The sequence below is a fragment of the Hyperolius riggenbachi genome, chromosome 1, assembly GCF_040937935.1.
Source record: "Hyperolius riggenbachi isolate aHypRig1 chromosome 1, aHypRig1.pri, whole genome shotgun sequence".
In the NCBI taxonomy this organism is placed as follows: Eukaryota; Metazoa; Chordata; class Amphibia; order Anura; family Hyperoliidae; genus Hyperolius; species Hyperolius riggenbachi.
Genome location: NC_090646.1, coordinates 530,944,165 through 531,218,120, shown reverse-complemented (window position 1 = coordinate 531,218,120; position 273,956 = coordinate 530,944,165). Strand labels below are relative to the sequence as shown.

General features: G+C 43.6%; 1 protein-coding gene across 2 annotated transcripts; it reads right to left on the bottom strand.

The window, feature by feature from the left end:
- Positions 1-52,528: 52,528 nt before the first annotated feature.
- On the bottom strand, positions 52,529-254,949 carry KREMEN1 (kringle containing transmembrane protein 1). Of its 2 annotated transcripts, XM_068271634.1 has the most exons (10): positions 254,622-254,949; positions 175,906-176,068; positions 142,045-142,136; positions 105,104-105,228; positions 96,745-96,898; positions 70,099-70,431; positions 64,543-64,701; positions 59,503-59,587; positions 57,369-57,473; positions 52,529-53,762 (listed from the first exon to the last, which is right to left on the bottom strand). In XM_068271634.1, the coding sequence occupies exons 1-10, from the start codon at positions 254,698-254,700 to the stop codon at positions 53,603-53,605; spliced, it is 1,455 nt and encodes a 484-aa protein (XP_068127735.1). In that variant the 5' UTR covers positions 254,701-254,949; the 3' UTR covers positions 52,529-53,602. The 2 variants fall into 2 exon arrangements, with proteins under 2 accessions (XP_068127735.1, XP_068127736.1); XM_068271635.1 differs by lacking the exon at positions 57,369-57,473 and having other exon boundaries at positions 254,622-254,948.
- Positions 254,950-273,956: the final 19,007 nt, after the last annotated feature.

Sequence of the window (273,956 nt, the reverse complement as noted above, 5' to 3'; positions counted from 1 at the left end):
GCAGAGCATGTTCACCTTTTTAAAGAGGTCACTGCCATCAGGAAATACCATTGATATGCAGGGGTGTATACCATCTACAACAATCTTTATCCGAGTCATAGTAACATTCATATGAATGCCAGGACTCAAGGTTTCCAGATACTACATTGCCGAGATCATCAAACTGTATCCATTGGCCTGCCTTTTTTTTAATCATGCATCTTACTGTCATCTCCTTCCCAGATAAATGAACCTAGACATTGACATGATCTAAAGGAAACATTATTCATCAGAGCATACCACCTTCTTCCATTGCTCCATGGCCTAGTTTTGGCACTTGTGTGTCCACTGCAGGAGTTTTTGGTGGTGCATAGTGATCATCATGAGCATTTTGGAAGGTCTGCGGTAGCCATCATTCCTCATGTGCATTTGTGAACCTCGGGCACCCAGGACCCGATCACTGATTCACCACTGCTTTTTCAATGGATCCCTTTTGATACATAGACTGCATACCAGGAAAACCCCCATAGGATTTACATTTTTTTAAAATTAATTTAAGAGGTTTGAACAATGTTTTACAAGAAAACATTATCCGCAAACAGTATCATATGCAATACAATAATGGGTCTATGCAGTAAGCATAGTCATGTTTAAACAATAGCAATACATGTATTAAACATTGTGGTAACAGTTCTATTTTGCCTAGTTCAGTGTAGAACCTTTCAAAGTGTCACACAATGATACAACTTAGGCTATTTCCATCAGGGCGTATATATTGTGAGGAATGAAGAGTATATGAAAGAATGATAAGTAACACTAGTGAAGAGAATATAACAATACAACCGCTATCGACACACTCCCGACCCGCCTGCGCTTGAGCGAAATATTCCGCACGGACAGGAACGATTTCACAGCAGATTCGATCACAGTGATCGAATCTGCTGTATATCGGCGGGACAATCGTTAGGTGTATGGGCCCTGTAAGCGAGAGAAGAAAGAATAACTATAAGATGAAAATGATAGGTGAGGAAAGGCAGCAGTCCCCAGACCAGGGTGGGTAATCCTCATCTCACAAGATTGCCATTTTGAAGATACTCTGACCTAGTTGTCTAGCTATCTCAGTTTCACCATTATCAAAGTCGCTGAGATCCTGACACTTGATCATTGTTCCTGCTTAAAATATTTTTCAGTATATAACCTCTAGGAACTGACTTTTTACTTACTGCCTAATACATTTCACTCCTCAGCACATTCCTTTGTAATGAGATAATCAACAGTGCATAGTTACATTGTTATGCAGGTTGAAATAAGATGTACATCCATCAAGTTCAACCTTTTGAACTTCACTGCACCTCAAACCAGAGGAAAGGAAAAACACTAGAGCAGAATCTCTGACTTGATTAAAGAACCTTCTTCCCGCACCTATTATTATTGTTTAGTAATTATATAGCACCAACATATTAAGCAGCGCTGTACAGAGTATATTGTCTTGTCTTCACTTAACTGTCCCTCAGAGGAGCTCACAATTTAGTCCCTGTCATAGTCATATGTCTCTGTATGTATCGTGTAGTGTACGTATCGTAGTCTAGGACCAATTTTTTAGGGGGAAGCCAATTAACTTATCTGTATGTTTTTGGGATATGGGAGGAAACCAGAGTGTCCCCGGAGGAAACCTACACAGACATGGGGAGAACATACAAACTCTATGCAGATATTGACCAGGTTGGGTTTCGAACCGGGGACCCAACGTTGCAAGGCGGGAGGGCTAACCACTACGCCACCTAGCAATCATAGCTTTAAAGTATGGTAAGGCTCTACAATAATCCACCATAACTACTTCTTGCGGTAAAATATTCTACCTCTGAACCAATGTTAGGCTGGTTTACATTGAGTGCACTGCATCAGCACCTCTGTTGCTGCCCCAATGTTACGCTATTAAATATAAAGGTAATGCATTCTTTGCTGCGCTCAACATTTTATTCAAATTCCCACCTTGTAGCAAAAGGAAATAAAAAAAATAGGTTGCGCAGTCAACAAAGTGGTTGACATGTTCGAGACTGAAAGAGAAATCTCCCATAACAATCCTTTAGAACCACTCCCCCTTTCTTTCTTTGTTTATTGAAATTTCATCTCACCGGTCCCATGTGCTTGGCCATCTGGCCAGATCAGCAGAATTCTTCAGTCTCCATTTTAACCTCCTGAGCGTTCTGGACGAGCTGAGCTCGTCCAGAGACGCCGGAGGGTGCCGCTCAGGCCCTGCTGGGCTGATTTTTACGAAATAAAAAGGAGCACACGCAGCCGGCACTTTGCCAGCCGCGTGTGCTACCTGATCGCCGCCTCAGCGCGGCGATGCGCCGCGTGCAGCGGCGAAAGAGGGTCCACCCGAGCCCAGCGCAGCCGGACCAAACAGTTTCGGCCAGCGCTAAGGGCTGGATCGGAGGCGGCTGACATCAGGACGTCGGCTGACGTCCATGACGTCACTCCGCTCGAGGAAAGCAAAACAAGAAGGGCCGCTCATCGCGGCCCTTCTTCCGGCGATCAGAAGTACGGATTAGGAGCGCCCTCTAGTGGGCTTTCATGCAGCCAACTTTTAGTTGGCTGCATGAAATAGTTGTTTTTTTTATAGATCTTAATAGAACGCCAGGCAGGTTAATCCCAGGTATATGTTTATATTCACATGGTTAAGCACAAGGTTAAAGGCCTCCCAGATAGCCTCAGTTGTACCAGGCAATACTGAGAGGTAAGAAACAACTAGTGCCAGGGTGCCGGTGGAAATTTAACAAAAATTACCAATTAAGATAAAAAGCCCTATAGGCACAATTCAAAACTTAACATTTATTACCCAATTTGAGAATGGGCCTTATGCTGGGAATACACGGTTCGTTTTTGCCTTCGTTTAAACCTTCGATTCGTTCGGTAAACGAATTGAGTGTTGAAAACGTATGTGAAAATAGTCATAATCTCATTATAGTTTCGATTAATAGACCCCAAAAACGAACGACTAGTGATCGAACATGTTTGATATTATCTCTCTTTATCCATCTAATCGAGCCATTGGTAGGCTTGATGGCTGTTCAGATCGATTATATATTCGTTTATGCTAGTCCGTCCCTGTAAAAAGGGATTTTCGTTTCGTTTCTTTGCAGCCTTCGATCATTGGAAAAACGAAACCATCAGAATCGAAAAAAAAAACGAAACCGTGGGTGGTGATATTAACCGTATGACCGATTATTTCGGGATCGAAAAGGACAAAAGGCACAATCGAAACGAAGGTTTAAACGAAGGCAAAAACGAACCGTGTATTCCCAGCATTAAGGTCACCACTGATGAGACAAACCCATATTAATGGGCTCACAAGGTATGCAGTAGGTCACCGATTTGTGACTAATGCTGGCCAGAGATGACTAATATTCTCATTAGGCTTAAAACTGACAGAAAATTGAAGTCCTCTCTCTCACTAGTTTCCCATTAGCATTCAAACGCTTTAAGCTGATATAGTTATCAAAGTTTCAATAAACAATAAAGTGCCTTTGATCAGATATTTTGAGTAAAACTTCATTAGGACATTAGTAGGTTGTCTCCTAATCCAGTCACTTATCGTTGTGTTGGATAATGATTAGATATCGATTAAAACGACACAGCCCTTCGATGAAATCGCTCAGGGGAACTCTGATCCACTTCACTGGATTATTTTAGAGTTTCTGTTAAAACAGCTTGCTGTTTCTCGCTCTCCGCCTTTCTTTCAGAACTTGCAGAGGAACTCAACGAGTTCTATTGCCGGTTTGAGAGAGACCCCCTCACACGTGAGGCACAAGCAAGCGCACCAGAGACGTCACCCGGCACAGGTCTGGTAACTGTCCGAGAAGCCGATGTCCTGAAACAACTCCGGTGGCTTAACCCCAGGAAGGCCTCAGGCCCGGACGGCGTGTCATCTATCTGCCTGCGAACCTGCGCAACCCAACTTGCTTCTGTCCTCACCCCTCTCTTTAACAAATCACTGGCCGAGGGCAAAGTTCCAACCTGCCTTAAAAAATCCACAATCATTCCGGTTCCCAAGAAGCCAGGAAACTGCGATCTCAACAACTATAGGCCAGTAGCACTCACCTCCACCATCATGAAGATCTTGGAAAGGCTGGTCCTCCACCTGAAGCACTCCACGGACTCCCTCCTAGACCCACTTCAATTTGCCTACAGGCCAAACAGGTCTATCGAGGACACCATCAACATCACTCTGGCGCACATTACAGAACACCTCGACAACCCGAACACCTATGCCCGGATCCTTTTCCTTGACTTTAGCTCAGCCTTTAATACAATATGCCCAAACATCCTATACGACAACCTTGTTCATCTTGGCCTCGACCCCCTGCTGTGCTCCTGGATCAAAGACTTCCTCACAGATAGGACACAACGAGTGAGGCTCAGTAACTGCTCGTCACAGGATAGAACCACAAATACAGGAGCCCCGCAGGGGTGTGTACTGTCTCCTATCCTGTTTTCCCTCTACACGAACAGGTGCACCTCTTCTGCGGACTCTGTCAAGGTCATAAAATTTGCGGACGACACCACCATACTTGGGCTCATAGGCAGCGACGGCGAACACGCATACACGGAGGAGATCGCACGCATCTGCAGGTGGTGCAAAGACAATCAACTGGTACTCAACGCTACAAAAACAGTCGAGCTTATAGTGGACTTCAGAAGGCGCCCTCACCCGCTCCACACGGTCTCCATTGAAGGCATCGAAGTCTCCAGGGAGCCGAGCGTCCGTTTCCTGGGTGCCACCATCACGAAAGACCTTAGGTGGGCTGAAAACACCTCCAAGGCCCAGAAGAGGGCTCAGCAGAGGCTGTTCTTTCTGAGGCAGCTGAAGAAATTCGGGATGCTGCGGGAAATGATGATCACCTTTTACACCGCAACCGTGGAGTCTATCCTCTGCTCCTCTATTGTTGTTTGGTACGCAGGCGCTACTGCGAGCGACAGACTTAAGCTCCAGAGAGTAATCAATGCCGCTGAGAGGATCATCGGGTCTCCCCTTCCACCTCTGGATCTCCTACATACCTCCAGACTGTGGTCTAGGGCAAACAGAATACTGAACGACCCTACTCACCCTGGCAGCCGATACTTCGACCGTCTGCCTTTGGGACGCCGCTACAGATCGATCCTCACCAAGACCACCAGACATTTGAACACTTTCTTTCCCCAAGCTGTCATCCTACTGAACTCGTTACCCCCCTTGCAAAGCCCCCCTAGCCGTGCACTGACGCTGCACTACTGCCCAATAGTGATGGGCGAACAGTGTTCGCCACTGTTCGGGTTCTGCAGAACATCACCCTGTTCGGGTGATGTTCGAGTTCGGCCGAACACCTGACGGTGCTCGGCCAAACCGTTCGGCCACATGGCCGAACTAAGAGCGCATGGCCGAACGTTCCCCGAACGTTCGGCTAGCGCTGTGATTGGCCGAACGGGTCACGTGGTTCGGGCCCGAACGCGCTCTGATTGGCCGAACGGTCACGTGGTTCGGGTAAATAAATACCCGAACCACGTCATATCTCCGCCATTTCTCTGTGGGTTTAGCTTTGGGTAGGCAGGCAGGGTAGTTCGCTCTCCAGCCACGCTAGCCAGGGTCCCCCCCAGTCATTGTGTGTCGCTGCTGGGAACAGTAGTACACCGCTCGCTCAGCCACACTATATAGCATTCTGTTTACTGCCACTCTGTGTACCTCGCTCAGCCACACTATATAGCATTCTGTTTACTGTTCTGTGTCTGCTGGGAATAGTAGTACACCGCTCGCTCAGCCACACTATATAGCATTCTGTTCACTGTTCTGTGTCTGCTGGGAATAGTGGTACACCGCTCGCTCAGCCACACTATATAGCATTCTGTTTACTGTTCTGTGTCTGCTGGGAATAGTGGTACACCGCTCGTTCAGCCACACTATATAGCATTCTGTTTACTGTTCTGTGTCTGCTGGGAATAGTGGTACACCGCTCGCTCACCCACACTATATAGCATTGTGTTTACTGTTCTGTGTCTGCTGGGAATAGTAGTACACCGCTCGCTCAGCCACACTATATAGCATTGTGTGTACTGCCACTCTGTGTACACGGCTCAGCCTGACTATATAGCATTGTGTGTACTGCCACTGTGCACCTCGCTCAGCCACGCTATATATAGCATTGTGTTTACTGCCACTCTGTGTACACCGCTCAGCCAGACTACATAGCATTGTGTGTACTGCCACTCTGTGTACACCGCTCAGCCAGACTCTATAGCATTGTGTGTACTGCCACTCTGTGTACACCGCTCAGCCAGACTATATAGCATTGTGTGTACTGCCACTCTGTGTACACCGCTCAGCCAGACTATATACCATTGTTTACTGACACTCTGTGTACACCGCTCAGCCAGACTATATACCATTGTTTACTGACACTCTGTGTACACCGCTCAGCCAGACTATATACCATTGTTTACTGACACTCTGTGTACACCGCTCAGCCAGACTATATACCATTGTTTACTGACACTCTGTGTACACCGCTCAGCCAGACTATATACCATTGTTTACTGACACTCTGTGTACACCGCTCAGCCAGACTATATACCATTGTTTACTGACACTCGGTGTACACCGCTCAGCCAGACTATATACCATTGTTTACTGACACTCTGTGTACACCGCTCAGCCAGACTATATACCATTGTTTACTGACACTCTGTGTACACCGCTCAGCCAGACTATATACCATTGTTTACTGACACTCTGTGTACACCGCTCAGCCAGACTATATACCATTGTTTACTGACACTCTGTGTACACCGCTCAGCCAGACTATATACCATTGTTTACTGACACTCTGTGTACACCGCTCAGCCAGACTATATACCATTGTTTACTGACACTCGGTGTACACCGCTCAGCCAGACTATATACCATTGTTTACTGACACTCTGTGTACACCGCTCAGCCAGACTATATACCATTGTTTACTGACACTCTGTGTACACCGCTCAGCCAGACTATATACCATTGTTTACTGACACTCTGTGTACACCGCTCAGCCAGACTATATACCATTGTTTACTGCCACTCTGTGTACATGGCTCAGCCAGACTATATAGCATTGTGTGTACTGCCACTCTGTGTACACCGCTCAGCCAGACTATATAGCATTGTTCACTGCCACTCTGTGTACACGGCTCAGCCAGACTATATAGCATTGCGTACTCTGCCAGTCAGTGTGTATATTGCTGGGATCAGTAATACTCCACTCACCGTCAACCACTATATGAGCTCACCATGAGTTCCTCAGAGACCTCCGCTGTGAGCAGCACTCCCAACAACAGCAACAGCCAACGCCCCACGCAAGCTATAACATCCACCCCAGCAGCCAGTGGTCAGCAGCAGCCCTCCCCGGAGGAGAACGTTGTGTCCATCGGTCCGGCGCCAGAGCGATTAATGAGGGCTGCCATTGAGGGGATGATGGGGCCTGATGTGGAGGAGGAGGTCGGGCTCAGGCCAGCATCCCAAGTTAATGTTGAGGACGATGAGGGGTCTGTGACTGTGTCTGGGGATGTTGGGGTGGCAGAGGTGGTGGGTGGGTCAGACTCAGGAGAAGAGTTGTATGATGAGGATGATGATCGGGACCATCTGTATGTGCCTCAGAGTCCGACCCCGGAAAACATGTTGTATCGTGTGTTTAGGTACTAAAATCTGCGTTCCCAGTAGTGTTGGGCGAACAGTGTTCGCCACTGTTCGGGTGCTGCAGAACATCACCCCGTTCGGGGTGACTATATAGCAGACTATATAGCATTGTGTTTACTGCCACTCTGTGTACACGGCTCAGCCACACTATATAGCATTGTGTTTACTGCCACTCTTTGTCTGCTGGGAACAGTAGTACACCGCTCACCCGCCACTGTATAGCATTGTGCTCTGTGTCGCTGCTGGCAATAGTGGTACACCGCTCACCCACCACTGTATAGCATTTCTGTACTGCCACTGTACTGCTGCCAGTCAGCGTGTACTGTAAGGATAAGTGAAATGAGGAAGAAATCCGGTGAAAGAGGGAGGGGCAAGGGAAGAGGTGTTTCCCCTGACGGTTGTGCTGGGGAGCTGTACTCCACGGCGGCGGCCCCCCACAATGACATATGACGAGTTTGAGGAGATGGAAGAGGAGGGTATGGACAATGTGGACATAGACCCAGATTTTGTTTGTGAACGAGAACATCGCCGTCGTAGCAGCAGCACAGATGAGTCTGTTGAAGAACCCACTGCTGCACGAGTTCGCCTTGTGCCACAAGGTAGGCGGCGCGCAATTTCAGGCACCACAAGCGTGGAAGTTCAAGTGAGAGGCAAAAGAGGCGCAAACAGAAATCGCCAGCAAGGCAGGTGCTCCAAATTCTGGGCTTTCTTTGAAGACTGCACTGAGGATGTTACCATGGCGATTTGCAAGGTGTGCAAGACCCGCCTGAGCAGGGGGAAAAGTATTAACAACCTCTCCACCACCAGCATGAGCCGCCACATGCTATCCAAACATCCCACTCTGTGGGCAAACGCGGCAGGACAGGGTACCACCAGCAACACTGCCTCCCTTGGGTTCACCAGACTCACCACCAGACCCGCCTCAGCAGCAGCAGTAGCCCAGCCATTGCGTGGTTCAAAACATTCCAAAAAATCAGATGACGCTGACACTGTCACTTTCCGGAGTAGTGCTCTTGAGGTCTCCCAGTGTTCATCAAACACAACAACCAACAGCCCTTCGTTGTGCAGCCCTACGGTTCAGTTGTCTGTCTCGGAGATGTTTGAGCGCAAGAGGAAATTGCCAGCAAATGACCCCCGGGCCGTGGCAGTAAGAGCCAGCATAGCCAAGCTTCTGGCCTGCGAAATGCTGCCATATCGAGTGGTGGAGACAAACAGCTTCAAGGGCATGATGTCAGTGGCCATCCCACGTTACGTGGTTCCCAGCCGCTACCACTTTGCGCGCTCTGCAGTGCCTGAGTTGCATGAGCACGTGGTCAGCAAAATAACCCGAAGCTTGAAGAATGCCGTTGCCTGCAAGGTTCACGTATCCGCCTCTCCACAGAAAATGCAGACCGTCTGACTCAAATTAAAATGAATCAATCCTGGATTGGAAATGACTACGCAACACTCCAGGACCCCAACCAAGTAACATGACCAATGAACATCTGGGATGGTTTAGCGTTTCCGGTCCCTGTTTATTGAACCTCTCATCTGTATTACATTTATGACTGCATGGCGGCAAAAAGCATTGCTGCTATATCCGCACGCTTTTTGTCCTCATGCAAGGCCTGGGTTGTTGTGTCTCAAAAAGCATGGCCTTCTCCTCCTGCGCCTGCTCCTGTTCCATCACGTGTGCTGCTGCTGCTGGGTTAGCGTTTCCGGTCCCTGTTTATGGAACCTCTCATCTGTATTACATTTATGACTGCATGGCGGCAAAAAGCATTGCTATATCCGCACGCTTTTTGTCCTCATGCAAGGCCTGGGTTGCGTCTCAAAAAGCGTGGCCTTCTCCTCCTGCGCCTCCTCCTGTTCCATCACGTGTGCTCTGTGCTGCTGCTGCTGCTGGGTTAGCGTTACCGGTCCCTGTTTATTGAACCTCTCATCTGTATTACATTTATGACTGCATGGCGGCAAAAAGCATTGCTATATCCGCACGCTTCTTGTCCTCATGCAAGGCCTGGGTTGTTGTGTCTCAAAGCGTAGCCTTCTCCTCCTGCGCCTCCTCCTGTTCCATCATGTGTGCTCTGTGCTGCTGCTGCTGCTGCTGGGTTAGCGTTACCGGTCCCTGTTTATTGAACCTCTTATCTTTATTACATTTATGACTGCATGGCGGTAAAAAGCATGCTATCTGCACGCTTCTTGTCCTCATGCAAGGCCTGGGTTGTTGTGTCTCAAAGCGTGGCCTTCTCCTCCTGCGCCTCCTCCTGTTCCGTCACGTGTGCTCTGTGCTGCTGCTGCTGCTGGGTTAGCGTTACCGGTCCCTGTTTATTGAGCCTCTTCTCTTTATTACATTTATGACTGCATGGCGGCAAAAAGCATTGCTGCTATATCCGCACGCTTCTTGTCCTCATGCAAGGCCTGGGTTGTTGTGTCTCAAAAAGCGTGGCCTTCTCCTCCTGCGCCTCCTCCTGTTCCATCACGTGTGCTGCTGCTGCTGCTGGGTTAGCGTTACCGGTCCCTGTTTATTGAACCTCTTATCTTTATTACATTTATGACTGCATGGCGGTAAAAAGCATGCTATCCGCACGCTTCTTGTCCTCATGCAAGGCCTGGGTTGTTGTGTCTCAAAAAGCGTGGCCTTCTCCTCCTGCGCCTCCTCCTGTTCCATCACGTGTGCTGCTGCTGCTGCTGGGTTAGCGTTACCGGTCCCTGTTTATGGAACCTCTTCTCTTTATTACATTTATGACTGCCTGGCGGTAAAAACCATGTTACCTGTGCAAAGAAACATGACATTTTCAGCATTTAAAAGACAATTTTTCCTTTGAAACTTTACAATCAATTTTCTCAAAAACTATAAGCTCTTTTTGCTAAATTTTTTTCCCTCTTGTACCCACTCCCAAGGTGCACATACCCTGTAAATTTGGGGTATGTAGCATGTAAGGAGGCTTTACAAAGCACAAAAGTTCGGGTCCCCATTGACTTCCATTATGTTCGGAGTTCGGGTCGAACACCCGAACATCGCGGCCATGTTCGGCCTGTTCGGCCCGAACCCGAACATCTAGATGTTCGCCCAACACTACTGCCCAACTATGTTCAACCTCACCCCCCCTTGTAATCTGTTTGATGTTTGCAGTCTTTTTTAGCTCCTTCTCCCATCTGTGTGAACTGATCTGTATAAAATCTGTACCTGTATTCTGATCTGTGTGAACTGATCTGTATAAAATCTGTATCTGTATACTCCTGCCGTATGTACCACAAAAAATTCCGGGTGCGCCAGTCGACGTACTTGGCGAATAAAGCTGATTCTGATTCTTCAAGCCATGTAGCCAACTAGTTAATCCAACAATTCACAAATTACTGTATATAGTCAAATCTGCATATATCAACCAATCTGTCTAAATCAGCTGTAACCAATCCAACTCACCCACTGTCATGGACGGACCTGATGGAAAACAGTATGGCTTTCAAGCCCCACTTCCTACCCAAACACTTCCTTTACCTGTCATCCACACTGCCACATAATGCAGAGCAGTTGCCATAGACACTACCAAATAATTTGCATCTTAAAGAGAACCTGTACTGAGTAAAAATATTTAACATAAACACATGAGGTAACTTCAAATGAACATTACATAGTTACCTTGCCATCAGTTCCTCTCAGAAGCTCACCATTTTCTTCTTACAGTGATACCTTCCAGTTCTGACAATATTTTGTCAGATCTGAAATATATCAGTTGCTGTCAGTAAAATATCAGTTGCTGTCAGTTATAGCAGAGAGGAAAACTGATGTATCAGGTAATGTCCATGTTTCCCTATGGCTCAAGTGGGTGATGTTACAGTTTAACTGTGTGCTGACCAGAAAGCTGTTATGGGTAATGGCCATTTTCAAAATGGAGGACGGAAAATTCCCTTGATCACAGTGAACAAACAGGACGCTGGAGAGGAGAAAGACACTGAGGAGTAGACTACATGGAAGGTAAGTATGACTTGTGTATGCTTATTTTGACTTTTAACCACCCTGGCGTTCTATTAAGATCGCCAGGGCGGCTGCGGGAGGGTTTTTTTTAAATAAAAAAAAAACTATTTCATGCAGCCAACTGAAAGCCCACTAGAGGGCGCTCCGGAGGCGATCTTCTGACCGCCTCTGGCGGCCAGAAGTAACACGGAAGGCCGCAATGAGCGGCCTTCCGTGTTTTGCTTACTTCGTCGCCATGGCGACGAGCGGAGTGACGTCATGGACGTCAGCCGACGTCCTGACGTCAGCCGCCTCCGATCCAGCCCTTAGCGCTGGCCGGAACTATTTGTTCCGGCTGCGCAGGGCTCAGGCGGCTGGGGGGACCCTCTTTCGCTGCTGCTCGTGGCGGATCGCCGCAGAGCCGCGGCGATCAGGCAGCACACGCGGCTGGCAAAGTGCCGGCTGCGTGTGCTGCTTTTTATTTCATTAAAATCGGCCCAGCAGGGCCTGAGCGGCACCCTCTGCCGGTAATGGACGAGCTGAGCTCGTCCATACCGCTAAGGTGGTTAATTTTCAGTTCAGTTTTTATTTAAGCACATACTAACAGACCTGCATGCAGCCATTCACTGTGTCAAACCACTGGACGCCTGCCCCACATATCTGCCCCCAATGGGGAGGTGGCCAATCCTGCTCTGACACGAGGCTAATATAGCTAGCCAGTCAGCAATAACATGACATAAACCATGACACATAATAATAAAATCTTAAAATAAACTTTCAAATACAAAAGCGCAAATCATATTCACAGTTCAGACCTCCCCATACCAACCAGCCTTTTGATCCATCCAACGTCCCTGCGTAACAAGCAACAATTAACTCTGCATTCATTCACTCACATCAAGCAAGAACTCTAGTAATTTGCGTGAAATTTGCTTAGTTTCACACAAAGAAAGGTAGCATCTGATGAGTCTGATTACTTAGCTATTAGATTACATTTTTCGATCTGTGCCCAGAAGAGAGAGTGTATTTATTGTAGGGCTAAGGTTGCATATTAAAGGGTTAATGTAGGTGTAATTTAACAGGTTGGGGTAAGTGTTAGAATTTGGTTACTGTAAATATTTTGGTTACTGTGAGTGCACGACAACTTCCACACTGCGTCGGACAACATAATATTAAATGATGTGCTCTGAAATTCCTCAGTTGAAGTAATGGATAGCATATTTAATTGCAATCATTTCAGCTACGAGAATTGGGGAGCTCCAAACTCTAACTCTTAGGGCCCAGTCACACTTAAAATCGCCAAACGCTAGCGCTAATTGTTCCAGTAATTTTAACACGATTAGCGCAGTAAAAATCACTGTATACTTTCACAATTTCAGAGCGATCGCGGTCAGCACTTTATAAGCACTGTACCGCGACTGCTGCTGAATTGCCCAGAAAATGCAGGTAACGCGTTTGCGATTGTCGCTAATCGCAAAACACCGCGATCAGCACCAATGGCGGCAGTGAGAACACTGTCATAGGGTAGCAAAGCACTAGCGGGAAACGCCCGCTAAACGCTTAGGTGTGAATGGGCCCTTAGTCCTCATTTTATGAGAATTTTAGAAGATAAAGTTGTCTTTAAACCATTTTCTAATTTTTTGGTGGTCCTTTTGTTTTCATAGAGTGCAAGATGTGACTGTTCTTTTTGATCACATCCCACACATAATTAGGAGAAAATAATTAATTTGATGTAAAGAGATGCATTGTGGAATATTTGAAGGTGTCTCAAGCTTAGCAATGAGAGGATAATCCTTTTATCAAATTTCAAGGTGCTAGGAAAGGATTAAAGCCTTCAAAAGGCTTGTTTGCTAGATGGGTAAAATAAGCCATTGAATTGTCTTATGAGGTGTTTGAAGGTACAGCTTCTAAGTGGTCAAGGGTCACGCAAGGGTCATTTGGTTTCCCCTTCATTGGCCTAACATACATCGGTTATGAAGGCACAGATCTGCAGAGAAGCCACATGGCTGAGCATCAATCATCATTTATGGATAATTGCTAGCCTGAATACTCCCCCAAAACACACATCACATGGATTTCCCTATCATGAAGCCCATCAGCTGTGGTTCATTCTGGAAGGTGTATCTGGCCCAGTGCAAGTAGAAGAGCAGCAGCAAGCTGTACGCTGTCAATTTTAAAGGAGGGCTTGCTAGCCAATGAGAACGATATAAAGACTGATACATTGTATGCAGACAGATTGGTCTCTTCACCTCCCTTTTTATAACCAATTAGCTGCAAGAGAAGCTAAATAGAACTTTTCAAGTTCATAATTGCGATTTAAAAATGTGTATCTCTGCAAATTTGGAAAATAAAAATCTTAATTTGGTATTACACCAATCCAAGGCTGGTTCAGCAAAGTGTTCAATGCCCCATACTGGGGATAGTGGATGGGTGGTGTTAGGAGAAATCTTTGGGTCAGACTCCTGGCTTAGGGGTCAGAGAGCCTCAGTAGATGCTGCATTTCCTCTCCTCAGCTTATACTCGGGTCAATCATTTGGGGGGGGGGGGGGGGTCAGCTTATACTTGAATCATCTTACACTGGAGTATATGCATAGTTACATAGTTATTTGGGTTGAAAAAAGGCATACGTCCATCGAGTTCAACCAGAAAACAAAGCATAAATACAGCATATTGTTTTTTTGTTTGTTTGGTTTTTTTTTTTTTTTTCATTCAACTCATTAGGGGTAACTAATAACTTCTGTACCCATAAGGGTTACAAACATACTCCTGTATTTAGTATGGTAGGCTCTCTATGCCCCTTAAAAAATAAGTTCCCAAAATGTACTATTTTCACATTTCCTTCTGAGATACAAGGAAGTGAGAGAGAGCCTCTTGCAGGGTACCCTCACAACTCTTCAATGTTAAAAGCTATGGGGGTTGCTATTGTTCAGGGGGTGGAGCCTTCCCTCTATGCTGCATGTCTGTACCTGCAAATGCAGCAGAATTGCCAGCTGTTAGCAGCCAGGAGCACAGCGAGGGACAGGAATCTAATTGTAGGTACATTTTGTAAAATTCAGTTCAAAATAGGGACATTTGACTATAATATGGACTAGACTCTGAGGGACATGACTACAGACTATAAAGTGCTGCAGAAGATGTCAGTGTGGTATAAAAGACATGATAAAATACAGAGCTGAACTGAATGGCATGATTATTTTTTTAACTGGAATTTCTCCTTAACACATAGAAAACAAAACATTCTAGGTAGAGTTCTACCTTTGGTTAGCAGCGTATGGGCTAAGCCAAATGTCCTGGTATTACAGTCTGTGTGGAGGAAGTGTTGTTTCCCCTTTAGAGAGCTTTGAAAACATCTATTTCCTGTGGAAGTCTGGTGTGGTAGTGTGGCACTATGAAATAGCGTATGGCCGTCAGCCAGCCTCTGAGTAATCCGCTGTCCCAAGTGTGCCGTATGTCCCATCTCTAGACCAGTCTGTCTTCAATGTTCCATTGTCACCACTCCCCTCCTCTTCAGCAGTGTGTCACCTGACACCTTATCCTGATCCCTTCTGCATAAGTGCTGTTTCTCTTCTATGATATAAAAACTCAGCTAGTAACGGAGGAATGTGATCTCCTCTCTCTTGTCTTGGTACAAAACATGGGCTGGAGCACAGAGCTCTCACAGTTCTCACTGTTACAGTCCTTTAACCCTTCACTTCCTGCTTCTATGACACAGAGTACATTTTGTCACAGCTAAATAATGTATGGGAGGATGATCTATAGTGCCCTGAAATGTGCTCAATGTAATACCCCACAGTAGCCGACCAGCAATAATCTCTCATTGTTCTGACTGCTTGTTACTGTAGTTTATTGCGTCTTTCCCTGATTTATGAAATAAGTCTACAAATTTGCTGGGTAAACAGTACTTCATCATTAATGTGACTACAATAAAGCAAAGGTATAAATAGCAATGAGTGCAGCTTGCACTGTCAGCAGTTTACCCAAGCACAGTGCAGTGATTTACTGTGTCATTTTAACTCATATTTAACACCTTCCGTTCCCCCAAACGTGGTGTGAATTTAAGCAGGATATTTTGGCACGCTTACTGCTGCGCTGCGCCTGACCTGGGCACCACCATACACGTAATGTTATGTCTATAGCCGCGCAGCATTATACACAGTGTAATTCAGGTGTTGGCAATTGCTGGACCCCCTATTACTTCTTCCTTCAAAATGCCACTACTCTGAAGGGGAATAGTATTAACATCACTCGGAATTTCAGGAGAAGCAGTCCTGTTGTTAGGCTTACCCTGAGCCCAACTGACCGGGCGGCCGTACAATACATACTGCTGTGAATCCCTCATCAGTTTTATAGACATGCTCTGCCATGTCACATGACCTCTACACCTAAATATCACTTGACAAACACACTCAGAGTCCAGGGGGGGGTCAGCAGCTATCACAGGCTGGAGGTTGAAGGTGCTCGCAACTGGGGGTGCCCAAGCCCCTTGGAGTATACAAAAAAAGCACAGGGAGTTGCAGCACACAGCTCTTTTCTTTATTTAGAGCAAAAATTTGCAAACAGCAATAGCAAACAGTTTCGGTCGTCCCCGACCTTTATCAATGCCAAATAACAAATGAAAGCATGGTCATATATATACCCACCCCAACAGGAAATGACATCATGGCAAAATGGGGTCCACCCCTTAGTTTCATCACCAGGTAGTGGTAAACAAATAATACAGGAAGTGTCACTCATATACACTTATCTCCTTAATCATTAATCAGTCCATGATCCAAATCGCGTAGTAGTATTCTCCTAAACCAGTGTAACAGTCAGTTTCTTTATATAACCCTAAAGGTGCCCATACACTCGTCAGATTGGCAGCAGATAGATAAGAAATGCATCTGATGATCTATCTGATGCGTTTTTAGAACATTTTTTACCAGGATAGAATTCCAATAGATTTCAGTTTGAAATCTATTGAAATTCGATCTGATGGCATTTTTTTGCCATCAGATTTCCATTAAGGCCAATGCAAACTGATAAGCAATCTCATCAGATCGACCTAAATTTTCCAGCCTGCAAGTTCGATGGAAATGCATCGAAATCGGCCGTCGATTGGCCAACCGATTTGCAATCGATCGATCGATCGGGATCGATCGGTCGGCCAGAAAATCGGCTGAGTGTATGGGCTGCTTAAGAGAGGGAAAGATTATAAAAACAGGTGTAAGTCGAAATCCTTATTTAGGCCACCTGGATATAAGCTACCTAACTTGTGAATCCACATAATTCACGGCGTTTCAACATTAAGATCCTGTAACCCCCGCGTCTAGGTTTTGGAATATAGTCTATAACCATATATTTTAGGTCCACGTCTCTGTGTCCAGCTTCCCTCCAGTGTTTCGCTACTGGAAGATCAGAACCCACTGCCCTGACAGAGCTCCTATGCTGTGAGATACGGTCCCGTACCTTTTGAGTGGTTTCTCCCACATAGAACAGCCCACAGGGGCAAATCAATAAATAGACAACATAGGAGCTCTGACAGGTGAGGAAATATTTGATCTTGTATCCATCACCAAACGTGGACCCCTTAATCACATAAGGACATTCACTGAATGTGAGGCATGGGTATGACCCCAACCTTTTTGAACCCAGAAAGGTCTCAGTATGTTTTTGTGTTGGTGGGGTATCAGCCCTCACCAGTCTGCTACCTAAGGTTTCATTCCTTCTATAAGCAGGAATTGGCGGTGTTTGAAATTCCGGAATTGCAGGGTAGGCACTGCCCAAAATGTGCCAATGTCTCTTGATACAAGACATCACTCTCCCCGAGAGTCGATGAAATTGGCACACAAAGGGCAGGCGAGGACCCTCAAATTCACCTTTCTTCCTCCTATTCTGTTCTCCGGACAATAATGTAGTAGCCTCTTTCTGTAGTAGGGTATCTGGATATCCACGTTCCGAGAGCTTAGCAACCATCTGCTGTCTTCTCATCTCAATCCTGTTGGGATCTGAAACAATTCTCTCTACCCGGAGTAACTGACTCCTCACTATGGAACAGAAGACAGCAGGTGGGTGGAAGCTCTCGAAACGTAGAAGTTGGTTGCGATCAGTTGGTTTTTTGTAAAAATCTGATGTGAGGGAACCAGCCTGTTTTCTAATAGTGGTATCCAAGAAATGTATCTCCTCGCGATCTTGGGTAATCTCAAATTTAATATTTAGATGAAACCGATTGAGTTCATCATGAAATGTCATTAGATATCCAATGTCGCCCAGCCACACGGCAAACACGTCGTCAATGAACCACCAGACTCCACAGTGTCTGGAGAACACCTCACTGACGTACACATGTGTGCTCTCAAAGTGGTGCATGAAAGCACCCGCAAAGGACGGAGCGACATTGGATCCCATAGCTGTACCCCGTTGTTGGAGATAAAAAACATCCTTAAACAAGAAGTAATTGTTATCCAAAACAAAGTGGAATCAAGTTTTAAAGAAGCTCACTTGCGCCATACTATACTCTCCACTGTTTTGGATCAAATCAATACACGCATTGATACCCTCACTTTGCGGTATGGACGTATATAATGACGAAACGTCCCAACTTACTAACCATGTCTCATCTGCAGGATCAATTTTCAATACAGAGATCTTTTTAAGAAAATCAGAAGTGTCTCTGATATATGAAGGTATATTCTTTACCAGGGGTGATAAAACCTTGTCCAATAGTGTGGCAAAGGGAGTAAACACTGACCCGATGCCAGCCACTATTGGACGACCAGGTGGTCTAGTAGCATGTTTATGCACCTTTGGCAGAGTATATATAACCGGTGTAATTGGGTGTGGTACAAATAGATAATCAGACAAATCCCTGGTAATTACTTTTGTATATACTGCTTGATCAAGAATGCTGCGTAATGCAGTCTTCAATTGAGGGGCGGGGTTCCCTGGTAGTTTTTTATATACATTTGTATCAGCTAGTTGCAACATAATTTCATTTTCATAGTCTTTAGTGTTCATGACTACCAGGGCCCCGCCTTTGTCTGCAGGTTTCAAAGTAATGTCCCTACGTTGGCTCAAGTTATAAAGAGCAGTCTTTTCTCCCAGGTTCAGATTATTACCCACATAGTCCTTTTTTCTTGAATCAAGTAAACGATTAATGTCCCCATTCACTTTCTCAATAAACATTTCTACCCCAGTATAAGTAGTTGGGGGAACAAATCGACTTTTAGGGAATAAATTAAACTGTTTACTGTTCAACATAACAGGTGTAGAGGACATAGTCACAGCAGGGTGTAATAGGAAATGAGCCTTTAATCTAATCTGTCTGAAGAGTCTGTAGACATATTGTTTAAGAGTAAAGGTGTCCATAGAGGACTTAGGAGCAAAGCCAAGTCCCTTTTCAAGGACACATACCTCATCTTGCGATAACTGTGCATCCGAGAGGTTCATTATGGCAGTCATCGTCTTTGGCTTCGTGTCACCCGGCGTTCCAGAAGATCGTGTGTTGTTGGAGGTGCTGAAGCGGCCTCTCCTGTGCTTCCGCCCGGCTCTGTGTTTGTAGTGCCTCTGCCCCGTCTTGGTCGGTACCTGGATCGACGTTGGCCCCGGGCTAAATAGACCTCGTTGCGACGATAGTCTTCCTGGTCGCGTTCAAACTTTGTGCGCTTATGTTCCTGGATGACGTAGCGCAGGTCCTTGAGCGTCTTCTCCACGCGTTCTTTAGTGCTGGCGAACTCCTCTGGCGAGAGTATGTTGCATAGTTCCGCCTCCACTTCCGCAGCCCGAGTTTGTAACACTGGTAACTCCTTTTGAATATGTGAGATGGTTAAGTTGATAATGTCAAACGAGCACTTGTTAAGGATTTGTCCAAAAAGACTCTTGAACTCCTCCGAGTCCGCAAAGAGAGTTGGTGTGAGTCTCACCCTCAAGCCACGTGGAATATGGCGCACCCGGTGATACTCTGCTAAGGTGATAAAGTGTAATTCCAAAGCTAGTTGTCGTTTCAAGAGCTTTTCCCAAGCTCTAGTGTTCACAGTGGGGGTCTTCTGGGTAAGAAAGTCCTGAGAGCCCAACACTTCAGTGTGTATCTTAGTTGTCTGCTCTTCAGTATAGGAGAATATTCCACTGGTAGGAGTAGCAGATGGAGGCTCCATGTAATCAGGCGTTTAGCACGCTGACCCAGGGCAATCAAACAGAGTCCAGGGGGGGTCAGCAGCTATCACAGGCTGGAGGTTGAAGGTGCTCGCAACTGGGGGTGCCCAAGCCCCCTTGGAGTATACAAAAAAAGCACAGGGAGTTGCAGCACACAGCTCTTTTCTTTATTTAGAGCAAAAATTTGCAAACAGCAATAGCAAACAGTTTCGGTCGTCCCCGACCTTTATCAATGCCAAATAACAAATGAAAGCATGGTCATATATATACCCACCCCAACAGGAAATGACATCATGGCAAAATGGGGTCCACCCCTTAGTTTCATCACCAGGTAGTGGTAAACAAATAATACAGGAAGTGTCAATCATATACACTTATCTCCTTAATCATTAATCAGTCCATGATCCAAATCGCGTAGTAGTATTCTCTCAACCAGTGGAACAGTCAGTTTCTTTATATAACCCTAAGAGAGGGAAAGATTATAAAAACAGGTGTAAGTCGAAATCCTTATTTAGGCCACCTGGATAAAAGCTACCTAACTTGTGAATCCACATAATTCACGGCGTTTCAACATTAAGATCCTGTCACCCCCGCGTCTAGGTTTTGGAATATAGTCTATAACCATATATTTTAGGTCCACGTCTCTGTGTCCAGCTTCCCTCCAGTGTTTCGCTACTGGAAGATCAGAACCCACTGCCCTGACAGAGCTCCTATGCTGTGAGATACGGTCCCGTACCTTTTGAGTGGTTTCTCCCACATAGAACAGCCCACAGGGGCAAATCAATAAATAGACAACATAGGAGCTCTGACAGGTGAGGAAATATTTGATCTTGTATCCATCACCAAACGTGGACCCCTTAATCACAAAAGGACATTCACTGAATGTGAGGCATGGGTATGACCCCAACCTTTTTGAACCCAGAAAGGTCTCAGTATGTTTTTGTGTTGGTGGGGTATCAGCCCTCACCAGTCTGCTACCTATGGTTTCATTCCTTCTATAAGCAGTAACAAAAAGATAAAAGACAGATAAAACAGGACTTGATTTATTAAGCTGCACTGCTAAAGCAGCGCACTTTAATGTGAAGAAGCGGCCACTGATGAATGCCTTAAATAGCAGCGTTCGCTGATATGTAAGGAGTGTGCCTTAGGGTGCCTTCCTTAGGAGCGTGCCTTCCTTAGATAGGAGCATGCCGTCCTACACAATGTAACAATGTATAGGAAGGCACACTCCTAAGTAAGGCACGCTCCTAAGGAAGGCACGCTCCTTACATAGCAGCGAGCGCTATGTAAGGCATGCATTAGCGTCCACTCCTTCACATTACGGTGCGCTGCTTAACAGTGCAGCTTAATAAATCAAGCCCATAATTCCCTGACTTGCCATTTGAAAACATTTCTACTGATTGGAGAAATACCAATTCTGTGTCCAGAAGGCTGCAGCGTGTAAAAAAGCATGTCGGGGGGTGTAAGGGATCAAAAGGATGTGTCTTAATTCTTAATGGCCAAGCTCATCCTTCCATTTTGGTAATGTACAGTACATGGTAGTAAATATGCATTTATTACCAATGCATAATGTTTTCTGCATAGCACACATGTACATTTTGCAATACATGTGTTAAAATTACCTGACTGGCTGCATCCTGTAGCCACATTTCTTGTTAAGAGTTTGTTCAGATGGGCGGCCGATGGCATCCATTCACATCTTTAGTGCGGGGATCCACTGTGACCTGCTTGAGATGAATGGCAGCGTTAATCTTGATGCATTGAACATTGATTGTCAGTGATTGTGCAAGCACCGCAGTCCATAGATTTTCAGAGATGCATGTAGCTTTTAGTGTTGGTTATGTTCGCAGATTCATATCCCCTAGGGGCTAAAAACACGACAAGGAGTAATGGGATGCCAAATGCGGGTTGCCAAACACTTCTCGGTGACAGAAAATTGTTTAGCATTGGTGAAGCGAGATGCTGGCAGGCGGCCATATTAACCAGCCCTAAGAGGATAATGTATTTTTTCTAGTTAGCTGTCCCAGTCGCATGCACATTCACATGAGGAAATCAAGGTGGGGCTATCCCTATCAGTGCAGTCCACCTCCTCCCTGTTCTGGTAATAGTTTAATTATTTGAAGAAACAGCGCTCTATATTCTACTTCTTACTACATGAAGAAAACTTGTGAGGGTGCGCATCCCCCCCCCCCCTATAGGGAACAAGATATAGGTGCCCCCAGTGTAGGTAGCCTGGTGTAGGTGCCCCCAGAATAGGTAGCCAGGTATAGGTGTCCCCAGTATAGGTAACAAGGTATAGGTGCCCCAGTATAGGTAGCCTGGTATAGGTGCCTTCCGTATAGGTAGCTAGGAATAGGTGTCCCAAGTATAGGTAGCCAGGTATAGGTGGAACCCCTGGTATAGGTAGACATATTCACCATCCTCCAGCTCCATCTACTGTCCTTAGCACCAGTCGGCAGTGCCTCCTGCTTTCCCGGCAGCAGGTCCTGGTCTTCCTTTCTCCAGCTGCGGCTCCTCCGGGTGAGCGGGCGATGGTGAGTGGCCGAACGGCGGGTGGGGGAGTCAGCACCGCCCCCAGCCATGAAGCCGCTTGAATGATGCGCCTCATGCTGCGTCATGGCAGATCTGCCCTTGTCAGTAGCACAGAAAGGATCTGAACAGTAAGAGCTGCTCTCTAAAGTACAGATCCAATTTATGTTTTATGAATGGGTTCACACTGTGCTTGTGCTTGCACTAAATTGCATGCAACCATGCACTGCAATTCCACACTGAATCGCAACACGTGTGAAAACTTTAGACATAGCAGTCTATGTATTTCTGTTGTCCTTGTGTGTATGCATTGTGGAAAATGCTACCAGTGACTCACAAGCAGAAATGAGGAACACCTGCCATGCTTCCAGGACACCCAGTTTAAGAGCAATTTGTTTCTTGGTGTGTTACACAGCATTACTACATCTCCAGTAGTTTTCCTTTTGTATTTTCTTACAACAGGGATGTCCCACTGCCAGGGCAGGAACAACTCTTTACATTCTGCTGAATTTCATGTGTTTCATGTAAACACACCACATACATGAGTGCATCTTTTGTTCCTGGAATTCTCTGTGGTGTCTCAAAAATGAATGATGTAGTGACGTTTTGAGCTGGTAAGACATCAGACAAGGGAGCTCCAGACCTGCTTGTATTAAGCAAACCACTGGATCTCCCATGGCAAGTTCTGATCATGTGGAGTGGAGAAGTCATTGTTTAAGCAGGTCCCGACCTGTCAGAGGATGAAAAACATCCATTGTTAACTGGACTGCATTGATCCACATTATACAAACACACTAAGCAATGTAACTTATGCATCAGCACACTGTTGTTAGACACAACCATGTTAAGAAATATGTTGTAGACGTGTTTCTCGGCCTGCCTATGGTCCACTCATCTATTATTCCTCCTTCGTCTTGCTCCTTGGAGACCAACACATAAAGCATCTCACAAAATGAATTCACATAGCTATTAATTACCGTCTTTTCTGAAAGACCATTGCAAATTGAGTTGTTTGGGTTCTGGAATTAACAGGATGGAACGAAGCCTGATCTATAGCATAATTTACTGTTATGACAACACTTAATTTATGTGATTATCTAAGGCTGTGGAATAAAATAATTACGTACACGGACATTTGTCTCAGCACTCTGCAGTTCGCAACCTCATTTTCCAGCTGGCAGAAGAATACTTGAAGGCTTCAGTGTCTATTTGTGCCTCCTGGCAAGGGAAACAGTCTTTGGGATGATTTAATAAACTTCCCAAGGCTGAAGGCTGGAGAATATCAGAGAACTTAAGGAAACCATTACAGGTTTGCTTGGCAGAAAACTGGTGGAAAGGCTGTATACTATGCAGCTTTGTCACCTCAGCATAGCAGGCTGATGCCACAAAGGTGACCTGGTTCTCTCCTGTTGTTTGTCAGGTCTTCCTGGCTTGGGAGCCCATCTACACACTCTGTTGCACATGCCACACCTCATATCAACTCATGCTATTCCATACCCTCTCATGTTGACCTCATGCCCCCCTGCCCGCTTGGTGATGTCATGGGTGTTCAGTACCTAGTGTGTAGCCTTACTACCAGATAGGTGCACACAGAGGCACTACAATATAATGTTAAGTGGTTCTACAAATATGGCCTGGACATATATATAAAAAAAGTTTGCTATACGTTTACAAAATTAGCAGCTCATGCATGGCTCCTCCTTTGACCACAGTACTGATTGCTGGGAGGTTAGTAAATTGTGTGATTGCGGATATCAGGAATCAGGAATAGTTTATTTCGCCAAGCATGACTGGGTCATGCCTGGAATTGGGTTTGGCACAGTACATTTGGCTCAGAAGAGACATCAATCGATAGCATAGAGCAACAGGAACAGAAATTTACAATTACACATGTCAGTAGTAGACGGTTACATTTGCATTTCAATTTCATTTACATTGTACATTACATTTCCTTGCATTTCCAGTTTACATACTAGAGCAGTCGTTGGCTCTGTCCGTGACAGTTCTATATGTCGTGGGGGTGCCCCAATGGGAGTATGTGGAGGGAGTTCAGGAGGCTGACAGCTGAGGGGAAGAAGGAGTTACTGTGCCTAGCCGTCTTGGTGTAGATGGCCCAAAGCCTCCGTCCCAATGGCATCGGACTGAAGTAGCAGTGGCCCGGGTGAGAGGGGTCGTTAGCGATCTTCAGGGCCCTCAATCTCAGTCTTTTGTTGTGTAGGAGGGCAAGTGAGGGGAGAGATCTCCCAATGACCCTCTTCGCCGCCCTGATGACCCTCTGAAGTAGGTGCCTGTGGCAGGCGCCAGCGTACCAGACCAGAATGGATGAGCAGAGGATCGACTCAATGGTAGCGGAGTAGAAATTGGTCAGAATCTCTTGGGCCATGCCAAATTTCCTCAGCTGGAGGAGGAAGTACAGTCTCTGCTGGGCTTTTCTCTGTATCGCCGTGATATTGGGCCTCCAGGTGAGGTCACTGGAGATTGTGGTGCCTAGGAGGCGAGCGCAGGGTACTCTTGCCACCTCCGTACCATCGATGTGAATTGGGGGTGGGGTGGAAGCAGACCTTCTGAAGTCAACAATTAGTTCAACAGTTTTTGCCGTGTTAAGCATCAGCCCATTCCCCTTGCACCAGAGGGAGATTCTCTCCACCTGCTGACAGTACTCCTGGATATTGTCCTTGGTGATGAGACCAATGATAGTAGTATCGTCAGCGAACTTGATGACCTTAACTGAGTCTGCCCTGGATCTGCATTTGTTTGTGTAAAGGGAGAACAGCAGTGGGGACAGGACGCATCCTTGAGGCGCGCCTGTGTTTGTGGTCATACTTCGTGAACTGATGTTCCCCAGCCTGACGACTTGGGTGCTGTTGGTGAGAAAGTCTATGATCCAAAGTCGTAGGCTTGGGTGCACTCCCAGTGCAGCTAGTTCTTCCAGCAGAATGCGTGGACAGATGGTGTTAAACGCCGAGCTGAAGTCCAAGAGTAGTATTCTGGCGTACGTGTCTGGTCTATCCAGGTGGTCATAGATAGATTCAAGGCAGATGTTTACTGCATCATCAGTGGACCTGTTTGCCCTGTATGCGAACTGATAGGGATACAGAAGGGGCAAGGTGGAGAGTTTGAGGTTGGATAGGACTGCTCGCTCCAGGGATTTCATTATGACGGACGTAAGGGCCACTGGTCTAAAGTTGTTAAGCTCGGAAACCCCTTGTTTCTTAGGGACAGGGATGATGGTCAACCTCTTGAAGCAGGCGGGGGCCTTCCCTTCCCTTAGTGACCTGGTGAAAATGGCGGAGAGGATGGGAGCAAGTTGCCTGGCGCAGGTTTTCAGGCAGGCTGGAGTCACTCCGTCCGGGCCAGGGGCTTTCCTGATGTTTAGTGTTGATAGGAGTTTCAGGACATCAGCCTCTCCCACCGCTAGAGAGAGGGGTGGGCTCGTGAGGTTCTCCCCGGTGCACGGAAGCGGAGTGAGAGGTTCCAGGTGCTTCCCCAATTCTTCCTGTCTCTCAAACCTGCAGTAGAACTTTCCGAGTTCTTCGGCTAGTTCTGGGCTGGGTGATGCGTGTTGAGGGGGAGGCTTGTAGTTGGTGGCAGTCCTAAGCCCCCTCCACACGAACCGTGAATCGTTTGAGCGCAGGTTTTGTTCCATCCTCTCAGCATAGACCCCTTTGGCGGCCCTCAGTTCCCGATTAAGGTCGTTCCTCGCCCTCCTGTAGTCTTTCAGGTTGCCTGACTTGTGTGCGACTTCCTTCCGCCTCCGGAGTTGCTGTAGCTTGTTGGTGAACCACGGCTTGTTATTCGGGTAGACCTTGAAGAATTTACTTGGTATGCAGGAGTCCTCACAGAAACCGATGTATGAGGCGACGTTGTCGGCCCACACATCCAGGTTTGGCGCTTCCAAGGACTCCCAGTCAGTGCAGTCGAAACAGGACTGGAGTTTAAACTTGGCCTCATCTGTCCATACTTTGGTGGTCTTGAGGGTCGGTTTTGCCGATTCTAAGCGTCTCCTGTAGGTGCGGATAAGATGGACGAGGCAGTGATCGGAGGAGCCCAGAGCCACCTCTGGGACCGCCTTGTAGGCATCCTTCAGTGCTGTGTAGCAGTGGTCGAGGGTGTTCATGCCCCTGGTGGGGCAAGCCACATGCTGGTGGTAGTGTGACATTTCCCGGCGAAGATTGGCCTTGTTGAAGTCCCCCATGATGACGAATAGTAAGTCTGGCTGGGATGTTTCCCACCGCGAGATGATCGCACTTAGCTCCAGCAGGGCAGATTTGGCATCAGCGTCAGGAGGAATGTACACTCCGACAAGGACATAGGAGGAGAACTCGCGTGGTGAGTATGACAGCCTGCAGTTGATAAGTATGAGTTCAAGGTCAGGGGAGTATTCCTGGTGAGAACTGATGAGGAGGGGCACCATGATGAGCTGATATAAAAGCAGATACCCCCACCTCTTTTCTTCCCGGAGAGTCCAGGGTCTCGATCTGCTCGAGTGAGGCTGTAGCCTGGGAGATGGAGAGCGTTCTCAGGTATGTCCCCATGTAGCCATGTTTCCATGAAACAGAGGACTGGCGTTGTCTTGCTGAGGTCTCTCCTGTCACAGAGGAGATGCAGTTCATCCAGCTTGTTAGGAAGGGAACGCACATTTGCCAGGAGGACAGAGGGGATGGCTGATCGTAGACCTTTCCTCTTAAGCCTCACACGGGCTCCTGCCCGACAGCCTCTACGCTGATGGCCTGCCCAGCGGTCCAGGGCCGGATCCAGGATCTGTCGTGTGATTCCAGACTAGTTTGGACAGGAGCCTGGCTACAGGGGGAGAGGGGCCACGTGGTTCCCACTGCAGGAGCTGCTCTCTGGTGTATGTAGTGTGCGTGGCAGTGAGTGGGCCATGGACCTTGGTGTGGGGGCGAGAGTTGGTGGATCGCCAGGGAGGGTTGGTAGAGCATGGCATCGCAGTGGAGGCCTTCCGTATACCTCTCCTGTGCATGCACAGGTTGGACAGCGTCGTGCGCAACCAAGATCGAAAACGTTCAGCATGAACACAGCAGAAGTTCAGCTGTAGCAGCACAGCTTGGGTATATGCGGGCAGCAGATACCCCCCAATAGCAAGCTAGCCAGCAGTTAAGCAGTTCAGGGGTATGCGAGCAGCAGGTGCTACAAGTTAGAAGTTCAGGGTTATGCAGCAGCAGGTACTACAAGTTAGCAGATCAGGGGAATGCAAGCAAGCTAGGTTATCAGACTCAAAGTTCAGCAGTCAGCATTGAGTTCAGCCCAGAGTTCACATCCAGCGTACAGCACAGAACAGGAGAATGCAGCAGCAAGCAGGCTGGGCATAGGGAAGAGCAGGCTGGGCATAGGGGAGGAAGGGTGGTAGAGAGAGTTAGGTCCTTACCCTTTCTGTGTGGAGTCTGTGAGGGGTGCAGTTGTTGCCAGTCTGTGAAACCTGGGGTTCTTGGGTCCGGGTGCGGTGGACTGGATAGAGGAGCTCCTGGGTGGTGGTGATCTGGCGGTGTCAGCCAGCAGTGGTCTGGCGTAGCAGCAGCAGGCTCCTCCACGTGGGTGGTCTTCGGGGGCCCGAGGTGGCGGCAGAGGGCTGCTCCAGCTGCAGTGGGTGGATCGAGCTGCTGCTGGGTCGAGCCACCGCTGGGAGCCCAGCGGAGGCGGCGGTGAGAGCGGCCTGTAGTGCTCTATGTGGCTCCACGTGGTCCCCACGTGGGTGGGCCGCATGGGCTAGAGATCAGCGGCAGCAGCGATGGCAGCAGCGATGGCAGCAGCGATGGGAGGCTTCCCATGACAAAAAGTAATAGTAGGCATGTGCTGCAAAACAATGGCTTTACAAAAACAAATTGTGTGTGTTTTTGCTTACTCGAGGATAAGTCTAGAAATGTGTCCGATTCACTTCATAAATGTATAGGGGTCAACTTATACACGTGTCATGGGCAACACTGAGCACACTGAGTAATGTGTGTACTAATAGTGACATTCCAATTTGCAGCAATGTACCCAGTGGTAAACGATGCTTTGAGGAAAGGAACTGCGGCGCTGGCCACGCTTGGGGGGGTCGCCTGCACCACCCAGCCTCCCCCTCCGGGATGCCGCTGTGGTTCCCAGGCAGTGAGAGTGCCTGGGACCCCACGGTCCCCCCGGTTGTATGGGGGCATTGGGAAGCCTCCCCGTGGCGCTCCTGGATAGTGCTATTGCAGCATGAATTAATTCCCACAGGGCGACCGCTTTGCGGCATTGGTTTTTGACCCTGCATAAGTTGGCATGCGAAAGCGAATGCATATTTGCATGAGCATTGCCTCATGAATAGCCAATTAGGCCAAATTTGCTTAGCCAGATATGTCAGGTGTTCACTTGGTGTTTAATGCACACATTCAATTCTTTGTGTAGTGATTCATTTTGTATCCCCCCTTTGGAGGCGGGTGGTGGATGGCTCATTCCAGGTGGTGTGAGCCCTGGAATGGGCTGTCTGCGCCTGTCCTTCCCTCCCCTCCCCTCCCCCCCTTGGAGTGCTGTGTGTGAGCCAGCCCTGAGCTCCAAAGCTCAGTGCGACCCATGCTTCATTCCTTTTCTTTTCAAATGTGTTGCACCCAAGCTATGCTCAGTAGCAGAACGCAATGGACGTTAAGGTAAGTGCCTGTTTTTAAATATTGGGAGGTGGGTGCGGACGGCTCTCCCCGCGCTGGCCACGCTTGGGGGGGTCGCCTGCACCACCCAGCCTCCCCCTCCGGGATGCCGCTGTGGTTCCCAGGCAGTGAGAGTGCCTGGGACCCCACGGTCCCCCCGGTTGTATGGGGGCATTGGGAAGCCTCCCCGTGGCGCTCCTGGATAGTGCTATTGCAGCATGAATTAATTCCCACAGGGCGACCGCTTTGCGGCATTGGTTTTTGACCCTGCATAAGTTGGCATGCGAAAGCGAATGCATATTTGCATGAGCATTGCCTCATGAATAGCCAATTAGGCCAAATTTGCTTAGCCAGATATGTCAGGTGTTCACTTGGTGTTTAATGCACACATTCAATTCTTTGTGTAGTGATTCATTTTGTATCCCCCCTTTGGAGGCGGGTGGTGGATGGCTCATTCCAGGTGGTGTGAGCCCTGGAATGGGCTGTCTGCGCCTGTCCTTCCCTCCCCTCCCCCCCTTGGAGTGCTGTGTGTGAGCCAGCCCTGAGCTCCAAAGCTCAGTGCGACCCATGCTTCATTCCTTTTCTTTTCAAATGTGTTGCACCCAAGCTATGCTCAGTAGCAGAACGCAATGGACGTTAAGGTAAGTGCCTGTTTTTAAATATTGGGAGGTGGGTGCGGACGGCTCTCCCCGCGCTGGCCACGCTTGGGGGGGTCGCCTGCACCACCCAGCCTCCCCCTCCGGGATGCCGCTGTGGTTCCCAGGCAGTGAGAGTGCCTGGGACCCCGCGGTCCCCCCGGTTGTATGGGGGCATTCGGAAGCCTCCCCGTGGCGCTCCTGGATAGTGCTATTGCAGCATGAACTAATTCCCACAGGGCGACCGCTTTGCGGCATTGGTTTTTGACCCTGCATAAGTTGGCATGCGAAAGCGAATGCATATTTGCATGAGCATTGCCTCATGAATAGCCAATTAGGCCAAATTTGCTTAGCCAGATATGTCAGGTGTTCACTTGGTGTTTAATGCACACATTCAATTCTTTGTGTAGTGATTCATTTTGTATCCCCCCTTTGGAGGCGGGTGGTGGATGGCTCATTCCAGGTGGTGTGAGCCCTGGAATGGGCTGTCTGCGCCTGTCCTTCCCTCCCCCCCCCCCCTTGGAGTGCTGTGTGTGAGCCAGCCCTGAGCTCCAAAGCTCAGTGCGACCCATGCTTCATTCCTTTTCTTTTCAAATGTGTTGCACCCAAGCTATGCTCAGTAGCAGAACGCAATGGACGTTAAGGTAAGTGCCTGTTTTTAAATATTGGGAGGTGGGTGCGGACGGCTCTCCCCGCACTGGCCACGCTTGGGGGGGTCGCCTGCACCACCCAGCCTCCCCCTCCGGGGTGCTGCTGTGGTTCCCAGGCAGTGAGAGCGCCTGAGACCCCGCGGTTCCCCAGTTGTATGGGGGCCTTGGGAAGCCTCCCCGTGGCGCTCCTGGATAGTGCTATTGCAGCATGAACTAATTCCCACAGGGCGACCGCTTTGCGGCATTGGTTTTTGACCCTGCATAAGTTGGCATGCGAAAGCGAATGCATATTTGCATGAGCATTGCCTCATGAATAGCCAATTAGGCCAAATTTGCTTAGCCAGATATGTCAGGTGTTCACTTGGTGTTTAATGCACACATTCAATTCTTTGTGTAGTGGTTAGTAAATTGTGTGATTGCAGATATGCTTCCCATGACAAAAAGTAATAGTAGGCATGTGCTGTAAAACAATGGCTTTACACAGACAAATAATTGTGTGTTTTTGCTTACTCAAGTATAAGTCTAGAAATGTGTCTGATTCACTTCATAAATGTATAGGGGTCAACTTATACACGTGTCATGGGCAACACTGAGCACACTGAGTAATTTGTGTACTAATAGTGACATTCCAATTTGCAGCAATGTACCTAGTGGTAAACGATGCTTTGAGGAAAGGAAATGCCAAGAAAACACTGGTCTGGAAGTCCTGGCCACAACAATTAACAAGGACAGGGGCAGGGGGGAAATTCTGGGCTGCATAAGAGGGAGTGAATAATTGCAGCACTTGGGGGCCTGGAGGAGGTATTGGCTGAACTTAAGGGACAGGAGGGGTTAATGGCTGCAATACTGTATGCAGTGCAGTCATTAACCCGTCCTGAGCCCCAAGTGCAGCCATTAACTTTGCTGGGTAGACTTATACTTGAGTCAATAAAAAAATTCCAGCTTAAGAGGGTTGAATATTGGAGTCAACTTATACACAAGGTTGACTTGTATTTGAGTATATAATTGACTCTCTCTTAAAGTGGCCTTGGACCTACATGTATTGTTATAAAATCATTCTTCAGTTACAGCTGTATTAGCACATGTTATTTGACCATCTTACCACAAGGTGGTACTGGTTGCTCACAAGTTTCTCACATTAGAAGTCAGGCAAATAAATGTAATACATTTCCACAGCCACAGAGAGCCCAAAGGGGGGTGGTGCCAAAGCAGTACTTTTGATTTGTTTGAAGGTAAAATGAAATGTTGTAAACATTACAAATTTTTGTGTAAATAACCTGATTTCCGTTCCACTTTAAGGAAATCTGAAATCAGAGGTATATAGAGGGCAGCATTGTTTACTTCCTCCACAAAATAATATTTCCTGGCTGTTGTGCCGATCATCTGCTTTCAGTATATTTCCAGTCAGTGATCCATTATTAAAGATAGCCAATAACATGCAAATAATTGGAACTGGGACAATCAAATGAACTTCCTGTTGATTTTCATTGACCTCATTCCAAGCTGCAAACAATTAGCATGAAACTTGCGTGCAAACTGGACCATCTCTACCCAGTACACAGATGCACATCAAGTTTTCGGACTTAAAAAGCTGTGTGATTATTGCGGTTGTGCAATTCCAAATGTAGCAGGGGTCATACTTGTTAAAGTCACACACGAAAACGCAAGTAATGCTTTCCTATGGGGTTACTGCATCTTCTTGGGCCATCTACAATTCTGTACAGCGTTTAAAAAAAAAAAGATACAACCTGCATTACTTTCCCAACGACGCATGTGATTCCTTAGTGAAATTCACCGGCTACTGTAAAAAAGGCCTTCGTTCAATTACAGACAGACGCACATATTGTGTGGAAAAACAAGGAGAATCGTCTGTGTTTCCCGCAGACACAAGTGTGGTCCCTCCCTTAAGCTCTTTGATCAGCACAATAGGCAGGCAAAGCGATCTTTAAATTGTAATAGCAATGTGGCAGCCTCTAGATCAGGGGTCCCCAAACGTTTTGGGTCGAGGGCCGGGTCACCATACTTCAGTCTGCTGGGGGGCCGGAGTATACATAGAATGATGTAGAAGTCTTTGCGAACCAGACAGTGAAGCATACCCAGGTGACAACCTGAAGGCCAATTGGACAGCAGTGTCACCTGATGTGGAATGTGATTGGAAACCAGCAAATTGCTGCTTTCTGGCTTCCATGTGGATGGGTGGTGCCAGCACTGCTATTCTATATGCAGACCACCAATATTTAAAAATGTAGCTGACTGCATCTATAAGTAATACATTTTGTTTGTGGGGGGCCGGTAAAAAAGCCTCAGGGGGCCACATTCGGCCCGAGGGCCTTTGAGGACCACTGCTCTAGATTAAAAACCCCACTGGAAAAACTCTTGCTTGCCCCCTCCCGGCCTACAGAGATATCACTGTCTTCAATCGTTAATAAAAAAAAACAGGATTAGTCTGCGCATAAACAACTGCACATTAAAGCCACGGTGGCATGCCGAGCCTCCTGGTTAAACTGTATTCCCTACCACAGTGCTCTAACAGTAGGATGTACATTGCAATTAATAAACATGCCAGATACTCACATGGAGGCTGCCTACAATTCCACAAAGTACTGTTGGAGACCAGCACTGCATCTGCCTGCTGCCAGCAAAAGACTCCCAGATAGGCAATTTGGGACGTGCCACCTGTCATTTGTACTGTGAATTGAGCAAAGCAGAAATCTCTTTGCTCCACACTTCTAATAACTCAATGGCCCTTATTCAATCCCCTTTTCTCCGAAAATGTTCTCCTAGGAGATAATTTTCCATCTTTGGTTTCAAATAACTTTTCAGCACTCCGCAATTGAAAAAGTTCCATAAAGCAGTAAAAAGTGTCAAATTGTTTTGGAGCATGTTCTTGATTGCTGGAGGCTTAAAGTGAACCAGAGACGAAGCACACTCATGTATTTTACCATATATATCAGTGGGAACATTAGAGAAAACACCTACCCTGCTCTCTGTATCATTCTTCACTGTTCAGCCTGCTTGTTATCAGCCCTGATAAAATCCTCGACTGAGCACTCAGTCTGGCTTTGCTCAGGAATCATTATAGCTGAGTCATTACAGCAGAGCCAGAAGGGGAAGGCTTGGGCTTGAAAAGACATCAGAGAAGACAGACTCAGCTATAATGATTCCTGAGCAAAGCCAGACTGAATGCTCAGTCAGGGATTTTATCAGGGCTGATAACAAGCAGGCTGAGCAGTGAACAATGAAACAGAAAGCAAGGTAGGTGTTTTCTCTAATGTTCCCACTGCTATATATAGTAAAATACATGAGGGTGCTTTGTCTCTGGTTCACTTTAAATTTTATTAATAAGGTGTACAAAAACTTAGGAGAAAAAGTGAATTGAATAAGGAAGGGCTAATGCCTGACAACCTTAGGGGCAACAATATATATATTTCTTACAATTGCATAATGTGTGCCAGACCATAGTTTTGGATCACAACCTAATACTTCTTGCTTCTTCACAGACTTCTTCCCACAGGCAGTGGACTTCCTTATCCATTGCAAAGATTGATCTTTTGTAGTAAAAGTAAAGCACCTATTAACCCAGGGTGGGAATTAATATAAGCAAGTAAAACTTCTGCACTAATTAAATAGCTAGTTATTCAGAAGCTGCTGTCTTTCATTGGCTCACGTTTTCTCCCTCCATTTTTAGTGGTTAATTTGCATCTTGAGAGAATGTGTTGCTCATCATCATTCACGAATGTCACATAGTTATTAGGGTTGAAAAAAAGACATACGTCCATCGAGTTCAACCAGAAAACACCAGCCTGCTTTCTCACATAGCTCTGTTGATCCAGAGGAAGGCAAAAATCCCTTACAAGGCACGGTCCAATTAGCCCCAAAAGGGAAAAAGTTCCTTCTCGACTCCAGATGGCAATCAGACAAAATCCCTGGATCAACACCACTGGGCATTACCTAGTAATTATAGCCATGGTTGTCTTTCAACGCAAGGATAGCATCTTAGCCCCTTTTAAATACTGATATAGAATTTGCCATAACTATTTCCTGTGGCAGTGCATTCCATATCTTAAGGCCTTATTCAAGGCCATGTCCTTGAAATGGCCCTTATAATGTAAGCACCGTGGTGCAATATTTAAGGGTACTTTTGTTCTGATATTGCTGAACCCTCCTTAAAGTGGTCTGAACTCTGACATAACATTCAATAAAAATGTTTTCCTACTTTTTATTACTCATACAGTTATAATATTTGCTTTTGTGCATAAGTAATATTGTCTGTTTACAAATTACAAGTTTCCAAAGTGTAGTTTATCGTACCCTGAAAGCTGGCATTGCATTTTATTCAAACTGCTTTTTATTATATATTAACATCTTCTAATGAGCTTTTCTGAACTGTGTGTGTGTCTGAAGCACAGAGAGCTCCTTTTCACTTATTACACTGTGTTTACACACATGTATCAACATTGGAATGCAAACAAAGATACTATTATCTCCGGTTTGGATGTGGATTTGAAGCTGAATAGCAGGAGAAAGTGATTTGTTCAACCATTTCAGTGATGTTATACAAAAAAAAATCTGGGATAGTAGCTTTCAAGCTGTAAGGAATCTTTTGGAGCAAAGTAGAAATGCTGGCTTTCAGACCACTTTAAGTTTATTGTGTATTTGGAATGGATTACACGCTCCACTTTTCTATAGACACATCAACTAGACTATTCCTTCTTAGTATGGGCCAGGTTGTGGATGCTCAGAGCTGTTTGATGAATGACACTTTCCTAAGTAATGTGCAACAGATTCGAAACTTCACATACTTTATTACATAAATCTTGTATATTGCAGTGTTTCAGAGCATTGAAGGACTGCTTTATCAAGGATACAGCATTTAAACAGAAATGGTTCTGAGTGAAGGAGTACAGTCACCATCCTGCACCCACAGACATGAAGAACATCACTGCCAGTGATGTTATTCACCGCTAAAGTATATGAGTTCTGGAGCCCTTAATACAGTCTCAGTCTTGTTTTCATGCTATATCCTTGCTAAAGTGGTCCTCTGATGCCCCAAAATGTGGAGATATACATGATTTATGTAATTAAGTTTATGATGGGAAATACTAGCTGGTCTTAAATCTACTGCAAGCTCTGCTTTCTACTGAAAGCAGTGGAAGTCTCTTGTACTCTCTCTTCTCTTCTCTCTCCTTTCTCTCTCTCTCTCTCTCTCTCTTCTCTCTCCTGTCTCTCTCACTCTCTCTCTCCTCCCTCTCTCACCCCCCCCCCCCCGGGACGGATCAAGACCAGTTGGCGCCTGGGGCAAGGTCAGGTTTTGGCATCTAAAGGTCAGGTTTTGGCGCCTAAAGTGCCATTCATTTTGCCGCCTTTTTAAGAATTAAACAAACTGCACCTGGGGCAAGATACCCGCTCGCTCCCCCCCCCCTAGATCCGTCCCTGCCCCCCCCCCCCACACACACACACACATTGTTAATTGCAACTGGTGTTTTATTGTTACATTGTATATGAAGGATTCTGTTGTTGCCAGAGTGCTGATATATGATATAACGTTTGTAGTGACTGGGGAATAGTGGCAGCTAACTTGCATAATGGTGAGGGATGGCTAAAATCTCTAGTCACAGAATAAAAGAGTACTGCACACCCTATTAGAAAGAGTAGGTAAGGGGGCCTTTTCACTGGCTGTAGATGAGATCTTGTCTTGGTGTGTTTACTTGTTTATTACAGCTGGGAACAGCCTAATGTGAGGTATTTTCACCTACAAAGGTGTGTTGTGAGAGCAACACAAAAGGATGTTGAAGTACAGTGAATGGGTCTCTATCATGAGAGAGTGGGTCATGCTTTGCTTCTGTGTGTCACAGTATATTGGCATTTATGGTTTTCCTCAATGAACTGTAGCTCCTCAGTGCTGGCTGCAGTCTCTCAAACCATGACACTCCCACCACCATGCGTCATTGTAGAAAGATACACTTGTCTTTTTACTCTTCATCTGGTTGTGGTCTATGGTCTGAGCACTGCCAGGCTGACCCCCAACCCCTTCTTTCTCTGCAGCAATGCTTACATAGGTGAGTGCGGCACACAAGGATGTGGAAGGGTGGCGAAAGAACTCTCTAATAACAGTTCATATTTCTCTTCAGGACAGTGGCTAAGTGTCATTTGGGAATTGCTTTTGGGTGAAAGAAAGGTATAAAGCCTGTAATATTTGTATGCCTAACACAAATATGTACTATTTACAGCACCTAATGTGGGGAAAGGGGCTTCTGGAAACTCCTAATGCTGGAATGGTATGAGAAACAGGAACATTTAATATTCTTTTAGCAGGCTGAGCTATCGGAGTGCTTAGAACAAGGGCAGCAGCCTGATATAAAGCCAGAGCTATCAGCAAATCATATTTCATCAGCCTCACACATGCCCTGGGGCCTAATCCAGGCAGTGAATGGGTAAAGTCCTCCACCTGACAATAGTGTTTAAAAAAAGACATTCCTTCCTCCTGTTGTCCCACCCACCCCCTCTTAACAAAAGCTGGAAGGAGACAGTGGCCCAGCATTCCATCTTTAATCATAGATACATTTCAAACACAAGTTCCATGTCTGAATGGCACCGGTAAGACAGCTGCAGAGCAGCAAATCCTTGTGCCAAACAGAGCAGTGTACACAGCGCAGCCAGCTTTGATGTTATTTCCAGTAACATTTACATCCAGTCCCTAGGAGACGGGCCTGGTAATAGGAGAGTTCGCCCTGCAAAGAAAGGAAATCATTCTCAAATCTCATCTCCAAAAACAAGAAAACAAGGCAGAAAGCAGCTTTCCTCATCCCCAGTCCATTGGCTATTTCTGTAAACTGTGTTATTAGATTCCTTTTCCTCGATAATTAGACTAAAACAAATGTACTTGAGATTTGTGGCAGGTCGGAGAGGACTGGTCAGACCAGAAATCTCTAATGATTATGTGCACTCCAATCTACCTGATGCATAGAGAACTGATCAAGTGAGACATTAATATCAGTCAGATTGCATTCATTCTGCAATTCACGGTACGCATCATCAGACTTCCTGCTTGCATATTTATATGAGAGTCACCCAATGCCGCAGCTTCCCCTATCCTCTTTCCCTACCCTGCATGATTAGCATCCAGTCATTCTGCTTATCTCTGTTCACTTTTTTATCTCTGCACCTGATTAACAGCTTAAAGGTGAGAGTGATATGGAGGCTGCCATATTTATTTACATTTAAACAATACTAGTTGCCTGGCAGTCCTCCTGATCCTGTGCTTTAATACTTTTAGTCATAGAGCCTGAACAAGCAGCAAATCGGGTACTCTGGTGACTGGTCTTACTCACTTGCATGTTCCAGGGTTTTGACTCAGACACTACTTATGCCAGAAGATCAACAGGGCTCTGGAATTGTTTACAAGGAAACAGGGGCGTAACTAGAAATTACTGCCCCCCCCCCCCCCCCCCCTGCAAAACTTTGGATATTCCTCCTCTCCCCCCCCCCCCCCCCTCCCTGCTTTCTGCACAGGTAAACTGAGAAGCAGTGTTCTGTAACTGGCTAGTGCATGCTTGAATGTGTTTTCCCCATGCAAAAAGGACAGCAGTAAAGCAGTGCAGGTATTTTGTCTATCAATTACATTAGCTTCTGTGATAAAACATGCATGCTTTCACTCATACAGACGCACATGGTGTGCAGAAAATTCACACAGAAAACCGACAGACAAGTGTTCTCTCAGCCAAAACTGATTACACTCACTCTGTCCATCTCTCAACTCTGAACTGCCTCTGAAGACTGCTTAAAGTGAACCTCCGGACTAAAAATCGACTCAGCATCACTGAAAAGGCCTGGTGTTTCTTTAAGCATCCGAACTTTGTTTCTTTTATACAAGTCTCATTTTTAGCTGCACAGAAGAAAGCTGCCCGGGCTTTTTTCCCCCGATGCTGTGCAAAGCACGATGGGATTTCGGATTTTGCTGTTCTCGTTCTGCTGTTTTGGTGCAATTTTTTTTTTGACATTTTGAATTTGACATTTGAAGCCTAGCGTCAGGGCCGGCGCTGCCATAGAGGCAAAGAAGGCAGCTGCCCCAGGGCCCCAGAGCTTGTAGGGGCCCACAGTGGCTACAAGAGGAAAAAAAATTAAAATCGACCTTATAGTTTTTAAGAAAATTGATTTTAAAGTTTCAAAGGAAAGAAAATACACATTTAAAAACCAGCCAACTTTAATGGTTAATAGCAAATCCACCTTAAATTCTAGAAACCCTAAATTTGCAGGATATGTTAAGGAGATCATTGGGAATAAGAGGAAAAAACAATTTTTCAAAAAGACCTTATAGTTTTTGAGAAAATCGATTTTAAAGCTTCAAGGGAAAAAGTATACTTTTAAATGCGGTAAATGTCACTTTCAGTACCTAAAGGTAGTGTAATTTTACATGTATCAAAAGAAAGAGCAATACATTTCCTGACGGGGTTTCCAGGGGGTCCATACGCAGCCGCAGCGCTTTGTCCATACGCAGCCGCAGCGCTTTGGATCGCTATACAGCCGCAATATGGCTGTATGAAGATCCCTGGCATTTTTTCCTATTTTCCCAATTTTTTTATGTTTAGAGTGTGGGAATTTTTTTTTTAAATTATGTGGGGTCTCCCCTCCTGAAACTTTTTAACACCTTGTCCCCCATGCAGCCTGGGGTAGCCAGAATGTGGAGCTCCGACCGATTGGGGCTTCACACCGACTATACCAGCTGCAAAAAGGGTCCCTTATTGCCAATTTTTGCTCCGGGGTATCTGTTGGGGGGGGGGGGGGGGGCAGGTTTATTTTGCCCTGGGGCCCCATTGTTGCTTAAACCGGCCCTGCCTAGCGTGTGCAGCTGGGAGGGGTAATCAGGACACAGGATAGTTGGAACTGTGTCTCCTGCTCCTTGTCACCTCCTTTCAACCAAAAAGATGGCTGCCCCCATGACAAAGATGGCAGCCCCCATGAATCACAAACATTTGCCTGTTCTTTTAAAACAGGGTGCATAAGAGATTATTTTACACATCTATTCTAATTAACATAGCTAATGTAACTTGATGACAGTATGTTTATTTAGGCTGAAGTTCCCCTTTAAGCATCACTACAGCACACAGCACTTGGGAAGGGGGTGGAGAGGCTGGGGCAGGGCTCTGTACACAAGACTCTGCAGAACACTGCTTAGGGACTGTCTACAAATCTTTATCTTCAAAACTTTGTATGATTCGTTATCAGTGGTTGAGCAGATGCAGTCATTAGAAAAATTGTGCAGAAAGCAGAACTTTTTTTCTCTCTGTGCCCTTAGTTGTCACTCTCTCAGGACAGGGAAAAGAAACTTCTCCCCTTCTCAGGGCCCCCTGTGGCTTCTGGGACCCCCTGCGGCTGCAACCCTTGCAGGGTCTATTGTTACACCCCTGCAAGGAAATAAATATGGCAGCCGCCATATCCCTCTCACCTCGGGTTCCATTTAATGCCCCGTTTCCACTGACAAGAGCTGGCTGCATGCAGTATTACTATGCACTTTTCTGTGCATTTTGAATGCGATTTTTTTGCATGCATGGCACCACTTCCTATCCCTTTACTTTGTTCCTTTTTTTTCAAATCCAGGTCTTTAACGCATCAAAAATGCGCAAAAACACCATGTACAATTCGGGACCAATCACTTTCAATATCAACAACAATAACATTTCTATAGCACTTTTCTCCCATAGGACTCATGAGAATCCCATGCAAATCACTACGTGATATGAAAAAATGAAGCAAACTGTCTGTTTTTCCTGATTGGATCTGCATGAAAAGGCTGCAGTGGATGGAAACTGTTTAACATTGCACACATTTTTCATGCGGATTTCCGCAATGCGAATCTGCATGCAATGGAAACAGGCCCTAAAGCTTATTTCCGTATGCCAGTGGAAAGAGCGGCTCTGATATAAAATGTGCAGTGCACTGCAACAACCAAGCTAATTTCAGTTTGAATCCAACTGGGTGTAATGGGGTAATAACTCTGAAGTTCTATGAGCTTCATAAATAGGTTTTCAAATAAGATCAAAGGCTGAATACACAGAAGTCTAGATAAACATGAAGCAACAACTATCGCCTATCTTATCCTATTTTTACACTAACTTTCCCTGCATCTGTGCTTAACACTAACCTACCGCCTACCTATACCTAACACTAACCTCTCCCATCTATGCATAACACTTACCCCCCCTCCCCCTACCTACACCTAACACTAACCTCTCCCATCTATGCATAACACTTACCTCCCCTACCTACACCTAACACTAACCTCTCCCATCTACGCATAATACTAACCTACCCCCTACCTACACCTAACACTAACCTCACCCATCTATGCATAATACTAACCTACCCCCTACCTACACCTAACACTAACCTCTCCCATCTATGCATAACACTTACCCCCCCCCCCCCCTACGTACACCTAACACTAACCTCTCCCATCTATGCATAACACTAACCTACCCCCAACCTACACCTAACACTAACCTCACCCATCTATGCATAACACTTACCCCCCCTACGTACACCTAACACTAACCTCACCCATCTATGCATAATACTAACCTACCCCCTACCTACACCTGACACTAACCTCTCCCATCTATGCATAACACTTACCCCCCCCCCCCTACGTACACCTAACACTAACCTCTCCCATCTATGCATAACACTAACCTACCCCCAACCTACACCTAACACTAACCTCACCCATCTATGCATAACACTTACCCCCCCTACGTACACCTAACACTAACCTCTCCCATCTATGCATAACACTAACCTACCCCCTACCTACACCTAACACTAACCTCACCCATCTATGCATAATACTAACCTACCCCCTACCTACACCTAACACTAACCTCTCCCATCTATGCATAACACTTACCCCCCCTACCTACACCTAACACTAACCTCACCCATCTATGCATAACACTAACCTACCCCCTACCTAGACCTAACACTAACCTCACCCATCTATGCATAACACTTACCCCCCCCCCCCCAACTACACCTAACATTAACCTCTCCCATCTATGCATAACACTAACCTACCCCCTACCTAGACCTAACACTAACCTCACCCATCTATGCATAACACTTACCTCCCCTACCTACACCTAACACTAACCTCACCCATCTATGCATAACACTAACCTACCCCCTACCTAGACCTAACACTAACCTCTCCCATCTATGCATAACACTTACCTCCCCTACCTACACCTAACACTAACCTCTCCCATCTATGCATAACACTTACCTCCCCTACCTACACCTAACACTAACCTCTCCCATCTATGCATAACACTAACCTACCCCCTACCTAGACCTAACACTAACCTCTCCCATCTATGCATAACACTTACCTCCCCCTACCTACGCCTAACACTAACCTCTCCCATCTACGCATAACCTGAACCTACCCCCTACCTACACCTAACACTAACCTCACCCATCTATGCATAATACTAACCTACCCCCTACCTACACCTAACACTAACCTCACCCATCTATGCATAATACCTCTCCTACCTACACCTAACACTGACAACACCCCACACCTGTCTTCCTGCTGCTACGTTCCTTGATATCCACACTGCTATGGAGTTTGGCTACAGGGCCCTGCCTCAACTGCAGTATTAGCTCTTTATTGGTCCTGTGCTTGTAATGATCACTTCTATAAATGCTTTGAATGATAATAATGATTAACAAGCTGTTCCCCATCCCCTTCTTGCACCTCTGACACGGTGGTTGTCCTTGGCAGGTTTTAGTGCGCCATATCAATTGTTATTTATAGAGTGCTTGGGAGGGCCCAATGTAAAACTCGCAATGGGGCCCACAGCTCCTTAGCTACGCCACTGTGCCTGTTGCTGTGAAGAGGGGAGGAGGGACAAAGGAAGTCCTCCAGGAAATCCCGTTCTTTGAACGGGATTTCCTGATCGAAGAGGGCAGGGGGATGCCCTGGGCTCGCTACATGATATAGGAATTTTTTTTTTTTTTTAAAACTACAGCGCTCCCTCCTGGCGGATTTTTTTATACCGCCAGGGGGGTTAATGTGTAACTGTCGGGCATAAAAAAATCAATTATTTATTTTTATCTGGTAAACAAGTAATGAGGATGCTAGCCAGGCAATCCAAAAGTTACAATCACTATTACTTTTCTTGTTGATAAATGATCAGTCCCCAGTTTACCTATTATTTATTAGGTTTATTAGGCTATTTAAAATTTGGTACACAAAAAGTTGCAGGGCATGGTGGGTTGTCCTTTTTTGCTTCTCTATTTCCCCTCAGACTTAACTAATGCAGCCTGATTGGCTGAAGCTTCTTTCCCTCCTGTTTTCCCCTCCCACACCTCTGTTCCTCTCTGATTGGCCAATATTTCTCATTCTGAGACAATGCACTTTCTATAGTGAAGGGCGGACGAATGAGGCAGAGGAGAGTAGGGCAGGAAATTACATTAGGAATGGCTTCAAAATAGCCACGCTTAAAATGGGAAATGCTAAGAAGGATTTTCTTTTTTTTGTACTGTAGAAGAATCACTAAAAACAAAAAGTGGACAGTGCAATACATATGTTATGTAAGTAGAGCAAGTATTTATCTACTAATATATGTGTTTTTTTCTGAGATAGTATGGCTGACAACTCCTTTTGGGAAGGCAATTTAACTTATCTTTGTTTTTCTTGATGTTACTGATAAACAGTGCTTTAATTGTATTTTGTGTAAGTATACTTTATATCATTCTATTTGGTATTAGTAGTCTTTACTAGTTTACTAGTGTAAAGACTGGTAATACGTTTGATGAGCATTAGAGGATGAGAGTACCTTTTTGACAGAACATAATGAAACATTTTTTGCATAAGTAGGTGCTAATGATTCCCTTCTTAATGGGAAAAGGGATGAATTTTACTGTACATGACCGACACCCGCATATAATCCCAGGAATCTGGTAATCCATGTGGGGATGGGCACATCTCTCCATCTGACAATCCACCTGCCTATGGCTAGTCAAATAACATCGGTCTATAAATAAACTATTATTACAGAACAATGCAGGGTATTAATTCATGATCTGATTTGATCTTTATGCAGCATATTTATGCTGCAAATAATTTTAGCAACCAGAGCAGACTTTTGTCATGTTGCTGTAGCATGAAATGTTCAGGAGCTCTGTGATTTGTTGTTTACAGGTTTGCTCTTTTATTCACCTCTTATAAATCGTGTTCATTCCATGTCACAGGCGGCATTACATCCCAGCTGTCAGTGTCCTCTCACGAGCCGGCCCTGCAGGAATGCGCAGATGGGCCGCCCTGCTCTGGTCAGGCCCCATGCTGTTAACACACTCTATCTCCTGAAGAATTAATGAGGATGGAAGCAGCAATTAGAAATGGACAGATGAGCTGACGGGCATCACAGAAATGTTTATATGCCTGTGGAATAAGTAGACACTTACATTAAGGAGGTTGATTTCAGTAAGGAAAGTGGTCGCCACTGAGCTCTGAGCAGGAGAGTGATATGTACAATCCTATGTATGTGTCAACATCAAACACACTGATGGAAGGTCAAACAAGTGCAGAAAGATGAACGACCCCCTGAGGATAAAGATGATGCCTTGTTTAATCCTATATCTTCCAGCTAGAGCTGGACTGGAAGTACAAACCTGACATGGAACAGTGCTGCAAAAGCATTTGCCTCTTCCTTAATTTATCTTGATATTGAATATTCTTCACACTGACAGATTTCTGGCATTTAACCAGTTCAACGCTGAGGGGTTTTTCCTCTTATGGACCAGAGCAATTTTCACATTTCAGCACTCCTCCCTTTCATTCCCCAATTACTTTATCACTACATATCACAATAAAACAATCTATACCTTGCTTTTTTGCCACCAATTAGTCTTTCTTTTGGTGGTACATTTTGCTAAGAATTATTTTATGCTAAATACATTTTAACAGGAATAATAAAAAACAATGGGAAAAAAATTATTATTTCTCAGATTTCGGCCATTTTAGTTTTAAAATAAAGTGTGCTACTGTGGATAAAACCCACACATTTTATTTGCCCATTTGTACCGGTTATTAAACCTTTTAAAAAAAAGTCCCTAGGACAATGTATGGTGACAATATTTTATTCAGAAATAAGGTGTTTTTCTGTTTTGCATCCGTCACTAATTACAAGCCCTTATTTGCAAATATAACAGTAATATGACATACATATTAAAACAATTGAGACCCTAAGGAAACTATTTGTTGTTTTTTTTAAATGTCACTTTTTTATACAAGTGTTTTATTTTGATAAATAAAGAAGAGGGGGGGGGGGGTTAATTTATGGGGTATTTTATGTATTTTTATTTAATATAATGTATACAAGTGTAATTTTACTATTTGGCCACTAGATATCCCCCCACTTTATTCCTTCTGTGTACTGTGAACAGTGGGTGTGCACCTCCTTCCCTCAGCCAGTGTATTGAAAATGGGTCATGTATGGATATTCCAGCATGACAATGACCCAAAACAAATGGCAAAGACAACAAAGGAGCGGTTTAAGAAGAAGACAAGAAGGTCCTCGAGTGACCTAACTAAACTGCCAAACATCAGCCTTGAAACCTTACTGACTTTGAAAAAATCTGCAAAGAGGAGTGGACTAAAACCCCTCCTGAAATTTTGGCAAATCCTAGTGGCCAACTACACAAAACATCTGACCTCTGTAACAGCCAACAAGAGTTTTGCCACCAAGTACTAAGTCATCTTTTGACAGAGGACCAAATAGTTATTTCACTCAATACAATGTACATCAAGCTCTGGCTTTGGTGCATTGGGTTTTTGAGAGTTCTTTAGTTGTTATTCTCTCACAGCTACTATAAATCTACTATTATTGGTCATTTCTTGGTCAGAGGGCAAATGAGTAAAATCAGCAGGGGATAAAATACTTCTTTCCCTTACCGTATATCTGTCAACACACACCAAGATGCTTTCAGATGAAAGTAAATGTTTTTTTTAAGTTTTTCTTGCGGAGTCTTCATAATCTTATTGTTATTTTATACCTGAGGAAGTGGATACAACTGCAAACATATATTGTGTTTTACTGAAGTGGGTACATAACCTTCCCTTCTATTTTTATTCTTTTTTCAAATATTTTATGTTTTCTTGGGTGCCTCGTGACCAGGGAGCAGCAGGATGGATTGTGTAGCAGAATCTATTAGAATCAGTGTGCAGTGGTGTTCCAGTTACACTTCCACAGTCACAGCAACTTGCCTTGAAGTATTACGTTCTCATAGCAGGTAGTAGCAGCAGACTGGTATATATATATATATATATATATATATATATATATATATATATATATATATATATATATATATATATATATATATATATATATATATATAGTACATAGAGGTACATAGTGTTGTGAGCACTAGATTGACTAGAGCGGAGAGTATTTCAAGCTGTGAGTCATTAGATGAGATTTATTATTGCAGCCGGTTCATGTGTGAGATGGGATATAGATGGGATATAGATGGGATACACACACAGGATTTTGCCATTTTTTTTCTTACGTAGACAGGTCACAGTAATCTCTATAAATACTCCATTGCTTTTCAACATATGCCTCATATCTGCTTCCTGCTTATACAGCATGATTTTTCTGTACCGCTGTTGATAATCTTTTCACGCTTTTAAATGTTTGAAATACTCATATCTTATTACTGTGAGGTTTTAATAATAATAAAAAAAATAACCTTTATTATTTAGGAATCATTGGTACACAGGATGATTATTTATTTTGGTACATTTGTAAGACTTTCTCTCCATTTGTTCTCTTTCGAATACAAAACAATCTTTATCTATGGTTGATATTTTCTCAAAACCCTAACCAATAAATCTAGCCTACCCTAACCCAACCCAACCATTCTAACTAAGGTCAAGAAACACCTGGTCTTTGTCCCAGAGCAGACTCTCCACTTGATGACCTCAGATCATCAACTTGCAGTTCCCTAAATTACAGCCTTTAAAGGACTTACGAATGCGAACAGAAAAAAAAGTTATGTACCTCATTGCCAATGGATTCCTCATAACGGACCTTCAGCACCTTTCTTTTCACTGTCTGGCGCTCTGTTATCTAAATCCACTCTCTATGGCAGGCCCCGACCCTCCCCAGGGTCGCCTTATCTGATGGCGATGATAATCGCAGCTTTAAAATACTTTTAAATTTAGTGAAAAGGAAGGCCCGCCCACATGACGTAGAGCAGAGCGCTGTGAGCGAGGACGGCTGGCGAGCTACACAGGCTATGGAATTTTAAAGCGGCGATTATCATCGCCATCATATAAGGCGACCCTGTGGAGGGTCTGCCATAGAGAGTGGATTTAGATAACAGTGCGTCAGACAGTGAAAAGGAAGGCGCTGAAGGTCTGCTATGAGGAATCCATTGGCAATGAGGTACATACATTTTTTTTCTGTTCGCATCGTAAGTCCTTTAAAGGAATGCCATCGCAAAAATAAAATCGAACATTTTCAAAGCATAAATCTAAAATGTCCAAGACCAAGAGCGCTTCTGAACGCTTTTCAGATCGCCAGCTCTTTGAAAAGCGCTTGGCTACTGAAACCATATGAAGGTGTTCCCACAGCAGCGTTGTGATTTTTCTAAAATCACGCACGCTGTATGTAGCATTTTTTGGAGCGATTAAGCTTGAGTGACTGAGAAAAAAACGCTCATTTGCTCAACAATCGCTCTAAAAATCACTTCACAAAATCGCTATCACAAATCGCTAACCACTAGAGATTGCAATAGTGATTTTGTTGTGCACTACCCACAAAATGCACTATAAATTACTTATCTCCTATGTTGCTGTCACTTACATTAGGTAGTAGAAGTCTTATGGGGAGTTGGGCTGGTCCCTTTATTCTTTACAAAAGCACTATCTGGAAAGGATCTACTGTATATAAAGATGCACCTCTACTACTCACTTGCATGCTATTTTGGCATTTGAACTTGGCGACTCCTGTTCAGCAAGTGCTTTTTAAAATACTCAAAAACCCTAGGAATCCCCCTAGAAAATATGGACTAGTCTAAAACCTCTCAGATCTGTCAGATTTAGTAAGTAACAGGAAGCTAGGAAAAAAGTACCGTAATTTATACACCATTTTCCTCAGAGACAAATTAACATTTTATAAGAATGGATTTAAAAGGTTAGTTTTTCACAATAGCTGTCCTTTAATACTTTTACATAAATTAGTAATAGATGACTGTAGATGATGACTGTACAGATGTCCATTCTCTACAAATGAATTTACTTGGGATAATACCATCTCCTAATACCTGATTCCCACCATGCAATTTACCATCAGATAGACGGATTGAATCAATAATTTGCAACAGATTCAATCAGGTTTCCGACTGATTTTTAGAAGTGAACGGAAAATTTATCGGAAATCTGATTGGACCTGTTGGAAATTATCGATTCGACCCATTGAACTGACAGGAAATTTGCATGGTGTTAACTTACAGGCATAAGACAAGCAGCAACTAACTAAAAGGTCCAAAAGTATTGGATTGTTGTTCCAGCTCCTTGCTGCTTGATACTGTTTTTTTCACTAAAATCTCTGCCCCTTGCCTTCTCTGAGGTGTCACACATACTGTTTATATAAGCTGAATGTTCATATTGGCGTGAAGATTACTGTGAGGACTAGCCTAATTATGCCTGAATGCCATCTCAGATCTGTGCATAGCTTTACCAGAGATGGGGACCCCTGAGACCTGCTGCACTGGGCAAATCTGCTGCAAAACAAATCTAGCAAGAGTCGCTCCACTCTTTGATTATGGTTTCCATCTGTGAAGAAATGCTGGACTTTTTGCTCACATATTGTTTCCCTACCTTTCTGGAGAAGATCCTTAGTGGCTTATTACACTAATTAGGGACAATATTGCTTTCTATTTCTATTATTCTATTTTATTATTACCCGAAATTGTTTTACTTAGACCTTACAATTATTATCCCAAAACTGCTGTGCAAATGAATGAGGTGATCTGACCATGCTGTCTGCAGGAATCTGGATGGAACAAGTCAGATGAATGACCATTCTGCTTTATTTGAGACCCCATCAAACTGTGTTGTAAAAGTCCTTGTGAAGGGGGTTGAGCATGAAGTGCTGAAGTTACTTGATCCAGTCAAAGAATGTCCCCATAGAGGAGCGGAATTTCTACACTGAAAGGTGTGTAACTACAGAAATCTTCTTCAGGGCACACAGGTCATATTACTACTATTTTCACATAACAGGTATTTTTACCCTATGCTGAAAGAGGAGCTGTCAGCCATACTATCTCAGAAAAAACCCATATATATATATATGTGTAGATGAATATGTGCTCTACGTACATAACATGTATTGCACTGTCCACATTTTGATTTTAGTGATTTTTCTACAGTAAAAAAAAAGAAAATCCTTCTTAGCATTTCCCATTTTAACTGTGGCTATTTTGAAGCCACTCCTGATGTCATTTCCTCCCTTACTCTCCTCTGCCTGATTGTGTATGAATTACCCGCCCAACACTATAGAAAGTGCATTGTCTCAGCATGAGAAATATTGGCCAGTCAGAAAGGAACAGAGGTGTGGGAGGGGAAAACAGGAGGGAAAGAGGCTTCAGCCAATCAGGCTGCATTAGTTAAGTCTGAGGGGAAAGTAGAGAAGCAAAAAAGGACAACCTAGCGTGCCCTTCAACTTTGTTTGTGTGTACCAAATAAGAGTCAGGTAAACTGGGGAATGATCATTTATCAACAAGAAAAATAAAAGTGATTTTTAACTTTTGGATTGCCTGGTTAGCATCCATATTGCTTGTTTACCAGATAAAAATAAAGAATTGATTTTTGATTTTATGCCGGACAGTTACACTTTAACACATATAGGAGGGGGTTGGGGAAAAAATTACTTGCACTCAAAATCCAGCATGTTCAGGTGGAGTAGGTTCTGGCAGTTTGAAGGTTCATCATGATATGGAGTATATTGCTTTGTCATTTATTGAATACATCTGAACTAAGTTTGCTCCCACACCCTATCCTGTATTCTCCATTTTCTCATGGGTGCTTGTAGTGAACTTATGGATCAGATTCTTGCAATATAAAATCCCCTATTTACTTTAGAGAACCATGGTTCAGTTGGAGACTCTATGAAACAATTAACTTTTTCTCCTAAATTTTCTTGTAGGTGTTATTTTCACACCTTTCTAATAAAGTGCCTTTTAAGCCAGAACATAATTTTGATAGTACTTTTTCCCCGACTTTTTGGTACTTTTTAAACTGAAGAGAGCTGAAAAGTTATTTTAAACAGGTGAAAAAAGCAACTCCTACAACAAAAAGTAGGAGAAAAGGTAGATTGAAGCGCCATAGTATTTCCAGAAAGCGTTGGTTGAATACTATCATCACACTTATTGGATACATCCTGTACCCAGTCCCTAAATTGCTACAAAATTGACTTGGATATGCCTATTCCCAAACTCAGATTTAGATTTTCACTGTTTTAGAAAATTCTTTAGTGTATCTTCTTCATTCCATATCTAACAGAATATTTGCCACAAGTCACAAACATCACACTGGAGATAATAAGTCAAGTGAAAACTTATTACAAAACATCAATGGTCGTTTACTAGTTCATGGCTCATGGCTGTTCACCAGTCAGTAGCCGATACCTCCTTACCCATGAAAAATCTTTACTTTTTCTCAAATAGATCATCAGAGATGTCTGCAGTGTTGCCAACTGTCCGTAAATATACTGACAGTCAATAAATAAGCAGGGCTGCTCAAATCCGGATCCGGGAGACATCCGGATAGTTCAATCCGGATATCTCCCAGTTACCGGGTGGGTGTGCAATCTTACCTGTCTGACGTCTTCTTTGGTCCGTCCCTCGGTGCCTCCCACGTTGCGGTCCAAGCAGCAGTCACGTGATTACCTACACTTCCTCCTTCCGGGTTGAAGGAGGAAGTGTTTGTAATCACGTGACGCGCATGGAGCGCATCGTGGGAGGCGCCGAGTGACGGACCGAAGAAGACGTCAGACAGGTAAGATTAACCCCCCCTCCCACCCCGCACATGTTTACTGGGAGATATCCGGATAGCAACTATCCGGGTATCTCCCGGATCCGGATTTGAGCAGTCCTATAAATAAGTAAACAAATCTGAGCTGCCAGTTACGTTTGTGTTAACTATTTGGTGTCAGTAAATAAAATGTTTTCTTTCCCAGCAGATTACAGCACTTAGGCCTGGTGCACACCAAAAACCGCTAGCAGATCCGCAAAATGCTAGCAGATTTTGAAACGCTTTTTCTTATTTTTCTGTAGCGTTTCAGCTAGCATTTTGCGGTTTTGTGAAGCGTTTTTGGTGTAGTAGATTTCATGTATTGTTACAGTAAAGCTGTTACTGAACAGCTACTGTAACAAAAACCACCTGGCAAACCGCTCTGAAGTGCCGTTTTTCAGAGCGGTTTGCGTTTTTTCTATACTTAACATTGAGGCAGAAACGCCTCCGCAATCCAAAATCTGCAGCAGCCCGGGAGTATGCGTTTCTGCAAAACGCCTCCCGCTCTGGTGTGCACCAGCCCATTGAAATACATTACCCAAGCGTATCCGCAGCCGCAAGCGGATCGCAAAACGCAGCCGAACCGCTCTGGTGTGCACTAGGCCTTACTGCTTATCAGTTCATGTGTAGAGATGTTGCGAACTGTTCGCTCGGCGAACATCTCTCGGGCTTTTACTACTTCCGGGTCGCTCTGACCCGGAATAGTACGCCTGCGCTGCCCGGCGAAGCGCGTCCTAGATCGTGCTCCTGTTGCCGGGAACTCTCTGCGCATGAGAGTGACATCATGTCACGCACACGTGCAGAAAGTGCCCGGCAACAGGAGCGCGATCTAGGACGCGCTTCGCCGGGCAGCGCAGGCGTACTACTCCGGGTCAGAGCGACCCGGAAGTAGTAAAAGCCCCATGTATTCAGAGATGTTCGCCGGCGAACTGTTCGGGAACCGTTCGCCACATCTCTATTCATGTGTCATTCTGGAATGTACACTTCTCTAGCTAAAGGTGGCCATACATCAGTAGACCTGGCGACTAATCGACCATCAGATCCCATCATTTTTATTGAATCTGATGAAAATCAGTGCCGCCAAGAGCATGTCTGATAGAAAATTCATTCAATTTTGGGCCAAAACTGGTCACCTGTATCGATCGGACATGCAGTAAAAGCTAGGCCGACATGCTTGATAAGGTGTGCGGCAGTAATGGCAGATAATCATGAACCTGGCGGAAACTCCCGGTTGTTCCCCCCAAATGTAGATATATCAGCCCCCCTCCCCTTCCACGTTGCCCGTGCATTAGTAATTTACCTGTCCGGTGTCCACACTCTTCTTCCTCATTTGCACCATACATTATTTCCGGTGTATTGCATGTGGAGCGTCAGTAAAAAAATGTTCTGTCACAAAATGTTTTAAGCTTTACCAGTAAATTGTTTTTTTTCTGAGACTGACAACAGTGGATGTCTCTGTGGCTGATATTGAGGCAAAGTGTGATGCCATTGCCATGGCCATGACAGTTTCCTGTCTGTGAAACTTGTTGCATTGTGGGAGATAACAGCTGTTGCCAACTGTGCAATCAGTATCTCCCTCGATGGATATATATATAAGGCCTATTAGCCTATCACATTCTTATTAGGTGTGTTTATAGATAAGGGCAGTTGGTGCTGTCCTTTTTTTTCATGTCTGTCAGCAGTAAAAATCCCCTTCTGGTAAAAAATTATACCGTCTTGGTCTTATAGCTTTCAAACCTCCACCCGAACCCTGGAAACCAGTGTCTCCGGTATGTAGCTATGCCCCTTGCAGCTGAGCGATTTGGCGTTTCATGACACTCGCCATGGTGGCAGTGCCATGGTGCTCGAGTGAAAGGGACAGGGCTACCTGTCAGAAACACAGGCTTCCGGAGCTCAGGGGAAGCTAAAGACGTGGCAAGTTGGTGTAATGTTTTACCGGAAGGACATTCATGTAATGTATAATTTTACCTTTATAGTCTATTTAAGGATTGAAGCTTAAAAATAGCATAAGGTAAATAGCTTAGTAAACAAAACATGATTTATCAGCCAAGGTGATAACAGGAAAAATAACTCATTATTAAAGACAAGAGAAAAGCCTAGTGAATTGTGCCCATTGTTTTCTCCAAAGTGGCCAATATAGCTTGTTGCTAGAATGAGGACATTTTGCCATAAGGTGAATACCACCAGTGGAGCAATATCCATACTTTCCAAACCAGTAAAGTTTAATACGTGATCATGTCACTGCACCACAGGTAGATTAAACCAGGAGAACAGACTTTATTGGATTGTATAAAGGAAATCACATCTTGCAGCTCCCATCAGGCACTGACCACACAGTCTTATGGCTAGTTATCACGGTTGAATGGGCAACTACATCTGCCAGTGTCTGCACCTGTGTGTTGCCTGCTTGATGGATTGTCTATTGAAGTGATGGTCATGGCCTTCAAACAATCAACCAGTGGCAAGGCACAATATGAAGAATAAGATCTATTTCAGCATGATGTATACATAAAATTAGCAAACACTTCCAAGGAAGACAATAATATACAATGTAAATTTATCTCCTGACCCCAAATGTGGGTGCATGTTTCCGTAATAAGTTATCTCATGGCCCCATAAACATTAATACTCATGCACCGTTAGAAAGAAATAAAAAGGAACAAACAAAAAAATCCAAAACACCCATGCATGATGTAGGCAACAGTCCCATGTACAGTATCCATTCATTCTGTGCAACAGTCAATGTAAACTCTAGAATGAGAGGGAAACTGTTCTTGTTTGGCTCATTATAGGATGGTTCCAGCTTTGATTTTTTTTTTGTACTTTAATGGAAAAATATACACAATACAAAATCCATCATACTTTCTGGTTGTCCACGTTGCAGTCTGAAACCTGACCCTTTCCACAGCTCCAAGTTTATAAATATATTTAAAAAATAATCAGGAGCCAAATGGAAATCAGAAGTCCTTTTCAAATATGGGATACCCTGCGGAGCAGAGCTGGGTGATTGTATGTAACGCCTGCAGCATATAGCTGTGTTTTTTTTTACATCCCAATGAAACCACCGGTTCTCTCTGTGACCTGACACTGATAGATTACAATAAGCTATACAGTAGGTCTATGGCAAGTTTCCACGGGATCCTCGAGTTGGAGAATCTGTATGGACTCAGAATATGTCTAAGTCAATTCTCTCAGTTTTGTTGGAAGCCCTCATAGATTTTGGATGGTCCATATCTGATTCTGAAGATCATAAATAAACCGATTCAACGGAGATGGCAAGAATCTCCAAATGTTCCTCTGCAGCTCTTCATTGTCTTTACTAAAGTGCAAGTTATTCGCCTACTAATGGGTTGCGATCATCATGTGGACTTTTAATCTTCTTTGGGAAAATGTAGATTGACGTTGAAGGTTTATAGAATATACTCCATATTTCTCCTGCAGATCCTCGGGAGCAGCTGTCTAAGCTAGTGGGGGATTCCAGCCTCTGAGACCTTGAAGAGAGAAACAGAAATACTAGTGACTACTTTTGTCAAATCAATTTTAGTAGTTTTTATGTGCTGGTTATGTTCTTATCCATATACAAGAAAATACTGTAGTTAAACTCGTTCAGCAATAAAATGGTGACAATATGTTTACAGTCCTTGTTTGTACCTACTTGTCCATAGACACGGTTGGCAACAAACTCTTGAACATGAGACAATTGTTTTGTAAGTGGTTGATGGCCACTGTACACAAACTGAACTGGAAGTGAGAATGCTCTGGAACTGCAGTATGCAAAAATACAGTATGCAATAATACAGATAAATATAGTCTATTGCATTTGCACCAAAGTTATCCTGTGTTTGTTCTTTGATTGTATTGTATTTGCAGCTTTCCAAAGGCACAGCAGAATACAATATGGTGCATTTGGAAAGCCACCAAGTAACCAAAATTCAGCTACAGCTCAAATGTCAGGAGATAAAGTAAATTGCATATGGGCTCTAATATCATGTTGTACATAAGAAACTCAGCTGGGGTGCTGGGCTTCAATCCGGGTATACACAGGATATTGACGTGGGACCTTGCAAGAGGATATTGGCATGGCATAAATAACTATGGTAAATTAAGTCTACTTAAGGAGTTTTTTCATTGTCGTGTTTTTGTTTAATTTTTAACTCTTTGTGGGAATGGGTAAGGTGTACAGTATTACCCCTATGTCCATTTTAATAATAATAATCCGAACATTTGTATAGCACTTTTCACCTGTCGGACTCAAAGCACTCAAGACAAGAGCAGCAGCTACTGTGATGCGCTCAGTCAAGAGGCCACCCTGCAGTGTTAGGGAGTCTTGCCTTAAACTCCTTGCTGAATAGTTACTGACCCTAGCCAGGATTGCGAACCCTGGTCTCCCATGTCAAAGGCGGTGCCCTTAACCAGTACACTATCCAGCCACATTTTACCTAGGGGAGTGAGCATCTGGGGGACCCCTTGTTAAAGGGCACCTCCAGATGTCACCATGAACCCCCCTGTGGCCTACACCTGCTGGCATGGGGGTGGTTATACCCCTCCTTCTAAGCACCGCAAGTGGGGATTTGACAAGTGCTTTGAGGGAGAGGGGAAGGCTAAAAGCTAACTGTTAGCAATAGGGAATCGATGTGTGAAGAATGAGCAGTGCTGGTTGTGAGGTACAGAGCAAATGTCTGCCTGTTTCTGGTTTGAATTTGAAGGAAAAGGTCCTGGATATTGACTGTTGTTGCATGTTGGCAACAACAATATCAGATTTGTATGGGATCCAGAACTGGCATGTATTGGGAGAAGGGTGGGCATTGGACGCCACTCCTCCAAGTCCAGGCCTGAGCCTGGCAGACCTTAACGGGCTCACCTGTGTTATTTGCATAAAAGGCTGCAGTATGCAGTGGGCTGTGTGTGGAGCAAGAAGGCTCCGGAAAGGCTGTGCAGCTGCGAGAGCTGCCAGGCCTGTTGCAGCAGAGAAGCTGTGGAAGTGATGGAGAGAGTTGGACTCCAGTACTGGTAATCCAGGTGAATCCTGGAAAAGGTGAGTGGCCCTGGACTGCCATTAGGCCAGTGGCAGGGTGTCACTGAAGAGCGGGTGTGGCTGCAGAAAGTAAACAGGAGTGGTATGCAGTAACCCCGAAGCTAACCCAAGGTCAGGGTTGGCACAGAAGCAGAGTGCTGTGCACACAGAGTGATTGCTGAATACCCAGTGTGGTGTATTTGTGTTGTTGTTTTTGGAGATTGCTGTGACTAACAATAAAGCCGTATTATTTTATTTTAACCCTAACAAGACTCACTGTCTGGTATGTTGTGACCCTTGATGCTGCTGACCTACTCTACCAATGAGCTAAAACCCCCCAGAATATCACATGGTATTTTTTTTCTACCTCAGCAGGAAAACGCACATTGCTCCCACTGCACTGCAATTGTGCATTGGGAAGCATTATGTGCAAAAACACATGTGGGTTTTTTCAAGTGTGACCCCTGCTTTAGTGACAGCTACATAAGAACAAAGTAATTCATTTTACTCTGAGACAAATAAACATCTTTAAATTTGACAAATTTTCATAATAGTGGTCCTGAAATATGAATTAATGTTGCAGCCTCCATTTTCCTCTCACCTTCCAGTCTCCTTAAAGGGAACCCGAGGTGAGATAGATATGGAGGCTGCCATAATTATTTCCTTGTAAACAATGCCAGTTGCCTGTCAGCCCTGTTTAACTGCTGGCATAAGTAGAGCCCTGGAACACGCATATGGTTAATCCAGTAAAACCTAAGTCAGCTGAGTCAGAAACACCTGATCTGCATATGCTTGTTCAAGGTCTATGATTAAACGTATTAGAAACACAGGATCAGGAGGACTGCCAGGCAACTGGTATTGTTTAAAAGAAAATGAATATGGCAGCCTCCATAGCCCTCTTACCTCGGGTTTCCTTTAAATGCCTGACTTCAAACATACAGACATGTTCAGTGAAATGATTTTACATTTAGCCTGAATCAGGTGATGACTGAATAGTAGGTATGCTTATAAATGTATACAAAGTTTAATTATGCCTTCTTTAGTGTTACACAATGTAGGATTTTGCACTGCAGACTTCAATTTAGTTTTAAAGACTTAAAGGCCTTTATTTAATTTACCTCTTCTCCTAAGTTTTCTCCTAAGTAATACTTTCACACTTTATCAATAAAATGGGCCCAATCCAATTCACTGTTTCTCCTAAGATTTCTCCTAGAAGATAATTTTTTCAAGTATCAAAAAGTAGGTGAAAAAGTACTGTTAAAATGATTCTGCTTGCTTGCTGATGGCTTAAAATGCATGTTATTGATGAGATGTGATAATATCACCTAGGAGAAAAAGTGAACTGGATCGGGCCCCATGTGTTTTAAAGAGGAACTGTAATGACAAAACGTCCCCTGGGGGGTACTCACCTCGGGTGGGGGAAGCCTCCGGATCCTAATGAGGCTTCCCACGCCATCTTCCATCCGTCAGGGGTCTCGCTGCAGCCCTCCGTGCAGCGGTGACGTCCATATTTACCTTCCCGGCTCCTGCGCAGGCGCTCTGACGGCTGTCGGCTCCGAAGTAGGCGGAAATACCCGATCGCCGTCGGGTCTGCTCTACTGCGCAGGCGCAAGTTTCCGGTGCCTGCGCAGTAGAGCGGACCCGACGGAGATCGGGTATTTCCGTCTATTTCCGTGCCGAAAGCAGCCACAGCGCCCCCGCTGGAGCCAGCTAAGGTAAATATTGAAGCTACAGTCGGCTCTGTCGACTGCAGCGAGACCCCCGTGGGACAGAGGACGGCGTGGGAAGCCTCATTAGGATCCGGAGGCTTCCCCCACCCGAGGTGAGTACCCCCCAGGGGAGGTTTTTGTTGTTACAGAGTCTCTTTAAGCCACCAGCAAGCAAGAAAATACTTAGGATAATTTTGTCAGTACTTTTTCACACACTTTTTAGTACTTTTCAATTACAGTGTACTGAAAAGTTGTTCTAAATAGAAGATGAAAAATGATCTCCTAGTATAAAACTAAGTAGAAAAGGTAAATTTAATAGGGGCCAAAGAGTCTCGTGTTAAGTCCCAAGAAAATAGTCTTCCTACAAAGGATACCTTTTCTGATGATAGGTTGAGGGATTCTCAGAACTGTCGTCACTTTCTGTTATGTGATGTCTTTTGAATTTGAGAGGTGAAGAACAGGAGAACAGTTGGAAGAGCCTAAAATGTGGGTAAAAGAGATAGAGGGGTAACACAAACTGTTGGTGAGCCAAGGAGGTAGAGAGGTGAGCGAGTGGAGCTCACAGTGGGGAGGTAAGGTAGTTTCCCACAAAGGAGTGATCATGAGGTGGTAGCTAACAGTTGGATGGGCATGTGTGGTTTTGAAAAAGAAAAGTAAGGAGGACAATTGTAGTTTTGACAAGGGCATACATGAAAAAAAGGCATCCAGTAATTTAGGTGTGAGCCGTCCCCTACCTGTAGCTAAAACTCCGACACCAAATGTAACTATACTGTAGCAGAGCACCCATTGTAGATACTGAGCTGCTGGTGCCCACACCCGAATGATCCCCCGCTGTAGCTGAATCCCCAGTGCTGAAAATAACCCACCTGCACTCGGCTTTACCATAGCCTTTCGTCAGTGATAAGTTGCCGGCACCGCAGTTGAACCGCTGTTGCCGAACAGCAGACATAATGGGGTAATAGTAAAGATGAAGGATGGGCAGCTCACAGAAAGGAATGGGCACAATGGGGCCATACTAATGATGATTATAATTAGGATATAGTAATGAGGGATAGGCAGACCATGGTGGGGTTATACAACATGGTGGGGTTATACAACAAATGAAGGGTAGATAGCCCACAGTAAGGGATGGACATAATGGGGTTATAATATAGATAATATAGATGCAGGATACATAGGTCAATGTGAGGAATGGACATAGTGGGGTTATAATATAGACGCAGGATGCATAGGTCAATGTGAGGAATGGACATAGTGGGGTTATAGTAACAATCAGCCCCGTGGTGCGATGTATACATATTGGGGTGACAGTAAGCTTTGTCATACACTTCTCCTTCTCTGAGTAGAAATTAGTAATAAGCTGCAAATGTTATTACAATGATAAATGAACTGCTTTGAAATTGAACCAGTCCAAACTGGTAGCCTCCTCATTTGTTTGGTCCAGTTTCAAACTGCAACACAATTTGCATCAACTTGGAAAAATTGCATCTCATATTCTTATTATTATAGTGATGACATCTTCCGCAGCGCTTTATAAAGTATATCTAGTCTTGTCATTACCTGTCCCTCAGAGGGGCTCACAATCTTATCCTTACCATAGTCATATGCCCATTATAGTCTAGGGCCAATTTATAGGGTAAGCCAATTTACTTATCTGTATGTTTTTGGGATGTGGGGGGGGAACCAAAGTGCCCAGAGATAACAAACGCAGACATGGGGAGAAGATACAAACTCTGCAAATGGTGTCCTGGCTGAGAATCAGAGCGGGTGCCCAGCAATGCAAGGCAAGAGTACTGCCCACTGTGCTGTTGATACAATTCCAATGAATCATATTATAGCAGCAAAGACATCTGGCTACTCCAGGTTGCTCTGTCTGTCATCCCACACAGCCAGATGCAAAACAAATGCTTTGGTGAGGAAATTGGCTCAATGCTCTCTTTCTTTCTTGGTGTCAGAAATGCCCTCTGAGTGCCCCATTTTATCTATGTGTTCTTGGCTGCCAGTTCAATAAAACATTTTCTCTGCTCAGATTAAAAAAAACAACAACAGAGAAGTTCTACATTTTCCCCAGGATTTGATCTTAGTTTAAGGAGGAAAAACCCTTAAAATGTTAGCAGCTTGCTTTATGAAGAACAGTGATACATAATGATGTGAATGGTATGTCTGAAATCCATATGTTATTAGTATTTCCCACAGCCACATTTGAACAGTAAAGTGGTTCTGCTTGTGACAGTGTTCACTCATAACAAGTTTTCACAAGTGGGAGATGGAAGAATGTAGGATTAAGGTTTCATGTTACTAGAAAACCATCTCTTGTTCATATTGCTAAGATAAACATCATTCAAAACATACCAGCACAAAAATCCAGCCTCATCAATACCCAGCAATATGCTTTGCAGTTTCAGCAAATAGAATAATATGCATCCCAGCAGTGGTAACACTTCTTGCTTAATTAGCCTAACCAGCAGGGAAGAGATGCTGATTAGGATTAAAATGTGCACTACTTACTTTATATTCAAGTGAAGGAGTGCTTTCACCAGGATGGCAATGATGGTCAGAATGAGGAGAGCTGTGAGTGCATAGACCGTCCAACCTAGAGGGACAAGGGACATTCAGTTACACCGGCATTAAACAAAACTCAGCATTCCTAACATAATGTAAACTCTTTTTTTATGCAAAGCAAAAATGTAAACATAACACTTTGATCATACAGAAAGTAGCAGTCCTTTTATCTGCCAGGCAAGGTATTCTTTCTGTTTAATTAAACTTTCTCTTTAATTAAACTTGCATCTGTCATCTTTTCTCCCTCCATCGCTTGTCACATGATTGCAGAATGGCAGTAACTGTTCATTCAGCAGTATTAACATGAAGCCCTCCCTCAATCCTTCCAACACATACAGTAGGTGAAGAGTATGATGCTACTATAACAAAGGGATCGAAAACCTTGTAATAAGATATGATAAATGCTTTAAATAAAGAAGGTGATTATTAGGAAAAATAATCAGAAGATGCAGTGTATCTAACATAAATGAATGAAATACTTTTTGGATAACCCTCGTATATAGGTAGGTACGTTATCTGAAAGAGTACCTCACGTCAAAATTAGCTTGTTATAAATGTACTCTTTATTGTCCCCTAACAGGGGATAGGTGATCTAACTGGTGAATAACTCACCCGTTCACCGTGAAATGATCATTCATCTTAAGCCCTGCCTCCCCATTGAGAAAATAATGCCGTGGTGGTTTTTGCCTGATAGGCGGCCGATAAACTTTTTTTAAAAATACTTTTTAAATGTAATCAATTTTCTTGATTGATTACATTTTTAAAAAATGAAACCAATCTACCGTATGCTATAAGAAATACTTTCAGAATTTTCCATCACACCACGGAGATAATTAACCCCCCTCACCCCCCCCCCTCCCCCCCCCCAGATTCTTGATTGAACACAAAAATGTCATTAAAATGTTCTACGCAGTTAGTTTTGATAAGAACAAAATGAAAAAATTGAGGATTGGCCATCTTAATGCTTTGGTTCATGTTGTACATTCTGGATAAGATAATGTCCTGCATGGATGCTGTTAGTTGCGGTAGGTGGCAAGTATAATTGTAACAATGGTCCCAATTCGCTGAGCAGTTTAGACTAGTCTACTGATGGTTTTTAGTCTACTGATGGTTTGGTGTAAATCAGTTGCATCAAAAAGGGAGTTCACTAATAACTACCAAATGGTTTAGACCGTTATTAGTCCTGGTTTAAAACATTCTTCAGTTAGGTCGTTAAAGCAGGGGTCAAAAGGCGCAATTCACAAACAAGTAGCTATGACTGTCATCCTTCTCCTTTTATGAGCTCTCCTCTGGATACAATTAAACTCCTGCATAATTAATTCAAAAGGTTCCATCCTCACATCTAAAATATCTCACAGAATGACTTTACCGACAGAAATCATATCTGTGTAATATCTGTCAGAAAAAGTGGGCGTGGTTACTCCTTGTTTGCCTTTGTGAATTGTGTAATTACTGAATGTTATACCAGGTCTAAAAACAGGTCTAAAACATTACACCAAACCATCGGTAGACTAAAAACCATCTGTAGACCAATCTAAACTGCTAAGTGAATTGAGGCCAATGTTACAGGTGAGCAGAATTCAGCAACTGCCAATTTGGTGCAATATGCCTCAATCATGACCTCACTTGCTTTGTAGGTAACCTAAGCATATACTTAGCAAATTTAAAAGTTCATGAGTCCTATGGGAGAAAAGCGCTTTACAAATGTTATTGTATTGTATTGTATATGCATTTCACTTTTTCACCTGAGTTTTCTCCTAGGTGATATTTTCACAACTTAACCATTTCAGCCCGCCGGGATTTTTCACCTTATGCATCAGAGCAATTTTCACCTTCCATTCATTCGCTAATAACTTTATCACTACTTAACACAATTTATTGATCTATATCTTGTTTTTTCCACCACTAATTAGGCTTTCTTTGGGTGGGACATTTTGCTAAGAATTATTTTTTTATAAATGCATTTTAACAGGAATAATAAATTCTTTATTTCTCAGTTTTCGTCCATTATAGCTTTAAAATAATCCATGCTACCATAATTAAAACCTATGTATTTTATTTTCCCGTATGTCTCGGTTATGACACCATTTAAATTTTGTCCCTATCACATTGTATGGCGCCAATATTTTATTTGGAAATAAAGGTGCATTTTTTCAGTTTTGCGTCCATCACTATTTACAAGCTTATAATTTAAAAAAATGTTCATAGTATACCCCCTTCAAATGCATATTTAAAAAGTTCAGACCCTTAGGTAACTATTTATGTTTTTGTTTTTAATTGTAATTTTTTTTTTCCATTAAAAATTTTATTTGGGTAATATTTTGGTGTGGGAAATAAACAGTTAATTTTTAATGTTATTATATGTGTAAATTGTAATGTAAAAAATATGTAGATGTAGTTTTACTATCTTGCCACAAGATGGCCACCTTGATTTTTTTTCTCCTTTTGCGTCTCGCTAAGCAGAAGCACAAGGGGGACGTGAAAATTTTTATTTGCAGAAAGACTGAAGCCTCTAGTTAGAGCGCTTCAGTTTTTCTGCTGGGGACACGGATCGGTGATCGGGAACCATGTTCCCGTTCCCTGATCCCAGGGCTACCGGGGAACAGCATGGCGGCGCGCACGCGATAACGCGTGGGCGCGTGCCGAAGCGCGGCACCACAGCAGAGCAGCCACCCGGACGTGAGGCTCACGTCTGGGTGACAGAAATGGTTAAAATAAAATGCCTTTTAAAAAAAACAGGAAGCAAACAAATACTCAAAATAATTTTTACGGTATTTTTTTTACTTACTCTTTGGTATTGTTTTCTATTGCAACGTGTTAAACAGTTATTTTGAATTGAAGATTAAAAATTATCTCCTAGGAGAAAACTCAGGAGAAAAAGTGAATTGCATATGGCCCCATATGGCAAACTGTCAACAAGTTCATAGGGTGATTAACTGAGGTGGTTGGCCAACCACAAACATCAGTAAATAAGTCCAATGATGGTCAGCACACCATAATGTACCATTTGCCTGACTACATATGTACAGATCGAATAAATAGAAGCAGGTACATTATGGTGTGCTGACCTTTATTGGACTTATTTATGGGCAAATACTAAGGTGTGAAGTAATGAGTGCTACAGTAATGTGCATTAAGTACATCCAAAAAACAACTACTTGTGGTAAGACTTGAAGAAAGGTTTAGAAAACACTTGTTTGGGGGACAGCTAATATTCTCCATTGTAGTTTGGCCTAAACAGAAAGATTACAGTTCATGAAAGGAAAATATTCCTCAATGCAATTAAAATTTACAGCCTAATCTGAGTGAAGTTAGTGACTCTATTTTACAACACTCCTCATACACCATTCCTCATACACAGGCCTGCCCACAGGTTGAAGGGAACCCTTTACAACACTGTACCTTGGTGATACCACCTGACATGAACAAACAGGGCAAGCACCGCCCACACGTACACAATCCTGCTACCACATAATGGCCCAGTTATCACAGCAAACCTGAATAAATCACACAATTCAAGCCTTGCACGCTTATCTTTTAAACCTTTTTCTTTTATTATTAATAAACTTATGCATTTTTGATTTTGTTATATGTTTTTTTCCTGTTTGTCAGTCTCTCCAATCTCTCCCATAGAGTGACCCTCAGCCTGTCATCACATACAGTCCTCTCTAGGATCTTTGCAATTTGATAAAGAGACCCCTATGTGTTTTCACTAAAGGAAATAAAACATGGTATTAACTGGTGAAGCTGGCATCTGGAGAAAGTCCCTGGACAAAGACCTCACAAACGCCAGGCAGACAGGCAAATAATGCTCTGGCTTAAAGGACACCCGAGGTGAAAATAAACTATTGAAATAAACAATTGTATCTCTCCTCCTTCTCCTAAAAATTACTTTTTAAGATATTCCACAGTTTCATTTTATATTTAAATCTTACGTTTTTACAGTTTTTTATTGTTTTTCCTCACTGACACATTCATTGAAGTATGCCAGAGCTAAAAATCTAAGAACTATTGACCCTTTTTATATCTTCCCCATTCTCAAAAGCCATTTTCTGCTAGGAAAGTGTTTCATAGTTGGAATTTCTTATCAGTGAGGGTCACACTGTAGTCATTTCCTGTCAGGACTGAGTCAGCCACTTACATACCTGATATTTAACTCTTTCAGGCAGAGAAAGAAAAAAAAGGAACACAGCATAGTTATTTGTGTGCTAGGCACTGTACATACACATATCTATCTCATCACGTCACACGTCATCTCGGGTATCCTTTAAAGTTAAATCTGAGCTCTAGTGCTGAATTGCGAATTTGCTAAATACTCAGCCTCTGTGCCACCTAAAGTCCAACGATTTCACACTTAGACTTTGCAATTGAGACTTGGTGACTTCCATATAAGGAACAGAATGGCAAATATTTGTCACGTATTTTATGCTCTTCATGGCTGCCTATGATTCTAGTCTGTGAACTAAGCACCATGTTCCATGACAAGTAATCTGTTACCATTCATGGTACTGTTCAACAAATACTATTTTATACTGTATCTTATACAAAGTATAGTATATGGTATCAGGCAGCAGTAACATATTTTACCAGCAGGTGGCATGGTAAGTGCAAACTGCAAAAGTCCCTCAATCTCTCTATGTGGCGCATGGAAGGGGGTGGGAGTCCTTTGGGTGACTACAGGAAGGGACCAAAAGATAATCAGAGATTCCCATTTTAACTAAAAATCCTCTTCAATACAGTGTTTCTGATAGACTATTTATGATTTCAGTTTACTGGCAATGTAATCCAGCTGCATACTAATGTTACGTGCTTTAGTGTTGTTGGCAAGAGACAATGTCAGCACATCAAACGCTTTCTTTGTACAGCCATACAGTTTACACACAGGCAGTATAGAACAGACAGACTGCTCTGCAGCTGATAACTCATAACACAGCTCTTGCTATTCTAGGAGTAATGAAGGAAATCAGATGGTTGGCAATATCTTACCTGGCACTTGCCCAGTTGGCCGGCTTGGACTGGTTGTTATGACATAGAGAATCTTTGAAGACCGCGCTGCATTGATACTGAGGTTGGCTGTTTGCGTTATCAGCTCTGTCTGTGTCTGGTTGGATAATTGAGGCTTTTCCACAGTTTTTTCCTTGAATACTGCACAAAGACAGACGAGGTAGAGCAGTGAGGAGAGAAAATACATAGTGAAATCTAAGCTATGAAATGCTCATAGACTGCTGGAAATCTCACAAGGAGCGAAGCTAATTGCTTGATAAACAGTTCCAAAGATAACAAACTTAACTGTAAAGACAACAGAATAGTTGGGTTCTGCCAGAAAGAAACTATGTAAAGAAGAATTCCACAAAGCATTACATAAAAGTATTCCCCAAGATATATGAGGTATTGCAATTATCTTATAAACACTTTTATAATCATTTATAATCTTCCTTGAAAGATAGCTTTATTATGCTTTTCCACCTCTGGAAAGTTGTTGTACCTGAGGACCTTTTTTCCACTAAGAAACAGAAGTGGTTTCCTTGCTATTTCCCCCACCACGATTTTGCCATGACCCGTGGCAAAATCTCTACGTATCTCTCCGGCAGCCGCCAAAGAGATACGTAGAGGGCGCACTTCTCTTCCATCCGACTGACTGCGACTGGCTGAAGTTACGGGACAAAAACAATAGAAAAACAGTGGTGTGTGGCACTTCCTGTGAGGCTTAAGGCCCATACACACGTCGGATTTTTGCAAACGACCCGTCGTTTGAACGTTCCGTCCTTCCGTCGTTCGCACGTCAAATCCGGCGTGTGTACAGACTATCGTTCGGGTGATAAGACTGGTTTTCAGCGATCCGCCGCTTGAGCTGAGAGGGTCACACAGGTACACACACAATACATTCTGTGACCATGCAACACTGTACACTGCTGGATTTGACAGACATTTGGACGTGTGCTCCGCAAAAATGAGAAGAAACAACTAGTATAATCTTGCTTGGAAGAAAAAAGGCAGGGCAAGCATGCACCTTCCGTCCCACAAATTTGTTGGAGTGATATGACAGTCAATATTCATAGCAGCATCAAACACTCAGAAGCAAATCAAGTGTACTAACAGTGTGGTTCCATACATTGCTTACATGATCGGCAGTGGCAGGGTCATCGGTGAAGGAGGTGGGTGGTAGGCACTAGGTGGTGGAGCGACGGCCGTTTTGAGTCGGTATGATGCTTGGTCATGCTGCGTACCACTAAAGATAGGAAGAGAGTCTCCCAGAGTATATCGGAGTGAAACTCTGCCTCTTCCTTAAGCATCACTTCCTGTGGAGCTAAGATTGGTTGTCCTGGAGACGAGGACGCCACACTGCGTGTGCTGAGGGCGGAAATCATAGACTGCCCTCAGTGGCGATGGCAACAAGTGTATCTTGATAGCGAAATTTAGCATCCCGTCATTCCCCACAATGTGGGGCACCAGCGGAGCCAATCATATTAGATCTAGTGCAACGCGAAAATGCTGCGCAATACCCACCCACTGCGGGGGAAAAAGGCCAACGTCAATACGCAATGCAAGGTGTCCCATCTAAACAGGGCAATCAGAAAACAATGTAATTAAAGTCATAGTGTCAACAAACATACAATTACATGGAAGACATTATTCCACAAAATGCCACATCAATCCTAAAATAAATGGCATCTAGCTTCAAGGCTACAGTTTGGAACCCATCAATATTATTATCCCATATATAACAAAGAACAAGTGGGTCGCGCCTGTCCAGATAGTGCCCCATGGGGGATGCATAAAAATAGGGAGCAAATTCCCACAAATGAAACATTAATAGTTATATTTCAAAAATATTTTAACATTATTTAATATATAACTAAGCAACCCATCGATTAAGGGTATAAATCTGGACTAGAAAAATTGGCGTGAGCCAACGTTCCCTAATTTAGGATCAACTAAAAAGTGGTACACAGCGTGACCAAGTGTGATATCGACGTGAAACAGCCATTGTTCCACCACCTAGTGCCTACAACTTGCCTCCTTCACCGATAACCCTGCCGCCACCGGACATGTAAGCAATGTATGGAACCACACTGTTATTACACTTGATTTGCTTCTGAAGCGGAGCTGGAGAAAGCTGAGGCTGACGGCGTGGGAGCGGTCCATGTGAATGCGGCTGGAGAAAGCCCCAGGTATGTATACATTTTTTTATTTTATTGTCTTTGGTACACTTTAAACAATCATTTGGATTTACCTTTATATAGGTTCCAAAAGAAGTGCACTGGCTGGTGTAAATAGGGGAACGCTTTAATTTATCATAGTCCTTTAACCATCTGCAATATGATACATGTAGTGACTGGGACACTGCCCACTGTATATATAAATGACTCTATAATCATTAAAGAGGAATGGTAACCAAGGATTGAACTTCATCCCAACCAGTAGCTGATACTCCTACCCATGAGTAATCTATACCTGTTCTTGAATAGATCATCGGGGGAGGGGGGGAGGGGGTGTTATTGATATTGTGGTGAAACCCCTCCCACAGTGTGATGTCACGCATTGTGGGAAATAACAGCTGTTTCCAACTGCCAAGCAATAGGTATATTGTACTGTGCATATTTAAGCTGTATCTATAAAAAACAACCTTTTAGCCTATGGCATTGTTAGAGGGTGAGGTTATAAATAATGGCAGTTGGTGCTTTCTGTTTGATGGTGCTTTTTTTCATGACTGCCAGTAGGCAAGCTGATTGTGGATCAAACTATATGAACAAATGACATGGCAAATATCAAACATTTCTTGATCCCTTTTTCTATTTTTTTACTTCTCACTTTGCAATGTATTGATTTATTTTTGTTCCTATTTAAGTGACATAAAAGGTTAATATAAATGCGTATACAATCTGGCAGGCCGGCTATCAGATGCCCATTACATTAAAAGTCTTGACGGAACAGACAAGTGGCATAGAGGGTTCTCCTACCAAGCTGGTTGGGAACAAGTAGGGATACATTTTCTGTTATTGGCACAGGAAAACACTGCCATCCAGCCCATGTAGGGGACAACAGGTGGGACTTAAAAGAACGCTAGCCATGCTTGACTGGCTACCTGGAATGTTGCTGTTCTTTTCAGTCCAGGATCTTTGTATAGTATTCTTACAATAACAGCAAACAATAAAGGGCTCTGCAGCTGCCTGTTTCTTCTGTTTTATAGGTAAAGAGAGGCACATTGGAAGATAATTGACCTTTCAACCATTTTATAGAAAGGGAAATTTTACACCTTGGATGCTATAGAAATCTTCCCACAACAGAAGACTTTGCAGCTCACAAACACATTCCTGCAGTAGTGAAAGATCCGTTTTACATCTGTGTAATTCTGTATAGTCTAAGTTTGAACAGCTGTTAAAACATACATGATAAACTGTGTGTGTTTCATTGGCCTATTCATCATGAGCAGTGCCTTGTGCTATACGTGCTGCACACATTACATTTTTGCTGTGTAGCTGCTGTATAATTGTAGTGAAACTCCAGGCAAAGATCTATATACAAAGCAGTGGCGTAGCTAAAGAGCTGTGGGCCCCGATGCAAGTTTTACAATGGGGCCCCCCAGGCACTCTATACATAACAATTGATACGGCGCACCAAAACCTGCCAATGGCAACTACAGTGTCAGAGGTGCAAGAAGGGGATGGAGAAGAGCTTGTTAACGTTTACCACTACTCAATGTATATATAGAAGTTATTATTATGAGCACAGGACCAATAGAGAGCTAATACTGTAGTTGAGGGAGGGCCCTTCGGGGCCCCTCTGGCCCAAGGGCCCCGATGCGGTCGCTACCGCTGCACCCCCTATTGCTACGCCCCTGATACAAAAATGTTATGCCACTCCCTGGCAGTGACACCATTATTTCACATTTCAGCTGTGCAGCTTTCCTGCTACATCTCATGCTAATGTATCTCAAATCTGATGATGCGGTTGTGCTGTCTAATGAGCAGTTAGAAGATAGAAGACACAGAACATTTATATGTGTTTTTCTCCTGGCAAACTCAAAGCCCCAAAGCTGCAGCCACTAGAGCGCGCACTATAAGCAGTAGCAGTGTTAGGGAGTCTTGACGAAGGACTCCTTACGGAATAGGTGCTGGCTTACTGAATAGGAGTCGAGATTCAAATCTCTGTCTCCTGTGTCAGAGGCAGAACCCTTAACCAGTACACTATTCAGCAGCTTTAGAAGAGGGAAACAGCTTCTTTCCTCTTTAGACCTCAGGAATACTCATACCTCCTTATGCCCCAGTTGTCTCTGTGCTATAAGCTTACTTATAACTCAGAATTAGATGCATTAAGAAATGGCAATGCAGTAACATGTGCTTATTACTACATTATATTATTCCCATTATGACATTTATAAAATAGTGACAACGTAACTCTCCGGTACTGCAACCACTTTCCACTGTCTTCTCTTTTTCTCACATTATTTTCTGTAACTGCTCCGAATATATATAATATTGGCACGGCCGGCACTTTTACACGGGCACGAATGGAAATTGCCCGGGGCCCCAGAGCCAGCTGACCTTCCTAGCAGGTCTTACCCCAAGTAATACGGCAATTCCCCAGGGCCCCAGAGCCAGCTGACCTTCCTAGCAGGTCTTACCCCAAGTAATATGGCAATTCCCCAGGGCCCCAGAGCCAGCTGACCTTCCTAGCAGGTCTTACCCCAAGTAATAGGGCAATTCCCCAGGGCCCCTGAGCCAGCTGACCTTCCTAGCAGGTCTTACCCCAAGTAATAGGGCAATTCCCCAGGGCCCCAGAGCCAGCTGACCTTCCTAACAGGTCTTACCCCAAGTAATAGGGCAATTCCCCAGGGCCCCAGAGCCAGCTGACCTTCCTAGCAGGTCTTACCCCAAGTAATAGGGCAATTCCCCAGGGCCCCTGAGCCAGCTGACCTTCCTAGCAGGTCTTACCCCAAGTAATAGGGCAATTCCCCAGGGCCCCAGAGCCAGCTGACCTTCCTAACAGGTCTTACCCCAAGTAATAGGGCAATTCCCCAGGGCCCCAGAGCCAGCTGACCTTCCTAACAGGTCTTACCCCAAGTAATAGGGCAATTCTCCAGGGCCCCAGAGCCAGCTGACCTTCCTAACAGGTCTTACCCCAAGTAATAGGGCAATTCCCCAGGGCCCCAGAGCCAGCTGACCTTCCTAACAGGTCTTACCCCAAGTAATAGGGCAATTCTCCAGGGCCCCAGAGCCAGCTGACCTTCCTAGCAGGTCTTACCCCAAGTAATAGGGCAATTCCCCAGGGCCCCAGAGCCAGCTGACCTTCCTAGCAGGTCTTACCCCAAGTAATAGGGCAATTCCCCAGGGCCCCTGCAGAGTACTTGAAGCGGAGCAAACTCACCTGTCCGGCACATAATACTGCTTTATGGTGGTAAGGTGTCAGTGGTCTCGCTAGTTACCAGCCCTGGTTACTGGAGGAGAAAGTGTGGTAGATGTGTCCATATGAGGCTAATGTGAATATCCAGGTAACTGCATACATGGGCTAATAAAAACAACATGTTACTGTTGGTCTCACCTTGGTAGACAAGTGCAAATCCCTGGGCCTGATTGACACGATCAGAGAAGAAATACAAGATGACAAAGTCTGATGAAATGTTGAAATTGCGTGTCGGATGGTTTCTCCCATCGAAGCGCACCAAGACTTGCTTTGTGTAACCATCCAGCAGCTCCACCATATCTCTAGAGTCTTTAATGTCAAAGAAGGTGAAGTTAAAACTGATTGTAGAGGCTCCAACCACTTGAATTGTCCAGTAGCAAGCTTTGCCCGATCCATAAGAGTCCGGGAAATCTGGAGAGTAAATAACCGCAGCGTCCTTGGTGTAATTCCCACCACAAGCTCCAATCAAAGCTAAGGAAAAAAGAATAGTAGAAAAATGTATTTTTAGTCTATGATAGGTATATATTGATATATATACACACACAGAACATCACAACATACATCAATTCTTCAGATACAATTTTCCAATTCTATATTATCAAAGCAGGGGGGACGGGAGATCGAGACTATTTGGGGATGATAGGGGATCATGTGTGAGAAAGAACTGGCACAGTGCCATGCAGAACAAAGGTGGCATTTGGGAACATGGTAGTATGCCCAGATGGTGGGATAACATGACTCCGAAGTTGAGGGTTTTTTCAAAATGTTTTCACTGCAAGGGCATGAACATGGCTGCAGTAACACATCTGCTAATTCAACAACATTTCAACAACCCCCCTTATTCCCTGATGTAACCCATAGATAGTTTCAGTGATTTATTTTTGAAGCAAATTACAGTGTGCTGGTCACTAGAACTTTGTATTGATTATACTCCACCTGTACTTTGGTGGTTCAGACCATTTCAAATGTTCACAAAGAGGATTGCCATTGCAAACTTTTCTGTGCCTGATTTAACCCAATCAAGCATTCCAAGGTGTTGCCACCTGATAGCAAACAATTTCTAATGAATCCATATCAGGTTTCCTGGATGAGCCACGTTCTCCAATGTTTCACAGCTTGGAAAAATCTTATTAAATCAAGTCCAGACTTTTTCCACAACAGTTGCAAAAAATGTTGTTGCCATCTTGGTTTTAATTGTGTAACATACTTTCTAACAATTCCATCACTGTCGAGAACAGGGTTACTTGTAGGTCATCAAAGCCATTGGACACTAGCTAGTAAAGGCGGGTTGAACATAATTTAATGCTGAATTTTATTTGAAATGAAGGAAAACAGGCCAAGATCTGATTTGAGTGCAGATAAGGGAATAGCAACTAAAGCACTTAATTGCCTACTTAAGGTTAACCAAAATCTGACTGAAATTCATCACACCTGTTGGCACACATGGAAGTCAATTCTCTAAACTTTTGTCATGAGTTATCACACCTTACTTATTAACTCACAAATCTTTCTCTTTATCCGTTTTAACTCTTGATTGACCTCTCCTGTACTTGAGGTGTCAAATAAGTAAGGTGAAATATTAATAGAATAGCTTTGTAAATCCCCATGGTATCTTTCAGTGGAAACTAAAATTATCGCATACCAATTAGAACTGACAGGTAGTTAATTGGGAATATTTTTTCAAACTTGACCTTTATTGGTAGGCATACTGTATTTACCACAGGTGATGCTCAGTTAACCTATTCCAGCTTAACTGCAGAGTACAAGAATACTAGTATAAGGGGAGAAATAACTACTATAAGTCAACAAGAATAAAAGGTAGCATAAAAGACATATTCTGAGGCTGATGCGCCACCACACATGCTCTCCTAAGAAATATAAAAATAGCTAAAATAAAAAGCACCAATGACAAATAGAAAACAATGAAAGACACACCACCTGCAATGCACATATTCAACCAGGACCAGGTTGGCCAGGGGTCTCATATTCTCACTATATATTTTTAAAATCCACCTGAACCCCATTGCAACCATATTTTCACACATCCATGTTTGCCATATATATATGCCAGGCATGCTATGAGAGTTCATCTGACACCAGCATAGAAGACGTGGTACTTGTCAATGTATGAGTCTAAGTCAGGCTACAATTATGAGGTATGCACAATGCCCTGATGTTGGAAGACATCCACTATTATAAATATCTTCTGAAAAACAAGAAACGCGCTGCCTGTGAGGTCTGGTTTACCACAGACCAGGAATTTTTACAATTCCTAACTAAAGTAGCATTTTAATATGTCAGAGTTGAAATTTCTTACTACATGCCCACTTTTCTTCTACTCATCTCTGTATACAGGGGGACATTTTTACTTAAGCACACAAAATTTACTTCCAAAGTTTGTTTGGAGAGGTTTCCAAAACAAGGAAGCCTATTCCCTTATGGGGTGGTCTGGTTTTTCATTATTTCGGAGGAAAGATCCTTTAATCCTGCATGCTACCATTAAATATCAGAAAGCAAGTGTTAGTGTTCTTAAACTTAAGTGCGCTAAAAATAACTTCTAATCAACAGTGTCATGCACTCGCATTACTTATTTTAGCTCTGTTTAACAGTAAAGTATGTGCATACCCAATGTGCTACAATAGTCAGTGTTTGCTCATAACGTCTCACAGGTTTTTTTTTTTTTTACTTAGTAATTATTTAAAATAAGTGACCAGTTTTATTTCTCAGATGAACCGTGGTGGTTCGCTGCTTACCAGAGTTCAGGAGACAACTTGGCAGAGCTCTGAGTGGGGAGGGACCCCCTACTCTCCTGGAACAACGGAGCGGTAGGTGAGTTCCTCTTGTCGATCTCTGGTTCGCCCCTCTTGACGTCATGATGCAGACATTCATGTGGGGAGCTTTGGGAGCCAGAAGATCTTCCACAAAGTGAGACTGCTATCCGCTACAGCACCATGTGGATTTGTGGTCAAATGTATTACCAGGACTTAGCTTTGGTGGGTTAGTTTCACTAGTATTTGGGTTTAAAGCAAACCTGGAGTGAAAATAATCTGATGAGTTAAACAATTGTATTTATAGTCCTAATCATTAATAGAATGTTCCTGGAAAGGTTTTGAGTACCTCATGTAAATGATAATGATTATTCAGCTCCCATACTCACAAATCTTCAGCTATTTAACTTTTCATCTGTTCCCTACTCTCACAACAGTTGTTTTTTTTTTTTTTCAACTTTCATGACCTGGTAATTATTATTCTATGTAACTGGTCTAGTGTTATTTACCACCTTGTGAATACTTCATAATTTATTTCCTGCATGGAGGTCCTAATGGTGCCTTTCTAGATGAAGATAGAGATCATTCTAGAGTCATGTTTCCAGGCCTCAGATAACCCCAGAAGATGCTTCATGGGATTCATCTACAGCTCTTTATATAACAATGTCATTGTATGTCTGCCTGGTGAGCTCAGTACACACAATGGCCCCAGATGGGGACAAGTGACAAATACGATGGAACCCACAGCCGCTGTCCCCTCAAATGCTAATGTGCCCCCCCGTGCATTAAAATCTCACGTTTCAGCTGCCGTAAGTCTCCAGCTGCTCCTGCATCCCTATACGTGTCCCACGTGGCTGCTGCGTATAGCAGTGGCGTGTGTGACGGGAATCGATCGGGAATTGGCCTGCGGTGTATGGGCTGCCATCAGAATTCTCTCTGAACAAATATGATCAAAGAGAGATCTGGCTCTTAGTCAATATGCCCATATATTGCTAGATGTATGGGCACCTCCGTGGATATAAGATCTAACTTTCAAAAAAGTCTACTATGCAAATATGGCTGATAGTTAATTTACAGGTTTTATGAATAAGTTCACAGCAGGTTCCATTGTCCCTGTCTATTGCTCCCAAAAAATGTAATTTAACCCCGGGATAAAGTCTGGGATCAAGGGGCTCGATTCACAAAAGGGTGCTAACTCAGTTAGCATGCTCAAAACTTTGGGCGTACTAACTAGGGTGCTAAGCAGTTAGCACGCCCAAAGCTTTTATTGATCGTATGCAAAGTTTAGCACTGTGCGGTGTGTGCGAAACGTCGCACCGGGTGCGACTAAACCGTTGCACCGGGTGCGCCCGAAACGGCGCACCGTGCAACGGTTTAGGCGCACCTGGTGCAAAGTTTGGCTCGCACTCGGTGCGACGTTTCGCGTGCAACACGCAGCGCTAAATTTTGCCTTTGCGCATCCTAAATGGCTTTAGGCGTGCTAATGGGTTTTTAGGCATGCTAACTAAGTTAGCACCCTTTTGTGAATAAAGTCCTAGGTGAGCAAACTGTTTATTGACTGTCCTTAAGGACCAGGTTCCAGTATATCAGCGTGCGCCTTCCGAGATGCAAGTACACACCTGAATCCCTGTAGCTTTGCCATGCAGGGTTTCTAACTTCACCCAATCTTTATTTTTGCTTTGACAACTACAACCAATCACTTACAACAAAATTAAATCAACGTAATGTTGTCTTAACGCAGGGAGATCCAATTTGGGTCAACGAAAACCTGAGGTGAAATAAATGCCTTTTTTTGGAATCTCACAGTTTTATTTTCTGTGTATCAGCTAAAAAAAGGTTTAATGTTGTATTGTCTCATATGACTGATACAATCTGTCCCAGAAGATAACATATATGAACCAATGACCTTTTTTAATCTATTACCAGCACTCAGAAAGTTGTTTTCTGCCATAAAATGTTTTATGGCTGTAATTCCTTATCAGTGAGTATAACCCCATGCAGGGCAAGATTTAGCATAGGGCACTGTAGGCACGAGCCTAAAGGCACCTAATGATGGAAAGGCGGCTCACTTCCCTCCACTAGTGCCTCTCTCCCTCCTTCCCTATGTAGAGTCCCGAACTGTACGTAAATAAGAGGTTACTCACCCAGCTCTCAGCATTTTGAGATCTACCTCCAGTCAGGGGCACCTCTAACTACTTTATACTGAGGATACCTCTGTCTACCTACTACAAAGGGGAACTTGTAGCTACCTACACCCGGCAAGAGAAGTAAGGTAGACGTGAAAGCTGGGCCAGCCAGCACACTTGTGGTGATGCAGGGGCTTGTAGGTCCATGGAAGGTGGAGTCTAAGGTGCCTGGACATCTGTGCCTATATAGGCTCCTGTGATGTAAATCCAGGCCTGACCCCATTGTCTGACTGGTCCTGACTGGATAGTAACTGTCACTTGGTGTTTAGCTTATTCAGGCAGAAAAAGAAGAAAAGGAACACAGCATAGTTATTTTGTATACTTAGCGCTGTACACACACCTGTCTATCTAATAATTTTACATGTCATCTCAAATACCCTTGAAAGGATAACTGTACCAGCACCACCTGCAGCCTGATGATGGCTATGCTGCCAAACCAATGGGGATGCGGCTAATTTGTGGGTACTGTTTAGCGCAGGTTAGGAGGTTAGTGACAGCAGGACCGGTTCTAGACTTTTTTCTGCCTGAGGCAAACTTGTGAGGATGCTCCCCCCCCCCCCCCCCTGAATTGGAATGATTGCACAGCACCCAGCACGTTATATAGCTGCGATGAGCACCCCAAAAAACACCCTCCGTATAGGTAGATAGCCAGGTATAGGTGCCCCCAGTATTGGTAACTAGGTATAGTTGCCCCCGGTACAGGTTAGCCAGGTACAGTTGCCCCCAGTATAGGTTGGCCAGGCACTCTCTTCACTTCCTGTTTCTGCCTGGTGCTGCCCCCAGACTTCTGCCACCTGAGGAAGTTGCCTCACTTGGCATCGTTGGCAGACCGGGCCTGAGTGTCAGGCTGTGGAGGTGTCCTTGCACTTGTTCTGTGTAAATAATGGTATAATTCATACATGTAACCTTTAACTGCATGTTAGATTTTTCATAGATATTTGTGTGCAAAAATGCACAATTGAGAGAGAAATATCCTTTATTCATTTCAAATGAAAAAATAAAATGACTGCTGGAAAGGTAATCATGTAGAAAGGTTACATATTGTGCAGCTATCCAGTATTTCAGTTTCAGTGGAGGTTATGTATTCCTTGTATTCTCCAAATATAGCTTCTATATATTTAAAGGTATGACATCTTTCATGTCCAGGAATAAACAATGAAATCATCTTCACAAGTTATACTTAACCACCTTACATCAGACCAGCTCTGACTATGTGGATATGTTTAACAAACTCTCACCTTGCTGCTGAGTAATAGAAGGTGATAGGTACAAAGGGCTGCTTCAGTAACATGGACTCATCCTTAAAAGGCCGTCACACAGATGGTATGAATGTCACCACGTGTATTCGGATGGCTGCAGATTCATATTACATATTCTAGTATGTTTGTACACATGTCCCAGGGTAAAATGGAGTTTAGCTAAACGAGTATCAGTGACGGAAGCCTGGGACAGGACGAGTTGTCTGGACACCGCCTGGCCTTTTTTTTGCTTAGCAAATGTTAGTGCAAATTTTTCATCTAAATGTTTGCGCTGATGAAAGCTTGTGGGGAACGTAGATAGGAGATTTGCCTAACTGAAATGGTTGACTGTTTGTACTATTCATGTCAAATGCTTCTGTTTTTAATACTGCTGTATTAATGTAAAATAACATGCGGTGGCTCTGCCAAGAATTCTGAGAGTGATTATAAAAATCTCATTGTGTCCAAACAAACTTCCTGAAAATGCCAAGAATGCGGCACTGGGGGAGACAGACACTTGCAAATATATCCTGTGCAGATTTAAAAGTAGACTTGAACAGTCTACAGATTAGAAATGAACAGTGTTAAAGTGAATTACAGTCTGGCAAAAATTATAATAAAACCTTCTGTCATAGCTTGATATTGCCCATATAATTATCCTATCTGTCTTTGTTCTAAGGTAATGTCATCTCTGTCCAAGGCACTATTTCCCCCCTAGATCACAGTACACTTAGTAATATAAGCAGCAATATGAAATGTTTATGTCATATCCAGATCAGAGAAGGAGTAGTTTATAGTGAGTAAAAAAGCAATACGCTGCTCACAATTGGTGGAGTTGTCACGCAAATGTTCTTCCTCATGTTAGTCAATTAAGCCTTATCTCTTAATCTCAGTGCATTTTTCCTCAAAAAACAACTAAAGCTTGGGATGAAAGCCAGGCAACTGGCATTGTTTATAAGGAAATTAAGATGGAACCCTCTGTATTCCTTATTTAGAGAATTTAAGGTGGCAACACATGATACAATAAAATGATCCGATTTTACAGCAATTTGATAAAAGCAATCGGATTTTCCCAAAAATCTAAAAGCTTTTTTTTTATTGGAGCAAGAAACCCGATTGGATTTCTCATTTTTATTTGATAAAAGTCTATTCTATTGGGAGTGCTGGATTCTTCTGATCAATTTTTATGAACATTGAATGGTGTGTGGTAGATTGCCAATTTCTTTATATATACTTCCCAGCAGTTTTCAGTGTTTTTAATCATTTTTTTCATAACTGGGTAAAAATTGACCACACGTGTGTGGTACATTGGTCAGATTTTTTAAATGTTACAATCAGTTAGAAAAATTTATTGCAATTCTTGAATTGAAAAGATATTTTAAAAAGTGTATGGGGTGTGGCGGCCACCTTTAGTTAGACGCATGCCAATAAATGTTATGAATTAAAGGATCATTCCTAAACATATTCTAGCTTATTCCACTGCATCAACAACGATATGCACAGAACAAAAGCTTTTTTTGTTTAATTTTTCTTCAATATGAACTCAAAAAAGTGGTCTGTACACAAAATTCTGTGCAATCAAACCCTTACTTGCAAGTCTCAAGTTCAAATCCTAGCCAGGATACTGCATGTAGTTAGTATGATCTACCCATGTCTGTGTGCGTGTCCTGCAGAAATTCTGGTTTCTTCCATCAATCCCCAAAAATACTCATAAATTAACTGGTTTCCTCCCAGATTGGCTCAAGACTGTAGTGTAGATATTAGACTATGATGACTAAGGTAGAAGCAGTTAGTTACGTGAATGATACAATGTACTCTATAACCGTATCGGAAGATGTGAAGATGCATATTATATATACATTAATTAATATATTCTGTTTATGGGAAGTATAACACAGTATTCAGTTTGTATTACTGCATCTGTCACATATTGCTCATATGAGCTAAAGCTAATCCCTTGCTTTTTACAAACCATTTCTGCCTTTGCCCAGTTTATGTAGATAATTGTCTAGCCTAATCAATGCTCTATAGCAGAAATGGCTGGTTGAGCGAAAATTGTATTTGGCAAAATGACCAAAATCACTGAGTGAGGAAACACGATTGAAATTCAGTTTACGCCACTCCGCCCACCTCTGCTATTCACCAGACAACAATCTTCTGTTCTGCTTCCATGCCTCGGTCTTCAAGGCTCCGAACCAAGGTCTAAATTCAGAGCCACATACTTGACTTCCCGCAAATTAAAGTTGTGTGTGACCACAGCTGTGTCCTTCTCCTCAAATGTTCTTTCACAATCTGACCTCTGAGTACACAATTGTCTGCCCACTAGCCCTTAACAAGACTGTACCACATTGTTCCCACAGGCAGACCCTTCACAGAGCCAGTAAATGTTTACTAGATATGGAGCTTTATCTCCACCACAGTCTCTAGGGGCAGCCGGACACACAGGCTAGCCAGAGGTTTTATGACTAAACAATTGCTGACCCTGACCTCGTTCTATTGTCCAGATAAAAATGGATTTAAAATATAGTTTGATAAATTAAAAACATTTGCACACAATGGTCTCGATTCACAAAGCGGTTCTAACCCAGTTAGAGACTTTAGGAATGATAACCATTGCACCATGCTGGTGAAAAGCCAGTTTAGGCGTGATAAGTTTAGGCATGATAAGTTTAGGCGTTATAAGTTTAGGCGTGATAAGTTTAGATCGCGCACAAAGTCCTGCACGCAAAGCAGCGCCATTAAACTCTATGCAAAGTGCACCAGACTTTGCTAGCGCAAAACTTTTGATCAGCTGTGCACTGCGGTGCTAACCCAGTTGGTGCTTAAACTTATCACGCCTAAACTTATCACACCTAAACTTATCATGCCTAAACTTATCACACCTAAACTTATCACGCCTAAACTTATCACGCCTAAACTTATCACACCTAAACTTATCACGCCTAAACTTATCACGCCTACACTTATCACGCCTAAACTTATCACACCTAAACTTATCACACCTAAACTTATCACACCTAAACTGAGTTTAGAAGTGATAAAGGGCTTTTCACCAGCGTGCTAACTGTTAGCACCGCTTTGTGAATCAAGCCCATTGAATAATGTTCACATGTTCTTTTTAATGGATAAGCATTTGTACTGGGTGAAGTACACTGTCCTTTTAGAGATCTTACAACCCCACCCTTCACCACCCCCATTATTCCCTTTATGGCCCTTGCTACGCAACTGTACCTACAAATTTCACTTACTAAGATGCTACTCCATCCAAACACTAGATGGCGCTGCAGCACAGATTCTCCTTATGATTTTCCTCTTGTAATTTAAATTTAATGAAAGAAGAGATGATTTTCCATCAAAGAAGAATAACACTTCTCTCTACAGATTAATTTTAGTGTCATGTCTGGCAAAACAGAATATTTAAAGTCAACTGTAAGTGTACTTATAGTTTCGTTTGGTTACAATGTCTTAAAATTAGGAAATACATTATAGCTCTGTTTTAAAATGTTGGCACATCACTGGCAAATAGCTCTTTGAGTCTAATTCTAAAAAGCAGTAGGGAACATTGTAGAGGTCTCAGCTAGTTAATGGATTATTGCAGGTGTTACAAATAATTAACAATGGCTTCTGCTATGTGTACATATTTCCTCATGCAACAAGGTGGGTATTTTTATGAAATCTGCACTTCAAATGGAATATTGCTGCCATGGTTACAAGGAAGGGCAATTTATGTTTCGTGTCAATTTTTAAAATGCTTAGCTGGCTGCAAATTGTAATTAAATGAGAAAAAGATTTGCAAAGCTGTGTCTTTATTGCAATTTTATAAGAAAACCGTGTTATTCCCTATGTATGCTTAAAATATATACCCAAAAGCAGTGGTATATTTGTGTTCAGCCTTGTGATAGATGGCCCATTGCCCTTATTATACATACTGTATATAGCAATGAGAATTTTGTACTTTGAAACTTCTTTTTTTCAACGCACATTTTTGGCACGTTATAAGACAGCAACACATATTATGGAAAAATAAGCAAAATGTTGTCATGAAAAGATGTCTGATAGTAACTATAACAATCCCCACAGGTTATCTTAGACCTCAAAGCCTGCTAACAGGGTGTGTGTTCCAACTCTCTTCCTCGAGCTGCCAAATATCCAGACATATGGATAGACCATAAAAATGTTGTCAATTTAACACTGTCTATAAAATCCTTCAAAAATGTGCCTTCAAAAAAGCACTTTCCTGCACAGCATTTCAGTAAACTTTGCATTGTGCATGTCTGTTTTTTTCCCCACTCAATCACACCCCTCCTGCAAGTTGCAAGCTTAGCTCGGGTTAACCTGCGCAGGAGGATTTCTCAGGCCCCGCTGGGCCGATTTGCATAATTTTTTTTTATTGCACGCAGCTAGCACTTTGCTAGCTGCGTGCATATTACGATCGCTGCCGCTCGCCTCCGATTCACCGTTACCCGCCGCGCCACCCCCCCCTCCAGACCCCTTGCACAGCCTGGCCAATCAGTGCCAGGCAGCGCTGAGGGGTGGATCGGGATTCCCTCTGACGTCATCCCACCCCGTCGCCAAGGCGACCAGGGAAGCCCAGCACGAAATCTCTGAACGGGATTTCCTGCTTACTCTGATCGCCGGAGGCGATCAGAGTGGGTGGGGGGATGCCGCTGCTCAGCGGCTATCATGTAGCGAGCCCTGGGCTCGCTACATGATTTAAATTTTTTTTTTTAAAGTGCTGCGCTGCCCCCTTGCCGCAGGAATTGGAGCGGCAAGGGGGTTAATGAAATCGATCTGAATTTCGGTTCTATCCCATTAATCTGATCGGATTGGTTAGGATATTTTTGTCCATTAGTGGTCCCAAACGATCATCTATGATCGTTCATACGGAGAATCGTTCGTAATTAATCATTCAGCAAATTGTATCATTAGTGGCCACCTTATGATAGGGTGAAAAGAGGTGTTTCACTATTTCTTTTTTAAACGACAACCGAGGTGCCACGTGACATGATGAGATAGACATGTATGTCCAGTGCCAAGCACACAAATAACTAGGCTGCGTTTCCTTTTTTTATTTTCTCTGCCTGAAAGAGTTAAACATCTGGTATGCAAGTGACAGTTTCTATCTGGGTTGGGACTGAGTTGGACTGGGTCAGACTATATGATAAGTAAACACAGCCATAAAATAATTTCCAGTCAGTAAATGGCTTCCTGGAGCAGAAAAGAGATTAAAAGGGTCAATAATTCATAGATATGAGCTCTAGCATACTTCAATGAAGGTGTCTTTGAGCAGAGACAATAAACCAGTAAAAACTTAAAAACTAGATTTAAATCTAAAGTAAAACTGTGGGATATCTTAAAAAGTAATTTTTAGGAGAAGGAGGATCGATACAGTTGTTTTTCTCATCGGCTTATTTTCACATCGGATGTCCTTTAAAACAAATGGATATATTTATCATAAAGCAACAAAACTTCTCAGTTTCAACATTTGATATGTTGTCTGTGTTCTATTATCCGCTTAATATAAATATGGTTTAACTGATTTCCAATTTATCACATTCAGTTTTTATTTCAGTTTACAGTGTCCCAGCTTCCCCCCCCCCCCCCCCCCCAAAAAAAAAAACAAGTTGTAGAATACCTGATTTCCACAACCAGGCTACATTTGCTGGAAAGACATCACCAAGCTATGACTTTCAGTCTTTATGTTGAGATGTTTCTGGTTACTCTGGTTACTGTCTGATGAGGAGAACATGAAGTAAGGTAGCACCAGGGGGGCATAACTAGGGGGGAGCAGCCTCTGCGACAGCGGTAAGGGGGCAGAGGTATGGCAGTGCCCCAGCTACTAACATCCCTTTTTTCTGATATTCCAGATCAGGTGTTTTTGTGGCTACACATTATTGGTGTGAAGATACTGATGGCCACACTTGTTTTATGACCCTTGTGTGATGGATCCCATGTTGTGAGAGTCACCAAGGGGAGGCAAGGGAAGGTTTGTGAACATTAACTGGTACCCATTCAAGTTTTGCTGGGGGCCCCATGTTTTGTAGTTAGACTCCTGGGTGGCCCTCTGCTAATCCATATTTCTGTGGGAGCTTGGCCATGGTATTTGCCAGGCACCACATGGCAACTACAACACTGTAAACAGTCAGTACACCAAGGTGTAGATGTAGTGATTAGCGACAGCGTTTATTCATCCTTGAACTGCAATCACACTGACAACTGTTTTGTGGGTCTCTCTGTACCAATGTTTGCAGGCACAGTAGTGGTTACTGATTAAAGGGTACCTGAAGAGAGAGGTATATGGATGCTGTCCTGTTTATTTCCTTTTAAGCAATACCAGTTACCTGGCAGCCCTGCTGATCCTCTGCCTCTAATACTATTAACCATAGCCCCTGAACAAGCATTCAGCAGATCAGGTGTTTCAGTGGTTCAGACTTTAAAGTCTGATCTGACAAGACTAGCTGCATGCTTGTTTCTGGTTTTATTCAATTACTACTGCAGAGAAATAGACCAGCAGGGCTGCCAGGCAACTGGTATTGATTAAAAGGAAATAAACATAATAGCCTCCATATAGCTCTCTCTTCAGTTCCCCTTTAAGTCATTCTTATACCTTTGACTTTCCATCAAATTGATATTAAGAAACAATATATAATTTACTTTACTTTTCAAGTGTAATGGTTTCTTCTGTTAAATGGAGAAACACTTATTAGGAGCCCTTTCACACCAAAAATGACAAAATACAATTGCATTCGCCATACGAGCTCCAACACTGAACAGATGCAGAAGAGGCGCGGTTTACGTTTCAATTTGGATTAAAGCCCACTGGTGTGCAATAGTTGCCATTATTCCTATTGTACTATAGCATAGCTTGTGGCTAAGGGTATGCGATTCCCCAAATTTGGGTGAAACAAATGTTTGGTGTGGAAGGCCCTGAAGCCTTTGTGACACCTTGAGACCGGTTTCACACTGTAAACTGGCGGCAGTGATGCAGTGCATCGCGCCCACCACACCGCCAGAAACAGGCCTTCAGGCAACACCCCTTTAGTACGCGGTATTTCCCATCTGGCCACCAACGAAGCAGGAAGTGACGGGCGCTTGCCATCACTTCCTGCCTCGAGTATGCAGAAATGCACGGGAGCGTATTGTTAAAATACGCTTCTGCGCATGTGGGTTGCAACGCCAACATTTTAAAAATCCCTGTATCGCCATAGAGTAACGTGACTTCCAGTCCGACGCAGAGTGAAACAAGTACGCACGCTAACGTAGTTTTGTCCTAGTGCCGGGGGTGCTGTGAAAACATCACTTCCGTCGCATTGCGCCGTACCATGGCTGTATTCATAGACTTTCATTGCCCAGCGGTGGGGTGCAGTAAAGATTACGCACTGCACCGCTCCGGTGTGAAAGGGACCTTAGCCTATGGCAATAGCAAACAGTACCTACTGTAATTTCCTGCTTTCCTATAATGTTCGGTTATGTCATGTGCAATACTGTATTACGCTATGTATGCTCTCTATTAATTAGCACAATTTAAATCTGCATATAAAGGGTCAGAAAAAAGAGATAAGATCCTATTGGGATGTTCATCTACTGGCTGAGCCACACATTGCCGACCTGAAGAAACCGCTAATTCATATAGGTGCAGAGTATTCCATCTTTGTCAACCTGTTCCCTGTGACCTATCTGTGGACGCCTCCATCTGCAACACATTGTTCCCAGCTATTCCGTCTTGCAGAACGCAGAGGTATGAAATTACGACAGCTCAGAAATGCTTGAGATCTGTTGTCGGCAGCTGTTGGTCTACATGCCAGGCTGCTGAGATATCTATTGTTAGATCTACTCCCAGAGGTTCTGGCCTTTTTTAATTTTGCATGAAGACACGCATTGTGATGCTGATCCTGTTATGTCTTTTTTTTGATGCATTAGAATGTGTACCATGCACAAAGTAATGTTAATCCCAATGACAGACGGAGAGAGAAGTGGCTCAGATGTAAGAGTGCTGACTGCAATGCTGATTCCCCCGGAATGTCTCAAATACCACATCAGACACACATATATAGGAACCATTAGAAATGTATAATTAATAGCAACCCGCTTCTAGCTAACAACAGCTGAAACTACTAGTATAACTACCAGAGCCGGGACAAGGTCCTCCAGCACCCAAGGCTGAGACACCAAAGTGCGCCCCTCCATCCCTCCCACCCCAGCTGTCACACACTGATTGCTATTAGACTAAGAGGGCCACAGGGCCCGCAACCTCCCCAACACCTTAATATCTAGTTATATGGCTTGCAGTCCCTGCCATGTATCCCCTTTTCTTATTTATTTCTGCTTCAAACAGAATTAGGAATGACAGATAAATGAATTCTGCGCCCCCTCCTACACTGCGCCCTGAGGCTGGTGCCTCTCCAGCCGATGCCTCGGCCCGGCCCTGATAACTACTGTCAGAAGGCCAGTTAAGCCTCTTTTCTTTAATAGGTCCAGGGCAGATGATGAAGGTGAACAATTACCATCAATATGTATGTCATATGAATGTTTGTGCTATTTATTTGAACAATAGTGCATAGAAACATAACAAAAATCTAGTTTTCTCCTATAAATAATATACAGAGTGGAAATGCCTTTATCCAAGGGAGGGAGGGTGGGGTGGCCATGTGCTCTGTGCTTTGCTATGTAAAATATGTTGTTGATGGTTTATTCTGCATGGGAATGTTTCAGTACATTAGGTGAGTAGGTCCTTGGCGGCATTTCTCCAGTGAGTAGTAATGAAGATTAAGGCCATAAATCGCTATAGATAGCAGTTTGTGTTGTGGTGCAGGTTTGTGTACTTGAAGTTGGAGGGTAACATTAGGAGAAAAGATTAGTTATGCAGCAGCATCATGCTGTAAGGGGCAGTGACAGGGAAACTCATCCCAGTGATCACAACTGAAAGACTGGCTTAAAGCAAACCTGAACTGAAAAGTCAAAATAAACATACACACATCATACTTACCTCCAGTGAAGTGTACTCATAAATCCTTTTCTCCTCTTATGTGTCCTGTTTGTCCACTGAGATCAATGGAATTCTCCGTCCTCTATTTTGAAAATGGCCATTACTCCATAACAGCTTCCTGGTCAACACACTACTGTAATATTGCCCACTTGAGCCATAGGGAAACACGAACATTACCTTGCACATCAGTTGTCCTTTTAGTTTAAGTTATAACTGACAACAACTGATATATGCTGTAACCAGTAGCAAATGATGTATTTCATTTCTGACAAAATCTTCTCAGAACTGGAAGGTATCGTAAGAAGAAAATGATGAGCTTCTGAGAGGAACTGATGGCAAGGTAAGCATGTTATATTCATTTGTAGGTACATCAAGTGTTTATTTTAAATAATTTTCCTTGGTTCAGGTTCACTTTAAGTGGGTAGCACAAATCTGCAATAACAGGTTGTCTTAGGGCCTAATTGTAATGAGTGATGGACAGCTGCTTATATAGGTAGAAAAAAACAACGTTTTGTAAAAAATAATACCTTTTAATGGCTAACTAATAGAGTTAAATGATGCAAGCTTTCTGGGATCTAGTCCCCTTCTTCAGGCATATTTTCAGATGTTAGGTGAAGTAAAACACTGATGCAGATTTTTACTTCACCTAACATCTGAAAATATGCCTGAAGAAGAGGGCTAGATCCCAGAAAGTTTGCATCATTTAACTCTATTAGTTAGCCATTAAAAGGTATTATTTTTTACAAAACGTTGTTTTTTTCTACCTATATAATTTGTTTGGCTAACACGGTACAGAAACTTTTTGCTACGAACAGCTGCTTACTAATTCTACAGAAATAAAAACACTTTTCTCCTCATGACCAAATTTATATGGTATAAATTGGTTCACTGAGTGGTGGACCAATGAGAATCCTTCTTATTGTTAGGCAGGATTCTGGTTGGTCTTTTGCAATCCAATGGGATGCTTGTCCTGTGCAGTGGAGCTGAGTGACGGTAGCAGCATCAACAGAGGACCCAAGGTGACCGAAGACCCAAAAAGCAGGTAGAGCAGGAACGTACACGGCAACCAGCCTGGTGACAATGGACACTGCAATTATTGTTGTCAGCATCCGCCTTGTCGACGATCCGAGAAGAATCATGCAGGTTCCAAATTTGTGTTCCGCTTAAGGCAACGGATCAAACAGATGAGTTACAGATTGACAAGTGTGCATGGGTCCTATAACTAACATAGGATCTGTGAACATACGTTTTTTCTGATGCAGAAACGATATGTTTTTTCCCTAGTGGGAACCTAGCCTTACTAAAGATGTCATATCAAACCTTTTAGTAATACTGAAAGGACCACTATTGTGAAAAATTGTAAAATTTAAAATACATGTAAACACATACAAATAAGAAATACACTTTTTCCAGAATAAAATGAGCAATAAATTACTTTTCTCCTATGTTGCTGTCACATACAGTAGTTAGTAGAAATCTGACAGAACCGACAGGTTTTGGACTAGTCCATCTCTTCTTGGGGGATTCTCGGCAAGGTTTTTATTCTTTATAAAGATATTCCCTAAAAATGATTTATACAAAGATGCTGCCCAGCCTCCCTGCACACTTGTTTAGCAGTTGGATGAAGCAACTGCCATTCACTTAGTGCTTTTGAAAATAAACAAAACCTTGAGAATCTCCCATGAAGAGATGGGCTAGTCCAAAACCTATTGGTTCTGTCAGATTTCTACTACCTACTGTAAGTAACAGCAAAATAGGAGAAAGAAACGTACTTCTTATTTGTATGTGTTTAGTAGTAGTGTAGTGGTCCTTTAACCACTTAAGGACCACGGGCTTAAACCCACTGGGAGACTGATGGCACATGATCTCCTGCAAAACTCCGCCCCAGGACTTCACACAATTGCCGTGAAGCGGTCCTGGGGCTGCTGCCGCATTCACGCCAATTGCCGTGGTGTGGTCGACAAAGGGTTAAAGGGTACCTATAAAAAAGTTAGATACTTACCTCAGTAGGGGGAAATCCTCTGGATGGTCCAAAGGCTTCCCTGGTCTCCCTGCACCCCTCCTGCACTACACTGAAATGGGATCCTCTGAACAATGTACAGCTTTAAAGTTGAAGTCTGCTTGCGGCGTGCTCCCCTCCGTGTACGAGCGCAGCCACATTGGGGCAGGTGCATAGTATGGCCCGCGTCAGTGCAGTAGCATGGAGCCACTTGTGCACAGCTTTTCTCTCTGTCTACGGGCGGCTCCATGATACCATGCATGTGCAAACCCGCTGGCGTCTGCACAGTGCGACCGCGCTCATACATGAGCCGCGAAGGTTAGAAGGGTCCTGGCCAGCAGCGGAGGGGTCGCTGAATACTGGGGAAGCCTCTGAATCATCAAGAAGCTTCCCCCTCGAGATGTACGAAGTACATAAAGTTTTTTTTTTAAACTACAAGTTTACTATTTTCAGTATCTAGAAGTGATTTAGTTAGTGAATACAGGATTATCAGTGCATCTAACATATTTTCAGGCTACAATAACCATACATAGCAAACAGACATAACTATACATAGCAAAATGGGTCAGTGATGTCATTTCCTGTAAAAACACGAACAAACGGAATTGTATATACATGTTTTCACAAGTAAATCAGACACTAAAAGTGTTGGCATAGACAATTTTTTTCCTTTTTATTTAAAAGTAGCTTCTACTTACACATCTTACTCATACATCCATATACCTGTCTAGACATGGAATATCTTTCTGTCATAAGTTCCTTGCCTGAAGCGCTGACAGAGGGAGTGGTAAGGAATTACAACCTGACATCTAGGTGCTGAGCAGACACAGGCCAGAGATGTTCAGGTGTCCTCAGGTTGTGTTTTGCAATCAGTTCTCTGAACATTGAGGATATTAAAAAGAACATTCAACCCACTGATAAAATCTAAAAAATGAAACTCTAAAACAAAATCAAATGTATCTCAACCACCATCTACATATGACAGGGGTGGTGTCATGAATGAATGTATGTAATAACTGCTTCCAAAAAATACTCTTAAAGCAGCAGGGTCAGCCATACCATGCCAGGAAAAAAACCACATACAGTATATAAGTAGATAACTACTTGTTTTACTTATGTAACAGTTCACATTTTGATTACAGTGAATTTAATATTGTAAATAAAGAGAATTCTGTTCCTGGCATTTGCCATCTTGGTTCCCTCTGACTGAAGCCAATCCTGATGTAATTTACTCCCTTAATTTTTTTCCTCCTAGAATCTGCACTGTCATAGCTAGCTTGCTTTGCAACAGATGAGAGCACAGGCATAGATCGTATTTCAGCTTCACACTGAACTGCACTCAGCTAATCAGTGAGGAGCAGGAATGTGGGAGGGGTGATGACAAGCTTCCCTCTCGTTGGCGGTGGCAAAGATAGAGCCAGGCTGATTGGGATAAGATGTATCACAGCAGAAACATTTTTGAATAGACTGAAGTGCTTGCAATGCAGGGTAAAGTTACAAGAAGCTACATAATTAACACAGAGCAGTGGGTCAATGGAATTTGATTTTGTGGCTGACAATCCCTCTTTAAAGTGAGAGGAATATAGAATAAGGCTTTAAAGGGATACTGTAGGGGGGTCAGGGGAAAATGAGTTGAACTTACCCAGGGCTTATAACGGTCCCCCGCAGACATCCTGTGTTGGCGCAGCCACTCACCGATGCTCCAGCCCCGCCTCCGGTTCACTTCTGGAATTTCAGACTTTAAAGTCTGAAAACCACTGCGCCTGCATTGCCGTGTCCTCGATCCCGCTGATGTCATCAAGAACGCACAGCGCAGGCCCAGTATGGTCTGTGTCTGCGCAGTACACTCCTGGTGACATCAGCGGGAGCGAGGACACGGGCGTGCAGGCGCAGTGGTTTTCTGACTTTAAAGTCAAATTCCAGAAGTGAACTGGAGGCGGGGCCGGAGCATCGGTGAGTGGCTGCGCCAACACAGGATGTCTGCGGGGGACCATTAGAAGCCCCGGGTAAGTTCAGCTCATTTTCCCCCGACCCCCTACAGTATCCCTTTAAAGTGAATCTTCAGTGAGAAAAGTATGGAGGCAGAAATCTTCTTTTTTCCACTGTAAAATATTTCAGTCATGCCCCACTGGGGAAAAATGGATATAATTTGTTAATAAAGAACTGATATTTATTAAATTCCCAAAACGGTGGTCTAGCTGGTTATCACACTTAAACCTTAAACTAGACTAATTAAAATGTAGTTATGACAACTGCTTGTGCTCTCGTGATTCCATAATTGTAAGGTTGTGGGGTGGTGAAGAGGAACATGTGAATTGTTTTTGTGCTCTGATGTTGTTGGCCTGATGTTGGGATTTTTTTGTTGTGTAAAATCAACTAACTTTACGGTGGTGTTCGAATTAGGCATATTGAATTCAGAACACCCAGATACTCCTGATTACCACTGTTCAGCACTGAACAAGCAGACAGTGTCAGGGGGAGGTCACTGACTTGCGTGTCACGGCGTGTTTCATGTGACTCCAATACTTCCTCCTTCCAAACTCGAAGTAGAAAGCATCGGAGTCATATGAAACGCGCCACGACATGCAACTGAGTGACCTCCCCCTGACCCTGTCCGCTTGTTCAGTGCTGAACAGTGGTAATCGGGAGTAATTGATGTATTTGGTTGGCATTTTCAATTTTAGTTTAAATAGTTTGAGTCACACCTGATGTACACCCAAAACCAGTGAAGGTGCACATGAGACAGGTTGCCTCTCCTGCATACTTGTTCTGGGTCGGTTAGTCAGAAAGTATTAGAAGAAGTCATAGGATCAGCCTGTCAACTGCCTTTCTTTTATTTTTGGATAAACTGAAAGAAGGCACGAACTCCGGCACTCCACAGGAAATCTTCTTTTATTAAGGCCACAAAGCAACGATTACAGAAAGAAAGCCCCTACTGTCTACAGCTGTTTCACGTGATATTCACGCCTCTTCAGGACACGTGGGGCCTGTCAACCTTACTTCCTACACTACCTATAAACAGGTAACCCCTCCCCCTCTCTCACAGGGCAGGGTCGGGGGGGGGAAGTTTTTTTGTATAAGATCAGGAACATAGGTGGCAGTGTAGTTTATACAAAAATACCTGTAACAGACCTATTTAAAAAACACATTCGCCTCATCCCTCTCATTGAAACCCAGATTCCCCAGAGCCTCAGTATGATAAATCATCCATGCTTCCCTCTTTGAGAGCCTATCATCTCTCAGCCCCCCTCTGCGGTCGCTCTGTACGACCTCCAGACCAGCAAAGGAGAGACAATCTGCATTACCCAAATGGGCCTCATTTATATGTTCTATCAATCGGGTAGCACCTACCCCATTTTTGATAGATCTTTTATGTTGAAGAAATCTCTCCTTCAGTGGCTGGACCGTCCTACCAATGTAATAGCGGCCACAGGGACACCACACACAGTAAACGACAAACCGAGTACGGCAATTGATGAACTCTCTGATTTTCCAGGTAATCGGGCCAATCTGCACTGCCTTACCCTTTTTAATAAAGCGGCAGGCACTACAGTGCCCACAACCATAATTCTCCTCCCACTTACTTTTAGTCAACCAGTTACCAGACTCTTCCTCCTTTTTTATGTCACTATGCACCACCAACCTCCTGATTGTTTTACCCCTCCTAAAGCTGACCCTCGGGGGTGATTCGGTTATATCCTTCAGATGTTTATCCAATCTGAGGATTCGCCATTGATTGCGAACCGCTTGTCTAATCTTTTCAGAGAGTGGGGAATAATCAAATACGAAGTTACACCGATTGCTTGTAGATCGCAATCGATTCTTCCTGGTGAGTAACTGTTCTCTTGGAACCTGTCGGGCTCTATCTAGGGCTTTACCAACTGAATCTGGTTCATATCCTCTATTGATCAGACGTTCACCAAGCTCTATCGTTTGTTCCTCAAAATCTGACTCGTTTTTGTTATTCCGCCTGAGGCGCAAGAATTGGCCATACGGGATGGCGTCCTTGACATGTCTGGGATGGTAACTAGCAAAGTGGAGCAAGCTATTCGTGGCGGTTTCCTTCCTATAACCTTTTGTGGTCACCACCTGATCCTCAACAACCACCTTTAGGTCTAGGTACTCCACTTCCCTATCGCCAAAGTGTGAGGTAAAACTCATATTAATTTGGTTGGAATTAATCCACTCCATAAATTTCAAAAATTCCACACGGTCACCATCCCATACTACAAGGACGTCATCCACGTATTGACGCCATAATTTAATATGGCTCCGGAATGGATTCACAGGGGACCAAATGGTCTTGTCCTCCCAAACTGATAGGAAAAGATTTGAATAGGTTGGGGCCACAGGGGTCCCCATCGCTGTTCCTGATACTTGCTTGTACCATTTTTGATTTCTTTTATTTTTATTTGTTTTTAAAGGTAATCCTCCATATTTCACTAAAATACACTTTAAATACATGCCTCTCACCGGTGAACAGACAGCAGGACAAAGTGTGGCAGAACTTATAGAGGTTGAGGTCTCTATTTAGTGAAAGTCACATTGTGAATATACCTGCGCAGGAAAGTATTTCGAACATACTGCATTGTGGTAGCCACACAACGATGCAAACCATGACAGGTGTGCTTTAATCGCCAATCACGGCCCTCTAGTTTACAATTGTGGGCAGCTTGGTTTGATTCTTCCTGCTTTTTCAGCAGACAAACATAACAAGGCAGGGGTGAGTATATCAAACAGAGAGGAAGGCAGTCTAGGCTCAGTAAAAGAATGTGCTATATATAAAGTATAATAGGACAATATGGGGGAAAAGGTCACATTAAAACTGCTGAATGAAACTGTTTCCACTGATGTTTCGCTGAATGAAACATAAAACAACCAGAGACCCGTTGGCTGTAGACCATCGCTAGCGCTCTGCTGAACAATGCTGTAGACTGCACCATCATAGACACTCATCAAAAGGTAAACTACAAAAGACATGGCAGGATATGTTCCCTAATCCACTCGCATACTTCACGGACATTTCTCAAACACAAGATTTGCTCTGTGGAATATAAATATACAACTCGGCCCATGTTTAAAACGGCTGTTGAAATATGCTAAACTAAGATAAAGCTAAGAACATATTTAATAGAACGAAAATAAACATACAGAGAGTGAATGTGATAAGAACTTTGAAGAACATTTATACTGTTTATAATACTTAACGTTGTATTTACAATGCCTCAAAGTTATCATTTCGCCATCTGTGCAGAATGTATCTTTTACAGAAAGGCTAGGTAGACTCCAGCTGCCCAGTGTTAGGGACATTATAGAAATCTGGCCAATTGGCTCTTAGTCAGGGCAGCTTTGTAGTGATGCTATCCCGAGACCTCCCAGCTTTTGCCATGATCTATATGCCTCAATCCATGCTTGTACAGGAAAACAGGTCACAGTTGTGGTGGTCAGCCTTTTCGATTATTTGGGCTGTAGGGCTGTCATCTGTGGGGTTTCCCTTTATTCGCTAGTCACAGTAACTCAGGTTGTATGCATATTTGGCAGAGACCTTCTCCCAATGTGCTCTTTCCCACCACCATATGGACTCATATGATTTGTCTGCTTTCTTTATCCTTACATTGCATTCTATGTACTATTTTGTATTGTTACATCACCATTTTGCGTACCTTTGTTTATCACTGTAATACCCCTGTGTAACACTGTTTAATGCCTCACCTATCTATTGTACAGCACTGCGTAATATGTTAGCAGTTTATAAATAACATTTAATAACATCAGCGTCGTTAGGGTTATATATTCGTGGCCGTGCCACAGATATATGTTTAGGGTGCCCCTTACGTCTACTCTGGGGTTCTCAGCCCGAATTATTTAATATTGCAGTGGCTGAGCGCTGTACAAAGGCGCCACCACCTTGGGAGCGGCGCTTGCCGTCTATAAACATTACCAGGCAGGCAGCCTGGCTTAGCCTGCAGCTATTGGCTGAGGCTAAGCTGCCTGTGTCAGCAACACTGCCCCTTGTCCATTCATGAGTATTTGGCAGCGGTGGTGATTTGAAGTCAAAAGTCAGGGGGCTGTAGAGAGTGTGAGTAGCTCCGCCCCCACATATGTGCATGCGGAGCCATTTGCCCGCTGGACACATGGCATCCTCAGCCTTGCTCCAGCTCTCTAGCTGTTTCTGCCACCACCAACCAGCAAGTTTCGGGCATGGAGACAAGCCCACCACCTCTTTCTGCCGGCTTCCAGCCCAGTGCCTTTTCCTTCTGAAAGTAAGTGCAATGGGACAGTGCACTGCAGTGTGTGTGTGTGTGTGTGTGTGTGTGTGTGTGTGTGTGTGCGTGTGTGCGTGTGTGCGTGTGTGTGTGTGTGTGTTTTTAGGTGGTGCAGCACCTGTGCTTTAGTAGTCAGACGTGTGGTAGCAGGTGGGGGGGAAATGTGTTGAAGTCATGGTTGGGGGTGTTTGAAGCAGTAGTGTGGGCTGGGAAGTCCCTGTGTGGCAGGGGGTGGTAGAAGTTTTTGTTAACGGTTTCTGCATTCCAACTTTGTGGCGTTACGTTGTATGCACTCCAAATCAGTGCTGTACCGTTTTATACAATACAAATCTGTGGAATACCGTTTTATGCAATCCAAATATGTTCCATACTGTTTTTTATGCAGTCCAAATCTGTGGAGTACCGTTTTATGCATTCAGAATCTATGGCGTACCATTTTATGCATTTCAAATCTGTGGCATACTGTTTTATGCAACCCAAATCTGTGGCGTTCTGTTTTATGCATTCCAAATCTGTGGCGTTACATTTTCTGCATTTCCAGTATATGAGGAAACACTTCTTTGGTATATGTATTTTTTTTTTTTTGCAGGAGGGAATGCTGCCTTATACAGTATGAGTGCTTTTGGAGGGAAAAGTTTTTGTCTAATCGCCTTTAGAGCCACTTCGCCTAAAGGTGGCCACACACCATACAATTTTTTAAATATCTGTTCAATTTCAGAATTGCAATCAATTTTTCTGACTGATTGTATGTATGTTCAATTTTTCCCCAATTATGAAAAAAATGATTGGATACTCTGACAAAATTGCTAGGGTGTGTATATTAATAAATTGACAATCTAACACACACCATACAATCTTTAGAAAGATTGAAGAAAAATATCTGGCATTCCAGATCGATAAAGTTTGAAGAAAACGGGAAAACTGATCGGATTTTTCAGTTGAATGAAAAAAAGCTTTCGATCTTTTCGGGAGATCCGATCGTTTTTATCGAATTACCGTAAAATCGGATCATCACACGATACAATAATCGTGTGTGGCCACCTTAACTGTGTTTTGGGGAAAAAACTCTGGCCCTTTTGAGTTTCTGTTACATTACAGTTGGCTATGCCCATTTTTTTGCCGCGGCACCTGACCATTCTCTCCACCCTTGGTGCCCCAGGATGCCCCAGATCTTTTAGGATTCTAGCAACGCCCCTGTTTAATAATAATAACTTACTAATACAGTTTAGGCTAATGGCGGTGCTAACACCATTGGCATTTTAAATCAGAAACATGAGGGCGGCCCTTCAGCAGTTCAGGCATCCACAGAATTTTACTCCACAATGCAATGACACGCCAGGTATATAAACTCCACAAATAAGTTCGCTGGTTGGCGGGAGTGTGAGCGAGTGTCCCGCGATGTGGAGCAGCTGTTAGCTGCTCCGTACTTTCACCAGACACCCACCTTCTCTTACCCCATTGTTTGTGGGTACTTGATAGATTCATTTACCTGGCCTGTTAATACATTGTGGAATTGTTGGTGATTGCCTGAGGCTAGGAGTACACTGGGCAGAATCTTTAGCATTACCGAAAATGCATGCATTTTTGCCCATATTTAAAAGTCAATGGGCTGCATTAAAAAAAATGCATATATCTGCTTGAAAACGCACAACTTGCTGCATATTTCTCTAAAACGCACATAGTGTATTTCAATGGAAAAGGATGTGTGCTTTACTGGGGTTTTTTTTACGTTCGTTTTAAATAAAAAAAAATGGTACTGTATTTTACTCCATTGAAAAAGGGACATTTTTGAAGAAAAACTCAAAACGCAAACGCACTAAAAATGCATGAAAAACTTTAACGCAAACACATACAAAAATGCACTGAAAAATGCAAAATCGCACAATGCAGAACTCATGGTTTTCTACACAGCCTGAACTGCTGCAGTGCCACCCTTATCTTTCTGATTGATATTTTCTCCTCTGCCTACAACTCGTGACTGAGTACACCAGTGGTCTTGCCTTGCAACGCTGGGTACCTGGTTTGAATCCCAGCCAGGTCAACATCTACAAGGAGTTTATATGTTCTCTCCATGTCTGCATGGGTTTCCTCCAGGCACTCTGGTTTCCTCCCACGTCCCAAAAACATACAGCTAAGTTAATTGACTTCCCCCTAAATTGGCCCTAAACTATGATACATATGCTACATGATACATACAGTACATAGACATAAGACTATGGTAGGGATTAGAGTGTGAGCCCCTCTGAGGGACAGTTAAGTGACAAGACAATTTATACTCTGTACAGTGCTGCTTAAGTTGTCAGCGCTATAAAAGTACTAAATAATAATAATCATTTTGAAACATTGGGAGGAAACCTATACATGTATGGCCAACCTAAGTTAGTGTTCTAGGGACTCTATTCATCAAGCTGTGCTGTTAAAGAGGAGCTGTCAGCCCCACTATTTCAGAAAAAAAAAACACCCCGATATATGTAGACAAATACTTGCTCTACTTACATAACATATGTATTGCACTGTCCACGTTTTGATTTTAGTGATTTTTCTACAGTAAAAAAAAAAGAAAATCCTTCTTAGCATTTCTCATTTTACAGAGACACTGAAGCTAAAAAAAAAATTATGATATAATGATTTGTATGTATAGTACAGCTAGAAATTAAACATTAGGAGAAGAGACATAAGTCTAATATTGTTTCAGGAAGAGTTAAGAAACTCCAGTTGTTATTTCTATGCAAAAAAGCCATTAAGCTCCACGACTTTCAAAGTTGCAGAGAGGTCTGTCTTCTGAAGTTTATTATCTCAACAATCTTTTTAACTCTTTAGCAGTCAGTTTATTTAGAGGCTTGCAAGTGCTCTAGGCCAATTTGTTTTAGCACATTTTTTATTTTGTATTGGTTACATTAATTTGCTACTAAATAGTACTGCCATAATGTGTATTTATGGCCACTTGTCACTAGGGAGCTGTGTGAGCCAATAACAGGGGTGCATCTGAAGTAGGCGCCGGGCAGCTCGGTTCCGGGGCGAGCCAAATTACGGCTCTCCCTGCTGCTGTTTAACTCCCCGGCGGCGTTAAATACTGTTCCCCCTCCAAGTTGTAGCAACTTGGAGGAAGATGTAATTTGGTGTCTGGCAAACGCCAGAGCCCCTAATTACTGTTACGCGGCAAAGCATTGATGCTATGATGGCTCCCAGGTTCGGCGCTGACCTATGCACTGGTAGCAGTGCTAGACTCCTGGGCATGTCTTAATGTAGTAGTACAGATAGGGATGTCCATTGTTCATTACAGTCTATTGGAAATGCAAGTTCTAGAATAATTATTTGTAGTAAAAAAGAGCATTACTTACAGTCAAACAAAATGATGCGCCCGTCCCCGCCGCATGGCTGTGTGTGATCCCCGAAGCAGACACTGTTACAGTCTGTGCTCGGTGTCTCTCCATGTTTTCTGTAGTCTGCATTGTTGCCACAGAAACAGGCAAATCCCGACTCCAGTCCAGCAAACTAAATGAGGGATAAAATATAAACAAAATGCACTAAACCATTTTTTTTCCATTTTACTGTCCTGTATTTACATCATAACAATAACAAGAATAATATGACACAAGAAAAGGGCATAACGTAATCAAAAGCAAGCTCGTGCTTTTATTCTAAATTAAACAGTGGAAAGCAGCCCTCCAGGGCAGAACCAGTTACATTACTTACAAACAGCATGTAAAGACAGGTAAACTGCTTACTGAGGGCAAGCGTCTCTTGGAAAAGAAAGATCTGGTCGATGGCTACACACATATAGTCATAGTTCCCAACTGTCCCTCTTTGAGAACTCTGTCCCTCTTTCTTCCTCATTTGTTCCTAGTACAGATCTATGTAAATATATGTATTTTTCTACTGAAAATGAATTTTGACTCTAATTTTTTTCCCCATCTATTAAATTGTACACACACATGCACATGCTGCCGATTAAATGTATCAGGAGATCCCTTTAGACATGCACATGTATAGACTGATACAGAGAGGGATCAGAGGGACTAGAAGTGGCATAAATAGGACAGTCATGAATCCTACATCCATAGCAAGTGAGGACACCAAATGCTGGCTACACTTCTGAAGTCTGCAACTACCCAGAGTGTAATGTAACATAAGAACATCATGAGCATCAGGGCCGGGCCGAGGCATAGGCTGGAGAGGCTCCAGCCTCAGGGCGCAGTGTAGGAGGGGGCGCAGAATTCATTCAGCTGTCATTCCTAATTGTGTTTGAAGCAGAGAGAAATAAGAAAAGGGGATACATGGCAGTGACTGCAAGCCAGATAACTATTGATTAAGGTGTTGGGGAGGTTGTGGGCCCTGTGGAGCCTCTTAGTCTAATAGCAATCAGTGTGTGACAGCTGGGGTGGCAGGGATGGAGGGGCGCACTTTGCTGTCTAAGCCTTGGGTGCTGGAGGATCTTGTCTCGGCTCCCCCTATTGGAGTTGAAGAAAAGAGAAATAAGAAAAGGGGATATATAGTAGCGACTTCAAGCCAGGTAACTAGAGATTAAGGGCTGGGGGCTATGGAGCACCTCTTACTTAGGAGGGATGGGGGAGGGGCACACTTTGATGTCTCAGCCTTGGGTGCTGGAGGACCTTGTCCCGGCTCTGATGAGCATGTATTTTGGCTTCAGTAGTAATTGAGTGATACCCGCAACAAGCACAGAGCCGGCGGAGCCAGAACATCTAGCTCTTCAGGGTTTGCAATTTGGAGGGCTTGATTAACAATACCAAAGGACAGCAGTTTTCATTGCTGCAGCTTTGTACACCTGTCATCACCAGGCTGGTAGTAGAACTTAGAAGTCTTCTTCTATATTGTTTACATAATCTTGTCATCTTGATTGTCACCTTGCTCATAGTTTGTTTCAGGGGCGTAGCAATAACCATAGCAGCCATAGCAACTGCTATGGGGCCCTGGAGGTGAGTGGGCCCTGGTGGTACGAGATGTTTTTTCTAATAACTTTCCTTTATTTCTCTACCATCTCACTTTGTCTCAGTGCCCATGGACTATACACAGTGTGCATTGCACGGAAATGTAAATTGCCCAGTAAACTCATATCCATAGTGTAGGGGCAGGTGGCATTGCTCAAGAGTGTCTAGATATAAAGACCCCCATGAAAATGTTGCTATGGGGCCCCATAGTCTCTAGCTACACCACTGGCTGGTTTACATGCTTGATTGAAGAGACGCTGCTAGCTTCAAGCTCTGGCTCTCAACTGAGGTAATCCCGCCAGCCCCACCTACATAGATGTGATTAGATGTGGCAGGATAATGCAGCTGGATTATGCCAGGTGGACAAGACACTAGTGGATGCTGCTTCAAGCAAAGGGACAAGATTCTTCAAGCACCATAGAAAAAAGCCTCTTGAAATATAACCTGCCTTCCAGGCCATAAGTATGTCATTCTCTACCTTTTATGCTTTCTGAATCAATAGCCCTGAATAAGCATTATGCATGCAAAGGTACATTCTCACTCCGCTGTCCACTGGCTTCAGGAACCATCAGGAGTAGAGCCAGGCAACCAACATTCTTTTAACTACTCTACGATTGCTCCACGCCAACGGGGCGTGGCCGCGGCGGCAGCCCCAGGACCGCCTAACGGCAATTGGCGTCAGGTCCTGGAGCAGGCTAATGCAGGAGATCGCATGCAGGCTGCGCGCGCATCTCCTGCTTGGGGGGCAGAGCTCCGCCCCGCCTTCAGTCTCCGAGCGGCTATTGCCGCTCGCGAGACTGTTAGACGGCGCGATCGCCGTCTATTTACATGTACAGCGCTGCGATCGGCGGCAGCGCTGTACTGGGGACAGCCCCTCCATAGGCTAGGCAGTGATCGGCTGTCATAGGCTGAAGCCTACGACAGCTGATCACCCTGATTGGCTGGCGGGGGGAGGGAGCAGGGGAATAGAAATTAAAAAAGGCATTTTTATAAAAAAAATAAAAAAATATTTATAAAAAAAATAAATAAACTGTGGAGCGATCAGACCCCACCAACAGAGAGCTCTGTTGGTGGGGTGGGGAATCACTCGTGTGTTTTGTTGTGCGGCCCTGTAGCTTAGCCTTAAAGTTGCAGTGGCCAATTAAGTAAAAAAGAACCTGGTCTTTAGGGGGGTTTAAGACTGCAGTCCTCAAGGTTAAAAAAGGAACTGTAGATGACATTAGCCATATTTATCTTATTTCAGGCACCTTTCAGTCACATCACAACATTCACAGTTAAATATCTTCCACTAGCGATTACATAACTACCATATTTTAACAGAGGTGTTATTAAATACAATTTAAACATTTTGTTGTTTACCCAGCTAGTTAAAATATCTCTCTCAGGATATTAAATGTCTGGGCTGTCATCCAGCTCCTTAGAACTCTGACATATTTTTTCACAAGTTAATATCTTGGAGTAAGTGAATATCTGTGTGTATTTCCACAATGCTGCAGAGGAACCTCCCCAGACAGAATCACACCTTGTTTTAACTCCTGCAGCTCTTGAGCCATGTTACCTGTTGCATTCGGTCAACACTTATTTCATATTTAGCTAGCTGTAGCCTTTATATTATATTGTGTAAAATAGGACACCATCAATCATAGGTGGACAGCTTTATTACCTTGTGATATTTGGATTTCTGGATTCACTTACAACGTTGTATACATAAGTCAATGCAAGATATATTTTAAGATATACAGTACAGATTGTTGTGTAGGAATAGGGGTTCCAGAGGATGTGACCACCACTGGTCCCCTGTGGCAGAGAGCCCATGTAGGGTGCTACATCAGAAATTACATCAGCTATTCACTGATGGTGCTGTGGTCATTATCACCAATACCTGAACTTTGCACAGTGGTGCATCTCTTACTACTGCTGTCCTTCAGAAGCAGGTACTGAGATGCAAGAAAGCCAGAGACCAGGGTCCCCAGTATAAAATACTGTTGGAGGGTGACCCATTGACAATGAGAAATTTTCACTGGGGTCCATGACTCTGGAGCTAAGCAACTATGTAACATATATAATAATAATAATACAAATTCTAATAATTTTAACATTTGTATAGCGCTTTTATCCTGTCGGACTCAAAGTGCCAGAGCTGCAGCCACTACCACGTTAAGTAGACAGTAGCACTGTTAGGGAATCTTACCCAAGGACTCCTTACTGAATAGGTGCTGGCTTACTGAACAGGAAGAGCCAAGATTCAAACCCAGGTCTCCTGTGTCAGAGGTGGTACAGGCGGGGGACTGTCAAATGCACCAACCTCCATAGACTTATAATCCACACAAAATCCCAGTCAAGCCCCTCTTGTTTCCAGTGAGCACCGATGGCTTTTTTCTACTTGTATGTGGTGTGATTCCCTGCATCTACAATATAAGTTCATGCAAAACTGAGAGAAAAAGGCTGTACATAAACTGCACCACCAATGCAATGTTAAAGAGCTAACAAATTTCATTGAACAGCAAAAAAACATAAAAACCCTTAAAAAGAGGTCCTATGGACCACTAAATCAAAAACCCATTATATAGACACATGATAATGTCAAAACAATGCTTTACCTCAATGTAATAAATACTGCCTGAAATAACTGCCCTTTAAACTGAGGTTCAAACAGGAACCCCAATTAAAGAGAGGAGACCCGGGTCATGCACTAAAAGCAGGTGCTAAATAAGGTGCAAGTGCTAAGAAAATAAATGTGAATGAAAAATATGTGTCCTAAAGTGTAATGGAGCATACAGCTGGACAATGTGTAGCTACCAAATGGTATGGCATACTGTACCGGCCAGGGTCCCCACAAAATGACAGGCTGGATGATGTAAAACTCAGGCTGAGGGAAGATCAGGCTCCTGATGAAGTGGTCCTGGAGACCATGCCACGTGTGGGGACCCTGGCCGGTACAGTATGCCATACCACTTGGAAGCTACACATTTTCCAGCTGTATGCTCCATTACACTTTAGGACACGGATTTTTTATTCACATTTATTTTCTTAGCACTTGCACCTTATTCAGCACCTGCTTTTAGTGCATGACCCTGGTCTCCTCTCTTTAATTGGGGTTCCTGTTTAAACCTCAGTTTAAAATGCACTGTTATATCAGACAGTATTTATTACATTGAGGTGAAGCATTGTTATCATGACATTATCATGTGTCTATATAATGGGTTTTTGATTTAGTGGTTCATAGGACCTCTTTTTAAGTGTTTATATGTTTTTTTGCTGTTAAATAAAATGTGTTATCTCTTTAACATTGCATTGGTGGTGCAGTTTATGTACAGCCTTTTTCTCTCAATTTTGCATGGTTCTACATTCTGCACTTTGCACGCCGTTCTTTGAGCATGGGTGTGCAGATGCTTTTGCTCATCTTACTACAATATAGGTTCATCTTCTTCCTTTTGACAGGGTTGAGCTATTTGGATGTCAACGCCATTCAGCTGTTACTTATAGTGGAGGCTCCAATCCAGCATCAGAAGCAGGGGCTTAACTAGAAATCACTGGGCCCCCCTGTAAAACTTTAGATGGGGCCCTCCCAGCTGTCGTTGCTGGTGGGGGGAGCGCTGGTGGTAGCCCGAGGTGAGGGAGGGGGGAGTCAGGCCCTCCTCCCCACTGCTGTTTGTGCCTGTTGCTACCCCTTCTTGTGCTGCGGGGTGCAGCCCTAAAAATTGCCCGGAGGGCCCAAGAGCCAGGGCCCTCCTTCAGGCTTCTCCCCCTAAAGGCCCCCCAGTGGCTGCATCCTTTGCAGGGGCTATTGTTACGCCCCTGATCAGAAGATACTACTGCCTGACTCCTATATTCTGAAGAATAGTGGATGAGTTGCTAATAATGCAGAGTTAATGTACACTTGTGCAAACGTATGCACCTTGAACATGGCCCATGACACGATTGTTCCATTTTCAAGCTGCACAAGAGTTCATGAAACTTGCAACATCTCAGAATTATTTGAATGTCATTGACCATCCCTACCTTGATATAGGTTTAGAACATCCATCTCACTGCGTCTAATGCAGAAAATGGGGTCATATCAGATCATAGAAGCATTGCTGAAATGTTAGTGAATAAGGTTAGTACTAGTGCAATAACACATACCCACAAGAACGTCCTGGACAGAATTAAAACATTCTCAGTGTTAGTATATATAGATAAGTGCAGTTAGACACACAAATAAATTGCTAATCTTTCAGCCACTGCTTCATGATCTGATATGACCCAGAAGAAGGCTTCCACCCACCTAATTGCAGCCAATTTATAAAAAGTCTACTCCCAGTTTGCAGGATTCCTTATTCCTGTTCTAGTCCTCAATGTTCTCCAACCATAGTAAATGTACCCCAGTGCATGCTGTGGACTCAAACTAGCATTAGGATTGTGACAGATAACAGCAATGACAGGTTCCCTTTAAATGGCAACAGTCTAGCATGAGTTCTGTCAACTATCCCAGAAGCTCTTGGAGGAAGATGAAAGGCACAAAACACTGCATGCACTGAAAAGAATTACAAAAAAAACACCCCTGTTCAAAATAATTATTTGATTATGACATAAATTCTCACCTTTAACTAGAATATGTAAAGAACTGCCTAACCCTGGAAATAAGAATTTCATCAATCCTTTTCTGACATATTATTTTAGCCTTTAGGCAACAAAATGGCTTGAAATGTTTATTGCAGCACAATGGATGGTGAAATACGGCGGAGGAGCGTGAGCTGGAACGTCCCATCATAGAGGCCCCATCTCATGTGCTGATTTACACATGTACAATAAAACAATTTCTGTCACGCCTGTACGCTAGCTTCAGGTGGAATCACAGTGTATGACTCTCACATTTCTACAAGGAGCCATTCCACTTCTCGCAGAAAATTGCCACAATATATCACTGCTACGTAAGTCCTTGTGTTACTTAATGTTTCTAAAAAAATGCACTTTTCATTTCAAGCTTCAACCCAGAAATGAAGCTTGAAACTTTCAAACTTTGGTTCACTGTTGTACTCTCTTTGTGTAGCACAAGCAAATAAAAAAATAACATAATTCTCATCTCCATGTATGATAAACTGCTTCTGCTAAACAGACAGTCTTGCTTCTCTCTTCAGATATCTAAAACTGATGAAGTGATTACACCAGGCTGACTCCCCCATTTAGCATTCTTTGCTAGGAACTCTGAAATAGTGGGCATTCTACACGGCAGTCAGGATGAATACACATCATGGTAAAAAGTGCAGATATTCCTGTGAGGTAATTATAGCCATCTAAGTAAGCACTATAGACTAGCTGATGGGTCACTTGAGTTATTGCTGGTTACACTTGCTTTGTTCTTATTTCCTATGACTACATGATGAGTATTCTCTGCACCGGTTACACTTAGGCCCCGTTTACACTTAATCAGTTGGTACGCGTTTTTTTCCTTCTCCATAGCAGTGCATTGTGAAAAAGATTTCAGTTAAAACGCGTTAAGTGTGAATGGTTCCATAGGAAAACATGGGACTTACTTTGAAAATCAGTTGACCTTTCAGTTATAACTGAACGAGTTATAACTAAATGGGGCCTTGAGTTGGCTGAGTTTATTCTGGATTGGGTAATATTAACACTTCTGTGACCGGTGAAGACTATAGAGATCTTGATGTTTTGTCCATCTTTGTGACAGGTTTACATATTTCCTGGCACCATTCTTCTTGCTCTATTGCCATATGGTGTCCCTTGATTTATTTGAGTCTACAAGAGGGATCTGTATCGATCTGTACTGATTTCCCCCCACTTCTCCATCTTCTGTCATCAGAAGGGAGTCACATCTTGTGGTGGTGATTTTGTTGTTCATAATTTGTACATATTTATTATATCGTGGTGCTTTGATAAAGAGACTCTCAAAAAGTTAACAATGTGAATAAATATAACATTTGGATTTATCCTTTTGTTTTGAGTGCTTATTAGAATAACTGTTTACTCTTGAAAAAGTTGGCACTATGAACTTTTTGCTTATTTCCCACCACGGCCGACATAACCAGCCATGTCTATCCACCTTGACCCCCAGGTCTATAGAGGCAGGGCCCAAGAAGAGCATCCCTACTTTTCTATGTTTTAAAAAAAAAAAACACGCTTAATGGGGACTCATCAAAAACATGAACATAAACCACAGAACTTCTTTGGTCCTGAGTTTCAACACTGATAGAGTACAGTCTGGTGTGCACCTGAGGAAGGCCTGTAACATGTAGTGTGCTATTTTGCCTTCAATACATTTGCAGCCAGTGGTGTGTCATCTCATTCTTTATCATTCTGAGCGTTGGATCTCAGTAATAGTGGACCTGACTGGAGCAAGACACCAGCGACTAGGACCCAGGTTCTGGAATTTGATGTATCTGTGGATTGTTCTATTGCTCCTTGTGTCATTTGTTGGAAATATTTTGTTCACTGATTTTAACATTTGACTCCCATACATCTTCTGTTTAAGTAAACTTCTGCAATGTCCACAAAGATATCTCTGCATGTTATTATTATTATTATTGATTTATAAAGCGCCAACATATTCCGTGGCGCTGTTATGTGTTGCTGTTGATATAAGCCAAACTATAGTGTTTTGTTGTCACCTAGTAATATTAGTTGCGACTGTGACTGTGAACTGTTATAGCCTCAGTGTCAGTATAAGCTCACATTATTATAACCTGATTACAGACATCGGCAACATAATCAAACTGCAGAACACTGCAAATAAATGTAGCAGTTGTTGTACCTTGTATCGCTGTCTCCGGCACATGTTAATGCAAGATTGTATCGTCTGCTTATTGGATGTCTCGGTCATGCCAGTCAACGGAGGTGGGTTTCCATAGTCTTTGAAGCATCCCAGGTTCCCAGGCACTAGAAGATAATTGCATACTTTTAGTTTTCACAAAACAAAATTCTGTGGGGTAACATAACCCTTGTGGGATAGTCAGGACAGTTATAGCACAGCATGGACACAGCCTCACCCACCAGACCAGACAGATTCCACAGTTGTTGCTTCATTTTTACCTAGAATAACTGTTCCCAATAGATATAAACTGTATGCTAGAGGTCAACACAACCGTTTAGAGATGGTGCCATACAGGGGTTTGCAACCTGTAGTAGATTTGCCACTTATCTCCAATAACCAAAACCTGTGGGAGGAAAGATGTGTCTGAGGTCTGATTGTAGTTGGGGAACTTTCAGGCCACGTTCCGAGTGGTGCATTGCATAGCCGGCCTTTGATATGAGCGACCGGAGCGGTCGCTCAGGGCGCCAGCTTCCAAGGGGGCGCCTATAGCTGGTTGCCTATACTGAGGGCACCTACACCTGATTTCCTATACTGAGGGCACCTATAGCTGGCTACCTTTATTGAGGGCTCTAACACCTGGCTTACCTATACTGGAGGCACCAACGCCTGGCTACTTGTGGGAGCGATGGAGACCTTCAACTGACTTCCTATACTGGGGGCACCTATGCTTGGCTACCTATATTGAGGGCACCTACACATGAGATCCTATACTGGGGGCACCTATACCTGGCTACCTACCTATACTGAGTCTGAGGGTGTTATTGGGGGGGGGGGGGCGCACTGCGGCTATAACGCGTGGTGCAAATTGTCATTGCTGTGCTATCATTCTAAATGGGGGGAGGCGGCTAACTGTCCCACTGATTGTTTTTATTAATATTCCTGAAAGGTTCTAGCCTTCATTTTTTTTTTTTTTTTAAACACGTCAAGTTTATTTAGAGTTTGACAGCAAATAAGAAATACACAATACAGATGGGATCCCATAGAGAGTGCATAGAGATAACATACATCATTTAGCCAAAGGCCTTCAACACGTCAGGATACAAAAGAACAGGCACTCATTATAGGGCAAGCGAGTAGCTTAAAAGGTAGCATTAGTGACAACAAACTTGGCCTGTTAATGGTAGGATAGTCATTATTAAATAATCAATAATTGCAACGAAGAACATTAAACTTATTCAGTGCAACATAGCGCTATTCACCTAGGGACAAGCGAAAAAGAGCCTGTCCAGGTAGGAAAAACAGCGGAAAACATTTTGCTTGGCGGTATCCGATATCAAGGGATAAATGCAAGTAGTTTATGAGTTTAGAGGGTACTTGGGCATGCTAAATTTTAGTATATCTGGAATTAGTCCATTCAAACCATATATTTTCAAATTTGGCAGAGGCATTTCTATGCTGATATACGGCTCTACGGTATGGTAGCACCGTGTTGACTGCTTTAATCCAGTCTGTGCAGGTGGGGACCATGGGTGTTATCCAGTTTTTGGTAAGCTGTTTGCGAGCTAGGTGCAGAGCTTCCAATGCAAATTGTTTATGATACTAGGTAGAGTAACTGAGAAAATGTTTAGCAGACAGGTTTTAGCATCGCAAACAAGTGGACATCCCATGTGATCATTTAGAAATTTAATTATCTGCTTCCAAAAAGTATTTACTCGTGGGCATGACCATATCATATGTAGAAAAGTGCCTTTGCCATTTCGACATTTAGGACAGAGATCATCAGCGCCTTGTTTAAATTTTGATAATCTTACAGGGGTAAGGAAGGCTCTATGGAGTACATACAGGTATAGTAGACGATCGGGCAGGTGTGGGGAGATCTTGACTACACTGGAGAGGGCATCATCCCACTAGCCTTCATTTTTAACTATATTCAGGATAATGCACTCTTTCCATCCATTCATGGTTATTAATAGTATTTTTTCTATTATACATATGTGACGTGTCACGGAGATCTGAGCATTTGTGTCACAACATTAAAAAGGTTGGAAACCACTGCCCTAGGAGATATTTCAGGAGAAAAGGGGAATTGTATATTGGCCTGTGTGTGTGTATATGCACGTGGGAAGAGGATGAAGGGGGGGGGGGCACAAAAATCAGGTTTCGCTCAGGGCGCTGTGAAACCTAAGGCCGGCCCTGGTGCATTGTGATGCAGCATAATGGTCATTCAAAGAAAAATGAAGATACCCATAAAGCAGCACCAGACTGACAATAGATTACCAAAAGTATAACAATTTTTATAGTACAAAAAACATTGCAAAAGTTTAAAAAGAAATCATCACTAAAAGAGGTGAAAGATGGTTCCAATATAAATGATTAGATAATCTTAGATTTCTATATAACAGTGTAGGGGCCAAGAGAAGGGTCAGGTTCCTCCAAAGAATGTAAGTAAAATGGTGTGAACCAGGTATCTAAATATATTACATATAAGTTTTCAATCAAAGAAGCAGATTATACAAAGTGCAAAAAGTAATTGACATAACAATCTACCCTAGATAGCAGCAGCAGGGGCGTAGCAATAGGGGTTGCAGAAGTAGCGACCGCATCGGGGCCCTTGGGCCAGAGGGGCCCCAAAGGGCCTTCCCTCAACTACAGTATTAGCTTTCTATTGGTCCTTTGCTCAGACTTATCACTTCTATAGTGGTAATCATTAACAAACTGTTCCCCATCCCCTTATTGCACCTCTGAAACTGTAGTTGCCATTGGCAGGTTTTGGTGCGCCGTATCAATTGTTATGTATAGAGTGCTTGGGGGCCCCATCGTAAACCTTGCATCAGGGCCCGCAGCTCCTTAGCTACGCTACTGAGCAGCAGAATAGTATTAAATATATACTAGCCGACCCGCGGCGTAGCATACGCCGCATAAGAGGGTAGAGGGCAGGAAGGGGGTATTGGGCACAGCGGCGGGGAGGGGGGTTGGACCCCCCTCAACTGGGTCCCCCATGTGTGCTCTACCTCCAGCTTAAGCTCAGCAGGAACCCCCCCCTCACCTGGGTCCCCCATGTGCGCTCCCCCTCCTGCTTAAGCACAGTAGCAGCCGCCAATATTAGTAAGAGGCAGCGGGCGGATGTGACTCACCTCTTCCGTGTTCCATCGTGCGTTACACTGTCGCCACTTCCTGCAATGCCGCACACTGTATCGGTGTAATTTGCCTTTTTAAAACAGAAGGAAATCTGCAATAATTCAGCTATAAGTGAACATTTGTGGTTACCCACAATGCACTGCTACTAAATATGCAAATTACCCCTTTTCCCCCTTGGCAAGCCAAGCAAGCATATAGCTTTAAATTTTACACATTCACATCAAACCCACATGTAGACAGCCTGTTTCAGACTTTTGGTCCTCATCAGTACATGTCAAGAATTGATATGGCTGTATGAGATAGGGCTTGGACCAGTACAACAGAGTAACCAAGCAGCTCAGGGTGACCCAAACCACTTGGAATGTATAGGTGGATAAAAGAGACCAAAAAGACCTTCTACTAAAAAAATCAAAGCTTGGTGTAATTTGCCTTCCTAAAACAGAAGGAAATATGCAATAATTCAACTATAGGTGAACATTTGTGGTTACCCACAATGCACTGCTGCTAAATATGCAAATAATTCCTTTTCACCCTAAATAAGCCAAGCAAGCATCCAGAACCATTGGTGTATAGCAAGCATATAGCTTTAAATTTTACACAGCCATATCAAACCCACATGTGACAGCCTGTTTCAGATTTTTGTTCCTCATCTGTATTCTGTACATGGCAAGGATTGATATGGCTGTATGAGATAAGGCTTAGACCAGTACAACAGAGTAACCAAGCAGCTCAGGGTGACCCAAACCATTTGAAATGTATAGGAGGATAAAAGGGACCAAAAAGACCTTCTACTAAAAAAATCAAAGCTTGGTGGTATTTGCATTCTTAAAACAGAAGAAAATCTGCAACAATTCAGCTAAAAGTGAACATTTGTGATTGCCCACAACGCACCGCTACTAAATATGGAAATTAGTCCTTTTCACCCTTGGTAAGTCAAGCAAGCCTATAGCTTTAAGTTTTACACAGTCATTTCAAGCCCACATGTGACAGCCTGTTTCAGCCTTTTGGTCCTCATCAGACTATAGCAAGGATTGATACGGCTGTATGAGATAGGGCTTGGACCAGTACAACAGAGTAACCAAGCAGCTCAGGGTGACCCAAACTACTAAGAATGTATAGGAGAATAAAAGAGACCAAAAAGCCCTCCTACTAAAAAAAGCAAAGCTTGGTGTAATTTGCCTTCTTAAAACAGAAGCAAATCTGCAATAATTCAGCTATAAGTGAACTTTTGTGGTTACCCACAATGCATTGCTACTAAATATGCAAATTATCCCTCTTTGCCCTTGGTTTGATATGACACTACTTCTTCTTCTTGCTTGGACCAGCCCCTTCTTCTTGCTTGGACCGGCCCTGGGGGCAGGGCGCTACTTCTTCTTCTTGCTTGAAGGTTGAGGCACTCACTCTATTATATATATAGATATATACAGGTATATGACAGTAAGTGGGCGCCACAATGGTAGAAAATATATATTTTGTAAAGTACAACCAAACTGAATAATAGTGTAATCCAAACCAAAAATATATATAAAGGGAAATGGGCAGTGGTTGAAAAATATATCACAAAAAAAAACAATGACCGATTGTTTATCAAAAAATAGTGTGAACCAGACCAATAGTAAAAAAAAAAGGGGCAATAGATAATAAGTATAGGGATGTGAAAGCACAGCAGAGTGAATGACTTAAGTGAAAAATCAAGAAAGTGGCAATGTCCAAAACTGCAATACGAAAATTGAATATGAGAAGAGAACCAAAGACTTATATCACCAGCAGAATAAATGACTAAGTGAAAAATCAAGAAAGTGGCAATGTCCAAAACCGCAATACGAAAATTGAATATGAGAACCAAAGACTTACATCAAAAAGATGATGGAAGAACGCGAGTGGCCCAAGGGAGGAAGCCGTCCAGCAGCCTTGTATAATGGCCACTCTGTAACATGGCTTGCCGCACTGCAATGTACCATCAATGTGTCGTTCACAGACCAGTGGGTGCATTGTTGTGTAATGGAGTGAAGCATGGTAATGCACTGCATGCATTAACAGTGACAGTGAAGCATACTTTTCATTGACTTTATGCTTCACTGTATCTGATGCAATGTGCAGCGCCTTTTTCCCGATCTATTGCGTTGCGTTCCTGCTGTTACAGGGAACGCAACTGCCATTTTGTGTAATGTACAGTGGTTAACAATGTACAGCAACTTACAAGACACAAAAGGGAGACAACCCTGCCCTAGCAAGCTTCCAATCTATTACATTTGTTAGCACTCCTCCCAACCTCTTCTGCTTGAGGCATTTTGATAATTCTGCTGCATACTAGAGATTACTCTATAAACAAGTCACTGTGAGTGACGCACTTCTGTATACAATGTGTGCATGAGATCATACGACGGCCCTTACTTTACTAACAGCTTTTGACACATGATTGGATGTAAATCATTACACCGAAGTGAAATAAACATAGAAAAGTATTGCCTTTGTTGGCTGTGGAACTCTTTGGCTGAAATTCTCTTTTGACAGAAACATACTGCTAGTCACACAGGAGGTCCAGAAGGATTATCACACTCCAGAAACATCATGTACTGAAGTGTATGTCTGTGTGATGGTTGAGCTGCCTGGGATTAGAGAGGAGTCTGTCAGCACTTGCACTCACTGGACTGAAACCTTCATCGGCACAGCTGGAGAACTCTGTCCACTAGACTGTGAGTCCTGCGTGCCTTTCACAGTGTTGTTTGTGTTATAGGGCTGACCAAGACAGCAGAGATGTCTGTTGGATCTGCTCAACTCTCGAGCTTGTTGTAGTCACTTAGTAATTGTCAATATAAATTATTATTGTTATTTTACCCTTTAATTGATCTTTGAAGCTTGTTCAATATAATGGATCATATGATGAGACAATAGTCAGTGCTTAGTACAGACTAGTAAATTTGAGCTCTTTGGGAAAGGGGTGGCAGGCAGAAGTGGGGGCTGGTGAGTAGGTAGGTTAACACAGTGGAATGGTAAGATGAGTGATGAGTGGATCATTGGAAGGATCGATGAGACGAGACAAGGATAGATTAGATCAAACACACCTGGATGGTTTGTCAGGAGTGTCACGAGCGGTGACCCAAGATGCTAGGTTGCTTGAGGGGTGCATAGGCAAAGGTGAAGGTGGGATAATCAGTTGGCCTCATAAGTGGGGACTGGTGAGTAGGTAGATGAACACAGTGGAATTGTAAGATGAGTAATGAGTGATTAGGTTTTTGGAAGGATGGATGAAAACAGACATGGTTAGATACGGTTGGGTGGCTCGACAACTGTGAGATGAGGTGACCAAAGCTGGTAGGTTAGTTGAGGGTTGCATAGGCCAAGGTAAAGGTGGCGGTCATTTGTTGGCCACAGACGTGGGGACTGGTGAGTAGGTAGATGAACACAGTGCAGTTGTAAGATAAGTAACAAGTGAATAGGTTGTTGGAAGGATGGACGAGAGGAGACATACATGGTTACATAAGTTTCAGCATAGTTGGGTGGTTAGACAACTGTCAGATGAGGTGACCAAAGCTGGTAGGTTAGATGAGGGATGCATAAGCCAAGGTGTAGGTGGGGGTAATTTGTTGGAAGGATTGATGATGAGGTTCAGCATGATTGGGTGGGTAGATAAATCTCAGAAGAGGTGACCCAACCTGGTAGGTTAGATGAGGGGTGTATAGACCAAAGTGAAGATGGAACCGATTTGTTGGGTCAATTGATGAAACAAGGTTAGGTGTTGCTCGACAAGGTGTAGTGGTTGGATAAGTATCAGGAGATAATTCAAGCCAGTGGGGAGCTGTCAGATATCATTATTCAGCTCAGCAATCAGTGTTTATCTCAGCAATTGCCCTTTCACTGCAAAAAGACATCTTTTCATAAATGGGTGAATGTTTCTTTTTGCAATCTGCTCTGCTGCTACGAGAAGCGATGCACGTGAGATACAGTATAGCAGTGATCTATCACCACTTGACACATAAGCCCTTAATTTATTTTTAATTCCACCCCTGTACTCTCTAAAGCACAAACTGCCTAACAACTCTCCAGTAGCCTCTCTATTAGTTATTATCTGCACAGAACAGGTAGCACTGCAAATCTTCCTATACATTTGGAATAATCAGCAAATCTGACACAGATTTTAAGATTTTGTTAAGGATGTGATTTTGCTAGTAACAACAGTGTGTGATGGCTGCCTGGTGATGTGTGCAATTACCATGCGTGAATTCTGTTCAGACTGTTCAGAGTTCTCATTATAATGTTCTAGAATACCGTGTACCTGCACCAGAGGCTGAACCACAGACACCACAACTTGTGTGATGTTTCTCCCCTGGAACTGGGTGTCACCTGACCCGATATTTACAAAAACTGAATCATTTGCATATGACCCTCTCTGCTACTGATACTTTGATTTGCATATGGCTACATGCATGTGTTATCATTGTTTGTAACCCTATTTATTGTCCAGTGCTGAAAAATTTGTTGGCGCCAATAAATAATAATGGTGTTGCAATTTCACTTGTGAAGTGTTTATTCACATACTGTCATAGGACCCTTGAGGCCTATTCATCAAACAACTGCTATATTTATTATACAGCACTACGTAATAGGATGGGGTTCTACAAATAATGAATATTAATTTATGCTTTCTATACACATAATTACTGTGGAAATACAGGTAGTCCCCGACTTACGAACGCCCGACTTACAAACACCCCGCCGATGTGAACGGCATGGATTCTGTGTTTCCATGGGAACAAGTCAAACATTTTTCCCAAATTGTAGTTTTTGAGAAAATCTTTTTTTAAAAATTCAAAGAAAAAATGGATTTTAAACATGTATAAGCAGGTACAGAGGACAGAGGTGACACAGAGGGGGACACTGGAGGCACAGGAGGGCACAGAGGCGGACAGGGATGGCACAGTGTTCCCAGGGCCGGTTTAAGCAACAATGGGGCCCCAGGGCAAAATAAACCTGGGGGGGCCCCCCAACATATACCCCGGAACAAAAATCGGCATTAGGGGACCTTTTTTGCAGCTGGTATAGTCAGGGTGTGAAGTCCCAATCGGTTGGAGCTCCACATTCTGGCTATCCCAGCCTGCATGGGGGACAAGGGGTTAAAAAGTTTCAGGAGAGGGGACCCCACATAATTTTTTTAAAAAAAATTCCCACACTCTAAACATAAAAAAAAAAATTGGGAAAATAGGAAAAAATGCCAGGGATCTTCATACAGCCATATTGCGGCTGTATAGCGATCCCTGGCCAAAGCGCTGCGGCTGTGTATTGACCCCCTGGAAACCCCGTCAGAAAATGTATTGCGCTTTCATTTGATGCATGTAAAATTACACTACCGTTAGGTTTGCTACTAAAAGTGACATTTACCGCATTTAAAAGTATACTTGTTTCCTTCGAAATTTTAAAATCTATTTTCTCAAAAACTATAAGGTCTTTTTGAAAAATTGTTTTTTCCTCTTATTCCTAATGATCTCCTTAACATGTCCTGCAAATTTGGGGTTTCTAGCATTTAAGGTGGATTTTCTATTAACCATTAAAGTCGGCAGGTTTTTAAATGTGTATTTTTTTCCTTTGAAACTTTAAAATCGATTTTCTCAAAAACTATAAGGCCGATTTGAAATTTTTTTCCCCTCTTGTAGCCACTGGGGGCCCCTACAAGCTCTGGGGCCCTGGGGCAGCTGCCTCCTTTGCCTCTATGGTAGCGCCGGCCCTGAGTGTCTGACTTAAGAACAGATTCAGTTTAAGAACTAATCTGAAGTAGAGTGACCAGACGTCCCGAATTCAGGGTCCGCTGTCCCAGGCTGCATGAGGTCCCGGGAAACATCCCGCTTTCAGCAGCGGGACGTCCCGGCCTCGGGACTCTGGCCACTCTATGCTTATGAACTGGCAGCGGCGTCTATAGACGCCGTGCCAGTTCATTGTCCGCAGCCCCGCTCCAGCCTCCTCTTCCGGTGTCTGTTCCGACACCGGCAGGCGAGCAGGGCTACGGCAAGATGGCTGCCGAAGCCCTGTACTGGAGACTATTTGTCTCCAGTACAGGGCTTCGGGCGCCATCTTGCTGTAGCCCTGCTCTGCCAGGCTGTCAGCGCGGGAGACTTCAGGAGGAAGGTGGTCCCGGGAGCAGCGCGCCAGACGCCGGAGACTTCTGCCAGGTGAGTAAATGCTTTCTTTTTCAGGTGAAATGTTTGCCCGCATTGTTTCTTTTCTGGGGAAATGTTTGCCCGCATTGTTTCTTTTCTGGGGAAATGTTTGCCCGCATTGTTTCTTTTCTGGGGATATGTTTGCCCGCATTGCGTTTCTTTTCTGGGGAAATGTTTGCCCGCATTGCGTTTCTTTTCTGGTGAAATGTTTGCCCGCATTGCGTTTCTTTTCTGGTGAAATGTTTGCCCACATTGCGTTTCTTTTCTGGTGAAATGTTTGCCCGCATTGCGTTAATTTTCTGGTGAAATGTTTGCCCGCATTGCAGTAATTTTCTGGTGAAATGTTTGCCCGCATTGCAGTAATTTTCTGGTGAAATGTTTGCCCGCATTACGTTTATTATGTACTGACATGGTTGCCCGCATTGCGTTTATTTTGTACTGACATGTTTGCCCGCATTGCGTTTATTTTGTACTGACATGTTGCCCGCATTGCGTTTATTTTGTACTGACATGTTGCCCGCATTGCGTTTATTTTGTACTGACATGTTGCCCGCATTGCATTTATTTTGTACTGACATGTTGCCCGCATTGCGTTTATTTTGTACTGACATGTTTGCCCGCATTGCGTTTATTTTGTGCTGACATGTTGCCTATTGCATTTAGTTTCTGGTGTCCGGGGTAACTGTTACTGCATTTATTATTTAATGGTCATAGATGGCTATGTTTGCTGCTTTGTGGTTACGGTATACTATTAGCATCACACAGTTTCTGCACACCCATGATGCAAAGTCTCGTTTGTCCACATCATGGCGTAAACACTGCTTTCTTATGCCTCACTGTTACATCATTACGTTAGCTCCGCCCATACAATGTCATGGCCATGCCCATTTTTCGCCGCTGCGCGCGCCGCAGCCCCCCCCGGTCTTCATCGCTGTGCACTCTTCAGTCCTCCCCACTTTTCGCCGCGCGCCCCCCCCTGCACCCACCTTCCCTGTCCCAGATTGGACCTACAAAAATCTGGTCACTCTATCTAAAGTCCCTATCTTGTTTGTTTTATAGGGGACTACCGGGACTACAATAAGGAACCATAACAATACGCAAGCAATATCAAATATGCTATTAACAAACGCAACCTAGATAATAAAAATGTAAATGCTGTTAATCTTTTAGAAAGCTAAACCTCATTTACCGCACATATTTTGACTTGAATAAATAATCAAACTTTTAGAGTCCTTGAGCATATCTATTGTATATGCGTATGAAGGTATTTTGGGAATACACTGGGCAGAACAGAAAAGTACAGAGCTGGAGGGGGATCTGTATTGGCATATTAAAAGAGAGAATGTGGGCTGGAGACAGTAATGATCTCATATTTATCTCAATGAAATTAGGTCATGGTGATATTCAGCGCTCTCCAAAACTACTCCTCAACACCCTTCCTGATAGGCCAGGAAAGATTCAGCAGCGAGCATTGTCCTTGAGCTGATATTCATTATGGCTGCTTATATTCTGCTTCCTATTTATGAATGCCAGGCTTAACTCATCCTGCTGGCAGGGGGGATAAACCACTTAGTGAAAGTCTGTCTGGCAGATCCGACCTGCTGGGATAAAGCTACACTATAGGTATTTACACTCATTCATGTCTCTACCTACACCAGCTCATGCCATCCCACTTCCTACACAACACAGCTCAAAGAAAAACAGTCCTCCGTGAGTACCAGTAATAGGGTGTACAGCGATAACAAAAATGACAAACCTCAGATGTACGCCTATGCTATATAAGACTGAAGTGTAGAAGAACTGAGGGGAATCTGTCACTGGCTACTTTAATAGGTACACCTGTTCAATTGTTTGTTAACACACATAGCTAATCATCCATTCATGACAGTAACTCAAAGCATATAGCCATCTACATGTGGTGAAGCCGTGCTGGTTGTAGTATTTTAGAAACTGCTGATCTTCTTGGATTTTCTCAAAGTCATCTCTACAGTTTTCAGAGAATGGTCCAAGAAAGATTAAATATCCGGTGAGTGGCAAGTGTGCAGACAAAAATGCCTTGTAGGTATCAGAGGTCACAGGAGAATGTATAGACTGGTTTGAAAAGATCGAAAAGCAACAATAGCACAAATATCTTGTTACAACCAAGGTATGCAAAATACCATCTCTGAACACACAGCACATCTAACCTTGAAGCAGATGGGCTATAACAGCAGAAGACAACAATGAGTGCTACTCCTGTCAGCTAAGAACAAGAAACGGGGGGCTACAATTTGCACTGGATCACCAACAGTTGGACAATAAGACTGGGAAAATATTGCCCGGTCAGATGAGTCTTGATTTCAACTGCAACATTCAGATGGTAAAGACAGAATCTGGTATAACAGCATGAAAGCATGGATCCATCCAGCCTTGGAACAACTGTTAAAGAGGAACTCCAGCCTAAACAAACATACTGTCATTAAGTTACATTAGTTATGTTAATTAAAATAGATAGGTAATATAATCTCTTACCCACCCTGTTTTAAAAGAACAGGCAAATGTTTGATTTCATGATGGCAGCCATCTTTTTGGTTGAAAGGAGGTGACAGGGAGCATGAGACACAGTTCCCAAGTGTCCTGTGTGCTGATCACCCTTCCCAGTTGCTAGGCAATGTGAATAACAACATACGAAATCCCATCATGCTTTGCACAGCATCAGGGAAAAACCGCCTGGCAGTTTTCTTCGATGGGTGGAGCTTAGCTAAAATGCAGCTAAAAATGATGCTTTGGTAAGAAAAACAAAGTTCTGATGCTGTGAAACTATTAAAGAAACACCAAGCCTTTTCAGTTCTGCTGAGTAGATTTTTAGTCCGGAGGTCCGGAGGTTCAGTTTAAGGTTGTTGGTGTTATAGTGTGGGAACAAATATTTGCTTTTAAGTGTTGTAAGAACTTTGAAACTGCCAACAAGTTAAAACATATATGCTGTAGAAGAATGCCATTTGTGGATCCTTTTCTAACTATCTCTCCCTGTGAGGCTGTGGAAAGAGCACCAGTGCACTTATGTAGCCTGAAGTGGCAGTGGCATTCTGAATAGGCCCCTTGCTGCTTAAGCAGCAGCATATCCCGGTACACCTGGTATAATGTAAGCTGGCTATTGCCAGCTTTGGACTGGATGCCTTTGGAAAATTAAACTGTGTATACTCATCTCTGGTGCATGCCCAGTAGCAGTATTAAGTCACATGCTCTGCCTATACTTTTGTACATGCAGTTTAATGAATTCTCAAGAATTAACAATCAAATGACACTGCACAACGTCCCCGGGGTCATTTGAAAACTCCAGTAGCAAAGGCCTTGCCAATCCAGGTTGATAGGTGCTGTGGGGGGTAACTGGGACGTACCACCACTCCTTCCACAGTCTCACAAGGTAAGATAGTTGGAAACAAAATGCAGCAGTGAGTGAAATGTAACACTCCCCTTCCCAACAGCAGAATATCAGTCCATCTGTTCTATTATTATTATTATTATTATTATTATTATTATTATTATTATTATTGCTATACTGCCAGCATCTTCCATAGCACTGTACAACAGCACACAGGGTATAACAATATAAAATAGACAGTATAACAGTTAATATCTTATAGAAGGTAAAAGCATGATATATCTTACATTCCATTTGGTCAATGTAAATTCTGTTCATGTGTTTTATAATGTAATGTTATTCATTATAATGCCCCTTAAATTTGGATTGTTACTGTTACATTTAAACAATGTAACAATTTGAAAGGTCTTTTTGATAGGTCCAATTTATAGCTGCATACATTTGCATAAAATTAACATATTATTTGCATCAGTTTTCAGTTTGAAATGATGAGCATTGCCCATCTCTATTCTTTACAGCACCACAGAAGAGGACAGAGCTGTACAAATCAAATAATAACAATTCAAGATAACTTGGTGAAATCCAGCAGATAATTGGTTGGTCGGATGCCCTGCCTTTGTTATAATCACAGGACCAGTTACAATGTTCTAATGTAAAATATTTCCCTCCCTCCCATGATACTCCCTGCTGAAGACATCATATTCCATGCAACTTAAACAATAACTTAAAGGTCTGTGAGACTTCCGGGAAAAGCTGTGAGACAATTATAGAAGGTAGAGAAGGAGGATTCTGGAAATGTATACTAGGCTGCAGACTGAAGGAAAAGTGTAGTTTTTCTGTTAAATCTAAATAAAACTGGCAGAAAACTACAGGCTTAAAATACATATTCAGTGAACTGTTTGCATGCCAAAAGATTTCTAATTTTCTCTGGCCGGTTCCTGGCCCATAAACTTCTCTGCTGTTAAATCATAGAGACGTCACCCTGCTGATGGTGATCTGACCAACTCCTTCTGTAAGCAAACTCCCCATGTGAGGTGGACAGCTGTATGTAATGCAGGGGAACTTGGGTCACGAGGCTGTTCTTCTGCCTCACATGCTGAGTGCTGCTGTACCAGGGAAGGCAGAACAATATTCATGTAGCTTCAGTCATAGAGATTCAGTTAATTATACTGAATTTGTTTAAAGGGTACCTAAAATGACATGTGACATGATGAGATAAACATGTAAATAGACAGTGTCATTACTGCATAGATCTGGGTTGTTTCTTTTTTTCTTTTTGCTCTGTAAGGGTTGAGAATTCAGGTATGCAAATGACAGTTTATCTCCAATCGGATACAGACTCTAGCATAGGTCTCAAAGAGGTCTCCATGACAGATAACATGTTTTGAGTGCAGGGAAAGGATAATCATTTTATAAATTGTGGTTCTGGAACATTAAAAGTCTGTTTCATTCAGCTGAGACAACAAAAACATGAAATCTACTTTTTTTAAACTTTTAAACACAAAATAAAACTGTGGGATTCTAAAAAAAAAAAAAAAAAGTAAAAAAAGTCATATTGAAGAGTAGGAGAATAGATACAATTGTTTAGCTCCTCAGTTTATTTTCAGTTTAAGTATACTTTAATAGTGCATTTTTAGAGAAGTATACACAGAAAACTGTATAAAACGTATCTTTTTTTTATATTTGCCTGAAGATGAGCTGCAAGACTCTCCTTTCACCTATTTATAGACACATCTAGAATTTAGATGTAAAATAAAACCGTTACCGTATCTATAAACGTTTTCATGGAGGTTTGCCTGTCATTAAAAATGTCATTAAAATTCTCAGTTGTGATTTGTTTAAAATATATTATCACATTCTAAAAATAAGATCTTGTATTATTTAAAATAAAGCTGAATTTTAAATCATAGCTTGGAGCGTTATAGTTTATTTTTTTCAATCTTCTATAACCGCTATCTTTTTTACTAATCATACTTCTTTTATCACAAACGAATAAAGATTCATTGTATGCTAAATTAAGCATTTGCATTCTATAATATTTTGAAGATGCTCATACCAAAAACAAAAAAACCTCATGAAAACACACAATTCTAATGCATAAGGTGCAGTAACCCCATTGAATAAAGATGTGCCAGGAATTGGACACATGCAGGTATATACTACATAAAAAGGACTAGCACCTAGATTCTCAACAGGTGGTAGGTGTTGAGTACTTGGGCTGGGTTTAGAAGGTACTTGAACCTCTATTAGTTAATCTATTACAATGAGTTTTTGGATTTAACCTATGCTAAATGATGAGCCAAAACCAATTCCGGGTACAACCCCCCTTTGTACTTGGCAAAATAAATTATTCTAATTCTGATGCATTAATGAACCCAAATAAGTATTTTTAGTTAAACGCATAAAGGAATGTTCCAAAAGCATGTACATGCAAATATTGAGTACTTCGAACAAATATGTCTGTGTCAAGGTGTAGTCACAATATTGGGTACTCAGTAAACCCTACCTCTGGTTAAGGGGTATGTGCTGCAATAATGTTGAGAAACATGGAGAGAGGGTCAAAAATCTGATATAAGGGTTATCAGTATTGGTATTTGGGCAGAGATGGTGCATTAATCACATTGGTCACTTATTATTATTATGTTTGTGAATTTATATAGCACTAACAGGGGCGTAGCAATAGGGGTTGCAGAGGTTGCGACCGCATCGGGGCCCTTGGGCCAGAGGGGCCCCAAAGGGCCCTCCCTCAACTACAGTATTAGCTCTCTATTTGTCCTGTGCTCATAATAATCACTTCTATGGATACTTTGAATAGTGGTAATCATTAACAGACTGTTCCCCATCCCCTTCTTGCATCTCTGACACTGTAGTTGCCATTGGCAGATTTTGGTGCACCGTAACAATTGTTATGTATAGAGTGCATGAGGGGCCCCAATGTAAAACTTGCATCGGGGCCCACAGCTCCTTAGCTACGCCACTGAGCACTAACATCTTCTGCAGTACTTTACAGAATACATAGTCATTCAATAACTGTTTTTCAGTGGGGTTCACAGTCTAATCCCTATCAAAGTTATAGTCTAACATCCTATCATTCTATTATTATGTATTTGTATTGCACTGACATTTCCTGCAGAACTGTACATAGTATATAGTCATGTCCTCAGAGGAGCTCACAATCTAATCCCTACCATAGCCATAGTCTAATGTCCTATCATGCTATTATTATGTATTTGTATTGCACTGACATTTCCTGCAGAACTGTACATAGTATATAGTCATGTCCTCAGAGGAGCCCCCAATGTAATCCCTAGTATAGCCATAGTCTAATGTCCTATCATGCTATTATTATGTGTTTATATAGCAGTGACATATTTCGTAGCACTTAACAGAGTACATAGTCATGTCACTGTCAGTCCTCAGAGAAGCCAATCTAATCTCTACTATAGTTGTAGTTTAATGTTCTACCATGCTACTATTATGCATTTATATAGTGGTGACATCCTCTGCAGAACTTTACAGAGCTCATAGGCTTGTCACTGTCCTGAGAGGAGCTCACAACCTAATCCTCACCAAGGATGTCTCCCCAACAAGACAAGGATATTCTGAATTCTGAATTGTGCTTATGTGTTCTATACAGTTCAATTCCAAATAAATATATCTTTAGGCCACTTTTTCAAGCAGCCAATGGATCAAAACAGTATAAAGAATGGAAATTCTGACAGCTACATACTGCAAAGGGCTCTGATGGAAAGGCAAAGAAAATTTAGCCGTAAGAAAAATTTGGACATCTGCAGTGAGCTGACAAAACCTCCAAGTTAAAATGCGGTAAAAGTAAACAACATTTTGGGGGAAAAAAAAGAAATAATAATTTCCATTTTATAGCCTATCCATAGTAATGTGCAATTATTTCGACATCATCTACAAGAAACAGGCAAAGTTACACGGGTTCATTTTGGTAAGGACACCAGCAGCACGCCAGTCGCGCGAATCAAGGTAAATGCATGAGAAATAAAATATTGATGTCTCTCTCTTAGAAGCTGTGCAATAAAACATTCTCAGTTACGAAGGTTACTGAAGCAAAATGTGACACACTGTGAACATTTAAAGCGCCAGGCAGGTTATCCGCCTCTGTCTTGTTGGGGAGACACTCTCTTTTGGTGTCTGAGAAAGGCCTCGTTTCATGTGATTCATTTCCACGCCAGCAAGTATTACACAGGCAGCAACAACAGTTTCACATTAAGAATGGGATAGAAGTCTTCACCGACTCTCATGCCCATTCCTTCCCCAGAGATCTGGTTTCAGGGAAATAATTAGAGCAGCTGCTACTTGTCAAAGTATTGCTCTGTGAATTATCCAGGAGGACGTAAAAAATATCCCCACATAACCTCTACGTTACCTTATTTAATTAGCGAGCACCCCAAGCACGGCGGACACACTGACAACTGTGCAAAGGATAAAACAGATAGCACAGACTTCTCACATCATTCCTGTCAATGAATAAACCCGATGATGAAACCATCAATATAAAGCATAGGAACCACCTTTACCGGGGCATATAACAGAGTTACCAGGCTCAATTTACATAAATTACACCAAAACAGACTGGAAAAATTGGCTCTTGGGTACATGTGAATTTATTAATCAAATGAGCTTTATTATTTTATTCAAAATTGTATATTTACGGCATGATAAAATCCTATCAAAATCCAGGGGCGTAGCAATAGGGGTTGCAGAGGTTGCGACTGCATCAGGGCTCTTGGGCTATAGGGCCCCGGAGGGCCCTCCCTCAACTACAGTATTATCTCTCTATTGGTCCTGCGCTCATAATAATCACTTCTATAGATACTTTGAATAGTGTTAATCATTAACAAACTGTCCCCCATCTCCTTCTTGCACCTCTGACATTGTAGTTGCCATTGGCAGGTTTTGGTGTGCCGTATCAATTGTTATGTATAGAGTGTTTGGGGGGCCCCATTGTAAAACTTGCAATCGAGGCTCAATTTGATGCCACTGTCAAAATCCGTAAATAATAGGAGATCACAAAAAACCTCCCTAAAAATAGGTTATATATGTCCAAAACTCCGGTGATATACGCTATCTCAGAAGATGTATTGCATAACCATGACCCATGCACAAGATTCCATCAGATTTGAAACTTCTTGCTACTTCAGACTCTATCACAGTGTGGTGGTGATTCCAATCACAGATTGACCACTTGTTAGAGTAAACAGAAAGCATCCACTTGTATTCATGTATCAATCCCAATCACAGACTGACCATATTAATATGTATGTAGTAGTTTGTCCACTCTGTAGCTGGGAATGGCTATGACACGCAAAAGTCCAGCCTGGTGTAATTGGAACAAAGGGCAGGGCAGAGAGAAAATCTGGCAAAGTTCCTGCTTTGTCAGTCTCCCCATGCTCGTAGGTCATATCACCAATTGGACTGCACACCTGCATTCAGCAGGGCACCACAAGTCTGCACATATGAGACATGAGTGCTATGGCAAACTAGGAGGCTCCTAACCCATCAAATATGAAGAAAATATGGAAATAAGTAATTGTTGGGTTACAGTAAGGTCAGCTGTTCCTGTTGAAAGCAGCTGTTTGGAGGGAATCATCAGATAAGATCAGTTTCTCTCCAGCTCTGGAGCAAGGAGTGAAAATTTTCCTTTGTCAATTTAGGTGAAGAAGATATATGCTTGTGATAAACAGATGTTAATTGCCCTCAGCTTAGCTTGGTACAATACTGCTAGAAGTTACATAACTCCTTCTTTGGCTTCCCAGCAGGGGGCCCCGGAAGCTCAGAGGATTGGCTGTTACTATGGGATTCTGTAATCGGATGTATTTGCGATTTCTCCGGTAATTGGCATTGCAGAGATCACAAAGGCCTCACAATAGGCAGATAAAGTTCTGCTTATGGGGAAAGGGAATGTTTAACCTAGGGAGATTTAGATAAGTATTAAATTATATAGGGGAATTATGGTAAGGGTAGGTCAGGTGGGTAGAGACAACTTTTTGGACATTAGATTCACAAACAAAACCCTGATATCCTATGCCCAAATGGCTGGGTGCGGTGATAACTGTGCCATGTGTAAACATAACTCCCAGGAGTCAGAGGCACAGGACTAGACTGAGCCATGTGTACACATTACTCCCAGGAGTCAGAGGCACAGGACTAGACTGTGCTATGTGTACACATAACTCCCAGGAGTCAGAGGCATAGGACAAGACTGTGCCACATGTACACATAACTCCCAGGAGTCAGAGGCACAGGACTAGACTGTGCCATGTGTACACATAATTCCCAGGAGTCAGAGGCACAGGACCAGACTGTGCCATGTGTACACATAACTCCTAGGAGTCAGAGGCACAGGACTAGACTGTGCTATGTGTACACATAACTCCCAGGAGTCAGAGGCACAGGACTAGACTGAGCCATGTGTACACATAACTCCCAGGAGTCAGAGGCCCAGGACTAGACTGTGCCATGTGTACACATAACTCCCAGGAGTCAGAGGCACAGGACTAGACTGAGCCATGTGTACACATAACTCCCAGGAGTCAGAGGCACAGGACTAGACTGAGCCATGTGTACACATAACTCCCAGGAGTCAGAGGCACAGGACTAGACTGCGCCATGTGTACACATAACTCCTAGGAGTCAGAGGCACAGGACTAGACTGTGCTATGTGTACACATAACCCCCAGGAGTCAGAGGCACAGGACTAGACTGTGCCATGTGTACACAACTCCCAGGAGCCAAAGGCACAGGACTGGACTGTGCAATATGTGTACACATAACTCCCAAGAGTCAGAGGCACAGGACTAGACTGAGCCATTTGTACACATAACTCCCAGGAGTCAGAGGCACAGGACTAGACTGTGTCATGTGTACACATAACTCCCAGGAGTCAGAGGCACAGGACTAGACTGTGTCATGTGTACAGATAACTTCCAGAAGTCAGAGGCACAGGACTAGACTGTGCCGTGTGTACACATAACTCCCAGAAGTCAGAGGCACAGGACTAGACTGTGCCATGTGTGCACATAATTCCCAGGAGTCAGAGGCACAGGACTAGACTGTGCCATGTGTACACATAACTCCCAGGAGTCAGAGGCACAGGACTAGACTGAGCCATGTGTACACATAACTCCCAGGAGTCAGAGGCACAGGACTAGACTGTGTCATGTGTACACATAACTCCCAGAAGTCAGAGGCACAGGACTAGACTGTGCCATGTGTACACATAACTCCCAGGAGTCAGAGGCACAGGGCTAGACTGTGCCATGTGTACACATAACTCCCAGGAGTCAGAGGCACAGGACTAGACTGTGCCATGTGTACACATAACTCCCAGGAGTCAGAGGCACAGGACTAGACTGTGCCATGTGTGCACATAATTCCCAGGAGTCAGAGGCACAGGACCAGACTGTGCCATGTGTACACATAACTCCCAGGAGTCAGAGGCACAGGACTAGACTGTGCCATGTGTACACATAACTTCCAGGAGTCGGAGGCATAGGACTAGACTGTGCCATGTGTACACATAACTTCCAGGAGTCAGAGGCACAGGACTAGACTGTGGCATGTGTACACATAACTTCCAGGAGTCAGAGGCACAGGACTAGACTGTGCCACGTTTACACATAACTTGCAGGAGTCAGAGGCACAGGACTAGACTGTACCATGTGTACACATAACTCCCAGGAGTCAGAGGCACAGGGCTAGACTGTGCCATGTGTACACATAACTCCCAGGAGTCAGAGGCACAGGACTAGACTGTGCCATGTGTACACATAACTCCCAGGAGTCAGAGGCACAGGACTAGACTGTGCCATGTGTGCACATAATTCCCAGGAGTCAGAGGCACAGGACCAGACTGTGCCATGTGTACACATAACTCCCAGGAGTCAGAGGCACAGGACTAGACTGTGCCATGTGTACACATAACTTCCAGGAGTCGGAGGCATAGGACTAGACTGTGCCATGTGTACACATAACTTCCAGGAGTCAGAGGCACAGGACTAGACTGTGGCATGTGTACACATAACTTCCAGGAGTCAGAGGCACAGGACTAGACTGTGCCACGTTTACACATAACTTGCAGGAGTCAGAGGCACAGGACTAGACTGTACCATGTGTACACATAACTCCCAGGAGTCAGAGGCACAAGACTAGACTGTACCACGTGTACACATAACTCCCAGGAGTCAGAAGCACAGGACTAGACTGTGCCATGTGTACACATAACTCCCAGGAGTCAGAGGCACAGGACTAGACAGTGCCATGTGTACACATAGCTCCCAGGAGTCAGAGGCACAGGACTAGACTGTGCCAGTGCCATGTGTACACATAACTCCCAGTAGTTAGAGGCCCAGGACTAGACTGTGCCATGTGTACACATAACTCCCAGGAGTCAGAGGCACAGGACTAGACTGTGCCATCTGTACACATAACTCCCAGGAGTCAGAGGCACAGGACTAGACTGCGCCACGTGTACACATAACTCCCAGGAGTCAGAGGCATAGGACAAGACAGTGCCATGTGTACACATAACTCCCAGGAGTCAGAGGCACAGGACTAGACTGTGCCAGTGCCATGTGTACACATAACTCCCAGTAGTTAGAGGCCCAGGACTAGACTGTGCCATGTGTACACATAACTCCCAGGAGTCAGAGGCACAGGACTAGACTGTGCCATCTGTACACATAACTCCCAGGAGTCAGAGACACAGGACTAGACTGCGCCACGTGTACACATAACTCCCAGGAGTCAGAGGCATAGGACAAGACAGTGCCATGTGTACACATAACTCCCAGGAGTCAGAGGCACAGGACTAGACTGTGCCAGTGCCATCTGTACACATAACTCCCAGGAGTCAGAGGCACAGGACTAGACTGCGCCACGTGTACACATAACTCCCAGGAGTCAGAGGCATAGGACAAGACTGTGCCACGTGTACACATAACTCCCAGGAGTCAGAGGCACAGGACTAGATTGTGCCACGTGTACACATAACTCCCAGGAGTCAGAGGCACAGGACTAGACTGTGCCACGTGTACACATAACTCCAAGGAGTCAGAGGCACAGGACTACACTGTGCCATGTGTACACATAACCCCCGGGAGTCAGAGGCACAGGACTAGACTGTGCCATGTGTACACATAACCCCCGGGAGTCAGAGGCACAGGACTAGACTGTGCCATGTGTACACATAACTCCCAGGAGTCAGAGGCACAGGACTAGACTGTGCCATGTGTACACATAACTCCCGGGAGTCAGAGGCACAGGACTAGACTGTGCCACGTGTACACATAACTCCAAGGAGTCAGAGGCACAGGACTACACTGTGCCAATACATATAGACAAAGCAAAGGTTTTGCCTAGATAATCTGTAGTACACAAAATGTATGATGCACCTCTGTGGGAAAATACCTCATTCTTGAGTTTTTTGAGTCTTCAGACATCAGTGCATGTATATAGTCATCACAGAACAAGAAGTAGAGAGCCTATCATTCTCTCCTACCTGGTGTTTTCTATGTCACCCGTTATGACTGTTATGTGACCTGATGCCCCTACGTAGTGTTCGCAGTTTGTAATTAGGGAGAGTCAAGCTGTCTGGTTGCACATCATAATTCCACAGTCATTACGTCTTCCCTTTTCATTTCTCACTTCCGTTCAGCACTAATGAGAGTTATTCTGTTCTGGAGAGGAAACATGAAGAGAAAACTTTGTCTCCACTGACACTATTTATGTCTCCTACCTATGAAGCCTGACTCATGATCATTGGTTGAAACTGCCAGAGAGCTGATGGTAGAGGTTTATTGCCTTCATATATCTGCATTGCCCCAGGCACAAATATTTGACATAATACATTCTGGAATATAAGCATATTTCTGTTCTGTTGACTTTACTGTAAGGACATTTTTTATACTGGTATAGTTAAGAGCTTATGTTTAACCACTTCCTGCAAAATGGACGTTTATAAACATTCTATTTGTACCTTTAATGCAAATAGGGTGTTTAAAAAAAGTTCAGCTATGCTGCTAAAGTGCACTTCATGTGTGTGTGTATTTGAAGTTTTCAGCCTATGGCATGAGTGGTTCAAAAAGCTACATTAAAAGGATCAGTCCACAAAAGGTGAAGTCTCAGATTTGAAAAGTTAACACTTGTAAAGTGCTTTTTTTTTGGGTTGGTTCTCAAAGTACATGGGTGGCTATGGAGATTTGTAGCCTATTAAAGCACGCTCAGTAAACCACCCTGGTGGGCACCACTTAAAGCACTTGGGAGTCTTGCCCTTGGACTCCTCACTGGTTAGAAATTGGTTTCAGTCCAGATTCAAACCCTGTTCTACATCAAAATGGGTGCCTGTAACGATCGGTGTAACACAGAGAGGATCTGATTACCGGTGATCTGCAGTATCACCCAGAATGCAGATATATACCCAATTATTGATGATCTGCAGTATCACCGATAATCAGATATATCTCTAACCTCTGGACACCTGAGTGATGAGAGTGTTTTGGTGCAACAATAATACTTTGAGGACCGCACCTGAATATCAGGTGCTAGAGCAATAAGAAGTACTGCTCCGCAGCAAGTTCCTTCCGTTGGTCTGAGCTCTCCGCAGGGAGGAGTCAGGCCGAGAGTGGGAAGGACAGTACGAGAGTGACACCAATGAGGGAGTGTCACTGACAGATCTGTGAACTATCTCTCAACAGGAGAGATAGTTCTCGAGGTCGGGCAGGCCAGGTCGTTAACACACGGACAGATACAGTACAGAGACAGGAGACAGATGCAGAATCCTAAGACTAGCCGGGTTTGGCAACAGAGTATCAGAATGACAAAAGGTACAAAATCAGAGATCAGAAGAATGGTCAGGAAAGCAGAAGGTCATAACAAATAATCAACAATTCCTAGACTAAGGTGTGAGTTCCTTGGTCATCAACACCTTGGAAACTGGTCTAGATACTAACACAGATGATAACAGAATCCCTAGACTAAGGTGTGTGTTCCTTGGTCATCAACACCTTGGAAACTGGTCTAATGTAACACAGATACTGACAAGGTCTGAGTGCTACCACGTAGTGATCGCAACGCCAGACACCAGAAGAATGACCAGCACCCAGTATATATACACCAGCGCTCACCTGCGCCTCCCCTAAGTGCTGGACCAATGAAAACTGAAAGAATTGTCAGCTGACCGGCCTGGTCAGCTGACACCCTTATGGCTGTCATAAATGCTCTGCCTCTCTACGCGCGCACGCGTCCTTCTGAACCGGTGTGGACTATCAGTCCCAGCCACACCAGACATGTGTTGTAATGCCTCTACTGTTTTGGATGCGGAATCCGCCGCACCGCTGTCCGAGCGTGCGGCGTTTTCTCTGCGTTCAGCAGTACTGACAGAAGTAGGCCTATGCACCGCGTCGCACGCAGAATCCGCCGCCCTGTTCTCTGGGAATGCGGCGGTTTCTCCGCGCTCCATCAAGCCAGTGAATGCAGGTCTCTGCGCACAACCTGCCATGTTTAACGCGGAATCAGCCGCCTTACTCGTTTTCTCACAGTACACCCCCCCTGAGGAGTGGACTCCGGACAGCTCCTACCCGGCTTCTCAGGATATAGAGCGCGGAATTCCCTTCTTAATCTGTCCGCATGCATGCGACACTCAGGTACCCATGTTCTCCCCTCAATACCATACCCCTTCCAGTGCACCAGATACTGTACCGAGTTCTGCACTACACGTGAGTCTAAAATCTTTTCTACTTCGTACTCAGGTTAGTCGTCTACCATCACAGGAGGAGGAGGAGTGGCACCCACATGGACTGCTGGTTTAAGCAGAGACACATGAAACGATCTTACACCACGCATGCTGGCAGGAAGATCAATGGCATAAGTAACATTGTTGATCTTCCTGGTTACAGGAAAAGGGCCCACAAACCTGGGACCTAACTTGGGCGAGGGTTGTTTCAGGGTCAAATGACGTGTGGACACCCAGACCAGGTCTCCTGGTCGGAACTTCCACTCCAAGGATCGTTTCTTCTCAGCTTGACCTTTCTGATTTTGAAAAGCCTTCTCCAAATTATTTCTCATGATTCCCCAAATGGCTTTAAATGATTTTTGCCAAGCCTCCAGAGCTGGAAACGGAGTGGAAGCTACTGGTAATGGGGAGAACTTGGGCAACTTTCCGGTTACCACCTGAAACGGAGAAAATCCAGAGGAAGAGTTTTTCAAATTATTGTGCGCAAATTCTGCATATGGCAAGAACTTGACCCAATCATTTTGCACATCCGCAACATAACACCTTAAAAATTGTTCCAAAGACTGATTAACCCTCTCCGTCTGACCATTGGTCTGTGGGTAGTAGCCCGACGAAAATGACAGTTCCATGCCCATTTGATGACAAAATGCCCTCCAAAATCTAGAAACAAATTGGACTCCCCGATCTAACACTATGTTTTCCGGAATGCCGTGTAGTCGGAAAACGTAGATGATGAAAAGATCGGCCAACTCCTGGGCCGAGGGGAGTCCTTTCAAGGGCACAAAATGGGCCATTTTACTGAAACGGTCGACTACCACCCAAATGACCGACATGCCTTCAGACCTTGGAAGCTCACCCACAAAATCCATGGACAAATGGGTCCACGGTTCACTCGTGGTGGGCAAAGGCTGCAACGTTCCCACAGGTGCCAAACGGGAGGGTTTGCTTTTAGCACACACTGCACACTCTCTAACATACTCCTTGCAGTCTGTTGCCAGAGAAGGCCACCAAGCACACCTAGCAACCAAGTCTTGTGTTCTGGAGGCCCCCAGATGCCCAGCATTCTTCAAAGGCCAACTTAATGGCTAGGAGCTCCCTGTTGCCTATATCGTAGTTTTTCTCTGCTGGTGAAAACCTCCGAGAGAAATAGGCACACGGGTGTAATCTTCCCTGCAGCCCAGAGCGTTGAGACAGCACAAATTTGACATGAGACCTGTGCTCAGAGAGGTTGTCTGAGAAGATTAGTATATCGTCCAGGTATATTAGGACAAATTTACCCAACACCTCCCTGAAAACTTCATTGATGAGTTCCTGAAAGACGGCCGGGGCGTTACACAACCCGAAGGGCATCACCAGGTATTCGTAATGCCCGTCGGGTGTGTTAAAGGCCGTCTTCCATTCATCGCCCTCTCTGATCCGCACCAGGTTGTATGCACCCCGCAAATCCGATTTCGAAAAAATCTTAGCATTGGTGACTTGAGTGAATAAATCGCCCATCAAAGGTAATGAATAGCGATTTTTAACTGTGATCTTATTCAGTCCCCGGTAATCAATGCATGGCCGAAGGCCTCCGTCTTTCTTCTTTACAAAAAAGAAACCTGCTCCTGCAGGCGACCGGGAGGGGCGAATGAATCCTTTAACTAAGTTTTCACGGATGTACTCTTGCATGGCCACCTTTTCTGGCCCAGACAAATTGTAGAGATGACCTCTAGGGGGCATACAACCCGATCGAAGATCAATGGGGCATTCGAAAGGGCGATGTGGAGGTAGTTTATCGGCAGCTTTGGGACAAAACACGTCCGAAAACTCAGCATATTGTTCCGGAACTCCCTCCACATGAATCCTGGTCTGGCCTAAGGTCACCTTCACTAAACAATGACAAAAACAATGGGCTGACCAGCTCGTTAGCTGACCAGTAGCCCAATTTATCTGAGGGGAGTGAAGGTGTAACCACGGCATGCCAAGGATGACTGTGGAGGTTGTCATGCGCAACACAAAAAACTGCAATTTCTATCTATGCAGCACCCTATAGTGACTTCCACCTCTGGTGTCTGGGACAGAGGATGGTTACGCTGCAGGGGTGAATCATCCACTGCCGTAACCTGGAGGGGTGGTTTTACCGGGGTGAGCGGAATACCCAATCTCTTAGCAAATTCGTAATCCATAAAATTAGCCGCTGAGCCTGAATCAATGAAGGCCTCAGAGACTTCAGATTTATCATCCCATGTAATCATACAAGGAAGAAGTAACCGCTTATCCTCTAGGCAGTAGCGTTTCCCGACTTCTTAGGGCAATTTCGTACTCTATGACCCTCCCTCTGCACAATAAAGACACAACTGCTCAGAAATCCTGCGTCTCCGCTCCACTTGAGACAGTCTTGACCGACCAATCTGCATTGGCTCGGGTGGAGGTGAAACGGGAGGAGATGGAGGCACAGCGTAGGACACCATTTTAACATTGTTCCTACCCCGGGTCTGCCTTTGATAGCGTAATCTGCGATCAATCCTGATGGCCGATGAAATGGCCTCATCAACGGTTTTTGGTTCAGGCTGACTTAACATAAGGTCAGAGACCTCATCTGATAATCCTGATAAGAAACAGTCTAAAAGGGCATAGGTGTCCCACCTGGCTGAAACTGACCACCTCCTAAATACGGCCGCATACTCCTCGACCGGACTCTTGCCTTGACGCAACAACTTGAGCTTCCGCTCAGAAGTCGAGGCAATGTCTGGATCGTCGTAAATTACTGCCATAGCTTTAAAAAAATCATCTACGGAGGTTAAGGCTAAATCTCCGGTGGGCAGACTGTATGCCCAGGTCTGAGAATCGCCTGATAACAAAGTCTTAATAAATGTGACCCTTTGGGTCATGGTTCCTGAAGATCTAGGTCTCAACTCAAAGTATGACAACCCTCTACTCCTAAAATTTCGAAAGTCAGATCTGTGACCAGAAAATGTTTCAGTTACAGGCATACGTATGTCTGTGCTAGGAGGGGATCGCACCTCATCCACGGCCGTCTGAAGGGTTTGTAAAGACCCGGACAAAGCGTCAATCATCGCTTTGTGATTACCCAGCACTTGGTTGATGGTCTCCACCGAAGTGGTAAGTGTGCCCAGACGGTCAGTGTGTGCGTCCATTTGTATTTTTTAGGTCTGGCGTTCTGTAACGATCGGTGTAACACAGAGAGGATCTGATTACCGGTGATCTGCAGTATCACCCAGAATGCAGATATATACCCAATTATTGATGATCTGCAGTATCACTGATAATCAGATATATCTCTAACCTCTGGACACCTGAGTGATGAGAGTGTTTTGGTGCAACAATAATACTTTGAGGACCGCACCTGAATATCAGGTGCTAGAGCAATAAGAAGTACTGCTCCGCAGCAAGTTCCTTCCGTTGGTCTGAGCTCTCCGCAGGGAGGAGTCAGGCCGAGAGTGGGAAGGACAGTACGAGAGTGACACCAATGAGGGAGTGTCACTGACAGATCTGTGAACTATCTCTCAACAGGAGAGATAGTTCTCGAGGTCGGGCAGGCCAGGTCGTTAACACACGGACAGATACAGTACAGAGACAGGAGACAGATGCAGAATCTTAAGACTAGCCGGGTTTGGCAACAGAGTATCAGAATGACAAAAGGTACAAAATCAGAGATCAGAAGAATGGTCAGGAAAGCAGAAGGTCATAACAAATAATCAACAATTCCTAGACTAAGGTGTGAGTTCCTTGGTCATCAACACCTTGGAAACTGGTCTAGATACTAACACAGATGATAACAGAATCCCTAGACTAAGGTGTGTGTTCCTTGGTCATCAACACCTTGGAAACTGGTCTAATGTAACACAGATACTGACAAGGTCTGAGTGCTACCACGTAGTGATCGCAACGCCAGACACCAGAAGAATGACCAGCACCCAGTATATATACACCAGCGCTCACCTGCGCCTCCCCTAAGTGCTGGACCAATGAAAACTGAAAGAATTGTCAGCTGACCGGCCTGGTCAGCTGACACCCTTCTGGCTGTCATAAATGCTCTGCCTCTCCGCGCGCACACGCGTCCTTCTGAACTGGTGTGGACTATCAGTCCCAGCCACACCAGACATGTGTTGTAATGCCTCTACTGTTTTGGATGTGTTTTCTCCGCGTTCAGCAGTACTGACAGAAGTAGGCCTATGCGCCGCGTCGGACGCGGAATCCGCCGCCCTGTTCTCTGGGCATGCGGCGGTTTCTCCGCGCTCCGTCAAGCCAGTGAATGCAGGTCTCTGCGCGCAACCTGCCATGTTGAATTTGGAATCAGCCGCCTTACTCTGAGTACTTGCGGCGGCTTTTCCGCGTTTTCTCACAGTGCCCTTAACAAGAAAGAATTTTAAGAAATTCTTCACTTCTTGACAGTAACAGAACAGGCATCTCAGTTTCTGGGACATGGAATGAGTGGCTGCTGTGCATGGCATTGTGGGGTACAAGGTGGAAGCATGCATGCAATTTTTATACTCAGAATCTGCAATACCCCAGACCGTACCATCTTATGTAAGGAGAGCAGCTGACAGCATCACATAAGGATTAACGGTATATCCTGGTCATTTAGTACATGGCTAGTTTATTCATCTTACAGTAAATATATGCTCAATTTGTGTGAGAGACATTTGAGCAAGATTATAAAAAAGGGAAGAAAAACATCCTTTTTTTTAAGAGATTAATTTAGAGTTTCATAATGATGCAGCTGACTAAGAAATGAATAGGAACAGGTTCACATTAATGGACTATAACTCCATGAATTGCGGACATCCAAGCAGCACAATGGCTGTCAAAGCTTTGTTATAGAGTTGAAACTCCTCGGGCACCTGCTGCATGTTTGGTAACCGATCAGCCTTGTCTGGAATATAAAATCTGCACTGTAGCCTCATAATGAATACAAAGTAGGCAGAGTTGTAAAAACTGCTGCAGGCTACAATTTGGCAAAAGCATGCAGTTTTAGATGAAGGGGTAATCATACCTAGCCAAACATAAATATAACAACCTGCTGTGGAAAACGAGTGTTAACCGTAAAACGACAAGTGTAAATCCTTCAGTTTGGGTGGAAATGCATTCCAAATGACATCTCTTGTTCATCTCCAAGTGAGGGAGTATTTCACTATCCCTCATCCCACCCTATCACCATCACACAACAAATAAGGTTGAGAGAGGTCAGGGATTTGGCTCAGGATACTCTTGCTGAATCTGCAGTGCTGACTGAAAATAGATGCGATTTAAGTCCACCTCACACACAATGTGAACTTAAACCATTGTCTTCTACACCCTGATTAGGTGAAACACTGGGGTCTTGCATAGGGCGGACTGGAAAAGGTCACCTGCGACCCAGGGGCGCCTCTAGCCATTTTGTCACTCCAGGCAAGAAAACCTGTGGCGCCCCCCCCCCCCCCTCCCGTGGTGGCCCCCCCATGACAATCTTAAAGTACCCCTGACCCAGACCTTGGTCCTGATATTTTTACTATCGATTACGTTATTGGTGCGGTGCGACTAGCACACAGCACCATCCGCCCCCTGTAGACCCAATTCTGCTCAGTCGTAATCTTCGACTGAGCAGAACGTCGAATATGGACGGGGAGGAAGTGGCAGTTCCTCGTCCCCTCTGCCCATCCATAATGCAGCCCCTCCACCTGACGCTCTAGTTCCGCTCATGAACCACTGCAAACAGCGGGCCACAGAGCTGCGCTGTGTGCGGACTTGTGATTATTGAGGTCGGATATCCTTCCAACCTCAATCACCACAAGACCACACACAGCGCAGCTCCCCTGCGCACTGTGTACAGCAGATCATAACAGGAATTAAAGCGGCAGGTGGAAGGGGCTGAGTTGAGGACTGGCACAGGGAGGAAGAACTGCCACTTCCTCCCTGCCCATATGTGATGTCAGAACGGGGGCCGCAGGGAGTGCTGGAGGTGGGAGGATGACGCTGTTTTAGTCACTTAGCACCAGGGAGGAAAACATTAAAAATACTGGCGTCAGGGGTACATTAATGCAGCAAAGTTTCACCATAAAATAATCATAATGCTGCGAAGTTTCATCAGAAAATAATCTTAATGCAGCAATCTTTCACCAGAAAATAATCGTAACGTGCAGTATACGTTACCTGTCTGTGTCCGCCAATGGCTCCGTCTTCGCACTGCCTCACATACACATGCCCCGCGTGGTTACCAGCGTATATGTGCGTGCCTGTGTGATGTCACATACACACCCACATATACACCGGCAACCACGTAGGGCACATGTATGTGAGGCAGAGCAGAGATGGACACTGCCAGGTAACCTCTACTGCACAGGGAACCTGGGGACACAATTTACATTAGGGGATAGCGTCGGGTGGTCAGATGCTGCGTCACAAGACCAATTCCTGATCAGTTTCAGCATAAAATTGATCGGGAATCGGCCTGTAGTTTATGAGCAGCTGACAGATCTCTCTCTGATCAGATTCGTTCAGAGAGAAATCTGTCTCTTGGTTGATCTACCTATCATGGCTAGATGTATGTGCACCCAGAGCAAAGTCCTAGATAGTTGCTCTAAGGGGCATAGCAACAGGGGGTGCAGAGGTAGCGACCGCATCGGGGCCCTTGGGCCAGAGGGGCCCTGAAGGGTCCACTCGCTATCACAGTATTAGCTCTCTGTTGGTCCTGTGCTGGTAATAATCCCTTCTATAGATACTATGAATAGTGATAATCATTAACAAACTGCTCCCCATCCCCTTCTTGCACCTCTGACACTGTAGTTGCCATTGGCAGGTTTGGTGCGCCATATCAATTGTTATGTATAGAGTGCTTGGGGGGGCCCATGTAAAACTTGCACCTAGGCCCACAGCTCCTTAGCTACTTCACAGCTCTAATGTTGTGTGATGTTTAACTTCCCCACTGTTAGCATGTATGCTGTTTTTTATTGCTTCCCCTCCCCCCTCCCCAGCAGGTGACGGTCAATGATGGTTTTTATCAGGAGTGACGATCTCCTGGCAGCACACTGATTAGAGCAGGGGATGTGTGAGTCTACGGACAGGCAGCTGTGCACTGTGAGCTGCTCAGAGCTGTGTATATCAGCATCGGACAGCTCACATGCTACATGCCGATATACACAGCTCTGGGCTCACACAGTACACAGCTGCCTCGTCCTCCTCTCTCCTCTGCACTGATCAGCATTGCTGCGCTGATCCCAGTCTCCCCCCTGCAGCTCACCTGACCTCTGCCTGCTCGTCACACAGGGGGCACAGGAGAAGCATAGTGGATTGGTCAGATAGCGGCAAGCCTAGGGGACCCGAACTTCTAGCTGGTGGGGGGCGGAGTTGGATGCGGCGCCGCACGCAGCAGTAAACAAATCGTGCGGCTGCTGCTAGGGAGAGGGGCGGGACAGGGGATTACGAGGAGGTGGAGTGCGTGGGACTCTAGTGAGAGGATCCTCCTGGCAAAAAGTATATTGGCTGGGCCTGGGAGGGGGGCGTGTATACAGGCGGCAGAGTCATGATCGGACACAAGCGCAGCTGCAGCTGATTGCAAAAGCAGCGATTAGCCGCAGTTTCCCCCCGCAGCAGCGCGCCACCCCTCCCTCATGCCGCTCCAAGCAGCTGCCCTTAGTGCCAGTGGCTTTAGGCGCCCCTGACCTGCAGATTGAGAATTTAAGGTCAGTTAGGACAGCTGTAAAAAGAAGCAGAATCTGACTACCGTCTGCTATGTATAAAGGTAGGAAGAAGAGCAATGGAAGCTGGTTATTACCTAAAGTCCCACTGTAAAGACAGGGCAAAAGCACAGTGTGGCTTCACTAAAATCAACCCTTACCAGGGCTCCAGCAGATCTCCTGCATCAGAGTTGGAGGCGTCTGACAGCTGACCAGACACTGGAAGAGGTAAGTCCAGAGCCGTAACTTAAACATTTTTTGGATGGGGCCCCCTAACACCCCCTTCAACCCCTATAACCCCACCCCCACTTTCTGCACAGGTAAACTGAGAACCAATTGCTAGTGCACACGTTGATGTGTTTTCCCCAAGCAGATAAAAAACAGACAGCAGTGAAGCACTGCATACAGTTTCTTTATCAATTACATTAGCTTCAGTGATAAAATGCGCATGTTTTCACACATACAGACACGCATGGTGTGCAGAAAACGCATACAGAAAACTGACAGATGAGTGTGCTTTCAGCCTCAGGTTATTACACTCACTCTGTCCATCTCTGATGGCAGCAGAACTGGCTCTGCAGACTTCTCCAGCATCACTACAGTACACAGCACTTTAGGAGGGGGTGAAAAGGCAGGGGGCAGAGCATTGTACACAAGGGCCACTGCACACTGAATAGGGACTATCTACAAATCTTTGTCTACAAAACTCTGTATGATTCCTTATCAGTAGCTGAGCAGATGCAGTAAATAGAACAATTGTGCAGAGAGCAGAAAGTTTTTTTCTCTCTCTGTGCCCTTAGTTGTCAGTCTCTCAGGACAGGGAAAATAAACATATCCCTCCATGGGGACTCCTGCAGCTTCTGGGCCCCCTGTGGCTGCATCCCTTGCAGGGTCTATTGTTACGCCTCTGGGTAAGTCCTGGCCGTAACTCCTGCCATGCTGATCTGTGGGTCTGGATCTGCTTCAAAAGAACATGTCTAGGGGAGCACGGGAAGAGGGCCCTGGTGAAGGAAGGAATAAGTCCAAGAACCTCCTCCTCACTTAGCAGTGGGGTGGTGGGGGGAGGGTCTTAATGTAGGAAGGAGGCCCCTAAAAGTTTTTAAGGCCTTGTGAGATGTAGTTACGACCCTGGCTAAAAGTATTGGAGGCAGAGGATCAGCATTGTTTAAAAGGTAAAAAATATGGTAGCCTCCATATCCCTCTTGCTTCAGGTGCCCTTCAACACTTTGCAATCATGATGCAGGTGCTGCTTGGCTAGATAAACATTTCTATTTTTGGTAATAGATCAATCCCATTTCAATTTGCTATCTATATCAGTCAATCAATCTCCATTTTGTTCTCCCTCAGTTCTGCTCCGGATAAACACTGTTATATACCACATGATGTGTCTAATATTCTTTATGTATTCAATATACTTGTTCTTTAACTTGTTTCTTTCCTGCTGACACCCATCTAGAATGCTTAATTAACACATATAAACATCATTGCTGAATTGATTCTATTTTTGTGTTCCTGCCCACTCACTCCATTTCACACTGCTCAATTAAACCACCTATTTTTCTTTTTAAGTAAAAGTCAATGAGAACGCTGGGGTATCTCATGGGAAAACCACAGGATTTTCTAAAGCCGCATATTTTTGGTTGGGCAGATTGCTATAATGGCATTGGCCGGTGACAACGACCATGCAGCTACTCATACGTGAACATTAATCTGCTTGGCTCACTAAACACGCATCACTATGGTGTTTTGGAGACAACACCACAGGTTATCGCTTATGGGGAAAATAGCATCAGAAACACGTAAAGTACCTGACTCACAACCAAAGGCAACTTTAAATGTCAAAGTCACTGAAAATAAATCAACAGTAGTCGTTTTTTAGATATATTTTTCAAAGTGTTTCTTTTTCTTATGTACCATATTATAAATATTGTTTTTAGTATGTGTTAATGTCTTAGTCTCGTTCATATGCATTGTTTTAGCTAATGAAATGTTCAGCCATGTTCCCCATTATACACCCAGCCTTTGCTTCCTGCTTTATAGAACAGTGCAAAGATGTGGATGGTTCATTTACACATTAGGATGTCTCCAAACACCAGATAAATGTCTAACTGTCAAATCAATGAACTATATTTCTGCTGTCTCTAAAGTTAGCCACACACTAAGGCCTCATTTACAAGATTCACCATCTGCATTGCTGTCCGTTGCGATGCTGATTCCACTCACTGCAGTCAGCATTACGTTTTGCCAAAAATGCGTGCAGCAGTGCATTACCGCAATGCACTGCTACATAGCCCAATAATGAGAATGTCAGAGTGCAGTGTATGTACTTCTGATGTTCTTGGTACTTTTCACTATTATGGTGCACTATTCGTATTGCCAAAATGTGCACCGCACAGTAAGGTTGGCCATGTTCACTCTCAAGGCATGACAGCCTCAATGACTATTGCCCACAGAGAACAGGACTCTCCCTCCGCAAAAGTTTAGGGCCAAGCACCTTATGCTGGATCCACACGGTGCGTTCGCGCACTCGATTTCCCGCTCGATTCCCGTTGATTCGTTTATTTCCAACATGTCTGATTTGGATTTCGATGGGTCGTTAGGTCGATTCGCATGCAAAGTATACCGAATCGACCTAACGATCCATCGAAATCCAAATCGGACATGTTGGAAATAAACGAATCAATGGGAATCGAGCGGGAAATCGAGTGTGCGAACGCACCGTGTGGATCCAGCATTACACACATTTGTTGCTGTTGAGGGGGAGTAGGGATGCACGGTGTACGATGGATTAGCTTCCAGTGAGTCGGGGTAAGAAGGGGAACACAGTAATTGGAGATAATCCGGTACTCTAGATCTCTCAGGGACACACCAGGGCAGATGTTCACATGCTAGAGTCCATAGGCCAGCTAAGCTATTATTTACACAGTGCTTTATCCAATCCATGTCCCAGACCCTTTCTATTGCAAGTTTCATGTAGAACAGTTGTGGATATAAGAGAATCCCATGGCGAGTAGGATCCTTATGGTAAAATTTGTGAGAACTCTTTGCAGGCTGCTGTAACATGCATACATACATATACAGTATATATATATATATATATATATATATATATATATATATATATATATATATATATATATATACACATATATATATATACACAGTAAAACCTTGTATTGAGACTTGGTTTGAAAGCCCTTTGATATACAAGCAAAAATGTGAAATTCTGACTTGATATACAATCAATGCCTTGATATACAAACAAAAACCGTTTACCCGTGTCATATAATCACAACCGAGCCGACGGTTCTTCTCCCTTTGACGCTGCAGGATTGTCTTTAATCTGAGTGTAGGGACTGTACAAAGTCCCATTTCCACAAAGTCCTCAAAAGTAACTGTCATTGGATTAGTTCCTTCCTTGTTAAAGCCACATGAAAAGAAAGGTTGTAGAGAACCACCAGATGGCAATGATCAGGGCCGGCCCTAGACTTTTTGCCGCCTGAGGCAAATTTAGGAAAAAATTGCCGCTGCATACCCCGCATATTCTAAGTGGACGGCGATGCAGGAAGTAACGTCAGTGGAGCGCACGCTGGAACGCGGATAAGGTGAGTCCTCCCCGCCCGTGCCTCTTACTATTGGGCATCGGCTGCTTCCTATTTAAGCCGGAGGGGAGCGCAGATCGGGGGACCCAGGCGAGGGAGGGGGGGTCCGACCCCCCTCCCCACCGCTAGGCCCAATACCCCCGTCCTGCCCGCTACCACTCCGGCTCGGCGGCCGCCCCTCCCCCCCGCACCCATTGACGGGCGGGTGCCGCCCCTAGAAGTTTGCCGCCTGAGGCAAATGTTTCACTGCGCCTCATGAGCGGGCCGGCCCTGGCAATGATTCTGTTATAGTTATAGTGAAAGTCTTGTTTACATCTTTATTTTATACAGTACAGTCCTTTGTATTCAATATCTTTCTATAACTGTTTTTGGATTGTGGAACGAATCACTTGAATTTACATTAATTCTCATGGGGAAATTTGCTTTAGAAATATTTGTAGAAATGCACTCACTGTCCAGATTGAATGGTGACGTGCCTTGGCTGTAGGACCACCACTCCTGAAGCAAGAAGAAAATCAGCCGGCACCGTCAGATATAATGCTCTTTTAGAAATGTATTGTAGCTCTGTCATCTTTACAGCATGACGTTTCGGAGTAGCAACTCCTTTTTCAAAAGCGCCCAATTCCGGCTCTCCTTCTCCCTCCGAACACGTAATGTTTTTCTACATAGGTGATTGGTTCACCATATAAGCAACCAGTTTCCCATCAGGTCCGCATAGCAGCGGAGACTGTGATTGGTGGTGAGGCTGGGTCAAGCCTATTGGCTGAATGGAAGGGTTGGTGGGTATAAGAAGAGTTATGTTTGTATACGTATTGTCATACCTGTCATGCATTTGAAAAAGGAATTGCTACTCCGAAACGTCATGCTGTAAAGATGACAGAGCTACAAAAAATTTGTAAAAGAGCATTATATCTGACGGTGCCGGCTGATTTTCTTCTTGCTTCAGGGGAAATTTGCTTTGATATAGGAGAGTGCTTTGGATTACAAGCGTGTTTCCGGAACAAACACAGGCATACAGTATATATATATATATATATATATATATATATATATATATATATATATATATATATATGCATTACCTGTATGATGCTGACTCTTGCCATACAGTCATCATGTACAATGATAGTGATGTCATGCTTCTGCAAACACTTATGAATGTAATGGATACCGAGCCTAGCATTTTGTTCTAAACATAAAAGAAAACACCAAGCAGAATTTCCACATCTCACACAAGAAAATCAGGATTAAGAGAGATCTCTCTGGCCTTACTTCTGCAGGTTGGAATGTCGCAGTATTTCCAATACACTCCATCCTCGTGCTCAGCTATGTAACACCAGGGACTGACATCACCATCTGGGTTCCTGGCAAAACAAGAAGGCAGAATTCACAGAATAAGTGCAGTTACTAGAATGGAGTATGCATAGACTTTGCTAGACCTAGAGAAAGTATGCAAGCTTAAAGCGGAATATAACCCTGCATTTCAACTTTGCTCTAAAACATTATTTACAGCATATTATATGCAACCAGCATTTTTTTTTTTACTAGACCAGCATTGGAAGGGTTAAACACAGAGGTTTAAAGTTCCATGGAGAGATATGCAGAAGTTCAGATAGATACATTTAACTAAATAGAATGTAACAAGTGATAAATGTTACACACTCTTTGGCTGTCCTCCAGCTCCTTCTCAGTCAGAGAGAGTGAGTCACATTCCACACTTAGATACATTTATGTAAACAAAATGTATCTATGTAAGCTTCGGATGCGTCTGCAGTTCTCTCCAGTAACTTTAAAGCTCTGTGTAACCCTTCCAATGCTGGTCTAGTAAAAAAAAAAATGCTGGTTGCATATAATATACTGTAAATAATGTTTTAGAGCAAAGTTGAAATGCAGGGTTATATTCCGCTTTAACATAAGATAATTAGGTGAGCTGGCTGGTTTAAACCTGAATTACAATACAAAGTATCCATCTATAGTTTTGTTACATAGTAGAATTTCTGAAAAATGCAGAGATTTTCTAAAACGTTAACTTTTATATTCGTTCTTAAAAACGTCATAGTTTGTAGCCTAGAAAGAGAGACACATAAGCCATGCCCTACCACACCCCTAGTCACGCCCCCAGCACACCCCTAGTCACGCATACCATAACATTTCATAAGAAAAATATGTTGTTTTATAATTCAAACCTCATTGGTCCTTTCTATCCTGGTTCATTTTCCTTTATATTAACATTTGTAAATAAGAAATATTTAAATTTAAAGGATGAGCATAACGTTTAGAGTGAATTAAACCCTTTTTGGATGAAAAATACATACATTTACATAGATCTATACATAAGTCCTGAAAGAGGGACAAATGAGGAAGAAAGAGGGGCAGAGGGATTTGGTTCCTAAAGAGGGACTGTCCCTCCAATAAGATGGATAGTTGGGAGCTATGCCCAGGCTGCTGTTGCATCCTGGGATTGTAACAAGATCAGTCTCCAGGCAGAATGACCCCTCTTCCAGCTCCCCTCATATTTAGCTCTGTAGCTCTGCATTTCTCTGGCTACTAGTTGCAGAAAGGAGCTGAGATATTGATTACCATCCTGTAGACTTTTTATCTTCTCTCAGGACTCGTTCACACTAAGGGCGTTTTTGCCCTTTTTTCAAGTGCAGGCAATTTTCAAAATCGTCCTAAAAACGCTTGTGCAATGATTCCCTATGAGAGAGTTCACAGCTGAGCGGTTCGTTTGCAATCCACTCAGCAAAGCAATGCCACCATTTTTTAGGCGATTTTACCTCAATGGAAGGTGTAGGAAAAACGCAAAACGCTCACAAAATCGCTTTGTGCAGCGATTGCATGAGCGTTTTTAAGAATAAATACATTGTATTTATTATTTTCCAGTTCAAAAAGTTCACTTCCTGATTTGCGTTAGGGACTGAATTACAAAACCGCTCTGGAAAAGCGCTTTTACCAGAAATGCAGCGTGCAGTGGAGCGCCGGGAGGGGGAGAAATAAAGCTCCCAAAAACACAAAACGCTTGCATTTGTGTTTTCGATTTTTAAATGTGAATGAGGCCTGAATTCTTTTGTATTTCCCACCTAAGTATATTTCATTTTAAAAGATGTGTCATTCAGTCACCCTGTTGATACTATTTACTGTATGCATTCTGCCTTCTAATATACAGTAGTTTTTAATGTTTTACTATAGTTCTTTTCTATAACTGCTATGTAACTGGAAAGTTAAAGGCATTTAGTCTACTCTAGAAGCAAAATCACATTTTTTTTTACAACATAATTAATAATTATGGCATATGTTTCAACAGTCCAATTTTAATAAAATGATCTATGTTTCATGGAAGTATATTCACTACACAGCAACATGGAGATTATACTTGCGCACAGCAAATTCTACCTGTAGTTACAACAGGTACACAGTGTGCATAGTACTGTAAGGATGCTGATAAAAGAAGTACTGAGAGGGTAGAATAGGAAATGCTGATAAAATTGTTGTGCGCTCATGTGCACTGCAATTCTACCACTGTATAGTCTAATTGTTTCATACACCAATAAGGAGCTGTCTCACGTTTCATATAGCTATGTATGAAATTAATTTAGAATAGGACAAATTACTCATTCATTCAACTTTAGGGCTAAGCCCACAAGCTGTCTTTTCTAAGCGCTAGTAATTTGAAAAAGCTCTTGCTAATGCAATGCTAGGGGGATTTTTAGAAAACCACATCCCTCTAGTGGGATAACACCCATAGCATTACATTAGCAAGCACTTATAAATGGCTTAGTAACGTCCTGCTAGTGGGTTCCAGGCCTTACACACATATAGCTCGGGGCACATACCAGCAAATGCATGATGGGATTGAAGAAATGTTTAATGTAACACTGGCTAGCAGATACTGTACTCAGGTTTTCTATTTATCCCGGGTAGGGATGGTCATTGAGATGCAAATAATTAAAGGCTAATGCAACATTATGCAAATTTTGTATGCAAATGTATGCAGCTTGAAAACAGGTCAATTGAATCTCGTCAAGGTGGAATTTAAGGCACAAGAGAGATGTAGCCTCTGAGGCGCATGGCATAGTACCAGATCTGTTTTTGTATATGCTCCATCTTATTGCCTGAGGAAGTGGGTCACTCCCACGAAATGCGTTGTATTTTACTGGAGTATGTAAATAAACTGTTTTGCTGAAAATTGATTGTCATTTTCTTGTGTCTGCCCGGAGGAGGTAAGTCCACCACTATCTCCTCACTTTTAAACGTTTTAGATCTTTTTATCCTTCTGACGCCTCTGTATCAATACTACATTATACATATCCACCCTTGGTGGAGAGCTGTTACCCCTTTTTTCCTTGATCTACAGAGAGAAACTTTTCAATCCTGAGTGGGGACAGGTCTAATCTCCCCACCTGCCTTTATAGTGGTTGCCTATGCGGTAACCCTGACTTGTGAGTATATTGCACATACTCTTTCCACACACCTTCATTTACCAGTGCATATTACACTATATTGGGCTCTCGGTGTCTCTCTTTTTGTTCGTATTTGTGCACTGCACATCTATGCAGCTGGTCAATTCGGATGCAGCCTATATTTGAAAGCTCTGCTATTTGCTCCTGTTGTCCAAAAACTTATTTTTTTGCAGCTTCTAGTATGCAGATCAGTTAGGGAGAGATGTGTGAGAGAAATAGCTGCACGAGGTACCCCCTGCTGGTCACATAGTTTATGACTATGTGCAACCGAAGCCTCTCTCCTGTCTATGGCTGAACTGCACAGCTCCTGCTTTATTTGGTATTGCAGACATAGGTGGCTGACTGGCAGTCTGCAGGCCGATATAAATGGCTGTCTGGGAGTAAGCCCCTTATGTTTTTGACAGAAACACTTGATCTGCATGCTTGTTCAGGCATCCTCAAGATGATTGCTTTGGGCGGCAAGTCTAGAACTGGTCCTACTTGAGACAGACATCTGATCTGTTGGTTTGTTCAGGTTCTATGGCTAAAAGTATTACAGAAAGAGTCTATACAGGACAGCCAGCCAATGTGCATTGTTTAAAAGGAAATAAATATGTCAAACTCTATATGTCTCTCACCTTAAAGGGAAACTGAAGCGAGTAACATTATTTAATATAAACACATGACGTAGCTGCAAATGAATATTACATACTAGCCTCACCGTCAGTTCCTCCCAGAAGCTCACCATTTTCTTCTTACAGTGATCCCTTCTAGTTCTGACAATATTTTATCAGAACTGAAATATACCAGATGCTGTCAGTTATATATCAGCAGCTGTCAGTTACAACTTAATGTGCGAGGTAATGTCCTTGACCAGGAAGCGTTATGGGGTAATGGCCATTTTTAAAATGGAGGACAGAGAATTCCATTGATCACAAATGGGACATATGGGACGCAGGAGAGGAAAAATAGATTCAGGAGTAGACTACACGGGAGGTAAGTATGACTTGTGTATGGTTATTTTTACTTTTCTATTTTTAGCTCACGTTCTCTTTAAGGGGAGTGAATGCAGAGATGCAGAGGAGGGACAAGGAGGGTAATAGGATGTGTCATGTGGATCCAGGATGAACATACCCCTGTGCTTACCGTTTGTAGCTTTGCCTTGGTCAGCTATGCTTTAATACAATGACCTGTGTTTTCATTTATGCATGTCGTACTCTGAGCTTAATGTAGTACAAAAAGTTTGAATGAAATGTTCCTCAACGAACGCTGGAACTAAAACTAAAAGTCAAAAGCAGTAGTTGTAACCACTTGACAATCCACTTCAGTACATAATGAACAGTAAAATTAATTTTAAAATATGTCTAACAAATCCATAGAAAATGCATAGTGCTGTGCTGAGTTATTCCGAACACATGGGGAGAGTATTTTGAATTGTATCACTGCAATAACATTACTTACACATCTTCTGTATGAAGCTTATGTATGGCAGAACAGTAAAGTAAATGTAGCACTTATTGTAGTGAGCAGCAGGCAGAGAATGGGAGCAGCGGGCCCTTTGCCTTATGAGGCGTCTGACCACTGTGCCAGAGCTTTTAAGACTTCTGTTAAGCCACATAATAAATTAATAAATTTAATACATTTTAATTCCGTATTAATCTTCTTAACCAGCACTGAACAGCTATTTAACCTAAAAATTACAATATAAAAATAGTAACCATTACGTTTTATGTCTGCTTGAATTAAATTCGTCTGGTTTCCAATCTTTCTTCTTTTACTGCTTTGATTTTTTTTTTTCAAATACAGCATTTTAGCAAGCTAGGCAATAAGCCTTGCTGATCTTCAAACCATTCAAAAATAATGATTACAGAAAGGAATCTCAGAAGGTATTTGCGATAGTTCAGCTTTAAGTGAGCAGCTATGGTTTCCCATGATGCACCACTTCTGTCCAAAAGCAAATCTGACCCAAACTTCCAAAACAAAGATGCTATCTCCACTATTTTTTGCAAACTTAAAGGATACCACAACTGAAATGTGACATAATGAGATAGACATGTGTATGTACCGTGCCTAGTACACAGATAACTATGCTGTGTTCCTTTTTTTTCTTTCTCTGCCTGAAAGAGTTAAATATCAGGTATGTAAGTGGCTGACTCAGTCCTGACTCAGACAGGAAGTGACTACAGTGTGACCCTCACTAATAAGAAATTCCCCTTTTTTACCTCTTTCTTGCTCTCAGAAGCCATTTTCTGCTAGGAAAGTGTTTTATAGTTGGAATTTCTTATCAGTGAGGGTCACACTGTAGTCACTTCCTGTCTGAGTCAGGACTGAGTCAGCCACTTACATACCTGATATTTAACTCTTTCAGGCAGAGAAAGAAAAAAAGGAACACAGCATAGTTATCTGTGTGCTAGGCACTGTACATACACATGTCTATCTCATTATGTCACATTTCAGTTGTGGTATCCTTTAAACACAGTGTTATCTTACTTTGCGGTATTCATAAAAAAACAAAACAAAAAAAAAAAACACATGCAAAAGCACATACATGAGCACACATAGTATAAACATTACCAATGCGATATGCAAATTACTTAATGCACTAATAGTGTAATGCACACAGAGTGTATGCTACATGTAGAACACTGTTATGCTTTATGCTAAAGACCTATTGTAGCCTTTTAGGGACTTTTGTTGAGATCAACATTTTCCAACACATTATGCACTTTTCCTCAAAGATTTACAGTAGTTTCTGCTGCAAAATATCGTTATTTAAGGTGGTTTGAAAAATGACGTACATTCGTTCTTGCCACTCGTTCTTTTTTGGCACATGATACTGCCAGCAATATCTGTATCATGTTCCCTCCCATATTCCCCGCTGTTCACGCCTAAAGCCTTGTACACACATATGTGGAACATTGCCCTTCGAAGATTGGTACCCGGTTCCCAGGCAACATTGGGGGGCTGACACTTACAGACCCATTGCTAGCCTGCTCTGCCTGTTTTGTTGCTATGTGGGGCCCTCCGCCTCCGACTAGATACAGCAGCAGTCTTTATGAGCTGCCTCGGCTAAGTTTCATCTAGCATGTGTATGAAGTTTAACTCCAACCTCCAGTCTCCACTACTAACACTAACCTCTCCCATCTCCACTGCTAACATCAGCCTTAACCTCTCCTCTTGTAATACTAGCCTACCCCTTGCCGTTGCTGCTATATGATTTTGGCTACAAAGTAGCCAATCTTAATATCAATCGGAGTGCTGTCTCTGCCGCTTCCCCTGCTTTTATGACATAGTCAAGCAGGCGTGACAAATTTATGATTGGCGATACCATAGCCAAGTCCTCGGCTATCTCTAAGGTGAGTGCCCTGATTGGCTATGTTGTACACCACATTTCAGGTGACCGGTACCGCAAAGCTGCAATGATAATGAGACATAATAGGTCCATGTGCGCCAAAAACCACTGCTTCAGTGTAAAATGACTCGCCCCTTTCTGATTTTCTTCTGTTTTATTAATTTTATTACAATGTAAAAAACAGCCTGGCCTGAGTAAACACAACATTTGATTTGTTGGAAGAAAAAGGGTATTAGAAAGCTTTGCTTCTTTAGGACCCTTGTGACCTGCTATTATTAAGGGAAGCATGCATTCAGTTCTTTACCAGAAAGTACCGAAGAAGAATGTCAAATCATCAGTTTATGATTAAAGTTCGGGTCCTTCAGGAAATGATTTGAAGCATGAGTGCTAGCCAACCTCTGAATGGCTAATCAATGGCTGATCAAGTATGAAGCTATTGTGAATTTTTTATGATTGAAACTTGCTAGATTCATGGCAATTCTAGCACATTATTATCACACAATGGTTGTTGATTTTTCTAATGCCTTTGTTGCAGATCAGTGCCAGGACCTGACAGTCATTGCTGCTCCTTCTATAGCTCTTTCTGTTGCTTATTTTGTTCACCCTGACCTAGGTCGGCAGACTCCTCACCTGTCCCACACCCCTGGTGTCCAATGCACCATTCATGCTGGTTCCAACAAGATCACTACTGCTCTGTTGGGTTTCCTGTTTCTTTCCCCAAACGCATTGCCACAGAAGTCTTAAGGTGTCTCAGCAATACAGATGTTTGTTACAGTCCCAAACTTGGTTATTTTCTCTGTATCCCAGTCCACTGTTGATGTACCCAGCTAGTTTATTGAGCATGTCTTGTTTGTTGCCAACCCAGACCCATTAGCTGATTCTTGACTTTGCCTGTCTTTTGCCTTTCTCAACCAATACCTTGTCCTTAAAGAGACTCTGTACCAAAAATGTCATCCTTTTTTCTACTATCCTACAAGTTCCTAAAGCTATTCTAATGTGCTTTGGCTTACTGCAGCACTTTCTACTATCAACATCTCTGTAATAAATCAACTTATCTCTCTCCTGTCGGATTTGTCACCCTGTGTCTGGAAGGCTGCCAACTCTTCAGTTGTGTTGATCTGTTATACACGCCCCCCTCCAGGCCCCCTCTACGCACACTCCCGTGTGTGTTATTTATATTAGGCAGCCTCTCTGCTCTCTTGTCAGTGAGAGAAGAGAGCTGCCTGCCTTTTACAAGCTGGATAAATCGTACTCTGAGCTGGCTGGGCTGTCACTGAGGAATTACAGACTGTCTGCAGGAAGAAAGAATCAGCCTGTCACTCTTCAGTGGATGATAGCTGCAAGGGGAGGAAGGTAAACACACAGATGATCTCTTGAGATTCAAAAGGAAGGCTGTATACAGCCTGCTTGTGTATGGATGTATTTTCTATGTGTGGACATACTGTACATCAACCTACTTCCGGTTTTGGTGGCCATTTTGTTTGTTTATAAACAAACTTTTTAAAACTGTTTTTGACTACTTTTAATGCGGCAGGGAGCGGCGAAATTGTGACAGAGGGGAATAGGAGATGTCCCCTAACGCACTGGTATGTTTACTTTTGTGAGATTTTAACAATACAGATTCTCTTTAAGTATGCTTTAGCCTCACAACTATAAATTAGTTCTGTCTGCTGTCAGTTCTCAGCAGCTGGGTGTGTCAAAGGGCCGTAACCTGAGGGACTTGCTTGTAAAGCTTCATCATGTTTTGGACCCTTAGATTCTGCCCCTAAGTCCTTTTCAGGGCTCACGCCTACATCATTCAAGCTGATGATACAGAGCTTCCAAATTCTTGACTCACCCAAAACATCCTCTTTATTGTCCTTCACTGAGAAGCACTTATTCATCCCTTTTTATATTTTGTTCTGTTATTCATTTTCCACTTTTTAATTCATTTCTTAGCAGGAATCAGTTCCTGTTTTTACACTGTATATAATTTGTAAGCTTTATTATTGTGATTTTTCCTTCCATCATCTAGCAGCTTTAAATAAGGCTGCAGTGTGATGCTGGAATGTGTTGTGTATGGGGTAGGTCACTTTTCAGACTGTATGTGATGTTTGGGTGTAAACGGTGTTAGATGATAAATACATTGTCAAGGTATCTACATTAACAAAAGGTGTGAAATATTAACTAACTACCCCTCATGCTTAGCGTGTTTGAGCGACACAATAGCAAAGCTTTGAAGAATCAGCAGAATCCTCACACTCGCATGCACAGAATTCCCGGGGTGTGGTGAGGAAACAGCCAGCAGATGAAACACAAACACACAGATGAAAGAGATGACAAAGTATAACGTATTATTGGCATGATAGGTATGTAGCCTTTCATGTATTGATACAGTAAACAAAAGAAAGCATTGCTTTAGTATGGCAGATGTAATGTGGTTAGATTAGTTCCCTATGAAGAGATACTAAGTATGTACACAATAAAAACTATTAATTTTAACTATTTCCCTCTCTTTCCACTCCTATGTCAGACAATGTCTGTCATTGGCCTTTTCCAGCATAGGTCCCATGTTGGACATAATCTGACATGGAAAAAATGGAGGGCACTGTTGTTGGATAAAATCCACAGCGTCAGCCCTTTTAGATCAAAGTCAATAGTGATGGAAGAGCCCAGCACTAAATAAAACTAAAGATCCTGCATGCTCACAAGTGCACAATAGTCAGAATACCTGCTGTCGTGATATCCATATGGTAAGTGATGTGAACAGTTTACTCACGGCCAGGGCCGGATTTAGGCCAAGGCCATCTAGGCCATGGCCTAGGTCCCCACAGGAGCAAGGGCACCAAAGCAGCAGGCTAAACTGGTGCAGCATTTGCAAGCTTGTACAATTTGTTGTTGATTTACAGGCCCTGTATTGTGGTAACGATCCCTGACACTCAGATACTGTGGTGTTATTTTCAGCCAATAGTGATTGTAAGTTATTTAAGGCTAAAGAATCCCCAAATGACCAATTTGGTTGAAAACCAAGGTGGACGGGCATTTTCTCCCTTTCCACAGTAGAATGTCCACCAAACATCCTATGGATATTCATGTTTCTGACGTTGTATAAGTCAATCTCAAAGCGGGTATAGTCAAAAGTTCCAAAAACTACAATTTGTTGTTGAGGGCTCTGTGTGTGGGTGTGGCTGCACTATCTTCTGAGAAGTAAGTTTCCCAGTATTATTATCATTATACCAGTTGCCTGGTAGTCATGGTGATCTATTTGGCTGCAGTAGAGTCTGACTAGCACCAGAAACAAGCATGCAGCTAATTTTGTCAGATCTGACAATAATGTTAGAATCAAACACCTGATCTGGATATCCGTGTTCGGAGTCTATGGCTAAAAGTATAAGAGGCAGAGGGTCAGCAGGATAGCCAGGCAACTGGTATTGCTTAAAAGTAAATAAATATGGCAGCCTCCATATCCCTGTTGTTAGAGTTGTCCTTTAAGAAAACAATCCAGTACCTTTTCTTAAAGCATACCTAAACTAGTGTTCCATTCATTTAATCTCTCCTGTGCCATGTATAAAACTACCTAAGTAACATTGCCTTATCGTTGCACATTGCCTGGGCAGAACTGCAGAATCATTTGTCTCTGTGTCACGGAGCTGCCATTTTGCTTTCTGCAAATTTTGAAATGGACATTCCCTCCATGTGCCTCTAAACTGCACACTAGATTGTCATTGGCCGAATGACAGCCGGAGCAATTGTTTGTGGAAAAATCTATCAGAATGAAATGTGAGCACAGGTGTCCCCCTCAAACAAGAAAGGTCTTTCCAGGTGACAGCCAGTGAAGTCGTGTATGTAGCAACTGCCAAGTCACATTCCTTGTAAGTGCAAACTTATTTGACCAAATAAAAAATGATTCTGATGATGATGATTCTGAAGTGTCTAGCAGAAAACATTGTTTACACAGGAGGGAGAGATGTTGAAACGAGCCTCCTTCTACTGCAGACTGAGACTATAGCCTTGCAGACACGGAGGCACATCTGCCGCCCAGCAGGGATCAGTACTCAATCCCTTGCACGACAGTGCAGTGCCGACGCTGTATAGTTGTGTCACTAGCTTCCAAGGAGAACGAGCGGAAAGCCAAAGAGTGGCTTCCCGCAGGCGGGGGAATGGGGAAAACAATGTGGAGGGTTTACACTACTATGATGATTTAATGCGTGTGTCATCCACAGTCAGCTGATGGCAGCTGACTGTATGGGCTATAGGAATTGCATGTGGTATGTGATATTATGCTGAAGGAACAAGTTGTTTTTCCACACGCGGGAACTGCTTTTAAAGAGAATAGAGATGGCCCGAACAGTTCCCGGCGAACTTCCGGGGTTCGCGATCGCGGAGAACCACAAACTTTTCTGGAAGTTTCTGGTTTGCCCCCATAGTGCATCATGAGGGTCAATTTTGACCCTCTACATCACAGTCAGCAGGCATATTGTAGCCAATCAGGCTACACTCCCTCCTGGAGCCCCTCCCCCCCTTATAAAAGGCAGGCAGCGTCAGGTTTTGGACTCACTCATGTGCCTGCATTAAAAGCTGCTGCAGACTCTCATAGGGAAAGCTGTTAGGCTCTTGTATGCTTGTTAGCTTGCTCCTTGCTGATTATTATTGCTAAAAAAGCACCCCTCAACAGCTCTTTTGAGAGCTAATCTTGTTCTTGTGAACTATTTTTTTTATGTGTGTGTCTCACTGACACTTGTGTTGCATAGACAGCCTTGGTAATTCCTACTGTGTGTGCCACTGCCAGGCCCAGCACATTCAGTGACTACCTGTGTGTGTGACAGGTGCACATTGTAATACCCATCACTGCATATACCTACCTGTTGTTCACTTCAGTCAGTGCACCCACCTATCTACGTGAGCGCACGCAATGTCCCTGTGCCTGTCCGGTACCTGTCTGTGTGTGACAGGTGCACATTGTAATACCCATCACTGCATATACCTACCTGTTGTTCACTTCAGTCAGTACACCCACCTACCTACGTGAGCGCACGCAATGTCACTGTGCCTGTCCGGTACCTGTCTGTGTGTGACAGGTTTACATTGTAATACCCATCACTGCATATACCTACCTGTTGTGTTCAGTTCACCCACCTACCTACGTGAGTGCACGCAGTGTGATATACCACTCTGTGCATACCTGTTAACTGCACCTGTGTGACTGCACATTGTATTAGTCAAGTCAGTGCATACCTTTCACTTCATCCCCCCCCAATATGGACAAAACAAAAGGCAGAGGCAGGCCACCTGGCAGGTCTGTTCGAGGTCGCGCTGTCGTGATTTCGTGCGGCCCTCGACCAAAGTACAGTGTTCAGAAAAAGACACGTGCCATCAACCCCCAATATTGTCAGGATGTAGTTGACTACTTAACATAGAACACCTCATCTTTCTCAGCTTCCGCACGGAAGCGTGACATATATTCCTCCTCCTGCTCTGATTCTGGCACCCCACTTAATACTCAGTCGGCCGCCACCACCAAAGTGCCATCACCCCAGGGCTCAGCGGTGTGGAAATTTTTTGTGTGTCATCTGTACTTGCTGCCACCGAAAATTGAGCCGTGGAAAGACCAAGACCCACATAGGGACAACTACCTTACGAAAGCACATGATTACAAAGCACAAACTGCAATGGGATGACCACCTGAGGAAAAGCAGCACACAAAAGCAAAGCCACACACCGCAGTGGAAGATACCAGGTCGCAAAAAATGCTATACCTAAACTGTACTGTGATGTTGAAAGGCAAGTGGTGACATCTCTGGCACACAGCGTTGGGTCAAGGGTCCATCTGACCACGGATGCCTGGTCTGCAAAGCACGCTCAGGCCTGCCCGAAGACTAAGTCAGTCCCCACACACAGCATCTCTGCCTCCACGCCGTGTGACTGCCTGCCCCAAGACTAAATCGCTCCCCACACAGCATCCTTGCCCACAGGCCGCTTGACTGCCTTCTCCGCCACCACCAACAGGGTCCAGGACTTAAGGTGAATTCCTGAATTCCTGCTAGCAGCGGCCGCTATAATAATTTTTCTGGTGCGTGTACATGCCTGCCTAATTTTTCTGGCTGCACTGCAGCTGCAACAACAAAACAAAAGGCATGTACATGTGCCAATTCCTCTTCGTAATCATTACCTTGCCGCTGTGAAGGGACTTGCGTATCACAATGAAGCAATGCCCTCCGGCTAGATGAGTGTTTCGGGGGGAGGGGCAAACCGCAAGATAATAAGGTCATTGCTTCATTGTGGACAGACCAAATTTGATCAACTGGACAGTCACTGTTCTGTCATTCAGCTAGCTCAGCACGGCGACCATATGGGCTGAAAAAGCCGCCATCACCTGCACTCTTATCATGGTGTGCACCAGTCCAACATCGCATTCACTACACAAACAGCTGTTTGCAGTCACTGCATACCTTTGACTGCATATTTGACTGCATATTGTATTATACTTGGCAGTCAGTGCATACCTTTCACTTGAATGGATGGCAGACTTGTCCTCCATAACAGATTCTCGTTAAAGGATTTAAACTTGATTCATCTTATATACAGCAGGGCCTCCTGTATTGTTATTTTTGGTCACTACCTGGGGACGTGCATTCCATGCCTGCTGCCTTCCTTGGATGTGTGGTAGCCGTTCCTGCTCCTTTGCCCACAGCGCGCCTGCTGCCTTCCTTGGATGTGTGGTGGTAGCCGTTTCTTAGGCTCCCACTCCGGACCGGAATTGAACCAGGATTCCCCGGCCATTACCCGTGGTCACCATGCTACTGAGAAAGTACCATTGAAAGTTTCACACAGTTGAATGAATGGCAGACTTGCCCTCCATAAAAGAGTCTCGTTAAAGGCAAGTGGTGTCATTTCTGGCACACAGTGCTGGGTCAAGGGTCTGACCACAGATGCCTGGTCTGCAAAGCATGGTCAAGGCAGGTACATTACTTATACAGCAAATGGGTCCTTACTTGGATGTGTGGTGGTGGTAGCCGGTTCTCAGGCTCCCACTCCGGACCGGAATCGGACACTGATTCCCCGGCCATTGCACGTGGTCACTCAGAATGGCAGACTTACCCTCCATAACAAATTCTCGTTGCAGGTACTGAACAGCCAGCAGAAAATGTAATTTAAAAAAAATAGATGTAAGCTTTAACAATGGTAGAGAAAGAAGTAAGGCAGTCAGACATTACCTGACATCACTAAGGAAGAGCAATCTCGCCATGGTGTGCGCCAGTCCAGCACGGCCGTTACTACGCAAACAGCTGTTTGCGGTGCGTTACACAGTGAGTTTGGTGTGTCAGTGTGAAGCAGTACTCTAATTACACTCCCTGATTGATGTATACACATGCAAGATGTTTTAAAGCACTTTAGGCCTGCAATTTAGCATTCAATGTGATTTCTGCCCTTAAAACGCTGCTTTGCTTCAAATCCAGATTTTTCTCCCGGACTTTTGGCATGTATTCCACTCCACCATGCCCCCCTCCAGGTGTTAGACCCCTTGAAACATCTTTTACATCACTTTTGTGGCCAGCATAAGTGTTTCTAGTTTTCAAAGTTTGCCTCCCCATTGATGTCTATTGAGGTTCGCGAGAGTTCGTGCAAACCGAACTTTTACGGAAGTTTGCGAACCCGGTTTGCGAATTTAAAATCGGAGGTTTCGGCCATCTCTAATAGAGAATCTGAAGCCACAAAAAACAACAACAACGAAAAGCATTTTACATAAAACAGTAGAGGGAAGCCTCTGGATGCTCATGAAGCCCTCTGCTTCTGACTGGGATCCTCATGAAGTCCTCTGCTTCTGGCCTGAATCCTCATGAAGTCCTCTGCTTCTGGCCTGGATCCTGATGAAGTCCTCCGCTTCTGGCCTGGATCCTCATGGAGTCCTCCGCTTCTGGCTGGGATCCTCATGAAGACCTCCGCTTCTGGCCAGGATCCTCATGAAGTCCTTCACTTCCAGCCCAAGATCCTCATGACGCCCTCTGCTCCTGGCCTGGATCTTCATGAAGTCCTCCACTTCTGGCTAGGATCCTCATGAAGCCCTCTGCTCCTGGCTGGGATCCTCATGAGGCACTCCACCTCTGGCTGTGATCCTCATGAAGCCCTCCACTCCTGGCCGGAATCCTCATGAAGTCCTTTGCTCCTGGCCAGGATCCTCAGAAAGCCCTCTGCTCCTGGTTGGCCTCATGAAGCCCTCCGCTCCTGGCCGGCATCCTCATGAAGCCCTTCACTCCTGGCTAGAATCCTCATAAAGCCCTCCACTTTTCGCTGGGATCCTCATGAAGTTCTCAGCTCCTGGTCGGGATCCTCAGGAAGCCCTCCGCTTCTGGCCGGGATCCTCATGAAGCCCTCCGGTTTTGGCCTAGGATCCTCATGAAGCCCTCCGCTTCTCACCGGGATCCTCAAGAAGCCTGCTGCTTCCGGCCATGACCATAGACTTCAATGCATTTGGCCAAGGTGAGTTTTTTCTTGCCCGCATATTATCAAAAAAATTCTTATCCATGCCCATATGTTTTCAGGAATATTATTCATGCCCATATGTTTTCAGGAATACTCTCATCTGTGCGAAATAGTGTGAATTTACCCAGCACATATTCAGTGAGGAGACCTTGGCCAAGACTCCCTGACACGGCTACCCCCTACTGAGTGCACCCTAGTGGCTACAGTTCTGTTACGTTGAGTCTGCCAGGAAAAAAGCGTGATATAAATGTTCTGTGTCTTGACTAAAGGTGCCCACTTACGATGCAATCTTGATTGTATAAACGTCACTTCTGAGTAATAAAAGGGACAATCTAAAGTATTTGTTCAGAGTACATTCACTCAGTTTATTCTTCTACTGCATAGATTTGGTAAGATTGTACAATCAAGATTGTATCATCAATGAACACCTTAAAGGGAACCTGAACTGAGTAAAGTTATTTAAAATAAGCACATGATGTAGCTGCAAATGAATATCACATACTCACCTCGCCATTAATTCCTCTCAGAAGCTCACCATTTTCTTCTAACAATGATCCCTTCCAGTTCTGACAAGATTTTGTGAAATATATCAATTGCTGTCAGTTATATATCAGTTGAGGTCAGTTATAGCTGAAAGGACAACTGATGTGCTAGGTAATGTTAATGTTTTCCTATAACTTAAAGAGAAACCGTAACCAAGACTTGAACATTCATTGATACCCCCTTTCCCATGAGAAATATTTTCCTTTTCACAAACGGATCATCAGGGGGCTCTGTATGGCTGATATTGTGGTGAAACCCCTCCCACAGTGTGATGTCAGGACCATGGCTCTGACATTACACTGTGGAAGCCTTGCTGCATTGTGGCAAAAAAACAGCTGTTTTCAGCTGTTTCCAACTGCCCCCCAAAAAAAGCAAGCAGCATCTCCTTCCACTGACATCACCTGCCAGCAGTAAAAATGTCACCATGTGATAAATGTCAGAATGTAAATCAGGGAGAGGAAAGATTTTACAATGGGCAAACACTGACTAAATCATTAATACATAATTATTGTAAAAATGAAGCACTTTTTTATTACATTATTTTTACTGTTTAACAGTGTGCTGACCAGGAAGATGCTATGGGGTAATGGCCATTTTCAAAATGGAGAATGGAGAATTCCCTTGATCGCAGTGGACAATCAGGATGCTGGAGAGGAGTAAGAGATTGATGAGTAGACTACACTGGAGGCAAATATGACCTGTGTATGTTTATTTTGACTTTTACTTTTCAGTTCAGGTTTGCTTTAAGGCTTCTTGCACACCAAGACGTTGCGTTAGGTGCCACGTTAAGGTCGCATAACGTGCACCTAACACAACGTATGGTGCTGCAAGAGCCGACGGTAGAGTGAGCCGCGTTAGGCGGCTCGATTCCTATAATGTCTCCCAGAGTGGCGCTGATTGGCCAGCGGGACCACGTGATGCGGAGCGAGACACTCCGCATCACGTGGTCCCGCCGGCCAATCAGCGCCCGCCAGTGCAGTGAATATTAAGTAGCCATGTGCGCGGCTACTGTAGCTGGCTCTCCCCGCCTCCTCTCCGCCCCCCCACTGCGCATGTGCAAACAGTCTAACGCGGCTATAGCCGCTTCAACGCCGTAGCATGCTGCACTTTGCGGAGAACGTGCAGCGTTACATGTAACGCAACGTGGGCTGTGTGAACAGCCCACTTGTGTTACATTGCTGTACGTTGGGGGAGCGTTACAGGCGCACTAAAGTGCGCCTGTAACGTCTTGGTGTGTAAGCAGCCTAAGTGTACAGACCAGTGGCGTAGCTAAGGAGCTGTGGGCCCCGATGCAAGTTTTACAATGGGGCCCCCCAAGCACTCTATACAGAACAATTAGTACGGCGCACCAAAACCTGTCAATGGCAACTACAGTGTCACAGGTGCTAGAATGGGATTGGGAACAGTTTGTTAATGATTACCACTATTCAAAGTATCTTTAGAAGTGATTTTTTATGAGCACAAGACCAATAGAGAGCTAATACTGTAGTTGAGAGAGGGCCCTTCAGGGCCCTTCAGGCCCAAGGGCCCCGATGCGGTCGCTACCTCTGCACCCCCTATTGCTACGCCCCTGGTACAGACCTCTTTTTGGCTGGCCTCCCTATTCATTTGTACACTATTTTGCCAGTTGGATAGAGCAGTGATGGGAAAACTTGGCTGTCCAGCTGTTAAGGAACAAGTCACACAATGCATTGCAGGAGTCTGACAGCCACAGTCATGATTCATAAAGGCAAATGCATTGTGGGACTTTTAGTTCTTTAACAGCCAGAGAGCCATGTTTGCCTATCACTGGCATTTAGTAAGCACAGATAATCCTCATGCCAGTGACAGCAACATAGGAAAAAAATAAATGTACAGTGCATTTTATCCTGGAACTATTTTGCTTCTTATATGCATGTATTTTATATTTTAAAATTTTTCATGACAGTGGTCCTTTAATTCAGAATAATCTCTCATCTTGGTTTTATCTCTGTAATGATATGGGAAATTCAGTACAGCCACTTGCATTACGATTACGGTAATGTGCTGCCATAATTCATTTGTATGACAGTCTATGCATGGCATGAATTTCTGTCCTAATCTCAGACAGTTAGTTATGTGGATGAAACTGGCTAATAATTCTCAAGGTCAAGCAATGCTAAAAAAACCCCCAAAACTAATGAACATTTTTTGCAGGCATAAGAAAACCATTGACTGATTGATTTTAGCCAAATCTCCTGTCTGTAGGCTTTCTGCACCCATCACTGGACTAGTCTTGTTGGAGGAAATGTGAACATGTGTGCTGTTTGTCCGACGTAGTATGGATACAGAGGCGTCAAAAGTATCTAAAAAGTTAAAAATTTGAAGAGGCAATGGTGGACTCACCTCCTCCAAGCAGACATAAGATATGCCAATAGTTTTAAATAAAGTAGATTTATTTACATACTCCAGAAAGCAAATGCAAATAAATCTACTTAATTTAAAACGTTTGTCATATCTTGTGTCTGCTTGGAGGTGAGTCTACCATTGCCTCTTCAAATGTTAAACTTTTTAGATACTTCTATTCTTTTGGCGCCTCTGTATCCATACTACGTTGTACAAGTCCACCCTTGGTGGAGGGGTGTACGCCCTTTTGCATCCTTATCTACGGAGAGCAACTTCTTAATCCTGAGTGGGGTCAGGTCTTATCTCCTCACCTGCATTTACAGTGGTTGCCTATGTGGTAACTCTGACTTGTGAGTATAACTTAATTTATACAAGCATCTTAACCTCTATTACCAGTACATACTACACTATATTGGGCTCTCAGTGTCCCCTCTTTTGTATGTGTGCTGTCCAATCACTCAATAGTTTCCTCTCTGACACAATACTGGTAGAACTGTCAAACACAAGGCCCACAGGCCGAATGAGGCTCTCCTTGCCATTTTATGTGACCCTGGAGTGCTTCAAATGTGCATGATTGTAAGCAGTAAACAAACGACGGCACACTGCCTTCCCACCCAAAGAAGCACACTGGTTCAATAAATCTTAAATCTTAATAAACAATTTGGCCCGCAACTTAGATTATGTTTTAGATTTTGGCCCCTTACATGATTGAGTTTGACACCCCTGGTCTAGAGACCCCTTCCCTCTACAGAGATGAACAGTGTCGGACTGGGAGGTGGAAAAGTTGAGGAAATCCACCTGCTGGCCAAGTAGCAGTAACCCTGAGTTTATCACTCCCAATAGAAACCTGTAGCAAGTCTTCACTGTGAGCAGCATCACCTGATTACTGCTGCTTGGCATCTCCCAGTCTGACACTTAAGATGAAGCAGAGACACTCATGTGATATGCATGCAAGTTAGTGAAGCAGATGACTAAGGGCAGTCAGGCTGAGGCTGAGCCTACATGCTGGCCGATCTTGAATTTTTGCATGTAGACTGCTACAGATTTTCATGGGTGGTCACATAAACTGTAAAAATAGAAACATAAGGCTGTCACTTTAGATGACTGAAAAGGCTCGCCTGTCCCCCGCCCCCCACTGGGCTCGGTCCGGCCCTGTTGGCTCATGCATGGAGGGCATGCACATAAAATAAGGGGGTAGTCGGAAAGGGATATTTAACCACTTAACATTAAGATGGGTAGGTGGAGTTTTTTTTGTTGGTATTTGTATTTTGTTCTGTTTTTTCTCTTCCTTTCTTTCTTTATTTCTTTTTTACTATAATTAATTTGATCTGAGCCACTGGGGAAATATTTGATATGTTGTGGTGATGATGGGGTGGGGGAAGGGGGGAGGAGAGGAAAGAAAATCAAACTATGATGCAGACCTGAGACCCACGTATGATGGCTTCACAGCTGTCACATGGTCATATCTGGGTCACATACCGGCTGAGTTTGAAAAAAAAAAAAAAAAAAAAAAAAAAAAGATGACTGAAAAGGCTTTATTTGGCTGATTGATCTTGTGACTGTAGGCACTTTAACACCACATGGCCATAGATGGACAAAATAAAAACAACCAATGGAGTTGATTTGGGTATTTCATGGGGCGACCCCTCAGGGGTGAATATTGCTCATTAACTACTGTATACACAAGTATGATAATTTCTATACAACTAAAAATATATTACCGCCGGTAATTCTCTTTACTATGGAGAAAAATAAGTATTGAGTCAGGTTCAAAAGCTACGGGACATGTGGTATTTAGGGATGTGTGCATTTCTCACTGAACTGCGGTTCTCACTGAAACAGTTTCCTTATTATAACATGACATAAGATTATTGATTGCTGTACCAGTAATCACACTGTAAATTGCAAAGAACTGTGGAGGAAAAGCAGATAAATACACATTTAATTGTTTAACTGTCACACAGGCAGTCATGCATGACAGTTTATTGTGAAAACTCATTATGTAATGTAATGGTTCAATTTCAGCCATTTTTTTTCTGAAGGAGTTTTTTAAAGTTCCATCTCAGCCACTCTGATACCAGCATCCACACATGCACTAGGGTCATTATGGTACTTACCAATTAACCTGTCAATATAGATGTGAGGACCTGGTGACAGGGCTATATTAAGACATTGGTAAGCAAAACATTTTGAAAGTCCCATGGTAAAGTGGGTATGGCTATAGGCAAAAAGAATGCCGCCTCGGGGAAAAGAGAAAGCATGTGGTATGTCGTGCACCACAGCAAAAACGGGGCAAGGGCACAACACTGTGGGAAAGAGTCATAATAAACATACAGTATCTTAGAAGTATGTGGATCAAGGTTACGTGTGGTAGAGTCTGTGTTAATGTGCCACTCAATGACATACAGATAATGCTAAAAATAACAGATGTCAATGAGATGAAGATATTACCAACTAAAAATGTGTGGTTTTTAGAAGTGAAATACCTCACACTTGAATTCTGAAGTGAAATAAGGTGCGTGTTTGCATGTCTTTTACCTCACATAATTAGACCTACCTCTACCACATGATAAATGCAGTGCTGTGACAGAATTGTGATATCTGTCACATAACATGGAGCCTTTTCAGCTTGTTCTGTGTTCAGGGCCCCCATTTTTTGCTGAAATAAGTAAAAGTGATCTGACCAACAAATCCCCCCCCAGCTTCCATTTTTTTAAAAAAAGAAAAGAAAAAGTGCTCCAAACCCTGTACAATCCTTCATCTGCCGCACTCCCCTCAACATTGCCATTCCCCAACCTCTGGTTGAAAAAAAAAAGTAAAAATGCTCCAACCTACAGCCTCTATCTTTAAAAAAATTAAGTACAACTGCGGCAAACACCGATTCCCCCCCCCACCCCCCCATTTCTGGTTAAAAGTGCTCCGAGGCCCCTTCCCCCCCCCCCCCCCCCCCCAGCAGCCTCTAAAAGTAAAAGTGCGGTAACCTCCCCTACAGACACCCAACCTCTAAAAGTAAACGTACTCACACCCCCAGTCTCTAAAAGTGCTGACCCCTCCCCCAGCCTCTAAAAGTGCTCCTCCCCCCTCCCCCCAGCCTCTAAAGGTAAATGAGCGTTTTTTGTTTTTTTTATAAAATGGATACCTATAAATTTACTTTTCATAGGTTGCTACATAATCAAATACACCTTTCCTCCTCCTCAAAAAAAAAAATACATCTTCCAAAGACTATCCTAACTTATGGAAGACAATTAAAGACTATTACTTATTTGCTGCAGGTTTACCACTGAAATACCTCAAGTTTCACCTCACTCTATGCATTTACCTCATGTTTTACCTCATGTTCGGAAATGGAGAAAAATCTTTCAGAATAGATAAAAGAAGAGGAAAATACTTCATGTGGTATTTTACCTACAAAAAAATATTTACCTCACATAGCTACCAGAATTGAGCCCATTGCACCTTAAAGTGGGGACAGTCTATGCATTGAAAAAGGGGCCTGAACTAACGTTCTAACATTTACACTCTGTAGCTGCAAATGTTATTGTATTAGTAAGTCCATGCCTATCCGCCATCCATATAACTAACATGCTGTGCAAATGTTAGCGATGATGAAGATACACACAACTTTTAAGCAAACCTGAAGGGAAAATAGGCTTATGAGCTAATGAATTTTATGTGTAGTACAGCTAAGAAATAGAACATTAGTAGCAAAGAAAATAGTCTCATATTGTTTTCCAATGCATGAAGCGTTAAAAAAAACCTTCAGTTGTTATCTATGTAAAAGAGCTCCCAACTTGGGTGGAATACAGTCCTGTTTTCTGAAGCAATTAAATAGCCAATAAACAGTGAGAGACAGCTTGAGATAAGGTTTTACTGCATGAAAGTTCAAAGGGTCAAATTTCTGATTTGTTTAATAGCGTAAAAGACAGAGTGTAGGTTTACAATTGTAACTGTGACGGTATGATGCAATGTTAAAAAAAAAAGACAAAATGATTGAAAATAAAAATATGAGGCAATTTTCTTTACTACTAATGTTGTATTAACTATCCGTACTACACATACAATTGATTATATACTTTTTTACGCTTCAGGTTTGCTTTAAAACTATAAATAATATACATATTAAATACAATCCTTTAAATAATAATCACAAAAATATGTGACACAAAATAGTTCATTTGGGATTATGGTAAAAACAGTGCATATTGTCCATATGTGTTTAGTTTCATAACTTCAACTGCACTTACCAAACATGTATTTCTGTTCACACTGTAAGGTCTCTCCTAGCTGCAGTACTCAGGAGACTGTATGTTATTGGTGTTCACATTCAGCACAGGGCTATGGAAACTTAATGGCTTGTGATGTAATGTGCAGAGCGGAGTAAATCAAGTGGTATTAAAAACCTTTTATGTTCAGGGAAGCCAATGCAGGGATTTAGGAGGAGCGGACAAGTGATGAGAGGGAGCTTATTAGGGAATCAAGGGAACTACAGCAAAGCGTTCTGATAATGTTGTGTTGTTGTGTTACTTGGCATTACTTAGGATTAGAGGAGCAGTTTTGGTATATGTAGGATCACAGTAGTAGGCAACAAGAGGATAGATGCAGATGTATTAAATAAAATGTCACACTGAGGTACTTCTACATTATTTCCATGCAAAACTATTTTTACTACCTAAATAATTAGCTTCCGCCCTTACTATCAATAATGCTTGTTTGCAAGACTGAATTAGGGCCCTTCCACACTGAAAATCGCAAATGCGTTCGTTTCCTCACAATTAGCATTCCCAACTTGTAAAAAAAAAACAGGACATTTTTTCAAATGGGAGATTGCATAGCATAGTAAATCACAGAGCACTGCGTTTGCTATGCGATTTGCATGCACTCCTATGTAGCCTGAACGCAAACACAGGAAAAATGCAGCAGACACTATGCTTGATATTGGGGGAAAATTGCACTACTCTGAACAGTACAGCATGATTACTATGTAAAGGACGGTGCTCTCGCGATCAGAATAGTTTGGATTCCCTAATTGAGTGGATCAATTAAAATCAGTCTTTTTTTCAATCTGGTAGGATTTGATCAAAAATATGATAGTTCACTAAAAACACACTGTTAATGGCCCCTTTAGATTATAAGGTTTAAAGTGAGTGTGTCGTAAGGTAACAACTGACAGGAAGAACACTCAGAATATTTGTCTGGTGAATATTCTTTCCCCAATGTGGCAAGAGGTCAAATATGAACTAAAGTTGTTTAGCAAACCTATTAGCTCTACAGGGAAGATTATGTCATTTATATATCTATTTACTACTGCTACTAATGTGTTCTAATTAGGACATATGTCTCCTGTACAACACGCTTTCTTTGTGAAGATATTCATCCTCTTTGCTATTCCAATGGAGCTTATGTTTTATATTATGCTTTATTATGTGTGCTTTCTTTTGTTTCAATAAAAAGAGATGATTGATAAAAAAAAATAAAAATAAACTGAAGATACTCAACTCTAAGTGCATTCCTTTTAATGAAATTTTAATAGATACCACCAATTACTTATCTTATAAAACTTTTTTTTTTTTACTAAAGGTTTATCTTATAAAACTTTTGTAACAGCATATATTAGATATGTACCACTTCCATAGTGGGTCATCACAACATGAACCCTCATGGGATACCTTATCGATGAGGTGCTGCCCCCTCCGCACACAACCAATTTTGCATCGGTTTCATCACAGGCTCAGATAGGAGGCTTTATGTGCAACACTTAAATATATACTGTATACTATAATACTACTGGAACTTATCCCCTCATATTTGCAACCAGAACACACAACAGAAAATACACTGTACCAAACTACCAAGCATTGTATTGTGCATATATAGTGTTGATTTTTACCAATGTTAGTCAGGTACTATGGGCTCGATTAACTAATTGGTGCTAACCTAGTTAGCACGCCTAAAGGGTTTGGGCGTGCTAATTAGGGTGGTAAGCACTTAGCACGGCCAGAAATCGCGCACTGTGCGGTGCGCCGAAAACGGTGCGTGGTGCGACGTTGACGTTGCACCGTTCGCACGCTAATTCACCTTCGCGTGAAACGTGGCAACTGGTGGCCTGTAAACGTTGCAACCGGTGCACCCAAAATGGTGCATTGGGTGCACCCTAAACGTCGCATCGTTTTCGGCGCACTGCACAGAGCGCGCAAAAACTCTTACCGTGCGCACAGGCACTTTAGGCATGCTGAAGGGCTTTTCACAAGCGTGCTAACACTTAGCACTGCTTTGTGAATCAAGCCCTATGTATTTTCAGTGTTTTTATTACAATTGCAGTTTTTCAAGTCACGTCTTTTCATTCGAAGGATGTGTGACACTGTGGCATGAGGATCAGTGATGCTTGCTTGTGTTCCTGTAATATATAAAGCCTATTGAAAGGATTCAAATGACTTGTGCCACATTCATACAGGGGTTGCTACACATAACCTGTCGGTCTATGCATGGACCGGTGGTAAAACAGCCGAGTGCAGGCAGAGCACAGCAATTTTACCAGGTCTATGGAAGTTACTTAGTGCATGTACAATTAGGGCAACTTGCATTACCTGGATGACATGCACGTTACTATGCTAATGCGGATTGTGCTTATTTCTCATCATTTAAAGAGGAACTCCAGCGAAAAAAAGTAATAAAAAAGTGCTTCATTTTTACAATAACTATGTATAAATAAATTACCGGTACTCAGTGTATGCCCATTGTAAAATCTTCCCTCTCCCTGATTTACATTCTGACATCACATGGTGACATTTTTACTCCTGGCAGGTGATGTCAATGTAAGGAGATGCTGTTTGCTTTTTTGGCAGTTGGAAACAGCTGTAAACAGCTGTTACTTCCTACAATGCATCAAGGCTCTCACAGTGTGATGTCAGAACCATGGTCCTGACATCACACTGTGGGAGGGGTTTCACCACAATATCAGCCATACAGAGCTCCCTGATGCTCTATTTGTGAAAAGGAAAAGATTTCTCGTGGGAAAGGGGGTATCAGCTACTGATTGGGATGAAGTTTAACTCTTGGTTATGGTTTCTCTTTAGCCAAGTACCAGTAAAAGTGCTGCATGCACACTGCAATTTTACCCCTGGGTCATGCATTGACTCCCTAATTTGATGTCCTTTAATGTTCTTTCCATAATTTAGCCTACAAACTACATATCAATAACTGTTTGGACTCTTTATCATCAATGAATTGATTTACTTGTTAGGAAAAATGAAAGAAAATTCAGAATGAATCAAACGGCCTTATGGAGATTTGGTAACATCTGTCCAGCTGGTCATTTGAAAACCACTCGAAGCTGGTGACAAAATAAGTGTGTTGTGCGGGTTCATTAGTGATTCAGGCCTGCAGTGCTCTGCTGCTCCCCACCTGTTTCCAGTATCCGCTATACAGAAGGAAGCAGTTCCAGTGAAATATTTTACAATTACCAGCATTCGCTGTGTGTGTGTTGGCCCTGTCACAATTGTTTTACCATCTGTTGGTGCAGTTGGGAATTTGAAACCCAAATTTGTGTTCTGCAGCCCTGCCACATTGATTGCTTTCCAGCTTGTAAATATTGTGCTGTTGTTGTTCCTAAAATAAACCGTTTTACATTTATAAACACAGACATGTATACTTTTATGTAAATCCTAGCAGACATGAGCATTCTACATCTGGCCTTTGTGCTGCATTGCGCTGGGCCTGTCTACAACGACTTTCATCATTCTGTCTGCTGCGCTACTGTGGTGGTGCGCCTAGCAATCTCGCCTGGGTGCTTTCTGCTTTCTATTACACATGCTATTCCTTTTACTATATTGTCCTAGCAGTAGGTATTTCTTAATTTTCACATATTTCACCCCTCCACCCTCACTCTTTTATTACAAAAAGTGTGATAAACAAAAAAGGCAGTCAAATAAAAAAAAGCCTATACTGTAACCGCCTTAGAAGTAATCCTAACCAGGTAAGGTATATACACTGCAATGAGTTTATGCATCTCTAGTGTACACTCCTGCATTCTTAATGGAAGCTATAACAGTGATGGCTGTTTTATACTATATGCAATTTGTGGTGTTTTAAGATCCATTTCCGATCTGTAGAATGAAGGAAATCGTGGAAACTGTTTCATACCATTGCAAACTGATTTTGCCTTATCGTAAACGTCCTGCATGCTGCATTTTTTCATTGTTTTTGCATGCGTTCCTAGAATCCACAATGAATCACAACTGCAGAAAATTGCAGAAAAACCACAGCGGAAATCGCAAAGAAATCGTATTGTGTTGCCAATTGTGTTTTGCAGTATAATCCAGCTCTACCTGCCAGGAAGGAAATGATGAAAGGGGTGATCAGTTTAAACACAGCATCTGCGGCATGATTTTAGAAGTGTGCTGCCACTGCTGATATAAGTGACTTGCTGCTTTAAGTCAAAAGTCACTGTCAAAGATTGAAATTTAACTTCCTGCTATGTGCAGATTTAGGCTCAGTTCACATTGAAATGCAAAACTGACATTTTTTGACTGTTTTGCCAAATCACAACAGATCACAAAAACTAACAATGGAAATGTTGACAGTCAAATGTTATTAATCACTTCACCTCCAAGGGTTTTCCCTTTAAAGGAAACATCAGGCTAAAAACGTAAAATCAGCTTTATTCACCTGGGTCTTTCTCCAGCCCCTTGCAGCGGACTGTCCCATGCTGATCGCCCCCTGTCCGCCACCGTCCCGGGCTCCCCGCATGCTGTTCAGACCGACCTCGAGGTCATCCTTACTAAACCTGCGTGAAGCGCCACTGTCAATCATGGCCACTTTGTCCGGGCGTACTGTGCAGGCGCAGAACTACTGCGCCTGCGCAGTACGCTGCGGACAACGTGGCCATGATTGACAGCGGCACTTCACGCAGGCGCAGTAAGGACGACCTGGAGGTCAGCATGAACAGCATGCGGGGAGCCCGGGACGGTGGCGGACAGCGGAGCGATCAGCATGGGACAGTTGGCTGCAAGGGGCTGGAGAAAGCCCCAGGTGAGTAAAGCTGATTTTATGTTTTTTAGCCTGATGTTACCTTTAAAAACCAGAGCAATTTTCACCTGTCCATTAATTCGCCTATAGCTTTATTACTACTTATCACAACAAAACAATCCATATCTTGTTTTTTTCACCACCTTTCTTTGAGTGGTACTTTTTTTCTAAGAACTATTTTATTGCAACTGTATTTAGTGGGAATAATAAGAAAAAACATGAGAAAAAAAATCATTATTTCTCAGTTTTCACCCATCATAGTTTTACTGTGGATGAAACCCACACATTTTGTTTGCCCAATTGTTCTGGGTTTTGCAACATTTAAAATATTTCCCTACTACAATGTATGGTGCCACAAATGTATTTATACTTATATAATGGTGCTTTTTTCAGTGTTGCGTCCATCACTAATTTCATGCCCATAAATTACAGAGACTCTGAAGCGAGTCTAAATTCACTTTTTTTAACTTGTAGCCAGAAGCAGAACTATAAGCCCTGCTAAACCGCCACTATCCCACAGCAAAACAAGGGTTTTATACCCTCCAAATCCCCTCTCCTAACTCCGGGGAATGCTTCCTGATGAAGCAGAGCTTATGGCTGTAGCTCTGCCTCTAAGCGCGTCAACCCCTGCTGATCGCTGCCTCTCTCCGCCCCTCCCAATCTTCCTTCAAAGAGAGGGGCGGGGGAGATGTGGAGATGCACGCGGCGATTGACGCGCATGGAGGCAGAGCTGCAGCTGAAAGCTTTGCCTCCCGGGGCAGCAAAATCCACGACCAAGAAAGTTGTGTATTTTGCAGGGAGGATTTGGGGGGTATAAATGCCTCGTTTTGCTGCAGGATAGCGGTGGTTTAGCATGGCTTATAGTTCTGCTTCTGGCTACAAGTTAAAAAAGTGAATTTAGACTCTCTTCAGAGTCTCTTTAAAAAATATTTAAAAAGTTCAGTCCCTAAGGTAATTTATGTATTTTTTTATTAGGTACTATTTATGTATTTTTTCTCACTATCATTTTTTTTAATGCAAAAAATTTATTTGGGCACTATGGGAGGGAATGACTTAATTTTAAATGTAAGTGTGGGTCTTTTTATTAAAATAAATGTATGTAGGTGTAATTTTACTATTTGGCCACTAGATGTCCTTCTGCATTATTTCCTATTAGTGTACTATAAGTAGGCTATACAGGAAGTAATGCAGGGATGTGTTACTCCGGAAGATACGATGCAGGCATCTCATTGATGCCGGTGCTCACTGACACAGGGACTTAGATTAATGAATGGGAACTGAGTTCCCATTCATTCCTCTCCCATCTAATAATCAGCGGTGAGAATGAGCCTGGGAGCGAGCAGGAGTGTGCGGTGGTAAGGGATGAGTATCTACGTCCCTGCAAGGTAAAGTGGTGTTTTGCAGGGACACAGATACTCGTCCCGGGGGAGGGGAAGTGGTTAATAATATATAAGTAACCACAATGCAAAAATCTGGCCTGCATGATTTCTCAGGACAGTGGATGCATTTCCCACAGAAGTCTATAGTGGAAACTAGGGATGAGTGAACAAAATGTGAAAGTTTGATCCATGCCTGTTTCTAGGGGCAGACAGGCTGGTGCTTCGCCCGGTGCACAGTGGCAGAGGGGGGCGCATGCAGAAGGAAGCATTTACATTAAATCACCTGCTGGGATCCATGCACCACAATTACTTTTTGAAGCTTTAAATCACGGCTCTAGGGGGCACTGTTACCAGTGAGAGAGACAAAATAAATGTGGTGCATTGTGCACACTCTTTATGCGCCCCCACAGCCACTGTGCATCCGGGAGAGGTTTCTCAGGCTACCAAGATGGGAGGGGGTGTTTCTGCCTGCACCAATGGGGGGCTACCTAAAAGGGGAGCTCTTGCTCTCTGCCTAACTGAACTATGTGGGGCTCTCTGGCTTCCTAAACAATGGGGGGCTCTCTGCCCCCTAAATAGGGGCTCTCTGACAATGTACAGGGGTGCTCGCTACCTACAGGATGGGCTCCCTGGCGACATTGTGGGCTTCCTGACTACCTACAAGGGGGGCTCTCTGGCTAGCTGTACTGGGGGCCGCATCTGACTAATGCAGGTGCTCCTCTGGCTACCTATACAGAATTGGGGAGGGGGGGCTACGTCTGGCTAACTAATACTAGCGGCCTCTTGCTAGCTATATTGGGGGCTACCTAATACTGGAAGGCTCCTCTAGCTACTGCATCGCAATAGTGTGCCTGATTCTACTGGGGGCGCAATTTATACACCCTTGCCCTGGGAGCGCTATGGCCTAGAAAATGTCCTGGTTCGATCTTGCAGCGAATTGGGCCTTTCCCGCTTACCAATCCCTCCCGTGAGACAGGCCTATAGATTTGTCATTTCTCGCCTATCACGATCAAAACTTGGGGGTGGTACAGTGCAAAAATTTCGGCCAGAAAGCATGGAACGGGTGTCTGCTCAGCTAACCATTTGCTCCTAGGATGCACAACAAGCCTTAGCAGCCAATGAAAAGAGATCATACTAAAGGCGGATAAAAAGGGAGGTGGTTAAGCATGCTTTTCAAAAAGTACCAATCCTTAATCATGCTACTTTTTCTATTGAATTGATCATAATGGTAGTATGGTTTATGCTAGGCCAGCTTTACCATGTAGTGTGGTTCATGGTCTAGAGGTTAAGACAGATACCTACTAGCTACTACACACTGCATCCTGCGTTCAAATCCCAGCTATGGTATATAAGCATGCTTTTCAAAAAGTACCGATCCTTAATCATACTACTTTTTCTATTGCATTGATCATAATGGTAGTATGGTTTATGCTAGGATAGCTTTACCATGTAGTGTGGTTCATGGTCTAGAGGTTAAGACAGATACCTACTAGCTACTACACACTGTGTCCTGGGTTCAAATCCCAGCTATGGTATATAAGCATGCTTTTCAAAAAGTACCGATCCTTAATCATACTACTTTTTCTATTGCATTGATCATAATGGTAGTATGGTTTATGCTAGGATAGCTTTACCATGTAGTGTGGTTCATGGACTAGAGGTTAAGACAGATACCTACTAGCTACTACACACTGTGTCCTGGGTTCAAATCCCAGCTATGGTATATAAGCATGCTTTTCAAAAAGTACCGATCCTTAATCATACTACTTTTTCTATTGCATTGATCATAATGGTAGTATGGTTTATGCTAGGATAGCTTTACCATGTAGTGTGGTTCATGGTCTAGAGGTTAAGACAGATACCTACTACACACTGTATCCTGGGTTCAAATCCCAGCTATGGTATATAAGCTGTTTTGAAAATCTGCAATTCCCTACTGGATGATATAAGAGGATGGATGGAGGAGGAGGAGGAAGGATGGATGGAAGAGAGAGAGAGAGAGAGAGAGAGAGAGAGTTTAAAATTATCTGACGGAATTCCGTGTATCTCGGAATTCCGCGGAACGGCTCAGGAATTCCCTCGGAATGAAACGGTAGCGGAATTTCGGTACTGGCGGTATGCGGAATTACCACGGAATCGGAAATTGGCTATTCCGACCATGCCTGCTTATGATTGTAATTTATAGGGTGTATTGTGTACATAGGTTAGAACTGTGTTTGCTTAGTGACAAATTACAGCAAGGCACCTGCGGTCCTCCAGCTTATTTGCTAGCATTGCACCTAGTACTATGAGAAGAACTGTCAACTCTAGGATTCATTCAGTACATATTTACAAAGGTTAGAACTTTGTGTGCTTAGTGACAAATTATAGGAAGGTACCTGCAGTCCTCCAGCTTGTTTGCAAGATGTGCACTGCACCTAGTACTGTGAGAATGTCAGCTATTGCATTCCTTAACCCTCCTGGCGGTTTGCAAAAAAATCGCCAGGGGGCAGCAAATCTTTTTTTTTAATTTTTTTTTTTTTTCATGTAGCGAGACAAAGTCTCTCTACATGATAGCCGCTGCTCAGCGGCATCCCCCCAGCCCCTCCGATCGCCGCCGGTGATCGGAGATCCGGAGATCCCGTTCAAAGAACGGGATCTCCCGGAGGGCTTCCCCCGTCGCCATGGCGACGGGGCGGGATGACGTCACCGACGTCATCGACGTCGTGACGTCAAAGGGGATTCCGATCCACCCCATAGAGCTGCCTGGCACTGATTGGCCAGGCAGCGCACGGGGTCTGGGGGGGGGGGCGGCTGCGGCGCGATGGATAGCGGCGGATCGGCGGGTAGCGGCGGCGATCGGGCACTGCACGCAGCTAGCAAAGTGCTAGCTGCGTGCAGCAAAAAAAAAATTATGCAAATCGGCCCAGCGGGGCCTGAGCGGTGCCTTCCGGCGGCTTACCCCGAGCTCAGCTCGGGCTTACCGCCAGGAAGGTTAAGTGCTGCAAAGCTAAGTAACTTAAAAGTGTGTTTACAAATTGGTTAGGCACTGTACTACTGCAGGGTCACATTGTCCCTTAGCTAGCAGTATTGTTCTACCAACATAGAAATAGTAATTCCTAGGAGTTATTGGGCTTGATTCACTAACCGGCGCTAAGTGTTAGCGCCGGATTAAAAAAGAGTTTTCCAGCACTAAGCTGGTTAGTGTGCCTTATCTGAGGTTAGTGTGCCTTATCTGATCTTAGTGCCCCTTAAGTATCTTTGTGCACACTAAATAGCTTTGTGCACACTAAAAGATGCACAAAGCTACATCGCACACTGCAGATAAGGCACACTAACCTCAGATAAGGCACACTAACTCAGATAAGGCACACTAACCTCAGATAAGGCACACTACACCTCAGATAAGGTTAGCACTGTAGTTTGTGCCCACTAAGTGATAAGGCACACTAACCGGCTTAGCGCCGGTTAGTGAATCAAGCCCTTTGTATACTACGTTAGTACATATTCACTTAATGTACAAGTTCAACATTGCATAATCTGTCCACATACTAGTGGAAGCAGCTTTGGTAGTCACATGGCCACCAGTTTTTTTGGGCTCTTTATTTTGATGACAGCTGCAGGAATCCCAATTTCAAATTTCCCAGATTCAGAAACCATAATCCTTCCCTGTGCTGACAGAAATATCAACAAGAGTGCGCACATCATTCTATTACGCAGACAGGTATTCTGGACCACATACCAGGCTACTGACAGACCGCAGTCCAAAAGCTATAGTAGAACATATGAGTGAAATAACTCCATTTCTCTGTCTGCACAAGTTCATGCTGTCACATAATGCTGTAGTCAGTATGAGGAGCCAAGACGTGGTCTAAAAATATCGCTTTTTCCTGCTGCTCAGTTGGCAGCTTTGTGTTTGCCAATCACATTTGCCAGCACTGCAGGCACAAACGCAGCCATTACAGCAAATAATCCTGGCGATGTCTAGGAAGGAACTAGGCTTCATGATAAAACAGTAGCACTAGTAGCATTATTCTCTTTTATTATTCATCTCACTGGCACAAAAACTGTGAGAGAAGGTCTGCCATACAGCAAACTGTCTCAATGGACTTCAGCCCTGATCATTGCAGCAAGCAGTTCTCATTTGGTATTTGGAAATCAATCAGTCCTGCTTGACAATAGACGCGGCGAGCTTGCACAATGATCATGAAACAAAAAGGACATTGGGAAGTGAAGGAAAAATGGCAGACGCTCATAGAGAGTGTTGTCTGCTTTATACAGGGGTTACAGATGGTTGCAGCACACACACACATTATAAGTATAACAAATGAGAAAACCACCCAGACCATTGCTTGTAATTTCAAATGTATATTACAGAGCCATAAAGAATGCCAGACAAAGGCCTCAATTCACTAAGCGTTATCAAACACTTTACCGAACGTTTGATAATTTACCTCATGGGTAAAATCTCATTTTGAATTCACTAAGGTGTTATAGATCTATTGAACCTTTTATCAATAAAACATTAGATAAATATATAACACCTTAGTGAATTCAAAATGAGATTTTACCCATGAGGTAAATTATCAAACGTTCGGTAAAGTGTTTGATAACGCTTAGTGAATTGAGGCCAAAATGTAAAAAAAGGATGTTAACCCATATAAGCCTAAAGATAAATCTGCTTAGCTTCTACACAGCCCCAGTTGAATCCATCCTTTGCTCCTCCCTTATTGTATGGTATGCACGGTGCGACCGCCAGCGACAAATACAAACTCTACAGCTAAACTATTCGCGCGATCAATAAAACCTTTGGGCATGCTAACTGCTTAGCACCGTAATTAGCACGACCAAAGCTTTTAGGCGTGCTAACTGAGTTAGCACCCTTTTGTGAATCGAGCCCAAAGTGTTATTGATGGCCTTTTTCTATAGGAGAGGTAAGCCCAACACTACCACTCATTTTTAAGCTATTTTTAAGTGTTTTATTTTATCAGGTGCTTTCATAGTTCTTCTTGTACCCTTTATGACATCTCGTTGGGAGGATGTAGCAGTTAGGATTGTGACCATCCAGTTCCTGTATTACAGTACCTGGAAAACCTGAGCGGGGGCAGATATCTCCCCGCAGGCTATGATGGTGGATGCAATTTATGCAACCTTCCTTTGTGAGTATACATTTTAATTATCTATCCTAATTCAGTTATCCAACTTACTGCACCACTTGGCTCCTGTTTTTTCTTCCGTTTCCCAGTTGTTTCAGGAGATCTTGGAAGCACCGGGTAACACTATTTCTTAATCCATATTGTATTTATGCCATTTGTTACACAACGAATAAGGAGACTGGAATGAGATGGACTCCTTGGAGCAGCACGTTTCATAGAAGGTCACCTTCCAATGAAATAATTTATGTGTAACACAGATGAGGCATTCAGTGGACCATTGTACTAACTATACCCATAACCATAATGTGCACTCAACCGTTGCACAGCTCTGATAGGGTTCATTATGCATGATAGCAACACAGGCAATTATTGCCGATATTATTACATTACTAAGACAATATTTTATATATTTGTCAGACAGCAATATACATTCATACCTGCAATAGTTGTGATCTCCCAAACCTCCTTCTCCATTTGGGTATTTCAAAGTGTTGTACGGATGCTGAAAAGTCTCGTTCCAGAAAAGGCACGGCTTCCCACAGTCCAATGATGTTTGGTTCTGTGTTCCTCGGTAATCAGCCCCATTCACAGTGTAGCATTCTAATGGATAAACAGCAACAATGATGTTAGTGGTGCAATCTGTTAGCACAAAGCTGCTCTAAAAACTAAAGTTGGTTATGCACATTTTGTAGCAATCTGATTATTCCATCAACGCATTGGATCAACAAATCATCAGTAGCATTGGGAATGAATATACTGTAAGGCCATAGTGAGAGCATGGAAAGCAGGCCTCTTGGTAATTTGGTGGTGGGACAGTTCAGGGAGTGTTACTTCATAACTTTAGGTATGAGTGTGTATGCATATTAATGTATACATAGGTATGTTTTGTGGATATGTTATATGCATATACATTCATGCTAGTCTTATATTACTTGATATTTGAGTGGTAATATGGGGATATAGATTTGTAGGAGGCTATATAATGACATGTGTCCCTTCCTTTTGATGCTGCTGTGTTTTTTATCTCTTACAGATGCTGGGCGGTCCTAGGAGCTGTGAGGAGAATTGGGTTGCTGAGCAGAGGTGAGGGGTCTCTCTCAGTTGATTGGCAGCTGTCTGTTGGAGCCAACTTATGCTGGCCAATCACAGAAGGGTTTACCTCAAACCTGTGACTGCCTGCCTTTTCTCCTCAGTCTTCAGTCAAGCAAGCTGGAAGCACCCCCAACCCTTTTCTTCTGTTTATGTCGTAGGCGGATTGACTTTATTGGCGGTTATAGTCGCCCACAATTGTGGGTGGGCTAGCTGTTCTTTGGACTATTGGATGAACATTTATACTGGTATAAAGACTTTATGGTTGTTTGATTACGTATCAATTGATACCTTTGGTTCTGAATTGTTTAGTACTATTGTTTAGTACTATTTATGTTTGTTTACCCGTTTAATAAACAATTAAATTAAATTAATTATTTAAACCGCAATAAATATAGCCTACGGCCATTTAAATCCAAGTCAGTTGTCTGTGTTTTATTAATCATTTAATTTCAGCATTTATGTCCATGCCACTTAAATTACCAAGTTATGACTGCATGCATTTTTCTAGAAATGAAAGATAAGATAGAACAGGGAAAAAAGGTGGAGGGGTTTGTCTCTTTGTTAAGAATTCTCTTACAGCTGTCCTCAACGATGAGATGGAGGAAGATTGCGAAGATGTGGAGTCCGTTTGGGTAAATATTCATGGTGGAAATAAAAGTTGCACAATTTCTTATTGGGGTATGCTACAGGCCACCTCTTATTAATGAAGCTGCAGAACTGCGATTACTACAGCAGATTGAAAAAGCTGCAAGTAAAAATGAGGTCATAATTATGGGCGACTTCAACTTTCCAGACATTGACTGGAGTATTGAGGCTACCCATTCTGGTAAAAGCAGCAGATTTCTGGCAGCACTACAGGACAATTACTTGACTCAAATGGTAACTGAACCAACTAGGGGGAATGCGTTACTGGATCTGATCACTTCTAATAGACCAGATAATGTATCAAATGTGCAGGTTCAAGAACATTTGGGAAATAGTGATCACAACATGATAACGTTTGATCTGGTGACTGATAGGCCACGGGGCAGCGGGACCACTAAAACTATGAATTTTAGAAAAGCAAAGTTCAATCAAATTAGGCAGGCACTAAGTTTGGTGAACTGGGATAATGTACTACAAGGGGAAGACACTGAAGGGAAATGGCAAGCTTTTAAACTTATACTCAATCAATATTGTAGTATGTATACCCCATATGGAAACAAAATATCTAGGAATAAAAAAAGGCCTCTATGGATGATTAGAAAGGTTAAAGATAAAATGAAGAGGAAAAAGAATGCCTATAAGGTCTTAAAACAGGAGGGGACCGAGGCTGCACTAAGCAATTATAAGGAGTGCAATAAAAATTGTAAAAAAGAAATTAGGCACGCAAAGATTGAAGCTGAAAAACAAATCGCTAAGGATATCAAATCTAACCCAAAAAAGTTTTACAAGTACATTAACTCTAAAAAAAGAAAGGTTGACTGTATAGGACTGGTGGGAACTCAATGGTGGATGACCAAGGTAAGGCAGAGTTATTAAATGCTTTCTTTGCTTCTGTCTTCACAAAAGAAACAGCACTGTTGCAAACTACAGAGGCGGAAGAGTCTCAATCTTCTAACTGTAATAATAACCGGTTCAGCACCGCAGTCCGAAAATCTCATGCATCCGAGCAACGTTCACCTCCCATTCATTCGCCTATAACTTTATTGCTACTTATCACAATGAATTGATCTATATCTTGTTTTTTCCGCCACTAATTCGTCTTTCTTTGGGTGCTACATTTTGCTAAGAATTATTTTTTTCTAAATCTATTTTAACAGGAAGATTAAGAAAGAAATGAAAAAAATTCATTATTTCTCAGTTTTTGGCCATTATAGTTTGAAATTAATATACGCTAGCGTAATTAAAACTCATGTATTTTATTTGCCCATCTGTCCTGCTTATTACACCATTTAAACGATGTCCCTATCACAATTTATGGTGCCGATATTTCATTTAGAAATAAAGGTGCATTTTTTCAATTTGCGTCCATCACTATTTATAAGCTTATAATTTTAAATAATATAATAACATATTCTCTTGATATGCATATTTAAAAAGTTCAGACCCTTGGGTAACTATTTATGTTGTTTTTGTTTTTTTTTAATTGTATTTTTTATTTTTATTTTTAATAAAAAAAAGTGTATGTGGGTAATTTTTGGTGTGGGAGGGAAACTGTTAATTTTACATGTAAAATATATTTTTTTTTTTATTAAAAATGAATTGTGGTGCAGTTTACTATTCGGCCACAAGATGGCCACAGTGAAAAAAGTCCTAGATGCGAATGATTTCGCATCTAGGAACTTAAAAGCAGGGGAAATGTTTCCTGGGGGCAGAAATACCGCGCTCTCTGGAGAGAAAGCGTCGGTATTTCTGCGGGGAAGATAGATCGGTGAATGGGAATTATATTCCCATTCACTGATCGGGGGGCTAGCGGCAGGCAGCGGGAGTGTGCGGTGGGCGCGCCCGATCGCGCGCACGAGGCGGCAGCAGCAGTGCCTATCTGGACGAGGAAGCTCGTCCAGATAGGCCGAACTGGTTAAATACTTAACGCAGGAAGAAGTGAAGGCAAGACTAAATAAATTAAAAATAGACAAGGCACCTGGCCCGGATGGCATGCATCCTCGGGTCCTAAGGGAATTAAGTTCAGTTATAGATAAACCCCTTTATCTTATCTTTTGTGACTCTCTTGCAACTGGCAGAGTCCCAGTGGATTGGCGTACAGCCCACGTTTTCCCATTATTTAAGAAGGGCAAAAAATCAGATCCAGGAAATTATAGACCTGTAAGCTTAACATCAGTTGTATGCAAACTATTTGAGGGGTTACTAAGAGATACTATACATGACTTCATAGTAGAAAATAATCTTATTTCTCAGCATCAACATGTGTTTACTAAAGATAGGTCCTGTTTGACTAACATGCTCAGCTTTTATGAGGTAGTGAATGCTAATATGGATATTGGGAATGCTGTAGATGTGATATACTTGGACTTTGCAAAGGCCTTCGACACTGTTCCCCACAAAAGTCTGGTGCAAAAGTTGAGGATGCAAGGACTGGGGAAGAGTCTGTGTTCATGGATAGGGAACTGGCTAATGGACAGAAAACAAAGAGTTGTGGTCAATGGATCGTACTCAAAATTGGAGACTGTTAGCAGTGGGGTCCCACAGGGGTCTGTTCTGGGTCCAGTGCTCTTCAATTTATTTATTAATGACCTAGTAAATGCAGTAGTGAGCAATGTTGCTATTTTTGCAGATGATACAAAATTGTGCAGAATCATCAACTCTCAGGAAGATAGTGTCATATTGCAACAGGATCTGGATAGGATGGCTATATGGGCACATACATGGCAGATAAAATTCAATGTTGACAAATGTAAAGTCATGCATTTTGGACGTACTAATGGTCTAGCACCATACAAAATAAATGGGATACAGTTGGGGACATCAAACTTGGAGAAGGACTTAGGAGTACTCATCGACAACAAGTTAAATAATCGTACTCAATGCCAAGCCGCTGTAGCTAAAGCTAACAAAATTTTGGGATGCATTAAAAGGGAAATAAAAACTCGAGATGCTAGCATAATATTGCCCCTGTTTAACTCTCTAGTAAGGCCGCATCTGGAATATGGAATTCAGTTCTGGGCACCACATTACAAAAAAGATATTGCAGTTTTAGAGCAGGTGCAGAGACGAGCAACAAAATTGATACGTGAGATGGAAGGTCTCACTTATCAAGAAAGGTTAGATAAACTGGGTTTATTTAGTCTAGAGAAAAGACGGCTTAGAGGGGATCTAATTAACATGTATAAATACATCAGAGGGCAATATAATAGCTTGGCGGATGAGCTTTTTGTCCCCAGGCCTTCTCTAAGGACTAGAGGACATGATCTGCGCATGGAGGAAAAACGTTTTAGCCATTTATTTAGGAAAGGGTTCTTTACAGTAAGAGTGATTAAGATGTGGAATGCATTGCCACAGGAAGTCGTTATGGCAAACTCTATACCTGCATTTAAAGGGGGCTTAGATGCTTTCCTTGTGTTGAAAGACATCCATGGCTACAATTACTAGGTAATGCCTAATGATGTTGATCCAGGGATTTTATCTGATTGCCATCTGGAGTCGGAAAGGAAATTTTCCCTTTAGGGGCTAATTGGACCATGGCTTGTAAGGGTTTTTTCGCCTTCCTCTGGATCAACAGGGATATGTGAGGGAGCAGGCTGGTGTTGTACTTTATACTGGTTGAACTCGATGGACGTATGTCTTTTTTCAACCAAAATAACTATGTAACTATGACAAACATGCTGTGTGAAGCATATTTACATCTTGTGTGTATTTACATCTTGTTCTGTACTTTATACTGAAGCAGGAGTGCTAGTGGTTGCCTACACAGCCTGTAGAAAAAACAATTTACCTGTATGACACTGAAATGAACTCGACTGCATCTGATAGCAGATCCGCTGTCAAACAACAGTGACACTCACAATACACATGGACCCTTATTCAATTCACCTTTTCTCCTAAGTTTTCGCCTAGGACATACAGTAAGTTTTCATCTTCTGTTCAAAGTTTACCAGAGCTTAATGATTGTAACAGTTTTGTACATACCTGGGGCTTCCTCCAGCCCCATGCGCACAGATCGCTCCCACGCCGCCATCCTCAGTCTTCTCCGTCTTCTGTACCGGGTCCCATTACTTCCTCTAGTCGCGGCCAGTCTGCGCAAGAGAAGTGCGCCCTCTACGTATCTCTCCGGTGGCTGTTGGAGAGATACGAAAAGAGTGCACTTCCTCTTGTGCAGACTGGCCGCAACTGGAGGAAGTAACGGGACCCGGTACAGAAGACAGAGAAAACTGAGGATGGCGGTGTGGGAGTGATCCATGCGCATGGGGTTGGAGGAAGCCCCAGGTATGTACAAAACTGTTACAATCATTAAGCTCTGGTAAACGTTTAAATAAGTTTTCAGCACTCTGAAATTGAAAAAAAGAGAGAGAGGCTCCCTTTTCTATATTGATTTACTCATTTGGCACTGTTATTGGCCTGAGGAAGCGGACTCAGACCCGCGAAACGCATTGCCTGTGCTAAATAAAAAATCTTTTGTAAATTTACAAAGATTTGAGGCAAGATACCTCGTTTTCTTTTTTGTTTTTAAGCTGTTTTTAGAAGCTTTTATCCAACCAGGGCGCCTCTTTCCCTCCATTCTGCAATTGAAAAAGTACCAAAAAGTATGTGAAAAGCACCATCAAAATTATATTGAGTACTTTCTTGCTTGTTGGTTGTATTTTATTGATGAGGTGTGAAAATCTTATCAAGAAGAAAATTTGTCACGTTCCGATAAGTATTTTTTTTTAGTATTGGGTTATTTCACACTGTGAAGGTTAGCAGAGTTAACGCCGTCGTAAGCGGTAGCAGGGCGGCGGTTTCTGCGGCTCAGCCGGTGGTTTCCACCTCACAGTCAGTTTGTGGCATCTTGCCTCAGGGCAGCAGGGACACCGCCGCCGCGGCCGGCGGCATGGCAGCGGTTCCCACTACTCAGCCGGCATCTACTAATCTTCTTGCCAACACGGATACTGCACACAGTCTCTCTGTCACCCAGAGGTTGAGGCTAACGCGCGCGGGCCAAGCGACAGGACCTTTATGTTAGTAGAAGGGCTGTCAGCTGACTAAGCCGGTCAGCTGACTCCTTCCGCTCTTCTGATTGGATGAATAACTGGGGCGGAGCTGAGGAGCTCTTCCAGTCCATATAGGAACTGTATGCCAGTCATTCCCTGTGTGCTGTTGCAAATACTATATGTGCTAGCTCTCAGACCGTAGCTAGATCCAACAGTGTGCCAGAACCGGCAGGAGCTGGGAATCCACACTGAGTCCAAATTCTTCCTCTGTACCACGATGGTCGGAGCCATGCTTATGCGCTTTGAGTCCCATGGGAGAAAAGCGCTTTACAAATGTTATTTGTTGTTGTTGTTGTTGTTGTTGAGTCAGTTTCTTGATAGCTTAAAGTACTAATTGCATTGTTTATCTGTTATGACCTCTTGCTTGCCTGACTATGCTCTAGTCTTCTGATTCTGTACCTTGCCTTTCTGATCTCGTTGCCGAACCATTGCCGATTGCACTATACACTGATCCTGTCTCTCGATTCTGTACTGTCTCTGTCCGTGAGTTGCTGAACCTGCCTGTCTGACTACGCTACCCTCAGTCTAGGTATCTAGCCTGAGGGGTTCCAGTATTTCCGCTCCTCGGAATTACTACGCTGCATTAAGGTCTGAATCACCCATTCCCATCTTGGTGTGTTCAGCCTTAAAACGAGGTCTCCTAGCCTTGGGGACTCTCGGTAGCAGCATAGTTGATCACTTCATTCCACCTGGTGATCTCATTACTTTGCAGATTAGGATCTTATTGTCTATTGATCCTTGCCTGCAGTAGTGTCTGTGACTCATTTGTGTTCCTGGAACTCCTGCTCCTCAGGAATTCCTAATTTGTTACTGTTGCACCAAGCACTCACACTTTAGGTGTCCAGAGGTTAGTTCATACTCGCATTATTGATGATTCTGCAGATCATCCATAATCGGGTATATCTGTATTTTTGGCGATTCTGCAGATCGCCAACAATCAGATTCTCTCTGTGGGCTGACACCAATCGTTACACACCTTCACCACTAAGGTGAGTGGTTCCTTCAAACTGAATGAGGTGAAGAAACTAGCAATATACTATAAAATATATTTAGAGACCAACTAGGTTCACACTCTGCCTGCATTATATTGTTGCTCTCGCCGCCCTCAGTATGTGCTTTGTGCTTGTGAGAGTCTAGTTAGCCCCTCTCGGCCATCATGCCCACAGAGATTTTTAGTGCCTGTGTGGCCTGTCATAAGAAGACGCACTTGACAGTGCATGAAACTATAGCACAGCTAAACAACTATGAGATCAAGGACAAATTGAAGAGTAAAACAACTAAGATGAGCCTTCCTCCTTATATACCAACTCCAGTTCTAAGTCCATACAGAGGGCCCATATGTTTACTTGTTTTATAAATTTAACATTTTGCAGCTGAAAATCTTGTTATAAAAATGTGATTATGTGCTCTAAACCAGGTCAGATCGCATATCGAAAACCGAGCAGCTGCTGGGCCTAATCAGTCCCGTATGATCACATTATCGATTGTTTCCTTAAAGAACTGTTTGATCCGCGTGGTGGATTTGTCATATATAAATATGTCACAACTGGTTTCGATATCAGAATACGTTACTGCTCTGGATCGATTATATATGATCTGAATGAAAATCTGATCATTCTCTAAAGGTGGCCACAAATGGTCCAATTTCTAGCAAAAAATCGTTCGAATTATCAGAAATTCTGATCCGAAGAAAATTCGTTCACTACACCATCAACAAACCAATCTTTGCTTCCTATCTATAACAACCAATCAAGAAAATCTAAATTTTGGTTTGACAAAAATCCAATCAGACAACTATTTTTATAATCGTTCATAATCGATTGTGCCTATCAACTGAGAATATTTTCAACCAATTTGATCAGAATTTCTGATCGCTCAAATGATTTTTCGCTAGAAATTGGACCATTAGTGTCCACCTTAAGAATCACACCATTAGGGGCTGGTTCTCAGTGATCAGTTGCATTGCAGAATAATTATGCGTATCATCTCACTGCCCATACAAATCTATGGGCCTGTTCACAGTACTGAGTTGTAACTGATCATGTTATTCTAACTTACTGCATGCAGGCTTTGCATTAAAGTCTATATCCAGTCTCCATTTCAATTTACACTCATTATAAGGCATGCTTATGCAACTGACTACTGTGAATCCAGCCTAAAGAGCAACTTTAGAGAGAGAAAAATCGTAACCGAGAATAGAAACTTCATCCCAATCAGTAGCTGATACCCCCTTTCCCATGAGAAATCTTCTCCTTTTCACAAACTGATCATCAGGGGGCGCTGTATGGCTAATTCTGTGGTGAAACCCCTCCCACAGTGTTTCCTGTCTGTGAACCTCATTGCATTGTGGGAAATAGCTGTTTACAGCTGTTTCCAACTGCCAAAAAAGCAAGCAGCATCTTCTTCCACTGACATCACCTGCCAGAAGTAAAAATGTCACCATGTGATGAATTTTAGAATGTAAATCAGGGAGAGGAAAGATTTTACAATGGGCAAACACTGACTAAATCATTTATACATAATTATTTTTTATTACATTATTTTCACTGGAGTTCCACTTTAAGGGGGCGGGACAAAGAAAGTTCTCTTGTGAAAGCTGAAGCTGGCAGCATAGAAGTTTGTCCTGCAGGAAGTTGTTTGACCAAGTATGTTAAAAAGTTATAAGTTATGGTAATGTTTTTTAAAAGAGTAAAACAAGTTCTGTCACTGGGTGCCTGGATTGTAGTAGTGCAATATTTGTGCCTAAGGGTGGGTGCTCAAGACAATGTATTGTGATAACTTTAAGGCTCCATTCACACTATGCACATTGCATTCTGATAAAGATCCCAAAGCAACAGAGCCAAAAAGTCAAATTGTGCAGAACTGCTGCGGTGCAACCAAACAGTGAGGCATACAGTACAATGAAAGTATGCCTAACTGCCACTGTTAATGCACACACTGCACTGTATTCGCACTGCATGCTGTGTATTACCCAAAGGGATCGAATCGCACTGCAATCAGTGCGATAGCAACCATAAGAATATCATTGCGTCACAATGGGATGCGATTATATTGTCCAAAGTGACACAACAAACACAGTGTGAAAGGAGCTTTCTTCTGTGTTACGCCGAGGGAACACTTCAATGTTTCAGAACACACTCTAGAAGGGTTATTGAGCATAGATTGTTTTCTGCAATGTTACAGAATGCATCTTGCACACTGGTCTAGGGCAGATTGCTTAGTTGCTTGAGGGGCAAGGCTACAGTAAAAATAAATCAGTAAGTTGTAAAGGCAAGCTTTAACACAGATCAGGGTCAAAAACCATCTTAAGATTTCATTTTTAGAGCTTTGCTTTAGTATACAGTTGCCACTTCTATCCACCACGATAAAGCAGCTGAAATGAAAACAAGGTGTGTCCCTTTAAAAAAAAAAAAAAAAACGAGAGAGAGGGGAATAGGAGACAGGCTTGTAAAAAAGCGTCCAGCATGCACACGTAAATCAATCTGCCCAAACCAAACCTGATCCTGTAATTAAATTTCTTTTTAATGTTTTCCTTCTGATCTCGTGCTCTCCCGCCCAAAGAGTCTTAGGATAATGGATTCCATGTCTGTTCCGCATGCATCTGCGCTCCATCTAGTCAGCAGGTTGTGGAAGTTGTACCTGTGGGGTCCACACTTGTAACTTTTATAGCCACTTATGCCATGTGTAGACATTACTCTGGGAAGGTCCAAGGCTCTTTGTTCCTGAGATGGATGAGCAGCATGTTAAGTACAGGCCCAGGAGAGATTCACTCCGGAAGTCATTAACAGCTTATATACGGCATTTTTGGGAACTGAATACTGCTGCTCGGAATGCTGCGGCCACTGGGCAACTCATTAAAGGGAACAAGTGCTGCAGTTACAGGAGAACAGGGAATCGTGTAAGACTTCATGGATTGCGTACTAATAGTATCTTCTCAAGCTTACACCGTCAATAACCTGCAGTCAGTAGTCAGCAACTTGTAAATCAATTATTGTATTTTTTCCATCAGTAAAATGAGACAGAACTCAGCACAGAAGTTTTCTTATGTATATTCATACCATGCAGCCAGCCATGCCATCTTGGTATGTGATTGGGTTTGGACTTCTCACCCCACCCTGTAACCTCTGCATTGGAACAGCGGCCAGGCAGTGTGATGAGAGTAAGGCTTCTTTCAGATGGGCAGTTGAAGTCGGTGAATCTACCGCCTGTCAGCCGCTCTCGCGCATTGGTCTGTGCTTGTTAGTGCTCGGCACGGGAGGTGGACAGGCAGCCCCCCAATGGAGTCACATTTGAGTGCGGCCTGGATCAGACGTGATATGTCACAATTTTCTGCTGCGGGGTGACACCAAATGCTGGCACGTGTGGTGTTACAACAGCTGCCATTCGGCTGCATTTACAGTAAACCTACCGTATATATACTTGAATACAAGTCAACCTCGTATATAAGTCGACTCCAATATTCAATCCTCTTAAAGGGGAACTGAAGAGAGAGGTATATGGAGGCTGTCCTGTTTATTTCCTTTTAATCAATACCAGTTGCCTGGCAGCCCTTCTGATCCTCTGCCTCTAATACTATTGGCCATAGCCCCTGAACAAGCATACAGCAGATCAGGTGTTTCAGTGGTTCAGACTTTAAAGTCAGATCTGACAATTCTAGCTGCATGCTTGTTTCTGGTTTTATTCAGATACTACTGCAGAGAAATAGACCAGCAGGGCTGCCAGGCAACTGGTATTGATTGAAAGGAAATAAACAGGACAGCCTCCATATACCTCTCTCTTCAGTTCCCCTTTAAGCTGGAATTTTGTATTGACTCAAGTATAAGTCTACCCAGCAAAGCTAATGGCTGCACTTGGGGACCAGGAGGGGTTAATGACTGAACTGCATACAGTATTGCAGCCATTAACCCCTCCTGTCCCTTAAGTGCAGTCAATACCTCCTCCAGGCCCCCAAGTGCTGCAATTATTCACTCCCTTTTATGCAGCCCAGTATTTCCTCCTTGCCCCTTTTTTGTTAATTGTTGTGGCCAGGACTTTCAGATCTGTGTTTTCTGTGCATTTTCTTTCCTTAAAGTGTCACTTACCACCGGGAAAATTGCTGCAAATGGGAATGTCACTATTAAAACACACATTGCTCAGTGTTTCCTGTGACTCGTGTGTAAATTGACCCCTATACTCTTATGAAGTGAATCAGACCTAAATTTGTACAGCTATACTCGAGTATATACAGTAAGTAAAAAAAAACTTGCCCATTTACATAACTGGGGCTTTTTCCAGCCCCCAAAGTCTTCCTGGTCCCTTGCCATCATCCTGCTCTCAGTCGTCACTCTTTTGTCCCCCTCCATAATCATTCCAATTGATGAGTCTGCCAGCCACTGACCATGTGCTCCCATGGCTGGGAGCATTCTGCACATGCACAGTAGCAATTTTTGCTTGCTACGCAAATGCAGAGCGCTTCCTCGTTGGGCGAGGAGACCAGAGGAACGGCAGAGTTCGGGATGACGGCAAGGGACCAGGAAGACTTAGGGGGGCTGGAAGAAGCCCCCGGTAAGTAAATGGACAATTTTTTTTTTCACTTTAGGTGTACTTTAAATTGCATCAGAAGTACATATAGGGTGCATTTCTCTATGTGTTTCTGCCCTGTGCAAGAGTTCAGGTCCACTTTAAAAGGAAACAAATATGGCAGCCTCCATATCCATCTCACTTCAGGTGTCCTTTTAAATGTTTGCACAAACTACAAAAGTCTTTCAGTAAGCAATGAGGACATGATATGTGCAGACACATATTTTGTGAGAGTGTCAGGCATTGGACAGCTGCTAAGTTGCCCTCTTGCCGACGAAACAGCACTGGCCTGGGAATAAAGGACATATAGAGACACGTGCACATTAACAGTCATTTAAAGCTGCTTTGCTCATTTGATGATGGTTGAGCGCATATTGCGTTGGCCCTTGCCCTGGCTTTTCTCCCGCTGTAAATTAAAGTCAGATGTTTACGGCTGTGGATTGTCAAGGACAATCTCGGTTCCCAGAGAAATGCTTAGGAACTGTTACTTATGATTCCTGGCCGCCCAGCAGCTGTTCACATGGGTCAAGCTAATACATAGCTCCAGAGAAAAGTCTGCCTCATCAGGGATTTCCCTGAATGAGAGAAATCACTGAGGAGATTTGTCTTCCATCTCCCCTGTGTGTAAGCGCACAGCCAGGCCACATACGCTGTGCTCCAGTCAGGGTGGAAGATCCTCCACAGCAATGCCACACAGGTACTGTGCTCCCCCTCCTCCTCCTGGGGTTTGCAGTAATATCTAAATACTGGCCCTTTAGCCCAGAATAAAGCCAACCACACACAGTGGGATTGAAGACCAGAATTCCCTGAGCTGAAATACAGATTACGGGCGGGGTATGAATCACTAATTCATAATATATTATCTAATTTTCAGATTAAATCTAATCTAAACCATGAATACTACTGGTATGATTTGTTTTGTACTGATCATCACAGCACAAGCACACTGCTTGGCAGCTCTTTTCAGACTTTCTGCTAAGGAAGCCTTTAGATTGTAAGCCTTTGGCAGGGCCCTCCTTCCTTGTGTATCCTACCTGATCGTGCATCCCGCTCACAGTACAACGTGAGCTTGTATTACTTGGACTACTACTCCAGTGTGTGATCTGGCATGGTATGTCTTACTGCTTATTCCCTGTATTGTGTTGTCTGTCACCCCTGTTATCATTGTCTGTAACCTTATTTATTTTCCAGTGCTGCGTAATATGTTGGCACAGTGGCGTAGCTTACGAGGTCTGGGCCACAGTGATTTCATTTACATTGGGTCACCCAAGCACTCTATACATAACAATTGATAGTGAGCACCAAATACTGCCAAGCACAGTTGCAGTGTCAGAGAGGTGTAAGCAGAGGAGGGGAAAAGTCTATTAATGGTCACAACTAATCAAAGCACAAATAGAGGTGATCATTACTGGCACAGCACCAATAAAGAGCTAATAAAACAGTTGTAAGAGACCATCTAGTGGGCCCCTGTGCCCTGGTGCAGTCACTACCTCTGCATCCCCTATTGCTATGCCACTGTGTTGGTGCTATATAAATCCAATACATAATAAAAATAACAGGAACAAATCAATCCTGAACATCAATCAAGCATTTAGGACTGAGGGGCAAAATATTTAAGGCCATAAAATGGGCTTCTGATCCTTCAGTCATGATTTCACTGCTCTGCACTGCTTCCTAGGATGCAGAGTAACCAATGACACAGGGAGGAAGTCCCAGGGATTTCCCATCTATGCTCATGTAGTGATCGGCTGCAGGAGCCTGCGATTTGATACTAAATGCACCTACCAAACGACGCAACACTGTGAGGTCTGCTACAAGTGGGCTGACATTAAATATACAAGGGTCATCGAGAAAGTTAATAGCCATTTGCTTTTATTATTTACACCAGGTATTCTTTCTGTGTAATTTAATTTGCATCTGTCAAGTTAATCTCTTCTCTCCCTGCACCATTTGTCACATGACTGAAGAATACTGGTAACTGTCTGTTCAGCAACATTAACATGAAGCTCCTCTCCCCTTCTCCAACCCATAGGTTAGGAGTGTGATGATACTATAACAAAGAGATTGGACCTTGTAAAAAAGATATGCTAAAAGTTTTTATGTAGAGAAATACATATTCATGTAATGTTATAACCCTCAGAGAGCATGTTGCGTTAATCCCTCCCCCCCCCCCCCTGGAGTGTTGTGTAAAAGCCAGCTCTGAGCTCCAAAGCGTGGAGTGGCCCATGCTTCACTTCTTTCTCATGTGTTCACTCCCAAGTCGTGCTCATGTAGCAGAATGCAATGGAAGTTAAGGTAAGTGCCCGTTTTTAAATTTTGAAAGGCAGGAGCGGGCGGCTCTTTCCGGCGCTGGCCACGCTTGGGGGGGGGGGGGGTCACCTGTACCTCCCAGCTTCCCCCTCCGGGATACCGCTGTGGGTTCCAGGCAGTGAGAGAGCTTGGGGCCCCTGCGTCCCCCCCCCCCGGTTGTGTGGGGGCATTGAGGAGTCTCCCCATGGCGCTCCTGGATAGTGCTAATGTCAACATGAACTAATCCCTGCAGGGCAACCGCATTGCGGTATTGGTTTTAACCCTACATATTTTGGCATGCCAAAGCAAATGCATATTTGCATGAGCTATGTCTCGTGAGTAGCCAATTAGGCCAAATTTGCAAAGCCAGATGTGTCAGGTGTTACTTGGTTTGATGCACACATAAATTCTCTAGAAAGTGTAGTTATCCCTGTGTTGTAGCGCGGACATTACCCAACATGAATAGTGTGAACCTTGCATAAAATTTCAATGGGGACGATTGTGACGGGTCTGTTTCCTCCTTCACATAATCATTTTAATGTTTATTGCGCAGATAAAAGAAAGCGTCATACTGCTCTATGTAAGAGCATAATCAATAATACTGAAGCAATCACACACCCAGGATTTTACAAGTACTGGAAGGATGTGAACCACAAGACAGCACTGTATATAATGTGTGCCGGCATAATGCTGAGTAATTCATGCAAAGTACCATATTGTTTGCACCATAAGACACATTGTAATACATATTAGAACCGGCAGGGCCGGGCCGAGGCATAGGCTGGAGAGGCTCCAGCCTCAGGGCGCAGTGTAGGAGGGGGCGCACAATTCATTCAGCTGTCATTTCTAATTGTGTATGAAGCAGAAAGAAATAAGAAAAGGGGATACATAGCAGTGACTGCAAGCCAGATAACTAGATATTAAGGTGTTGGGGAGGTTGTGGGCAATGTGGCCCTCTTAGTCTAATAGCAATCAGTGTGAGATGACTGGGGTGGGAGGGATGGAGGGGCGCACTTTGGTGTCTCAGCCTTGGGTGCTGGAGGACCTTGTCCCTGCTCTGAGAACCGGGACCAGGTCCCCCCAAACTGTCTCTCTGCCACCTACAAGCTAATAGCAATTAGGGTTTGTTGGAAATGGCGATTTCCGATACTGCGGAAATTCCAATATCCGCCAATGCCGATAACTGATTCCGTGGATTTCCACAGTGTTTTTGTGGTCATTTTTGTATTCTCTGATTGGCCACACACTTCCGAGTTGACTCTACATTCTCTGATTGGTCCAGTGCTTCCGAGTTCTGTGATTGGGTTAAAATTACTGATTTGTGGTAATGCAGTATTTCCACAGAAATCCAATTTCCGATCGGAAATGCCGATTTTGAATCGGAAATGCGGAAATTTCATTTCTGAGGAATCCGAATGAGCAATCCCTGTGGCCCCTGCAGAGTATAACAGCGGGGGAGGGGGAAGGGAGGATGACCTGGAGCTGAAATTGCAGCAGCAGCACAGGATCAGCCACAGAACTGACAGCAACATAGTGGAGAACATAGAAATAGCAGAAATAGTAGAAAATTACACAGTGTAAAAAGCAGTTTGTTTCCTACTGAATATTATGGCAAAAATTTGCTGCTACTGCAGTTGCAAATCATGTTCAGCGAACGAGCATCGCTCCCTGAATGAGAATTGCAAACAGAGTTGCAGCAAGACAGCGGGGATTTTGCAGCGATTTTCAGTGTGAACAGGGCCCTAAGTGATCTGGATAAACTTGGGTATCTATATAAGGAAAAAGGGAGGTGTCTTCAACTTAGAAAATAAAAAAAAACCTCTAGCTCGGCGCGCCAGTAGTATACATGATTTCTCCCATGCTGCATGAGGCACTTTTTATGCACCACACTGATAGGGTAAGAGGATTTTGTTTCCTCTCCTTTTCCTCATAACACATTCTCTTTTCCTTTGTTTTGTCAAAAAGCGATTTCTCCTTACAGTTCATCTTCAAAAGCTGGACATCAAATTCACAGGATGAGAATTATGCAGAAATTAGCACCTGTTTACACAAATTCTCCTCTTTACCAACTCGAAAAACGTCACAACTTTATAAAAGTCAGCTTTTTATGCCGCAAGGCAGCTGAACGACAGTACCTCTTCACACAGTGTCTGGAAAGGGGTAATCTGATGGCATCATCACACTTTCCCAAGCATGCAGGGGCGGGGCTTGACCTGAGGTAATATTTCAACCCTTCGGGCTCTTTCACACTAGAGGCTAGTTTCTGCGTTTCACAGTCAAGACCATAGTTTGCGTTTTTTTCCAAGGTGAAATAAAAGTCCATAGACTTTAATTTTACCTTTCACTCCTAAAGCAGCATTTTTGGGCGTTGCTATTTGAAGTTTCCCGGAGCTTTTTCAAAGCTTTTTACACCCGACATCAGCTTTTCGCATTTCAATGATAGTCAATGGAAAAGGCAAACGGCGTCCATCTGAAAATGGCGCCTGTGAATAATGGCGCACAGTGTTGCCGCTAATCCGTTTGCCGCTTATCGCTATTTAACGTTAAAGCCTTATTGTTATTTAGCGTTAAAGCCTTATCGTTATTTAGCGTTAACACACAGAACTCTCTCTGTACCTATCCCTAACCCATAACCCCCCCTGGTGGTGCCTAACCCTAACCACCCCCCTGGTGGTGCCTAACCCTAACCACCCTCCTGGTGGTGCCTAACCCTAACCCCCCCCCCCCCCCCGGTGGTGTATATTGTACTGTAATTATACCTAACCCTACTCTCACACAGAACCCTCCATGTACCTAACCCTAACCACCCTCTTGGTGGTGCCTAACCCTAAGACCCCCCCAGTGGTGCCTAACCCTAACCTTGACAGTGTTACATTAAATCCATTCACCGTTTTGCAGTTAAATAATGTCTGCAGTTTGGCTTATGTAGGGCGCTATTGATAAATAACGTTAGTGTGTGCCACTATTGATAAATAACGTTAGTGTGTGCCGTTTTTCTTCTTTTTTTCCCTGTGCGCCATTATTATGCAGTACTAATGATAAATAGCGATAAGCGTATCTTTTTAATGCTGGGCCATTTTTATGCATAGGCGATGTGCGCCATTATTCACTGATCCCAGGCAAACGACAGCTATTTTACAGCTTTTTCAGAAGCGTTTCACAGCTGACTTGTTGACTTCTTTTTAAAAGGAAAAAAAAAGAATGTTTTCATATGAGCTGTAAAAGGCTACGAAAAAGCGTTTCAAACGCTATGGAAAGGCTACAAAAACGATGACAGCAAAAGGCAGCCCTTTAGCCTTTTCTACAGCAGCCTTTAGTGTGAAAGAGCCTTTCAAAAACAACAGTCTAGCGGCCAGACAGAAACACTATGGTAAAACACTTCAATATATCCTACACTTGTCTTTACTAAAGTGTACCTTTTATAGATGACATTTAAATTTACAACCAAAGCTGATATGTTTACCTGGCGTTTATGTAAAATTTGTGTCACTTCCTAGCCCCTGTGTACCTTCCACCCTAATCTCACTGCTGTGAGCCCCACAAAGTTACGCTACAAACGGTTAACCATAAATAAAGTGGTGTGCCCAGCCTGTCCAGATAGCGAGAAACAGCAGCTGGAAACAATGCGTCATACCCAATAAAACAGTAGATATTTAGGGTGGTTTTGAGTTGAAGCCAGCCATCATGAAAGCAAAACACCCCATTTTAGAAAGGTTCCCTACACTCAGCCACAGGATGAGGTAAAACATTTAATGACAGGGGTCAGCTGTCTGAAGCCCACAATCAGCGGAGAGAGCGTTTCCGGCACATTCTCATCTGCAAATATTTTCTCAGTGGGGCAGAGAGTCTTGATACTGCACCATACATAATCTGTGATTACCAACTGAAAAAAGACAATTTTCCACCTCGATAACTGCGTCACTGCTGTCCCTGGGACACCCAGCCTGAGAGGTAAAAATATTTCTGAGTCATTTCCATCCTGCTATTTTTATAAGAGCCATATGGCTCTGTGTACGCTTCGCTCCTCTCTCATGTACGCCTTTTCACTCTTTGTTGTCAATGTGAGAAAGTGCAGTGAAAGGCGAAGTCTTTTTCAAAGGATGATCCTTGCATGTCAAGAAGGGTCTATGGAGTGAGTTTTATTGGGCCGTATCTCGTTTTATACAGAGCGCTTCCGATAAAAGCATGAAGTGAACTTCTTTTAGAATGGAGTCGGGCTTTTGTGTCACACGGGGCAGAGTGACAGTTACAGGACCAAAGCAGAAAGCACACAACCCAATAGTGCCATTTCTTTTTCCGGCACAAATTCCTCTTCTGTCATTAAAGGGCCCGAAAAGCAAGCCAATAATTATGTCTACGTCAAAGATCTGGTAGTAAAAATCAGGGTAGTGTCCACTGTTCTACTTAAAGATACACTGAAGCGAAAAAAAAAAATGATATAATGAATTGGTTGTGTACTATGAATAATTACTAGAAGATTAGCAGCAAAGAAAATATTCTCATATTTTTATTTTCAGGTATATAGTGTGTTTTCTAACATTGCAGCATTCTATAATATGTGCAGATTACACAACACTCTGCATTCAAAATGATTCTTTCAGAGCAGTCTGTGAACTAATGACCTCTCCTCTGGCAGATAAAAAGAAAACTGTTCACTTACAGTTGAGATAATAAAAGTCAGAAGACACCCCTCTCCAAGACTTTGAAAGTTGTAGAGATTAATGGCTTTTTTGCACAGAGATAACAACTGGAGTTTCTTAACTCTTCCTGTACTGGGAACAATTACACTGATGAATCTGATCTTAACCACCCTGGCGTTCTGATTAAATCGCCAGGGTGGCTGCGGGAGGGTTTTATTTAAATAAAAAAAAAACTATTTCATGCAGCCAACTTAAAGTTGGCTGCATGAAAGCCCACTAGAGGGCGCTCCGGAGGCGATCTTCCGATCGCCTCCGGCGGCAAGAAATAACACGGAAGGCCGCAATGAGCGGCCCTCCGTGTTTCGCTTCCCTCGTCGCCATGGCGACGAGCGGAGTGACGTCATGGACGTCAGCCGACGTCCTGACGTCAGCCGCCTCCGATCCAGCCCTTAGCGCTGGCCGGAACTGTTTGTTCCCGGCTACGCTGGGCTCGGGCGGCTGGGGGGACCCTCTTTCGCCGCTGCACGCGGCGGATCGCCGCGCTGCAGCGGCGATCAGGCAGCACACGCGGCTGGCAAAGTGCCGGCTGCGTGTGCTGCTTTTTATTTGGTGGAAATCGGCCCAGCAGGGCCTGAGCGGCAGCCTCTGGCGGTGTTGGACGAGCTGAGCTCGTCCAGACCGCTCAGCAGGTTAATGTTTTATTTCTTAGCTGTGCTACACATACAAATCATAATATCATAAATTTTTTTTCGCTTCAGTGTCTCTTTAAGGAAACAATAAATGAAATAAATTTTAGATATAAATCTGGCCAGCATGATTGTAGAAATTGATTATTAATAGTGTTAGATGTCAGCTCACAAGCACATTTATCAAAAAAAAAATGTATGGCGAATGTGATGAGCATTGGTGTAATTTGTGACAGCGCTGTGCATGTACGTATGCTACGCAGCATATCAAGAGTGGAATAAAAAAAATATATTTTGTTTATATTGTTTTTTGTTTAATTTAAAAAATATTTTTGGCCATGCTTTTTATGCATTGATTCTATAATGAATAGGTTGAGGGTCATAAATTTAGCCTTGTAAAAACAGCGCAGGAGAATTGGGCACAGTCTGCACCACCCACCATTACGGCTATAGCGGCGCTCAGTGAGTAATTTGGATGCCGTCAAGAGACGGAGCACAAATTACTACAAAAACACTGTAATTCGTCCGCCAGGAATAGCTGGAAGCCTAATTACATCTTTCCCCCACTATCCATGGCGGCCTGGATGGGGAATAATATTTAACGCCGCTGGGAATTGTACAGGAGCAGGGTAAGCCGTTTATCGGCATTACCCTGCACCCAAATCTCCTGGTGGGCGATTCATAGGCATGTTCATAAAAAATGTTAACATAACAGCCCTGTATACAAGAAGTACATCTCTACAGCAGGTGTCTTTGGGATGGACAGGGATCCCTGTACACATTAGCTGGGGTAGGGACATTTTCCTGATCACTCTATTCTCAGGGCAATCAGAGAGCACCTTAAGCCCTTTCATCTTATCACCGGGGATCTCACAGAGACAGGGGGTATGTGAAGAGCTCAATGCCCACCAGCAGTGGGTGGGTGTGGTGCCTTGTAAAAACTTGTGTGAGGCTATGTTGCCCCTCCTTTCAAGGTACCCTCTCTTATGGCCCATACTCACGGGATACATTTGTGGCCTGTCGCTAGCACACGTGAGCGTGTGCGCGACAGGCCGGCGACAGCTCGTCGCCAGGTCCCTCCGCGTACACACGCGGAACAGGGATCAGCTGTGCGACGGAAGCTGTCGCCGACGTTCCTCCCCCCAGCCGGAAACTCAGTTCTCTGGCTATCAGGTTGCTGTCGCTAGTCCGCATACACATGCGGACTAGCGACAGTTGCGGCGAAGTTGCGGCGGCAACTGTCGCTAGGCGATTGACCGCGCCAATAGCCTGGCGACAGCAGCGACGAGCGACAGTTCGGGGCGCACGCGCCATACTCATGGGCGACCTGTCGCCACAACACGCGTGCGCCACGTGGTTGCGGCGACAATTGTAGCCCGTGAGTATGGGCCATCAGGCTGGATTCACAGTGGCCAGTTGCATATTGCATGCGTAAAAATGTGTGTAAACTGCAACTGAGACTGGACATAGACTTTAGTACAAAACCTGCATGCAGCGAGTTAGAATCAGGCGATCCATTACTGTGAACAGACCCATAGAATTATATCGGCAGTAAGTCAACATGCAGAATTTTTCGGCAATGCAACTGAGCACTGTGAACCTGGCCTTATACTCACAGGTTCTCTATCACAACTCGTTATCAGTTCATATACCCATATGATGGTTGTGGGGAAGGAGGGGGTGGGTGCTATCCCATACTCCTCTTTACACCTGCCTTTATATTCACTAGACCTTCAAAATTCTACTAAAGATATCATGCTGGGGCTTCCGGCTGTGGTCTTCTCAGAGCGTGGCAGAGTGCGGCAATGCGACATTAATCCACCCACCTCCTCCCTTCACCATTCATTGGACTGGGTTCACAGTGGTCAGTTGCATAATGCACACATTATAATGAGTGTTAAAAGGCAATGGAGATTGAACATAGACTTTAATACAAAGCCTGCATGCAGCGAGTTAGAATAATGCAAACAGTTACAACGCAGTACTGTGAAAAGGCCCATAGAACTGTATGGGCACTAAGTTGACATGCAGAATTATTTAGCAACACAACTGAGCACAAGGGCCGGATTTGTACTCTTTACTGCCCAAGGCCAATGTCACCAGCCGCCCCCTCCAGTATAGGTAGCCAGATGACCCCTCCCCTTCCCTCTAGTATAGGTAGCCTGATGACCCCTCTCTCTCTCTCTCTAGTATAGGTAGCCTGATAACCCCTTTCCTTCCCGTATTGTTAGCCAGATGACTCCCTTAATCCCTCCCTTTCCCACTCCCCCTCTCTCAGTACAGCTCGCCTCCACACCACAGCAACCATCAGTGTCACTCCCTTCTCTGCTCGACTCCAGTGCAGAAGTTTCTTCTTCCCCTGTGTCTCCAATGCTACCCAAGTCCGTAGGTGCCCACCATAACGCCAAAGTGCGCAGAGAGCAAGGTGGCTGCTGCACAGGTGGCTGGCAGCAGGGAGATCAGGCGCTCACCTGATCTTCCTGCATTGTAGCATTTCCAAGCTTGCAAATGTTGCACCAGTTTAGTCTGCTGCTTTGGTGCCCTTGTTCCTGTGGTGGCCTAGGCCTAAATCCGGCCCTGCTGAGCACTGTGAACATGGCCTTAAAGGCACTAAAAAAAGTTTAGTGCATTATCCTCCGTCTATCAATTTTCTTAGCATAATACTTCAAAGCACTACATATTATTTTAATTTAATTTTTCCATTAATAATGTGCTAGAATTCACAAATTAAACATATTGACGCTAAACTTAACAAAAGAATGAAGCATTATCTGCCCAAGGCACTGTGATATGCACTTTTCATCACTCTTTGAACTGCTGATAATTAGCTAATATTAGCATCAGACTTTTTCAGTTTGAGTTTTCATCACAACACCCATTGTCTTCCCCAAGTGTGCTAACAGGGACATAAGAACTACTTACATCGTTTATATAACCCATCTATTAATATAAGGTAAATCAGGCTGCATTGTAAGTACAAATATTTAGGTTGCTCCCACTAGGCAAATCAGGGAGAGTGTGTCATTTTGGCACCATCCTAAGCAAACAGCACTGAAATGACAGAAGTGTGAAGAAGAGCATACATTAGTCTCATGCAAGTCTCTGTGCTGAGATAACACTGCAGTCTGGGTAATCTTACTTATGTTCATCTCCGTGACCTTTCCATCTCTTTAGCTGCATACTAATAATGAGACATTACCCTGGTGCCCCTGCAGCAAACTAGTGACCTGGCATCGCTCTGTTTCCATTGCATCATATTAGTAATATGAGATCACTCTGGTACTCCTGTATCATATTAGTGACCTGGCACCCCTCTGGTACTCCTGCATCATACTAGTGACCTGGCACCCCTCTGGTACTCCTGCATCATACTAGTGACCTGGCATCACTCTGGCACCCCTGCCTCATACTAGTGACCTGGCACCCCTCTGGTACTCCTGCATCATACTAGTGACCTGGCACCCCTCTGGTACTCCTGCATCATACTAGTGACCTGGCACCCCTCTGGTACTCCTGCATCATACTAGTGACCTGGCATCACTCTGGTACCCCACATCATACTAGTGACCTGGCACCGCTGGCAATATACTAGTGACCTGGCACCAATGAATCATACTAATGAACTGGCACCACCCTGGTACCCCTGTATCATACTACTGACCTAAAACTTATCTGGTATGCCTGCATCATACTTGTAACCTGGCACCACTCTGGTATCCCTGCCTCATACTACTGACTACTGAGTTTGGTATTGAACAATCTGTGCACAGGCTGTTTTTGAAGCCAACATAGGGACTAGATTGAGCTCCTCTGAGGGACAGTTAGTGACAAGACAATATACTCTGTACAGCGCTGCGTAATATGTCGGCGCTATATAAATACTAAAATACGTAAACGTCCTCCGTTCATACTAGTAATACAACATCATTCAGGCACCATTGAATTATACTAGTAATATTAGATCACTCTTTTATGATTACATAGTAACACAGGAGTTAATTCACATAATTCACATAATATATCACATGTATGGAGGGTCCTATTCAAGATCAGAATACTGACGTTTAAATCGTTTCATAATCTGGGCCCTGGATACATGAAAGAAATGTTACAACTGCGTAGCAATCCCTGCAACCTCAGATCCACAGGCTCCAATAATCTTGTCATACCCAGAGTTCACCGGGAAACTTTTGGTCCCAGAGCCTACTGTCATGCTGCTCCTAGGTTATGGAACTCCTTACCTCAGCAGATCAGGACAGCTCCATCCCTGGACGTGTTTAAATCCAGACTGAAAACCCACCTGTTAAGTTTGGCATTTGCAGAAATATAATTTTTGTTGTTGTGTGAAGACTTCATCCTACCAGGCGCGGAGCTAGGGGGGGTCGGGGTAGGACAAGTGCCCCGGGGCGCCTGGTCCCCAAGGGCGCCCAGCTGAGCTTCGGGTTTTTTTTTTTTTTTTTTTGCGGGGGGTGAGGGGAGCAGCGCAGAGAAGAGGGAGAGCTGTGCGGACGGTGGGGAATGGGGGCCATCTCCCCCCTCCTTCCCTCACCTTAGGTGCTCTCCCTCCCTCGTTCTCACCTCCAATGTCCGGGTGGCTGGCAGCGGCGGGCAGAACTCACCTCCGTCTCGCTCCAGCGCCGGCCGGAAGTTCGGGTGCGCAGCCGCTGCTAGTGGCAGATCCATCCGGCGCTGCGACGAGACGGAGGTAAGTTCCGCCCGCCGCTGCCAGCCACCCGGACATTGGAGGGGAGAGCGAGGAAGGGAGAGCAGCTCTTCCTCTTCTCTGCGCTGCTCCCCTCCTGCTGGGGAGGGGGACACCTGACCTGGCTACCTACTCTGGGCACATATACCCCTGGCTACATATATTGGGCACATATACCCCTAACTACATATACTGGGCATATACCACTGGCTACCTACTCTGGGCACATATACCCCTGGCTACCTACTCTGGGCACATATACCCCTGCCTACATATATTGGGCACATATACCCCTAACTACATATACTGGGCATATACCCCTGGCTACCTACTCTGGGCACATATACCCCTGGCTACCTACTCTGGGCACATATACCCCTGGCTACCTACTCTGGGCACATATACCCCTGCCTACATATATTGGGCACATATACCCCTGGCTACCTACTCTGGGCACATATACCCCTGCCTACATATATTGGGCACATATAACCCTAACTACATATACTGGGCATATACCCCTGGCTACCTACTCTGGGCACCTATACCCCTGGCTACCTACTCTGGGCACATATACTCCTGCCTACATATATTGGGCACATATACCCCTAACTACATATACTGGGCATATACCCCTGGCTACCTACTCTGGGCACATATACCCCTGGCTACCTACTCTGGGCACATATACCCCTGCCTACATATATTGGGCACATATACCCCTAACTACATATACTGGGCATATACCCCTGGCTACCTACTCTGGGCACATATACACCTGGCTACCTACTCTGGGCACATATACCCCTGCCTACATATATTGGGCACATATACCCCTATGGTGGTGGTGGGCTGCTTCACTTCACTGCTGGGAATTGTGAGCACTAATTATATTACATTGTTGTTTGTATATTGTTTTTTGCTGCTGCAATATCTGGTGGATTGTCTGTGTGGTTCATCTGATATTAAACAGCAAGTGTCAGTTTTTTAAAAGTACAAATTTTTTTTTCTTTTCCCTCTAGTTTGTTTTGCAGCAGGCAATTGGCTAGGGGGAGGGACTAGCTGCAACAGGAGGTATTTGGTCAGCTTCAGGACTCAGTACTGAGCTTGCTCAGTCTGTGGCTTGCTCACTAAGTGGCTGCGACACAAGTGGCATAGGCGTTAAAAACAGGCGTTACAACACAGGCACAAAGAGAGTGGTGAGAGGAAGTAGGTAAGGACAAAAAAAAAAAAACAAAACTTCAATCAATATTGTGGTTTTTTGCATTGGTTAGAATGTGCTAGGCACGTTGTGGTGTAGTCTTTAAATTTTGAGGACTCCACCCCAACTTCACTCACTCCACCTCCACTCCTCCACCCCTCCCGCCCCTCCTCCTCCCCCTCCTCCCCCCCTCCCCCTCCTCCCCTCCCTCCCCCCCCCCCCCCTCTTCACTCACTCCCCAACTTCACTTACTCTCCCTTTCCTCCTCCCCAGCTACACTCACTCTCCCATTTCATCTTTTACCACCACAGTTTACTTTAAATAATTTTTCCCCACACAAAAGTCATCATGTTGGACTATGCTGTACAGTGTACATCCTGCAACATGTATGCATGCCTTGATCAGCGGATTGAGGGTGTTTACTGTTGCCCTGGGTGTGTGCGTGTTGCTCAGTTAGAGGCGGAAGTCGCAGAGCTAAATAAGCATCTCGCAACACTGAGAAGCATACACAACATGGAGAAGAGCTTGGATCTCACGATCCAGACACTGGATGGAACCGTTGAAGATGAGGAGGGTGGAGTACAGCCGGACCAAGAAGCAGAGGCAGCCGCTAGTTGGGTCACAGTTAGAAGGGGTAGGGGAAAAAGTGGCAGGGAGGCTAGTCCAGAGTTGTCCCTCACTAATAAGTATGCTTGTTTGCGTAATATTGGGGAGGATGATTCAGGAGTAGCAATGCTGCAGCAGGATGTGCTCCTTAGCAACCAAGGGGCAGACTGCTGTAACGAGAAAGGGAATAGGAGTGCAGCTAAGGCTAGACAGGTACTGGTGGTAGGGGATTCAATTATTAGGCGCACAGATAGGGTAATCTGTCGAAGAAACCGCGAATGCCGTACAGTCTGTTGCCTCCCGGGTGCTCGGGTTCGGCATGTAGCGGAAAGAATTGACAGATTACTGGGTGGGGCTGGGGAAGACCCGGCTGTCATGGTACACATTGGCACCAATGACAAAGTTAGTGGGAGATGGAAGGTCCTCAAAAATGATTTTCAGGTACTTGGAGATAAACTTAAAGCAAGGACCTCCAAGGTGGTGTTTTCTGAAATACTGCCAGTGCCACGTGCTACATCTGAGAGACAGAGGGAGCTTAGGGAGTTAAATAAGTGGCTGAGAAATTGGTGTAGGAAGGAAGGGTTTGGGTTCCTGGAGAACTGGGCAGACTTTGCAGTCGGCTACAGGTTCTACAGCAGGGATGGGCTGCACCTTAATGGGGAGGGTGCAGCTGCATTGGGGGAGAAGATGGCTAAACGGTTGGAGGAGATTTTAAACTAGGATCTGGGGGGAGGCGGGAGGATAAAGTCTCAATACATAGACAAGATGAGGTAAAAAGACAGTGGGAACCTAGCATTATGGAGGGTGGAGAGGGGGGTGGGGACAGTGTAAAGATTAAGGAGGTTGGTAAAAATTCAAGTAGCCAATTTCATGTAAACAAAATTGGTAAATGTGGTGGTAAAAATATAAAGTGCATGGTAACCAATGCTCGGAGCCTTGCAAATAAAATAGACGAACTAGAGTTCATTCTGAATGACAAAGGCTATGACATTGTGGGAATAACCGAGACATGGATGGATGAAAGCCATGACTGGATAGCTAATTTAAAAGGATACAATGTGTTTAGGAGGGATAGAACAGGGAAAAAAGGTGGAGGGGTTTGTCTCTTTGTTAAGAATTCTCTTACAGCTGTCCTCAACGATGAGATGGAGGAAGATTGCGAAGATGTGGAGTCCGTTTGGGTAAATATTCATGGTGGAAATAAAAGTTGCCAATTGCTTATTGGGGTATGCTACAGGCCACCTCTTATTAATGAAGCTGCAGAACTGCGATTACTACAGCAGATTGAAAAAGCTGCAGGTAAAAATGAGGTCATAATTATGGGCGACTTCAACTTTCCAGACATTGACTGGAGTATTGAGGCTACCCATTCTGGTAAAAGCAGCAGATTTCTGGCAGCACTACAGGACAATTACTTGACTCAAATGGTAACTGAACCAACTAGGGGGAATGCGTTACTGGATCTGATCATTTCTAATAGACCAGATAATGTATCAAATGTGCAGGTTCAAGAACATTTGGGAAATAGTGATCACAACATGATAACGTTTGAGCTGGTGACTGATAGGCCACGGGGCAGCGGGACCACTAAAACTATGAACTTTAGAAAAGCAAAGTTCACTCAAATTAGGCAGGCACTAAGTTTGGTGAACTGGGATAATGTACTACAAGGGGAAGACACTGAAGGGAAATGGCAAGCTTTTAAACTTATACTCAATCAATACTGTAGTATGTATATCCCATATGGAAACAAAATGTCTAGGAATAAAAAAGGCCTCTATGGATGAATAGAAAGGTTAAAGATAAAATGAAGAGGAAAAAGAATGCCTATAAGGTCTTAAAACAGGAGGGGACAGAGGCTGCACTAAGCAATTATAAGGAGTGCAATAAAAATTGTAAAAAATAAATTAGGCAGGCAAAGATTGAAGCTGAAAAACAAATCGCTAAGGATATCAAATCTAACCCAAAAAAGTTTTACAAGTACATTAACTCTAAAAAAAGAAAGGTTGACTGTATAGGACTCCTAAAGGATGAGAATGGGAACTCAATGGTGGATGACCAAGGTAAGGCAGAGTTATTAAATGCTTTCTTTGCTTCTGTCTTCACAAAAGAAACAGCACTGTTGCAAACTACAGAGGCGGAAGAGTCTCAATCTTCTAACTGTAATATTAAATACTTAACGCAGGAAGAAGTGAAGGCAAGACTAAATAAATTAAAAATAGACAAGGCACCTGGCCCGGATGGCATGCATCCTCGGGTCCTAAGGGAATTAAGTTCAGTTATAGATAAACCCCTTTATCTTATCTTTTGTGACTCTCTTGCAACTGGCAGAGTCCCAGTGGATTGGCGTACAGCCCACGTTTTCCCATTATTTAAGAAGGGCAAAAAATCTGATCCAGGAAATTATAGACCTGTAAGTTTAACATCAGTTGTATGCAAACTATTTGAGGGGTTACTAAGAGATACTATACATGACTTCATAGTAGAAAATAATCTTATTTCTCAGCATCAACATGGGTTTACTAAAGACAGGTCCTGTTTGACTAACATGCTCAGCTTTTATGAGGTAGTGAATGCTAATATGGATATTGGGAATGCTGTAGATGTGATATACTTGGACTTTGCAAAGGCCTTCGACACTGTTCCCCACAAAAGTCTGGTGCAAAAGTTGAGGATGCAAGGACTGGGGAAGAGTCTGTGTTCATGGATAGGGAACTGGCTAATGGACAGAAAACAAAGAGTTGTGGTCAATGGATCATACTCAAAATGGGAGACTGTTAGCAGTGGGGTCCCACAGGGGTCTGTTCTGGGTCCAGTGCTCTTCAATTTATTTATTAATGACCTAGTAGATGCAGTAGTGAGCAATGTTGCTATTTTTGCAGATGATACAAAATTGTGCAGAATCATTAACTCTCAGGAAGATAGTGTCATATTGCAACAGGATCTGGATAGGATGGCTATATGGGCACATACATGGCAGATGAAATTCAATGTTGACAAATGTAAGGTCATGCATTTTGGACGTACTAATAGTCTAGCACCATACAAAATAAATGGGATACAGTTGGGGACATCAAACTTGGAGAAGGACTTAGGAGTACTCATTGACAACAAGTGAAATAATCGTACTCAATGCCAAGCAGCTGCAGCTAAAGCTAACAAAATTTTGGGATGCATTAAAAGGGAAATAAAAACTCGAGATGCTAGCATAATATTGCCCCTGTTTAACTCTCTAGTAAGGCCACATCTGGAATATGGAATTCAGTTCTGGGCACCACATTACAAAAAAGATATTGCAGTTTTAGAGCAGGTGCAGAGACGAGCAACAAAATTGATGCGTGGGATGGAAGGTCTCACTTATCGAGAAAGGTTAGATAAACTGGGTTTATTTAGTCTAGAGAAAAGACGCCTTAGAGGGGATCTAATTAACATGTATAAATACATCAGAGGGCAATATAATACCTTGGCGGATGAGCTTTTTGTCCCTAGGCCTTCTCAAAGGACTAGAGGACATGATCTGCGCATGGAGGAAAAATGTTTTAGCCATTTATTTAGGAAAGGGTTCTTTACAGTAAGAGTGATTAAGATGTGGAATGCATTGCCACAGGAAGTCGTTATGGCAAACTCTATACCTGCATTTAAAGGGGGCTTAGATGCTTTCCTTGCGTTGAAAGACATCCATGGCTACAATTACTAGGTAATGCCTAAGGATGTTGATCCAGGGATTTTATCTGATTGCCATCTGGAGTCGGGAAGGAATTTTTCCCTTTAGGGGCTAATTGGACCATGCCTTGTAAGGGTTTTTTCGCCTTCCTCTGGATCAACAGGGATATGTGAGGGAGCAGGCTGGTGTTGTACTTTATACTGGTTGAACTCGATGGACGTATGTCTTTTTTCAACCAAAATAACTATGTAACTATGTAACTATGTAACTACATATACTGGGCATATACCCCTGGCTACCTACTCTGGGCACATATACCCCTGGCTACCTACTCTGGGCACATATACCCCTAACTACATATACTGGGTACATATACCCCTGGCTACATATACTGGGCATATATACCCCTGGCTACATATACTGGGCATATATACCCCTGGCTACATATACTGGGCACATATACCCCTGGCTACATATACTGGGCATATATACCCCTGGCTACATATACTGGGCACATATACCCCTGGCTACATATACTGGGCATATATACCCCTGGCTACATATACTGGCACATATAACCCTGACTACATATACTGGGCACATATACCCCTGGCTACATATACTGGGCACATATACCCCTGACTATATATACTGGGCACATATACCCCTGGCTACATATACTGGGCACATATACCTCTGGCTACATATACTGGGGACACATACCCATGCCTACATATACTGGGCACATATACCCCTGGCTACCTGTTCTGTGGACATCTCTACCCCTGGCTACCTGTTCTGGGGACATCTATACTGCTGGCCACCTATTCTGGGGACACCTATAGACCTGGGGCTACCTATTTTTGGGGAAGCACTGCTGTCAGATTGAGTGTATTTTGGGGAACTGCTGCCAGGTGAGAGGTGTCTACCATATTAAGGGGGCATTCTGCCTATTTATGTGAAATGCTGTCTATTTATGTGCCTCATGACTGCTGAATTTGTCTTGTTGGGGGCCTCATGGTTACTGAATTTGTCTTGTTGGGGGCCTCATGATTTGTTGGGGGCCTCAAGATCGCTGAATTTGTCTTGTTAGGGGCCTCATGATTGCTGAATTTGTCTTGTTAGGGGCCTCATGATTGCTGAATTTGTCTTGTTGGGGGCCTCATGATTGCTGAGTTGGTCATGTTGGGGGCCTCATGTTTGCTCATGATTGCGGAATTTGTCTTGATGGGGGGGCTCATGATTGCTGAATTTGTCTTGGAACATGCTGGAAGGTACATACTGAGGGAGGGTGGGTGAGCGTGAGCCTGCTAACCTCCATGTACATTTGAAGGGGCGTGACCAAATGTGGAGCACCCATAACCACGCCCACATTTGGTCACGACCCTTCACCTTAGGGGGCGCATTAATAGTCTTTGTCCCCGGGCGCTGAAAACCCTAGCTACGCCTCTGCATCCTACTACCAACTACTGAATCTGAGAAAGCCTAACTGTGCTTTGAATCCTATGGGAGAAAAGCGCTATAGAAATGTTATTGTTGTTATTGTTATTATCCCTCCTCACTATATCTATAAAATTTTCACTTTCCAAGCAAACTGGTTTCAAAAAAAAGTTGCCCCTGAAGAGCTTGGCTTTGATATTACCTTTCTCACCCTATTTTGGTATCTTTGCATTATGTTGGTAATATGGTATTGCTTCAGAACCATTGCATTACCATGGCTGGCACCATTGCATTATACTAGTAAGATGAGCTCACACTTCTATCAGTGCATTCCTCTGGAATAATGACACCACTGTGATTCTGAATGGATTCAGTAGGATAGAAGACTGACAACCTGGGGAAATATGTCATCCAGGGAGGACACTTCTACAAACCTTCTACAGGGAACCATTTAATGTAAGACTGAGCTGCATTGTGAGCATTCATATAAAGTTGTAAAGATCTATGTGCCGAGAATCCCATCAAGCTTAAAGGAACCACCAGGTGACAAAAAAAACGATGAGATAAAACATTGCATCTATCCTCCTTCTCCTAAAATGACTTTTTTTTAGATATCCCACAGTTTTATTTTATATTTAAATCTATTTTTTACGTTTTTACATTGTCTCTGCTCAATGACATGCTTATTGAACAATGCCAGACCTATGATCTTTAAACCTTTTTTTTATCTCTTTCCTGCTCTCAGAACAGAAGCCATTTCCCGCTCACTGATAAGTGTTTTATACCTTATCAGTGAGCATTACGCTATAGTCTGACCTAGTCCCAACCCAGACAGAAACTGTTACTTACATACCTGATGTTTAACTCTTTCAGGGAGAGAAAGAAAAAAAGGAACACAGCATAGTTATTTGAGTGTTAGGCATTGTACATACACGTTTCCATCTCATCATGTCACATGTCACCTTGTGTATCATAGTGGACAATTCCTCAAAAGAGACACATTACTAGTGAGAATAAATCCATATGCATTCAGAATAACAGTGGATTATAGCCTTGCTGGAGTGATGCTGATCCGTAAGTTGCCTGATGTGAGTTTACTGCTGCTGGGAGAGCAATGTTACTGCTATGAGAGCAGGTTATGGAGCAGGACAGGACCTGAGGCTGCATACATTAGACACAGACTATGGCAAACACACCAAGAAGCAGCTGCTTCACTGTGTAATATCCTTATAGCCTGCAAAAACAATAATACACTGCTCAGAAGATACCTATAAAAAGCTCAGTAAATAAATCTTTAAAATCACAATTATTCTTTAAATAATTGTTCCTGGACCTATTCCTGATTCCTCATACAGTGTTCCTGCTCCGCAGAGCATATGTAGCGCCGGATGTGTCACACAACAGACACATTCAGACTCTTGAATGGCCGCATGCTGTTTAGTGTAATAGCTTATTTCATACACAGACAGTGACCCGTTGTACACGGTCATTTATTGTAGTGCCAAGCAGGCGTATCATTCTGGCCAGGCCTGCAGCAAGTGGATTGCACTGTGAGGAGCAGGTCTCTGTATCTCTCCAGCCTGCCCCGGCTGGAATAGAAAACTCTGGAAGGAATACACATGGGGCATACATCTCTCCACAAATGTGTTCTGCTGAGCTATGACAATGACATGCCTATATTGTTACATTCTTGGCTTAGGAAGACAAAGGTTGACATGGCTGTTAAAATAATCATTTTGTTACAAAGGCATACACTTAAAGGACACCTAAAGTGAGAGGGTTATGGAAGCTGCTATAGTTATTTCCTTTTAAACAATACCATGTATTGCTGTATAATGATATGTAGCTCTGCCCTCCCAGTGATGTCACAGCCTAGACTGTTTAGCCATTAGATATTCTATTCCCTTCCTTCACGACAAGATGGGCTGTCCAGTAACACTAGACTCTTTATTATGTACTAGTAGACCCAAGCCCATTTAAAAACAGGCTCTAGGTCTGTCTTTTAAACTGCGCATGCGCCCACACCCGTCCGCCCGTGAACACACCGGCACGGCTCAGTGGCCTGTCCTCCTGTCTCAACGACTGTCCGGGTCCGTGCTGCGCACATGCGCAGTAGCAGAAAAGCAAGGACACAGAGACAGGAACACGCAAGGGACACAGGGGTTTTATTATAGAGGCTACTTGGTATACTTACCGAAGAAGAACTGCACTCTAGCACTAAAACATTTATACAAGAAACTCTTTTTGCTGCTAGACAGGAACCTTCACTGGGCTGGTTGTCCCCAAATCCCCCTACGATAAGTAAATGTATTAAAAGACTGGATGCTCTGTTGTCCTTTAAAAAACTGGTTTACACACACAGGAAGCGTATTCCACAATTCCACCTAATTTGGGATAAATGGAAAGATAGGAAGTAGGTAATAGTGCACTTTGTATATAAGTGACTAAGTACTATCCTGCGTCATCAACTGAATGGTTGTGTGTCCCTGGCTTTTTTGTACTGAGCATGTGCGCAGCCAGGGCAGTTAGGACACAGGGCCGGATCTGACAGTTTGCTGTGTGTGGTTCACAGAGGTTCTCATTGCATTGTGGGAAATAACTGCTTTTTCCAACTGCCAAGCAAGCAGCTCCCTGTGTGCACATACTTCAGACAGTGGTGGGGAACGAGCAAACGGAACGCGTATGTGTGCGCATTGCGGGGGGTAGCGGCTGTGACCTAGAGCCCGTTTTTATCGGGCGGGCCTTTTTACTAGTTATACATAGATACTCAAGTGTGATTTGTGAATGTCGATAATTGTGTGCAGAGCCGGGACAAGGTCCTCCAGCACCCAAGGCTGAGACACCAAAGTGCGCCCCTCCACCCCTTCCACCCCAGCCATCACACACTGATTGCTATTAGACTAAGAGGCACCCCAGGGCCCCCAACACCTTAATCTCTAGTTATCTGGCTTGTAGTCACTTCCATGTATCTCCTTTTCTTATTTCTTTCTGCTTCAAACACAATTAGGAATGACAGCTGAATGAACTGTGCGCCCCCTCCTACACTGTGCCCTGAGGCTGGAGCCTCTCCAGCCTATGCCTCGGCCCGGCCCTGATTGTGTGTCTGAGAGACAAATACTCCTTTTTATATCACACAAAATGTTCCAACCTCCATCCGTATGCTGGCCCTACCATGCTGGGCAATCCAGGATTATACATTCCAATTCTACATGGCATTATCACTGCAACAGCCAAGGGCCACTATTAAAGAAGCCAATTATCCAACTTATATGCCCAAGAAAAAAACGGTACTTGTCAGACGGTATGGATTGATTTATTGCTCTTGTTCCACATGTGTCTTTTTTAATTATTCAGACCAAAGCAGTATTGTTTATGTGTGAATGATGACTCTTAATAAAGGAGACGCTTGAATGAAAGGCATTACTGAAGGCCCCATACATGCTTAATAAATGACATCTGAACATTGACTGTGAGGTTTAAGTCCGGTGGTTTGAACATTGTGTAGCTGAAAGAGGAGTACAAAGCTACAAGTCTTTCTGCTACTCACACAGCTCTTCCCGTCATAATTCCAGTCTTCAGGAGAGCAGATTTCTGTTACATTAGCAGATGGTGTACATTTTATATGCTCTTGTTGTCTTCCTTTGGAGTGCATGCCTTTATTGGATTTGATAAAATAGCCAGATGTGTTTACGCTAAAAGGCCTAAGCTTAGTGAAAGAAATAAAAGGACTCGCATTCCTCTCTAATTTACACCAGTCTCTTCAACTAAAACATGGATTTGATGTTTGTATTTCCATGCACTCTTGAGAGAGCTGCGGGAAATAAGCTGTTGAAGCGTTTTCACGTCTGCTTGATAGAAATATTGCTACAAATCATCTCAGCTCATGGATGACAGCGTTGGGCCACCTTCTGCCTGGCTTTTGTAGAAAAGATATAACTAGCATGCCATGTAGAAAAGCAAGACTTCCAGAACTCAACCATGCCAACAGCGGAAGGTTCCTTTGTGTTTGGCATAATCACATAGAGGCACAACGTTTCAGGCTACTGTATTATCACCCTTCATCAGGTACTATCAGAAACTCTAATTGCATAAACCCACCCATAATTGAGCCCAACCTTGAAAGACAACTGTCAAAGGTGTGAGCATTAAAACAGCACATAGGGATAGTAATACAAAGCAGTGACAGTAATGTGTTTTCCCTGAAAACTGTGCTTCACAAATTTAATAACACTCCACAAGATCCGCACCATTAATTAAGTTCACTTTATTTATTCCATAAAAAACATGTTAAAATCCATGCAGAAAAGTATCTGACACTGCTGGAGCGAGAGGGTATTTAATAAACTTGTCGCTGGACAGAAGTACGAGCTAAAGCGCTAGTCTCTTCCTCCTTTTTCTATCTATTTGCCATGCTTAAAAACAAGAAGAGAATCGAGAGCCCAATATGGTGCAGTATTGTCAGGTAAAATGAAGAGTTCAATACAATTTTATACATATATACTCACAAACACGGGTTACCCATAGGCAACCACTTTAAATGCAGGTGGGGAGCATTAGGACCTGACCCCACTCAGGTTAAGAAGTCGCTCTCTGTAGATAGTAGATGGGGATGCACCCCTCCACCCAGGGTGGACTAGAAGATCAGCAAAAACTCGGTATACAGAGGCGCCAGAGTAGAGTAAAACGATTTAAAAACCGCTTAAAAGGAGAGGGGGATGTTAAGGTGGACTCACCTCCCTCTTACAAAAAAAGAAAACTCACTTGAGTCTCAATAAAACAGAATTGTCAAATAATTTATTCAACTCCACAAATGCAACGCGTTTCGCGGGCAGGACCCCGCTTCCTCAGGCAAAAATGGGAGCACAACTCAGTGGATCAAGCAATAGGTTTGAGCGCCTCTGTCTTTTGGCTCTATCTATTTGCCATGGTCACTCTGCTTACAACGTGCAGTCGTGGTGGTTGGTGGTTGGGAGAGCAGGTGTTAGCTGAAAATAGGCTGCTCAACACACAATTTCACAAGGCAGCGTCCCATTTGAACTTTGTGGGACACCTTTTTTCAGGTAGAACACACTAAAAAGAACTTCTTACTGTCACCCTTGATAGTTGACCATTAAATCTTATTTAATTTCTTAAAGTTACAGGAATGGCTTAACAAGGAATTCCACATTTTGTTCTGACAAACCACAATGGTTTCAGTTCATTTCTATATTTCGCCAAGATTAACAGAAAGCGTTATTTCGGTTTGCTCTTTTTGATTCTATGTGCAGATAAAACACAGCAATTTTATGGTGATTTAAACAGAAAATGACAAACAGAAGAGCAAAACTATAATCCTTCTGTAAAACTAAACTCAGTTCATGTTAATGTAGAGTCTTTGTTGGATCAGTTCGCTTCTGTAAAGACACTGTTTGGGTACGCACCACTGGTCACCGCTAATTTTTTTTAAATATCCGCCTAAATGTCTACCTATAGAGGCTTCCCATTTCCTGGCTCTTCTCTACCGGTTGTAATGCATGAATGGAACAGCAATATTTGTTCATGCAAATTACAAGCTACTTACTTTCCAAAACTCAGTTCCAAAAGTTTTATTGTCACCCGATGGAACGAGAAGTGATGGTTCGTTGTATGTTTGGAACACAATCCAACAAGAAGGCACAAAATCCTCTGTACTCAAATGTACCGGCTTATTTACTGAGCCAGTATAAAAAAGTTACAAGCTGCTATAATCCTAACTTAGAAATCACACTTATGGAACAATTTACATTAGCTGGCTAGAATAAAACGGGATCAAAAATTGAGACTCTGCCCATAGTAACCGGTCAGAATTCTGGTTTGGTTTTAAATAAATAAATTAGCAAATCAATATAAGCTACACTCTGTTGCTCCACCTTCTGTACTTTAGCTCTCATTTGGTTATTGCCAGTTTTCATAAATACTATCTTTAGGCATTTAGTATAATTATTAAAAGGTGAATGCTAAGCTAGAACCTCAAAGGCTTGATAATAGAAAATACAGAAGCATGATGGCTATTGGTAGGACAAGCATCCCGGTAGAGGTGTCTGACCATTCTTGCTCTCCATAAGCTTGTCTGTCTTGGTTTTAGGATTAGAAGTTTTTACTTACAGTGAATACAAATGTAGAAAAAAAATTAAAAAAACTGCAAACAGCTGCTCATTTTTTGTTTCTGATTCTGCGACTCCCATTTTCTGTTTTGCTAGGAGATTTTTTTGTAATTTTTTTCATTCTCTGATTGGTCCAATACTTCCGAGTTGACCCTGCACTTTCTGATTGGTCCAATACTTCCGAGATCTGTGATTGGGCTAAACTTAGAGTTGCGGTAATGCTGTATTTCTGCAAAAATTCAATTTCCAATTGGTAATGTGGACATTTCATTTACGCTAAATCCGAATGAGCGTTTATAATTTATTTCTTAAAATTAAAAATTAAAGTGAACCTGAGATGAGAGTGATATGAAGGCTGACATATTTATTTCCTTTTAAACAATGCAAGTTGCCTGTCTGTCCTCCTGCTCTTGTGTCTCTAATACTTTTAGCCATTGGCCCTGAACAAGCAGATCAGTTCTGATGCCAGAAAGATCAGCAGAATGCCAGGCAACTGGTAATTTTTTAAAAGGACATACATATGGCAGCCTCCATATCCCTCTAACTTCAGATTCCCTTTAACTATGACTCATACCTCTCAACTTTTTGAGATGAAAAAGAGGGACACTTAAGCCATATCCCTGCCACACCTCTATCCACGCCCCCGACACACCCCTAATCACGCATACCATAAAGATTTCATAAGAAAAATACGTTGTTTTATAATTCAAACCACACTGGTCCTTTCTACCCTGGTCCATGTTTGCTTCATATTAACATTTTAAAATGAGTAAGGGGCGGTTCACACGGACGCTTGGCGGCATCTACCGTCAAGCGTTCAAGACCAATCAGCTAAACGCTCCCATTCAAGTGAATGGGAGCGTTTAGCATTGCACGGTTACCGTCGATTACCGTCGATTGCATAAACGCGGCGTTCTGATCCCAATTTAATGCATAGTTTCGGCCGTCCCTAGAAGTCGCATGCAACGTCCAGGGACGGCCAGCCGGCGCGGCTTCATGTCCCGCGACGATCTCCATACTGCCGCCACCGAACGAGACGTCACAGGACGACGCAACTTCCTAGCCGCCCCAACACTGCCTGCCGCCCGTGTGAACCGGCCCTTATATATCAATTTAAAGGATGGGAATGAAGTTTAGAGTCAAACACATTTTTTAGTAGAGAAATACATATATTTACATAGAAAGAGGGACAAAGTCCTGAAAGAGGGACAAATGAGGAGGAAAAAGGGACAGGGCTTCCAAAGAGGGACTGTCCCTCCGAAAGAGGGACAGTTGGGAGCTATGTATGACTGGTTGCTATAGACTTCCCTGTGCTGGCATAAGTTTTCTACGAGTGTTCTGCTTTCATGCCCAAAAATGTACTAGAAGGTTAAACAAACTTTAAGTGTAGGGAACATGAAGGTTGCCATCTTGAGTCCCTTTTAAAATGCCAGTTACCTGACTACCAAACTCATGTTATGGCTTCTGCAGAGTCCCACATTTGCACAGGTCTCAGAGTAGATGTCAGAATTCCTAATCTACATGCTACCTACCACACTTAAAGTGGACCTGAACTCTTGCACAGGACAAAAGGAAAACAGAGAGAAATGCACCCTCTAAGTATTTAGCGAGTTTAGCCTGTCTAATTCCCCCTCATCTGTTGCTATTCACAAGTTGTAATTTGAGCTCTCAGCTGTGCCAGCTGGCTGCTTCAGCAGAGCAGCTAATTTGTAAACACAGGTTGCCTACCCTATGTCTGCTTCCATGAAAGCAGCAACTAGACACACTGCACATTTATTGCAGGATTTGTATCAACTGTAACAAATAAATGTTTTTCTGTAAAGGTTGTTATGCTGTTGCGTATCTTTTATAGCAGAGAGAAAGTTCTGTGTTCAGGACTACTTTAGAGAAAGGAAATTAAAATCCAGAATGTGATTTAATGCCATTTGCCAGATTTCACTTAACCCAATTTTACATAATGTCATGTATCACATTAAATATGTATAGCTTAGTTTTCCTTTACCAGAGAAAATATGTTTTTTTAATATTTCCGTTGATACAAGTACTATATTTACCTCAGTAGTATGTTGTCCCATATGCTGCTTCACATGGAATGTTCCTGATTACCGCACCTTGTCTATTATTATCTAGTATATCATCTGTTCTGCAGGGTGCATTATCGTGAGCAGGGACGGCTGACATAACAGGACTCCAGGAAAGCCTTCAAAGACCCTGAGTGTGTGGCTTTAAGCTTGAGCTCTTTGACAGCATTTGGTTAAGACTGGAGGCCAACCGCTCTTGGATATCATCTGGGGAACATTTTGCTCAGTGCAGTTTACTACACGCTTCATAATATCTTATTAAAAAATGCTGCGCCATCTGTGAATAATTTTGTAACCTAAAATAGCACCTAAATTTAGTCATTCATCTTCCCAGTCCTTTTCCCAGAAACTGCAGGAGCTGTGATGGTTGTGCACCTCATGTGAGGCACCCCTGAGAGTTTTACTGACACTTGATTAGCAGCGCTGGCTTAGCATAATAACAGTATTAATAAGAGATTGAAATTGATTTCTTTAAAGGACCACTCCAGCGAAGCAGTAAGCGGTAAAAATCTGACAGAACTGACATGTTTTGGACTACTCTATCTCCTCATGGGGGATTGTCAGAGTTTTCTTTGTTTTCAAATGCATTTCCTGAATTGCAGTTGCTAACTGCCAAAATAGTGTGCAAGCGAGTAAGGAGGCTTAGACTTAGCAACTACCATTCAGGAAATGCTTTTGAAAACACAGAAAACCCTGAGAATACTTCACGAGGAGATGGAGCGGCCCAAAACCTGTTGGTTCTGTCAAATTTTAACTTTTTACTTTTTTTCTGCCATTGTGGTACATTATTATTACCATAGCAGATTAAAAGCAACTGTCAGCTTCAGGCTCACAAATATCCTCCTCGTGATAAGTTGATAGCCCGTGTAACTATGGTAAAAAAAAAAGAATCTAGTTAAAGCACCTTTTTGATCCATCCAGCAGCTGGCACTGTTTTATGGCTCACATAATTTGTATACTAGTAAAAATAACCCAGGTTTAACCAAACCAAAGTTCTGTAATTACGGAGTTTGTCCAAACTTCACAGAGAAGCCTCACTAATTTATTGGCCCAAAAAAGTCAGGGAAGGTTAGAGTTGAGGTGAAGGAAAGTCAGTTCAAGGGTAGATTAAGCTATGGTTCTTAGTTAAGATTAAAGTACATATACCCAGGCACATCGCCTCTAGTTAGGACATTAAATAAGTTATTAAGGAAAGGGAGGTGCTGAAGGGGGTGTGGCTAGAAAACAGCAAAAATCTATTAACCCTTTGCACTCTCGCATGCAAATGTTCAAACAAATGCATTCACAGATTCACTCATCCAGGCACAACTGTTATCCCTACAGCTAAGTTAAAAGCCGGGGTTTTAGTTCACAGAAAAATGCATTCTTATGCTTAGTAACCTATACTGCGCAGAAGTACCCAGGTAAATATAGGTGTCCTAACTCTGCGCAGTATAGGTGACTAAGCATAAGAATGCATTTTTCTGTGAACTAAAACCCCCGGCTTTTAACTTAGCTGTAGGGATAACAGTTGTGCCTGGATGAGTGAATCTGTGAATGCATTTGTTTGAACATTTGCATGCGAGAGTGCGAAGGGTTAATAGATTTTTGCTTAGTTAAGATTAGGCGATAGTACTGGGCTAGGATGGGGATAACTATAGATCAGGAGTTAGGTTAGGGCTAGCCATCATTTGCAGGTTCAAGGTGGACATTTAAGCTAGATGCGACTGTTTGGGGTGATAAAGGCGCCTCACTTGCGGCATTCAGCACCCTTTGGCTCTTTTATTTTGCCTGAGGAAGTGGGCATGCACTCACGAAACGCGTTGCCAGTACATAAGAACAATTCATTCAATATATGAATTTGTCTTCACTGATGTAAGCCACCTAATTTTCTTCTATTTTATTGTTTTTAACACATTTTTATCACACCTGGGCGCCTCTTTCCCCCTTCTTAGTTAAAGGATACCCAAAGTGACATGTGACATGATAAGATAGACATGTGTATGTACAGTGCCTAGCACACAAATAACTATGCTGTTCCTTTTTTCCTTTCTCTGCCTGAAAGAGTTAAATATCAGGTATGTAAGTGGCCCCCATCCCTGCTTAAAGCTGGTATCCAGAACAAATTGAACATTACACTGGTCTGCTTCTAAGAAGATGTTAGAATTACCTGACTCCCATATTCACCCACTTCCAATGGGTAGCCCCGTTCTTTATGAAAAACACAATTTTTTGTCCTCTTTATAGAGAGAACGCTATGGCCTTTTTTAGCAGGGGGCAGGGCTACATGCCGGAAGTCAATGGATATGGGGAGAGATTCCGTAGGAGAAGCCACGTCAGGTAATTCTAACTTCTTACAAGCGCACCCGTGTAATGTTCAATTTAAACTGGATATCCGCTTTAAAGGAAACCCCAAGGTGAGAGGGATATGGAGGCTGACATGCTTATTTCCTTTCAAATAATGCATATTGCCCGGCTTTCCTGCTGAGCCTCAGCCTCTAACTTTAAGCCATCCACCATGAACAAGCATGCAGATCAGATGTCTATGACAAATTTGAAAGATAAACTGCATGCTTGTTTCTGGTGTGTAATTTAGACCCTACTGACTAGAGAGATCAGCAGGACAGCCAGGCAACTGGTATTGATTGAAAGGAAATAAATATGGCAGCTTTCAAAGGTCTCAAATCTCGGGTTCCTTTTAAACCTCTCCGGGCAGGTTTTGGTGTTCCGTGTCAATTGTTATGCCAAAGTGCTCGAGAGGGCCCAATATAAAACAGGGGCTCCTTGGCTATACCACTACACCTCTTAGCAAACCTTCTCAGTAAATCCAGGCCATATATACAGATTCACTTATATGTTTGTTAATGCTCTATATAACCAGACCTTGGCCCTCTTTGTTATGTTGAATGATAGGCTTATAACTCTGATTTCAGTAACCATATATGACTATATTCACGAATTAATTGCCTACCAGAACATAACTCCTCGCTGCAGAAGTCACCTTAGGAGTTAGAGTGTGCCAAGCATAGAAAATGTAGAGAGAATGGGCCATAATGCCTAAAGCGCTAAACAAAGAAACCCTCTGACAGAAAACACAATCAAACAGTTTGAAAAGAACACTGCCTCTGTTCTCTACTGTAACAGTTTGTTTTGGACAAATACTTGGCAATGATCTGGATAATAACTGTAATATTTCAGTAATATGCTTCAATTACAAGTAGGCCCTTAAGGCAAAAGTTTATATAAAAAGTGTGATAATAGAAGCCTTTATATTTTAGAATAGTAGTGCAGTGCCTTTGGGTTCCTTTCCAACTATTTGTTCATTGAGTTAAGAGGTACGTGTGTTCAAGGTAGCATAAAACATAAATAACTGTATGTTTTGATGTCTTATATAAATCCAATGACTTTACTGAAAGGATTTATCGTGTAAATAAATGTTACCTATCTTCCAACATGTCAGGCATTCAAAGAGATGATCCTAGGATTAAGAGGCTGACTGGTGATTGCTAGTTGCTTGGTAGCTACAGGCCTGAGCATGCAGTATCATTCTCTGTTGACATGGAAAGCAAGGTATAAGATGACACACTTTTGCTTATAGTCAACCTTATCATCTATACACAAAAGGGCAAACAGTCATGGTTAAATCCCTACTTTGGATTCCTATTTTTAATGGAAAATTTTTATTAGTAATAGACAAAAGTTTTGTGCATAGGCACATCTGTACTTCTAGCAATAAACATACTGAAATGCCCTGGTGAAAGGCTTCTGTAGATCCTTTTCCTGGTGATTTGACAATGCTTTTTTATTGGACAGACCAGGATGGATTCTCCTCCCACTTCCCGTAAGGTGGAGCTAAGAGGGAGCACCAGCAGTGGTGTAACTAGGAATTGCAAGGCAACATTTGAGGAGACTTCCAGACCTAGGCCAAGTTGAGCAATGACAACATTCCCTAACACATGCAATATACAGTACAATATACAGCACATGAACATCAAGATGTAAAGACATAGGGCCTGATTCACAATGCCGTGCTAACAGTTAGCACGCTTGTGAAAAGCCCTTTGTCATGCCTAAACTCAGTTTAGGCATGATAAGTTTAGGTGTGATAAGTTTAGGTGTGATAAGTTTAGGCATGATAAGTTTAGGTGTGATAAGTTTAGGCGTGATAAGTTTAAGCACCAACTGGGTTAGCACCGCAGTGCACAGCTGATCAAAAGTTTTACGCCAGCAAAGTCTGGTGCACTTTGCATAGAGTTTAATGGCGCTGCTTTGCGTCCGGGACTTTGCGCGCGATCTAAACTTATCTAAAATTAGCATGCCTAAACTTATCATGCCTAAACTTATCACACCTAAACTTATCACACCTAAACTGGCTTTTCACCAGCGTGGTGCAATGGTTATCACGCCTAAAGTCTCTAACTGGGTTAGCACCACTTTGTGAATCGAGCCCATAGGGTGGAAAAAATAAAAAAGGTAGTGAACACATTTGCAATCACTGGGCTCCCCTACTCTGCGGTCCCATCGCAGCATTATGGTTGCTGTGACTATTGCCTGCCCCCTGGGCACCGCACACTGCAATCACACCAAAAACAGTTCACTTTATTAGAACTAAATAATGTGCACAAACTAGCAGTAAAACATCTGCTGAGACATGAGGAAGGAGACTAGTTAAAACTACATTTTTTGTGAGGATATAACATGATCTAGATAAATGAGAACCCTAAAAGACTTGCGTAACACCCACTTTTAATGTATTTTTGTAACGTCTATGTTTATGACGATTAACGTTTCCGGGTTTTTACGTGTACGTTTTGACGCATTGCATACGTAGAAACGTTGTTACAGGCGCATGCGAATTTATATTGCGGATTTATGCATGCATCAGCTATATGACGTTTTTTGCCTAGGACATGCCCTGCCCTCATTGGTCGGCACTCCAGCGGTCTATTTAAAGTGATTGGGGCACAAAAATGGATGCAGGCTCTCCACTGGATGGGAGGGTTTACATTTAGGAATTTAGCCTGATTGGTTGGCAACAGGACGTCTAGACCATTCTGATTGGCTCCCTAGTGGAGCAACCACTATTTAAAGCTGATTGAAGTTGTATGTATTCAGAGGGCTTGTCGACTTGATAAAGAAGAGGCTCCTCTCGAAACGTTGCATAAACTTGCCCTTTTTAATGTTTTTGACGCTTTAAAAATAAAGAGCTTGAAATAGATTTGAAGACGGTGCTGTGTCTCTTCACTTGGAAATTCCACCTGCTGTTCCTGGAGACAGAGGAACAACAACCAAAGCAGGTCGCATCTGGATGGTTGAGTGCTGCCTTCTACTGCTTGCCCACTTTTTATGTGTGAGATTGTTTGAACTGCATGTACAAGCACAATATTGTCTACTACCTATTTTAATGGCATAACTACAATTCATAGGGCCCCCCCAGCTAAACTTTGATGCCCTCCCCCCCTCCAACGTTACACCCTTTCCCTTGCCTCCCCTATTTGCTCTTCATGGACTTGGGGACCATCTCACAAAGGCCATAAAACACCAACAACAAGTGTAGCCACAAAAACACCTGATCTGAAGTATAGTCCCCTGTATTAGAGGAAGGGAGGGTTGGTAGTTGGGGCCCGCCACAGCTCTGGGCCCCCCTGCAGTCGTATGTGCTGCTTCCCTCTAGTTATGCCCCTGACCTATTTCAGCAGTAATAAGTCTGTTTACAGGAAATCAGTTTAAACACCTGGTAAGTAAATCAAGGATGAACTCTTATGGAGCCAAGTTCCCGATGAAGGCCAAGGTTCTACAACATCTTCATTACTAGTAATCCCCATCATAAAGCACAAAATCTCACAGACCTTCCAGCCTAAATCTGTTTGTGAGTCACATTGTGATAGTGCAGGTGTGGATAAACTGATGTGCACTTGTGAAGAAGATTAAGGTCAATCATTGTAATTAGGCACCTATCTTTCACACTCACATCTATGGTCCAACTGCCAACTGTAATAACTGCACAAAGTTTAGCATGAGACATTCCAAATAAGTCTAATCATTTCCTAACCTCACATTCTTTTTGCATTACCTTTTGCTCTCCCTTTATTGTTATGCAGTCACAGTAATGACAGATAGTTTTACTAGAGTACCTCCAGTTAACAGTTTTGATATCTGCTAGTCCAATGAAATGTTACAGTTGATGACGGACTTTCTCCTAGGACATAAAAAAATCTGCTTATGATTTTAATTAAGGGAGTTAACTGTGATGTACAGTAAATCAATTAACACCATGACCTAATTTTACCTTGTGCACAGCATTTAACAGAATGGATGCCATATTTTTGTGTTGAATATAAATTTGCTTTCTTAAAAGATAAGGTATATGCAACTATTCAGCGTTTTGTGAACAAGACGGAACTTCCATGATGCATCACTTCTGGTCTGTGGGTATTCAGATCATTCTTTTATGTCCCTGAAAAGTCAAGTATATGTCCAGGACCACCATAGTAACCCAATTTGCATATAGTTGCTTCTGGATAAATTAGCCTTCATCAATGCAAGGTGTGGATTAAGATGGCTCTATGGGTAGCAGTTTAGAAACAGAAGCTTTACGAAGTTCCAGGTTAAGTTATGGAACCAGAACAAGTAAGAGATGGAAATAAAGCTAAAAGCCTATACCTCCTATTAGTCTAGAGAAGTAATGTTTTTTTTTACCCTGGCAAATGTCATTGTTTATAAATCCACCATTAGAAGAACTCTGAAAAACCATGGGTTGCAAAGTAGAATAAAATGGGTAAAGCCTCTTCTTACAAAAAAAAATAAATAAAAAAAATATTGTTATCCCAGTTTGTTAAAGACCGAGTGAATAAGCCAGGAATGTATGGCTGGAATGAAAAGTGTTATATCTGACGAAAGGCAACCACTTATTTTAAGCAAAAAAAAAAACAAAAAAAGGAGACATGGAGGTGGAAGTATTAAGGTTTAGGCTATTTTGCCGCCTCTGTATCAGTATAACGTGCTATCATGGAGGGAACCATGAGTTCTGAATTGTGCCACCGATGCAGCAAAAAATATCAGGAACTGAAGCTCAACAGAAAAGAGTCATAAGGCAATCAAACATCTTACCATAGATGATTAAAGTAAACTAAGGAAAAGAAAAAGAAAGTTAGATACAGTAGTGAGAAGCCACTGGATGCTCCGGTCTTAGGCATGTGACACCTGTGCATGTGCACAGGGCCACCATTCTCAGGGGGGCCACCACAAGCGCTCACTGAGGGACGACCTGGTCACTATGCTCCACATGTCACTGCCAGTGCCTCATGTCACTGCAGCGCAGCAGGTCGCAGTGACACTGTGTCCATGTGCTGTGCCAGCATCAGCGTGCATCACTAGTAAGGGCACTGTATGCAGCATAGTCCCCAGGAGGTTTGCCCCATAAGCCCCGCCCCTGGAAGCATGAAGAAAGGACACACACACTGAGACAGAGGGGGAAGAAGCAAAACGCAGTGGCAAATTCCAGAAAAAGTTAAACATTTGTGTCATCAGCACAAGGCAGGGTCCGCAAGGGACGTTGCCGTTTACCGTGCATAAGATACCATATTGACATTGGCGAATGAAGGGTCCACCCATTCTTTCTGCCCAGGGCCACAATGAGCCCTAGAACCACCCTTGTTCTTAGATCCTCCTGGACCCCACCACTGCTACCTGGGACCCGTTTTCTTTTTGTGGCCGAACTCCCATCTATATACCAGCACACAGCTACTGCCCATGTGTGAGTCTGCACATGTCCCACGGTCTGCACATGTCCTGTGGCACGAAGCCTCTCGTACCAGGAGGGAAAAGCTGTGCGCTTTGTGCTACTGGGCATGCGCGGACAGTACTCGCACATGTGTAGTATAGTCATGCTCATACACTGACAGGAGTGCAGCCACAAGAGCACATCTGACAAGATTTCAAGCAGAAGAAGGTACTGACTTTAATCCTATTGAAATGCCGCCCCAAAAATGAATTTTAAACAAGGAATATGCTAAGATTCCTGAGTTGTTCTGTACATTAAAATTCTTACAGGGGGAGCCACTGCTGCCCAAGAGTGCACATCAGTTACTAAGATCCAAGGTTCACATGCTTTTGCCACACCTATAAGTAACGTTTGATCATTTCCGTGATATATCATTGAACAAGCTCATTCTCCTGGACATATTTGTTTGGCTGGGTTCCCACTTGCCAGCTGAGGAATTTGCATCAGACAGACTTTATGCTTTAATTATAGAAAACATGAAAATTCAGAAGGTTTCACAAAATGTAAAGCATTTCCATATGTATTCCAATCATACCTATACAGTACATAATAGGCAATATACAGGGTTTACCTCATTAGTGCATTCTGCTTTCAGTTTCTATGGCAGTTAGCTAGTACAGCCTGATACACATATGCAAACTGCCCCTGGACATGTAAAGCAGGATCCAACTACTGTACACAACAATCTCTCTTGTGGAAGATGTTTGTATGAAAATGCAGCCCAACAATAGTCAAGTAGCAAGTTCATTGCTATGGTGGAAGGAAACAAAATGGAAGCGAGAGCCCTCAGTAATGCCTTATTTCAGGGAATTGTAACAACAAATGGCATTGACGATCCAAACTAGCTATCTGCTTTTCCTCTGAGGAAGGCTAGGTCAAGAAATCACAGGAAACCTGTACAAATATAAGACCAGTGCCCAACCTGACCATAAGTAAATGAAATGGGAGCAATCATCTAATGTCTGTAATTATTTCAGCAGGGTTGATGATGAATAGATTTCATTATATACTATAATTGCTATATCAGTTCTGCATTAATGATTAGAGGATACTTTCAAAGCCGAAATCCAGACATAGAACTAACTACATAATCTTACAATTTAATATGCATACTGCCCATCTTTTTGTGTCAAATGATGATTCTTCTGATAAGAATCATGTTTTACAAATATCATCACATGACAGGAAGCAGCCCTGCTGAAGGAGCTACCAGAATCCATCATGGGAGGGTTTGCTGCCTGGGTCAAGAAGCAGCCCCGCTGAAGGAGCTACCAGAATCCATCATGGGAGGGTTTGCTGCCTGGGTCAAGAAGCATCCCTGCTGAAGGAAATACCAGCAGCCTTCATGGGAGGGTTTGCTGCCTGGGTCATGAAGCAGCCCTGCTGAAGGAAATACCAGCAGCCTTCATGGGAGGGTTTGCTGCCTGGGAGAGCATCATCATAATGTCCAGCCTGCATGCAGGTGGGATGCAGACAGAGGTCTCTGAAAATACTTCCTCTTACAGCTCTGGAAGTCTGTGCTACAAAAATAATGAACAATAAGGCTCCTCTTCAGGTCCAGGTGATTTGATGGATATCAGTTAGTCAAGAAGCCTATACACATATATAAACAACAAGGAGGCACTCTGGGGGGTCTCCTTATTAAAGGAGACCCCCAGATGCAGCGGCAGAAGATGGAGGATGTTCGGGCATCTCTGGGAAGAGAGGCCATAGTGCTGAAGGACAGCAGCACAGCAAAAAACTTTGCTCCATATCACCTGGTAAAAGGGAGCATCACTCTGGATTTCACCTGGGTAATGCTCCCTAACGATCAGCCATCGAGTGAAGAAGACCGGCAATAGAATTTGCTCAATGGCAAGGTGATAAGTAGCTCGCATCTGCAAACTACTTATCACCTTGAATTGGATATGGCCCTGAGAGTCTACACAAAACTATGAACATGTTTGTGATTGTAGTGAAATCAGTGCAGATATTATGGTACATTTGCATAGTTATTCCTGGTGGTTGATCTCTGTAAATTGCCAGTAGAGTGAGAGTTCCTTTTACAGCATAGAGAAGATCACCTGATGTCCCCATCACCTCCCTCTACTGAAATAAAATCTTTGTGTCCAGCACTGTAGCTATAGTTCTTCTCTGCTCCTTGGGTAATACAGTATTTAACCCTTCTCACACCTCCCACAGTGTGCTTATAAAAAGCCCTGTGATATTGTCATCACCCTTGCATTACCTGCAATTACAAACCATTTTCAACTGATATTTTATTTAAGCCTATAAACAAGACAATGGGGACCAAAGGCAGTTAGGCATCATTTGTTTACACTCTAAGCAGTGACAGGGCATAAAGACCAAGTGAGGAATGGGGCCTTTTAGACTGGGGGGAGGGGGGGGGGTGTCACCCTATAGGCCCTTTCTTTCACTAAGGTTGTATTGTGCAAAAAGGATAAGAAACTGTTACAAGACATTGCAGAACAAATGTGTCCAATAGTTATCCAACATACAGAGGTTTTACAAATGTTTTGAATGTACCCAGAGGCCCTTTCATGACAGCCCCAGCCCAAATGCTAGTCTTTCTTGTGTATAAATGCAATAATGGTAATGTAAAGCAGCAATACATTTTGCAGTTACATTTAGCTTGCCTTGCATCAACAGTTTAGGCTGGTGGTGCTGATGTTATGGTGTGGAGGATGTTTTCTTGGTGCACTTTGGGTCCCCTAGTATCAACTAAGCAAGTTTAAATGCCACAGCATACCTCAGTATCGTTGCTGACCATGTCCATCTCTTTGTGACCTCAACCAGCCAGCCAGATATATCAGTTTTCCTATCATTGTGTTTGAAACAGCGCAAACCAGCGCAGGGAAATTCGGGCGCACCATGAGCCACCACAGGCTGTAATGTGACTATTGCGGCGCTCAGACAGTAATTTTGTCGCTGTCAAAAGACGGAGCCCAAATTTCTTTAAAAACAGTGTAATTTAGTCAGTCATTACCCGACATACAAAATCCCCCCCACCCCTGGCCAGTCTGCCTCTGATAAAACTCAGTTGTAGGGCTGTAGTTATGGCCACTAAGAGTTAAACCCTCAGCAGAGAAGTACATGAGAGGGGTCAGGTGCCGCTGGGTAGTGAAAAGAGTTTAGACTGCAATAAGGAGTGCAATAAGATTGCACTGAAGTCATCTAAACAAAAATGGAGAGGAGGAGCCAGATAGTATTTTAATATTTTTTTAAAAATTGTGCATTTAAATAATACAATTTAAATATCTGGCTTTAAAACTGTGGCTAAAAACTGTGGCTAAAGGCTAAATTGGTGCTTTAAAGCTTTCTGTGTAAAATAAACAATACAAATGAAATTTATAGTTATCATTTAATAAGCTGATGTCTGAAGATAGATGACAGATTTAGGTTACCATGTATTAAAACCAAGACACCTCCTGGCTGAGCAGTGCAAGGGTTAACAGAGATAAAAGAGCAAAGCATAAACCACCTTAATTATGGCACTGCATTTGCCCCCACCTATCAGAGAAGGGGGAGGCAGGCTGAGGAATCCTGTTTAAGTGAAGAGGAGTTCTTTCCAAACCACTGCAGATGGGAATGGTTACGCAGACACTGTAGCCAGATGCACAGTCTCTAATTTAGTCCAAGGCATATAATTATCAAGCAGAAAGTCTGTAATGAAAGAAGAAATGCAGAGGGTAAAGAACAACCACGACCCATCACTGTCAACAGTCCCAGGCGCTCACCCTGTCCTGAAAATCAAGAAGAGGGCATGCTGGCCGTGGGACGACAGCGTGCCCCCAACTGCCCTTCCAGTCACACTGCCTTCGTGAAAGGGGCACTCCCATGCAAGGCCAGACTCGGCTAATAACAGTGATTTGTGTAATAGGTGAAATTGGATGATTGCTGGAAGTAGCAGGCCAGACAGCAAGTATTTTATTATTTTTCCCTTCACTGTTGGCAGATTTTTAATAACCTACCAATTAAATAAGTGCTCCAGTATGATTCATAATTACAGTGCTCGGGCTGATAAGCACAACACATTTATCAGAAGTCAGCCGAATAAAAATCAGATGCCAATAGGAACACAAGTTCAGGTCTAGAAAAACACTACCCTGTTGGCTTCCTCTTATATAACCTTTGTGAAGCTTGCTCTTCCTAATTATACAGAAGAGATCCTTTGACAGTAGAAGGAAGGCTTTTAAATTGGGAATTGCGTGGCTCATAGCTGCCAGCGGTTTTTGTTTTTTTCATTATTTAAATAATTCATAGGGACAATTTATGTAAAGTAATATGCACAGATGACCCAGTCAGCATTAAGCTCTGTTTGTAAGTAAAAGGACCACACAGCATAATTTGCAGTATATTAACTAAGAAACTTCTTGCAGAGTTTTCATCCTGCTAAGGTTGGCTTTGCACAAATTTTGTTTTTGAATGGATCTGTCATATAAAATAATAAAACTTACAGTACCAATTCAGGGCTTTCCTGTTTTTGCAATTATTAGATTTTAAATTTAGAGCTCATCTATTTTTCCAGCTATGCCAGGTCCTTGTTCTGCCAGGCGACATCCACACAGCAAGCAGGGGGCAGAGAAATAGGTAAGTATGCAGGGACCTACCAGTGGCGTAGCTAAGGAGCAGTGGGCCCCGATGCAAGTTTTACAGTGGGCCCCCCCAAGCACTCTATACATAACAATTGATACGGTGCACCAAAACCTGCCAATGGCAACTACAGTGTCAGAGGTGCAAGAAGGGGATGGGGAACTGTTTGTTAATGATTACCATTGTTCAAAGCATCTATAGAAGTGATTATTATGAGCACAGGACCAATAGAGAGCTAATGCTATAGTTGAGGGAGGGCCCTTTGGGGCCCCTCTGGCCCAAGGGCCCCGATGCGGTCGCTACCTCTGCAACCCCTATTGCTACGCCTCTGGACCTAACCATGGATGATGGAGGAGATCAGCACCAATAAACTGCTGCACCAAACTAAGAATAAATCAATACATGTAATAAATACATAAATAAGAACATGTCCCTGAACAGAGGCTTTAAGACAACCCTGAAGTGAAAATAAACTGATGACATAGAGAACTGTATCTGTAGTTCTAATCATAAATAGGACTTCTCATGTAAAAGGACTTCTCATGTAAATAGGATTTCTCATGTAAAAGGGGGTATCAGCTACTGATTGGGATAAAGTTCAATTTTTGGTTGGAGTTTCTCTTTAAGTATATGTCTACCCAGAAAAGTTAATGGCTGCACTTAATGACCAGGAGGAGTTAGCAGCTGCATTTGGGGAGCAGGAGAGGTTAAAAAGCACCTCCGGCCAAAAAAAAGGTTTGAATGGCAATACATATATGTAGTCTATGCATGCACTGTGTACAGTTAGATGAACATATAAAGTTTACATCCGGTACATTTTACTGCACAATACATTGGCGCTAAATAAATCCAATAAATAATAATAATTAAAATAGTTTTAGTGAATTGAACAGACTCACATCTATATCTGTTCTAGAACTTCCTTATTTAGAAGCCTTGCTTAAATACACCCTCAGCATTGTGTCCTAGCCTCCAGCCTTGTTCCCTCCCCTACCCCTCCCTCCCCTGCTATCTGCATGCCTAGATCAAATTACATGTCTTTTCACAGAGATGAGAGACAGTAGAACTGCTGCAGCCTGTCTTATGTCTGTCTGCTATAATTCGTATTTCAGATGTCCGTCTGCCTGCCTGGATTAGATCACATCTCTTTTTGACAGTGGTTGTGGGCTGGATGAAGGACATCAGAGTGGAGTTATGACATCAATGGGGATCCATTGCACATTTAGTTTGGAAAGAGCAAAAATCACCCTGGCCAAATTTCACACTGGGGGCGGGGATTTCAAGACTATATGTGGAATACGGACCCTGTGGGTGACAAAATCACACCTTATTATGTGTGATTTTATATAGCTCGGCAACTTATTAGGTTTAAAGTAAACTGTAATTTATAATTTAGGTACTCTTTAAAGGACCATTATCGAGAAAATCTTAAAATTTAAAATACATGCAAACATATACAAATAAGAAGTACGTTTCTTCCAGAGTAAAATGAGCCATAAATTACTTTGCTCCTATGTTGCTGTCACTTACAGTAAGTAGTAGAAATCTGACATTACCAACAGGTTTTGGACTAGCCTATCTCCTCATGTGGAGTTCCCAGGGTTTTCTTTATTTTTAAACCACTTAGTGAATGGCAGTTGCTCCGTCCAACTGCCAAAAAATGTGCAGCTAGCAGGGAGACTGGCCAGCATCTTTGTATAAATCTTTTTCAGGGAATGTCTTTATAAAGAATAAAGGCCATGCTGAGAATCCCCCATGAAGAGATATGGGCTAGTCCAAAACCTGTCGGTTCTGTCAGATTTCTACTACCTACTGTAAGTGACAGCAACATAGGAGAAAAGTAATTTATGGCTCACTTTACTCTGGAAGAAATGCACTTCTTATTTGTATGTGTTTTTTATTGTAAGATTTTCACGACAGTTCCTGTTTAATGACTGCACTGCATAGTATTGCAGCCATTAACCCCTACTGGCCCAAACGTGCTGCCAATAACTCCTCCAGGTCCCCAAGTGCACTGTTGTCCAGTATCTTTCTCCCTGCCCTTTTAATGAAATAGATTTTTAGCCTTACAGTGAGAAAAAATAAATGAATGCAGCTTAGTTCTACAAAGGATTGGGACTGTACCTGCAGGTTTATCTCATCAAGTGACATGCCACTTCAGGTACCTGTACTGAAAGCATGTATACATCAATGCATTGACTCCTTTAAGAAATTGTATTTTCCAACGTTTTTACATTGTGGCAAAATGTGAGCTTTATTTTAACCATTTCATTAACATGTGGAAAATGTAAGTATATCCCTATATGCTAACACTACCCAGCATACCTGTAATTAGGTTCAGTAGATCAGATGCAAGTAGTCAGAACATCATTAAAGAGGATCTCAGAGGAACCCAGTGATGAAAACTTTATACATTTAGTTTGATTTGCTCTTTCATGGAGTTGCTTAGCTTGGGGTTACTTTGCTGCATCAGAGCCTGGGAATTTCATTATCCCTATATCCCCTATAAATTCCTCATTGTATCACATGGTGCTTTCATTAGCCCTATATACCCTATAAATTCCTCATTGCACTGCAGGTGCTGGAAGGTAAGATGAGACCACCTGACAGAATTTTAAAAAAGAACAAAAAATGGACTCTGCAACATGACAATGAGGTTGATTCACTTAAAGCCGGTAAAATTGCTGTGCGCTGACTGTAGCAATGCTCACGTTACACAGACACTGCCTGGTACACTAACTGAGCTACACGTCCAACTCCGCTAGTATAAGTAAAATGGCCATCCACTACCTATGCACTGCAATTTTACTTCCTTTAATCAACCCCAATGACTAAACTTTCCAAACAGTCTACCAAAAGAAAATGGACTGGAGAGCTCTGATTTAAATCCCACCAAAATGCAGTGGGGGCAATTTGGGATATACAAGTTAGAAGTCTGTGCCAAACATTACATCACACAGCTGTACAAAGTCTTCAAGGGGGAGTGGGAAAAAATGTTCTTCTACTCAAGGTTTTTATTATTATTTAGTATTCATGGAGTGCCAACATCTTCTGCAGTGCTGCACAAAGTATATAGTCTTGTCACGCAAAAAGGAACTGTAGTGAAAATAACACAATTAATAAAATTGCTATTTTTTTACAATAATAATTTATACATTTTTTAGTGTTTGCCAATTGTAAAATCTTTCCTCTCCCTAATTTACATTCTTAAATGTATCACAGGTGGTGACATTTTTAGTCTTGCCAGGTTTCCCACAATGTAACAAGGTTCACAGACAGTAAACTATGAGGGCCATGGCCCTGACATCACACTGGGGGAGGGGTTTCACTACAATATCAGCCATACAGATATCCCTTATGATTTCTTTGAGAAAAGGTTCCTCTTTAACTGTCCCTCAGAGGGGCTCACAATCTAATCCCTACCACAGTCATGCGTCCCTCATAGTCTAGGGCTAATTTTAGGGGGAAGCATATTAACTTATGTATATGTTTTTGAGATGTGGGTGGAAACCAGAGTGCCCAGAGGAAACCCATGGAGACACAGGGGGAACATACAAACTCCGTGCAGATAGTGCCATGGCTGGGATTCGAATCGGGAACCCAGCACTGCAAGGCAAAAGTGCTAACCACTAAGCCACTGTGCTGTAGATAATAAATGTCCACTTAAGTTTCTTTCTGCCAAAAGGGGCAATAATATGTATTACCACCAATAGCGTTTCCACAGAGAAATATGACAAAGTCACAAGTGCTAGTGACTAGCACGGATGATCATGACCATCATACCTTTAACAATTTCATTAGTTAATTTAAAAAACAACAGATTTTTATAAATATCCTATTTTTATTAGAGGAACTCTCCTTTAAATGCTGCAATTATTTTGTTTCTTATTTATGGTGCAGTACATTGGGGATCTTGCCATTCTTCATGAATCATTCCAAGCAACGATTTAACTGTGGCTGCAACTTAATAGGCACCACAGCTTTGTTGAGAATTCAGCTAGCAATCTGTGCCTTTAGAATCAGCTGGTTGACAGATATACTGTTTCCTCCTACTATAAAGTAACTGAAACCTCACAGCAATTACAATGCATGCCAATCCATCAGGCGGAAGGAACCTATAGTCCTTGCTATGATTGCCAGAATAGAGCGGTTACTATAAATGTGTAAATGTACATCAAGATGTATCAAATGTTAAGTCAATAAGCACTGTAATTACCGCCTACCATAGCAGACCTTGTCCTCATTCATTCCTACACAAGTGTCACTTCCTATATAAATTCACTTATTGGAATGTATATTTATCTGGCTCTACTCTCTGAACTGTGGTGCAGTGATTTTCCTGGCCACACTTCTTTGTATTGCAATAGGACATTACCAAAAATCAGTTGGGATAATAAAGTACAATTAAGTATTGCCAGTTGTGTCGTAGTAAAAATTCCAACCCCTCAAGACCGATATTTCCGTTTTTGATCAATGTAGAAGACCACATTTTAAAAAGCACCAAATATGTTCTTTTGTTGTGCAGAGGGGTGGCACCCATTTCTGCAGACATAGATCAAAACATGCCATTTTATAGCTTACTATCCTCAAATGTTACCTATTATTGCGTCAGAAATCTCCTGTTCTAAACTTTGTATGCTGGAACAGCTTATGGTACAGTAGCTCACAGTAGCCTCTTGGGTGGGGGCAGTGCCGGTGCTTCCATAGGAGTAAACTAGGGCAGCAAGGCCAGTAGGTGCCCCAAGTCTAACTCCTATTTTTGCGTCACTATGGACGTGCAGGGTGTACTGGGTGTCACCATTCCTTTCTCAGCTCGTGTGATCACTGCAGAGACATTAGCATGATATGATGCTACGCTGTGCACTCTCATTGTTGGTGGAAAGGCAAAGGCCACCTAATATTACTGTTCAGTAGGTGGGGGGCAGCACAAAGGCAACCCAATGCTGCTATCGGGAGTCAGGTTCACCTAATACTACCATTTGAGGGGGCACAAAGGTCACCTAATATGCTATCTGTGGTGGTGGTGGTGGGGGGGAGGGGGACTAAGGCAACTCAACACTACAATATGGGAGCACAAACTCCACCCAATACCACTATCTGGGGGGGGGGGGGGGGGGGGCTGAAGGCCACCTAATGCTGCTCTGTTGGGGATGGGGTGGACCTCATGTAAATTTCCACCCAGGACCCCATTTGACCTAAGTCCGGCCCTGTGCTGGTCCTACAGCTCAGGATATCTTGGCTGGGCAGGAGCTCCTTGCCAGGAACTCTAACATTAATTTATTTGATATCAGAACCTACACACAATAAGGAGACCATTTGTCCCTGTATCTAAAATTACATTTTATATTTTGTCAGGTGAAATTACATGTTGTCTCCAGTACAGTCTAATGAAAAGAAGTTAACACAACTTCTGCAGAGATGAAAGATTAGTTATTTTCTATGCAAACAGAATTCTTATTTCACTTTGGTATTGGTGTTGCATTAATGAAGATTGATTTTATGAGGCTGTAGGTGGGCCACGGAATCTGAGTCTTGGTTTAATTTGGTTCTCATAATAACAGCAGCATTTTGAATACCATGACTTTAGTGGGTTTTCCATAAGGATGAATAGAAAACTAACACCTCTGTTTAGTAACAGGCTTAGCATGTCACAGCCAAACTGGAGACAGGGGGAAACCTCCCCATTGTGGCCGCAATTAGCTGATAAGGAGTTAAACTATTGCCTGATTAAAAATAAAAATGATCACCTTGTTAAGTACAGCTTCCAATGATAAACTGACCAAAATGATTCAGCTTGCAAGGGGTCAATAAAAATCACGGGCCGATTCAAATGCTAACTAAATAGTGGCCAGGGCCTTAAAGAGACACTGAAGCGAAAAAAAATATATGATATAATGAATTGGTTGTGTACTATGAATAATTACTAGAAGATTAGCAGCAAAGAAAATGTTCTCATATTTTTATTTTCAGGTATATAGGGCCTGATTCACAAAGCGGTGATAACTCAGTTATCACGCCTAAAAGACTTTAGGCGTGATAACCTTTGCACCACCTAGTTATCACCGATTTGTGCTGCTCTTCGCACGAAGCTCCCGCGCGCAAAGTTTTAGTCCCATAGGGCTTAATGGACGCTGCGCGCGAGTTTCTTCTTATCATGCCTAAACTGAGTTTAGGCGTGATAAAAGGCTTTTCACTCGCGTGCAAACACTTTGCACCGCTTTGTGAATCAGGCCCATAGTGTTTTTTCTAACATTGCATCATTCTCTAATATGTGCAGATTACACAACACTCAGCATTCAAAATGATTCTTTCAGAGCAGTCTGTGAACTAATGGCCTCTCCTCTGGCAGAGGAAAAGTAAAAAATTAACTAACAGTTGAGATAATAAAAGTCAGAAAACAGCCCTCTCCACGACTTTGAAAGTCGTTGAGATAATGACTTTTTTTGTATAGAGATAACAACTGGAGTTTCTTAACTCTTCCTGTACTGGAAACGATTAGACTGATGTATCTGATCTTAATGTTTTATTTCTTAGCTGTACTACACATACAAATCATAATATCATAGTTTTTTTTTCGCTTCAGTGTCTCTTTAACCTTCGGTGCAACACAAAGAGTAAACACTGTGGAACAATCGTTCATGGAAGGAAAGGATTTTGTTCCCAGATGAATAATGTGATTTAGCTCTGAACAGTGAAATGACCTGCTTCAGGGAGAATAGTGTATACTCACCTCCTCCCTTGCAGTCTGGCACTTCCTCAATGTCCTTGTGTCATCATGCTGCTGACAGCTGCTGGCTTCACTGCAAAGATCAAGATGTACCATGTTTCTTAATATTGCTCCATTGACTCTAATACAGTAACAGGAACAGGAAGATACAGCACAAACTCCAGACAGAATCTGGTGACTGCCTGAGTAACGTGACAGCGACAAGTGAAGTGCCAGAGTGGAGGTAAGTTTACACACTTCTCCGCAATGATAGTTTAACTTTAGGGGTTCAGGTACAGTGGATGTCAGGGAGGGGAAGTAAATTCTAGGTACCTGTGTTACCGAGGTTACTTGATTTATCCTGATATCCTGTGACCAGTTTAAAAAGCATCCTTTGCCTACTAAATCAAAGCATTATTAAAAGTACATAAATTCCAATTCTGATTCAAGCATTAGCTTAAGACAGACAACGTGATGAAGTGAAAAGGGGCAGGAACTATGCTTTTAACTGACATGATTAGAGTGCAGTGAGAACCAAGAGTGAGATAAGGAGGGGCAGTAGGTAGGAAAACGTATGCAGTATAGGTAGAGTATATATTTTTTGTGGATGTCGGCCATGCAAAATACAATCACAAGAGAATGGCATATGAATAATCGTCTCCGTTCAGCCCTCTTTATATTTATAGAGTGAGGGTACAGACAGGGGATTGCCCGCTATAGGGAAGTATAATATGCTTTTCTTCAGACCAATGGATTTCAAGAATCCACCTGAAATCTACCAATTGTCTGAGCAATAACTCCCAGTTGGCTTTATGTGTAGAAATGGCTAAAAAAGGCAAAAGATTGAGGCAGACAAGTACATTAGGTGAGAATTCACTCACTGGCTGTGTAGTGTATCAAAACAGTGACAATCAATGCGAGTCAGGGGTGCCATCTGCCCTGGAGAGATTTCACTAGAAATGTGTTCAAGCTTGGAGGCTGCAAAGCAGAACATTAATGGGCTCTCACTTATCTATGGCATTATTACAAATTATCTATCATTCAATGAGAAGAAAATAATTTCTCCTTGCAGTAAAATTTTATGCCAATTACGTAAATTCATGTAAATTATATGCTGCCTGAAATGGGACCAATCAGAATAACTTCCTGTCAATTTTTATTGGTCCAAGTTCAAGCTGCATAAACATGTACCTGAAAATGTAAAAGCAAGCATTGATCATCTGTAGTATCTAGCCATTAATCCCTGCGCGTTGCTACACACGATTTTGGCGGACAATCGAATCTGATCGGAAAGTGATCTGTTGTGGGCCATTAGCCCACACCTGATTACCGACTGATTTCAGCATAAAATCTTTCTGGAATCGGCCTTGTGACATTCCTCCCGGCTACATCCCCCTAAATGTTAGTTGGCCTCTTCCAGTGCCCATACATACATTTTTCCTGTCCGCTGTCCCTCAAGTATCCGCCACGATGTCCGCACTCTTGTTCCTAACGGTGCCCCATGTGGTTGCCGGTGTGTTACACGAGGGGCGCGTGTGTGACATCACACATACACCCCATGCACAATACACTGGCGACCACGTGGGGGCGCCAATGAGGAAGAAGAGTATGACACATCGGCTGACACTCGGGGGATGGGGTGACACAGGTAAAGTATTAATGTATGGGCACAGGGGGCCCATGTTACATTTGGGGGGACGCAGTTGGGGTTTCTATTGCGTTTGTCGTTTGCAATTATCGCACAGCACTGCTGCTGCCCACCTGATTGAGCACTTCGGCCTGAGCTTTTCCAGTTGTCCGATCGATATGTACAACCAATTTTGGCCTGAAATTGGTTGAATCATCGATTAGGCATTGTCTTGGCGGCACCAATTTTAATTCGATAATAATTATCAAATTGCATGGTCGATTGGTTGCTACGTCGAGAGATGTATGGCTACTTTTCGAATCCTTCCATCAAAGGCTCGTACACACGCCTGACTGCAGCCAACGACGGGTCCGTCGGCACCTCCTGCAGGGCGGGTTTTCAGCAGACAGTACAGCGTGTGTACAGTCTGTCGGCGGACTGATAAGGCTGTTTCTGAACGATCCGCTTTCCACTCTGAATGATTTGCTTAGCTAAAGCCTTGTGTGCCTCCACATACGTCTCTACTTGTGTCAACTTTCCATCAAAGCAAAAGAACCAATTATCCCGATTTCCGTCTATTTTATTTATCTTGAAACAGATGCACAGAGAGCCATTCAAATTAATCATAGATCTAGGCACAGAACAAAAGAATGTTTGCCTTTCCTTGGGTGCAATTGCTGAGACAAAGACAGCCATTGTCTTCTGTGTGGGTGTGTCCATAGCCTTGTAGCGTAATTTATACTCATCCATGCATTCCATATCCTGCAATTGATACTGTCAGCGAAGCTGCATGGAGGATACAGAAAGAAATCTTACATAATTCCCTTGGCACAAGGATGTAGTGTGAAGCAGATGTATATGCCAGTCATGGCATGAAAAAGGTGAGGTGAGCTTTTTAGCCTAACCTCTGTTTCCCATAAAACTTTATGAGCATACATAGTACAATAAAAATTAGAATAGAGACACAAGAAAAACATCATTGACAAGGTGTAAGTACAAGATGAGGATCTATCTGGAATCCTGCCCTGAAACTGCCCTAAAAAGCTCTCTGAGTTTTTAGGCACACAAGACCAACTATAATCCTCAGTACAATACTACATTACAAAGCCACAAGTCCCTCCTATGAAAATGCACATGCAATCCCCCTGACATAGGCACAGAACCATGGGCCCTAATACAAATTTTACACTGGACCCCCTGAGGACAAGGTGTATATAAAACTACAACATATAAAATATATATAATACAGAGCACTAAAACCTGTTCTCCAAGTCCTCCCAGGTGGGGGAGAAAAACAGCTTCTTAAAGAGTACCTTAGGTAAAAATGACAGGTCATGACAGGCATGACAGGCTGAGGACAGATGGAGGGAGTCGCGGGGCTAGATACTTATCTGTCCTGACATCTTTGGGTCACAGGTGATGCTCTGTCCACCTACTTGGCAGTGCAGTCGTGACCATGCTTCTAAAGCTCCTCAGAAACCTACGCCTGCGCTGCAATGGCCCACCCCCAGCTTGACAGCCATGAATTAGGCAGCAGCTTCTGTGCTGGGGCAGGCCGCGGCAATGCAAATGGGAGTGGCTAGGGCCTCAATGGCGACATTATAAAAATTGCCAGGTCCCATTCTCCAAAGGGGGTGGAGAGGGAGGTTGTTGCACAATCATCTCCCCTGGAGGGATGACACCAGAACAGGTAAGTATTTAACCCTTGCGACCCCACCCATCCGTCCTCATTAAAGTGTATTTGAAATCAAAGGTATTTCAGGTTCTATACTTACCTGGGGCTACCTCAAGCCCCCTAGAGGCTGCTTAGTCCCTCGCTGTCTCCCCAGAGGTGGCTCCTGTCCCCCCAGTATGGTCTGGTAGGCTGTGTCGCAACAGAACTTTGCTCTGGTAAATACCTAATAAACCAACTTAATTTGGGAGCTCATTAATACGCATGATTCCATGCTTTCTATGCATAATAACACCAGTTGAACAACTCACAAATGATCCATTATCTATGACTGCTCTGTCAGCCTGCAGTGACAAGTGATGTTTAGTTACGGTAAGTCTCTGAATGGCGATGTGCATGAATGCCAATAAATTAATTGGGGATGTCCTTATGCCATAACCTTTTTAGCCTGCTAATTAACTAGATAAACACTTTCCTGCTTTATCCCACCCAGTCTGTTCAGTTTTTTAAATACAGTTAGATAAGGGTGAAGTTCTTTGCATGTGTTACTTTCTGACTCTTTTTATCAGTTTGAGCCCAAATCTCTAGAATGACACATTGATTCTAAATGAGCACATGGCAATTTTACCGGTACCAGCAAGTAGATGAGCATTGCACAATTAACATGACCTGCATTAGGTAATTTCTATGATGTCAAGCCACAGGCGGCCTTATGCTGGGCATACACGGCACTTTCTTTCCTTATCAATCGAGCCGCTGATGGGCTCGATTGATAATATCCGACAGGTCCGATGACCTGCTGGATAGATTCCCCGCTCGATCCCCGCGGGCGGACAATAGCGGGGAATCGAACGGCTGATAAGGAGCGCCGGTGGGGACGAACGGTAATCGATCCACGCACACGCGCGGACGAGCGGGGATGCGCCGGCATCGAGCCAGCGGCTAGATCAGTGCATAATTGCATCCAGAAACATGCCGTGTATGCCCAGCATTAGAGTACGTGGGGTCTGGGGCAAGTATCATATGCGGGGCCTAGAGACACAGATATGCTGTTGATACACACATACATGCTAAATATGCGCGCACACAAACACACACACATACACAGATATGCTGTGGAAACACGCACACACTGTGTATAGGTTACATAGGTAGGTGCCCGCTGTATAGGTTAGATAGGTAGGTGCCCGCACTATAGGTTAGATAGGTAGATGCCCTCAGTATAGGTTAGATAAGTAGGTGCCCCCAGTATAGATTAGGTAGGTAGGTGTCTCCAGTGTAGGTTAGATAGGTAGGTGCCTCCAGTGTAGGTTAGATAGGTACATAGCTCCCAACTGTCCCTTTTTCGGAGGGACAGTCCCTTTTTGGGAGCCCTGTTCCTCTGTCCCTCTTTCACCCCCATTTGTCCCTCTTTCAGGACTTTGTTCCTCTTTCTATATAAATATATACATTTCTATATTAAAAATGTGTTTGATTGACTCTAAACTTTATTCCCATCCTTTAAATTGATATATTACTAATTTTAAAATGTTATTATGAAGCAAAATGAACCAGGATAGAAAGGACCAGTGTGGTTTGAATTATAAAACAACATATTTTTATGGTATGCGTGACTAGAGGTGTGGTGGGGGTGTGGCCAGGGGTGTGGCAGGGGGCGTGGCTTAAGTGCCCTTTTTTCTCATCTCAAAAAGTTGGGAGGTATGTAGGTAGGTGCCCACAATATAGGTTAGATAGGTAGGTGTCTCCAGTATAGGTTATATAGGTAGGTGCCTCCAGTGTAGGTTAGATAGGTAGGTACACAGAATATTGGAGAAGGAACTAATTTCTACAGGTGCTTCCAGTCAATGCTAGAAAAAACAAGGGAGAGACTCCCACATATATCTATGAAAGTATACATTTTATTGAAAAATGCGCATATAACTATCTTACAACTTTAAAAACCCATGAGATGGCCACCTCCTCACGCAGACCCACAACTCAACACCACCCAGACACACCACTGGCCAAATTTAGGATGACAAAGTGAGCTCACAATCTAGGAAAAGCAGGGCAGTCCAGGATAAAGCCGTCTGTGTGCAACCAATGGATATAGCAAAGCAAGGCAACAAGTGAGCAACTAGTTAGTATGCAGGGATATAGCTGGGCCTATCCATCATAGCCATACACAGCATCATCATATTGACTGTCTGTAAGTATGCAGTTCCACAGTGTCTCACCACTCCGTAGTCAGCAGACGTTCCGAAGCTTGAGGAATCCACCTGTAATAGCTGATGGCAGTCCAAGGGTCATGTTGAGTTACTGTGCTCTAGGTGTAGCGGCTGGCAGTGTCCACAGTCGCTGGCAAGTGGCAAAGTGGCTGACAGCCAGAGTGTGCAAAGCTGCAATGGTGTAGATCAAGTCCCGGTGTGAGAAAACGCGGAAAAGCCGCCGCCAATACTCAAGGTGAGGCGGCTGAGTCCGCGTTCAACATGGCAGCTGGCGCGCAGGCGGAGCGCGGAGAAACCGCCGCATGTTCTGACATTAGGGCGGCGGATTCCGCGTCCAATGCGGCAAGTTGCACGCATAGGCCTGTGCCTCTTAGTAATGCGGGATGCGGAGAAAACGCCGCACGCACGGACAGCGGTGCGGCGGATTCCGCATCTAATACAGCAGAAACATTACAACACATGACTGGTGTGGCTGGGACTGATAGTCCACATTGGTTTAGGAGGACGCGCGCGCGCAGAGAGGCAGGGCCTTCATGGCAGTCAGAAGGGGGTCAGCTGACCAAGCCGGTCAGCTGACAATTTCAGCTACCTTCATTGGTCCAGCACTTAGGGGAGGCGCTGGAGAGCGCTTGTGTATATATACTGGGTGCTGGTCATTTCTCTGGTGTCTGGCGTTGCGATCACTACGTGGTAGCACTCAGACCTTGTCAGTATCTGTGTTATTTAGACCAGTTTCCAAGGTGTTGATGTCCAAGGATCTCACACCTTAGTCTAGGAAATCTGTTATTATTTGTATTATTCTCTAGTTCAGTTTCCAAGGTGTTGATGGCCAAGGAACTCACACCTTAGTCTAGGAATTCAGTATTATCTGTATTATTTGTCATATTCTAGACTAGTTCCTGGAGTGTGAGAATCTTGGAGCTCACACTCAAGCTTAGGCATTGTTGATTATTTGTTATGACTTTCTGCTCTCCTGACCATTCTCCTGATCTCTGATTTTGTACTTTGTCATTCTGTCACTCCGTTACCGAACTAGGCTAGTCTCTGGAATCTGCATCTGCCTCCTGTCTCTGTACTGTATCTGTCCGTGTGGTTACGACCTGGCCTGTCCGACCTCGAGAACTATCTCTCCTGTTAAGAGATAGTTCACAGATCTGTTTGTGACACTGCCCATTGGTGTCACTCACGTTCTGTCCTTCCCACTGTCTCAGCCTGGCTCCGCCCCTTGGAGAGCATCAGACCTGTGGAAGGAATCTGATCCATATCAGTAGCTCTTACTGTCTAGCACCCATCTGACGGGTGCTTTCCTCAAAGTATCACTGTTGCACCAAACACTCTCATATCTCAGGTGTCCAGAGGTTAGAAGATATATCTGATTATCGGTGATACTGCAGATCACCGGTAATCAGACCCTCTCTGTGTTACACCGATCGTTACACCCGGTATGCTGGCCCAGTGGATGGAGCGGTATAAATCCCAGCTAGGGTAGCGAAGGAAGAAGGGGGGGGGGGCGTGGGAGGAGACGGTAGATAGGTAGGTGCTTCCAGTGTAGGTTAGAGAGGTAGGTGCTTCCAGTGTAGGTTAGATAGGTGGGTTCCCCCAGTATAGGTTACAGAGGTAGGTGCCTCCAGTGTAGGTAGGTGCCCCGCAGCAGTAGGGTGAGCGGGCATAGTAGTTACAAGTCACCTTCCTCCGCTTATCCCCCGCAGCCTCCATCTCCTTCCTGTCCCCGCATCCGTTGCATTGGTAACAGCGCCTCCTGTGATGACATGTGGTCACATAATCACAGGGGGCGCTGTAACCAATGTGAAGGATGCCAGGAGAGTAAGGAGATAGAGGCTTCGGCGGAAGGAGGTGAGTTGTAACTACTCTGCTCACTCTCCCGCTGCAGAGGGTGCAGGGCTTTCTTCAGGCGCGGGGCCTGGGGCGACTGCCCCACTTGCCCCCCCCCCCCCCCCAAGTCAGCCTCTGTGTCAAGCGCTTGTGTAGCATGCAGTACCATGGTACTGTACATACTTGGGTCATGCTAACATGGGTCATGCTAATTGCGTCCTGTGCACAACAGTTTTACTGCTGTATAGAAAATACACCCCCATGTGTTTATGTGTGAAAAAGTTACTATTACCCTGTTTTTTTCATTGCATTTTCTCTTTCAAGCTCTTCAATACCAGCATTAGTAACTTTTCTTTTAACTGAGCACCTGCATTGCCAGCACTGAAGGTTAAGTGCCTCTATTAATGCACATTCTTATGTACTTGTGTATGAATGCCTATCTGTGATATAGGTGAATGAAGAAGCCGTACCACCAGCAGCACTTGCAGCCAGCCAGCCCCCAGCCCTAGAAATGCAGACCCGCTGTGTATGAGCAGCACGAGCCAAGTAAAGCTGTTCTGGCCTCAGCACAGGAAGCACCTCCGGGACACTGATAGCAAGAAATAAGTAAATCATTAGCATGGCAATTCCTGCTTGGCATACACCATCTTCTACAGATACCTAGTTTAAATGCTGGTAGAGACTAATCTGCCAATTTGAAAGCACCGGTCTATACTGTGTAGGTCTCCTTGTGCCGCCCGAACAGTTATGACCCCCTCTTTTTCATTCTCTCTCAGCTCCCTTCTTTAACCACTTGCCGACCGCACACTCATAACGCGCGTCGGCAAAGTGGCAGCTGCAGGACCAGCGACGCAGTTCTGCGTCGCCGGCTGCAGGCTAATTAATCAGGAAGCAGCCGCTCGCGCGAGCGGCTGCTTCCTGTCAATTCACGGCGGGGGGCTCCGTGAATAGCCTGCGGGCCGCCGATCGCGGCTCGTAGGCTAAATGTAAACACAAAAGAGGAAATAATCTGCTTTGTTTACATTTGTACAACGCTGCTAACAGTAGCAGCGTTGTACCAGATCAGCGATCCCCGGCCAATCAGCGGCCGGGGATCGCTGTCACATGACAGGCAGGAGCCTGTTAGAGGCTGCACAGGACAGATCCGTTCCTGTGCAGCCTCGGATCTCCGGGGAAGGGAGGGAGGAGAGGGAGAGGGGGAATCCTGCGGTGGAGGGGGCTTTGAGGTGCCCCCCCCCCCGCCAGCCACACGCAGGCAGGAGCGATCAGACCCCCCCAGCACATCATCCCCATAGTGGGGAAAAAAGGGGGGCGATCTGGTCGCTCTGCCTGGTGTTTGATCTGTGCTGGGGGCTGTAGAGTCCACCCAGCACAGATCAGCTAAAACAGCGCTGGTCCTTAAGGGGGGTAAAGGCTGGGTCATCAAGTGGTTAAAAGGGGAGTACACACAATACTCTTTATTGTCTAATGCATTATTCATGGCTGTTGTGGATGACAATGTTCCCAGGGCGTACATTTATTAAAGCTGCAGGGGGAATTTTGGGTACTAGTATTGCCAATAGTAGTACATAGGTAATATTACCACTATTTTACTAGCAGCTATTCTGAATAGTATTATATGCTAGGTCACTGGGAAGATGCGGCCAGGGAGTATGAAGTTGGGGAGCACAGACTAATGAAAGAGCACACCAGCCAGGACAAGGGAGTTGCTCTGCTGCCAAAAACTTTGCATGGGCCCCAGGAAAGCACAAGTCATGAGGAGACCTTGCAGCTCTCAGGGGTATTGGGGTAATACCCAGGTTGCCCCTATGGTGTCGCCAGCCCTGGCCACAAGGACAGCATGACAGCCAGCACATCTGCATTTTTAAAGAGGAATACAAATGTCAGCTTCCATAAGCTGGACATATAAGGAGGGATTCATTTTCACAGTAGTGTGCTGATGCATTTTTTGTTTTCTGAATATGTTGTTGCTTTATTATTATTATTACTTGTGCTTTTAATACAGAATGGTTACGTGCTGAACAACTAGCTTACCTGTATTTATGAGAACCTGGATGTATAAACACTCTTGTGCTTGTTGTTACAACCAGTCTTACAACACAATTCATTCTTGGCACATGAGTAGAAGGGGTCACAGAAGGACTTGACCTCTTACTACTCTATACCTGGTATTATTTCCACATTAATGCGTTCCCTTCTCAAGACACGGTCACATCTGCAAAAGCAACACGCAATCTTATATAAATGACAGACAAGGTGTTATATGCTTGACCGCCTTTTGATCTCATATACGATGCTCATTTTTCATGCCCCTGTGACCTATAGCCTGAAGGATGTCTATAACAGGATCAGTCATTACGGTTAGCTAGTCACAGACATGACAAGTCATACACATCTTCTCCTGTGAGCCCAGGTGGAAAGTATTTTAACAATACTCCTCTTTGCTGTGCTAGCTCTAAACTTGTTCCTGGGACTTATCCATGCCCAAACTAACTAGATAAACAGGTTTACGCCTTCTTTTACATTTCACTAAGACTGAATCAATTTGTTTTCAAGTTTTTCATCCAAACCAATCATCCAAGCCAATGAAGTGAAAGTTTGTATTGTAAAAATTGTACAACAATGCATACACTATTTATAAAAAAGGATAATGAGGATGTGAGTACTCAAGGTATACAGAGTGTTAAGGTGATTGTGCACTTCGGCTGTGTTACCACTTGAGCTGACAATGGACATATTCTGTCCGTTCTCCACTCAATGCTAAACTGACAGTGAAGGGCTCCTATTTAATAAAAATAAGCTGTTGTTCACAGTTGTCACTCTGCAACGGATCCGTGAGATCTGTTATGATAAGCGGGCCGCACTTCTCTGCAGTCTGCTATAATCCTAGGCAGGTGGATGCATTTCCCCATATAGCGCATCTCCCCCAAGGCACAGCCGGAGCACAGCGGACCATCAGAACAGACACTACACTGTTCAATCCCACTGGCCACACGTGAGCTAGCTCAAGTGGAACTGAGCCTTATTTAGTGGTGATGCAAGGAGCACAAGGTTGCAACAGGCATGTGCTAGGGCAGCTAGGCAGTCCTTCAGGCCGCTACCTCCCCTTATGATTTGGGCAGCCTGTGCTATCACACTACAGGAGTTACAACTATGGGGTACACTTTGAGGAACATTAAAAAGCTGTGACAGTATGGAGGCACTGCAAATCTAGGACACGCTAAGCATGTATGTAAGTGTTATGCAGGAGAACAGAGGCGCCAAAAGGATAAAAGGAAGCTAAATGAGCTTAAAAACCAAATTCTTGGTAAATAGAGGAGGTAGTGGTGGACTTACCTCCTCCAAGTAGACACACAACGACTGTAGTAAAGACAGTCAATATAGTTTATTTATGAACTCCAAATATGCAACGCGTTTCGCTGGTTTGATCCCGCTTCATCAGGCAATAACAACGGAGCAATAGCATATGTGGTCAGTAGAAGAGCCAGGCACCTCTTCACACTGTATGGTTTTGTACACCTTCATGCAATACACAACTATGGCTCTCCACTGGCTCAAATTAAATTCTTTGATGCACCTAAACAACTTTTTGACCAATTTGAAATCCATTCAAAGAGATTGGTCATTTCTGAAATTTGAACTTTTTTTTTCATTTCATTGGGGTGCTAGTGGTTTTGAGTCACCAGGAAATTGTAAGGGTATAACTGAAACTGCAGAATCAGTAGAAGATCCACTAGTAGTGAGCATTTAACTTTGATGGTAAGATAAGAGAAGATGGATCACATACTGTTATCTGCAAGGTCATATAACAAAAAATAATGAATCCTCAGTACTAAAAACTCAAATTCAATGTCACACTAAACCAAGACCTCACTGGTCTCTGCTGGAAAACAAGACATATCACTGATTCCCTACGGGGGCTGGGGGGATGGGGGGAGAGATGTCTGTATGGCTGATATTGTGGTGAAACCCCTTCCATATTGTGATGTCATGACCATAGTCCTAAGTGTTGAACATTGTTGCATTGTGGGAAATAACAGCTTTTTTTCCCTAATGTCAAGCAAACAATATCTCTCTCTATGCATAAACAAACTTCTCTGTAAACGAACATTTCACATACATCACCTGGCAGAATGTAAATCAGGAAGAGGAAAGATTTTTACATTGGGCAAAAACTGATTACCTAATCTATAAATAAATATTGTAAAAAATAAGCAATTTTATAAATGATGTATTTTTCACTACAGTTCCTCCTTAACTTCTAAACACTGTAAATATCTAAATATGTCTAGGGGGATTCCATACGTGTTGTGAGCATGCATGACTGCTGTCCTCTGCACTCTCCCCTTACTAAACCATTCCGATGGACTGGGATATACATGCATCACAGTAGGACACCTCTGACGCTTCACTTCCCCGGTTTCTATACATGACAGCAATAGGGATTCTAGTTCTGTCAACACTATGTAAATCCTTCTGTTATCTCAATCTGTACTGCGGATCTGAAGAGAAATGTGTGCGCAAGAGAGAAACTGAGAACAGATGCACATAATACAGGACCCATTTATGGAGGTGTGAAGCTAGAAGAGGCACAATGAAGTGAGGTGAAATGTGCTCATTTCAAGCAGTCAGCAACGCAGTAATAGACAGGTGATTAACAAACCAGATGACCGGGAGTTTAAAGTTAAATATATGAATTCACTAAACATGGGCAAAGTGTGAGGAAACAGAAAATAGCTCATGCAGCTCTCCAAACAGAAATGTGATCCTTCATTAGTGCAATTATGCCACTGAAAAAGAACTATTCCAGAAGATCAGCAGCATTTGAATTAAGCTCATTTATTGCATTGTATATGCTTCACAAAGGAATACCCAGACAGCTCATGGTGACCCAAAACCAAATACCTTTTGTTTTACGAAGCCAAAATTACATTTATATGCTTCACAGTAAGCCTGTTTCAGTGACTGGTGTTACAGGGTATCTAAAGTGACAAGTGATGTGATGAGATACATGGCTATATTCAGTCCCAAACCTACATAGAACTAGGCTTAGTCTCACTGATAACTAATTACAAGCCATAAAACTCCTGCATCAACCATCACTCTCAAGTCTGTGCTTCAATCATGGAGTTACAGTATATTCAGGAATGGGGCTGGGCTGTTTGTGCATTAGATGTGGTCAGCATATGGCACTTATGAATGCACTGAATTAACTATGCAACCTCCTAATAAACAAGCAGCTATTGTACACAAGATCCAACATCACGAAAATCTCCACATCTCCATTCTCAAGCAAACCAACAGTTTGAACACTACAGATTTTTTTTTTACATTGAATGATTTCATTTAGTAAGCTAATTACCTATATAATACTAATGGAAGACAATTTATACCGTAAACCCAATTTAAATATAGTAACCAGATAGACAAAGAAAAAATAATGAACCACTTAAAGCCTTAGTTCAGCCTCCCACTTTTTATGCATTATGATAATAAACTTGATTCAATGAACAATGCACAGCGTTTTGCTTTTTGCGTTGATAGTACTAAAAGACTTTTATGGGGAGTGGCTTAAAATATAGGTCACACATTCCCTGCTATGTCATGTTAAGCTATAAAGCATATTTAACTTGCGTTTACTCAAACAATTACAGTAAGGGCTAGTTCACAGTGCTCAGTTGCATTGTACAGTAGAATCATTCTGCATGTCAACTCACTGCCTGTACAACTCTATAGGGCTGTTCACAGTTCTGCGTTGTAACTTATCATGTTGTTCTAACTTGCTGCATGCAGGCTTTGTATAATGGTCTATGTCCAGTCTCCATTACAGTTTACACTCATTATCACACATGCATTATACAACACGCACAGTGTGAATCCAGCCTTACCTGAACTCACCTCCATCAATTCTATGATGTGGCTATATCTTATGCAGGGGTGTAACTACAGATCATGGGGCCCCCATATGAGAATTGTCCATGGGACAGTGGCCCTGGTGGAGGTGGGAAGAAAGAGGTTCAGGCCCCCCATGAACCCAGGGGCTGCTTCCCTATATTTACACCACTGATCATATGACTTTAGATTGTAAGGGCAGGACTCTCTCACCCTTTAGTGTCTTGTAATTTATTATACACTAGGTGGACCTAAGCCCGTTAATATAACGGGCTCTAGTCCCTCACAATCCCCCTACCCTCCCGCCCCTATGACCGCCGCTGCTGCATGTAAGCGTGCATGCCTGTGTGCGCACATGCCCGCCCGCATACCCATGTGCGCACATGCCTGCCCTTTCTGGCACCGTCCTCCTCCTGTCCCAACAGCTACACATGCGCAGTAGCTAAAACACACGGACACAGGGACAGGAGGCTGACACTGGGAGAGAGGGGTTTTATTATTATACATCTTATTCATCATGTTACTATTGTCACTGTCATTACCAATTCTGTAATTTGTACCAATTCTGTATTTTGTACCAATTCTGTATTTTGTACCAATTCTGTATTTTGTACCAGTTCTGTATTGTGTACCAGTTCTGTATTGTGTACCAGTTCTGTATTATTAAGTACCCCATGTTTGTTTCTTACTTTGTACAGTGCTACGGAATATGTTGGCGCTATATAAATCAATAATGATAATAATACAAAAAAGGTTATTCTTTAATTGTTCAAGAAGATGTAAGTTTAATATACTTTAATAAGCCTTAACATAACATTACTCATAGCATGGACCTATATTTTAGGCCCCTCCCTGTAAAAAAGGGAAAATATGATGTATTTCAAAACATTTAACTTACCTCAGAGTTCAGATTTATTTTATAGTGCTGTCACTGCAGTTTAGCGCAGCTTTCAGGCCAACTTTTTGCATCCGTCTATATGAATATTACTGACAGATTCCTCTTCTAATCTTCAGGCCAATTTGGAACATGATAGCTACAAAGCAGAGTCTGAAAATGAACTATGGCTGATGGTAGGTGCATCACACACACAGCAATCTCTCTTAAAGAGGGATTGTCAGCCACAAAATCAAATTCTACTTACCCACTGCTCTGTGTTTAATATGCAGCCTGCAACCTAACCCTGCATTGCAAGCACTCCGGTCTATTCAGAAATGTTTCTGTCATAACAAATCTAATCTCAGTCAGCCTGGCTCTATTTTTGCCATTGCCAACTAGAAAGAAGCATGTCATCACCCCTCCCACATTCCTGCTCCTCACTGATTGGCTGAGGGCAGTTCAGTTAGCTGCTGAAATCTGATCTATGCTGTATTTACATGTGTTTACAAAGTAAGCTAACTACGACAGTGCAGTTTCTAGGAGGAAAAATAGCAAGGGAGAAAATTACATCAATATTGGCTTCAGTCAAAGGGAATCAATATGGCAAATGCCAGGAACATAATTGGAGGGGTGGCAGTCCGTTAGTTGGTAGTCCACACTGTAGTATATTACAATAGTCCAGGTGAAATATCATAAGAGCATGCACTAGCAGTAGTTGTCCTGAGTGAGAAAAGGTTGGATGCAAAACATGTTTTTTAGCTGGAGATGACAGGAGCTAGTCAATCTGTTAGCCATTCAACCACTGCTACAGTGGTTTGCAAAAGTATTCGGCCCCCTCGAAGTTTTCCACATTTTGTCATATTACTGCCACAAACATGAATCAATTTTATTGGAATTCCACATGAAAGACCAATAGTTAGAATGGCCCAGTCAAAGTCCAGATCTAAATCCAATCGAGAATCTGTGGCAAGATCTGAAAACTGCTGTTCACAAACGCTGTCCATCTAATCTGACTGTACTGGAGCTGTTTTGCAAAGAAGAATGGGCAAGGATTTCAGTCTCTAGATGTGCAAAGCTGGTAGAGACATACCCTAAAAGACTGGCAGCTGTAATTGAAGCAAAATGTGGTTCTACAAAGTATTGACTCAGGTGGATGAATAATTATGCACACCCCACTTTGCAGTTATTTTTTTTTTTTTAATGTTTGGAATCATGTGTGATTTTTGTTCCACTTCTCACGTGTACACCACTTTGTATTGGTCTTTCACATGGAATTCCAATAAAATGGATTCAAGTTTGTGGCAGTAATATGACAAAATGTGGAAAACTTCAAGGGGGCCGAATACTTTTGCAAACCACTGTATCTGATGAATTTCTAATCAGCAAGGGATCAGTAACCTACCATATCGAGCTACTATCAGCCTGCACATGGATAGCTCAATACTTAATAAACTTTCACCTATGGTAAAATATCTATCTATATTTACACTTAGGGCAGCTTTTACATTATTATGTGATTAACATAATATAGTGTTACATATTAGTAATGGAAAGATATCCATGTTCCATCATTATATAAGATAGAATACAACAAGCTCCAATTTCAAGACTACAGTAAGCAAATAATAAGGGGATCAGAAGACCACCACATCAGACCATAATATAGGGAGACCACTAAAATATATGAAAAAAATCTTCTTCAACCCCCATCAGGCTCGAGATATATATAGAATTTGGTTGTGGTGGAGGGGAGGGGGTTGTGTTACTAAATGCTATGATGTCAACCTGTGTTTTCTGCTAACATCCAATCATTTGAACAGGAATCTGAAAACGTCAAACTTCTATGCACATTACTGCATGGCACAAGTGAGCATTTGTTTCATATCCTATCACGCTGACTCCCACCCTTTCCCAGGTCATGGCAGGCCACTATGGGACTTGGGATGTTTGTAATGCATAAGTCACACAGAGACACTAGAGCACTGTCACTGTATTAAGCAATAACCATATAAACAGCTGAGCTAATGATGGCCCATAGATGTGTCACAGTGATGATACACAGGAAACCACTGGCCTATCACATGACCTTTACTAAAGCACCCTCATAGTATTTATATTTAACAAACCAAGAAAAAACATGTTTATTGCGCCATACTAATGATGTGTGTGACCACGTCCCCTGTGTACCAAGCCCCTATTCCTCTGATGTGCTGAGCATGACGTAAAGGGTCACTCCACCACACATCACACTCCAGTCTGGATGCCATGCCGGGAAGTTGAATCACCCTCCAACTTTTTCAAAGGTCACAGCTACATAGGGGATTTCCATTGGCTTTGTCATGTGAAGCTTGATCACAGCTCCGGAGGACGCTTTGAAGCGATGTAGAGGACGCTTCCGCTTTTTGTTCTGATGCCGCTTTTGCTGAGTAAGCGAAAAATGAACATCAACTGTTCTGCCAGCTTCTATTTAAATGCTAGACCCATTACAAGACGCTGCATAGATTTGGAAGCTCCTAATTGTCAACCCAGGTCTGTATCTGGACTGCCAAGATAACTGTCCAAAATAACAAAGCTGTGCCAAGCTTGCAATTATGTTATAAAAATCAATCTGTGCAGCGTGGCAAAATGTCATTTCATCTGGCTAGTTAGCGGGTACTTGTGGAAATCCTCCTTTCTTGTCATGGACGGCAGAAGTGACTATGAGAAAGCAGCATTAGATCAGCCTCATCTTTACATGGAAGCTGCAGGTGAAAATGCAATAATCTAGAATTCACATCAGCTTTCACCCTGAAGGCAAAAAAAGTGACTGCTAAAGCAAGCCTGAGGCGAAAATAAGCTTATCAGCTAATGAATTGTGTGTAGTAAAGCTAAGAAATAGAACTTTAGTAGCAAAGAAAAGAGTCTCATATTGTTTTCTGGTACAGGAAGAGTTAAAAAGAACTCCAGTTATTATCTATGCAAAAGAGCCGCTCTGAGCTATTCGACCCACTGGAATACAGTCCTGTTTTCTGAAGCCCTTAAACAACCAAGAAACAGTGAGAGAAAGCTTGAGATAAGGTTTTACAGCATGAACGTTCAAAAGGTCATTATTTCTGCTTTGTTTTATAGCTTAAAAGACAGAGTGTGGTTTGCTGAACGATTTCTTCCATTTGGAGCATTCGAACGATTCTATTGATTCAGGCCTGCCACAGCATCGATTTCTAGCAGATTCGATCAGAGTGACAGAGTCGGCTGGATAGACAATTGATAAGTAAATGGCCAGCTTTATACAGCCCTGACCTGACACTTATCCTGACCCTTGCCCACTTTGCGGACATGCAAAGCACCTGCGATTTTCTAAGCCATGTAAGTGCAGTGATTTTGCCAGAGCGATAGTGGTTTGGCTCTGGGATTGCTCCCAAAATGTTGCAAGCAGCGTTTAACAATCGCAAGGCTGCTAGTGGGACCACCCCCATGCTCCAATAGCGCTGCCAAAGTGTCCCTGGTAGGTCCCAGCCCTTAGTCTCTGTTTAGTGTGGATTTTACCAAGCAGCCTTGCTTATAGCTCTCTGTGTAAAACATTCCTATCCTCATATAGCAGTTACAGAGCACTGTCTCGATTACAACCTGTAGATAATGCAATGCAGATGGCCAAACACACACAATGACACAGAATGACAACAGCTGGCTGCAAGTGCCTTTGTAGTCAGACCTCAGATTCTCCCTCCAGCACAGGACTGGGCGGTCTCTATACTGTCCAAGCATGGAGCTGTCATATGTCACAAGGTGACAGGGGCTGAATGAAGTGGTCATTTAGCTCGCGAATAAGAAAAACTGTATCCCTGACAAGCACATTACTGCAAAGTAATTACAACTCTCAGCTTTAGATCCCCTCAGTCAGGACTCACAAGAGGCTGGAATGCATAAACAGTTATCAATTGCTGTTTCAGATGGTGTGATCAGAGCACTGCCATACAGAAGATTTGTTTCTGCTTGGAAGAATTCTGAGACTGTATAAGAAATCCACATAACAAAAGACCACTGCTGAATGTTTTCTACTTCACAGGTTCATCTTAACAAGAAATTCCCTGTTTTGGGGGGGAGTGCCAGACTGGCACCCAGAGTGAGGAATATTTTGCAGACCTTTTATTCCTGAAATAAGTTCCTGTCTGTATATTTTAAACAGCAGGGGGAACTCCTTCACACGTGTAGAGGAAATCTGACGTGATCACGACCCCGTTTCACATTATGCTGGAGACTAAACAATGTGCAGATAATCTCAGGCAAACAATGGTTCAAACAGCACAAATGGTGAGAAAACACATCTTCAATACTAATGCTCCATACAGTATAGGCTCATTATTGTATAGCTCTGACAGGACATTGCATGGGAGTGATGTGCCTTGAGTAAGCACAGGTAAAACACAATTTCAATGACTGTGATTCCTATGGAATAGCATGAAGACTCTGGACATACGCTTTTGGTTTCTGGATAGCTTTCATCTGCCTCACTCTGTTGGTGAAAAGCTTTTCATCTGATACACACTGCTGGTGTTATACCCTGTCAGTCAGTAAAGTGGGTCATTATTCCTACTTACCAGTGCTCTACAGATGCTAACCAGACAGGAGAGAATGTCTGCCTGTGTGCAAATACTGCCCTGTATTCACAAAAGCAGGCATGATATAATATGAAATATTGCATAGAAATGGGAAACTACTTCAGCAATCCAACACCCTACACATACATTTGTGTAGTAGATTGTCAGCTTCTCTGAGTGGCACAGAGTGACAAATGTGAACCCTATGAACTCTGTTAAAAATGTCAGCACTAATATATATATATATATATATATATATATATATATATATATATATATATATAATGGTTAGGTACATTAGCAGGAAATATATATATATATATATATATATATATATATATATATATATATATATATATATATATATATATATATATATATATATATATTCACACATACACACACCCTTGCTTTGCACCTCAATGACCATTGCAGCCTGACTAGATTATAACAATAATCAGAAACAGGTATTTTACACACTTTGTACACAGTATAACAGTATGTATGAATGAATTAGTATTATCTTAATGCAGAGAGCAGGCACATAAAATACATTAACCTTGGGAAGCTAATAGCTCTCTCTAGCAACAGGATAACTACAAATCCCAGCATACCACGCAGGCAAGGCCATATACTCGAGTGCACCTGTAGTTCCACAACCCATAAAGTCACACATGTTGGGTAACAGGACAGCCACTTATTCTGACATCTGAGAGAAGCAAGTGGATGGAAAACAAAAGCAAGGGAGTGTTGTGAGGTGGGCTGTCAACAAGTATTTGGGTGCATGCGTATCTTCAGCACTAGCCCTTACATAACATGCCTGTGACAACAAAATCCAAAGCAGCCAAATGATATGTTGTATATGTGCCACAATAAAAAGATTCACTAACAAATAAATATCAGCTACTATTCTACCACTCAAATCCATTTATTAGTTGCTATTAAAGTCTGTCTTATCTGACAGCATGCATTACATTATAAATATAGGCACCTGACTTCCAATGCATTGCCTGTGTTTACTTGTAGATCACAACTACAATAATATAATCGTATTATTCGGGACAACTGTGGTGCCCATTACGGTACAATTTTTTCAACAGATGCGATCTTTCAACGCTATTTTTACGTTCAAAAGTAATCAGAAGGTAATTATTGATTGTTCAAATAAACGGGTCAACATTTTTCTCTGTTCTGATTTGATTGTAAAATCCAACAATCGGATCAATGACATTTTCTGTTCCAAACGACCATAGAAATGTTTTACACAAACTATGCAGTTTTCGGTACAATTAGCATGTCGAAAGATTGCATCTGATGAAAAATTGTACCATTAATGGGCACCTTGATCTGACAGCAGGTACTGCATTACATTACAAATATAAGCACCTGACAGTGTTTACCTGTAGTCATAAAAGGATCACAACTAGAATGATATAATCGTATTACTCTGAATGACTGCATAGCAGTAATCACACTGAGATCTACTACATGACCCCAATAATTCCCTAAAAATCCCTCGCGCTGCCTGTAACCCAAAGCAGCCCGCTGTCTCCCTCCTCTCTCCCTCAAAAAGTGCTGCACCAATGACAGGAGTGGAGCGTGCCGGTCAGTCTCACCTCTCCACCCTCCTGCACTCACCAGAATGAAAGAGATCAGAGCAGAACACCAGGGCTGAAGGGAATAACACGATCCTCAATGAAAGTCTCCAAAAATCCATTCCCCTTGCTGGTTGCAGCTGGAGATCAGAGCGCTGGAGAGTGACAGCAGGCAGCCCAGGCTTTCCCCTAGATGTAGCAGGTTGCTAATTTGCTCAGATCCTGAGAGGGACTGGCTGGGCTTCGGGGATGCCTTTTATTTTTGGTTGTTGTTACGGATTGAAGAAGGAAAGAGATCGCAGGATAAAGCAAAGGGGAACCCTACAGACGCTTCACAGCAACTGCAGTCAAACACTAACCTAAGAAGTGATTCTAGGGACTGACTTAGGGATCCTATTACCATGATCATGTGACAGGATACATACTACAGAGACAAATGCTCTCTCTCTTTTTTTCTTTCTCTTTTCAGACAGTTGAGTGGTGACTGGTGATACTGGATACCAGAGGAACACAGGGACGTTTATAAGAATGTGCAGCAGTTCGGGCTCTTTCAGGTGTAGCTTCAAAGCCAGGGTGGGAACAAATCAGCACACTGTCAAAGGTGAACTATGCAGGATAAGTACAGGGCAGGCAGAAGAGCAAACAGCACCGCCACACAGAATCAGCAACTGACTGATTTATGAATGGCTGCCTAATGTATTCGTTGCTGCTTCAAATAAACGGTTTATGTTGGCTGTTTTCTTGTCATTTAAGCAAGTATGCATTAAAAGCATTATTGTCCTCGGATTGTGTAATCTTTGCTTTGTGCACAGCAGAAGGAGGACACGTGATTAAAGGGGATCTCCAGACCAAATATGTTCTCATAAAGAGAGCCAACATTGTGTCAGGAAGTCAAGTTTAAGAATAAAAGGTATACATGTCTGTAGGCAGGGAACACTTGCCGCAATCACGCACGTTTTGCCGCAATCATGCCTTTTACCACACGATGGAAACGCAGTACGCTGCATGTGTTATTAAAGTCAATGGGCTGCTCGAGAATCCGATTTTTTTTTGCGTTTGTCCGCCTACTGTTATTTATCACATTTTTCTCCATGGTAATATCAGTCATCTTTGGGTGGGAACACACTTGCAGGGCCGTTTATCCCTGCAATTCCCGTTTCTCCATTGGAACAGCATTCACTTTTGTGATCGCGTTTTCCACTAATGTTTTATTGTGTTAGTTCTGTGATTTATTTTTTTTTGCGACGGAATATACTGTAATTTTGAATGCGCCCATCGTGCGGGGAAAAGCATGAAAGCTGTGCGATTTAAGAACGCGCAGAAAACAGCAAACACAAAATGCGACCAAATGGTCACGATGTACGTTTCCCGAGCAAGGCTACTGACTTTAATAGCCCGTGCAGTCGCCTGCATTTTGTGTTACCTGCCTGGCTTTTTTTTCTGCATAGGAGGCACGTACGTTTGTAATTCTACTGTATTTTGGTGTAAATAATCATGAAAAATTACAGATGAAAACTCAGTTGCAGCCAGATGGAAAAATAATCAATGTCAAAGTGGCAAGAGTGCTTAACCACTTGAGGACCTAGGGCTTTCTACCCCTTAAAGCGAACCTTAAGTCACCTAAAAAAAATGAGATGAACTCACCTGGGGCTTCCCTCAGCCCCCAGCAGACGATCGGTGCCCTCGCAGCTCCGCTCCGATGTCCCAGGACCCGCCGGCGACGACTTCCGGTTTCGCCGTCACAGGCTGGGAACGCGAACAATCACTCGCGTTCCCATGCCTGTCGGCCGGTGACGGCGACACCGGAAGTCGTCGCCGGCGGGTCCTGGGACATCGGAGCGGAGCTGCGAGGGCACCGATCGTCTGCTGGGGGCTGAGGGAAGCCCCAGGTGAGTTCATCTCATTTTTTTTAGGTGACTTAAGGTTCGCTTTAAGGACCGGCCACTTTTTTTCCATTCAGACCACTGCAGCTTTCACGGTTTATTGCTCGCTCATACAACCTACCACCTAAATGAATTTTGGCTCCTTTTCTTGTCACTAATAAAGCTTTCTTTTAGTGCTATTTGATTGCTCCTGCGATTTTTACTTTTTATTATATTCAGCAAAAAAGACATGCATTTTGGCAAAAAAATGATTTTTTTAACTTTCTGTGCTGACAGTTTTCAAATAAAGTAAAATTTCTGTATACATGCAGCGCGAAAAATGTGGACAAACATGTTTTTGATAAAAAAAACCCATTCAGTGTATATTTATTGGTTTGGGTAAAAGTTATAGCGTTTACAAACTATGGTGCAAAAAGTGAATTTTCCCATTTTCAAGCATCTCTGACTTTTCTGACCCTCTGTCATGTTTCATGAGGGGCTAGAATTCCAGGATAGTATAAATACCCCCCAAATGACCCCATTTTGGAAAGAAGACATCCCAAAGTATTCACTGAGAGGCATAGTGAGTTCATAGAAGATATTATTTTTTGTCACAAGTAAGCGGAAAATGACACTTTGTGAAAAAAAAAAAAAAAAAGTTTCCATTTCTTCTAACTTGCGACAAAAAAAAAATGAAATCTGCCACGGACTCACCATGCCCCTCTCTGAATACCTTGAAGTGTCTACTTTCCAAAATGGGGTCATTTGTGGGGTGTGTTTACTGTCCTGACATTTTGGGGGGTGCTAAATTGTAAGCACCCCTGTAAAGCCCAAAGGTGCTCATTGGACTTTGGACCCCTTAGTGCAGTTAGGCTGCAAAAAAGTGCCACACATGTGGTATTGCCGTACTCAGGAGAAGTAGTATAATGTGTTTTGGGGTGTATTTTTACACATACCCATGCTGGGTGGGAGAAATATCTCTGTAAATGACAATTTGTTAATTTTTTTTACACACAATTGTCCATTTACAGAGATCTTTCTCCCACTCAGCATGGGTATGTGTAAAAATACACCACAAAACACATTATACTACTTCTCCTGAGTACGGCGATACCACATGTGTTGCACTTTTTTGCACCCTAACTGCGCTAAAGGGCCCAAAGTCCAATGAGTACCTTTAGAATTTCACAGGTCATTTTGAGAAATTTCGTTTCAAGACTACTCCTCACGGTTTAGGGCCCCTAAAATGCCAGGGCAGTATAGGAACCCCACAAATGACCCCATTTTAGAAAGAAGACACCCCAAGGTATTCCGTTAGGAGTATGGTGAGTTCATAGAAGATTTTATTTTTTGTCAAAAGTTAGCGGAAAATGACACTTTGTGAAAAAACACAATTAAAATCAATTTCCGCTAACTTTTGACAAAAAAATAAAATCTTCTATGAACTCACCATACTCCTAACGGAATACCTTGGGGTGTCTTCTTTCTAAAATGGGGTAATTTGTGGGGTTCCTATACTGCCCTGGCATTTTAGGGGCCCTAAACCGTGAGGAGTAGTCTTGAAACGAAATTTCTCAAAATGACCTGTGAAATTCTAAAGGTACTCATTGGACTTTGGGCCCTTTAGCGCAGTTAGGGTGCAAAAAAGTGCCACACATGTGGTATCGCCATACTCGGGAGAAGTAGTACAATGTGTTTTGGGGTGTATTTTTACACATACCCATGCTGGGTGGGAGAAATATCTCTGTAAATGACAATTGTTTGATTTTTTTACACACAATTGTCCATTTACATAGAAATTTCTCCCATCCAGCATGGGTATGTGTAAAAATACACCCCAAAACACATTATACTACTTTTCCTGAGTACGGTGGTACCACATGTGTGACAATTTTTTGCAGCCTAGGTGCGCTAAGGGGCCCAACGTCCTATTCACAGGTCATTTTGAAGCATTTGTTTTCTAGACTACTCCTCGCGGTTTAGGGCCCCTAAAATGCCAGGGCAGTATAGGAACCCCACAAGTGACCCCATTTTAGAAAGAAGACACCCCAAGGTATTCCGTTAGGTGTATGGCGAGTTCATAGAAGATTTTATTTTTTGTCACAAGTTAGTGAAAAATGACACTTTGTGAAAAAAAACCAATAAAAATTAATTTCCGCTAACTTTTGACAAAAATCGGAATCGGAAGGGGGTCTGAGGGGGATCTGAGGGATTGGCCGAGTGATCAGGAGCCCACACGGGGCAAATTGGGGCCTGATCTGATGGGTAGGTGTGCTAGGGGGTGACAGGAGGTGATTGATGGGTGTCTCAAGGTGTGATTAGAGGGGGGAATAGATGCAAGCAATGCACTGGCGAGGTGATCAGGGCTGGGGTCTGAGGGCATTCTGAGGGTGTGGGCGGGTGATTGAGTGCCCTAGGGGCAGATAGGGGTCTAATCTGATAGGTAGCAGTGACAGGGGGTGATTGATGGGTAATTAGTGGGTGTTTAGGGTAGAGAATAGATGGAAACACTGCGCTTGGGTGGTGATCTGATGTCGGATCTGCGGGCGATCTATTGGTGTGGGTGGGTGATCAGTTTGCCCGCAAGGGGCAGGTTAGGGGCTGATTGATGGGTGGCAGTGACAGCGGGTGATTGATGGGTGGCAGTGACAGGGGGTGATTGATGGGTGGCAGTGACAGGGGGTGATTGATAGGTGATTGACAGGTAATCAGTGGGTTATTACAGGGGAGAACAGATGTAAATATTGCACTGGCGAATTGATAAGGGGGGGGTCTGAGGGCAATCTGAGCGTGTAGGCGGGCGATTGGGTGCCCGCAAGGGGCAGATTAGGGTCTGATCTGATGGGTAACAGTGACAGGTGGTGATAGGGGGTGATTGATGGGTAATTAGTGGGTGTTTAGAGGAGAGAATAGATGTAAACAATGGATTTGGGAGGTGATCTGATGTCGGATCTGCGGGCGATCTATTGGTGTGGGTGGGTGATCAGATTGCCCGCAAGGGGCAGGTTAGGGGCTGATTGTTGGGTGGCAGTGACAGGGGGTGATTGATGGGTGATAGGTGATTGGCAGGTGATTGACAGGTGATCAGTGGGTTATTACAGGGAAGGACAGATGTAATTAATGCACTGGCGAATTGATAAGGGGGGGGTCTGAGGGCAATCTGAGCGTGTGGGCGGGTGATTGGGTGCCCGCAAGGGGCAGATTAGGGTCTGATCTGATAGGTAACAGTGACAGGTGGTGATAGGGGGTGATTGATGGGTGATTGATGGGTAATTAGTGGGTGTTTAGAGAAGATAACAGATGTAAACAATACATTTGGGAGGTAATCTGACAGCGGGTTTGCGGGCGATCTAATGGTGTGGGTGGGTGATCAGATTGCCCGCAAGGGGCAGGTTAGGGGCTGATTGATGGGTGGCAGTGACAGGGGGTGACAGGGGGTGATTGATGGGTGATAGGTGATTGGCAGGTGATTGACAGGTGATCAGTGGGTTATTACAGGGAAGGACAGATGTAATTAATGCACTGGCGAATTGATAAGGGGGGGGGGGGGGGTCTGAGGGCAATCTGAGCGTGTGGGCGGGTGATTGGGTGCCCGCAAGGGGCAGATAAGGGTCTGATCTGATAGGTAACAGTGACAGGTGGTGATAGGGGGTGATTGATGGGTGATTGATGGGTAATTAGTGGGTGTTTAGAGAAGATAACAGATGTAAACAATACATTTGGGAGGTAATCTGACGGCGGGTTTACGGGCGATCTAATGGTGTGGGTGGGTGATCAGATTGCCCGCAAGGGGCAGGTTAGGGGCTGATTGATGGGTGGCAGTGACAGGGGGTGATTGATGGGTGATAGGTGATTGGCAGGTGATTGACAGGTGATCAGTGGGTTATTACAGGGAAGAACAGATGTAATTAATGCACTGGTGAATTGATAAGGGGGGGTCAGAGGGCAATCTGAGCGTGTGGGCGGGTGATTGGGTGCCCGCAAGGGGCAGATTAGGGTCTGATCTGATAGGTAAAAGTGACAGGTGGTGATAGGGGGTGATTGATGGGTAATTAGTGGGTGTTTAGAGGAGAGAATAGATGTAAACAATGGATTTGGGAGGTGATCTGATGTCGGATCTGCGGGCGATCTATTGGTGTGGGGGGGGGTGATCAGATTGCCCGCAAGGGGCAGGTTAGGGGCTGGCTGATGGGTGGCAGTGACAGGGGGTGATTGACGGGTGATTGATGGGTGATTGACAGGTGATTGACAGGTGATTGACAGGTGATTGACAGGTGATCAGGGCGATAGATGCATACAGTAAACAGGGGGGGGTGGTCTGGGGGGGGGGTCTGGGGAGAATCTGAGGGGTGGGGGGTGATCAGGAGGGGGCAGGGAGCAGGGTGGGGGATAAAAAAAAAATAGCGTTGACAGATAGTGACAGGGAGTGATTGATGGGTGATTAGGGGGGTGATTGGGTGCAAACAGGGGTCTGGGGGGTGGGCAGGGGGGGGTCTGATGGGTGCTGTGGGCGATCTGGGGCAGGGGGGGGGGGAAATCAGTGTGCTTGGTGCAGACTAGGGTGGCTGCAGCCTGCCCTGGTGGTCCCTCGGACACTGGGACCACCAGGGCAGGAGACAGCCTGTATAATACACTTTGTAAACATTACAAAGTGTATTATACACTTTGTATGCGGCGATCGCGGGGTTAACATCCCGCCGGCGCTTCCGTATAGCCGGCGGGATGTTGCGGCGGGTGAGCGGCGCCAGGCGGAGGCGGAGGATCGCGTCACTGATGACGCGATCGCTCCGCCCATGCCCCTACAAGGACCGCCGCCAATTGTCAATACGGCGGTCCTTGCGGGGTGCACTTCCCGGCCGCCAATTGTCAATACGGCGGTCGGGAAGTGGTTAAATCTGCATTAGGCTCCCTGCACACTGCAAATTCGTTTTACATTTCCGATTCCGATTTTCAATTTCAATTTTCCCTGAATGCAATCAATAGAAAAACGGAGGAAAAATCGCAGCATGCAGGTAGCCTAACGATCAACTTTTATGTTAAAGCTACTAAAATTAAATAAAAAAGAGTGTCAAGTAGCACAAAGTCACAGTAGTCACAATGTTTAAATTGCTACATTTTAAAATCACAGCATTATTTTTAGGTTGTAAGCTTCAAAGGGCAGGAACTTAAAACTTAAAGAGGAGCTGTTAGGTATAAGGTCTCAGAGAAAATAAACACATATATCAGTAGCTAAAGATTGGCTGTACTTACATTACATATGCATTTCACTGTCCACGTTTGGATTTCACAGAATTTGTATATAGTATATGCAGAGATTGATGCTCCTGACAGCTCATGGCAGGTTCCATGTTTTTCTGTCAAATGTGTCGTCATGTCCTGCCTGCTTCCTGATCACAGAAAAGCTGGTACTTGAACAACACAGTGTGCAGTGAATATTAATGAGCCATGTGGCTAGGAACAATAGCTGACTCCTGCAGTGTACTCTGCCCTGAGATTTATCAGTGCTACGCGCGCTGGACTGATTAGAAGCTGCTGTAACGTCTCATTAGCAGCCGAGGGGAGGGCCCCAGAATGCTTTGCAGTTTAGTATGCGGCTTGCGTCCTTATGGGTCTATAACAGCCTTTAAGATAAGCACACATCAAAGGTAACTGAGATTTTTATCTTCACTAATGGCTTTTGGGCTTCCTTCTAAACTGTTTAACACAGGAGAATAGAGGTTTAAATTAGCTTCTGCAGCCTGACAGTTACTCTTTAATGTGAGTAAAACAGAACTAATAATTTTTCCACTGTCTCTGTCCACCTCTCTTCCTGAAGTTACAATGAATATTAATAACACCCCTATAAATTCAGTTCCCAAAGCTCGGTGCTTGGGGGTGATATTCGACTCATCTCTCTCTTTTATTCCTCATGTTCACTCCATAACCAGCTCCTGCCATCTCCAACTCAAAAATATATCTCGCATCCGTCCCTTTCTCACTCAAGACACAACCAAAATGTTAATACATGCTCTTATAATATCTCGTCTGGACTACTGCAACATGCTACTTTGTGGACTACCTTCTAACAGACTGGCCCCGCTCTAATCGGTACTGAACTCAGCTTCTCGTCTCATTCATCTTTCTTCTCGATCTTCCTCTGCTGCCCCTCTCTGTCAAGCTCTTCACTGGCTGCCAATTCACCAGAGGAACTGTGAGGAAACGCGGAAAAGCCGCCGCTAGCACTCAGAGGGAGGCGGCTGTTTCCGCGTCTGACATGGCGGCACAACGCGAAGAAACCGCCGCATGCCGCATGGGCAGAGCGGTGGGGTCCGCATTGGACGCGGAAGATTGTCCGCATGGCAATACTACTAGCGCGTCTCAACGCGGAAAAACCGCCGCAAGCCGTCCAGGCAGAGCGGCGGAATCCGCATTGGTAACGGCGGAATCCGCATCAGAGGCGGCCCCCGCATTAGATACATTGCATGACAGTACTGGTGTGGCTGGGACTGGTAGTCCACCAAGACTCAGATTTACACGCGCGCGAGCACAGAGGCAGAGTTTAAATAGCAGTTAGAAGGGTGTCGGCTGACCAGCTGGGTCAGCTGACAAATTCCACTGCTCCCATTGGACCAGCAATTAGGGAGGTCCTGGAAAGGTCCTAGAGTATATATACTGCTGGTTGTTCACTTGCTCTTTGTCTGGCGTGCGATCACACATGTGGGAGCACCCAGATCCGTAGTCAGATCCGTTAGTGTGCCGGGACCAGCTGGAGCTGTAATCCTACACTAAGCTAGATTTCGTTGATAGCTTAAAGTACTAGTTTGATTGTGATTATCTGTTATGACTTCTTGCCTGCCTTGACTACTCTTCTGAACTTTGATCTTGTACCTCGTTATTTCTGATACTCCGTTGCCGAACCCCGGCTCGCTCCTAGACTCTGTTTCTGCCTCCTGATTCTGTACCCCGATATATCTGATACCCCGTTGCCGAACCCTGCCTGTACTTTGACTCTGCCTTTTGTCTGCTGATCTTGTACCTTATCTGTCTGTGTGTTTACGACTTGGCTTGCCCGACCTCGAGAACCGACCTCACGATTGGAGGCGGTTCCTTGTCCCGTTAGTGACACTTGCGTCTGAGTGTCACTTTCAGACTTTCCTTCCCACTGTTAGTCTGACTCCTCCCGTTTTGGAGAGCTCAGACCTGTGGAAGGTATCTGTGCAGTACTCCTTGCTGCACTGAGGCTTGTCCTCTGTATTACTGTTGCACCAAACACAACGCTCTACTCGGGTGAACAGAGGTTAGTTTGTATATCGGATTATCGGTGAGACTGCAGATCACTTATAATCTGGTATATATCTGTATTTCCGGTGATACTGCAGATCACCGGTAATCAGATACTCTCTGCGCCCACCGATCGTTACAGAACGCCAGACCAAAAATGCAAATGGACGCACACACTGACCGTCTGGGCGCACTTGCCACTTCGGTGGAAAACATCAACCAAGTGCTGGGTAGCCACAAGACTATGATTAATGTCCTGTCAGGCTCTGTGCAAACCCTCCAGACGTCAGTTGATTCAGTGCGATCCTCTCCTAGTACTGATATACGTATGCCTGTACCTGATAAGTTTTCCGGCCACAAGTCTGACTTCCGGAATTTCAGGAGTAGAGTGTTGTCGTATTTTGACTTGAGACCCCGATCCTCGGGGACGGAGACCCAACGGGTCATCTTTATTAAAACTTTGCTGACTGGGGACTCCCAGTCTTGGGCATACAACCTGCCTCCTACCAATATTGCCCTGACCTCGGTGGAGGAATTCTTTAAGGCCATGGCCATAATTTATGACGACCCTGACCTCGCCGCGTCCTCTGAGCGGAAGCTCAAACTTTTGCGGCAAGGCAGAGGCTCGGTCGAGGATTATGCGGCAGAGTTCCGTAGGTGGTCAGTCACCGCTAGATTCGATAACTTTGCTCTGATGGATTACTTCCTGTCTGGGTTGTCGGAGGAAGTCTCTGATCTAATGTTGACTATACCCGAGCCCGAGACAGTCGATGAGGCCATATCATCGGCCATTCGAGTTGATCGTAGGTTACGCCATCAGAAGCAGGTTAGGGGTACTCACCACGACAGGGTGACATCTTACGCGGCACCGTCCGCTACACCCCTAGTGACACCTTCTCCGCCTGTCTCACCCTCTCCGGTCTTGCCTCCGCCCGAACCAATGCAGATTGGTCGTTCGAGGTTGACCCAGGTGGAGCGACGGCGGAGAATGACGGAACAGCTGTGCCTGTATTGCGCAGCAGCAGGGCATAGGGTGCGAAACTGCCCTACCAAGTCGGGAAAACGACTTTGTCTAGGAGTAGTGGAGAGTGACACCCTAGGCACACAATTTTCACCTCTTAAAGAGAAAAAATTGCTTCTCCCCTGTACTATCACATGGGAGAATAAGTCTGTAGCCACTGAAGCGTTTGTTGATTCTGGCTCGGCGGCTAATTTTATGGATCTTGAATTCGCTCAGGAGTTGGGTATTCCCCTCACTCCAGTGAGTCCCCCCATTCAGGTCACGGCAGTGGACGATTCCCCTCTGCAACGGGATCGCCCCCTGTCACAGACCCCGGAGGTGAAGGTCGTCATAGGGGTACTGCATGGGGAGCAGTTACGATTTTTTGTGTTACGCATGTCTACCTCGACTATTATCCTAGGCATGCCGTGGCTGCAAATCCATTCTCCGCACATAGACTGGGCTACGGGTCAGGTAACCAGATGGTCCGATCATTGTCACCAACGGTGTTTAGGGAAGGTGACATTGGGTCGGACCAAGATTCTTGTGGAGGGGGTTCCCGAAGAGTATGCAGAATTCTCTGATGTATTTTGTCCTAAGTCTGCTGATCAGTTACCCCCTCATCGCCCGTTCGATTGCCCCATTGATCTCCGTGCTGGTTGTATGCCTCCTAGGGGTCATCTGTATAACTTGTCCGGTCCAGAGAAGATGGCTATGCAGGAATACATTCGTGATAACTTAGCCAAGGGGTTCATCCGGCCCTCCCGGTCGCCTGCTGGGGCCGGTTTCTTTTTCGTTAAAAAGAAAGACGGGGGTCTCCGACCTTGCATTGATTATCGGGGCCTCAATAAGATCACGATAAAAAATCGCTATCCGTTACCCTTGATAGATGATTTATTTACGCAAATCACAGCCGCAAAGATCTTCTCTAAATTGGATCTGAGGGGGGCGTACAATCTAATCCGCATCAGAGAGGGTGATGAGTGGAAGACGGCCTTCAACACACCCGACGGGCATTACGAGTACCTAGTGATGCCCTTCGGGTTGTGCAATGCGCCAGCCGTCTTCCAAGAATTAATCAATGAGGTATTCCGGGAGGTTTTGGGTAGATTCGTATTGATATACCTCGATGACATACTGATTTATTCCAATAACCTCGCCGAACACAGGGTTCATGTAAAATTTGTCCTAAACAAATTAAGACAGAACAGGCTCTACGCGAAGGTGGAAAAATGTATATTTGAAGTGACCACGGTCACGTTTCTGGGATACGTAATTTCCACCTCGGGCCTCTCAATGGATCCTGCCAAGGTCACAGCCGTGTTGGAGTGGCCACAGCCAGTGGGGTTGAAGGCCCTGCAGAGGTTTTTGGGGTTCGCGAACTATTACAGGAGGTTCATCAAGGGATACTCCACTTTAGTCGCCCCCCTTACCAGTCTCACAAAAAAAGGGGCGGATACCAACCACTGGTCTCCTGAAGCCGTGACGGCATTTGCTTTATTGAAGAGATTATTTTGCTCAGCACCAATTTTGAGGCATGTTGACACGTCCTTTCCCTTCATTGTGGAAGTTGATGCCTCAGAAGTTGGGGTGGGGGCAGTGCTGTCGCAACGGTCTGGGTTGCAGGGCAGATTACACCCATGTGCTTATTTTTCCCGCAGGTTTTCACCTGCAGAGAAAAATTATGATATAGGCAATCGGGAACTTCTGGCTATTAAGTTGGCATTTGAGGAGTGGCGCCACTGGTTAGAGGGGGCAGAACACACAATCACAGTTTACACCGACCATAAGAACTTGGAATACATCGAGGGGGCGAAGAGATTGAGTCCCCGTCAGGCCCGATGGTCTTTGTTTTTTACAAGGTTTAGATTTATAATCACGTACACCCCAGGCAGCAAAAACGTCAAGGCAGATGCCCTCTCCAGGTGTTTTGAACCAGAAACGGCACAGCCACCCGCTCCTGAGTCTATCATCCCGCGGGAACTAGTGTTAGCCGCAACAGAGACTTGGGAGGATTGGACGGAGGTTTTGGGTCCATTTCAGCAGGACGTTCCTGAGGGAAAACCCGAAGGGGTTATGTTCATCCCTTTGCCCTTTCGTTTACAAATCCTGCACCTCTTTCACGCCCATAAGAATGCTGGTCATCCGGGAGCGGCTAGAACACAGGATCTGATTGCCAGGTGTGCTTGGTGGCCTTCTTTGGCAACAGATTGCAAAGAGTACGTCAGGGAGTGTGCGGTCTGTGCCAGGAGTAAACCCTCCCGGCTGGCATCTGTAGGTAAGCTGCAGCCTTTGCCCACCCCGAGTGAGCCATGGACCCACTTGTCCATGGATTTTGTGGGAGAATTGCCCAGGTCTGAAGGAATGTCGGTCATTTGGGTGGTAGTCGACCGTTTTAGCAAGATGGCCCATTTTGTGCCCCTGAAAGGACTCCCCTCGGCTCAGGAACTGGCCGAGTTGTTCATCCTTCACGTCTTCCGGTTGCATGGCATTCCGGAAGACATTGTGTCGGATAGGGGAGTCCAATTTGTCTCTGGTTTCTGGAGGGCATTTTGTCGCCAGATGGGCATGAAGTTGTCTTTTTCGTCGGGCTACCACCCACAGACCAATGGGCAGACGGAACGTATCAATCAGTCTTTGGAACAATTCCTAAGATGTTACGTTGCGGAAGCACAGACTGACTGGGTGAGGTTTTTGCCCTTCGCGGAATTTGCACAGAATAATTTGAAGAATTCCTCATCTGGGTTCTCTCCATTCCAGATTGTGACAGGGAGATCACCCAAATTTTCCCCTTTTCCAGTCGTGTCATCCCCATTTCCAGCACTGGAGGATTGGCAAAGATCACTTAGGGACAATTGGGGAATTGTTAAGGGGAATTTGCAGAAGGCGTTCCAGAGTCAGAAGGGTCAGGCAGACAAAAGACGATCCGTGGAATGGAAGTTTCAGCCAGGGGAGTTAGTCTGGGTGTCTACACGTCACTTGACCCTGAAGCAGCCTTCTACCAAACTGGGTCCCAGGTTTGTGGGTCCATTCCCAGTAACCAAAAGAATCAATAACGTGACTTACGCCATTGATCTTCCTGCCAGCATGCGGGGCGTAAGGTCGTTTCATGTGTCCCTACTCAAACCTGCGGTCCAGGTGGGTTCCGCTCCTCCTCCCCCTGTGTTGGTAGATGATCAACCTGAATATGAGGTGGAAAAGATTTTAGATTCACGTGTTGTGCAAAATTCAGTACAATATCTCGTACACTGGAAAGGGTACGGCATTGAGGAAAGGCAATGGGTACCAGGGACGCGCATGCATGCAGACGAATTAAGGAGAGAATTTCATGCCTCACATCCCGAGAAACCTGGTGGGAGTTGTCCAGAGTCCACTCCTCGGGGGGGGGGGTACTGTGAGGAAACGCGGAAAAGCCGCCGCTAGCACTCAGAGGGAGGCGGCTGTTTCCGCGTCTGACATGGTGGCACAACGCGAAGAAACCGCCGCATGCCGCATGGGCAGAGCGGTGGGGTCCGCATTGGACGCGGAAGATTGTCCGCATGGCAATACTACTAGCGCGTCTCAACGCGGAAAAACCGCCGCAAGCCGTCCAGGCAGAGCGGCGGAATCCGCATTGGTAACGGCGGAATCCGCATCAGAGGCGGCCCCCGCATTAGATACATTGCATGACAGTACTGGTGTGGCTGGGACTGGTAGTCCACCAAGACTCAGACTTACACGCGCGCGAGCACAGAGGCAGAGTTTAAATAGCAGTTAGAAGGGTGTCGGCTGACCAGCTGGGTCAGCTGACAAATTCCACTGCTCCCATTGGACCAGCAATTAGGGAGGTCCTGGAAAGGTCCTAGAGTATATATACTGCTGGTTGTTCACTTGCTCTTTGTCTGGCGTGCGATCACACATGTGGGAGCACCCAGATCCGTAGTCAGATCCGTTAGTGTGCCGGGACCAGCTGGAGCTGTAATCCTACACTAAGCTAGATTTCGTTGATAGCTTAAAGTACTAGTTTGATTGTGATTATCTGTTATGACTTCTTGCCTGCCTTGACTACTCTTCTGAACTTTGATCTTGTACCTCGTTATTTCTGATACTCCGTTGCCGAACCCCGGCTCGCTCCTAGACTCTGTTTCTGCCTCCTGATTCTGTACCCCGATATATCTGATACCCCGTTGCCGAACCCTGCCTGTACTTTGACTCTGCCTTTTGTCTGCTGATCTTGTACCTTATCTGTCTGTGTGTTTACGACTTGGCTTGCCCGACCTCGAGAACCGACCTCACGATTGGAGGCGGTTCCTTGTCCCGTTAGTGACACTTGCGTCTGAGTGTCACTTTCAGACTTTCCTTCCCACTGTTAGTCTGACTCCTCCCGTTTTGGAGAGCTCAGACCTGTGGAAGGTATCTGTGCAGTACTCCTTGCTGCACTGAGGCTTGTCCTCTGTATTACTGTTGCACCAAACACAACGCTCTACTCGGGTGAACAGAGGTTAGTTTGTATATCGGATTATCGGTGAGACTGCAGATCACTTATAATCTGGTATATATCTGTATTTCCGGTGATACTGCAGATCACCGGTAATCAGATACTCTCTGCGCCCACCGATCGTTACAGGATCCAGTTCAAATGCCTAACTGTAACGATTGGGGAATTATCTCCGTTGTCATCACACAAGATGTGCGCTGACACTGCGGAAATCCTCCACAAGCGTGTAATTTAACAGAACCCAGCTATGGTGCTATGCATCTGTAGAGGGAAATTCCCACCAGCAGATAGAGCTGTGGAGTGCAGAGGAACACAGCCTCTGCACTGCCACAGATGCCAGTGGGGAATTGTACGAGTTGAAGCAATGCAGGGCAAGATAGCCCTTAAAGAGAGAGAGCACAGAGACAGAATGTATGTGTGTCCACCAATCTAGTCGCCACCCAGCGACGGTGAACACACAACAGCGGAAATGAAGTGGGAACGCAATCGCAAGAGTGGCGATTGCCAATGTATGTGTGTCCACCAGTCTAGTCGCCACCCAGCGACGGTGAACACACAACAGCGGAAACAAAGTGGGAATGCAATCGCAAGAGTGGCAATTGCCAATAGTGACACAAGAACGAATTAGACAGAGCACAAGTGTAGCAAGAAATACATAGCAAATAACAATGATCAGAATGTCAAAGAAAATAACAAACGCTAGCTAAACACGAACTCCACACTCATTCGCAACAGCGAACGCGTTAAATACACGATCACCGTGCGTTAGGCACCCAGTGAAAAGCGTGCCACCCTAACTAACCAATGTAACACAAACACGAAATAGAGAACGCGAACGCTTGCTAAACGGTTACCTCACCGAGCCTACAGCAAGCGTTCGTAACAGACAAGACAGAGAGAAGGAGTAGCCAGCAGCAACTGCAGCTCTGGCCTACACTCCCAGACAGAGCACAGAAGGAACCACCGCCACTACCGCTAGAGCGTATGCGATCCAGACAGACAATCAGATGAATCAACCAGTAGCAACCGCTGCTCTGGCTTGCACCCCTAAGACGGAGTACAGACAGAACGATTTCCTGTCGACCGCCTCTGGCGACAAGACAATCGTAACAGATAGACACTACAAGGCAAAACAGATAATACAACCTGACTACGCTAGAAGGGATGCCTAGTGCAGTCCCAAGGAATTACTCTAAGATAATCTTAGCAAACAATAGCAAAAGCTGATACTCCAGGTCAGTTAGCAGGAACAAACCATCATGACCAGCAAGGGATTCTGGGAGCAAAAGGCATTTATACTGCAAGCCATCAAAGGATGCAGCTAAGCAATTTGCATGACAAGTGTATGCAAATTCCTCACCAGCAGAGCAACTCTGAAACTTGCAAAGTGAAGACAGGTCTCTTTTCCAGAGACCTGCAGCATTCAGACCTAAAGAATGGTCAACCAGCTGTCTGCCTGTGCAGACAGCTGAGCAGATCATTACACTAACCCTAAGCTACAAAGCTCTCCACAATCTCTCTCCCCGGTACATATCCTCACTAATACCCAGGTACCAACCCAATCATAATCTCAGATCTGCACATGATCTTCTGTTGTCCTCCTCTAGAATTACCTCCTCACATTCACGTTTACAAGATTTTGCATGAGCTTCACCTCTGCTCTGGAATGGCTTCGCACAACACATCCGTCACTCGCCAACCTTTGTTACCTTTAAACGCTCTCTAAAAACTAATTTATATCCACAAGAGGTAAGCGCTCACAGCTGATTTAGGCAGAAAAATATATTATAAATTATGTCAAATCTTTAGCAGCGCTCCCGTTCGCCTCCTCTTATGCAAATGGATTATATATAAAGAGGTTGGCGCTCAGGATACTCATACCCTCTCAGTGGGTTTGAATTACTCACTACATATGTTAAACAGCAAATGGGATAAAATTCCTCTGTAGTCCATATATCAATACAAAATTATAATGTCCAAGTGCTTAGGCCCTAAATTTCCAACACTTTGCGGCTGGCGTCAGTCTTCTTCCAGATGTCACATATACTACACTCCTGGCTAATGGTACAGTAGCAGACCTCCACCAACACCCTTTGTGGTCCACTCACCGCTGTCCTAGACCAACAAATGGTCTATATGCGCCCTGCATGTGCATGCGTGTGGGTGAGCGGCGGCAAGGAGGACACGTGTGGCGTTCCTGATCTCCGTACGCGCGGCGGAAGACGGGGGAATACGGTCAGACGAGCCTGCCAGCCTGGCCACCTATGCGGGGGAGAGCCCGCTCAAACAATACTCTATGCGCTGTTTTAAGGAGGATACATGTGAGTGCAATTGCGTTTTATTAATAAATAATTTTTAGCAGTATTACACTATATGGAGTTTTTTTGCATGAGGATGAATATGAAGGCTGGTTCCTTTTGAAGAAGTGGTCTGGTGTTAACAGCGGAACTATCTTGCTGGAGAGGTGGGGGACGACCCGGTAACGGTCCCAGGGCGCATATAGACCATTTGTTGGTCTAGGACAGCGGTGAGTGGACCACAAAGGGTGTTGGTGGAGGTCTGCTACTGTACCATTAGCCAGGAGTGTAGTATATGTGACATCTGGAAGAAGACTGACGCCAGCCGCAAAGTGTTGGAAATTTAGGGCCTAAGCACTTGGACATTATAATTTTTTATCGATATATGGACTACAGAGGAATTTTATCCCATTTGCTGTTTAACATATGTAGTGAGTAATTCAAACCCACTGAGAGGGTATGAGTATCCTGAGCGCCAACCTCTTTATATATAATCTAAAAACTAATTTGTTCCGACAAGCATATGCGCTACCTTAGGCCACTTCCCTTTGTCCTAAGACCAAATTGCACTACTAGGTATAAAAAAAAAACCTGCCTCTATATATTTGTTGTACACAACCCCTCCTCTTGCCCCCCCCCCCCCCCCCCTCCATTCCCTATAGATTGTAAGCTCGCAAGGGCAGGGCTCTCTCAATATACATTTTATTTATTCTGTTACTTTTATCACTGTCATTGTCAATTCTGTATTTTGTATCATTTTTTTTATTATGTCACTAATTATGTATCTTGTATATTGGTGTACACCATTGTCTGTATTATTATGTACCCCATGTTCGTTTCTTACTTTGTACAGCGCCATTGAATATGTTGGCGATTTATAAATAAATAATAATAATAAATAATAATAATAACCACCCACTAGTGTTTCTTGTGGCTGCTGTACTTACCATGTGAACATCCACATTGATGATGTCCCACACATCACCTATGTATATTTGTACATGTATTGCTGGGTGTCCTGATTGTACAGTGAACTTCTCACGGATCTTTGCACTTCAATATTAGTTTTGTAATGTAATATGGGAAGTGAAGTGATCTTCAACAAGTGAAGATCTTGGCGTTAGATAAATAAAAAGTAATTATAATTCAAATAGTTTAATATAAATACTGGGAGAAGGGGTTCTTACTGCAACCACTTCTCCCTGAAACAGTTAATTTGGGTGCCTGCTAGCTCAGATTTTACGCCAGTCACATTCTGGGCACCAGGGTGAGCGCTGGATATCGTTTTTAAAGATGTTCTGTTGTCCACCAAGGGTTTTGCTATCATACAGCCCAGTGCTGGACATCAGTTCAGGTAACCTGAAAGCGGAACTGTAGATACATTTTAAACACATTGTTTCACTTACCTGGGACTTCTGCAAGCCCTCTGCAGCCGTCCTGTCCCGTGACGGTTCTCCACGAGCCTCCGTTCTCCTGCCGCCGCTCTGTTCCTCGACTTGTATGTCGAGGCCAGCGCAGCCCTGTCACGCGTATCTTTTCTTTGCGTTCCCCAGTGCAATAGTGGTATTGCAGACTGGAACGCGAAGAAAGGATACGTGTGGCCAGAGTCGCGCAAGCGCAGTGGCCTGGCGGCAAAAGCGAAAGTAGCTGGCGGTGGGAGAACAGAGGCTCGTGGAGGAGCGGCGAGGGACAAGACGGCTGCTGGGGGCTTGCAGAAGCCCCAGGTAAGTGAAACTGTGTTTAAAATGTATCTACAGTTCCACTTTAAGTAAGAGCCATATGGAGGCTGCCATATTTATTTCCTTCTAAACAATGCCAGTTGCCGGGCTTCCTACTAATCTTTCATGCATCAGTACTAGTGTCTGAATTACAAACCTTGTTCAGTGTCTATGACTAAGTATTAGCGGCAGGCGATCAGAAGGACATCCAGGCAATTTGCATTGTTTTAAAGAAAATAAATATGGCAGCTCACACTTCACTTGTCCTTCAGAGTAAATGTGAGGCGATTCTGAAAAAACTTTGGATCCTATGAATAGAGCTCCAGACCAAGGCCTGGAATGGCTTTGCTCTATAATGGCCCTGGCCCTCCAAATAGAACAAATGGAAATGAGGGGCTTCTCCAAAGTGTGGCTGTATACTAATATACTGCTAGGAAGAGCAACATTCTAATAAAAAAAGGTTAAAAGCTGTAACCTCCCTGGCATCATGATTATATCCAGATTTAGGGTCTAAAAGTCATGCAATTTTTTCACAAGCTTTTAGACCCTAAAAACAAACAAACAAAAAAACATACCACTCAGGCACAGGATTACCACTCTGAGCTGCGGATTTCCAACCCGAGCCTGACTTGGGATTACCGCTAAGGAGTTTAACCTCTTAAGGACCGTGGTGTTAAACCCCCCTAGTGATCATGCCATTTTTAACAAATAGGCCACTGCAGCTTTAAGGGCTCGCTGCAGGGCTGTACAACTCACCACACAAG

Excerpts from the sequence above, each read along its gene's own strand:
- KREMEN1 (XM_068271634.1), bottom strand. The coding sequence starts at position 254,700 with ATGGATTTTTGGAGACTTTCATTGAGGATCGTGTTATTCCCTTCAGCC. Across the intron at positions 105,229-142,044 it reads CGACATTCCAACCTGCAGAA|TGCCTGGGAACCTGGGATGC; the intron begins GTAAGGCCAGAG and ends ATTATCTTCTAG. Across the intron at positions 59,588-64,542 it reads GCCAACTGGGCAAGTGCCAG|GTTGGACGGTCTATGCACTC; the intron begins GTAAGATATTGC and ends TTGTCCCTCTAG.